The sequence below is a fragment of the Centropristis striata genome, chromosome 11 (assembly GCF_030273125.1).
Source record: "Centropristis striata isolate RG_2023a ecotype Rhode Island chromosome 11, C.striata_1.0, whole genome shotgun sequence".
Taxonomy (NCBI): domain Eukaryota; kingdom Metazoa; phylum Chordata; class Actinopteri; order Perciformes; family Serranidae; genus Centropristis; species Centropristis striata.
In genome coordinates this window covers 16,710,398-16,980,223 of record NC_081527.1, presented here as the reverse complement: position 1 = coordinate 16,980,223, position 269,826 = coordinate 16,710,398, and the positions used below count along the sequence as shown (strand labels likewise).

At 38.5% G+C, this 269,826-nt stretch overlaps 2 protein-coding genes across 2 annotated transcripts in view; both read left to right on the top strand.

Annotated features, from left to right (window-relative positions):
- The first annotated feature begins 47,503 nt into the window (after positions 1 to 47,503).
- Positions 47,504 to 254,416, top strand: tnr (tenascin R (restrictin, janusin)). The gene is made up of 32 exons (XM_059343993.1): positions 47,504 to 47,641; positions 50,498 to 50,754; positions 113,019 to 113,068; positions 143,878 to 143,932; positions 167,515 to 167,635; positions 169,592 to 169,814; positions 169,957 to 170,057; positions 173,766 to 173,928; positions 174,750 to 175,226; positions 183,121 to 183,240; positions 183,370 to 183,513; positions 185,518 to 185,633; positions 189,316 to 189,466; positions 193,908 to 194,086; positions 194,483 to 194,573; positions 195,068 to 195,168; positions 196,348 to 196,450; positions 197,750 to 197,839; positions 200,353 to 200,486; positions 200,669 to 200,798; positions 204,385 to 204,651; positions 207,940 to 208,059; positions 208,406 to 208,549; positions 217,234 to 217,353; positions 219,874 to 220,017; positions 233,088 to 233,218; positions 237,736 to 237,868; positions 239,180 to 239,331; positions 239,975 to 240,071; positions 247,179 to 247,340; positions 247,894 to 248,057; positions 250,783 to 254,416. The coding sequence occupies exons 5-32, from the start codon at positions 167,552 to 167,554 to the stop codon at positions 250,900 to 250,902; spliced, it is 4,161 nt and encodes a 1,386-aa protein (XP_059199976.1). The 5' UTR covers positions 47,504 to 47,641; positions 50,498 to 50,754; positions 113,019 to 113,068; positions 143,878 to 143,932; positions 167,515 to 167,551; the 3' UTR covers positions 250,903 to 254,416.
- A 13,430-nt stretch (positions 254,417 to 267,846) lies between these two features.
- The window catches only part of LOC131981129 (uncharacterized protein KIAA0040), a 9,513-nt gene continuing 7,533 nt past the window's right edge, over positions 267,847 to 269,826 (top strand). The window contains exon 1 of the mRNA XM_059345434.1: positions 267,847 to 268,006. The gene's annotated coding sequence lies outside the window, so the exon portion shown is untranslated. The remainder of the gene's footprint in view (positions 268,007 to 269,826) is intronic.

Below are 269,826 nucleotides of genomic sequence, written 5' to 3'. Positions count from 1 at the left end.
AATCAAAAATTTTAATCAACCCCTTAAATGTTAATCAGTTCGTTACTCGCGAGTACACACATGCAGAACGGCAGTCTGTGGAAAATCAGAGGTGACAGAAAACCCCCAAGTGGCTGTGACTCTGGCAGCCTGAGACAGACACAGTTATCTGTACACGGCTACCGTGTTCCTCCAAATCGACACAGGCATGTTACACTTCCACTCACCGCCTCACGACAGATTAATACGTCCCTCCAGGAGCCACAGACACAGAGAGACTGTCACTTCTCTGTGTGCAACTTCCTTTTGAAATATTAATAAACTGGGGACAATTCAAACCCAAGCATGTGTCACACAGATAAAACCGCATATTGTCACATGTATTTGTGGGTTTTTTTTAATCCATGCTAGCTGTATGACTTTAGGACGGCAGCTGTCAAGTCTACATCAAATTCTGTTGCAAATTTTAACTGAATTTTGAGAAAATTCTGAAAATAAAATCCAACGGAAGGCTTGTTTCTATCTACTAGGTTATCTGATTATTAGTTGGTTCATAGAGATAAGCAGTAGGTGGTGCCAATAGAGAACAATGGAGTTAGAAAACCATTATACCATTGCAGAAGAAGAGGGAACAACAAGGTGATAAAATTTAAATGAATACGTTATGACTTAAAACGTTTACAGCGTCTCTGAATCTGATTTCTCTCTTGGCATCTCTTGGCACACTGCTCCACATTATCAGGGTCACTTCATTCACTACTTTCAAAACAGGCAGCCAACACAACACATTGGCCACATTAGTGGTGTCGTCTTTTTTCATAGCCTATAATCTATATTTCTGCCAATGCCCTCTCTGATATCTTCATTAATTCCCTTTTCCAGCCATATTTTTTTCCACATAAAAAAAAATCAATTTCTCAATTTATGTGTGGTGCTTTGATCCAGCTTTACAGCACTAATTGTGCTTTTATATTTATTGTCTCTTACATGCTATATTTATTGATCGATTCCCTCTGATCTTTCATAACCTTTTTTTTTTAAAGCATTTCCAGCTTCCTCATTGCCACATTCATTGCATAATTTTCTGGAGATAATCCTCATGCAGCTCCTTCCTGGCATGTTAAAAAAAAAATTGACATTTGTTGGCTCCGAAGCTCTGGGGACGCACATGTTATTCAGATCAAGGCTTTATGTGTGTGCATGTGTGTGTGAGAGACCATAAATGATGCAGATGAGCTAGTGATTCCAAGGTCATGAGGGACAGGTAGGAAACACCCTGGGAATCATGAATATGTATAGAATATCAATCGCTTTCAAAGAAGGGGTTGTCAGGCTAAATACCACCGCTGAGTACAGATAACAGTGAAGAAAGTAGTGCCAGTATCTTTCCATCTCAGTGCAGTCACTCAAATGCATGTTGTGCATGCTAACTGAGGTCTCTCCTGGATAATATCACTGTGAATAATATTATTGTCAAACACATATAGTGAAAATATTGGCTGCAATAACTGTTGTCAAAATTGCCCATTTCTATTGCCTCATAATCGTGTCCTGGAGGTTTGTAGAAGTCGTGAGTGATATGAAGAGCTTGAATATTATTTACTCCCAAACGACACGTCTTCAAGGTCTATGGGTCGTTTCCCCGCAGCAGACCCCGCGGTGAAATCACGGTGATGACCTTACAAGCGTATACATGCTGCCGCTCGACTGTGTGGAGAAACAAGAGAGAGAGAGGAATATGATACATCAGGCACATTACGGTGTCTCTAGCAGTGGCTCCACCAACTTACTGTGCCATTAAACCAAGGACGAAGTGGACATCCTCCCCAGTGAAGTCCATTCACAGATCATATAAAAGGATATATGGTGTGTGTAATGGCGGTTGATAAGCACTCTAAAATGATTATCATTGGCCCAGCCTGACCTTGTTGGCATAACATTGGTTTCCAATGCACTGCACTCAGATGAACTTGTACTGTAGACCTACTTTAAAGGCCTACTAAGCAGGAATTGGAGTTCCTTGTTTGTAAACACAACACTCAAACTTGACCCTCTTCCTCGGCTCTGTGAAACTAGTCGTGTTTCCAATACATTTAAAGTGAAATGTCGCTTTAAAAAAATATGAATTAGGGACGTTTCCATCAACTGGTTTGGATCAAAGAAATAAATCTGCATAACGTAATTTGGTCAGAAGATGGCAGTGTAATGGATTGTAGGCTAATCTGTCAGCAAAAAGTAGAAGAAGAAGAGATTGAGCAAGAGAGAAAAAAATATAAAAAATAGGTTGCTAATCGGACGACTTTGGCCACCCATGAGAAAAAATATGTCTTCAGGAATTAGATTGAATTGGGCAACTAATAATTGTTCTTTTGTGTTCGCTCGTCTTGACCGGCAGAGAGGAAACAGCTGATCAGTCATGTGAGTTAAATGATTGCTACGTTAGAACTTATTCGCAAAGATCATTTCCATCTCCTGTTTAGTGCAGAAGACAAAAAACACCTCAAGGGAATAAAGACTTGTTTTCACAGTTTCCATCAAACTTTTCTCATGCAAATCTTGAAAATACATATTAAAACTCGTTGATGGAAACAAGGCTACTGAAAGCAAAACCAGATCCACTCTTGTTCTTGAATGAGCTCTGTCCACTTGCTGCTTCATCTTGCTTTTTTTGCACAGAAATCAAAAGAAAATAGAAAAATACACATGGAGGGCAGACACACACACACACACTTCCAGTTGGTTTATAAATGATGATTGACAGGGATTATTACACCATTAAAAGTAAGAATAAACTAAGAAAGTTAAATCAAAATTTTTTTTATAATGCACTCTCAACTAACTGACAACAGGTTCAAAGGTTATGAAGTAAATGCATCTTATTCTATACATACCGTATGAACTGTGAGGATTCTATATTACAAAAATCCCTGTTTCATCCCCTCAGCTCTCCATCTGTTTCACTCTTGCAGGCAATGTTTTGCTTGAGTGTGTTGCATAAACAGCACAGAGCTCCCAGTGGCATAAAATGCACTTTAAAGCACATCTGTTCCCCTGTAACTGAACCACATAAGTCAAGATATAGACAATAAAGCCTCGGCCAAGATCAACTGACTGGATTTATGACCCGGAGATGTGGTTGACAGACAGCAAGTGGACATGGAGTTCAGACTTCTGGAGGGCAAGAATGAACTTTCAGGCTTAATAAAGGATTTTGGACACTAAACTTAAGAAATTGTAATTTATCGTACTGCTATCTTGTCCTAACAGGTTCTCCAAGTCATAAGACCACAGAGGTTGATTGTTTCTACCCTCTAAAACAACCCAAAATATGTACAGTATTTTCTAAAACAGTGTGGCAGGAGATGAACGCATCATCATATCTAAACGACGTAATAGCCAATTTCTAAACTGGCGCTCCCAAGTACGCCTATCTGTAGTACACAGTATGACAGGACATGCCGACTAAATGACACATACTCATAATGGTCAAAGTTTGGTTTACATGTCTAGACCACTTGGTTAGAAGATATTGTGATTTTGGTCTAATATCCATCCATTCTCCTTAACCACTCATCCAAACTCGGGTCGCGGGGTGAAACCTGGACAGGTCAGCAGACTATAGCAGGGCAGATACATAGAGACGGACAAACATTCATGCTCTCGTTCACACAATTGAACCTAAGCTGCATACCTTTGGACTGTGGGAGGAAGCTGCAAGACCCAGAGAGAACCCACACTGACAGGGGGAGAACATGCAAACTCCACACAGAAGAACCAAAGTTGAACTGGCGACACTGGAGACCTTTGATTTAACATAAGTATGCTAATCCAGGAAGTCGTCTCAGGGGGGTGTCTTATGGTAAAGTGGTAGTGTCTTGTAGCCTATAGACCAATTATTTGTATACAAACATTGACAATGTGACAACAAGCCAGTATGCTTTTTCTGACTCACAATCCTCTGTGCAGCATACGCAGTCACGGAAAAAATTATTAGACCATTGTTTTCTTCAGTTTCTTGTTCATTGATGTCTGGTATATCTAAAGGTACATTTGTTTGGACAATTACAATGATAACAACAAAAATAGCTTATAAAAGTTTAATTTAAGAGCTGATATTTAGCTATTTTCCATGGTTTTCTTGATAATAACCAAAATCAATATCAAGAAAACCATGGAAAATAGCTAGATATCAGCTCTTGATATGAACAAGAGAGTGCAATGTTATTATGTTATGACCCATGGCATACCATTGAGTGATAATATAATATTGACAACTATTGGATGGATTTTTGGAACATTTTATCCAGACACAGATTCAATCTGATCTCTGACTTAAAATTCAAACATGTAACAGTTTCACTGAAGTAGGGGGCTGGAGCCGATCCCAGCTGACATTGGGCGAGAGGCGGGGTACACCCTGGACAGGTCGCCAGACTATTGCAGAGCCGACACATAGACACAGACAATCACATTCTCATTCACACCTACGGCCAATTTAGAGTCACCAATTAAACCTAAGTGCACGTTTTTGGACTGTGGGAGGACACCGGAGAGAACCCACACTTACACGGGGAGAACATGCAAACTCCACATAGAAGAGAGTCGATGCGGCAGGAGAGCTAACCACTACTCCACCGTGTAATCCACAATTCAATCCCTCACACTGAAAAGAGCAGTGTTATGCATGTGTTGGACATTACACGTCAAGCTTTAAGGGAAAATATGCAAAACACATATGTGGGAACAAACTTTTATAAAAGGCCCAGTGCTCAGCTACAGCCCCGCCATAAGTGATTGACACTGCGCCAAAATGACTGTCTCCATCTGGCTTGTGAGTGTAACATCAAGTCCTCCAGCCTCAGATGTCATCCTCGCAACATGAAGTTTGAATTCGACTTCAGGCTGGAGAGGTGAGAGCAGAGGAGGAGGAGGAGGAGGGAGGGGAGGAGGGTTGATGTTTGAGAAAAACTGAGAAGGAGGGAGGAGGAAGGAGCAGGGATAAATGGGAGCAATGTTTGAAATTATAATTTAGTTTTCCCCACACATCGTTTCTTCTCGCCTGGAGCTCAGTGCTGCTCAGTTTACTATTTGTTACTCTCTCTCTCTCTCTGTCTCTCTTATTACAGGGCTCTTATGATAAATCCTGAAGGTAAATCCCTGTCTATTAAACCAGCTTCTAAAGCTCTCCGTGAAACCCTGTGTGTGTGTGTGTGAGAGAGTCATACTGATGGCGTGTGCGCGCTGCATTTATACACACATGGTTATGTATACGTCTGCGTGTGTCCCTGTGAACTGTATATTATCTGAGCTGCCGTTATAGTTTATTTTCTCCTCCCCATCACTAGAGGGTAGACATTTTTTATAAGAGGCATGTTTTTTAAATTTCAGATTATGCATGTTGTTGGGGGCGGAGTAAACGATCCCTGACAAGTTGAAAACTACTAGTGGGGCTTTTTTAACTGCCAAAAAAAACCCGCTAAGTGGATTAAGAGCTTGTTATCGTCAAGGAAGAGAGAGCAGACGGGCAAAATTAATACATTTGCTGCTTTGATTCATTTTTCCCATGAAGTCAGGTTGTATTCTTGCTCTCTCACTTTTAAAGCCGGTCTTTGGCTGTGGCGCAACCTGGAGGAATATCTAAGATTTACGTTCAGCTGCTGCCCAGAGCGCAGTATTAACCGTATAGCATGTTGTCTGTCAGTCACAGAGTGAAATGTTGCAGGCCTATCTGCAGGGAGAGACTGAGAAAACAGTGTAAGAGGGGAAGGATGAGGAAGGGATGAAGGGAGAAGAAGAGAAAGAGAGAAAAGCAGTATAAGCCTCATCTCCATTACATCCCATTATCTTCCCTTTAGCCCAAGGTCCCTCCAGGACACACTCACACACCCACAAATACAGACTGTAGTGTCATTGCTGCTATACTCAGGGTGCTGGACATTAAGATTGATGGGCTCCTTTCTGGATTCAAGGGAGGTGCCAGGGGCGTTTCGGGCATACGTACTCTACACCTCTGTCACATGCACAGACTTAGCTCCATTACCTTAATGGTGAACCAGCTCTGAGCAGAGAGGAGACGTGGAAGACTGTGACAAAGAGAGTTTTGCACAGTAAAAGAAAGGGAGAAGTAAGGTCAGTCCTTATTGTGTTATTTCATGATCACTTGGGTTCCTTTAGAGAATGTAATGGAGCTTATTAGCTCTTCAGGTCATCCATGTAAGTGCCTGACAAGTTGTTCGTAGAGGGGGCGTATTCCTCATATAGTCGGGGTAAGTGAGTATGTGCACTGAGAGTTTTACTACTATGTGGGACTAAGAATGAAAGGATTGTGACCCCGTCGCAGGTAGCCACATCTTTTGTCAATTCAATTTTCCATTTTAGATGGTTTCATGTGAATAACTGTACAGCAGTGGTGGGAAAAGTATTCAGATCCCTTACTTAAGTAAAAGTACTAATACAACACTGTGAATGTTACGCAGCACAGAAACAAGATTCAAATGCAGCACTCGGGAGGCAGATACAGGAGGAAACCAGTCTTTAATCACAGGCAAAGGTTCGGTACACGGGAGTTCAGTCAGGCAAGGCAGGCAAACAATCCAAAGGGAGGCAGAGGCAGAGTCCAAAAACAGGCAAGGGTCAAAACCAATAAGCACACTAGGGAAACGCTGGAGAGTAGGACACATGGTACACTAACAATCTGGCACTGGGGAATGGGACACAAAGGGTTTAAATACAGAGAGTCAATGAGGTGATGAGACACAGGTGTGTGATTAGGGGGGTGGAGCCATCACCAGGTGTGAAGCTGGAGCCTGGAGTAGGCAGAGGAGGGGCAGACTGTGACAGTGAACTTACTTTACTACAAGTAAAAGTCCTGCACTTAAAACTTAATCAAGTAAAAGTACAAAAGTATCAGCATCAAAATGTACTTAAAGTATCAAAAGTAAAAGTACTCGTTAAGAAGAATCGAAACACTCAGATTCTTATTTTTATGATTAGATCATTTTGTAAAGATAATGCTCGGTTTAACTATTTAATACACTGTTGAGTTTAAAATATATAATAACTTTTAATTTATCATGTTTTCATGTTAAACCTCGACCTGAAAAGTTACTATAGCTGTCAGCTAAATGTAGTTGAGTAAAAAGTATAATATTTGCCTCAAAATGTAATGAAGTAGAAGTATAAAGCCACATAAAATGGAAATACTCAATTCAGGTACCTCCAAAATTGCACTTAAGTACAGTTCTTGAGTAAATGTACTAAGTTACTTTCCACTACTACTGTACAGTATCAAGAAAATACTATAAAAATGCAATAAAAAAGTTACAAATAAAACCATAATTTTATTCAGCATAAATCGCAATAATCCAACAAGTCCTCCAACATATGACAACATAGGTCATTTGTTCCTTCCTTTTAATATGTCTCACGGTTACATTTCCTAAATTAGGGTCCCTAGTGGTGTCCCTAGTGGTGTCAGGAGATCAACACACCTCATCCTCATATCTAAACCTAACGCAGTTTTATACTTGTGGTTTATGTTTTCACAGTTTGATTAGGTTTTAGGAAAAGATCATCATTTGGCTTAATATATATGTCTCTTATGTTATGCACTTCTGTATGTACATACTTAAGCTACAAACATAATGTACTTACGTCTGTCGTTACATAAATATCGGCTACTTTTTTACGCAGTTTTGTAGAAGGAAAAAAAGGAAATGCATCTCTTCACAGATGGAGAGAAACACCACAACAGAGATGGGGATTATACACATTACCGAGACAAAAACAGGACCAATGACTTATATATTAATGATCATATTTATTGATATATGCAAATAATTCAGTGTAAATTAATCTAATAATGAACTTTTATTTAACTTTGATTTCTGTGGTGTTGCCAGTGCAAAACAAATTTTAGTAGATTTACATGATTTAAATTCACAATGTGTTACATTCGCTGAACTAGTGTTTTTTCAATTATTCAGTTAAACAATTTGACAAGCAACAGGATTGAATGAAATAGCCTGCTAACTTGCTATTTCCATGACATACAATGCAATTGACTTGTTTTTGCAGGACTAAGATAAACCAAATGCAGTGATGTATTTATTTGATCTTTATTTGTATATATTTAATTGAGGCTTTCAGTAATTACATTTAAAACAACTTGTATTGCCATCAGAGGAATGTGCTGGAAACATAAATTAGATGTTTTGATAATATAGGTTAAACCTTTTGGGTACTGGTCACCTGATGCTCCGGGATCACAGGTTGAAGGGGGCGTGGACTGTAAAGGGAAATGTTTGGGGCTGGGAAAAGCAAAAATGTTTCTGGAGGTAAACAGAGGAGTGATGTAAGACCATGGCTGCAAATGGAAAAGCATTTGGATTTTTTTTAATGGTGGTACCTCATCCATGTGAAGAAAAATTAATTCTGTGAAATGTAAGGAGCATAACAATGGAGCAGAGGACTAAGAGATCAACTATAGGCTGGACTTCCTTCCAGCCTATAGTTGCAAAATTGCAAATTTGCGATTTGTAATATTGGGCTATGTAAATGAAAGTGTCTTAACTTGACATATATTAAATTTTTCTTTCCTTTTTATGGTTTGACTACCCTATAATGAGGATTTTGTTGAGCTGGATAAGCCTTGAGAACTTACTGGTGTTTGTTTGTGGGTGGTTTTCACACAACAAATTGTGTTTGTGAAAATTCTTTGAATTTGCTCTTTTAACCAAATCATAAATGCACAACATGTAATTTCTGGTGCTACTGTTCTCTCAGTCAGAAAAATAACAAAATATGGTGTTTTCCCCCCTTAGTTGTGTAAAAAACATTTTGTACACATCTCAACAAAAATATATGTGACATATGTTATTTTTTAGATATTTTATATTTGAAAAGTTTCAGAGGTTAAAGCAAATAGTTTAGCCAATGGTATTTAGCATTCCATTTGCATTCGTACATCTTCCACTTAAAGGAAACTTGACACTGAACCATTTATCCATACCAGTCATGTAATTATTTTTATTTAACTAGTGTTTACTCTCAGCTGCAGCACATAATGTTCAAGTGCTACAATTTAAATGGAGTTTCTTTAATCTGATGAAGTAGATATTATTTGATCAGAGTTATTTCAGTACATGTACTGGTGGTCAGACAAAAGATGGACAAAGAGGACAGCCTGAGTCTGCACAGAAGCCATGCGGACCCATCCATCCATTGAAATACACACAAGTACAACTGTCTTTGTCTGCTGTGAGACAGATGTCCTTAGTGATACCAGCTTCTATGTCTGGATTTTCTACTTCAGCTCTAAGGACATCTTTTCTGTCTTCTCTCAGCTAAACAGATTATTTGAGTCATTTCATTCCTGCAGACCTCTACAGATGAGAAATGCAGAAATGGCATCTGAAGTTACCCAAACTTATAAAAGCATATAAAAGATTAGAAAGTTGATATGGAGCTATTATAAAAACATGAAAGCATTGTTGTGATTTAAAGTCAAAATATGTGGATGTATCACCTTAACATTTTACAATTTTACACTTCACTTTTCTAAATGGACAAATCCGGCGACTAAGTTGTGTGTTTCACTGTCTCATGCTGCAAGTAGGTGTTCTTAGAACTACATTTATATGTATAGGAGTAAAACAACTCGTATACATCATTCTGACAGAGAGAAAATCATAGAAAGTGAAAGAAAAATTGAGAAAATTGTACACTACTCAGCACAACTTCTATTCTTCTATTCAACAAACATATTGTAGTGAGACACCACCACAGTAATAGATTAGATTTATCCTTTATAAATCCAGAGGAAATTCAACCTCTGCATTTAACCCAACTTTTTTTTCTTTTTTTTTACACACAAAAGTCAACACTCCATGCAAGGAGCAGTGGGCTGCACATTACTGCGGATTTGAACTAGCAACCCTCCGCTTACAAACCCAATTCCTAACCTCTAGGCCACGGACTTCCCTAATGGGCATTTGTCTACATCCAGTATTTCCCTGGAACAACTATTTTTACTATTTCACTTGTTTCACAGTTTTAATATTGTCCTTTTTCTTTGTTCTACATATTTAGTGAGCATTGTTTGGAGCTGGAGGCTTAAGATTTTCATTGCTATTTTCATATGCCTACGATAAATAAATAACTTTATCTTGATCTATGTATTTTATAAAAAACCATGATTCCTGTTTTTCTGATGGTTGAGTCACTCCACAATCTCTCCACGTACGCTCTGCTACCTGCAGAAGCACCCCCTGGGGTACTTGAACCTCTAATTGGGATTCACTGATTTAGAGCCTAAAGCAGCTCATTATCACTTATGGTTTATGCTTTGGTGCCTAAACAAGAGAACCATCATTTAGGGTAAACTAAGAAGTAAGAAATGTGCATGGTTAAACTTAAAATATCATCTGCATTGAGGAGAGTCTAAAAACAGTTTGACAGTGTTACGTGCCGCAAAACACAAGCTTAAAATATGAAATAAGTCAGTGCAGACTATAAAAAACTCCGTCAGTCAGAAAACTTTGATGTGCTCGGGACATTTGGAGCAGATTTCTGCCGTTTGTTCTACAGGAAGTTCATTACTGTCCTATCAGCCACATAACAGATCAATAGCTGTCTGGAGTCACTTTCTCGCATGTGTGCGTGACAGGGAGAGTGTTTCTGTGTGTGTGTTTAAGTGAGAGAGGCAGGAAGAGAGGGTATCAGTCTGAACGACACATTGACCGTCACACCTCTCAGAGCTGTCCCTGTGGCTCGGATGGGCGGGAAAAAGGTCGGCTTGCGAGGAGAGATGGACGTATGAATGACAGCAGAGAAGGGAGGAGGGGGGTTTGCTTTCGTTTGACATCTGTAAATTTAATTAAAGCCGTGTGTGTGTGTGTGTGTGAGAGAGAGAGAGAAAGAGAGTGTGTGTATTATTGTGCCAGTGTGTGTTCCCCTCTCTGGCTGCCTGCAGGCACAACGCTGACTATCGATGGTTTGTCCTTCATCAGACGGCCCAAGGTTGACTAATTAGGACTGTGGCACATTTCCCCCTTTCCTCTCTCTTCCCCTCTACCTCACATTTACTCATTTATCTTCATTTTTATATCTCACTTCCACCCCTGCTTTTCTTCCTTATTTTTACACATTTGCAGCAGATATTCAATTGTTTTATGATGTACTGTATAATGACAGCACTCATTCTCGATTACAGCCTGTCATGATCCCCTCTGGACCATTAGGGGGCACTCTGAATGTATAATAAAGCCTGCTGGCCACAGTCGGAGCCAGCCCTGTTATGCAGTATTTGGCACTATAAGAGTGGATGAGTTTGCGGATGATGATTGAATTGACAGAATATTATCTCGTACCAAGGTTCCTCTTCAGTAAGTGGACAAGAGTAAGCAAGCACTCATGTTTTTCTTCATATAATACGCTCATTTTCAGTTTTATCTTTAAGTGACTGCAGAGAAAAAGCCCCATCATGGCTAATGGTTTAAATGACCTTTAGCGGTCCTTTTTACAGCCATCATGAACAACATGTAAGCATCATTTAGAGCATCCTTTCCTGCTGAGAGTAGCATTCAAACAGACAAATATCCACCTCTTTTTCATCCATTTGGACCAAGGTCTCAGTGGGAAGTAACTCAGTCCTAGGTATAATTTATCTTCCCATCAATCCAATCACCAGGCAAGAACATTAACGTGGACAGTTCTGCAAAACACAGAATTGCATCCAAATACTGTTGTTTTTTTTTATTCTTGCTGTCTGCAATATCTGTGCTCAGCACAGTCATCAGCAAAAAATGTTGGCATTTTAAGTTCCTTCAAACCACAGAAACGTTCATCTGAAACTTTTTTTATATACTGTGACGAAGCTAGGTGTAAAAATAAGGTTGAAGGGGCACTCTGGACTCAGCTCAGACAGCAGTTCCATTCACACATTTCAAGGTGAAAGAAAAAATATTATGGCTTGAACTTGATCCTGTGAAATCCTGCGTAACAAACTGGGCGTTTAAGTTTTAAAAGAAGGGGGCATTTAAGAGACAAGTAATGGAATACACTGTTGAATTGCATCATGGGAATCAGAGGATTTTTTTATGTTTTGGTCAAGGATGTTTCAACATTTTTCTTCTTTAAATCTGTCTCTTGTGCGTCCCCCAACTAGTTGGAAGGGTCATAATAAATTTGCTCTCGTATCTTTTTGTGGTGTGGTTAGTTTTCGGCAACTAAAATAGATTATTTAATTTAGCTTACTCATACTGGGATGAGAAACTCTTCAGCATGTCCCAGTCAGCCTCACAAGGAGCCTGAACCACCTGACCTGACCCTTTCATCACAGAGGATTAGTGGCTTTACTCTAACAGACAGAAATGACTGATGAGGAAATTAAAATATTATGATACACAATCAGTGTTGGTTACCCAGATTTATTTTTGTTTTAATGCATTGGTTTTGCAATGCATGCACCACATTACCACGTTTTCTTATCCCTGTTGCTTGTCCACACACAAAAAGAAATTGTCTGATGCATTTGCACTGCTTCGGTTTCTTTCCTCCTGCTGCGTACGTGTGGAAGGAATCCAATCCTACGGTTTTTGTCAGTGCTCATGTGCAGCTCAGCTAGTGAGAGGGCAGAGAGGACAGACTTTATAGTGTGAAAGTAAGTAAATAATCATTGACCTATTTAGCTCATTGCATGATGTAGCCTACTGTAAGCTATATGAGTCAGAGTTTTATTGTTTTCATAGAGGCATCTGCACTAAATATGCTGCACAGGTCCCATCAGGTACTCTTGATTTCTATTTACTTTCAAATTTTTTCATTAGAAATTAATTGCAAAAAACCCCACCCAAAAACATGTTTTGGGCACTTGTGAGCGTATATGCATGAGCCCCAATATTTTTGACTTGTATTCAAACTAGGGATGGGTGTTTGGAAAAAAACCTAGCAACTCAATTATCTATAACAATCAATTAATCGATTAATCAATTAATCAATATGTTTTTACACATACTCCAGTAAGGGTAAAAACATGCATACATGGGCAAAATAAAAGATAACGTCAAGGAGTTCAATGTTTTATGTTTTAGCCCCCGAAAAAGCATGAGGTTAGTTTTCACAGTAATCTTGCATATTTAAGTGCGTTTTGTGTTTAAATAAGTTTTGGATAAAAGTAAACCTAGTAATTCATGCTACCAAGGTTTGATGCAGTAAGCTAGTTTTGCTCAAATTAATACTCTTGTATTTTTGTGTGTTTTATAATTGTTATTGCAACTATTAGTTTGAAAGCTGTAGCTTTTTCCAACGTAATTCTCAGCTCATTGGCTTTCACCTACAGCCGCAGAACTGAACGCTCCGCCGTGTTTCAGTTCAGTGAGTACTGATAGTCATAAAAAAATACACAGATCGATTAAAAACTCCACATGATTGATCAAATTCTTAACGACCATTAATCGATCGATTATTTATTCCCATCCCTAATTCAAACATAATGGAGCGCCTGTCTTCTGATTTTGACATTATTATCAATACATTCTGAGCTAGACGCACAGTAGGTTGTGCACCCTCTGGACAATAAATCTAACATGTTAGAAATCGTTAATTTTTGGTAATATAAAGGTACTTTAACAAGCAACTTTTCTCAGTTAGTAATGCTCTAACATAACAAGTTACTTTCTAATGGTGGTAATCTTGTAATGTAACAAGTAACATTTAAAAGTGATGTGTCCCAGCACTGTTGGCAGTCAGTGTCAGTGGTTGAACCTACATGGTGCTTAATCCTCAACCTAGAAAAACTCTTGTCCACTGAAATGTAAAATGCCAGTTCTTTGCTGGAGAGACTCCATGAACCAGAGAGACACATCCTGCACATCTGCATCAAAACAAACACAGACAGTGACATTTCCTATTCCACAGTGTATATTCACTCATTTATATTCATATTAGCAGTTTGTTGCAACTGATCCACAGTGGCTTTGGCTACAAATCCTTGTCTGGTTTGGAAACTAAATGTCTACATAGAGATTCTGCAGGAACAAGATGTTTTGCACCAGCTTGCGGACTTCTTTGTTGTCACACATATAAATCAAGAATAAAGTTCAAGGGAGTAGAGCTTAGACGTTTAACAATGGACTCTGAGATTGTCGTGATGGACTCCTAGTGTTAGCCTCTGACACCAGTGTGTGGAAATCATCAATGGCAGTTGCATAACCCTCATTCAACCTGATACCTTTTGGCAGAGGTGAGATGTTCTGCATGACTTTCTTGCTCTTTGATGCCCCACATGAAAGTAACTTCAGACTCCATGTAGAATGTGTGAAATTGTTATTTGCAGTTGCAGAGTCGGTGGGCAGAGTAGCTGCCCAGCTGCTGAAACATCCATCTCAGTCACCGACAGTAGAGAAACGTCACTGGAGAGAAGCGAGTGTACTCTGGATAAATAAAAGTTTGAGGAAATGCATACAATGGTTTTGCATCTACTCCCTGCATTTGCTAAAATCATTTTTGTAGAGGAATATTTCTTCAGCTAAACTTTCATGTTTATCAGCAAAGTTATGCATCATATTCAGCTACGCATTAGAAAAAAAACATTTTAACTCAAAGCACTGGGTTTATGTGACAGCTTGCTGTATTGTAATTACATCTAAAGTACTGAGCTGCAGTTGGTTTACACTGCTGCTACAGTTGGCTGCTCACTGTGTTATTATATCATATATATCCATGTACTGATGGTCGTCAACGCCACATGACACTTTATGAGAGATTTTCTGCTCCCAGCTATCAATTCTTACACAAGTTAAAGCTGTACTAATGAGTGTTTTTATTAACAATGGATCAACTGACTTCATGTAATATTAATAGGGTTACTCATAGTGAGAAATGCACACATTGGATTATCACCTAACTGTGCAGTTCTCTTCAGCACTGTAAAACAGTTCAGGCTTTTCTCAGTCAGTTTGTATTTATGCTTACTAATGGTAACACGTTTTTCGTAGAAGACCCACGTAATTGTGACCCAGGAGGCGGAGCTTATTACGATTGATATTAATGTTGTTGTTGTGAGGCGGTGATCTCTAGTAACCCTATATATTATGACAGGAGCAAAGGAGGAAGTCATGTAATGTAGTATAAAGACTGACAAAGTCCGTGCATGGAGGAGCTCGGTATTGATGGATGGTTCAAACAAACACAACTAAAAGTCAGTGTTGTTATTTTCTTTGTTTTAAGTTATGTTTAGAAGTGAACTTCCGTACATAACTCGTTCAAGTTCTTCGTCCCATAGGTATATATATATTTAAACCCCCAAGCCTGTCTTTTTTGTTGCTTTTTTCAAACCTAATTAAGTATCTCTGTTTTACAACATTAACCGCATCCCATAGAGGCTGCAAGCTGAGCTGTCACAAATTTTTTTGCTCTGCTGGTTTCTCAAATAACTTCTGATCCAAACATCTGATGACTAAAATATGTCCCTGTAAAAAAATATCTAAAAAAGTGTGTCATAAAAGTCTAAAACTGGATAAAAAGTCAGTTTATGGTCGCTTTGGACAGACAACCACAATGCTAACTCAAGAACCAAGGGTATCTGAAAACATTATCAGGCAACCAAATGAAATCCACCATTACCTTGATTAGAACTACATATTTCGCAACTACACACAATTACACAACTCGACAAAATATCAGTATTGTTCTTTTTGGACATTTTCATGGAGGTAAAGTTATACATTATATATTTAACTACATAATATACTAATAGACGTGACTCCAGAGATATTATTTTACCCTCATCTAAGATGTGCAGTATGGGAAAAACGACAAAGACCCAGGGATTGATACTCTCCCAGGGAAAAGTCTGAGGTTTTTCCTTGCTTACTCTGTCCTCCTCTATCTGCACAGTCTGAAGACACACAGGTCAGGGGAACAGCTTGTTAATCAATCACTCACTCTCATAATTGTTAATTTATGTAAGCTCTGTGATGGAGTGGTGATGACATGACCTTGTTTTCTATTCACTATGACCCTGCATAGCCTGCACCCTACAGCCCGCTGTGGTATGGTGACATGTATTTTTGATAACTTGTTTTAAATTCAAACTGCAGATCTGTAAAAATAGAAGATCAATAACGATAATCACAGAAACAAACTGCAGAAAAATCCACATTCACAGCTGAATAATTGTCTTTTATGGTAAAATATCACATGGAAATTGTCTTAATGAGTAAAACTCACTTACCGTGTCTTGACTACTTCAAATTCTTGTGTGTGTGTGTACAACTGAGTGTGCGTGTGTGTGTGTCAGCCAGCCTATGTGCCCTGCGCTGACACTAATGCAAATAGCCACCTCAAGGGCAACATACAGTAGGAGGGCGGGGGGGATGTCATCACTGATAAAAGGCCTGTGCACGCACACACACACGCACAGTGTCTCTCACACACACATTATTGCTGATGCCACCCAGCAGCCGAATGTCCAAATTAATTACAGCCATCCCACGTGAGAACAGAGCGGCTGGCAGAGGCCTTGACTGCTGCTCCTCCCCTCCACTCAACTCTTCCTCTCTTCTCTTTCTCTGCTGGCGAACACTTCACTTCCAGATGACGTGAGCGCCGAGCACAGTTTTAATCACTACTTCTTCTTCTTCTCCTCTGCTCGTCTGAAAATGGCAGTTCTTAAGAGTTTCAACCCTCTGTGTCTGAGCCTGTGACCTCGCATAAAGAGTGCCGACGCAGGCCTTTCAAAGTTCATAATGTTTGATTTTGAGAAATCTATTAAAATCTTCTGTTCTGTATCTCCTTTTTCTCAGCGACCAGTTTAGTACGACACGTTAGGTCCGCACATGTAACAACTCTTGGCACAGAGAAGTGCTAATGCTGTTTTTTAAATTAACTTTAATTTACTTTATGAGGCAGTTTAATAGATGCATGTGCTGCTGTAGTATGTTGCCAAGAGTGCACTCTCTTATTAATCCGGGAATTTTATGGAAGTGAAGCAAAAGTCTCTGATTTCCCTTGTAATACTTTGTGATAACCATCATTACTACCTGTAACTTGATAGTTAATAAACTGTCAACAAACAATGAAATGATAATGTATTTAACAGGTTATTGTTGCATATGTTATAACATTTTATATACCATATTAACTAAGTGAATGATTACCAAATTATTTGTAAAAGACAACCCCAGCGTGGAATTTTTTAATTTAAAATTTTTTTTCCTACAAACTTATTTAGTTATTAATTGAAGAAGAGTTCTTTGAGCCAAGCCCTGTTCTTTTTTCGTAACCTTAGGAAAGTGGTTTTGGTGCCTAAACCTAACCGCTTTCCAACATTAACACATGCTTAAAATAGTGGTCGTCATTTGTTTAAAACAGCAATCATTACGTGTGACATTTTGTAGAAAAAACATATAAATTGTGCTGAAACACTTTTGCTTACGAGAATAGACTGCAATGATATGTATCATAATATAGGGATTCAGTTCAATATATTGCAATACTGTAAGGAACGCTATATAAAACCCAGATTACAAGGAAGTTGGGACACTGTGAAATCTAAATAATAACTCAATAAAGTTTTGAATTTGGAGTTTATATATTTGTGTGTGGATGTGGCTAAAACACAACCAAAATTACAATTGAATATATGTCACAAACGATTGAAAAATTCAGTTTTATTCATGATAGACAACATCCTAACTTTTTTGGAATTATCAAAGCGAACAATGCATTTTGCATTCATCACAGTTCCATTAACATCCAATAGCATAGCATTACTGTCTGCTATAAATGTTTGCATGTAAAATATTACATTGAATTTCCCTCAGGATAAGTCAAGTATCTGTCTGTCTGTCTGTCTGTCTGTCTAAATATATTTAAAAAAATGTTTTTTTCTAAAAATCAATACAATATCAGGAAAGGTAATGTTGCGATAGTCAAGTGTATGAGTATTTTCTTACACTCCTAAATAAGAGTATTTCTCAAAATGTACAGCTTCTAAAATTAGCTTCACTGTCCATCTGGGGTCCCGTTTGGTTGGACGCTCTGTGAGACAAAGCTTCAGACATGTTTTAAGTCCCTGTCTCAGATGTAGTAAAAGATATTTAGAGCTGAGCTTGTCCAGTTGGGAGTGTTTGTCCAGGAAATTCTGTTGCTTTGAGAAGTTCACACGAGGCCAACAGAGCTCACACATCCACACGGTCAGCCACTGCTGAGTGGAAAAAGCCCTCCGGCGTTACACGATGGCAGCAGACATCCCTGCTGCTCACTTCAACACTGAGAGGCAACACAACACCGCTGGAATCAGAGTGGCTGTTAGATCTCAGCTTCAGTTCGGGGCTCACTGAGGATAATGGCTGACAAACTGACCAAAAAAAAAGAGAAATGTTTGAGAACCTTTCAGAACACTATGATTGCAAAATGTTATATAACTATTTAATGTGATTCTTACACTTCGGATGAAAAATGTCTGCCAGGTTAGATGCTCATTTGCATGTATGAAGTTTAATATTACCTCTCACCATCTGTTACATTAAACCCTCCTCACTTTGCTTCCTGCTTACTTATCTGATTTCTGTTACAAGCAATAAAACCAGGTTTCCTATCAGGTCTGCACATCCTTGCGTGTGTAATTACACGTGCAGACAAATTACTGCATTCTAAGAAGATGAATCTTCAGTCAGCACTTCAGCAGATATGCAAATCATGTCAAGTTTTGCTCAATTCTGCTGTGAAGAGTTTTCTGATTTCTCCATTATTTGCCCACTGCGAAGTGAGGAGTGTTGTCGTTTTGCAGCAATCATAGATGTGTGAAGTCTGACGTGTGTGTAGTGGGATGGCGTTCAAGTTCAAATTGTGGTTTTTCTCTTCAAGTTGCTCAGAATTGGAAATCTTTCCTTCAACAAAAAGTTAATTGCTGATATTCTGACGTGGTGATTCTGAGTCAGGCTCATGGAATAGTTTAACATTTTCGAAAGTATACTTATTTGCTAACCTGCCTAGAGTTCGATCAGACAGCCATCATCTCAGTTTATCACAGGATCAAATCTTTTTTCGTCCTTTCAAAATAAAAGCGTCCATTATCAAAACAGCATTTTGCATAGTACTGTATATATATCTTTTATTTTGGGCATGTATGCATGCAGCAATTCATTGATTCATTGATTGTTAACGTTATAGATAATCGAGTTGGCAGGTTTCTTCCAAACGTCCATCCCTAGTAACCAAACTAATTGTTTTCTGTCATTTGTTGTCTGTTTTGTTCACCTATGTTTACCGTTTGCATTCTTGACGATTTAATTATTCGTTCATTAGTCGGTGTTTGCTGTTATGCATAAAATAAATACTGACACACCAGGGGGCAGTGTTGGATCCTCCAAACCACAGTGTGGAGGAAATGAAGAAGTAGCCATAAAAATAAAACTGTTCTGAAAGTCCTGTCTGGAAAATAAATGAAACAGTCGGTCTGTGTGCTTTTGCTGTCGGCGCTCTTATTAATTCATAGTTTGGGAGCTGGTCCAACCTCGATGCTCCTGGATATCTGTCTCTGCTCAACCAACCATCATCGCAGATACACATAATGGGTTGCTGGGATTTTGGAGGCGTGAACATTAGCTCCCCTGTGAGCCTCTGTGAGCTACCGTTACCCTAACATCCCTTCTCTCTGTCCATAACTAAACCACATAAGCCCGTCTCAGCCTGTAGGCATCAGTCGGTGTAACTATAATCAGCAAACGTCATCTGTAAAGGTTGTCTTCAATGGAGAACCACCATCCTATCACTCAAGTTTTAATCAGAAAAATGCCTCTTAACAGTTTGCTACATCTGAACTAATTACAGCTGCTTTATCTGCTCCATCAGGAGATGTCAGTCCTCAAGTATTCACAAAAATGTGTCTAATCTCCAGAAACCTGCTGCTTCTTCCTCACCGTCTCTTCCTGCACAGAGGCTTCACTTTATTCTGTGAAATGATATGCTAATCCTGTTGGAACTGAGGTATGTGCTTGTGCTAGTGTGCCTCCATGCTGACACCACTAAACGCATGCTTGTCATTAGGGAGAGTGTGTGTAGTCGTGTGTGTGTGAGAGAGAGTACGAGTGTCTGTTTATAGTCGAGATTGTCTGCTGAACCCGATACGTGATAAATGGAGGAAACTAATTGCCCGATAATGCTGAAGAAAAATGAAACTCTGAGTGTCTGCAGTAACTTTGTGACACTGTTCCCCTTCGCAGTTTTCCATGAATACATTTGTGGGATGTTTCCACTGATTGCTGCTTTGTGACTGAGCGGATGTAAAATGTTTTCTGTGTTTAAGTGATTAAATGTTGAGAGACCTGTTCTGTGTTTAACTGGTGTCTCTTATCATACTGTGATAGGGATGACAAGATGATTTACTGAAATATTGTTCTTAATAAAAATAACTAACTGCAAATATCAGTACAGTGGCTGTTTGATTAGGTTATGAGTTAACTTTATCAGAGTTTCTGCTCTAACATATTTTCTGTCTTCAAGAAGTATAACTATCTTTTATGGACAAACTGTTGTACAACTCCAATAACAGATTATCATCATCAGCAGTCACTATTAAGAAATATACTGTCACTAACTATGTCATGAAGCTATTCTGGTCCAAACCATGATCTGATCTGACATCTAACCAAGTTGTCCTGTTTCACAATGTTAACCAAGGTCACATGTTTAAAGCTAAAACCATTTCAGAATGTTAAATTAAACAGTAGAAAATGTTTAAAACTGCAAGGGGCTTCACAACGTTGAATCTAATGCCTTCAAACTTCAACTGGTCTCCCCTCAAAAAACATCAATAAAGGCCGTTTGCACAGGCAGAAAATACGACTTACATTTAATTTTAGACTTTACTTCGCCGCCATTTTGCGGATGTAGAAATTATGATTGACGGCAATTTAAATGGCGGATGTCACACAAGATAGGAAGGGAGGGGAGGTGGACTTAACCCCGTAACTTTGGTGTTTGGGTATGTGAAAACAAAAATAAATGATTTTTTAATGTATTTTACATCGTAAATATGGATTATCATGCAAAGAAACTGATTAATGTTGGATTTATTGGTTTGGGTAAACTCTCCAAATTATAGATTTTATAAAACCTCTGGAAGGTATACAGTGACACCAAAACCCTGTTTTGAAAGCTACAGGTCTAACGGAGCGACTGCATTTCTCTGTAATTTGACACAATCCTCCGTTCAGGAGCTATTCAAATATTAATAGAAACGTTGTTTACATTTCACACGTAACTTCCTTACTCACGTCACCTTCGTAGCTACGTCACACATTAATGCACATTTATTTACTTTTTAAGCTCTCTTTTATAAAACCTTACCAGGAGTTTTTTGCCCTAAAGCTAGGTCAGTGGTAAGGGTGGGTAAAAATATTGATTCATCAATGCATTGCATTATATTTTTTCCCAATTCAATATTAATTAATTAAATCCTCTGAATCGATTCAAGCTCCTGGCCAGTGGGGGCGATGTGAGCAACACATTTGCGTTGTATGAGTGATTTGCGTTGTACGAACGGAGGCCGCACTCGACCACACAGCAGCAACAACATGGCAACCCAAGCAGCTAGCAGCAGTATTAAACCAGCGTCTTCAACTTTAAAATCAGATGTTTGGAGTCATTTTGGATTCCAGTGTAAACCCGGAACACAGGAAATAGAAGAAAGTAAGGTAGTGTGTAAGCTATGCCAGGCAGTACTAAAATACTGTAGTAACACAACAAATTTGCGGAACCACTTAAGCCGACACAATGCAGATGCTCTGCAGCAACCTGTGGCTAAACCTTTGGATTCAAAACAGACGCAACTCGACAGATCCTTGGTTTGCAAACTGCCGCCAAACTCTGCCCGCGCACAGAAGATAACAGACTCAGTAGTCGTCTTCATATATAGGGACCTACGACCATACAGTGTCGTGGAAAACAGGGTTTTTAAGATGATGGTAAACACACTCGGACCACGATACACCATACCAACACGCAAACACATGACGGAAGACGCATTCCCGAAGCTGTACACGGATGTAAAGACATCGGTTTTGGAGTCGTTGAAGTCGGCAGAGAGAGTGGGTCTTACATGTGATGTTTGGACTCCCAGACCCCTACGTAACTATCACTTCTCATTTCATTTCTAACGAAGGGCATTAGTGTCAAATGTTCTGCAGACCAGAGCCCTGCATGAAAGTCACACAGGGAGCAATATAGCAAACTTGTTGACGGAGGCAATAAATGAGTGGGGATTGACGGACAAAGTACCGGCAATTGTCACCGACAATGTGACAATGCCACCAACATGCTACTTGCTGTCAGTCTCATTGAGTCGTTGCACGTTGGCTGCTTTGCCCACGTACTCAATTTGGCTTCACATGCTGTTCTTAAAATCCCTGCGGTCACACGGCTCCTTGGCAGAGTGAGGCGCATCTCCACCTTTTTTCACCGAAGCACTTTAGCCAGTCATGCACTCAAGAAGAAACAGAAGTTGCTGGACCTCCCACAGCACAAACTTGTGTCTGATGTACCAACGCGTTGGAACAGCGCTTTAGACATGTTGGAAAGATTTTTGGAGCAGCAGCAACCAGCACTCTGAGTATCTTCACCCTCCTTTATGTCTGACCATACTTTTAGAAAGTTGGAGAACAAAAAGTCCACTATAAACCTTCCTCACTGGCATTTTAACTTACCTCTCACACTAACCACATTATTGACGTCTCTGCTCCATTCATGTGTGCCAGCAGCAGCAGCAGCAGCAGCAGCGTGGCTCTGGTATTGTTCGTGCTGGCTCACTGACACTGGCACACTATAAATGGAAAAGAGCCATCATTAATGCTATTAGTTGCACCTGTTGTTTTTTCCTGCTTTGACAATTCAAAACATCAGCTGTGAGCGAGGTCTGTTTTATTGTTTCATCCCCTAATTGCTTCTCTGCCTCTTCACTTTTATAATTGATGTATTTTGTTCGTTTTGCTTCTATGATAAGTTACGTGTGTTTTTAGGTTTTGTGGAAGCCCACGAAATCACTACAGCATGGTCTTACCTTTTATCATGTTTTTGCACATTTGTTTTTGTGTTTTTAATATTTGTCTATTTGCCTCTCTTTGTTACCAAAACTAAAAACTAAAAGTTCTGTATCACTGTATATATAACTTTCAATTGTGATGTTGATATTTATTGTGATATAGTAAACTTCTCTCTAGAAATGTAATTGAGCAACCACCTTTTTGGGTATTTCAAAGAAAAATTCATGTTAACCTATTTTTTCCATAGAATATTCCTGTTCATTGACTTACACTAGAGCTATTAAGGGGAATGATACCTCTATATTAACAGGATAGAAAAATGTGTTAAGTTATATGTATTTACATGATTTAAAAATGTATTGTTACCATTGAAATACATTTCAACTTGTCATCTGATTAGTCAACCCAGGATTTCCCAATCTAGTTATGAATGTATTGTAACGTGTTGGGAGAGAGCGTAGAGAGTGTTTCCCAGAATGCTTTGCAGCACTGTGTTTTACATGTAAATGAAGGGTTGGAAGCAATCTAAGTGTTAGATTGACATGTTAGTTTTGTTACACAGGTTACGTTAATGCCTAGTTATTTATGTTTACTGTTATTTATTGTTCTATTAGGGATGAGTTAGATAGCACCATTAGTGAACTGACTGTTGTGACATGTTGTGACCGTTAGGGGGCGGGGTCTGCAGCATATGGCAAATTAAAAACTGTGTAAAATGTGTAATTAATATATATATATATATATATATATATATATATATATATATATATATATATAAGCAATTCATCAGAAATCCACTGACAGCTAATAACTGATTAGTGTGTGTGTGTGAATGCACAAATTAGTAGACTTTTTCTACTATCAAGGCAAAAAAGTTATATTCAACAATTTTAGCTCAATTGAATAATATCGGTATAAAAACTCAACATGCACACAGTCTGTGGGCCTAACATGGTAAGTGGTGAACCACCGTCGTAGGACAGAAAACCTAAGTTAGCCCTGAAGTTACCTCACCAACTGAAAATGCTGCTTCGTAGAACAGGGCCCTGCTGTCTCTGGCCTAGTTTTAAAGCTAGATTGAAGATACTGGAAACAAATGAAACTAGACAGGCTCAGACATATATATGTACCAACCATGTTGTGCTATCTTGCCAGGAAGGGCTGGTGGTGCTGAACTCACTGCGGATGAGGCGCCCGATTTCGAATATTTTCTCCCCTATCCATAATTCCTAATGGCTGACCTGCCATGCGTTACCAATCCCATTGAAGGCATAAGGTCCATATCTAGGATTAAATCTAGGATTACTCCAAACCATGTCTGAGAGAAACCTTTTTGATTTAATCTGGTTTTAGAGGCCACTTTAGTCGAGCATGAGGAAACCCGGCACAGTGTATCCAAAACTGAGATACCAGGCTCCTTTTCTGTCAGTTCTCAAGTTCCCACTTTTATAAAACAAACTGCCCACACTTATTTCACTCCAATGTTTTGTTTTGAAAAAAATAAAAGAGTCGAGTAATCTTCTTGAGGATTATAACCAAAATAAAATCTTTTCCCGTCTTTACAATCACTCATCTTGATCTCATTTGGACAATTACAATCCCTTTATTCTGAGCTTATCCACAAGTCAATCACCCGCCTCCAGCTCGTCTAAAATGCTGCTGTTAGCTTTTTTATCTAATTATAGGAGACAGGACACTTATTACACCCACTGTTTCCTTACTTCACCGTCTCCCTGCATCAATTTGACAAATTTACTGAAGATTTAAGACGCTGAATGTTTCTCTATATACCTCTCTGTCTTTCTCCCCGAGCATCTTCCAATCACGTTCACTTTCATCGTATGGCTTCCTTTTGCTTTTTCGAGCTTGTTTTTTTTTTATTGTTTTTTCCCTTCTGTATTATTATTACGCTGCTTTGTTATTCAGTGTAATGTGTTTTGTTTTCACTAACATAATCATCACCTCGATCATTACCGCCCACATCAACATCCATAACCCATATTTGAACCAGCAGATTCAAATATAAGTCGGGTTGTCATGCTCTCTCTCTCCGACAACAAAACAGCCATTAATGGGGGAAAATGCAGGATGTTTTCATTTGCGAGACACTTGACGCTGGCAGTAGCTTGGCTCTGAATCCGTCTCAGTCCGCCTTGGCCTTTGATGAGATTGGAAACTATTTGTTTTTATCATCTGCACAGAGAAGCACTTGTTTACTGTCACCAGCGCTGTGAGCGAGCATTTGAAATCTCAAAGCAAAGCAAAGCAACCATAACAGCTGTTGTTTGGACATCTCGTCTCTGCTCACAAAACCGGGAAAAAAGTATCATCACTCCTGCCATATTATTATTGTGACAGAATAATGACAAATGATTTTAATACGTTCTTGTGTAGAAGTGATGAAAAGTCTTCAGCAGCAAAAGGAAGTGATCTCTTGTCACTTTGGAATAAAAATAACAAGTGAGAGGGATTGCATATTTTTTTTGTCGCTTCCAATTAAACAATACCAATATCAAGAGCTCTGCAGCCTCTTTTCTGACCTATTTTGTTCTGCTGTTTGTAACATTTAGTGCAGGTGTTCATTTTTTGTGCTCAGAGCCTCCTGACAATAGAGACTGTGTGTGTGCTGCACATGGACACCGCTAAACAAGTTACAGTATTGAAAGACAAAGTGCTGTAATCTCCTCTGGGGTTACTGAGAGCCTTTAATTATTCATAGATTAATAGACTGTAAAAATGTGTGTGTCCCTAGATGGCCACTTTATGTCCTATAACTCTAACTAGCTATTTTTCTTCAGCTGTGCACTGGAAAATAGTCTTCAAGGGAGTGAGGCATTCTGTTCAGCAGGAATTATTCACTCTGCCATTAATGTTTATTGGACATTTACATTAATATTTATGATGTGCCATTTATATCGACAGTAGAAGTGGACTTTATGAAGTTGATGACCTGAAACAAGACGTGGCAGAGGAACATTATTTACTCCCGACCACTGAAATGTATTTTAATAGTTATCAATGCATGTTTTTTCTGATTCCAGTCTTTATGCAAAGTTAACCAAAAGTTGGCTTCAGCTAAATACTAAACATACAATCCTAACCCTATTTCTCACCATTTCAACCTTTTTCTGGAAGGTCAAACCCTGCTGCTCAGCGAGGGTTTTGGGAAGATCACGGTCATGGTTGAAGCAGGGGGACTCACTTGAGTCAGTATCAGCTGGGAAAGAAGACTCAGCCCAGTCTTACTTCCAACTCGTCAGACACCAACGCTTAGTCAAGGCCCTTGGCGTGTGATCCCAACGTACAGGACATCCTGAGCATGAGATGCACCAGGCTTTCCAGTGACAGTAATGTAGACACATCCACTACAATATAAGACACTCAAATAAATAAAAAAAAACACCTGATTAGGGATGGGAATAATTAATCGATGATCGATTAATGGTCGTTAAGATTTTGGTCGATCACGTGGAGTTATCGATCTGTGTATTTTATTTATATTATTTCTTATCTATGACTTGTATCAGTACTCACTGAACTGAAACACGGCCGATCGTTCAGTTCTGCTGAGAACAGCCTTACAGGAATAAGCTAACCTGAGAATTAAGTTGGATAAAGCTACAGTTTGCAAAGTTGCAATAACAGTTATAAAACACACAGAAATACAGAGAGTATTCAATTTGAGCAAAACTAGCTTACTGTATCAAACCTTGCTAGCTTGAATTACTAGGTTTAATTTTATCCAAAACTTATTTAAACACAAAACACACTTAAATATGCAAGATTACATATAGTATGAATTACTTGCCAGTAGTGTAGTAGATGTAAAGCTATTAGCTTACTGTCTGAGCTCTGGTGTCAGAGTTCTGGCCGGCTAAGATCGTATAATAGATAGTTGCAGCAAGCTGGCAGGGTAACGAAACTATAAGGTTTTACCTCACAAAACCAACTTCAATTGGCACTGTTTGGTTTCTTGAAATAGCCAGTAAATACAATTACAGCGCATAGTAATATTTCTACAGAACCATCTTTTCTAAGATTGGAACCGGCCATACGGTTCTGTGTGCATTGGTATCAGTGCTGTGACAAAGCGTTGGTATCTGATGAGTTGGGATGAGAATGCGTTTAAATAGTATAGGTCATGTTACTGCATTGGACAAATTAAAAAATTTCAGAATGTGATCATTTGTCGATGCAGTTAGAAAGGAGTGAGCTCACAAGACATCTGCTTGAGGCTACATTAGAATACTAGCGTAACACACTGAATAACCTATGGGCTGTTGAGTTGCATTGTGGGTTATGTAGGCGACGCGGTTTTGGTAAGGAAGACGAAGGGGCATTTTTATTTTAAACTGACATGAGTCAGACAATGTTATAGGACTGTAATGATACATTTAGAACAGTCTGTATAGTGATAGTCTTTTGAAAGAAAACAAAGAGTTGTAAAAGTGGTCTCCAATGTAAAAGTTAGACAATTTCTATCTCCTCCATGTCCATAAAGTGTCCACCACTTTATAACAGCTTCATACGTCTACCATGTTTGCTTCTGAGAGACAATATAATTGTAAGAATAAGAATAAAATTATCATAATTTGATGACCATAAATAGATGCACAGACATAAACAAAGGTCGTTTCAGCCATTTAACAAACAATCAATGCTTTAGTTTTTCTAATGAGGAAAATTTCTGCTGCCCAGCCCAACAACACATCTGCAGTTATATAATTTTCCATCTTGAAATGTTACAATATTAGACATTATATGAGTCTGTATGCTGGGTAAAATAAATTACCATCCAAGATGGATGCTTTGAGTAGAAAAGCAGCTTTTCCTGATGCAGATGTTGCACTTCAGACTATCTGGGCCTCATTATGTCGCACCAGCAAATGCAGAAATCTTTAATGCATATTAATCCACCACACAGCCTGCTCTCACAGTAAACAACAGGTGCTGATGAGCAAATAACACCTCATTGAAATGAATTGGGGACCAAAAGTGATTTGACCATAAAGAAAGTTGAGTGGCCAGCTTTTACTTTACTTTTTCTCATTTTACAGCATCTATATAACCAGAACCCTAGTGTGTATGATGATCACTGTATCATCCCAAAAACCATCTATAGGATTTTAAAAGAGGTAAAGGGCATTTTTTATGAAGCACTACGGGATTTCCACTCTCATCAAAAGGAAGACTTTTCTGTTCCTCTGGCTGCGCTTTGTGTAGCATTGGAGTTCTTTGAGGGACTTAGACATTTCTCAGCCGTTGTGATACCTGTAGCAGGAGCTCTGAGGAGACAGCGTGCATCTGTTTTTTTCGGGGGGATTTTTTTATCCTGCGGACAAAAATGAAATCCAATTATTTTTTGTGAGCTCTCTCCTCTAGCACATCACTATAAGCTGCTCAGAAACGCATTCATGTTGCTCTTGAGTCTTTTCCCCTCCAATATGTTTTCTGATATTCTCTCTTTTGCCTCTCACTCACAGTGCATCTACTGCCCTGCCTGTCCAATTGACTTGACTGATCAAATCACTGCCTTTAAATGTGATCAGTCTCAGTGGAAAAGGAGAGGAAATGTTACTTATGTTACTTCATGTTACTTGATACATGTTTAAATTTACTGCATCTACTCACCCAATTTAAAGGTGAAATGTATCAGATATTGCCAGAATTTCAGTTTGAAACATTCAAAAAATTAACATTTGAAGAAGTGACAGTGGTGACATGATGTCAAAGACGTCTATGTATTTTGTTACAGAGACATCTACTGTCATCCAAAATAACTGATGGAACAATCTGTAAGTAAAAACAATCCAAATGTTCTTCTTAGTCCTGACAATTGTGCTACTATAACCCAAACATTTTGCTTAACGCATATTTTTGCATGTTTCGCGGAGCAGATTGGCTCTCATGACGGCCATGTAGTGCAACTAAGCTGCACAACACCGGTCAAGAAGTTACCCAGAGTAACTGCATTCCTAATCATTCAACCTGTGTTTTTATTAAGATTAAAGATAACAGATAAGATTAAAGATTAAAAAAAAGTTTTACTTATTGACAAAATTATTGGTTTTGCTCGACTGCATTGATTTAAATATTCAATCTAATGTGATGAATAAAAACAGACACAGGACGAAGACTACATTTGACAAAATTGAGAGAACTTTTTTTTAACATTCTTTTTATTGAACATTTTCAGAAATAGCACATTACATATACAGGTGCATATATCAATACATTACAATATTATGGAAAAGTCAATTTCCAGTAGTTCAAGTCAAATAGCCCCAACCAAGTACTGAGTGCATATAGATGGACTTACTTTTCAGAGGCCAACATTTCCATTTTAAACATACTTTTTAAAATTGGTCTTTTGTAATAATATTTTTTTTTTCTGGAGACACTGAATTTTAGGTCTTCATTAAATGTAAGCCATAATCATTATAATAAGAAGAAATTTAATAAATTAAGACACAAAATGTTTCATTCTGTGTGTAATGGGTCTATATAATGTGTTATTTCCACTTTTTGAAATGAATTACTGACATAAATAAACTTTTCCACGATATTCAAATTTTTTTAGATGTACCTGTACAGATAGTATGAAATATGTAGCAAATCCGTGAAAACGTCCACAGCAAGGATATGAAAGGGCCTTATTAGGTCTATCTTTTTAGGTATTTGCACTCTGAGTTCCAAGATTTTTAAGATACTTTACTTTACTGTAAAGAGGTCATTCTGGTCATTAATACAAAATCTTAGTCTTTCAAAAAAATATATTCGTGTATCAAAGACTTCCACAGATGTATTGAAGGAGGTTTGTCTCTTACCCATTTGGTCATAACATACTTCCAGCCCAACATAAGCACAAAGCGGTTTTGACTAAAAATAATGACTAAACGACGACAAAAATATAAAGACTTTTTCTTAACAAAAACTTTTTAAGTTGTTGTCGAGTAAAATTAGACTACAACTATGAAGTATAAAAATGACTAAAATATAACAAAAAGTATTTTCAATTGAATTATAATTATTATGAGACTCCATCTAAAATAGCTGCAAAAATCAACACTGCTTAGTATTTCCTATTTTATATTTTTTAATAACTGACGACTGTAAATGTAGATAGTTTGGACTAAGTGGTAAACCATAATGTTGATCAGTTCACCATATTGTTACCACTTGGCATTACTGTTATGAGATGGGGCAAGACTGGAAGTTTAGAAAGATTACACATTGCACCTTTCGCCTCTCCTTTCTTCTTCATACCATGCCCCATCATTTCTCCTCTTTCTCCAATCAGCTCGCTTATAATCTCCCTCTCTCCTTTATCAGATTACTGTATCCCCTTTCTTTCCATCTTTGATTTCTCCCCTCATATCTTCTACTCCCCTCCTCTTCCCCCTGCTTCTTTTCCATTATGTCCCCTTCTCTTCAGCTCGTTCCCTCCCTCTCCTCTCCCCTTTTATTGAGTTGCACTTCAATTCCTCCTCATTTTATTCTCATCCTCCAATCTTTGTTGTGTTCATCATTTTGCACTTCAGCTAATTTAGCTCATTCTCCCAGAATACAGATGAACTGGTTAAACTGATGAGAGAGAGGGATGTTAGATGGATGTATTTGAAGTTCGCCGGCTGTGCGCAAATAAAATAAACTACCTTGTAAACACAGATGAAATACACAACATTATAGATAAATTGATGGCGGATGGATGCAATTAATTGTATAAATCAGCACTTTAGCTCCTGACTGGTCTGGTGGTTATTACTGTAAGTTGCAGGGACCTCTGTTGTCGTGCAGAATACTTGATAGATCCAATTTGTCTCTTGTGTTGTCTGAAGCTGCAGCAAGCACGCACGACGATAGCCAGATCATCAGCCAAACATCTGAAAAAAACTTTCTTACACATGCATCTAGAATCATCTCATTGATTTAAGAACTATGCATGAAATTGTTTGGGTAAGGTTTGCCTTTTTGTACAATAACTGAGGTTTTTAACATCATCTCTTTCTTCTGACAGCTGCGAGGGACCAACAGAACTAACCACGCTGCCTACACAGGACAGTTTACATAACATGCTCTGCATAATCTCACATAACTACATTATAGCTCAATGTTTTGCCTTTCTCTTTTTCCATTTTGCACTAGCAGTCATTTTGTCGAGATATTTCTCCTATTTATTACACTAAAATGCAATAACAGGTCTTTATGACATCCACATTTTTAACAATTCCTCCTCCTCTGCACGTCAGCCTGAGCTCACAGCGAACAGCTGAATGTCAGCAGGTCGCAGGATTTCACACTGCATACCTGCCCTGCTTCTGCAGTGTAAAAGCTGGTATTGATCTGGAGAAACTCTACAGGGAATTCAATGTGGTTGTTTTTTTGTCTGATGACGATATTCACATTTGTATCAAAAGGCCATTTATTCATTGTGTATCACTTGATTTGTGTGCAAACTGATTTAATTGCACATCTGTTTTGATAATAATATGCAACTGAAATGATCAGAGCCCTAAGGCAGAATCTGCATTACCTGTTACTTCTTGTCTTGTAAAGACTCCTCGTGTTAGAATTTACATTATGCGTAAATAATATGCATATATAGATCTTAACAGGGGTCGGTTTTCACCCCAGGGCCTGCTAGCAAGTTAATATTTCATTAGCAGAGCTTAATATAAGATAAGGGAGAAGTCTTGCAAGGAAAAAGTCATTGTTATATTTTAACAATGTGTGAGAGAAGTCGGCTGATATTTTGTTGCTACAATAAATTAAAATGCATGCACGTAAATCCTATACATTAACACAATTCAAAAACCTACCACTCAGGTTTGTAAATTGAAAACCACCTGGTTAAATGTAGAAATCTAAAAGTCATCTCCTAAATAAAAAAAAAAATAATACAACATATATACAATATATACAAAACAAAAGGAAAATCTAGTGGGGTGAAAAGTGTACAATTTTCCTCTGACATGTAATGAAATAAAAGCAAAAAACACAAAGTTCAAAGTTCAAAGTTGTATCTATAAGCTTTATAGTTGACGCTTCTTGTGCTTAATTACTGCAACTTTGTCTGAGTGGTTCATGAGGCAATATGAAGTATAGCCAGACTTTAATTAGCTCTAAATAAATAAATTGTCACACATGCGTTGCCCTTGTTATATAGGCTACTCGAAAGAGGTGAGGTACTACATTTGTCCTACTTTTAGTTTCCAAAAAAGGCTAAACTCATACATCTTGTTTGAACATGGCTGTAAAAGTAGTACAGTGAAACAGATGAGGCAAATTTTATAAACTTTGTATGAACATGACAAGCTGCAGGACCTAAACTACAACATTACTGCATCATTTAGATCACTATTTTTTTTCAGTGATCAATACTTAATTGCACAGTGTGTCAGTTTATGCTTAGGGGTAACTCATTGTGTGAAGCAGCGTGATATCATGGGAGTTGTTATCTTCACAGTGAGTTATTTTCAGCTAAGTTAGGATTGTTCAGGTGAATGAAATCAGTTAATAAAAGCTGAATAAATCAGTTTCACATGATAAATTGTTTTTTTTCTAAGCTGTTTGGCAGACAAAGGACTTCTTGGAAGGGCAGTGAGCCGAACTGTCACCATTATTGCTCAGCTTGTTTCTCTAATAATTTAAAGCAACTACAGTGGACTTTTAAGTGATTTTATGAAATGGTCTCAAATGAGAGGTTGTCTTAGTCTGGTGCTCATGGAAACTTGCATAGCTGCTTTCAGATCCAGACATCTTGTGACTAAAATCCTTCATCCGTTTAAAACGTGTTTAAAACTGGATAAAAAGTAAATCATGAGTGACAGGCAACCACACAGTAGTCATGTTTCCATTAACACATTTCTAAGCACATTTTGAAGATTTGCATGAGAAAAGCTTGATGGAAACACAAACATTCAGTAAAGCTTTCAAAAATGCGCATAAAGGTTTTTATGCTTGCTTGACAAGGTTTTTGTCTTATTTGAAAAATTGTTAATGTGCTCAACATGAGACGGAAACATTTTTTTCTTAATTAGTTCTGACGTAGCAAACATTTAACTTGATGACACATGACTGATCAGCTGTTTCCACTCTGCCTGTCAAGACGAGCTGACACAAAAGAACAATTATAAGTTGCCCAGTTGAATCGAATTCCTGAAGACTCCATTTTCTCTTGTGGGTTGCCAAAGTTCTCTGATTAGCAGTGTCTTTTTGGTTATTGTTTTTTTCTCTCTAACGCAATCTCTCAATCTACTTCTTCTACTGTTTACTGACGGATTAGCTTACAGCAGTACATTACACTGCCATCTTCTGACCAAAGTATGTTAATGCAGCTTTGTTTATTCGCTCTAAACCAGTTGATGGAAATGTCCCTAATTCTCCTTGTCTTTAATGCGACATTTCAAAATTTCGCTTAGAAATATGATTCAACTTAAATGGAAACTCAGCTATTGATGCATACACAAAGAGGATATGATGCCACTGAAATGCAACCAAATGGCACAGACCGTTACCATAATTGAAATGACAGATTTCTCTTGGCTTGAAAACTGTTGGAATCATTTGGGATAATGTTAAAAACCATTTTTAGACATTTTTATGCACAAAAGCATTGTTTTTTTGCATTTTACCACAAACAGCCTTCTTGTGGTTGTTGAGAATGTGTAATGTAAAGCTGTGAAATATGAGCATATTGTGACTTACGCAGCAGATTTCATGTTATTGGTGCAGTGATTTTCAGCCTCGGGTCAAAGTTCAATGATTTCATCTTCTCCCTCTGAGCCGCCTGCTTACTGTCTGCCATCAGCACTCCAGTCATGCTCAGTGCAGTTCAGTGCTCCTCATACAGCCGTCTGGTGAAACCGAATCCTGTGTGGCCTCAGACTAAGAGATGTCAGGGAAGAGGAGACAGCATCTCTATAATTTCACCCTCACTACAGCAGATTTTTCTCTCACTCTTTCTCTATATCTCTCTTTGTGTCAATCGCTTTCTCCTCCAAAGAAATACAATCTGAAAAAGCATCTGTGAGCATGCATCTATTTGTGTTTTTTGTGTGTGTTTGCTTGAATAATTGCGGCTGTGTGCCTGCGGTTGCTTGTGTACACGTATGGCTGTGCTGAGAAGTTGCCAACTCAACAAAAAGAAAACTTCAAAAGGCATCTCCCAGAAAAAGTCAACAACTGTGAAAGTCATTGTGTGAGAAAGACTCTTCCTCTGCTGCTGCTGTCAACATTGTGGACTTCAAGGGAAGCGCAGCAGGGGCGCAGAGAGGAAGCACTTTAATTGGACACAGTCTAAGACTTTCAATTTGCATTGAAACCTGTGCAGGCAGGTGCACATACACACATACAATTACAAACATTCAAGCAAACACACACTGACATACAGGCTGAATGCTGTCACTTCAGTGAAGCTGATTAATCCTTGTGTTTTGTGATTATAGCAAAGATGAAGATCAACATATTCATATCTTTTTTTCTGCAGTGTTTACAAACTTTTGCAAAGGTTTCAAATTTCAAGTTGATTTAGTCTCGTCAGACACAAAACACAAAATAAATATCAAATCCTTGAGCCGATGCAATTACTATTCCACTTGCATAAACTCAAAAAGGTGAAAAAAACCCCACATCTGTTCACGTAAGAGAACAGCATTATAAACACTGTAAAAGATGCAAAGTGAGAATTTAGAAATTGCAGAAACATTTTTTTTTGCATAACCCTGCTTTAATTGCAAACCCTGGTGGGATACTTTGGGGAAAATAAAATGTAAGAATTGAGGGTTTAGTTTGAGGGCAGAGAAAAGAGACAGAATCCATCTCTGAGCAACGGAGGGATTAAATCTGCAGGCCACAAAAAGAAATGACATACCTCCGGATATAACACACAGAGTCACAAGCAGGCAGATAAAACATTCAGGAGTGGGCTGTGCTGTCTGACAGTCAGTGACAGTCGCTGCCAGCTCAGAAGAGCTGAGAACTCGTGTACTGTCCTTCACTCGAAGTAAAGGCTGAGCCCAGTCTCATTCAATTTCTTTCCCTCTGCTCCGAGACTTCTTCACTATGGAGCATATTTATCTTTTTTATTTAGCTAGCAGTTTTCAAAGGACAGTTATAAAGTGTTCCACCAAGGACGGAATGAATACAGTAAATAATAATAGTAATAAAAGCAAAAAAGCACATGTAAGCAAAGAATGTCAAAAGGAAAACCACTGAGAAAATGAATAAAAGCTCATTACATAAGAGCAGCACAAGACAGTTTCAACCATATATTCAATAAAAGATGCTGATTTGGCATCTTAAGCTCCTCAGGGAGATCTAGTCTTCTGAAGAGCTACATCAGGTTCATATGTAACATCACAAATGTTTCACGCTGTTTGTGATATACGGGAGTGGAATGTGTCGTGTCAATTGCTGGATATAAATGAGGAAAACAAGCACAGGACTGCTTCTTATGTGATCAAATACAGACGTGAATGTGTTCCTCAGTTTGTGTGTGTGAGACAAGGATAATGTTGAGGACTCAAACTTGGTGTATGGAGGTGACTGTGACTGTGAGATGATTATGTAACACAAAGCTTATCTCCCATCCACTAAACACACACCATATATAGAAGATATTTTGAGAATTAAATTAACAACATTACATTTCTTATTATACAGGATATGCATTGAACTACGATGGAGTTGGACTGACTTGAAACACGCCTGACTTAAGAGATTTGAGCATAACTCAAGTGTTAGTTTGCATTTTTTTGAAGTGGTGTTGTATGAGGTCGTCAGTGTATTACCTACAGTAGATGTTGGTGGGCATGTCTCCAGTTTAGAGAAGCGGGCAGGAGTACTGGCTTGAAGATAAGTAATGTTCTGCTGTGGATAGTAGCAACAGCAAAATGTAGTGATAGCCAGATGAAGCCTCATGTAGCCTTGAAACTTTCCATTCAACTGGTTCCAAAACAGGTTAATTTCTAAAGGCTTCATGTGCTCACAAACCCCCCTGCTGGTCAAAACCTCTATCGTCATTTCAACAATTTGTGATGGTCTCTTGTCTGTCTTACAACAGTGTCAGCATGGGAAAAATCACTGCCAAGAAAATTTTCATTTGATTTTGTGTTTATTCATTCATTCATTCATTCATTCATTCATTCATTCAGTCATTCATTCATTCAGTCATTCATTTAATCTGTTTTTGATTAATATGTGGGTTATGGTAATTGAGGTCAATACATTTCAAAACAACATGTCAGTATGATTTCAGTCAATGTTTAAATCAATCCAATAGGACATGAGAGGTTTATGTTAAAACTGTTGCAGTGTTTTCCAAAGATGGGACAGTGATTGTGCTTATGAATACTGGGGTGATAATGAGGACTTTATTCATTTTTTTTAAGAAACAATATTTTTTCCACTGTGCTTGGACTCAATTTTGCTGATATCCATTGCGCTTTATATATGTTCATAAATCACGCCAACACTCAAACCACTCTCTGAACCAGCGAGGCTTCAAACGTCATCAATTACATCACTCGCCCTTGAAGAAACAAGCCTCGATATGCGCTTCATAAAAGACTTCCTGGATTTCTTGACACACGCCTCGATAAGCCTCTGCAGAGTACGTCCCATCACTAGCAAAATGTATTTTAGGCACAAAAAATCAACACCAGCTTAAGTGTGAGCTGTATTTTAAATATTTCCAGTGCTTTACCTTGCTGTCAGACATCCCGGTTTACATTTACATGTGGAAAATGAAGCTGTTGCTCTCTTCAGTCACAGCAGACTCCATCTTCTCACAGAACACGGGAGTTGCTGGTCTAACACTGCCTTGGTCATTTATTTTGTTTGACTTATTGTGTGACTTTGGTGTTTAAAAAGGGTTCGTTTAAATTGCACCAATGAAACAAAATAAGACAAACAATTAAATGATCTAAGAAGCAGTTAACCACCAACCATGGGTTTAAAATGATGCTTTTGTGAATGGAATCTGATGGCTTTGAAGAGAACTTAGACCGGCTGTCTAATGGCAATGTAGAGTGGTGAAAATATTCAAACATTCTTTAGCTGCTGCCCCTCTCCGCAGCAGTTCATTGCTTGGCTTGTGGGTTGGTAACTCTTCCTGCTTCTCCAAACTGGCGCGTGCTGACCACCATCTACTGCAGGTTATACACTGACTGGATAAGTACCTCATGCAAACCCACTTCAAAAACTCAGGACTATCCCTTTAATTCACTGTCTTAAGGCACATAAGGGAGTTATGAACATAGTAAGTTACTTTATGTACAAAACTAACTGGATGCAGTTTAGCCGCAGGTTTGTCTTCCTGACAAACGAGTGGAAACTATATGCAGGGCTCTATTATCCTAAATAGTGCAAGCAAGTTTTTATAAAAATGCATTGTAAACAAATGTAAACACCCACACACCGCCCAGCTCCTTAAGGTGTTTCTCCTGAGCATTGTATATTTTTAATTATTGCTTTTCCTGACACACACATTTTTATTTGCACATTATGTAAGCGCTTGTGAGGACCTTCCCTTAATGATATTGGTGCTGACTGTGCTAATCTTGACCTTAACTTTCATTAAAAAGTCTAATTTTAAAGCTCCTATAGAACTTATTACATTGCCGACACCTAATGGCATCATTTAAGAGACACATAACCAACAAATCTGACCAAGTGACACTGAATTAATAATGACTGAGATTGTTTTCCTGCCAATGAAATTCCATGCCACAAGACTTATTTCCAAATGCTATGTCACAGAGGGCTATAACCTTTCCCTGAACCTGATCCAAGTCCTGACCCCCGACTGTCCCCTGTAAATGCTAGAATCCTACAAATAAGAAGAAAAAAAACTGCATGAATGCTGTACTAATGATATTTTCAAGGTTTAATTAAGAAGAAATTAGCTCATTGTGGAGAATACCCTGACCCGTTTGGGGTTGGTCCCTCTTTTTGCTTTTTTTTATAATCATAATGAAAAGGTGATGATATCGAAGGAAATGTGGAGGCTCAGTTATTAGTAATTTTCCTTCTCTGTTTGAACATGAAACCTTTGGCCTTTTCACAAAAATGAATTATACCAACACACCAGAATGAGAATGAAAGAACTGGGAGAAATGCTAAAAACAGCCCCGCTGTGAAGACTTACAAAAACAGGTGACCTTTGGTAGAGAAACAGAACTATGACAAAAAGGGAGAAAAAAAGTAATTAAGCTACATGCTGCTATTGGTATTTTACTAAGTCTGACCCAGATATTCCCCACCTGTCCACCAGGGGACCTCTGTGTCATTCTCTGCCCTGCACACCTGCAGCTCATTTCCTCCTCAGCAGTCGTTACTGCTCCCTGACTCAGCTACCATATTATTAATTAGTCTGTTATTATATATTACTACTATCTTCTGTGTCTGTATCTGTGTCTGCATTCATTCAACCAATAAAATTATCTGTATCTGTATTCAGAATGAAGAACGGAAATTGGCGCAGTTTATGCCAGAAGTCACATTAATCTGACACATATTGTATTTTCCAACCTAACATCATTTGCAGTGCAATTTTTGAGCCTTCAAAGCCTCAAATTGATTTAATATTGGCACATCCATGTCCTCATTGTGTTCTGGAAAAAAATAATGGTACTTAAAAATAATCACAAATTCATCCCATTTATTCTTACTGTGTTGTTTTATGCAATATAAAAGTGGACAACCTGATGATAAATAGTAAATACTGCCAGTTACAAAAGATAAAACAAAATGCATTTCAAATTAAAAAAAAACTGTTGATTAGGTTCACCTTCCTGTCCACTCGGTTATCAAAATAAATCCCATATAGTATGAATGTGTAAAAATAATTGTAAAATGTATGCAAGATGGGAAGAAACTTATATGGCCTACAAATCTACTATAAAATTGTTGATAAACAATGCATGGGACAGGTAAATATCAAATTGTATCGCAGCAGTACATGGGAGAAGCTGAAGCTGGTCATTATAAGTGCAGGTTTTGAGAAAAACACATACAATTCAGCTTATATTCATTAAAATATTATATCAGTCTCCAAAGAGTTATTAGGTTATAAAAGACATCTTGTCAGCTTGTATTGTTTGTTTGAATTTGACGAAATACCTTATTTATTTATATTATTTATTTATTATTTATACTGTACAGAATACTATATGTGTTTATTTAAATTATATGTTGACTGAGGCCTGAGTATTGTTAAAAGTTTGCTTGCTTGTTAGGCAGCCCTTTACTTATTAACCATTTTAGGATAACAAAATAATGTAAAAATGCAAAATAAATCACCTGATGTCTCTCTGTGTCGTTCTCAGTTAAAAATAGATGTGTGGAATTGCCACGAAGGCCATTTGAAAAGCTGACGAGGACGCTGTTTTCAGCCAAGACTATTTAACAAGCTCAGGGCTGCCAGCTTTCACTCATCTGGCATAATATTCATGCATTCCTTTTCAATGAATGTGACTCCAAGGGACAAATAACTTTTTCATATTGGTAAAATATTTAATATGCTGTTGGCATCCAAAAATAAAAAATAAAGGTATGGGACAAATGAGCCATCTCTATCTATTTGTCTGTCTCTGTTACTTACTTTCACCTGCTCAAAAGCAACAACATATGTTTGAATGTGACCAAAGACCGGTTTAAATTTACTGATAGAAGCAGTCCAGTCACACCAACAGAGGAATTACCTGCCAATGTTTAGCTGAAGCGAGCCAGCTCACTTTGTGTTTTTATTGGAACTCATCTATCACTATAAAAGAAGCAGAAAATACAGCAAACATAGTTATTTCCTGCTAACAATATGCAGCACATTACTCATTTAGCCTGTTGACTTTGTATATTATTGTTTATATTTATGGCATCATATGTGTGAAAGTGGATGCATGTATTTATAAGTGTGACACGAAGCGAGAAAGTACATGAGAAAGAGGTTGTGTTTTTCATGTATGATTACTGTTCTTGATGTTGCATTCAATTGATTCATTTCACATGCAAATTAGTTCCATCATCTTGCCACTGTGGTATTTAAACAGCATTCGCATGATTAGTGTCATCACATTTAAATCTTTATCCCCCATGATCTACCCTGTGCTACCTAGTACTGTTAATTGTGATCGCAAGTGTAAAAACAAAAGTAGAAAATAAATGAATAAACTATAAAAGAAAAAAATAATACATAAAATCAAAAGAATAAGTGTAATAATATCTTATATAAAGAGTATGGTTGACCTTTTGTACCTTGTCATTTGAAAATGTCATTGTTTTGAAAATATAATACACGTGTATCTCAATACATTAGAATATCATGGAAAAGTCAATTTCCAGTAGTTCAAGTCAAATAGCCCCAACCAAGTTCTGAATGCATATAGATGGACATACTTTTCAGAGGCCAACATTTTCATATTAAACATACTTTTAAAATTTGGTCTTTTGTAATATTAAAATTTTTTGACACACTGAATTTTAGGTCTTCATTAAATGTAAGCCATAATCATTATATTTAGAAGAAATGAAATGAATTAAGACATGAAATGTTTAATTATGTGTGTAATGGATCTATATAATGTGTAATTTCCACTTTTTGAATTGAATTACTGACATAAATAAACTTTTCTATGATATTCTAATTTTTTTAAATGCACCTGTATATCATAAATATAGACTCTATATTCAAAATTGCTCGCTCCATTTAGTTATGTATAATATTGTTATCTTTCCGCACCTTCCCATCTGCTCTCAGATTTTGAACCCTTCTGTGTTAGCTTTCCTGACTAAAAATATACAGCCCGAACATCAAAGTGCCTTGGTTAAGTTGTTCCCCCCTTTGTTTAGCGCTGACAAATAGTCAGCGACAGACCCCTCTCCTGGTGCTTACTGAAGAGACATGAAATGAAGTGTGGAGACACCTGAGATTACTTCAGTTGGCCAGCTCAGTGGATCTTTAATTAGAAGAAAGAACGTTTTCATGTTTAATTAAGTAAAGGAATGAATGTTTCCGCTTTCATTTAGAAAAGGCTGGATGTTTTCCCTCGGCAATTAAACTCCTGTGACAGATGTTCAAACACTGTTCCCATTTCTAAAAATTTCCTCTGAAAGTGCTCAAATCTGCCACTAACTTACACAGACACCCACCCCTCTGCCAGTCCCAAACATTAGTCCGTCCTGCAGGTTATAAAAACTTTGTGGGTCATTCACAAGAGATGTGTTCTCAACTTCAATTAAATCATCACAACAGTGACCTTGTATTCAGCCAGATGACATGTTGCAATACTAATTGAAATATAAATAATAAATACAGAAAACCCTGATTCCAAAAAAGCTAGGATGCAGTGTGAAAACTAAATAAGAACAAAATGCATCAAATTCAGAATGCGTGTATATATTTACAAAGAAACAAGACCAGCTTTTTTGGAATAGGGGTTGTATACATTGTTATAAACATCAAAATGTACTAAAACGGCTGAAAGTAAAAGTACTCATTACCCATACACACATTAAATCAATTATTGGATTAGAATTTATAATGTGGTGTGTTCATCATTTTAAGTTTGCAGTTGGTAAAGATGGAGCTCATTTTGATTATTTCATATACTGCTGGGTAACCTATAAGGTTACAGTACTGTGCAAAAATCTGAGGCAGCTGTGGAAAAAAATGCTGTAAAATAAAAATGCTTTCAAAAATAGAAATATTAATTGCTTTTTTTAAAATCAATTAACATAATGCAAAGTGAGTGAACAGAAGAAAAATCTAAATCAAATTAATATTTAGTGTGACCACCCTTTACCTTCAAACCAGCATAAATTCTTCTATGCATTTTTTCACACCTTTGCACAGTACTGTATATATTATGGTTTATTTGTTAATTTATCTATTTTTAATCTCAATCTATTTGAAAAGTAACTAGCATGACAACATCTAGCAAATAAATGTCAAATTTGTCTACAATGTATAGTACAAAGTGGCATAAAATGACAGTATTCAGTAAAGCACAAGTATCAAAATTACTTTGTTGCATGCTAATACTGTCAAACACCTGCAAAACTGCCATCCTCTTTTGTGTTTAGTGCTAATTAGCAAATGTTAGCATGCTAACACGTTGTGAGCCTGTTAGCATGCAGATTAGCATTAGCACTTAACTTTGCCAAAGTAGGTTACAGTCCCACGACGCAGCTACAATGGATGTAGACTTTTATTATCACTTCAATTTCAGGCTTTTTTTTCTTAAACGCTATTTCTAGTTGTTTTTTGTTGTTGTTGTTGTTGTTGTTGTTGGGGTTTTTTTACATTTTGATTTTGCATGTCCATGTGTCATGCTTGATTTTGTTTTTATTTATTTATTAAATGTTTTTCTTCTGTACGACGAAGTATTAGGGCCACATTTAGATTAAAAAAAATGAATTACAATATTTAAGTCGCAAATATTTAATTAATTACGAGAAAAAAGTCGTACATAATTGGTAAGCTGTTCTACGTCTCGGAGACACTGTGCTCGCCGCAGCTCAACTCCCCCTGGATCCAAAATCTTAATTATCAGTCAAATTGTTTCTTGAGACACCACAAAACCCCTGTGAATGGCCCGCTGATGCAGCCCTGCAGTCAACCACTTACAGCCATTTCCCCTTCCACAAAAGCAGCGATTTCCTCCAAGTCCGTCTGGTTCCTTCTGTGGAAAAGATGCAATTTCTTGCATATTCTTTTTAATGTCCTTAAACATGCTCCACGGCCCTCATTTTAACAACTTTCTTCGTCTAATTTATAAAATACTTACGACTTTATTCTTGTATTTAATTAGATATTTTCTGCTTTAGTCTTGTAATTAATTCAATATTTACGACTTTAATCTCGTAATTTTTTTTTTTCCTCCTAAATGTGGCCCTAATACTCTGCCGTACTTCTTGCTCTTCTTTCTTTGTAAATATTGTGACATTGTTTGACATGTTGTTTGTTTTATGGTGGGATTAAACCAAACCATCCATATATGTAACATAGCAGCCAAACTCTCTACTTGCTAGTTTGTTCACATGTTAGACTTCTTCTTTTTCACTGTTTGGATCTGTGTAATTGGATTATTGGCCCACTCAAGTACTAATGTTAAACAATGGGAAAGTCTTATTGATTAAAGTGTGGGAGGCTTTATTGCCACTCAGCACCCCGATCATCTGGTAGACACACACATACATAGTGAGTTTAAAGTCAGAGGGACGAAGCTGAATATAATTTCTTTTGTGATGCCCTTGTCTCTGTTTTATGATAAACCAAGGTCTTCATTCAGTACAGGCTTACTGCGTTTCCCAAGAAGAATGACTCCGTCTTGAATCCTATTGTGGCTCTGAAATGGAATTAGCTTCCCAGACTATAGCTTTGTGTTATTATTCATTCACCATACAGGCTCCATGCTGACTTTCTACCCAACAGCCACTTTTACACAGCGAAGCAAAACCGGGCTTAAAATGCTAAGGATAACCAAGTTGTTGATAAAAAAAAGAAAAATAAGGGGATTAAAAGCCTTATTTACTTCAGCATCACATCCAATCTCAAGTAAATACAGACAGCGTTGCCTGGGGCTTTGCTCTTGAAGATATGCGGTGGAATAAATAAAGAATAAGATCTATTTAGCCTTGTTTGACAACATGATAGGAAGAAGAATATTGGGATCAGCTGAGGCCACAGCAGAAAGAGGCTGAGGTTATCTACATGTGATTAAAATAATTTCGTACCATCAATTTTTCATGAAAATAGCCCTCTTCCTCAGGCCCATAAATGACAATGATGCAATGAATGGCCATACAATATGGGGAATGTCGTTGGCCTTGCATTTATTCCTCCATGAATGTTTCTTCTGCGAGAGGTAAATAAATCAGATGCTCGCTGGAGCAGCAGCAAGTGCTGAGTTCTACACACTACAGCTTGTTTTTATTGCATTTTGCATGGAAATGACTGTTTAAAATAATCAGCACTGCTGCTGCTGTTCAGAAATCATGGCTGTTATTTGCAGCCCGGGAAGAAGAAACAATGTATTACAATATCAATTTATATTTCAGTGCTACAGCAAGACTTATCTGCTGATCAAGGTTCTCACATTTGGTAAATCTTACTTACAGTGTGGGTGTCTGTCTGTGTACGTGCACACAGTCACCAAAAACATTAAAATTATACTGGAAAAAATACATACCACGATATGATCCACAGAGTGTTTTCCACACAGGGTTATTTACGTACAAAATTAAATCTCATTCAAAACTACCATAAATGTAAATATACACCTTTGATATTTATGGATATAAGTGATGTAAACCAGCCTGAATAGAATTAACAGCTTGAATAACTTGTTGTGTTAGTCTGTGCATTACAGCATCATCGTGTCAGTACTGTTTAAAATTCAAGTACTTTTACTACTTTTTACTTATTACTTTGTTGTAAAATGTTAGCCGTGGTATACCCATGCTGCCTTGCGCGCTGCGAAGGCGCATGGCCGAGCCCTGCTTTTGGTATTCAACCACAGAACGGGGAGGGACAGCAAGACGATAACACGTACTATTCAACAGACAGAAGCTTGGAGTTTGCTTACGGATCCAACATGGCTGCAGCAGACGCAAAGCTCTCTTTCGATCTAGCTGTAGACAGTGTTCTAGATAGTTTAGAGTGAAAGTTTATTTTAAAAGAAGAACAACGTTTGGCTTTACACTCCTTTATCACCACCAAAAAGGATGTTTTAGCTTGCTTCCAACAGGATTTGGCAAAAGCCTAATCTACCAACTAGTCCCATTAGTGGCTAAGCTAATGGGGTTTAGCGAGACCCTGGTCGTTGTGGTCTCTGATATTCTCGTTGTTTTTTTGGAAAAATATATGTCTGAAGAGTGTGCATATGTGAAGTGTCCTTCTCCCTTCATATATATCTTGCACAAACGGCAATAATTGTTCGGCGCCATTGTGTAAACATCAGTCGTCTTCTTCCTTGATGGATCCTTGACGAATTTCTGTCGTTCTACATACGTCATCTGGTATAATTGATACGATTGGCTAAGAGCTACGTACAGACGATTATGATAGACATTCATAGCGCCCAATAAACTGCTCCGGACGATCATAAACCACGCCTCCTCTACAGAAAAATGAATAGGTGGTCTCCAGACTATATCTCATTTGTGATATAGTCTGGCGTTAGCCAGGCTAGTAGAATGTTGTATCACAACACCTTTTTTATCTTGTGATATTCTAGTTGCTAATGTGCAAACAGTATGATCCAGGCGTACTATAGGATAAAACTATAGGATACAAGTGAATTGATTCAGTGTTTTCACACTGGAATTTTTTTTAGTGAGTAGTTTATTTTTAAATCGTTTTTTCTTCTGGAGGAAGATTGCCTGTTTTCAAACAACAGAACTGTGAATATGAAGAAAACTTGTGAGTGTTGTAACAATAAGTGAAAACACGATTTTGACATCTCTCAGACCGCTTGCCTGGAGGTGTTATTATATAACTGTGTTTATCTTTTCTTGGGGTTTACTTGCTGAGCATTTCTAATTAGCTCTAATTAGCTCAACATGATGATCCCCGCGTAAGCTGGTGAGTGATCTCCTCCGAAGTCTGTTCATCAGCTGTGACAGCCAGCATCAGGTTCTACTTCTATACCTGGCTAATGGCACCCTATGGATCTCTATCTAGGCCAGCGTCTTACCATTCTGCCCACACATTATTCTTTCCCACACAAACTCACAATTATAATCCATCCTGTTTGTTGGAAAGCCCGATGTATTTTTGGTTCATCTCCTGTGGTGCAAATACGCTTTGACTCTGGTGTTGTTTTGATAATTGTAAGCACAAGGTGAGATGTGTGCATGCGTACATGTGTGCAACTTACTAAGAATAAAACATCAGTATTCCTCCTGGGTCTTTTCTTTATTGCAACCTGACAAAAGCATCAACAAACAAATCAGCAACATTAAAAAACACATTTTTTTCCTCTGCACTTTTTGCTGTTGTGTTTGAGATGATTTCTTCCACAGTTACCATTTCATGCAAATATTTTCTTCCACTGATGCAAAGTAGCTCACAGCCTTTTATACTCTCCACACAGCCAACAAAAAAAAATGTTTTTTTCTTTTTCTTTTGGCAGTCCAGCAGTTGATCAGCAGTTGATAAGCTCTTGCTGGATTCACCTTCTCCACTTTCACTGCTGTGTTAGTGAAGATGCTCCTGGAGAATGAGATAATTCTTTGGTTTTCTTTCAGCGCAAAGCAACATCAAAAACACACTTCACCCATGAGGAGATGCACTCAGTGGCACAAAAGACTTTATCATGTCAAAACAGGTGAGGAAAGGTTAGATTTTAGGAAAAGTAAAAAAAGATAGTTTGGATCTTTCTACAATTTTCACATTTTATCCAGGAGGACTAAAGGGACACAAGACCTGTCGTAGTTCAGTGTATTACCATTAGCATGTGTTGAACAACTCTCAGGAACTGGTGTTGCATGTCATACTTTCCTCTCTTTTCATTTCCTGTCTGCCTCAGTATTTTCAGCTTTTCATTAAAGGCAAAATGTCAAATAAAAGGCCCTACCTCATAAAATCTGCTCTGTGGTAGATATTTAACACTAAAAGTCATGCTTATATTGCTTTATTAGTATGGTAATTAATCAGGGATTGTTTTTTACATGAACATTATTACTCAAATGGAATAGGATTATATACATTTGAAGTTATTCTTAGCCTTGCTGATAGGCTGATAGAGAAATATATGCCGCTCCATGTTGGCCTGAGTGCCCTGGCTTCTTAAAGCTCTAGTAGAAGGTATATGCATGAAGTGAATATAAAAGTAGGAGTGGATAAATCATTTCAAATATGATTTAATAGAGTAAAGGATACAAAAAGAATGACAATATTTGTTGTAGCTTTATGATATTTTTCTGAACTTGATGAATATCAAACAGTCGGTGTCAAATTATTTGACACTGGGGTTGTGAGCTGAATTGATGCTGAAGGGCAGCGATATCCCAGTTTAAGGCCAGGTTTGTCCGTCAGATAAGTTGCCAGTTTGCATTTTCTAATTCACAATTTTTTTTTCATGAAAGAGAATTGTTTTGGTACCTCGATAAATATATTATAAAGATAAGGTACCAGGCTCTGTAAAAAGGCATAGACTAATAGAGCTTGATTGTCCAAAAAATGTTAAAACAGCCATGTAAAAGCATTTACTGCACATCTAAAATACAGTTGGAGCCTTAAATAGAGTCAAATATGGCATTTGTCATATAGACCTTGTGCCAAGTTACATGTGCAGTTTAGTAAGTAAGTTGTGTTTAAAGGTCTGTTAAATGGAAAATAAAGAATTTCAAAGACTTTATTTGATAAAAATGATTAATGTTTGTTTATTCACTGGCCCCAAGGCAATTCAAGTTGAGTATCCCTGTTGGTCTATTGACTGTTGCAGTACAGCTTCCAGCCACTGGGCGCAGCACTGAGCCCCATTATGATGGGCAGCACTGCAGACGTTTACCTGTCACTCTGGATAGTATGAGATTCATTTAAATGCACACCACTCTCACTTTATCGGAATAAGCTGTCGATTTATTTTTTCTCTTAAGTGTCTTCCGTACCTCAGGTGAGTTTTCTTAAAAATTAAGTGATAATTAACGTTAATTAGAGTCAGCCGTTAAGGCAGATATGAGTGGGTAACGGTAACGATCAGGTAACGTTATAGCGTCACTGTGAGCGTTTTTAGGCTGCCGTTAACCTTACTTCCACCGTTAAAGTAACGTTAGCTAACCCGTAACTTTCCGTGTTTCTTATTTAATCATGGGATCCTGTTTGTGTTAAGCCGATAGCATTTCAAACTTTATATGTTTGTCAACTGTCCATCAAAACACAACCGAGCCCAACTAACCTTGGCAGCTCATGCTAACGTGGCTTTATTGCTACCTGTAAGCATTAGCAAAGGTAGCAAATTAGCAAATAGTTAGCAGTTAACAGTGGCTAACGCTAATTATAGTTTGACACTTTTTTAACCCATAAGAACTCTTCCCAGTAATCCTTAAAGGAAAATTGTGGGGAATATACAACAGAACAAGTGGACCACATAAAACACATTCATGATGTTTTTTTTTTTTTTTAAAAGATACTGCCCCTACATGTCAAAGATCTGTGATGTGACATAAATGTTACATTGGACGTTTATGGTATTTATGTTTATGATATTTATTATTTTAAAATAAACACAGACACATTTTCTGCTTACAGAAACACAAATTTATCAAAATTGTGACATTAATAGTGCTTTTCAACAACAAATCATTTTTCAGATTTGTTTTGAAGTAACAAAATAATAAATAAAAACTTTTTGTTTGCATCTCCATAACATATATCAAAATTGTGACTTTAATTTGTTCAGGAAATATGGTCAGAACAAGTTAAATGCAATACAGGACACCTGATTGACTGATTAGAATTGTTAAATGGGTTTAAACTCGGCCTCATAACAAAAAATACTTTTTCACATTTCTGTTTCCAGTCACACCTACATTTCAGAGAAGTCACTTCTTGTCAAAGTCACATGACCACCACACCAGGGTGTTGAGTATACGTTGCTTAGGGATTTAATGAGTTGAGGTGAAGCATAAAGCTGATTTTGGGATATTCTACAAGATTTAAAGATTTTTTTTAACACGGTTGTCACCATGGGTTCTTATGGGTTAAGTTCAGTCTTGGCAAATGGTATGTAACTGTCATCACATTTAAAACTCCACCAGGATTGACTGATTACGTCTGTAAATGAAATATTTTTGCTCAAATGTATGTTTTATATATATATATATATCACATATCTGATATTGGATTCAGAGGTTACTGGCATTCACGTTGGTCTCCTACTATGATAATCCTAATATTGTTCTGCCCAGTAAACCTTAATGCCCATTCTATGTCAATTGCTGATCATTTTAGATGACCTGCAGTCACATTAGAACTGCAACAAACAGCTGTTTTCATTTTTGATCAATTTGCAGATTATTTTCTAGAACAACCAATTGATAATGACAAAATAGACAAATGTCCATCCCAGTTTCTCAGGGTGATGTTTTGTCAAAACCCAAAGATATTCAGGTTAATATGATATAACATGAAAAAAAAAATCTACATATTTGAGAGGCGGAAAACATAATTTACTGCCATTTATACATGTACTACTACATGTATTACTTTATCAATAAATTATGTAAATAGCTGGCGATTAGTCGACGAATTGTTGCATTACACATTTCTCCTTTGGCTCTCAACTTTATGTACAGAGTGTTCCACTCTACAGTAATTGATTACTATTTTACTCTGTAAGCACTTTGTAATGTTTAGAACATAACTAAAGTTACTGTATTATTAAAGTTACCTGAGCTGAACTGAGAATGAAAAATGGTTTAGGAAAATGGAATCAGAAAAACTGTATTGTCTTTCACAAGGCCATGGAAGTCCTTGGAATGGCTCACAAGTAAAAACACACAAAGCACAAAGCAATTTTTCTTAAACAGTTGGCATTTGCCTCTCTCTAAAGCACCCAGACTATAGAAGTCACAGTGGGTTACCTTTGCTGCCAACTTATGATCTAAATAATCGATGTTGAAACATGCCATGATGACATCTTTCATTTCTTAGTTTTGTCAGAATACGTTTTTAAGTTATTACGTTTTAGAATACCTCCAAGTATGAAAAAGAACATTAAATCTTCCCACTTAAGATTAACATCTGGCATTTTTGCTTGAAAAATTACTAAAATGTTTAAATAATTGAAAAAATCTGTTGACTGACTAATCAACCAATTATTGCAGCTCCATCTGAAACAATTGGCAAACATTGTAATTCATCAGACCAGGTAGTTCAAGCTTCTGCAATGTGATGATTTTCTGTTTTAAATCATTTTACATTGGGTATCAATTGGTTTTTGACTGATGGTCACCCTGAGCTAATAAAAAAATGATGAATTGATACTGAAAATAATCATAAGGTGCAGCCCTAGTCAGCTGTATATATTTAAATTATTAATTTTTTACGTTTGAGCTGACAGTGCCAAGTCAATCCTGTAGAAAATGTACTGCTTAATGTTTTCTGTGAGTAAAATTTGATTCACACTCCATGAGCAGCATGGAGAGAAAGCAGCCACTAGAGGCTGCACTAGCAAAGACACCGAAACATGGATCAATAATGAGAGAGAGAGAAAGACAGAGGAATCAATGGAAAAACAGCAAAAAAGAGATGGTGAGATAGCATGCTGTTCGGTACAGCAAGACAGAGTGGCAGAGTGAAGAGATAGTAGGAGTGAGCATCGCACCAGCTGACAACCTGAGAGAGAGAGAGCATCTCAGCACACTAGAGAGAGGGAGAGAGAGAGAGAGAGAGAGAGAGAGAGAAAGAGAGAGAGGGAGAGTGGAGCAGCACTCAACCACGTTGCCCGTCCTCATATTTCCCTCTGCAGCTGTGTGAGGCAGAGTGAGCGGCGGAGAGGAGAGAGCACATCTGAGTCTTGTGGAAACAGCAGGACCACGTACCACTTGGCCAAGAGATCGATGCTCTCAAGCCAAGCCACACAGGAAGGGTGAGCGGCCCGTAGGACGCCCGTGTACTGCCACAGAGCGAGAGAGAGAGCGACAGAGAGAGGAGCCAAAGGGACAGAGAGAGCGCACAGATTACCCAAGGCCAATTTGAAAGCTTTCAGCTGGTCACTCGGAGCAGGTGAGTTAACTTGTGCCTCTGTAGAATGGGGACGGACCTTCTGCAGGTGCATTCTGCTTGTGACAAAAGTGTGCGTATGTGTGCGAGTCCTGCATCTCCACTCATGTACAGTTGTATATTTGTGTGCCTTTGTGTTGTTGCTGTTAGTGCTTTTTTTCTTTCTTCCTGTTTTAGTTTGTGCATCACTTGCAAGACAGCGTGCATTCATAGTCATAGCCAGGTGATTAACTGGGGAACCTCGGTATCAATCAAGCCGTTATCATGCTGAGCAGAGAGGAACACAACAATAGCTTCTTAACGACCCCTTCTTGCTGATTTGTGCGTGTGTGGGTGCTTCTGTACTTAAAGTGCACATGTGTGTGTTGTGGAAGATGTTGTGTTGTAACAGGTGAAATGTGTCTGAATTGCAGCCACTTGGGTAATTTAATAGAGTCATTATAAAAGCTATTTTTGAGGGAAATTAATTGGGGGTAGTTGATGCCATTGCAGGCAATTTGTCATAACTGTCACAGGAAGGGAATGTGTCTACAGCTTCTTGTTTGTTCTTCAGATAAACAACTTATTGTGTCAGTTAAATGATTATCTTCTTCTTGGCATGTTAATCTGAAACAATAATTAAATTCATTAAACAGGAATATACTCAGGTTGTTAAAGGAAACTGTCATTTTGTACACTTAATTTGATAAAAAATGACACTTTGGTGAGTTTCAAACTTAGTCAGTTGACTGTAAACATAGCTGTAGTAGTTTTCAAAGTTGCCCCCATCTAATGGTTCAACATCTAAAAATGGTAAATTGTGTTTTCCCCCCAGTGACAGTTGTCATCCACCAAACATTTACAGCACTTAACCTTTTTTTGCAGTTGTTTTGACTATCGCTTTTCAAGTCCCATTAACTGCCTTTCCTACTCAGATAATTCAGTGTGTCCCAGCTGTAGTGACTTATTATTATCTATGGTGACATTTAGAAATCAGTCTGTATGTGCACCGTCTCTCCATGTATTCTCATGCTGTACCGGCTTGGAAATACCATGCCATGCTCGATATATCCCATCATCCATCTGTATGTGTCTCTGTCCCTCTTTCGTTCTTTGTTCCATCCCCCCTGCTTCCCTCTTTCCCTCCATGTCATCCTGTGAAGGTTATTTCCATATATCGAGTTGGTTTAATTTGTCAAAGTCAGCCAGACATATTGTTCATGGTCACAGCAGGGGAATAGGCTGGGGAGGGAGGGGAGGGGGGTTTTGGTATTGACACCATATTGGAAACTGTGGGGATTATATCCTGAGAAGAGAAAGAATGACAGAAAAAGGCAGAAGTAGCGTAACACAAACTGAGACAAAAAACACAAATTTTCTTGTAAACAGAGAAGCTGAGCGGTTAATTTCTGAGTTTTTTCATATTTGTGTTTGTGCGTATGTGTGTGTGGGCTGTGAGTGGGGAGGCTTGAGGTTATTGGTCTTTGGATTCATCATATCTGGCACAGAGCTCGGCTCTCCCATGTGGATCCTGTGTCATTAAGCTGAGACACCGAATCTGAGAGATCACTTTCTCACTCCGTCTCTCTTTCTCTTCCTGGTTACATCAAACTCTCTCTTTCCTCTCTTTGTCTTTACCTCTCGCCGGCTCTTTATCTGTTCATTACTCACTCTCTGCCTTTACCTCTCACTCACACACGCATATATGCAGAAACACGCACACAAGTGTAACTGTGTTTGTGGAAACTGCTCCCCATAAAACATGCATCCCTCATTGAATGCATTATGACAGTGTGCAGAACTCATGTGATTGAAATTCAAATTAAATACAGATTGCTATGCTGTGGCTCTAATATTATATATTTACCGTATGTCATGGTGAAGACAGAGATCCACTCCTTTTTTAGAAATTGTGTCTGAATTTGAAAGGTTTTTCTGGGACGTGAGTATCTGCGTATGCCGGGTTTATGTAAATGTAAAAGTGGTGACATCTTATGACTATAACAAATGCAAAATTATTCAAATGTTGACTCTCATTGTTTGTTCTTTCCTGTTCGCATTTGTTGCGAGTCAGCCTGTGTTTAGTGGTTAAATTGCAAATGCAAATGTTTTCTATAAATTGCTTGAGGAGCAGGTGGTATTTGTTGAATCCTTCGCACGTTCCCACTGTGTCAGTATTATCTCCACTGTTTTCCTTTCTCTGTTTCCAAATCATTCACATTTATTTCGGTGCCAATGGGCAGCTGAGCAAGATTGCAATCGTCTACGTGGTAATTAATAATTTACATAATACCTCATTCTGTGGGAATTTTATTTTTCTCTTCACCAGTTGTTAATTGTGTTAGCTAAGCTACCGTCATTACTTATCGTTAGGACGACAGTTAAATGTGGACATATCCAGCTCTCATTAGCGATCACTTCATCCATCAGATACTGCGCTGATTTAAACACAGTAGCACACGAAGAAACGGCAGTAAAAGGACAAAAATCTTTAACTGTTTGTTTTTCTTTCAGCTGTAATTCAATCACACAAGCACATTTCCTTCCTTGTTTGCTAATTAGATTAGCTCTGTTATGGCTGAGATTCAGACACATGGGATTTGTGCAGTTATATTAACTTGAAAAGGAGTCTCATAATTGTTTTCATGCATACATTGTTCATTTATACTTGTACTATTTATACATTACAGATACTTAGAGCTGTATATAAAAGCTTTAGAGAGATCAGTGAACAGAGCATTTTCCTCTCCTTCCACCTATGGTTCATCTTTTCAAGAAGCAGTGGGCTCCTGTGCTATCATCTCAGTCTGTGTGATAAATTCTGAGTAGACTGCTCTGATTTATGTTTTCAAGGTAGGGGAGCCAGACATGGGCATTTTTTCTGTATAAATGTGCGAACCGTTACCTTTTCTTCTTTCCTGCTTTATGTTATGCTGTCCTCCCATTTTGTATTGCTGCTGTCCTCTCTCCTATTCTTACCATTCTCCCCATTAATGGATTGGATTACTCTTTAATAAATATCATGCATAGATTTTCAGGCAGTATAGTGATGCATAATGTGCAGTGATGGAAAAAGTATTCAGATCTCTACTTTAGTCAAAGTACTAATAATGAAATTACTCAACTACAAGTAAAAGTCTTGCATTCAAAACAAACTTAAGGTAAAGTACAAAAGTATCAGCATCAAAATGTACTTTAATTATTAAAAGTAAAAGTACTCATTATGTAGAATGCCCCCACTCAGATTGTTATATATATTACAAATATATTATTGGATTATTATTTTTATTTTCTTAAGGTAGGGCTCATTTAATAAAAAATGAAATGTTGGCTACAGTACTTGAGTAAATGTACTTAGTTACATTACAACACTGATAATGTTTGGAAGTGCATCAAATGTGCAAAATTATGAACAAAAATGTAACGGTGTCATCACCACAACCGTACAATATAACTTTGTTAGACTCTGAAAGTATGTGATACAATATACTGAAATATACTTAAATTGTACCTCATCGTTTTCTGTCATATATATATATATATATATATATATATATATATATATATATAATATTAAATGTGGCCAAAGCCTTAAGCAAGTCTTATTTTCTAGAGTGTTTGAGTGCTCATATGCTGCTACACATAGATTTGGGTTTAGAAGCTTTTATTGATGATTTTTATCAGTAGATACTGCTGCTATACAGGACAGTACAATGACAGCGAGGGCACAGATATGGACGACCCAGAAATGCTGACCAATCAGAGCAGACTGGGCTTTTTCAGGAGGGGGGGTCTTGAAGAGACGGGCACTAAAACGGAGCGTTTCAGACAGAGGGTGAATACCGGTGCAGCATCCATAGTCTAGTGTGTGAAAATAATTTTTTCCCGAAAAATAAAACATGTAAACATGTTCAAGTAGGAACCCCCAAAACACTGGTATGAACCTGAAAATGATTATAATAGGTCCCCTTTAAGACACCCTAAGCACAAGTAAACTTCTACAAACTGGAGTAGTAGCACTTGTTATCTTAGCAGGTTGTCGCCACAGTTTATCTGGACAGACAAGGAGCCCGGGTTGCCGGCCCTGCCATTGTTGTTCTGCCAACTAATATTCTAATGAGGACAGGAGCGATGTGCTGTGACCACGATGCTCTCTGAAAACGAGGGTAATTACCATAATGATGGTGTTGGAAGTTGTTCGGTCGGCGGTGTTCTTACTATGGGTAATACAGATTTCCCAATTAAACTTTTTCCTGATACTTATTAAGGTTTTTTAATATTTGGTATCTGATCCCGATATACTGTATAGATTCCGATCTCATAGTTTTCCTAAATTATTTTACTTTACAGGTTCTGGTGAAACACTACAAATTGATAAGCTTATTGATGTGAAATGGTTGAAAGAAAAAAAAAGCCTTTTCTGAAACTGACATAACCCAATCAGATAGAGGATGTATCACTGTTGAATTTGTTGGGACTACAGAGTACAGAGAGAGCATCCATATCTGCTACGTTATATTTTGGCCTGCCATCAAGGTACTCACAGATTTACCATTAATTGGGGATAGCTAATGTGATCTGCCATCAGCGATGTGTGAAGCAAAGGTTGGTGATGGCTTAAAATTATGTTCTGAACACTCTTCGCTTATAAGAGAAGAGATTACTGCTTCATTATAGTCATAGCTTCGCAAATCCATGTACATCACCAATTTAGCTGATAATCATGCATAAAACATGCCCAGATCGGCCCTTGTACTCAAACCTTGTTTAAAGTTCAGGACCTCCTTTGTTGTCATCATCAGTATGTTTAAGTATGGTATAAGATCTGTAATTCAGAAATACGGAAAACTGTTTCCCCAACAGCATTTAGATGGAGACATCCAATTTTTTAGGCTACTGAAGCCTTTTTGGGATTTTTTGTTCTTGAAAGGTATATGTATTGCACACTAATTAAGTTGAGGCTCTTTTATTAAAACGAACTCTAGAGACAATACCAACAGTGAACATTGCAGCTCTTGACTGGTGATCTCTTCACCACAATGTCTTTCATTAACAGAAGACGAATGAATGTGCCAATTATGCAGAGCTTATCAAAACACTTGTCTGTCTGACAGCCTTGGGTCCCACACAGCGCAGTGTATGAGCGTCTCTCTCCTCACTACTAAAAAATAATAAATGAAGAGAAGCATTTGCACTGTAGCAGAAGGGCTGATGTGACAGCAAGTTTGCAGTATTTGCTGGTTGGGAATGCCTGATCCGGCAAGATGTTGTAAATTTCACATACACAGCCCCCAACGGTGTAGAGTGACAGTGCTGAGAGCGGGAAAAACAGGAATCGATGGCAGGATGTCCAAGAAAGCAGGTTTCTGCTGTATTCTGGACCTCTGACGAAGGACATTTGTTTTCTCAAACTGTTTTGATGCTGACTGATATACCACTCAATAGATTGAGCTATAAAAGTGGTCGGAAGTGCTCAAAAGAGACGCATACTTAATATTGCAAATGATTTATATAAGCAGGACAGGAGCTTGGATTGGTTTTTAAGTCTCTTGGGAGCTTTGTTTTACTGTGTTAAACAGTGAGCGGAGATTGGGAAAATGATAAAGTTCATCGGACCACAAAATGTGGGGGAGAAATGTGAACTGGAGCAAATGTGTGTAAGATAGAACAGCTTAGCAGTCATTTTCCTCTCCTTTTCATCCTGCACCTGTAAAGCAAATTTCCCCAACGGGATGACGTAGTTGAACTGCTCTAAACCTCTGATTTATATCATATCATAGAACACTGGAAAGACAAATTCACCTTCGTCTTTATTTCAATCCATGAAATCGCAGACATCTAGATTGCTTCTTTTGCCACTGTGCTTTAAACACGATCCAGAGGGTTCAGAGTTCAAGCGAGTGTTCTTGTTGGGTAAGTATCCCCATTTCCAGGATCCTTGGCGTGTGGTGTTGCATTAAGAAGTACCTTCCACAGCCAGCGTGTGCTATATCTTTTTTTACAAGTGGCCGCCTTATGAATCTTGCGGGGATGTGCTTGAGAGGTTTTATTTTTATCCCCTATCTTCCAGTCCTCCCCAGCGTTTAGAAAAGCTGGGCAGGCCATGTTAATGATCCTCATTAGCCAGAGAGCTTGAATCCAAACTGGAATTCTTCCACTTCAACTGCTACTTAACATTTACTGTTCTTCCCTGTCTCTCTTTCCCACTCTCTCCTCTGCTTCTGCAAACCCCCCAACATTTTTTATCCTCCTTTCTCATTCGCTCTTTCCTCCTTCTCCCACCTGACTGTCCGCACTGGGAAATATTCTGTAAAGGTCTTCCATCTCTTTCAACCTCTTCTTCTGACGTATTTTTTCAGGATATTTACTGCACAGCGTATGTCCCTGGGTACCTGTGTGTGCCTGTGTGTACCTGTGTGTTTGAATGGGTGCATGTGTGTGTGACCACGTATGTGCACATTGCGTGCGTGTCCTGCGAGAAAAGGAAGTGTTCCAGGTGACCTCTGGTACTAGTTGCTTTTTCGCCCCTACTGTGATGTGAAAAGCTTAAAGTTCAGGCGTGAGCCCCCTCCAGGCAGCCTGTGAAGGATGTTCAGATATACAAACATTTCGACTCAAGAGACACCTTTAGCTGAAGGGTAAATATGCTCTGGCTCTGTTTATGCAACAACTGTGCTGCAGTTAGAGGCAGACGTTGTTTGATACCTGGCGCACTGGGGATTATCTGAAGCTGTACAGTCCAGGCTGCTACGCTGCATCATTTCAATACTTATCTAAATGTTCACTTTATGCAACCTTTATGTAGAAGGAGAAGTCACACTGCACACTGAGGGGAGAAAATGTCCCCCAAAATGTGCCCTGAATACATGAATTATCCTGAAGTCGGGTCCGCTGTGTTCTATTAAAATATGTCAAATTTGCATTTTTGGAGAAGTTTCTAATTGCAAAGGCTCACTGATGGAGGAAAAGGTTAAAGAATTAAAATTCTGCGGAGGTTTTTTTGTGTAGTGAGGGATGTTGCCTGGATTGTGTAACTTGTGAAGCTCTTTAAACTTGACATTTGCACACGGAACAAATCTAATTTGAACTTTTTTACTGAAGATACTTAGAGCACATGTGTGTGTTGTGGATATTAGAAAGTAGTTTTGGCGATAAAGATTATTTTTTTTTTTTTTGGCATTTTTACATGCTTTTATTGAAAGTGAGAGACAGATAGAAAGGGGGTGACAGAGGGGAGGACATGCGGTAAAGGGAGCTCAGGCCGGATTCGAACCCAGCTCCACCGCAGCGAGGACTGTAGCCTCTATACATGGGGCGCCTGTGTAAACCACTACGCTACGGACCACCCCGTTTTGGCGATAAAAATAATAACACTCAGAAGATAAATTCCTTTCATCTCACTTCCTCTTCTCGTCTCCTCTTCCTTACTCCGGTGAAAGACAAACGGCAGACAAGGGTAAAATAATACTTTATTACTTCAGCAACCAAATGATCTGAGTGGACCATTTATCAGTGTGTGAGTTCTGATATTAGCATGAAATAAATATAGATTTTAAATTGAGAGGGTTGAGAGCTGTCTGCTCTTCTCCTAATTAACCCTTCAAAGTGGCAACCTACACTGTCAACTCTGTCTATACATATAAAGTCAAGCGAATAGAAGTGTATAAAAAATCTCTTGAAGTTTAAAATAGAAGACAACCATGGCATTTTCTTTTCCAGTCTGTTGGCACGGCAAACTCTGGAGTGAGAAAAGATGTGTCGTTGATATTTCAAGTACATCATCCAAAGTCAGCGAGAGAGAACACAAGAACATCGTAGTGTGAAAAGCCTCACGGCAAAGCTTTTTTAAATTTTGGGGTAAGTCCAACTCAGGTTCATGTCCTGTCAAGCAAAGTCTTCATGAACAATTTGCAAATTGACTCTGAAAGCTGATCATTAAATACATTGAATATTTCCTTTCAAAGCTGTTATAGTTGAGAATGAAAGTAAATTCACCCTGGTTCCCTAGTCCACATGTACTTGAGAAACCAGGGTCTTTCTCTCTTTTGTTTCCAAAAATCTTGTCCACACAAGCACTGTTTAAAAAAAATCTCCATCCGAATGAAAACAGTGAAACAAAATTGGACCTCCGTCAAGATTGTCCCACACCAATGAGCTGCTGCATAACGCTAACCCTAAAGAATCTGAAAATTATGTTGGCCAATTAGAAGCCGGCAATTACAGACTCCAGGTCGAACCAGAAATAAACTGGTGATCTGACGAAGAGTCCCGCAGAGATGCAACAGGTGCATGGAAACGCATATAGTGACCTATAACCCAGTTTGCATCTCGATAAAAGGCCAAAATGCATAGAATAACCAATGCCTTCAAAAATATCCATGCACAGTAGAGCTAAATTCAACCTCAAAGTCCACTTTCTAACACATAAAAAAGTCCAGATCTTTCTGTCAAACTGTTTTCATGGTAAAAGCAGATCCTCTCAGTTCATGGATCTAATAATTACATAGCCAAGGTTCCCTTTGCTGTTATTTTTTACCTTTTCACCAGCGAAACTACAACCTGAATATCTTTGCTTTAACCTCTCAAGTCCAAGTCTCAAATATACAGCAGTTGTTGTGGCTGAGCTGGATGTTCCAGGTAAATAACATTAGCTTGTGCTAGACGTTTGCACTGTGTGTTTGCTACAATAGTTTGTTGAGAATGAGGTTGATGCTGTCGGGCTGAATCTGACAGCCAAGTATAAAGTCAGACTTTTGGCCTTGAATGGTTACATCTGTGCACAGGCTGGATAAATATGGCTTGAGGTAATTCAAATTGTAAAGCAAACAACGTAATACTTAAATTATTATTGAGTCTTTTGACAGCTTCGAGCCCACCTGACTGATGCATTGTAAGCAGACTGTGACAGATTGTGCAGACAGTACTGCAGGTTCTCTTCACTGCGCCATCATCCCACTACAGGCCTTGTGTCATGCACATGAATATTTAAAGCTACAGTAAACAGGCAGATTTATCCAATGGATCCATCCTGCAGACTTTTTATAATCTCAGCTGGTATGCTGTCCTGTTCCAACTTTTACTCCCATAAGTGCCACAGTGCACATCGACCCATTTGACGCCCCGCTGACATCACCTCTGCAGCTTCATTTTGTTGATAAAAGAGGGCTATCTCTGCGTAACTCTCCCTCGCTCCAGGATACGCACTTATTTAACACTTATTTAAATGAAACATGGCTACAACAAACCAATCAAACCAGCACCTTCACACGCCAGCTAATTGCACATGTGATTAAAAACTAAGAAAGCGATTCGTCTCCGTGAACTTTCCATCTGTCTGCCATTTACCAGAATGGTGTCATTAACTTAATTTGTCCTTAGCTCATACAAAAAGCCATTTTCATTCGTAGCACACACCGAGCAATTATAACTGCTCCAGTTGTCCCATTTGCATACTTCCATAGAATATGCGTTCAGATAGATTAGATTTTCCACTTAATATGCACAACATAACTGTTATGGGTTGGTTTGCACAAGATATACCTTATAATTGGCTCAACTAAGCAACACTGATTTTTGCTTAATGCCATATGGCATGGATACAGATATATTTAAATCAATATTCCTGCGTTGTTACAATTAAACAGACTGAACTCAATGCATGTTTATTTCACCTTTTCCAAAGGGATTTCCTCCTGTCACATGCCCCCCTGTGCCATCATTAGACTTCACACATACAGCAATGGATTTTTCACTGTTAACATCGGAAATGACCTTAAAACCAACCAATCTGATGCAAGCATTTCTAAACCCTAAGGAACTTAGAGTCATGCCATGCAAAGGCCACATGAGGTAAAGAACGGTCATATTAAGCAGGACTGGTTTGAGGCTGACTTCGAAGCCGTGGTGTAGGTGTGTTGGAGGTAGTTCTTAATGTTTGGTGCTAATGCAGGTAATGATTATTATCACACAGTCACTTACTAAAACTTTAACTCAGAAAATGTCATTTTAATTTGTATTTCTTTCTCATTTAACTGTTTTGCGGCAAATTGAAATAGAGACATTAAAGGAATTCATTAGCAATCATACATTTTTGTCCCTTTTGTTTTGAGCCCTGTTACTGAGTAGAATTTGATAATACATTTTTTTAAATTGTGGAGATATTTGAAATCAGCCAACTTGTTTATTTTGCTTAACAGTTATTGTAGCATTCAAAGATGTACAGTTAAAAGCAGTTGTTCAGTCTTATCAATTTGCTGATTTTTAAAAAAGTTTGTTGTAAAGATTAATCGATACTGATTCCAGATTGGATATCTGGCTGATAATGACTCAAATAGCTGGATCTGGTATTATTGACAATGGGGCCAATCTATTGAATTACTTCCTTCATATCTTTCTTCATTTAATAAATATTTATTCAGTAAATGCATGTCTATGTATTTATATGTTGCATTTTGTTTTTCAAAGTTATAGGAAATCAATGTTAGAGCCAAGCCTGCTGTTGACTTGCACATCAAATTTACAATATACATACAATTTAAGTTATTTGAGGAAATATTATGATTGGATTTATACACAAAGTGCTGCCATGTTAGGGGTTTCCAATGGATTTTAGACAATAAAAAATATTGATCCCTTCCACCGAAACTGTTGCAAATGCTACAGTAGAAGCTTCTGCAACTACTGCACTGCATTTTTAGATCAGATAATTTCATATTCCACAATGTGGGATCCACAGTGCCATGACATTAATCAATGCAGTATCTCGGTTTTTACACAGAAACATCTTCTGTATTCTGTTTGTTGTTTTGTTGCTGCCCAAAAACCTCGATGATATTACACATACTCTGCAAACTTTTCATTGATCTCTCCCAATCAATATCCATCCCTTTGGAGAGTGATGAGACATTTTTCAACCTACTTTCATAGGACAGAGCTACCGCCTGAAATCCAATAAGTAGCCCCGGGGGCTGTGGAACAGTTACAGCATGATGCATGATTTGGATGCAGTAATATTTCCTTTGCACACTGTTTAAACTGTGTTTTGTCATCAGATCAGTGAGACTGAAGCTACATGCAGACAGCTGAATCATGTTAAAACACAGAGTGGCTTTGTAAGGCTCAGATGCCTCTGTTACATCAAGGCTTGCAGAGTATAAATTAATTGTTGAGGTTTTGAATAAGGGGCTTTAAAAAATTAATCAAGGATGTCATCTGATTTTGTGGTCTGGGATCTAAAGTTGCATTCCATTAGTTTGTTAGCATTAAATAAAAAAGCATTTTCGCCTCAAGCATTCTCTTTGCTTCTGGTTGTTTTATGTAAAGATAAAATAAATAACATGCAATGTGGTAATTTGTGAGCTTTAGACATGCTGGTAGGTGGTTTTTAAACATTGAAGGGAGCTCGGCTAGCAGGGTTACCCTGCCTCCAGGCTTTACGCTAAGCTAAACTAGACGCCTCCTCGCTATAGCTGCATACTTAACGCACAAATGTGTGGTTGTATTTCCTATAATGAATTCCTTTAGGCTTTGAAAAACATTTAATGATAGAAAGCTTGAAGTTGGGTCGGTCCTAGACTTTCCGCTTAGAGCTAATATTTTTGTGGATTGATGTGTCTCTTTAGGTCAGACAAGAGTGTTTCTTCTTCTTACTTTCCAAAGAAATTCACTGCTGGAATAAGTTGAGTGCTTTGGGATTAAATGTGCCACAAGGAGATGACTGTAGCTTTGGTGAAGCTCTTTTTCCTCTTCAGCTGCTTTGACTTGTTATCTGCAGAATATTTTAGCCAAAGATGTCAGCATACAGCCTAAATTAATAAACACGTTAGAGGTAAACAAATTGTTGAGAAAAGGTTTCACAGCAACAGTTGCTGATACATGATAAGGAGCTACAGTATTATCCACCATTATCTGCACAATCTTTACAACTGAAACAACATTTTCAGTCTTGTAACAGTATAGGGATGTCAATGATTAACTGAATATCGCTTCACTGCTGTTAATAATTCAACCAATTCAAAATATATGAACCGATAATGGAGAAGACGAGGGACATGTGGTGTAACTGTCGCATAGATTTGCAGTGGTGTGCCACTAGGTGGATCGTCTTACTCTTACTTCTACATTGACAGATAATGTTGGAGCGGCAGTCTTTCCCACAACATTGTTCCAGCTGAGCAGCTTTGCAAACATTAGCAACAGTAAACCATACATCAGTCTATCATGTTGTGGTGAAACGGATTACAGGCCACCGTAGTTGGGTTGTGACGTCACTATGGTATACAAGAACAATGTCTGTATGGTTAGCGCAGACTCATCAATAAATGGCTTGTGAATGTCGCAGCAAGTTTGACCTAGTCCTCGTGCTTCAGAAATGAGTAATAACTCATGACACATGTAGATCTGAATGGCAGATTATTTAAAATAAATCCTGTCAAACTGAATTCCTTGTTATGTCCAACACATCCAATGTTAGTCTCATCTGATTAATGTCCTCTAAGAATATATATATATATTATGTTTGCTTTGCTAGATTTTGTAGGACCAGTTGTAACGTAGCGACGAAGCTCCGCAGTTTTTAATTAAGTCATTATTCAGTGTTTTTAGTTTAGTCATTCAGGTAACTTGATGTTCTCTCACATTTTGCGTAAACATGGGTCATTAAACATTGTTTCATAAATGATTAATGATTATTGGATAATCAATTGTTAGGGATGAAAAACATTCCTTAAAGAAACTGCTCAAAATCTGCATCCCTATCACAGAGCTATTGCAAAAGTAAAAGTAAACAAATGTGCAAAAAAGCAACCAAGGATGGATAAAATGCATAAATTGAAGCTGAAGAGCTCATTTTGATAATAATACACTTTAGACATATTAAACCACAGTTCAACAGGCTAGACATATTAATTAACCGTTTTTGAGACACTAATCCAGGCATTATGTATCATTAATCAGTACACTGCTGTCTAGCTCACAGGGATTTTTAACACTTGTAGCACATTTCTCCCCCACAAAATCATTTAATATACGCAGCAGCTGTCAAATACCTGTAGGTGAATAGCTGAGCACAGAAGCACCACAATGCAGAGGTGGTTTTTCTGTTACCTCTACACCTCTGGAACAATTAAATAGTTGTACTCTTAATTATTGCGGTAGTATTCAAACACTAGCAGTTTGAAATTGAATGACTTCCTGACAGCTACTGGGTCACAAGGCAGTAAGTACTGCTGTGCCACTGATTAAATTCACCCAATAATTAAGCAGACATCATTGATTCCCTGCAGAGAAATGGAGAAATGGAGAGAGTGTGTGAGAGAAAGACTCCCTGTCTGTCCCTGTGCTTCCTGTAGCCCCTGCAGCGCTGGGCCAGTCAGATATGCGTAATTTGGGAAATGAGCAAAAGTCAATTCCACTTAAACAGACAGTGGTGGTTGGACACATCGATGTTCCATGCATTGTTGACTCCCTTCATTTTCTCCCTCCCCAACTTCCTCTGTGTAATTGACAGAGCGATCGAAGGAAATGAGAATGTGTGTCCTAGATTATGATCGTGTATGTGAGTGTAATGTGGTGTGTAAGAGTTTAAAACTAAACAATCACGTACTGCTTGAACAGATTCGGGATGTGTGCGTGTCTGCACTTTCAAAATGAATCAGCAGCTTTTAAAGTGGGCCATAAGATAAAGTTTATTTCACGGTATCAGTAAGAATCAATTAGACGTAGACACAAATAAGTGTAAGGGTTTAGTTGATTAGCTCTTGTGAGTTTAGTGATGCAAATGTATGCTTGTGTGGGTGCCTGTCTGTTATTTTGCTCAAATCCGTGTGGGCAGGTGGAGTACACACCAGGCAGAAAGCCGAAAGAGCAGGAATCGGTTTTGCTATTGATATCAGTGCATATACTTTAGGCACTATACCACAGCTACCACAGCTGGCTACTAGACATGCTACAGCATGCAAATGTGTCGCCACAGTCAAATCCTGCGCAAAACAATTATTAAAATCACCCTGTGACTTTGGTTGCTGATGTTGGGAATTTCTCCACAGTTTGCATCACATTTTTGTTTCAAATTTTCTATTTATTTTTCATGGTGCCACTACAATCATGTCCTGACTGTAATGTCGGTGGTACAGAGATTGGAAAGCAATAATGTGAAAGACCTGGGTCCACTGACCAATCAAATAAGACTGGCTAAGCTTCTTCAATAGGGGGGCTTATAGAGACAAGCACTAAAATAAAGAATTCTCAGACACAGGGAGAATAGAAGTGCAGAAGCCACAGGCAGTATGACAAAAAGTGTTTTTTGAACATGAAAGCATGAAACAAGTTCAGGTAGGAACCCAAAATATTACTTTGAACCAGAAAATAAGAATAATAGGTCCCCTTTAAACTGTTCATATTGTTTTGAAGTGGTAGTAATGATTTCAGGTGTCCAAATTTACTGAAGAAGAAGTCCCTTTTCTCTTTTTTTGTATAGACAACGGGAGGTGACTTTCAAGGCTTGAAAGAGCATGAAACTCTCTGATGAGAAACCGCATTGAAAATATGTTTGATAAAAAGTCAAAAGCGCAAGTTATAAAATTTTAAGAAGAAGACGAAGTCAACTCTGACTCCCAAGGTACATTTCGGTAAGAAACATTCAATGTGCGAGCTTAAAATTCTCCTGCATACACCACTAATGGTAGTGAAAGTCGAAGATTACATGACAAACCTGATAAAACATTCAGCAGATTAAATCAGTCCAATTACTGGGTAAACGCTGGATACAGTTGGCAAATGATGCAGTGTTTTGTTCCCAATTGAATTGCGTTTTGAATTTGCTACAGCTCTAATTTGCTCCCCTGATTGGCTTCTACTTTATAGCAATAGCAGCTGAAGTTCATAGTGATATTTACAGCTGTCCAACATACCAAATCAACAGGAAAATAATATATTATTTTTGGCACAAGGTTTGAAATAATCACAGCTGTTGCCACTGGTCCAATAAAGAGAATATTTTTTTAAAGATTACTGTATTGCCAACAATCCTCTAGACTCTCATAGCCTCTATGAATGCTAATCCAAATTTGTAGGTGAAATGTCCCATCATGCTGCCATAGCAGAATATTCACAGAGAGAGCCACCATCTAAAGTTGAGTAATTTAACAGCAGTGTTTAAAGTGAAACCTTTGTCCGTCGGCATGGATCATCGCTTAATTATGAACACTTACATCTGAACTTCTGTTAAGTACGTGCAGCCCAGGTGTTACTGTTAAATGATTAATTATCAGGAGGCTGAACATTAAAGTCAGTCAGAGTGACAGCGGATGTTAAAGCTTTTGTGCTTTAAAATTTGCACCTTTCAGACTGTCGAGACATTCAAGGTTAATAAACACCCACTGACAGCAGACGTTCTTATAAAGAAATCACATGTGAAGCCTATTTATGCAGTTTTCCCTTAAAGGTATTTTAAAGTGAAAGTTGTTTATTTGTGTTAGGCTTTTTATGATAGCCTTGTCTCATTTGTGTTCTCCTCAGCAGCTTAATACAGTAGCTGTGATCAGCTAGTCTAATTGACTTCTTTATTATTAAAGAATGGGTCGGGTCATCATGTCACAAACCATTTTAATCATTCTTTACTGTATTAAAAAAGATATCATACTAAATGGGGTAAAGTTATGTTTTTATGATACTGTGGAAATTAATATCCATTATTGTAGGTGATGTGCTCCTCGTTCTTCATCTTGACTCATTAAGATAACAAGTCAAAAGGTATTGTGAGGCGACAAATGGAAATACTGTACATACAAATGTTTTTTGGTAATAATTAGAATGTCTTTGCCTGAAAAGGGAAGCCAAAGCAGGTTGGAAATGAGTTTTCTTTGGGTTAGATAATGTTTTGTTTTTATTCCCGGTGGCTGTGAGTGATAACAGTGTCTCACTGATCTCACACACAGAGCTCATGTTCGATTTTGTAGAAACTCTCCGGCTCATCGCTGCACAGAGTCTCGGTTGTGCTGCCAGAGTTTCAACCTTGAGGGTTACTACTGTCATATGCCTTCTGTCGGGCGTCACATCCTTATAGATATCCATCAAATAAAGAAAGACCTTCCAGAACATGTCAGGAAAGCTTTTCACAATCTTGGCAAGAACTAAAAGATTTTTGAGTATAACATACAACCATCTGTATCGACTGTGTCTCGTCTTGACCTTTATCCAGTCGTGCTCAACTTTTCAACATTTTGAGATTTTTACCTTTTAATGTTCCTTTCACTGTGAAAAAAAAACTTTTAAACGTTGCAGTCACAGTACATGTATTTCCTTTAAAAATTGTATTTATAAATCCGTAATCAGATTAATAGAGTTGCTGTTAAGCACTAAATAATGATCCTTCAATGTTTCCTGGGAACTGGATGATGTAACAGACTCTGGTGTAGATTTAAATACAAAGTGGGATACAAATCTTTGTTTGAGTTTAGTTGATGTAAAGTGTTGGTGTGGTTTCTGTTGACTTTTCAAAAATGGCAGTTATGATAATGATCATTTTAATAATTTATTCATATTAATAGTAATAATAATATAAATAATATAATTTTCTTAGCAAAGCAACGTTGAAGCAATGTAGCAATGTTTATTCATGATACAACTCAAAAGACATAAAATGCATTTATATGGTCTATACTAATACTCAACTTTGATTGGCTGCAGGGTGTCCATTAATTCCTGATAATGAACACCTACTAAGAAGTTCCAGTTAAACTGTTAGAAATAAATGCGCTGACGAGTATTTACCATAGCCAACAGGGATGCAGTCAAATCCTCTGTTTACAATTAATTGTAAGTGAGTGTAGTCCTTCAGTGCCTCATCCTATGAACATCACAGGATGCAGACTGGAACACATAAGCTGCAGGAAGTACACTGTCACTCTGAAATAACTGATACTTTGTGTCAGTGATCATCTCACTTCTAATTTGCTATGCAACTCGCTACTTCTTGCTGCCTTGGTGGACAGAACGCATGGTGTATCATTTATTTATGAAAATCTTGAATTGTTGACAGTGATATGACTGGGATGCTGCCTAGTCTTCTTATTTAACTTACTTTCAAATCATTATATTTTCTCAACTGTACGCAAGCTTTACTTTGCTAGCATGACTTTGGCTCTATGACAGTTAGAGTTCTATAAGCTTACACTGCAAAAAAGAAAAAGTTGGGTAAACTCAAAATTTCAAGGCAACAAACTTCAGCTACTCTTGTAGCCGTAACAAGCAGCGCCGGCAGCATCAGTTAGCCGCTAGCATCAGTTAGCCGCTAGCATCAGTTAGCCGCTAGCTTTCGCTAATGACTGAATTTCACCGCTTTTCCGCATTTCACAACAAAGAAATAAGAGTTAGCAGAACTATTGTCCCTTGTTGTGAACCCCAACTTAAAGATATAAGTAACAACAACTTAGCAACTTGTGTTTGAGCATACAACTGGCTTCCTTTGTTGTGCTAACTTACATTATTGCCCTAAATGTCAATAATTTATATTTCCAAGTTTTACCAACTTAAATCACTGTTTTAAGCCAAAAAATACAAGTTGGCTTTTTTTTGCAGTGTAGTGGACCAGAATATCTCCTCTCGCCAAGTTGTATCTAAGGTTCATTTGCTAAAGTAGTGAATAACATTGCCATTGCATAAGAACCTTATGGGATGGTGATGATTGTTCTAGGTGTTAGTCAAACCCTCAGATGTTTCCAGGGAAACTTACTAAACTACCTTTAGTTTATTAATCTGGATCTTAATACTTATTCCAATGCTAAAATGTGTAATCGTAATATGAAAACCTCTCTATGTAATATAGTAGCTCATAAAACAGATGTGGAAGACAACCAGACGGGCTTTTTCTGTGCCATTCGTTCTTGTTATGGAACCACGCACACAGCTTTTCGGGTGATGCTTTGTTGTACTAATGTCTGCTTCAGGTAAAATGATTCATTCAACAGGATCAACTGAAGTATATGTGAACAAATTCTGCCCATGCACTGCCTTCCTTGTAAAGGCCATTCATTGCTTGGATGGATTTTAGGGGCACTCTTTTGTTTGAGCATGATGTTTTTTTTTTTGTTTTTTTTACAAGCTCAAAAGAGTCTGGCAATGTTAATATTCCTCATTACACAACACTGTCCACCCGGAGAGAGCACACACAATGAACTATTCTTTTCTTATTCTCTCTGTCCATCTGTCTGTCCCACACATTTCCTTCCATTTTGCCCCTCTTTCTCTTTCTTTGTCACAATTTACAGTCACTTTTCAAGGCTTTTATTCCATGACCCGAAATTGGCAAAGAACATTGTTGCAATCAAGCTTGTTGGACACAGATCAGAACAGCTCATTGAAACATTCTCCACTGGCTTGTTACAATCAGAATGAAAAGCAAAGCATTTTTTTTTCTTATCTAATTATAAACTTCATCATCATAACCCTTTTTGTGTCGGGGTAATTTCATTAATTACAGTTCAAGATATTTCTCCTCTGAGACAGTTCAACCAGCAGAACTGACCCCACAAACCACAAACCAACAAGTCCTCCATCTTTAAAGAGGCCCTGTGGAGCTTTCTTGTAAACAAACAATGTATATATGTATTTATATTCAGTGTCTCACCAAAACAAGTTGTATGTTTCCTTGAGGGCTAACAAACATGTCCAGTGCATTTCTTAAGTCTGCCATGATGCGATTTCATTTCGATCAATCAGAGATATCGTATAATAGGACCACATTTATATCAACTCACAAAAAGGCAACTAAAATATGATTTCCCAATGTTATTACTGAGCTCTTCCAGACATTTAAATAAAACAACTATCTATTGTTTTTAACACAAAATAATAGACCTCCTGTTATTCACCAGAAAGTGGCAACTTCAAAATAAAAGCATATCTTAATGAGGATATTAATCAGTGTTTTCACTTTGAATCATTGATAAATCCATATTTTAACCAGATCGAAGGACCAATGAATGTAATGTCATTTTACTACCTATGAATGTTAAATGGGTCAACGTACAACCTGTATTGTATTGTGTCACTTAAGCAGTGACTGGCTCTCTGGATGCACATTATATTCAATTTTAAATGTTAAGCCACTAAGTGATATATCTTGGTGATAGCACATTTCAAATCTTAAACTGGCATATTTCTTCTTTTGTTGCAAAATCCTCCTCGGAGCTATTGCAGTCATTTTCCCTTACTCTTCCAAATCGCCCGTCTGTGTCAAAGTTTTTTAGAGTTCGAAGTGAGACCAAGCTATCCTCGGGCTTGAAAGAGACAAGAATTCAAAGCTGATCTTTCACAAGTGAAATCTAGAGACATTTCTCATTAAAACTATCCTTATTATCACTGCAGGCCTTATCTGTAACCTTAAATGCAGGCAAAGTACTGTGATCATTACTTCCCACAAGATAAAACTTTTTTTATCTTGACTGCTTTGTCGGTCTCAGAGTGAAAACATTGGCCTTGATCTCTCGGAGGTGAAGTAAAAAGTAGTCTGCGATGCCAAAAAGCAGGGCATTTTTAAAGTTGAAGATGACTCATCTTTCAGAAGAGAGATCCCTGTTATTTTCTATTTATCCTGTGAACCACAAGGTAATTTGGATTCCTACATTTTTCTTTAACTCTAAAGTATGAACACTCATATTTAATATTGAGTTTAATATTCTAAAACCATGTAATTCCACCAGCCCATAATGCCTCTTGATGACAAATGTTGCTGCACAGTCTTTTGAAAGGCTCTGAATGGCTTGTATCATCTGATAACAGCACTTTTTTAAAGTATGCATCAAATCAAACCTTTGAATCAAATCCGATCTTTGTAGAAAGGAGTTTATACAGCACCCAAAAAGCATTATATCCGAGTTTATGAATGGAAAGTTACTTAGTTTCTCAACATGATATTTACCTCATGCCTTTAAACAGTTTGTGATGTAATAGCTTGCGATGTCTCTAAATAATTTCCCCTGATTATCCAACAAATGCCAAATGCAGTCATAATAATAGAGAACACCGGGTTTGTCGTGCCTACACAGTACGTTGAATTTCTGGTTGTTTTCCTGCTTTAAGTGAAAATGCTGCGGTAACCAGAGATAAGTTTTTGTGTCAAAAGAGAGAGCTGCATTCTGCGATAAGGCAGAGAAGCATCACAGACAACGAGCGTTGCCATTTTTCGCTCTTTCTGCCTCATCTCCATCCATCCCAAGTTTGAGACCGTTTTGAATGTAGACTCTTTTGAGTTGTTGGTAATTTGAATTGGAGTTAGGGATCCACAGGAAAACAAAAAAACAAAAAAATGCTGTCATTGTAAGTTGACAACAAAAGCATTGCATGATGGGAGAGAGAAATATTCCATCCTGAACAATGAGACAAGGTGGTTAATTACCCAGTTCATTTCTAATTAGCAACATGAGCAGTGCAGGGGATGCAGCAGAATAGGGAGAGCTGCCGTTGTTAGCTGGATGGATTCTGTGTTTTGCCGTGTGTTGCTGCTGAGATAGGCCCCATGCCTGGAAACAGTGGTGGGTGTGCATCCAGCAGCACCATCCATGGTCACTTGGAGAGAAGTAATGCCAGAAAAAAGATGCTGAATGAATAGATGTTTGGCACAGTGAAGTGCTGTTTTTAGGGAGGGATGAACAGCAGGGCTAAAGGGGACTTAAAAAGTGAGCATGGTCATTACCTGCATGCTGAAGGTATCATCTAAAGCAGACCTCCCTTTCTATAACTCTCAATGAGGTAACATGTACACAACACAGCACTGAGTATTGCATATCGTTAAGTAGAACATTTAATTTCTAGTCTATACATTCCACAAATATCACATTTCCCGTATTATCCAGCCATGTCATGCTGGATTACCCCACAAATATGTTTCCCAAAGTGGACCACATATTTTCCTTTCTTCAGAGTGTGGCTTAACTCTCGACAATCCAGACTACTCCAGTTGGCTGCCACAGGCATGTGTGAGACGAGAGCATGGGAGCGGGAAGCCATGAAACAAATTGGATAAATGTTATTTCTGGAGGAACGTTTAAATGGGATGCAGGAATCTTATTGAGGCAGCCATGCTTGAAATTGGGTGAAATCACACATTAACAGAACATGGGAGATTTTGCATTCACCTTTTGTAAGCTGTGACACTCCTGTCATTGTCTACCATGGAGTTTTTTGCATATAGGCTACAGTAAGACCTATTTTTAGTGGGCTTGCATTATGCATAATACCCACAGGTTGATATTGCCTTGCTTAAAAGTATGAAAAAATATTGCAATATTGTAACCCCTCTATCAGGATATGAATTGTATCACCACATCCTTGTCAATACACAGTCCTTTATGTGCAATAAATATGAATAAGCAAGTAAATGCGCAGATGTGTGCAGGTTTTTCCTGCTTTCCATTTCACCTTCCACTCTACTTCACTTCAAACTAATTCAAAGGTCACTGACTTTGCTCAAACGTACTGTAATTTTCAATATAACCCCACAAAGGTGCAATCAGGGAGTGGTGAAACCTACTGGAGTGTAGAGGCCATGGCTGTATGGAGACAGTGAAAGGAAATCAAGGGGGCAAGAGTGGGCAAGAGTGTGCACCCTGTGTTTTTTCAGGGTTGCACAACCTCTCTCCTGCTGAAAATCACCTGTCAGGGAATATTATCCCTCTTTAGGGACACTTTAGATGCATTTGATTTGCTCCGTCTGATGCAACAGTTTCAAGTGGAGCACTTGAAAAGTGATCATCCATAAATCTTACGAGTAAACTTCCAGTGCGCGTAATGGGAATTTAGACAACAGTGAGAATTTAGCTTCACATTTAAATAAGAGGTTAGATAGGAGGCTTCAACATGACCTCATGTATTGGATTCAAAGTTGATGAATAAAAAAGGAATTTAAATGAAGAATAAATGAATTCACTAACTTGTCATGCATTTCTATTTGCATAATACTTCGGTAATTAAGCAAGGGTGAAAATGTTTTCACAGTTTGTTTTTGTCGTGTGTAGAGAGGGGCTCTTCTTCTTTTATCCAGTTCCTGTGAGTACATCTGAAGTACAGCAAAACAGCCACGGGTAAAGAGGTGATTTTCTTTCTTTTTTAACTCGCATGTTTGTGCTCCCTTCCCATCCTCTCTGTTAAGAACTATGATTCACAGCTCTAGGGCCATCTTTTTATCTTGATATGTTTCACTCCCAACTCCCCGCGATCCATACACGTCTCCCTTTTCTTCCCCCCCGGGATCACCTTTGAAATCTTCCAAGGTGATGTTACACATACAGGCAAAATATAGTCTTGAAATCTTGGCTTTTAAATTCCTTCATCAAAATGATGATATACTGCAGCTATTCACAACTATATATATATAAAATGATAAAGTGACTACACAGGGCACCAGTTTTTTTCCCAGGATAGTTAAGTCATGACGCACCGACTCTGAGGCAGAGTAGGGTGAAAAAATCAACAGGATCTACAACCTAAATGACAGAATAGGTTGTTTGTAAATAACATCCATAACCTCAGTTTGTGGTACAGAGCAGTGGTGAGTGTTATAAAAATAGGGCACACGTCATTATACATACATGTACAGTTTGCGTTTGTAAAAAAAACCCCCCAAAAAACACTGATCTAGTTTTAGGGTAAAAACTTCCTGGTAAAACATTATAAAAGAAAAGTAGATCATATTGCCTGTACAGGCGACCTATGGGGTCGTTTTTGAGGGGAGACCATTCATTCATTCATTCATTATACTTCACCGATTATCCGTACTCGGGTCGCGGGGGGCTGGAGCCGATCCCAGCTGACATTGGGTGAGAGGCGGGGTACACCCTGGACAGGTCGCCAGACTATCACAGGGCTGACACATAGAGACAGACAATCACACTCTCATTCACACCTACAGGCATGTTAGTGTCACCACTTAAACCTAAGTACATGTTTTTGGACTGTGGGAGGAAGCCGGAGTACCCCGTGAGAACATGCAAACTCCACACAGAAGAGCCGCAGGCCGGAGTCGAACCGGTGACCCTCTTGCGGTTAGGCTATCCACTACACCACCTTGTAGCACGAGGGGGAGACCAGTATAGTAACAAAACAAAACACGTACTGGACACACCTCCAACCTGAACTAGAGACCATCTTGTTAAGGGATCACATCAGCCACAGCACCAAATCTGGTCAAATGCGTGAAGTTGGGGGTCAGTGGCCCCTTTCTACCAACCTTTACTGTAAATTTAACCTCAATACACCTGTTAACAGTTTAGAAAGCAATATTTGAATATGGGGCGGCTGTGGCTCAGTTGGTAGAGCTTTCAACCGGAAGTTGGTGGTTCGATCCCCGACCATGACAGCTATCCTTGAGCAAGATACTGAACTCCAAATTGCTCCCGATGCTGCGTTCATCGGTGTGTGAATGAATTCCCAATAGTGGCAGGTGGCACCAGTGTGCCCTGGTAGCCTCGGCCACCAGTATGAATGTGTGTGTGAATGGGTGAATGAGCGTATGTAGTGTAAAGCGATTTGGATAAAAGCGCTATATAAGTGCACCCCATTTACCATGCACCCCATATACGCAAGCACAGCGAGAGTAAGTTAGCAGTAATAGCTGTGAATGTATCAGTGCAGTGTGTGCAGGGTTTACGTTTTCTTTACAAGAACTCAACAACTTGGGCTCAGGATCTCTTAAGGTGAACTGACCCTAAAGTTTAAACAGCTATTATCGTTGTAGTGACAAGCCACTTCTCTGTGGTTTGCCCTCCCCCCTCGCTCAGTATTGTGATCTCAGGAATGTAATTAATTTTATTGATTAATTTCCTGTGACATATTATTGAGTTTATATCGTGACGCTGCTGTCTGAACTCTTACTCTTGCTGCTCTAAAAAACATCCTTTAGATATACTTTGATATAAATTCTAATACTGCTCTGAATTTTATCTTTGAAAAAAATATATAGAGATTTTTAAGTTACTCGATAAAATCCTAACAATACCCATCCCTTGTTGATATATTTAAAAGAACAAGGTGTGGGTGTTCATTAGAGGTTAAATGTTGGGATGGTATGTATTTCTATTGATTGTGTAACCTACAGTGCACTAGAATATATTGTTACTTGTTGAAAGTCTGACACCTGTGCCCCAGAATGTATTCCTTATAGTCAAAGAAAGCAAAATAAATGTTATACCTAAATACACATCCCTGAAATAACTAAAAAACAGGGTTGGCTGTAAACTGCCAGAGCAAGGAACTGAACTGAAAACACTTCAAAGATAACAAGGCATTTCGAGAGACAAAATTAAGATACTGCCAACATCTTTTTAAAAGAAAAAAAAAAAGAATTTGCAGCACAGTCCTGTTGGAGCAATTTAGATAATTGCTTCATTTTAACGGCACTCTGCTCATACACATACCTGAAACAACCTGTTAATGCTGGCGACTGCACACTAATTCCCTTGTTCTTTTGTGCCATTTGGCTGTTAGTTACAACCAGTGTTAGTCACAGAGACAGCATCTGTCCTCTCTCTCACCCTCTTCTTCTCATTGAATCTTTAACTCCTTGCCTCCCCGTCTCTCTCTCTCTCCACTTCTCTGGCGACTTCTTTCACACTGAGTGTCACAGTAAGTTCTTTGCCCAGACACGCAGGCGGGCTCATCCAACTACCATCCAAAGACTCGAGATGCCTCGTCCAGACAACTGAAGTTGTTTGGTTCCACTTTGGCTGAGACCAATCGCTTCATTTACTGCTTGTGTGTTCATATTTTATGGCTTTGTCCAACCAGTGTGGCTCTTGTGCAGCACAATGGAGACCTGGGGCGGGAGTTGTAAGGTTCACACGGTTCCCTCCTCTCCGCCTGAATGTTTTCTAGTTGCCATGCTTGATTCTCTTTTCCCCTTGTTCTCTGTCTCTCTCTCTCAGACACCCACACTGTCTTTTCTCTCGGAGACTCATCCAGAATTGTCCAGAGCCAGACATAATTCAAAAACAGACAAAAACTCCTTGTTCGCTGTTCCATATCAGTCAATTACTGTGTCTCTACTGGTGTGTGTGTTTGTGTGCGTGTGTGCGTGTGTGTGTGTGTGTGTGTGTGTGTGTGAGAGAGAATGTTTTGGGGTATTGGCGATCCTCTCTGAATGTGTGTAAGTGTGCCAAAATGAGGGACAGTGTGGTGAATGTGTGTGTGGGTGGGTGTCAGCCCTGACTGTGTTAACTAACAAATCATCAGTGTCCTAATTTTTTTGTTGCTTCGAGGCTTGTTTCCAGTCTATAGACAGATCTGACAGTGATCAATAAGCTGCTGTCTCTGTGTGGGTTTGCGAGTGTGTGTGCCGTGCTGTGTTTGCATGCGTGTGTGTTTGTGGATCATTAAGCTCCTCTGGGGATGGCGCTGTTCTGTTTTCATTTGGCAGACATCAGGGAGCAGGGCAGCCATGTCAGCTAGTCTTCGCACTGATAGATAATCAAAATGTACTGCAGAGCCGGATAGATAGCATGACACTACATGGCAGCCTTTTGAAGTGAGTTGACAGGTTTTTTAGTTGTAACCAGTGAGAGCCTTCAAGGCATGATGCATCATTAATTAGCACACCTCTATTATTAAGAGCTTTTGTTCAAGCCCCCCATAATGCCTCCTTTAGTCTGCTCTAATGTCAGCATCTTAATTTGAGTATTTTTCAATCTTGCTTTCAGAGCCAAGGCATCCCTGCATCATGCCCTGTCAGATTTTTGCAACTAAAAATAATTTTTCTTAGTGATTAAAGTTTTTTCTGGATTGGGTACTATTCCGTACGCTTTCACTGCAATCCTGTCTACCCTCTAGGAAAATGAAGGCTCCATTTACAGCACAAATCAGAAAAGTGATAGTGCTTGAGTTGCACTTGTATTTATGAAGGTACAGACTAGTTTTAAATTAGACAGGAAAATCTTCCTTCCCTCCTACATTGTCAACTGTACCACATCTTGTCTTTCCTGGTAGAAAATCTTAAAGATATGCACTGCAGGTGAGTACTTCAGGTGAAGAAATGGCCGACAGTGGAACAACCAGAATTCTGTGGAATCTTTACCCTCAAAACAAAAGGAACTTCGTTGATGGAGGGGGCAAAGAATTAGGGCTCCTTGTCTTGTTTTGGGATCAGATTATCCAACATTCCACAACAAAGCAAAACAATGGAAATGTCCAAAAATAAATTAATACATTTCTTCTTTTCTTCTGCATTAATAATCTCAGATCCTTTAACCTCGAGGTTGAATACCACTGGACTACCTGTTTGTCATTTTCACTTGATAAATGACTTAAATGATGTAGTTGTTATCATCATTGACGGAAATTATTTTATTAGGTTCGCCTAATTGATTAACTGACAAACATGAATTTGGTCTAAATGTAACTTCAATATTTTCACACCAGGTGTACAACACAAAAAAACAAACAAATCAGAGAAGAAGTTTCCTCTGTCCTTTTTTAGGATAAATGAGATTATCCACACTACAAAATCCTATTAACCAAGGGTTTTTAATTATTCAGCATATGGATTTTTTTTTTGTCATCAAATAATATACAATTAAAAACAAAGCCTTCTACTGGGGATTATTTTCAATGAGTAATTTCTCACTAAGTAATACTTGTGACATTGCAATAGTGACATTTCAAACAGCCGTGTCTTTGTGTGTGATTTGTTTTTTTCACTTCAGGAACAGATGTAGTAAATTCAAACCTCTTTTCACACTGAGCTTTTTGGTTGGCCTAGTGAATGTGAAGGGACACATTTAATCAGTGACAGTAAAAGAAGAGTGATTGGACGTCTCCTTTGCTTCCACCTTGTAGAAAATCCCTCTCCCTCTACTTGTTTCTTAAAAAAAAGCAGAACCATGTGTAAGTGCAGGGAAAATCAGATTCAGAAATAACCTAATCAGTGGGTTTTGGCCTGGCAGCCCTTCCCCGGGCAGAGAGACACATGGGCAGGTGGCTGTCTGACAGCCATTGGCATTCTCTCCAACAAAGTCTGTGACTCAGATCAGCTCTTCAGTATACCACTGGGAGCGGGATTAAACTGGGTTAGCTCAGGCCAGGACACCAGTTCCTTGTTGAGGAAAAAATGCCACTATAATCGACACATCGCTAACAATCTCCAGATTCATACTACACACTTTGCATATTGCATGAGATGAAGCTGGCTCTGCTGTCCTGATTGTCATTGGTGGATGAGGATTGATTTACTCTGCAGTTGTGGCACACTGCCCTGACGACAGTTTTATAGTTTTATAGTTTTATCTGCATTTTTCCATGAAATGAAAGTTCATTTCATCCAGAAAATGTTGTGACTACTCATCAGTTTTGGACCAGCTATTTAGTCAAGTGAATGTGCTCTAAAAATAAGTATCTTGTAATTATAATATTAATTGAAAAAATTCAATAGGAAAAGTGACAACACACTGATACAGAAAAAGGAGCGGTGCATGCAATTATTTTCTCAGAATTCTCTTTTTTTTAAATTAAAGCACTGTAGTCGAAGAGCCATGCATTGTCCAAAATGCCAAAGCCCATTATGCGGTTGCATTCATTTCATAATTATGCCCATCTCTGCTAATCCACTAACTCAAGTTCCAGTTGAATAAATGCCTGAATGTTTCTCTTAATTCATTACTCATGGCTTCGTTGACATTTACTGAATTCATGGTATATGAGTGTAGATTAATGCTATTATGAAATTGGTAATTCTAATTTATGGTGATTGTGCTGTTAAAAAGTGGGGTTGAAGCAGGTTGACAAATTGAAAACATATATACAGTGCCTGCTTGAGAATTATTGTTATTTTAACTATAATTATATTGTTTTATATCCAGTTGTTTTGTACATTAAAGTTTATTTTTTACAGAAAGCTGTGGGTGGGTAAAAATGAAGTGCATTTAAATAAATGTGTGTGCTATTTTTCTGTGCAGTTATATGCTTGAGACAGACCTGATTGGTCGAGAGTCGTCAAGTAAAGAAATCAATAGAACGAGAAAATGTACAGCACAGAAAAATTGGTCAGGGATGAACGGGTACACAGTGAGACAACAGCTCCAAATGTCAGGACCTGTGCAAAGTGGAGAGGGACGCGGAGAGAGAGCGACTTGCTGACCCTGGTTGGTCCCCTATTGATAGTGTTGCCATGGGAACAGGTGTCAGAGCCTAGATGGAGGGTGCTGGGGGTTGAGGTTGAGAGAGAGAGAGAGAGAGAGAGAGAGACAGACAGACAGAGAGACAGAGAGACAGAGAGCTGTGAGTGGCTGCATCGTCCACCAGTTAGGTCAGGGATGGGCAACTTAAATGCTGGAGGGGGCCACAATTTTTCATCGACATTACCACAGGGCCACATATAGGACCATGCACTTAACCAGATATGATAAAACTGCAATTTTAAATATGTTTACAGTGCAGTAACTTAACATATTTCGTGCTCAAATGCATGTATAACAGTATAAATATGAATACAAAAGGAAAAGCAAATAAAAAATAACCACTTACTGTGATTTCTTGTTTTTTTCAGTCCAAGAACAGCAGACCAACATTAATAACATCAATTTTGTGCATTTTTACAACATGTAGTTGTACTGAGGGCCACTTCAAGTGACGGTGCGGGCCATTTGCGGCCCCCGGTCCTCCAGTTGCCCATCCCTGAGTTAGGTCATTTGTCATCACCAGTGTAAACACCGCCGTTGACATGCTCAGAAGTCAAACACAAGCCACTCAAGAGACATTAAAGGGGATTTGTTCCTTTCGGCCATGATGCTTTTAAGCAAGGCATTACTGCATAGTTAAAGGTGAGATACTGTGAGGTGTTAAAAGTGATCTATATTTTTTTAATACCTCTGAGATGGCGACACCTATGGCTTGAGACCAAGGGTTGTTCCTCTGTCCCTAGTCTGTACCAGACCAGACCATTAACTATAGATTCTTTTTTCTTTTTAGCAGGCTGTAAACATGTTTACTTCTACTTGTGAACCCAACATCTCAAGAACACTTTGAAATTTCTTCAAATTTGTCACAAACATCCACTGCAACTCAAGGATGAATTGGTGGCCAAAGGTGTCTTTATATCAAAAAGGTCAAACGGCAAAGCCACCATAATAATTGTGTAGACCTTCTGAGCTGTCCGGTTGAACATGTGTGTGAAGTTTGAGAATTTGTAGCAACATCCATATTGAAGCATTGTCTGTAGTTAGCAATGTACGTGTTTGGAGCCTGTTTCCCTCTTCCTCTCGTATATCTGTGTATTTATGCAGATTCACAAAGCCTCAGGAGAAGCCAAAATCTTCTGCTCAAAGCATATCTAACTTGTGTAAATGTGTCTCTGCCCTGGGCAACTTTGTGTCTGTTTGCACCTACCTCTGTTTTTCTATTGACTTCAAGCATGCCACGACTTCGCCGCACGTTCTGTCTGAACACTTTGGTAGAGCACCAACTCATATTGTGGTAGTTCTTCCATAGTTAGAAGTTTAATTTCCAGAGGGGCCACTTATCAGACATATTTCACACCGGCTAGGCTGTTTGATGACAAAATATTATGTACATATTTAAAGAAATCAATCTGTTTATTTTTTGTTTTTATGGATCTGGTCCACAGTTTTCATTCTTGTATCAAAGTAAGGGGGAAGGCAAATAAAAAAGAATGCAGTCTGGTCTTTATCTTTGTGGCAGACATTAACCAACCAAAGCAATAACATCAGAGATCATCTGCTGAACTGCATTATGTTCACCAGCTTGTTAAAGAGCAAATTATATTGTTCCCTGGAAAGTAGAGTGTGAATTTTGTCGCTTCTTCCATTAAAAAGTCAGCTGTTGAGCAAATGAATCAGATGTCAGAAGTTCCTGCTGGTAATGAGCAGAATAGTAATGAGCAAACTTTTCAAAGCCAATCTGTAAATGTGGTTTAATATGCGCAACACTAGTAAAAGACAACTGCACCATATTTACCTCTGAAATGCTATACATTTTTTCACCAACATTTGTTTTTTTAGTAGGATAATTGACAGCAGTCTTAGTGAGAAAACAAGTTGTCTGCTCATCCCTAGAAGCATCCATGAACTAACTAAAACCCACTCTCTGAACTCGACTCCAAGCGGGGATAAGGATTAAAAAAACCCACATGAATTTAAATGAGGCTCTGTTGCAGCCATTGCGGCCAAATCATGTAACAAATCTGACACTGCCAAGTCATCTCGGCATGTCCAACTGGCCCTTTCCTAAAGCTCAGCTCTGTGACACCAACAGTGTGCCCAGATCGCTCCCTCTCTCTCTCTGTCTTCCTGTCTTTTCTCAGGCTGGGGAAAGGACTCCACCACCTATTGGTGCTGTTACTGCAGGGTCAGAGGAGAGATAATTTAGGCTGCCCAGTGGTCAAAAACCAGAGCACAAGAGGAGGGTTAAGTGGAGAGGTTGAAGCCCAGTCAGAGGAAGGAAAGTTGAATACAGTTCAGTGACTTATACCACAGATGGACATCATCCTGATGCTGATGCACAAAGTCAAGTGAAGCTAGACGAAAAGAAATGGCACTTCAGGTTTTGGATATAAACTGTATATACCGGTATTTGTAAATGAGTGTCTATGTCAATGGGTAGACTTCAATAAAAGAAACATATATCGCTGTGGATCCTCATCAACCTACTCAGTTTCAAAGAATACAGGATTTAAGGAGAATGTACTCAAAAGTGCTTGAGGCTCTTTACAATTCCTTCTTGTGTGTGGTTTTGTAATTTATAATTGGAGCGTGAATTATTGCCTTTTGTTTTCTTAGAGATTAAATACTAACCATATGTAAATGTTTTAATTTGTGCACCATGAATGAAGTCCATTAGCTACCCTTTAGTCTTAATACCTCCAATATAAATTTGTTAATGTGCTTTCAAGCTAGAAATTGTATGGTGTGTTTCACAAAAGCACTTTGAGTAATGATTTATTTTATGGGTGAAATTTCCTTGAAAGAACAATGTAATTTGATACTAATTATAAATAAATTTTAGAGATGTAGTTCTGAGGCAGTTATTTATTAAGTGTAGTTATTTGTGTTGACTTTTTCCAGTAACCTGTCTAAATATTTAAATATTTGAATTGTATGCTTGCCTGCAGACAAAATTTTCATCTGGCATTTTCAGATACACTGACAAAAGACCACTCTCTATGCAGGCAATTAATTGAAATCATTTAATTGAAAATATTCTGATCAAACACTGAATCTTTTCAAGTTGTAGAGTTGAGAGGGACCCTTAAAATGAAGTGTTTCCGTGTGTTTAACAAATGAGAGTGTAACTTGTGTATTGGTCAATTAGTATAATGTTTTTATTTATAAATTGTGTCAGAATGAAGAAGAGGACGTTATCTCATGTTACAAATTGCTTAAAATATGCTGAAATGGGCCTCAGGTCTGGAAATAACTTTTAGTCAAGAGTCTTTTTCTGGGCATCTAATGTGATAAGGTTAATAATGGATACAGTGTTGAAGGTTACAGGACCAAATAAGGTTTTGGCAGCGAACACTTAGTGCTATAAGGATATGAAGACACTACTAGGGTAACAACAGTATGAGATTTTCATGGAATGATAGTCATCCCGAAATATCATAGTTTCACAGTATTACGGTATACGGTATTACACAATTATTAATATTATAAATTACAGTGTTTTTACAGTTTTTGGTTGCTTGTTTTAAAATAATTAAACCTTGAACAATGTTTTTTTATGTAAGTAAATGTAAAATCCTCCCTTTTGAAAATAAATAAAGTTGACAGTCAGTTGACAATAAAACGAGATGCTGAGATTCTTCATCTGGTTACGTTTTCTACAACGGTATGATAACCGCGTATACCGTGAAACCTGAAAAACGCTGCTACCCAAGACACTACATTGAGATGTAGAAGTGTAACTAGTTTCTCTCCCCTCCTGGCGTATGATGGTGTTCAGTATGCATTACACATGTATTTATGACAGTCATTTAGTTTCAACAATGTTAGAAAAAAACATCATAAAGTACAGCTGGACACAGTCATAGAAATGAGCTATGCTTGCTATCTGGTAGCGCCCTGTCTCTTTATGACTTTTTGGGAGATGGTGTCAGCCCCTAGTGAGAAATGGTTGCTCTCAAAACCGTATCCTCCTGTTCAACAGGTAAATCATTCCACCTGAGCAGCTCCATTTTGTCAGTCTGCCCGAGGGGGGTGTTTGATGTGAGGAAGGGAAAGTATGTGTGTAAGTGTGCAGCCATCAGTGTTTGTGAGAAGGCGATTTGGTAAGTTTCATTACCTTTTAGCATAGGGAAAGGAGAGCATATCTTGGCGCTTGGAGCTTTGTGACACTGAGTGTAGTTGGGGCTTGTTGCAGGTGATATAGTGTGTATATTTGGCTTTGGAAAGGCCCTTTGCAAAGGCAGACTGACTCACTCTCATGTGCAAGCAACATTTAACAAGGAGCTCTATTTTAATGGCTGTAAAGTCTATTAAACTGGTGGTGCCACCTGGCTATTTTTGTCAGCTGCTGCGCTCCTGATATGAGAAATGAGCTGGATGTTCTCTATCCATCCAAGTTTTATGAGCTCTGCATCCTCAGATGAGTCCACACTCCCCAAGAATGCAGTGATAACTTATTCTGTAGGAAGACATTTACATTTAAATCATAATCGGAGAACAGTCGTGATTATTTCGTCCTCCTCCTGTTTTACAGGCTCCACTCTATGAATTTATGAATATAACAAAGTAGAATTGGTAATAATTTTCGATGAAAAGTTGAATATCTCTGTATTGGAGTATACATCACAGCGCTGAATTGTGCCAATGCAGATGAGACGGTGCGAGGGGGCAGAAAATGAGCTCATTCATTGGGCTAGAGTCCTCATTTTGCAAAGCTACAATTCGTTTCTTTTTGGTCCCCGCCAGCCTCTTCTGTGCTGCCAAGCAGCTGAATGTTTTGCGGAGTCATGGGCAGCATGGCAGGGCTACGTCGAAGGGAGAAGCCAAATTGATCAGTCTTTTCAACTGTAGCCAAAAGCTGCCACCATAATAAAGTTAGGCCTTGATCATGTTGTTGTGATCCACAAAGCACACAACAGAGATAGAGGCTAGTACACAGACGGGCAAACAAACCCTGCTACACACCCCTCCTCCTCCTCCTCTTTCTTTCTCCAGCTCTTCATAATGCCATCGCTGTCTCCACCTTTTTTTCCTCTTGTTTATCTCTCCCACCACCTCTTTGCTCTGCACTGTATCTCTCCTCTTTTCCTGCAATCTCTCTTCCTGGACTATCTCGGAAGCAGTAACAGGTGCAAGTTTTAAGCCTCTCCTCCTGGCTGACCACTCAAAGCCTCTGTTTCTAGTTCAAACACACATACACACACACACACACACACACACACACGCACTCGGACACCGTCTCAGGAGCACATTCATCCCCTGACAGGTCGAACAGTCTGGCCCATGTGTTAAGTCCAGATGGGGCTGCTCCATTACTCTGGCTGGCTGTAGTGGACGTCATGCACACACACACACACACACACACACACACACACACACACACGTACACAGACACAGACACACACAAACACACACACACACACACACACACACACACACACACACACACACACAAAAGAAAAAGTGCATGCGCACACATGAATCTCTCAGGGTGGAGGGTACTTACTCAAGGCAAGCGGTAGTTTAATAAATGTGAATATCTGCAGCAGCATATTCAGGAGGTTTGGGGTTTGAGGCTCATGAGGGGGATCTAATGCTATATAAAAGTATACCCTCATTAAAGTGAAATAATGTAATTCAGATTTGTTTTTTAGGAGGCAAAGCTGTAAAAGTAAGTGAAACTAACTCAGCTGCACAGTTTAGTCTGAGACTGTGAACCATATGATGCTTCACTGTTGTGGATTTAGGGCTTCAACTCACAGAGCCAGTGAATTGTAAATTGCCTGATCGCAGCGAGAACCTTGACAGTTTGTCAATACATAAAGTTTTTATTGTAAACAGTTCGCCATATTAGAAAAGTTTTGACCCTCAGGACAACAGAGTTTTGTTGTTATGGTGGTTTGTTTCATAAAAAAAAGTCTAGAAAATAAACCGTGCACTTTTTTACTGTCAAATTGTAAAGCCCTTTGTAGTGTGATTTGGAAAGGTGCTTTGCTGAAGTCTTTGGTTTAGACTAGATAAAAATATTGATTAACAATAGAACTTTTGGTCTCAATATATTAAATTACAAGTAGTTATGCAACATTTTTACATACAGAAATACAGAAATGTAATCAGTTTAACACATTTGTACTACAGCCTCATGTTTTTTTTGTCTCAACCTACATGGGATTAGCATAAAGTGGGAAGTTTTTAAATACGGACTTGTGGTTACCCATTGATATGTTGAGATTAGAAGGGAGTCCTTTGAAAATGGCCATGTTAGTTTTTCCTGCCTGAATTACTTTGCTTAGCCTGTTGTTACTGCGACTCAGCCCTGGATAAGTGGATTAAAATGGATAGATTGCCCTAAACCCTAAATGTAACCTACCTTTGAAGCGTTACTTCAAGCCCTACCCATGCCACAACATGATACCAGCATCTTATCTGTAGCTGAAGTGATCCCACTACACCCTATGAGAGAAAAAAGTCATCAAAAAGTTCCGATAGCTGAACGGGTTGAGTGAGCAAAAACTAAAAGCGAAGTTAAATTTGAGTGATATCAGTGTTGTAGTCAAGACCACCTAAACCGAGACCAAGTCAATAACAAGACCACAGTGTACCGAGACTAAGACAAAACCAAGACTTTTATGGAAGAATTATCCTATCTTTATTCAAGAGCGTAGATTTTCAGTTTGAGAGCATAATTTGTCTTTCTCATGCTCAGATTTGTTCTCCTCATGCTCACATTTTGCGCTCGCACTCAGATTTCTGCTGCTTTCTTTCAAAATGTATGCGTGCACTTAAAAATCACATGCTTGTGCTCACATTTCTTCTGCTTGGACACAAACATTTCGCTCGCACTCAAATATGTCCTGTGCGCACTCAAATCTAAAGTCTACGCGCTCAGATCTCAACTCTGCGCGCTCAAAACTTTTGTGCTCGGACTCAGAACACGCACGTCCTCTCAGGTTGAGGTGTCTGCTCAGACTGAACGATGTCCCGCCCTGCGCTTAAACTAGTGTGTTTCACCAGCCAATAGGGAGACAGCTAGATTGTGGCCCGTCTTAGGTGCGTTGCCTCGCCTTTTTGAGCGCTCCGTCGGGGCGGGTATATGGTCTGTTTGTAAAACTGCTTCTCTCTTAAAATACACCAATTGACCATATTAGCCAGCTATTTGAATCGTCACCTATTTAAGACGCAGCATATTTATGTAGAATTAATCTTAAGTAGTCCTAAAAAGAGTTATCGTAGTTTAGATTATATATATATATATATTTTTTTTATTATTATTTATATATATATATATTTATTGTTTTTTATTTTTCTTCTGTTCAGTGGTGTCACGATAGTCCAGTGGTGAAGGATGCTGCCATCTGTTGCATTTTAAACCATGGGACGCTGGTTCGCATCCCACCCGCTGCGCTCTTGCTGCATGTCTTATTATGATTTACATTTTTAATTGATAAATTAATGTAACAGTAATACAATCCGTGTAACCAGCTGCTTCTCTTATTGAAACGTTTAACAAGAGATGATGGGTAAATAGACTTGGCTACGTGATTAAAAAGGTATAATGAAAAATACACTATGATGATGATAATGATTTGAGGATAACATTGGTGCGTGTAATGCAGTGTATCACCGTCCTATTTACGCGGTCAAAGCCAGGGAGCGCGTAATCAGGCTAATGTTGGTAATACTTTCACTTTCACAAGAAGAAGACTTTGAGCAGGATTCGGAGCGCGGCAGTGAATGAATGGGAGACAGATGGATGGCCAAAGACCTCAAGTAAGTTCAGTGCTAAATGTTGCTACAACTCAAAACACTCGTACTTATCAACATATATAGCGGGCCTTTGTCGGCACTAGGGACAGCAACTCATTATGAATGAAGTGACGTCAGCAGGGATTCCCTTCAGCTCGCGCATCATTATGTGTGCCGACCTGCCGCTGGTACGATCATACGTTGCCAATTATTGTACTTTCGTTGTACATGTTACAATGAAGGCCCGCTATATATGTTGATAAGTACGAGTGTCAAAATGATTACGGTACTGTTATTGAAACTACTGTATATGGTCGATGTGTTTTGAGTTGTAGCAACATTAAGCAATGAACTTACTTGAGGTCTTTGGCCATCCATCTGTCTCCCATTCATTTGCTGCCGCGCTCCGAATCCTGCTCAAAGTCTTCTTCTTGTGAAAGTGAAAGTATTACCAACATTAGCCTAATTACGCGCTCCCTGGCTTTGACCGCTTAAATAGGACGGTGATACACTGCATTACACGCACCAATGTTATCCTCAAATCATTATCATCATCATAGCGTATTTTTCATTATACTTTTTTAAATCACGTAGCCAAGTCTATTTACCCATCATCTCTTGTTAAACGTTTCAATAAGAGAAGCAGCTGGTTACACGGATTGTATTACTGTTACATTAATTTATCAATTAAAATGTAAATCATAATAAGACATGCAGCAAGAGTGCGGGGACGGGATGCGAACCGGCGTCCCATGGTTTAAAATGCAACAGATGGTAGCGTCCTTCACCACTGGACTATCGTGACACCACTGAACAAGTGAAAAATAAAAAACAATAAATAGATATATATAAATAATAATTAAAAAAAAAAAAATATATATATATATAATCTAAACTACGATAACTCTTTTTAGGACTACTTAAGATTAATTCTACATGAATATGCTGCGTCTTAAATAGGTGACGATTCAAATAGCTGGCTAATATGGTCAATTGGTGTATTTTAAGAGAGAAGCAGTTTTACAAACAGACCATATACCCGCCCCGACGGAGCGCTCAAAAAGGCGAGGGAACGCACCTAAGACGGGCCACAATCTAGCTGTCTCCCTATTGGCTGGTGAAACACACTAGTTTAAGCGCAGGGCGGGACATCGTTCAGTCTGAGCAGACACCTCAACCTGAGAGGACGTGCGTGTTCTGAGTCCGAGCACAAAAGTTTTGAGAGCGCAGAGTTGAGATCTGAGCGCGTAGACTTTAGATTTGAGCGAGCACAGGACATATTTGAGTGCGAGCGAAATGTTTGTGTCCAAGCAGAAGAAATGTGAGCACAAGCATGTGATTTTTAAGTGCACGCATACATTTTGAAAGAAAGCAGCAGAAATCTGAGTGCGAGCGCAAAATGTGAGCATGAGGAGAACAAATCTGAGCATGAGAAAGACAAATTATGCTCTCAAACTGAAAATCTACGCTCTTGAATAAAGATAGGATAATTCTTCCATAGACTTTGAGGGGTCGAGACCAAGACAAGACCAAGACCAGTCCCAGCCATCTCTGTTAGCATTGCTTTGCAGAATTTACAAGTTGCGCTGTGTTTTCTTTTTTTGTAGTTGTGCACAAAAATCTTTGTGGTTCAGGTTACCAAAATTTATTACAGACGAGTTGGCTGTCACTCACATGCACTTTTGTGGGGGGCGTGTGAAAGGAGGTGGGAGGGGTGACAGCCATTAACGGTGACAACAATTTAAAATTATATATGAGTCATGTTATTGGTTGTACTTGACGCAATACAATTTACGCAAAATCACAGTAATGATATAAAATGTAAATCAAAAAATGCAGTCTTTAAATAAAATCCTGAGTCCGCTTTGTCCGAGACTGCGACAAGATAGAGTAAAAATGCAGTCGATTCCGAGACCAAGACCGATCTCGAGTACTACAACACTGATATAGTAAAATCATTTTGTAAACACAACGATCAAACACCTTTTCATAGAAGCCTTAAGTATTAGATCTCAACAACCTCTTAATGTAGTAGTTGCTTTGAAGCGTCCTGTATTGTGCGTGACGGAGAGGAGTGTACTGTATAAGTGATCGAGTGAATAGAGGAAAAGTGTGATAATTGGCTCTTTGAAGAAGCGGTACAGTATGTCATATAGATGTGAGTTTCCTTATCAAATGCACTTTGTAATGTTAATCAGTGGAAGACATTTTGCTTAACTGCCGAGCACAATAACTCATCTTCATGAATATCATCCTGTTTATCAAACCTCGGTGTTGAGCTACACACTGCAGCACCAGGGATTCACATATTTATCAATGACCGGAGCGGCACAACTGATTATAAATTCTTGTAATGCATCAGATTGTGCATGAATGTGTTTTCTCATGGCTGAATTATGGCCCTGCTATAAAGCGATGCCATATTTCTGCTTTTTGTGGAGCTGAAATAAATCTCCTGCGTTTGCTAAATAAACCTGTATCTCTCCCTCTGTACAGTGCCCTCTTGAATAATGGGTGCCATTGGCTAAGAGCAGCAATAAAACTGGCAAGCATAGAGAACTTAGTTCATATTTTTCAATTCTTTTCTTGGATATTTGTTTGTTTTCTAAGGACGATCATGATTCTGGAGGTCACGTTACAACAGCCCATTATTTTTTTATAATTGCAAAAGTAAAAAAAATAATTATTTCATATGTAAATGATGAGCTGCTATGTTTTTATAGTTTAACCTTGTTTGTTAATGAATTTGAGGTTTGGAGATTGAGAATAAACAAGCCCTAGGGTTTGTGTTGCATATATCATGAGCTTATTTGTTTGTTTATTTTGTTCACATCCCTGAACATTCATGGCTACAGTACACAGAGCTCTCTCTCTCTCTCTCTCTCTCTCTCTCTCTCTCTCTCTCTCTCTCTCTCTCTGTTATAAAGCTATGTGTTGAGTCACATAAATGAGTCTAATTGTAAGCGTGCACCAAGAGCTGAATTTGGCTCTGTACTGGAGCTATGGCACAAAATTTTCACTTCATTAAGATAGTGGGCAGAGAGAAGAAGATTTAATTACAGGAGAAAATATGCTCCTTTTATAAATTTGCAGCAGGTGCAGAGGTCTGAGAAGTACAGACTGATGGAAAATGATGAGCTGCCCTCGAAGAACAATTCTATAAAAGATATAAAGAAGCAAATATTTAAAAGATGTCAGGTTTTTGTAATCTGTATGAAAAGTCAGTAAAATGAACAAGGACAAAATATCTTCTTACTTTGCAGTAAATTATATACTGAGATATTTAACCTGACTCCATTTCAGATTTTTTGTTTAGTATTATTTATTTTATTATATACTGGTTTTCCCAGCGTTCATTTCTAATCATGCCCCATGGCGGCTGTGTACTTCCCTGTATGTGTGAGTCAGCTCCAGTCACACATTCAGAAACATCTCTTAAACAGATTTTTATAGCCCTTAACTCTAGTTCAAATATTAAGTGTCACTCAAAACACTTCAATTAAGAGTTATTTTCATTGTCATTAATCAGACTCTTATTTTCCTTATTAATTAATTCAGTGTTTGGTCTGTTAAAGTAATGAAAATGGCCATTACAGGGTTTTTAAAACAAAGTCATTAATGTCTTTTTTTTTCTCAGCAACATTCTAAAACCCAAAGATATTCATTTTACGATGATGTAAAGTGAGAAACAGCAGCTTAGACAGGCTAGATTTCAAAGCTTCTGAACAGGATATGATCACACCGGGGTGCTCAGTGAAACAGCACAGTGTTAAGCTTTTGGGAAAAGTACAGTGTGGTGGAGATATTTGACCTTGGTATATTATGATATATGACATAGTTAGCGTCCATTATGTCTCATCAACAAATGATGAACAGGACTGAAAGCTCTGCTTTAGTGATACAGTACACACTATGCAGTTATTTTCAAATAATGCTACATTTAACATAAAAATTTTTTCACTTGCCCAATATTCAAATTATTGATTGTTATTGGTAACTAATCTGCAAATAGTGTTTATTGCTTGAAATTCCCATGGCTAGTGTTTTTTGGGGTGACGAGACAAGACACGGCAGTCATGAGGTAGTCTCAAAAAAAAAACTAAACCTGCGTCAATATGGCAGCATTATGAGCCTCAGTCTTTGCTTTTTCTAATTATTCAGTGCTTATTGACGGTTGGCAGATGAGCTTAGAGGTGCTACCACCATGTGGACTAGGGTCACTACACTCTCAGTCATGGGCTCTCTCAGTCTCATTATGTTCCACTCAAAAGCGTCTGCTAAATCAAGTGTGACACTTTGTGGTAAAATTTGGTATATTAGTGCTGTGTTTGGCTTATTTTAAACTGATTTGAATATTTTTACACTGGCAAAATCCTCCTCCCATAGTTTTTCCTAGTTCTGCTGAAAATCACACAAACCACCAAACCACAGCATTTAACATAAGCTCCTTGGCGGAGGTAATTATCAAAATAGTTGCCAATTAATTTACTGTTGATAATACATTTAATTTATATGGAGCTTTTCTTAAACTCAAAGACAATTACAAAAAAAGGTATGACACAAAAAGAAAAGCAAACAGTCAGACAACTAATCAATGATGCCTGAGATTAGCACTTTAAACAGGAAAGATGACAGTTTTTTTTTAAGCTTGAATGTCTCAGGTATTGGTCAGCAACATCCTGGAGACTGACACCACGGTCTGTAGCACTAAGCTTGAGAAGCAGTTACCCAATTGTGGGAACAAACAAACACAGGGTAAATTCCCTTGTCTCTGAGCATCCTCGATTTAAAGTGATAAACCCTTGATCTCTCTGATATTTCATCTCTTTATCAAGATCATTGTGAAAACACAGAGGACGACGCAGGTGTTTACTCAGGGTTTCCCTGTGTAGTCTGTTCTTAGGGGGCTTAAATCCCTCTCCTCTCCTCTCCTCTCCTCTCCTCTCCTCTCCTCTCCTCTCCTCTTCTTTCCTTTTCTCCAACCCCCACCCCCCCACCCCCGACTCCCATACATTTTCCTCCATCCCTGCCTCCTTCTGATTAATTACAAGGTCAGTATAAACAAAAGGGAGCAGTTGTTCACATGTTCTGCTATATCATTGGCCAAGGCTATATTCATACTCCGGCCTTTCATTTATCACCACTCGACCCTAGTCCGACCGGAGCCATTGCCTGCCATGGTGAGGGCGATTCCAATTAATATAATGGACTTGTGGGTTGATGTTTTTCTTAGCGCTCTCAATAACGCAGTCATTTATATGCTGATTTGCCATTTTTCAGTGTTGCAGGCAGCTGGACGTAACCCATAAATCCAAAGGGTGCCACTGCAGGGCATAACTCATCAACGACATGTTTTGTCCCAAATCAAAACAACACCTAGGGTTTTGACATTGAAGTTTCAGCCGATGTGAACTGTGGTGGCCTTGCAGGTAATGACAGGGTGCAGCATCAGTCTGCACAGATTGCTTGTCTCAGCAGTATCATTAGACAAATCCCAAAATTGTCATGAATCATCAGCAGTCGGCAGCGGTAGTAGATAAAATTGGGACAGCTTGGATGATTGATACCTTGTATTCATAAACTAGCCAAAGTAATCTAGCCAAGGTCCATATTACTGCCATTACCGGACCTGAATTAAACTTAATTGGAAAAGTATAAGTGTGAGGGGATTGAAAGGCAAGTAACTGTGGTGTTTAACTCCACTAAAATTAGTTTTGAACTGCTCTTTGAGCTGTGATTTTATCCCTCAAGAATTGATGCACATTTTCATCTTTACAGTAAGCCTGGCCTTTGAGATGGTGATTTTATTGCAAAGTACCTACAAGTCTTTATGAGATGTTGTTGCACTGGAATATAATGTATCATATCCTTGTTTATGAGAGGTTCCTGACACCCGGGGAGAAATCAGTAAAAGCTCTGTGTTCCTTATCCTCCATTTGACCTCTGAACCTGGTGCTGCTGCTCCAGAATATAGAATAAATATCACAATACAAGGTGTTTTTACAGCGAAAGATATGTTTTATTGTTAACAATCTCTGACACTGAACATGCACAACAATACAGCACAGGGAAAAGTACATCTTAAAATATTCCAGAGGTTTTTTTTAATAAACAAAAGCTAACAATGGATCCTTGCGGGAACATTCTGTTAAAAAAACAATAATAACATAAAATACTTGAGGCGTTTTAAGAGCAATATTTGATCCCAGTCTAATAACTGCACAGCAAGCTCACACTCATTTGTACAGCATGATAGGGAACACTTTCCTTGCAGATAATATCACCTAAAAATATCATGTTTTATTTAAAGTATCATCATTTGTCCTATTAAACTGACCTCTAGCTCAAAAACTATTAACATTCACTTATCCTCAGATGGAGGTAAAGTTTATAATACATTGGGTAGCTGCCTTTCTGACCACTTTTTGCCTTTAACTTTAATTAAAAGTCCAATTTAATGTTTTTGTTTATTTTGAATACCCTTTCTTTCTTTTGTGTGTGTTTTGCCCATTGTTGTTTTGAGGATTACACAATGTCAATGTAATATACTACTCATGAAGAATAACAAAAATACACCATGAATGTCTCAGAGGATTTATAAATGAGGTCTGTTCCTTCAGGACCATTGTTAATCTAGACCAAGGTCACTCCAGTGGCATGAGAGCTCCTGTGTTTTTAGTGTGTTTTTGTGTGTTTGTTCATGTGTGCAGGCGAAGAGATGTGTGTATGGTGAAGCTGTAGCATGTAAGCGTATAGAGAAAATGAAGACCTATACACTCACACATATAGACAGACGCGGGTACATGGGGCCTTTGCAAGGTCAGTGTCACCGAGGCATGACAAAGACCCAATGTTGTAAATAATAAGAGCTCTGACCTTTCACAGGAGCAAGACGAGCCATTTATCAGCTCCATCGACCCCATGTCCACTTCTTCATCGGATGTTCATCATAGCAGGAAGATTTTGTTCCGTTGCGGCACAGATTATTGAGAAAGCATCCTCATTTCAGTCAATAATCCTTTCATATGTCAAACCATATGTTTGATTCTATTTACTGCCAAGATTTCTTAACCAAACACTTTTTCTGATGCTGTCACTTTCCTGTAACGACATTTAACCAAGGGGCAAGCTTTTATTGTGAAGGAGCCAAAAGAAATTCAATTCATTTGTCACAGAAATTAATCTTTAGTGTTCACTTGGTTTCAAATGGGGGTGTCACGATCTCAATTCTAAAAATAACCCAAATAAGCTTTCAGTTTCAGCTATTGAAATCAAAAACAGAATAGGAAATCAGAAATTTGACCACATGGTCTTAATGTGGTACATTTTAGAAAAATATGGGATATAATGTTATATCTCGCTTAAGAAAGGGTAGGCTAAATGATATTAAGTTGAATTTGAAAATGTAAATTGCAGTTTTATGGATGTAAAACCAGTCAATTGTTGATTTTTATGAATCAAGACTCGTCTAACAATGTCATATCCCTTAGTGCTGGGAAAAAACAGCTTAAATTGAACATTGAACCGAATTGTCACCTCAAAAGTGAAAGTCTAATTGAATGGTGAATGTGGAGAATCATGACAACCACAAGATTTCAAATTTTTCTCAGCTTTTGGTCAGTTAATGAGTTTTCGATGTTTTAAAGGTGATATTTGATTGTGGGTGCTAATGGCATGGTTTGGCTTTATATCCAAGCATATAACTTATTTGTTAAAACAACATAAAAAACCCACGGTTTGGTTGCATGGCCACTTGGGTTGTTTGTTGTTGTTTTTTTGGATGGTATGTTCTGTACATATCCTCCTGATGTAGACTTATTAGCCTGGCTCATCTTGCTCACCGTGTAAATATATAACATGGACATGTTTATACAGCCTCCATTTCCTGATTTCTTTAAAAGTGACTAGCGGCATTGAATGAGGTGGCTTGTTTTTGTAGTTGGTCTTGCATTTTTGTTCCTGGTTATTAGATTTTGTGGAGGAGGGATCTCTCTGTTGCACTTCTCACCTTTTATTTGACTTTATTTCTGGTCGGGAACCCGTCCTTGGCAAAAGATCACAATCTTCTCTCATAAAGCCCTTACCCTCCAGAGGCACTGCGCTGTTCGTGAGTCATAACAAAATGTAAACAAAAAGATAAAAGAAAATAAAAAAAATAAAAAAATCTGTCAAAGAAGTATTGACATACAGCGAGACTTTGATTAAAGGCTACTGGGAGCACATAACTAACCAGCATGACTGAATTTATCTTGGCTCCTTTCAAAGGCCTGACAGCATATCTACAGTTGCTCTTAGTGCCATTTTGAAATGAAAGCCCTCGCTGCATCAAGCTGCACTCTCTGCGCTTGGAGGAGATGAAACCAAGCACTCAGGGCTTCGCTGTAGTGTTGCTTCAGTGGCATCGCTACTTAATGGCGAACGAAAGAGAGAGAAAAGATAGATGGAGAGACAAAGATGTTGATACGACACAGCTGGGACCTCCACTCAATTTCACGACACTAGAAAATATCACGGCGCGTGTCCGAGCCACCAGAGCACACCGGTGGGCCCCAGGCCTCCTATTATATTGAAGGGTGAGACATATCACTCCCGAATCGCTTGTCAATAAAGACGATGGCCGCTGGGAGACTGGACACGGGAATAGCTTAATAAAAATACACTTCAAATAAAGTTTACAGCCTCATAATAAATCACAGTAACTCCTGGCAACAATATGATTAATGCTTACTTATAAGTTTAATATTTGGTATGCTGAAAGACTGCCTTGAGAATTTCGATGCATTATTCACAGGAAAGCATCCATGTCTATATATCTAGCTGTTTTGATTTAGTCTTTGTTTATTCAAATGAACTGAAACTGCAGTTTTTCTAATATTTAATTCAACTATTGCAGAGCATATTTAAGCCCATTAAGCTGATTAACTTGAAATTAATTTGAGTTTTTAACAAACCAAAGCTGTCGATTTAAAAAATAAAAATAAATAAATAATACATTTTTTTCATGTCCTTGAATGCCTCACCAAGGAGAAATTCCAACTTTGGTCTCGGCTGACAATGGTAACAAAAATGTGTCCTTAACCAAGAAAAATGTGTTCTGTGATTAGAGTTCTCATATCCAGGAAAGTAGTTTTTCAGAACATACTAAAATAAACCGCACACATCAATTGTTTACAAAATGCAAAGCAAATTCAATTCGCAGTTAATGGTCTAAAACATTCCTCCAGTTTGTTTCCTTTTAAGGGAGGGATTGATTAATTTGTTTGCACATTGCATATTGTTTTCATCTTGCTGTGTTATTATTGTGTTGCTGGTTAAATTATATAGTGTGTAATTGCAGGATCAGTGCATCCACAGCCTCATTATGTCTTTCCTACATTAAGACTGCATTTTAAGTAGGTAAATATTTTTTTTTAAAAGCTGCATATTCTGAGCAATGACAGGACAGAGCAATAACTTTCCTTTCACCTGCAGCTTATTTAACATTTTTTTCACACTTTCAATGTTTTATAATTATTCTCTAAAGCTGGTTCAGATTCTGGATAATGTTCCTGTTGAAGTGCAGAGGCTATTCTTTATTTAATGCTACCCTTTCTTCTACTGTATTATTAATTTTTTTTAAACTGGTTGTGCGGAGAGGTGGAGCAGAATTTGATTCCAACTCTTGATATGCTCCTCCAGTAATCTGCTTGTCCAAGACCTTTTCCCTGCAACCTTGACATTTCCTCACTTGTTAAGCAGTGCTACATGATCACAGACTTCACATGAGGGCTATGGTAAGCAGATATGGCCAAATACTAATGAAGACAACGCTTCCAACAGGATGGAGTAAGATGCAAGAAAACAGCCTTTTAAAATCAGCAGCATCTTAACAGTAATGTGATGAGAGGCGTGTGTGCATGTACAATTTAAATATTGTTTTAGATTGTATTTTGTATGCACAGATTGCACAGTAGACACACAGTATCCAGTATGTGGAAAAGTATTAAAAATCCAACAGAAGAAGCATATTTCTGCTCTGATGAAACAGAAAATATTAGTTTCTGCTTATTGATTAGTGTATGTATGTGAATTTTTGACGCTTGCTTATCAAAATCACTTTATGCACCTCCTATGGAGAAATGATCAATGACTTTTGTGCTCTTGAGTCCCTTCACATCAGGATGTTCAGAATGAGCTCGGTGAATCGGGCAGTAGCTCACCCGATCGATTATTATCTGGAATCGCCGGAGGAGGTGAAGAAAGTGGGGAGGTAAGCATGGGCCTGGGGGCAAAAATGCAAACATCTGTGTTCGTTCAAACCAATTAGTTGCAAGGGCTTGTAACGGCACCGATCGGTGAAGATTCCTACCCTCCACTCCTCCTTCATTAATGCTGCTTTCCATCTCCTCATCTTCATCTTCGCTGGTCTTTGGCCCTTCTAGCTGCCATCTGTCTCTTTCCTCCCCTCCTTGCGTTCCATTTTCCTCTGCAGCTTTATTTTCTCATCCACCTCCCAGCTTCCACTCGTCCATACCCTCTCCACCTCTGTAATTATCCCGCCATTTCTTGTATAATGCGAATATACAGAAAAGTAGTTCACGGATTGTCTTCTTGTGTCCTCCCTTTTTCTTTCGCTCCCTCCTCACACACCTCTCCTACTTTTTTTCTTTTTTTCTTTTTGGCTCCTTATCTACATCACCTGCCCGCACTTCACTGCCACACAAAATGTGGAATTAATTCCTTCAACGTTCCTGCTCACCAGCGGTGGTCCTTTATCTCTGGGGGTTGTCGAAAGGTGACTGGAAGGCTCCCCATCATTAAAACCTCATCATCTGCGATGACACTTTCTACCGTTATTGACTTTCACTTTTTTTCCCTCCACAAAGGATGTATCCATAAAATCCAATTGGCACATGCCCATTCAACCGCAGTTTCATTAAAGGTGAATTTAACACTTTTATGGACATTATGAATACAGAATAATACAGACTTTACACTGTAACATGGACAGAATAATACCAATTCCTGCGCAGGATGTCAGAACCCTCTGTGCCATTTCATTGCATATTCCTCATATTCTAAAATACAAAAAACGACCAGGGCGGGCGATAACGTGTTATGGGTTTCCTGAATAGCTTTCAGGACAAGAGAGATACAGAGAGAGAGGGAGGCAAAAGAGAAAAAGATGGAAATGTCAAAGTCGATCATTTCTGTGGAAGACATGTCGGTGCGTTTGCTCCTGAACAGAGGCATCCCTAAAGGTCACGTCAATAATTCTCCTGTTTCTCCAGCTGGCCATTAATCATTTGGTCGTACGTCTGTCATCATAGGGGGCTAATGAGATCTACATAGATCATTTCTTCCTCTGGCTGGAGGACAACCCTGCTGTTTTAAAAAAAGCTCTCTCATTGATCTTGTGTTGCTCTCAGAGGATCCACGTGTGGCCGGAGCCCGTGTCGCTCGCCAGTGCTTCTTTTTGTCTTTTTGGTTGGAGGTTGGAGGCAGATACATTCGGGGGATTTGATGGGGCTTTTGTAATGATGTCGTGTGAATCATATGAGAGCGTGGTAGTTTTAATGCAAGGGTAATTAATTTAAATGTTAAGAGCTCCAGTTACTAAAATTTGCTCCCAGTGAAAAACAGGACACTTGCAGATACCTTTAACTTGTATGGGAAAAAATAGCAATCTTAAAAAATTTTTTGTCTTAGCACAATGAATCTAAGGCCTAAATTTAAAGTTAAATAGACCAGGACATAATCTACTTTAAATAAATAAATAAATATGTGCCTTAGGTTGATTTTCTTATTGTATTTTTTTCTACTGCCTTTCCCAGAGAGAGAAATGGGCCTGTGCCTGCACTGCATGAAGTTTAAATCTTGGCTTGAATAGAGTCTGTGCCATTCTGATGCAAATGTAAAGGTGCTCAATGGTGACCCTGGAACGGTACTCGGTTTTATTAATGTTAATAGCAGAAAAAGCTGACTCACACCTGTAGATCCATAAAAACATGTTTATGGTGTGCTGCTTTGGTCAGACCAGGGAAAACTGTCAGAAACACAGTTTGTAGCCAGAAAGCAGCAGGTCAGTTGCTTCATGAGGGGTGTTTTCATTACATTCCAATACATGGAATGAGGCGGGTCTCACTCGCCGAAACGCCCCTAATTTGAATATGAGCCGTCCTGAGCGGTCTTTTGACCGGACTTTTTTAGTCCCTGTTGAAGAGCAGGGCCGTTTTACTCCCCTGAAAAAAGCCTGGTTGCTGATTGGATAGACGGCTAAGCAAGATGTGAAGTAGTACTCGACGCCACAACAACATGCACCATTTGTAAAAGCTGGCGAAGTAACGAGTAGTCACAATCGACAATAAACATAAGCCCCTTTCATAGTGTGGTCCCGCAAATCCCCGCCGTATTGCTGGAAAGTTCTGTGCCGGCTTTTTGCCTTAAGGCTTTCGTAATGATTCCGCAAAGGTGTCATTTTCTGCCCTTTCATAGTGCAGTCTGGCGTCGCGGAACGAGGTGCACAGTAGCACATTTCTAATAGGCTAACAGTTAGCTCTGTAGCAGTACAGAGTGTATGTGCTGCTGCTGCAGCAGGTGTTCACTTAGCGATCTCTCTTTGTTTACAACAAACACCGGACACTCTGTGCACAGTTAGCGATGCTGGTTAATTCACGATCACGATGCTTATGATCAGCGGAGATGCTGTACATAATTAGCCATGCTGGTTTGTTTATGATCAGCGGCGGACATTGTGCACAGTTAGCGACGGCAGCCACAGTTGCGTCTCCCATGTTTAATCCGTTGAAGATAAATACGTTTATCAAAAATTTGCCATGTGTAGAACTGTCACTCGATCTGGATCTGCATGACAATCTGCCATTTGGTGATGCCCGTCATAATAAAGTTGGCTCCAATTTTGTGACCAGTGTCCTTGAACCAATAAATCAGACAGATACAGCAAAATAAGTAAAATTTAAAAGGCACAACTAATGAGTTATAAGACAAACGACTTCCTTGAACTCTAAACCAGACCATAAGTGTACTAGAGTATTTGCCACGTTGCCCATAAAACTGACCGCGTGTCAAGTGAGATGTCCCCTTAATCAATGTAACAGCTTCAGGATTTAGTCATCTAATTTTTTTTGCCTTGGGAGGGTTCAGGATATGAAGCGTATGGTTCTGAAATGAAATACCCAGCCTTTGATTAAAGTGGCATCTTGCCACAAAGTGATTGATTGCACAAACTCAGACAAGCGATGGTACCTCTCAAGTTCTATTTTCAATAACTCAGTGATTGTTTAGCATAGTTGTAATATTGTTTGCACACAGAAGCAATTTTCTGCTCATAAAAGAGCTGTAAGAATATTGGGGCAGTATCTCACAATATGTATAACTCTGTCGCAACAAGGGCGGAAATAATTCCTGACCTGATTAAATCCTTCGGCTCATTAATAATTCTGTCAATCAATAAATCAACAGTTAGGATCAATGAAAATCTAGTTTAACAATGTCAAAAGAGCCATTCATCAAGATTCTGGTTAATGGATATACATCTGGGGCCCCTTTTTAAAAGGCTGACTGGATGACAGATTTTTGGTCATTGATGACTCAACCTTTATAGAAGAGGACACCAAAATCTCTAAACATATGCCCAACAAATTTCTAACAAATTGCCTTGATGTCAGTGAAAATATGTGAGAATTAGTCACTGTCAGTGTCACTTTAGTGATTGATTTTAGTCAAAATGTAATCATGTTTTGGTCAGAACTTCAAACTGAATGTTATATTAGATCACCGTGACTCTGGGTAAATACCTTTTCTGCTTTTATATCTGTAATTCTCACCATTTTTTCATTACTGTGTCAACAAACTGTAACCCTGAAAGTCAAAGTGGCTGTTTTTCTTTGAAATGTTTACACTTTAATGAAAAATAAGAACTTTCAGTCTCCTGTCAGTGACATCATTAAAGTTTGAATCAACCTGAGACCAGTTCAAGTCAGGATGATGCACAGAGGAAAAACACACATCTGTAAGTGTCTACAAGCTCTATTTATTTAAGAGCTTAACCTTTACCAAAGGCCAAAAAGGAAAGAAAAGAGGAAAAGCTTGCATATTTTCTGACAGTGTGGTGGTAGTTTTGCTGCAGATGGTTTGCAAAGAGAAAGTATTTCAAAAGAACACTAAAGAGAAAAGAACCCTATATTATTCAGTTAGTCATTTGACCAAAGAGGGCAACCAGGCGAGAAAAGACCTTGACCAGAAATGACACCAAAAACCTGAGGGGCCAGTCTAACAGAAGACCTGGCAGAGATTGCAGGCTGCGATGGGAGATCTCGCTGGGGCAGATCAGTGCAGAGCATGTGGCATATCTCAACAAAGACATGAAATGCGCGGAAAAGCATGATTTTTTTCGGATTATACATAAAAGATCATGCCTTGATGATATATACCTGCCAAAAAGAATCTTGCCCAGTATTCAGAAGTTATGCGATGTCCTCAAGCCCTTCCAGATGTGCTGTGCTTTCACTTGACAGCAAGTCTGTGTTTCATCTCTGAGTTGATGAGTGAACAAACACCTCTGCACCCGTGGCAGGCTCAGTGGCACAGCATCCATGTGTGCGCATGTAAGTGTGTGTTTCTATGTTACACATGCATGTAAAGCCTTAGCAGGGTCGCTTGTACACTGTATAAATGAATATGTCATTTATTTTGCATTTCAGTTAAATCCAATATCCTCCCCCTGTCACTGCGATTACCAGACTGTCACGCTAAAATAGCGACTCTGACAACATTGTCAAAATACAAATTTACTGTGTGCAAAAAGATTTCCATGATTATTTGTGCTGTTTTCTCACTACTCCCACATTTGTGTCGTGACAAGTAATGCATGTACCTAGTTTCTTCCTTCCATGTTTTATTTATCTATTTGTATTCAGTCCATGTGCCTTATAATCACAGATAATGCATCAACACATTCAGAATCATTCAATTACAGGAGGAATATGCACTGCAGCCGACAAAAAACCCTTTCAGATTTCCCATTTCAGACATCCTCTTTCTTTTTCTTTCAAACACCATAATGTAAGTCCATTGTTGTCACGGCCTAATCTTTTCTTTTATATCAAGATTCAAAGCTCATTATGTGAGTCATAAGAGATCCCCTTTGTGCAGGAGACGAGTCTAATGGTTTTGACTCGTACTGTGCCATGCAGGCTCATTGCTTGCCATCCCTTTATAATGCTGTGATAAATAGCAGAAAAGTCAGTCATCCTTCCAGCCTCAAAAATACATAATATTAAACCAGATAAAACCCCAAAATCTGAATCCTTTTTGACAATTTTTAGATTTTCACACACACACACACACACACACACACACACACACACACACACACACACACACACACACACACACACACACACACACACACACACACACAAACACTTGAATAATGGTGGAGAAATATAGCCTTCAGAATATAATATATATTTGTAATACATATGTTCCAATCTAAAGAATAGGTTCAGTCACTTGTGGCAGAATAAAGAGCAGTGGTTCTATATTCTTAGTGAGAAATCTTGAGATAAAACCTTGGTTCTGCTATTTTTTCTAAACTAATAATACAAAAAATATGTGTAGCTGCTCTACAGTAATTTTTACCAACAAAGACTTTTTTATTTTTTAATCACGCCGACTCTTACAGAAGGAACATAGTGGTGGGTGTACAAATTGCACACTGTACATTACAGCCCATCATCCCTTCAACTCATTTCCGATGGTGACTCTGCAAAGGAAACTCGAACAAATAATATAATCATAAAATATTGTAGGGAACATCCAGTGTCTGAAAGCAGAGATACTGACGGGCGCAGAGAGCTTGGAAAGTACAACAGGGTCTTTTAGGAGTCTAGAAACAGTAATGGACACTGACATCTATTTATAGTGGGAACAGCTAAAGACAGTGAATAGAAAGCTGAACAAAGAGGCAGAGAGAGAAGAGCCACTGGCAGTGTTTTTATGAAGCTTTCATACAGTCCAGCACAGATAATCTAATGCAAAAGAACTTCCTAGAGAAAAAGTTTAGATTTGACTTCCATTAGGGATTTTTGTATTACCTGAGAAAGAGAACCAAACCGTAGCCAAGCCTCTCAGTTTCCGTGCAAAGATTTTGGATGAAAATTCATGCTTGGATGGAAAAAAATGGCTTAAGAATGTGTATGGATATGCATTTTATAAGATTTTAGTTCTTATTTTATCTCTGTTAACTGTTTAAAATCGTATCAGTGATTTAATTAACAACGTATTACTTATGACATTTAACCTTTCTGGTGGATTTTGGAACAACAGAGATTTGGATTTATGATTGAAATAAAGCTCCACGCGGTGTCTGGGGGGTAAACCTGAATGATTTAGAGCTGTTGTTGTGCCCCTCTCAGGGGAGCCCAAAGTTTGAGGCCTGGAAGTAAAAGATGAATGCTTGAGATGCTGACCAGCAATTCAACATCAAAATTTATCCTCTGAAGTGTTCTATCCCCCGTATGGACAAGACATATTCGTTTTTTATATGTTCACTGTTTGTTGTGTGCTCTAATCACTATTCTGACCACAACATCTTGTACAGTTGGGAGGAGTGAGGTAATCATGTTTTTGGAATTCATCTTCTCCGGCTCTCTGGGCGATGCCATAAAGTCACAATGTGATTTATTTCTCTTTCTTTAGACATATACCAGAATTATGCCCCATTTTAAGAAATCCCAGAAGGTACTAATTCATATTCTCTATATGATTGGACCATCAATACTGAGGGTAAGTGAAGGTCGCTCTGACAGTTTTACAGGTTGGCAGGTTTGCCTTACTGCCGTACTCTCACAAAGCTCTATAATGTTCTTCTTCCAGCATTGCTGATCATATTGTATCATGATGGACGGCCAGTTCAAAAGATAGCAAATGTGATCAAAGCTGCGTTAAACTGAATGTGACCTCCGTTTGCTTGTTGTTGATAATCCAAAGTAGCTTAACAGCCTCTCCAATACAACCCATGTATTTATCAAACTGTCTTGGAGATATAGTGCGTGATATAAAATGATTTTTCTCATTTAGGCTGCTATAAGTGAGATAACCAAGGTGACCCGTTTGTCACTGATCATAGATCAATAAACGAGCCCTGTGAACATTGAGGCACTGGCCTCATAATGCATTATGCTTTCAGCTGAGAGAATTTTTTTTAACTGTCAAAAGCAATAACAGTAAAAAGACCACAGGCTTTACAAAAAGGTTTCACATCTATTCTAGACGTTGGAAACATCCAGCGACTGATTCATAGCTTGAAAAACAAAACAGTACATGTCTGGTCCATGCTATATAAAGAATTAGATGAATATTTCATAATTCTCCACACCTGTGTTTGATATTAATGAACTTTCAGTGCAAGCCTACGCAGCTTGCTTGCTAAAACGACATTTCTGGCTGCCCACCTGTTATGAATATTTATAACATGCTAGTGGACAAAGGTTAAAGAGGCAAATTTGGATTTTGGCTCGCTGGCTCAGATTCTGTTTCTTTGATTGGAAGTTAAGAACTGTTGCTGTCCATGGTGCTGAACTAGTGATCCAGCTTCTCTCAAGGGCGGTGGACTTTCTCCAGGTGTCTTTCTCTTCTTTCCCTCATTATTTTGTTCCTCTCACTCCAGGAACAGTAAATGTTTCCAGCTACTCAGGTTAGCTATAGTGCTGCAGGAGAAAAAAAGAGACTGTTATTACTGTTGTAAGTGATTGAATGGCTTGTTCAACCTCTGCCTGACCCCTCCCCTTTGCAGCACTAAAATGAAGAAAGAATTAGATTGTGGAGAAAAATAAAATATTAAAGCCTCATTGACTTTGAACTGCAAAACAAAGGTTACAAAAAGCGTAATGTAAAGGTCTGAAAAAGCAGGCGATAATTAAATGCAGCGCTGCCCCGAGCGCTGCCATATATGACCTGTGTCCTCTTCTCTCTCTCTTTCGCTCTCTGCCTTTCTCTCTACAAGCGTGTCTGAAACTAAACGGAAAGCCTCTATGACTATGACTGTCATAAGTATGGCTGTGCATGGCAAAACAATTGCAGCCTGTCCAGTGCATAATAGACGGGTGGAAGTGGTAAGCACCGTGCACCATCCATGAAATCAATGGTCCACTGCTTGGTGGCTGGCTGACTCCCCTCAAAACACACCCAGGCGGGTGCCATAAAGGATGTTTATTAGGCTGACAAGTTGACACTGCAGCTCCTTGTCATGCTCTGATAATAGGGGCCAGGCGCAGACCAGCGGAAGCCTTGCTTCAGCTGGTTAGGAGACAGACAAACCCCTTCAGGGGTGCAGATAAGAAAGAAGAGGAAATAAGAGAGGAGAAGAAAAGAAAGAAGGAAGAGGGAGGGTGGTGTATTAGTGCAGCTAGTGGCTGTTTTATGAGTGGAATAAAGAAGAGGAAGGAAAATAGGAAAGAGGGAGAGGAGCAAGGTAAAGGAGAGAATGGAGGATGGTTCATGGGGTTGTGCAATCAGTGCTTGAGAGATGACATGATCCAAGATTATGTAAAAAATGGTAATATCTCTACTACATTGCCAGTTTAAGACATGGATGTATGAAAAGAACTGTGTGCGGTGTTGGCGCCGCATTTGTCCAGAGTTACACGCTGGTTTCATATGGGGTGACGATTTGCAGGTTTCCTCTGGCTGCCTGAATGAATGGCATGAAAATAATTTACTGACATGGCTGTTTAAGACTTTGTATTGTATTTGACTAATGCATTGAAGATTTTCAACTTTCAAGGCTGCACGGATGAAAATCAAAAATTAAAACTGACACTGTAACATCTGCCTTGGAGGTTTTGTTCTCGGGGTGATTTGTCTGTTTTTGTCTCTCTGTCAATTTTCATAAAAATTGTTGGAAGGTTGAAGCATGTACCGAGGAAGAGCCTATTAAATGACAGGGCGGATGCACTAATTATTTCCCCCTTTTTTTTCAGAACATTGTGAGATAGGGCATTTGTGCTGCATTCATGTGGTGTCATAATAATCAGAAAAATAAGTTGCCCGATTATATTTCATGGCTTACCTGATTTGACCTGTTTTCTTTGCTCTTCAATGTCAATCAAATACTGAAAACAGCTATCAATGTGTTGTTTAAATGCTCCGAGCAATAAAATACATGACAGCTTGTTTGTAGTGTCCACATTGGTTCCACATCACTATTTAAAAAGCCTGAACACACAGCAGTTGGAAGAATAACTTGACTGTCTGAGGAGTGTGTGAATGCACCATTGGCCTTGGTAGAGGTCTGTGCTCTCCGAGTGCCATTCTTTTTACAAATATGTTAATCTTTTCAGTGACTTTTTGTACCAGCACTGTGTGCAGGTTAATAAAAAACTGAAATTGCTTCCCAACATATTTGGTGCATTGGACACATTATAAAATGCATTTTTAGGAAATTCTGTTTTAAGACACAGTACATACACCTCTTTTCTTCTCTATCGTTCTCCTGTAATGAGTGGCTCTACATTCACCCAGAACAGATGCAAGCTATAAATCAGCAAATCAATGGCACCAAAGTTAGTCCCTGAACAATATTGTAGGAAAACGGCTTGAATGAGCTTCATTGATTCAGCCTCGCAAATCGTTACTTCTCCAAGAAAAGCTGACCTTGAAAGACAGCAAGGTGGTTATTTGTCACTCCACACACAATTAAACCATGATCGAAGTTTTTTGCTCATTGATTTCTGTTGCATATTTTAAAATTATTTTACATAGACTTTTCTTATCACTTTACCCACGACCTTCATAATTACCTCTTCACTCAGGAAACCAGGTCAAAGCAAGACGATGAGCAGATAGGATGAGATGTGGCTTATTTCTTGCTAACTCATCATAAAATAATGCAACACACCTCCATTTTTCCAGGGGTCAGTCCTTTTGAGTCAGCTCTGCAGAGGGAAGTTCCCAGCACCATTATGTCATCAGGGACAAGAGGACGGAGGGAGAGAAAGCGCTACAAAAGAAGCTATTTTAATTAAAGCTGGCAGATTTACTCGCCTAGCTGGGTTTAAAGCATAGGCGGCCCGGGCCGACGGGGGCCAAAGTGGCGGCCGTAAAAATGACTCATGCCAGGCAGGGGTGGAAAAGAGCCCCCCTGAGGGACGGGCGGGGGAATTAAGGTGTGCAGTCTGAGGCTGTTCAGTAATGAGGACAAATAGCTGAGAAGTTTGTCGTCTGACAGAGGGGTCTGGAGCTGGCCAGGGAAATATGCATAGGGCAATACTTTCAGATCCTGTGACATTTCAGCTTCAGCATGCCACCTTAGTGAGAGGGGAGGGAGAGGAGATGGAAAAATACTACTGAAGTAATACTGAAGGCATGCTATCAGTCGTGTTACATAAGAATATGGATACAGTTTTTACTGGTATTTTAAATGCAGAGCTGGCAGTTAAGGCAATTATAATGAACATTTGTTTTAATATTACTAATTGTTTTGAAACATTAAGGCTGGTTGTGTTATGATGAGTCTTTACCCAGGCAAGAAATGGATAAATTAAAAGGTTGAATGACAAGTTGCCATTTCCGCATAGTCCTGTCGACAAGACGAGTTACCACCAGAGCACATACAGTCTTAAATACCTTTCCGCCATTACCATGTGCCAAACACACAACTAATGCAGACAGTCCCGTTAGCCTCGGAGCATGTAGCTTGCAGCCAGGTTACACTGTGGGTAGAAGATATACAACTTGTATAAATCCTGAAACAATGGATCAATTTGGACGACAAAGGGTGCATTTGCTGGAGGCTATTGGGCTTCACTTAGCAGTTACAATGCATTATTTTGACCAGCAGCGACTACTATATTTTTAATTAATTTGCAATAATAAATACATTTGCATAAAGCAATCATATTTGCCCACTCTCATTATGATAAAAGGATTTATGAAAAATCTCCCTTTAAGGTACATTTTGAACAGAGAATTCATTTGTGATTAATTTGTGATTAACCATGGACAATCACGCAATTAATTGAATATTTTAATAGATTGACAGCCCTAGAGAAAATCAGTAATTTGAAATATCCAGCGCAAACCTTTTTTTCTTTCAAGTGGCTGATGTGCCGCATGATCAACAACTGGTACATCCCACTGTTTTCGACAATAAACTGTAACACCTTCTGTATGAGGTGCACTCCTTAATCTTAGACAATTAATGTCCAGATTATTATTGACAAAAAAAAAGGAATTATATGACACTCTTAGCTTGCCATTTAATTCAAAAGTCATATCATTTACAATTAGCTCCCTCGGGCAATTACATCCCTGTGTCAGTGCACTTCTGTGTCAGTGATCAGGGTAACGACACTAATGAATCCATCCACCAGAGAAAGTAAACTTTTGTAACATTTCTCATTTAAACTTGTACACTGTGAGCCCGTGTCTTCCCTGAGAGGATGATGACTAATTATGATAAAACGAACTGAACGTAGTTTTTACATAATTGAATGCAAATTGGATATTTTGATTATTTCTGATATATCTGTGACAAAAAAAGTTTTAATGAAGTTTCTCGTGCATATTGTACAGTACTGCATTATTGTTTCATTTTTATAAGCCCTTACATGAACTTAGAAATGAAATGGCTTCCCTATATATGCATTAAAAATTGTGCTAAACTTATAAAACAAATAAGCACTTTAATGTCCTCATAATTACATAATATGTTGTTATTTGTAAAGACCCACATGTTTAAAGAAATGACGGATCACTGGATTTATATTTTGCTGCATACCTGTGTTTATCTACTGATCACAATAATGTCTGTGAACATTTAATTCCTTGCCTCCCTGTCTCTTCCTCTGTGCACATCCTGTAGTGACAAGTATACCCGGTGACTGGGACTGTGTTTCTGTGTGGGCGAGCATGGCCGTGCTTTGCAGCGATTTTGGCAGCTATCAAACTCACCCAGTACATGTGTAAAGTGTGGCACATGCAGCAGCTGCTGTCTACTTCCAGTGCCACATTTTAATGGTGGCCAGGAGCCCGAAAAGGAGGGCCATCATATGATTGCGGGTGAAGACGTGTCACAGTGTTTTTCTATTTTCGGGGATTTGGATGGTGTGAAAATCAACCAACCATCTTCTCTTCTTTGAGCTTTGATTTGAAGCGTTGTCTCACCTCCCACACTCTTGTGCGTCTCTCTCATCTCCCTCTTGTTCTGTCACTCTCCAAACCGTTGGATGTCCCCAGGAATGAATGAGTGATGGATTGAAAGCTGTGAAAATAATAATCCCCCCCACCACAAATACACACACACACACACACCACCTCACTCTATCTCAGCAAAGAGGCCGTCTGCAGGGACAGCAGATGTGACTGGATGTATGTCAGCACTGTCACTTATTCCCTCTCTCTCACTCCGTGTAATGGAATTTATAATTCATAATCACCATCTGTAAATTCCCTTATTTATGTCTTTGTCTCCCTGAGTCATTACAGAGACACTTCTTTATCTTTTCTAACTAAACAAAACAAAGAGACGGGAATATTCACTAACAGATTTCTTGGGCACAGTGCCATCTTGGATGCAGCAGAACAATAGATGGCACTAAGTCTGATAAATCCTAAGAAAAACAAAACAAAAACAAAAAGATATACGCACATATACTAAAGCAAAGAACCGATACTAACGGGTACTATACAACTTACGCTTATGCCATTAAAGTGAAACTAGCTCTAAGTCCTCACAATTTATCTTCACTGCTTCAGATTGATTCTGTGGTTTCATCCCACTGATTGAGTTAGCCTTGGTTGTTTTCCAAATTCTCATTCTCAGCAGAGTAAAGTGGCTTTGTCAACTCTTAAAAAGTGAGCTGTCGCTTCACGGGACACCTTAGAACTCTCAGAAACTGTATGTTTTTTCTAAAACAATCAGAGCCTTTCTCTTCAACGTTGGATTCTTTAAAGCATTTTTTTTTTGCCTACCCATCTTCTGCTGAGAGTATGCAGTTGGGGAAATAAGATTTGCTCAATATGGAGTTCCTTCTGTGCAGCCTTGATTGCCTTCTAATCGGAACCTGGTATTTGCAGTTGTAGCGTACCTGTATTCATTTCTTTCAAGGGATGGTTTGGATTTTTTGAAGTGGGGTCACCCTCCTGTTATGTTGCGGGTCAAATTGACCCTTTTTAAAAAATAATAAAAAGTATTTTTCATAAAACGAAAACATTTAAATATGTAAAATAAAAGTTAAAAAAAATCAACGTCATGTAAAATCATTGTATTTTATATGTAGGTCTTTCCAATATATATATGTGTATATATATATATATATATATATATGATATTTTATTATATTATTAAATTATTATTATTAAAATTATTAAATATTTATAGTTATTCCATTAAATATTTTGATCAGAAATATAATATTATAAAATATTACTATGATTTTTCACCGTTTCAAGTACTGTAATGGTAAAAATCTAGAATAAATCTTTGAAATAAATATAGTACTGGTAAAAGGCTACTAATAATTCATAATAATTGAATAACAAAGTGAAATTTGGAGGTATACTTACATGTTACTAGCATAGTACTGAATGGTTTAGATTTGAATTTTGATTTTCACTGCATGTTTTTTTTTTACATGCTTTTTTTTAAATGAAAAATGAGTGAATTAGTGAATTATCCTCATTGAACCATGATCTGCGACAGGTAAAGAACACCACTGCACTAAATATTGATTGAAGTGGTTACTGATGGAGTTATTAATGAAATATGAACAATGTTTATTGGGATTTTTTAGTGTCTGACACTTTTGGATGAATTAAACATGCCTTGGGTTATTGCTGTTCCTTATAAAAACGAGCATAACAGGAGGGTTTACCATGGTCACTATAGTAGATGATGGTCTGCGTGTCTCCAGTTTGGAGAACCAGATGCACCTTTCAGGCAGGAAACTAATGAATGTATTGCTGCAGCCGGGTCTAACACAAAATGTATTTTACCACTTAAACAAAGCCCACCCTAAAAATGTTTTACCCGTTTATGTCTGAACTATCCCTTTTAAAATATTTACACAGCACGAAAGGGATAGTTCAGTTTCTTTGAAGTGGGGTTGTATGTTGTACTTAACCATAGTCACTATATTACCTACAGTATATGGAGGCTATCCCCAGTTTGGAGAAACAGTCAGGAGTACAGACACTAAAGCTAAGCAATGAACCACTAAGGACGGAGCAGCAGTGAAAATAATTTTGGCCACATAAAAAAGCCAGACTAGAATATTTTCACAGCTTTACCTTGACACGAGACAGCCCTGATTAAGTTATCTATGCTGTCTTCTATGCCACCAGACTTATTCACCAGAGTAATTTTACCTTCCAGAACTCCCCTTTAAAACACCACAGCAGCACATTGCTCAACTTCCGTGATGGTACTCCTGCCTGTTTCTCCAAACTGTGCAAACGCCAACTGCCATCTACCGTAGATACACTCACTGTGGATAAGTACCTCATACAACCCCACTTCAAATGCAAACTATCCCTTTCAGATGAAACACATCTTCCTGACCTAGATGTGAATTATTTGTTTTTTCTTGCTTTAATGTTAAAATCACATTTTCCCAAAGCACCAGAGATCTCCCTCTCTGTCCTTGTGAATATTCACTTCAGCTGCAGCTTGTTGTTTTATGTATGTGTTTGTCTCGCGTTGTGTTTTACAGCTAGAAACAGACAAACAAATGTTTAGTACAGACTTGAATCTGACCTTGTGAAGACACTTTTGTATAACACATTATGAGCAAGTGAACCATCACACTCAGTGTTGTATATGCTGAATACAACCTGGATGTCTCAACATGGAGACACAGAGTGAATCTGAGTGTGAAGCTTTAAAGTTAAGTCTCACTGAGAGAGACTCACAGCTACAGCTCTACATGCCTACATAGAGTTTGTGACATAGGCGTTTGAAAGCTATGCCTAATAAACACTTGAACTTGACTAAACACTGATTGTAAGTTTGAGTGCTGGAACAATATGGCTGCCTAATTAGGATGATGAGAGTAGAGCGCCTTATGCAACAGGAAAGGTCATATCCTGTAATGCTAGCTCACACACACACACACACGCACGCACGCACGCACGCACACACGCACGCACGCACACACACGCACATGCGGGCATGCCTGCATCCACCGACTTTATCGAGACTCTTTATCAAGTGCTGGCTCATGTCTCAAGTGTAAAATGAGCGTCATTTCTAGTGTCCTTCAAAACCATTATAGATGCTAATTAACGCATGTCTGTGTACAGTGCGTGCCTGCAGTGTTGTCATGCAGAACAGTAGAGTGATGCTTTGTTTGCAACAGCTGAATACATTTAAAATGGATCATTATGTCCTTTAACGTTTTTATTATAAGTAACAGAAGTGAGTAATATTATAAAATATGAAATGGAGTCACCACAACTTTTATATAATACACAGTTTTGTAAACCTTCAGGGGCAGAAGGTTGAAACTATTCAGAACTACATTACAATCAGTCCACTGCACCTGCTGCTATATGTTGAGTACCGTAGCTTCTTGTTTGCAACAGTTGAATACGTTTTAAATGGATCATCTTGTCCTTCAACATTTTTATTACCACTTTTAGAATTTTCAGAACTGAATAGACCAGCCACCCGCCGCTTCACCAGAAGTTTGAGTCACAGGGCAGAAGATTGTACTGCTGTTGTATGTTGAATACTGTAGTTAAAAGTTGTATTGTGTTTCAGGGATGGATGGAGCAATTCTACATGCTGTAGCACCCGAAGATGATGCACAGTTTTTGTGTCTGATAGTTTTTTTATCTCTACCAGGCGATCATGGAGTTGGTCGGGTGTGTGCATGTTTGTGCAAGAAATTGGCTAAAAACAAGCCTCACCGAGTCTGTTGCAGGCCATAATTGGGCCTTTGTCGTTGCATCCAAAACTAACATCCATAGAAAGTCTGTTCCCATTCTAAACTGGAGCATCTGCAGATTAATGCCATACCCAATATGTTGATTATCCACTAAAGTTAGGCAGGACACAAGATGAATAAATCCATGTTTTTGTTGAGTGTGATTCAACCCTTCTTTGTTCGGTAGGGGAGAGGGAGCTGCACCTTACTTAGTGCATTTTTCTATTTGTCTCTGATTTTTTTTACTCTATAGTAATTGTCTTGTCTTTTTGTATTTTTGGCTTTCCCAACCAAATTACCTTATTTTCATGACCTTATTTGAAAAATAGTTTGCTTTGATTATTTAGTATCCCTATTCTCTCCAGAATATAGCAGAAATAACAGAAAAATAAAGCTGCAACAAAAGTCTTTACATGTTTAAAACATTCACGACCTCTCTCCTTTATGTTGACAGCTGCGGCCCAGAAGACCAACACTAACAGGATCAACTCTGCTGCTCTCAAGGTGAGTTGTATTTTCAGGTGCGTGCACCAGCATACCTTTTTGCATGCATGTGTCCGTGCATAATGTTCACTCTTGATCAATATAAAATGCACTCCTCTTTATGTATGAGAGCGTATGCAGGGCGAATGTATTTACACGCTGCAGTGAAAAGCAACTCAGCATGACACCTGTAATTTCCAAAAGACATGAAAAGACAATCATTCTCTTTGCTTTTCAACGCACATACTAATGATCCTCTGATTGCTGCTGCTGCATACCTTCTTTCCTTTGGACTTTAATACCTTCTGAAACCCTTCTTCGTTATCACAGCTTGAGTTTTCTGTGTGAAGCTCGACTAGACATTTTTTCAGATAAGCCAAGGACCCATTTGCTATCTGTCTGTGTCCCTGGATACCCCCTTTAGCCACATTAGCATTGGAGCACATACTTTAAGAGCTGTTCCAATCACTGTGCGCCACATATCTCAATGATCTAGAGACCATTACTCTTCTTGCAATAGGTTTACTGTGTAGCTGACTCCAATGAGGTAATGTATTAGCTTTCCACTTCCGCAGCAGTATATCATCAGTACTTAGTTTGTGTGTCACCCTCTCATTCTGCATTCAGCAGGGCACGAGGTTCACTTCTTTTTAGCCAATAATTTCTGTACAGTGCTCAATATCCTGACTTGTTTGCCAACTGCCTCTCACTTTTCATTTGGCAGATTTTTTGTGAAGCTGCAGTAGTCATGGTTAAACCCAAGGATAATATCTGACACTTTTTTGCAAACACAAACTACATTTACAGCCCTCTCTTTAGCTGCAGAGATGGCCCGGAGCAGACAAGCCTTCCCAGAGTTGTCAAGAATTAGCAAAGTTTAAAGTGACGACTGCACACTGGTTGATTTGCCTCACAGCATAGTCTCAGTTCATTTGATATAAGTGTGTGTATCTGTGTGTGTCTTATGTACAGCAGTACACCCAGAGGGAAAGGTTGATAGATCGCTAGATAAGTATGTAGATTGTTTACAAGTGGATGGGTCAGGGTAAGGAGTTAATTAGAGTTACGTAGATGGATAGGAAGATATGTAAATAGATGAAGGAGATATATAGATGGACGGACAGAGGAAATTCATTTTAAGACATTTAAAAATCACCAGTTTTGTTTTATTCCGGACTTTTCCTCTCAGCATCTTCAAGATGGTAATTATCCAACACATCAAACAATCCGATGAACCTACTTCACTTGAAAATAACTGCCTGATTCACACTTACGGGGTCTAACAAGGAAAGTGAGATTACTCACGGATCTACATTAATTTAGACTAATTGCTTAGCAGAGGAGACTGAATCATTCAAAGGGAAAACCAGATGCAAAAATGTAATAAGGAGAAAATAACGTGAGCAAGTCTTTAAAAGTAATTCAATCTATCCATCTCATCTGATAGCGACTTGTTTAAAATAAAAGTGACAGTATGCATCTTCTGAAAGTTATTCAAAAGCCTATAAACTTCAGCCTGTTCATGATATTGGAATAAACAAGCCAAAAATAGAAACAGATCATATCTGAAACAGTTGTATCCATGGACATATTGTCACTTGGAACAAGATTTTGAGTTTAAATACAGGTGCCTCATGGAATAGAATATCATGGAAAAGTCAGTTTTCAGTAGTTCAAGTTAAATGGCCCCAACCAAGTATTGAGTGCATATAGATGGACATACTTTTCAGAGGCCAACATTTCCATATTTAACACACTTTTTAAAATTGGTCTTTTGTAATATTACTTTTTTTGAGACACTGAATTTAGGTCTTCATTAAATGTAAGCCATAATAATTATAATTATAAGAAATTAAATAAATTAAGACATGAAATGTTTCATTCTATGTGTTATGGATCTATATAATGTGTTATTTCCACTTTTTGAATTGAATTACTGACATAAATAAACTTTTCTATGATATTCTAATTTATGGAGATGCACCTGTATTATTTACAATCAAAGTGTAGATAATAGAGGAATTAAAAAGCCCTTTGTTTTTTCCCCTACAAATGATACATAACATAGCCCTTTTTTGTCATTAATACCCATTTCTATTCATTTTTATGTTATATCAGCGACAGTGTATTACAAATTATTTTGTCATCTTATTTAATCCTTACTTTCAAATATCACTGTTATATTAAACTCTGTTTTGACCCTGCCGCTGGAGAAGCACTTAGATTGGAACTCACAGTGGTAGGCAGAGAGAAGGAAGAAGGCGGCACTACATGTTTGCCTTTCTAATTAGTTCTCATAGGGACCCAACCATTGATTGTTGCAAATGCCCATTGATTTTTAGCAGGCCTCACTATTTGACGTTTGTGCTAAATGCCACGAGACGAATGACGTCTGTGTGTCGGTAATGTCTGTGACATCAGTTTGTCTTTTTGTGTTTAATGTGTGTGCGCGTATGTGAGTGTGTTTCTGCATATTTACGTGTTAAATGAAAATGGGTTCTGGGTAGCTGACGAATAGAAAAGTTGCTGCGTTCCTTTTGGCTCAGGCAGCCTAATCGAGAAACATCGATCTGGCCGGGAGGAAACAGTGTGCTTACTTGCACATCGAGATAGCCAAAGGCCATTGGCAAAATGTTTGTTCTCATTGGATAAAATCACAAGACTTCCCTCCCTGTGGTCTAAACAGATCACTATGTCAGAAGGTCACAAAGAGTGCTACAATTAATCAGCTAGTGTCCTTCAATATTTCTGCTAACAAAATGTTCAGTGATGCCACAAGTCAATACAGACCTCATTTATTTGTAAATGAATTATGCCTACATTGCATATGTTGAGATGATGATATGTCAAGTGCAAAAGTGTCAAAGTAAGCAATAATCTGCAACACTTTAGCATATAACCTAATCACTAAAATCAAAAATGTATATTTTGGCCAAACTATGTTTTTTGTAAACTTAAGCTGCTTGTAATGTGTTTATCCATGATATCTTGTTTATCGTGAACACAGTCTGAGTTTTGAAAGTCTCATCAAAGGACTTCATCATTCAGCCACACCCTGTATTTCCTATAGGCTTACTATCAAAGTGCTGCTGGCAGTTTATGAAAAGTGAATTAATATGAATACCAGCTGCTCTCCCTTAATGTGAACACACAAGACATCGTCATTTCTCTGAAAGACGAGCAGGATCCCGACTGTGTGACTCACAAACAGTGTTCGATGTGACCCTGAGGGCTCCGTCAGAGTGGGTTGTAAGCCAGCTTGGCTGTATCCAGTATATTGGTTCCAGTCCCTTGATTTTCCACATTAAGTTTGTGATGTGACAGGTATTTCCACTGAGGTTCACAGCAGCCTCAGAGCTTGCCAGCTAACTGGCTACTCACTTTTTGCCCCCTGATCTCACAGCACATGTTAGACTGCACTAACTGTGTGGTGGGTGGTTGAAATTCAATAGTGTCTGTTATTTGAGACACGCAGCCGCTTGTAGTGATGCTAAAAATATACCAATTCCCACTGGACAGTCTGTTTCAACTGGGAATGTTCACAATTAACATTTAACTCTCAATACGACTCAATTTTGACTGATTAATTCTACCAGATAAACAGTTATAAAGTATAGAATCAATTAAAAGAATTTAAGGGCAAATATAACTTCTGGGGGCAACACTTGCAACCATTTGAGCTTTTCATAGGGGTAGCTTATTGGAGATCTTAACCCTCTGAATCCCAAAATTCTGCAGGCAGGTTTGAAAAGTATATGTTATTTAAAAAAAATGCAAATAATACAGTCTTTGGATTTAAATTTTCAACTTTCTGAAGGTCCTTGAACCAATCACATTTGATGAATGTTTCCGTTAGAAAAAGTAACCAAACAGTCTTGAAAATTTTCGTAGAATCACTGTATCCTAAATGTCTCATTTACAGTTTTGCAAAAAATAAACTGTTTGTGCTACAAAACCATTTAACTCTGCCCATTTGTGAGCACCATTTGAACAATCAATTATCAAATTAATTATTTGTGATTTATGGCATGATAACTTCTCCCTACTTCTAGGCATTATTGTGCTGTTCCCATGGAAATCGGCACTCACAACGGAGAGCTACGTGACACATGCCACAATACTGATGAGGACTGGTGGTTTAAATCAGACATCTGACAACACTGAGTGAGCCAGGCAGACACACAGCTGACAACATGGCAGCTAAACTTGTACATGGCTGTATGTTTCCATGACAATTCATGCAACGTCCTGGCTGCGTGAGCTGTACAACTCTGAAGCTGCACGCTGTCTCGAACACTGCAACTATGCCCGAGCCATGAGGGACTCAGTTTCCTGCTTATATGTTAACGGTTAATGGTTAATTCCGAGGTTGCATACTGGTATTACCATAGCTTATCTGTCTTCCAGTCTTAAAAAACATGATTGAGATGGAAACAGATGTGACAATAAGGATTCCATTTGTGTGATTGCGTTAACTCCTCTCCTGAGTGTTGTTGCCTCTTACCTGGCTTTACTGTGGCCTACGGATTTGTTGTCTCAGCAAATGGCCTGCTTTTAATGGGAATTTGCCTGTCATTGTTCCCAACACTCGTTCCTTTGAGGGGTTTGAATAATGCAACACTCTGTCCTTAGCTTCCATTTGAATATATCTGTCTGGTCAGCAGAGAGAGAAAGTGACAAAGACAGAGCGGCTCAGTCAGAGACAGAAGTACAGAAAGGCAAAGGGACAAAAAGTGAAAGCGAGGCAAGAAGAGAGAAAGTTAGTGAGAAAAGGGCAGACAAAGAGAATGCGGGACGTATCAAGAGACAGAGAAAAAGACGGATAGAAAGACTGATTGTAAGAGAGAGGGCCACACAGTGCAGCATCTATATTAGGCTTCCGAACGATACATAATGTGATTTGCTTGGGTAATGAGACAGGCAGCCATTTGTAATTTTCAGTGTTAGTTCACTTCTCGTCATGCTTTTTATGCGCTGTGTACCTACATCCCCATCCTGATTACCAAGGGGTTGAGGCGTTTATTTTTAGTTGCCTGAAACGTACGTAGACAGCACGGTGATGAATGGGGACGGGCCGCCATTGTGGCAGCGACAACAGTCGCAAGATTGACTGTAGCGTTGGCAATAATGTTGTCACTACATCACACGGAGAAAAACAGAGCTTTGTTTGCTTAAAGTTTAGTTTAGACTTGCTGAGTTTGCTTGTGGTGAACAAAGTCGGCAAAATGATGGCAGGAAAAACACAAAACTGTGGAATTCAACCAACATGGAGTGAAGATAGTGAACGTGTTACACCAGCCTGATGAAACCCCACTACTTATAATATTAAAGACACATTGGGACCGGGAAAATATCACAGATTTGTCATATCATTAATCATTAATAAGACCATATACTGAGACGTACTGTACATTTTTCTCAAGCGGAAACAATATTTTATTATTTGAAGACAAATTCTTATATACTTCTTGCTGATTTTAGGCTTGTGAGAGACTTTTGTTCTTTCTCCGTGTAATAGATCTCATGACATTTTTAGTGGAAGTATTGTTTAAGGTTTTCTCCTTGCTATTTTTGTGGAGATTTATTTTGTAGAGGAATATTTACCAGCTGTAATTGAAGAAATGGCAAATAGGGGTGTAAATCAGAAGTTTCCTCATGCTACAATATTATATTAAATATTTGGAAAACAATACAATATTTGCTGACATTACAAAGATAATACAAACAGTTCAATAGAGCACAGTTTGAATCCTGAGCTTGCTATATTAGACTGCTGGCTTTTTACATTTAGTTTACTGGTAAAGGAAATGTTCTTAGCTATGTTAAATATAACAAGATCTTCAATTGAAATGACAGAATAGGTGTTTTTTTAATTTCAGCCATAATGACATACAGTATATGAGCGTTTTGCGGTACAGAGCGGAGCGTACCAAAAATAGTTCATACGTCATTATAAAATTCCAAAATGCCAAAGTGAAGTAGTTACGAGTATAAGGAGTATAACGTAACTACCACGGTGACGTTAGAAACGAAACGTGATTCTCAAAACGTAAGGCACAGAAGTTCCATTAGGGGTGGGCGATATGGCTCTAAAAGATTATCACGATATTTCAGAGTATTTTTGCGATAACGATATACTTGACGATATTACAAGAAAAATATTTTTTTGTCTGTATAAATAAATAAAATTGTACAACAAAATAAAAATCAATCATAAATCTAAATGTAGTGTAAATTGCTAATCTCAACATTTGCCAATGTGTACAATGTGATCAATCTCGTCCGTTTTGAGAGCTAAATGTAAGCAAACACATCACATAACATTTTTCACAGTCAACAGGGCTTTCCACTAGGACATGGAACAGCCAGACTGTGTGGACTAGATAATTTTTTTTCAGAAAAGCCCAAATTTGGTGCCTCTCACACATTCTAATGCCACTAATCCATCATATATACTGATCTTAATCATTGCCTATTTCAATTAATTATTGTAAAGGAGAATAAGGGTTCTTCTATGATTTATTTAAGGCATCTTATTTTGACAGTCTTCTTGTAAATTCTGAGGGGGATTCTGTGTTTTTATTTTGAAAGCGGCATTGTTTAGCGACAGGAAGTAATAGTATTTTTTGTGATTAAAACCAAAACAACTTTAATTGTTAGCTAATGTTAGCTCGCGGCTAACGAACGGCATAATGCAACAGTGTGTTTGGGCCGTTTGGACCTCTGACAAGACCGGACAGGTTGATAGGATTTAGATAGGCGCACGCAGATGCACACGGAGAGAAGGTAGACACGGCAGCTTGCTGTATTCAGCGCGTGTGTTTAAATGTGTGAATGCACGCGCATGTCTCGGAGGAGGTTGGAGAGGTGCGGGTCGGGTCCAGTCGGGTCGGGTGACAGACACTCTGCTGAGCACAGACAAAACGCAAAATAATTTGATATTGTGAATGGTGTAGATATACTTTCAGTAGCTTGAAATGTGACGTTAGCGCAGCACATGATACTATAGCTGGCAGCCACAGTCTAGGTAATTAATGGGAAATCCTTACACCACTACATCAAGAAATAAGAATGTTGCCAATATCACGATATGCATTTTTTTTACCCATAAAAAAAATATACTGGTATAATCGTGAACGATACGATATGGCACACCCCTAAGTTCCATGATGTTTAAATCACATTGTTTACCCTTTGTTTTCACTTGGGAAACAAGCCCCATTCTCCTGGGTGAAAGTCTTGACATTTGTTTGACCCATCCATCACACGTCCCACCCTCCCCGAGCGCAAATTCCGCCATTTAAACTCTGCATCGCCGCCATTCAGTCTAAAACGTAAATATGAGTCGTATTTTGCTGCCTGTGTGGGGTCGTTTGGGGCCTATGGCGTCGTTTTTGAGGGGAGATGGTCTAGTTAGCCTCATGAGTATCTGGCCGACAACAGTTTTAATCCACATTGATATCCAATATCTTTTTGCCAACTTTTGGTTTGTTAAAAATTATTTCAGTTCCTGTATTGTCTCTGGAAATTATAAAAGTGTCACCAGAAGGAAATATGCATCATATAACAGATGGCCGGAATGATTCTGTACATCGGACTGGCAAAACCTCCTCTTCCACATCCTGCATAACTGCATTGCCACTGGCCTGCCTTAGCCATTTCCCTCCGTTTTGCAAAATAGATTTAAAAAGACATAACTCAAAAAGTGTTTCTCAGCTGAGCAGACTGAAGAGCACAGAATATGATTTAAGCTTCCTTCTGGAGGGCGGAACAACAATGCAGCTCCAGCAGAATCACTTAAACTATAAATCTAGTTAAAAGTGGAGACCTGACTGTAACTCCCATGCTGCGCTCTACTTTTACTTTCCATTGTACCTTAGTTAAAGAGCTCTCTCATGTCCCTTTGAGAACAGGTACTGTATTTCATCAGCTCTAATTTCACAGCTATTTTCACACTCTTTAATTCCTCCTCCTCCATTTCAAACTACCGACATAAACATCTCTCTGTTAAGCAGAATCACTTGAAGTCTCTCTTTCTCTGGCTTTCTGCCCCCTCTCTTCTCCGCCTTTCTTCTCTGCTTCACTCACTCCTTTTTTTCCCTCTAAGAGGACAAAGTCGAATGGCCCAATAGCGTTTAATTGCTGTGGTTTTTATGTGGTCGGCTGAGAAGTAATAGCCACTCAGCACTTCTGTCCACAAGATAGATGCTGCCGATGCTTGTCTGGGAGTTGGTTGCAGCGTGGGAGCACACCCAGTGGCTCAAGCAAGTGCAGGTGAAGTAATAAAAAGAAAATGGTTCGCTGGGGGGGAAAAAAATCCCACAATGGATTTCATTTCCTTATTGGAAACAAGTCACTCGGGGTCACGCACACAACCGCGCGCACACACACAGAAACACAAATACACATCCATGTAGAGGCACACACAGCAACACAAGCACTCACAAACAGGGGTCAGCGAGGAGCAGCAACTTGTTAGCAGCAACCATTCGCTGTGACCAGCCCGGTAATGCAATCTGTTCTTGCTGTTAGACAGGCCACCATATGGAAGCGGTCACACAGTGACTCAGACCGGATAAAAGATGGAAACAGCAGGAAATCAAAAGCATTGCTTGGATCCCTCCTGTATTCAGACCAGCTCTGGTGTCACAAACTGGAGACAAACCTATTATTTCCTGGGCCACATTAAAATAACTTGTCCTTCTCTGCAGAGCCTCTGGGGCAACAATACAACACACTTCCTAACACCAGTATTATGTCAACATTTGTTGCTTTAAATATACCTTTAAATCATTGTATTATATACAATTCTAAATGTTGCGATTAGGCTTAGGTGGAAGAATTGGCATGTTTTAGCAATCATGTAACATTTATAATACAGTTTTTGTGTGTATATACAGTATGCACATGCTTGTATATATGTATTTTAGACCAATGCTTCTCGACATTTTCTTCTTAAGGGACCCTTTTCTATCTGATGACTACTGAGTAAGTGACATATTTTATGGATATTTCATATAATATTCAATGCATAACAGTAACAGTACAGAACAACTGATGAACTACAATTAACCCAAGTAATAAACACGATAAATGCAGGAAGTTTGTGTAAAACAAGTGATTTTGGTGAATTGTGAATTCCCTGTGAATATTCCTGTACTGATACAAACATAATAGGCTTCTTTTTGACAAATGTGTTTTTATCTCCCTGACTTGGCCTTTTTGTACTTCCTCTTTGGTTGTTTTGATGGCATACTGTAGCTTTGTTCTTTAATGTTTGTGTCTATGTTATACATTTCATTTGAGTTTCTTCTCATAAATGAATGTAATGCTGAGATATAAGCCAACTGTTTATGGGGCTCAGTTGGCAGAGTGGTCGCCCACTGATATGAAGGTCTGTGGTTCCATCCCTGACCATGGCAGTCTACATGTCGAAGAATCCTTGGGCAAGATACTGAACCCCCTTCTGATGTTGGCAGGTGGCACCTTGTAGGGTAGCGTCGGCCACCAGTGTATGACGTATGTGTGTGTGAATAGGTGAATGATAATCTGTAGTGAGTGTAAAAGCATTTAGAGTCCCTCTCTATGTCAGTTGTGCAGCAAATTTGTACCAATATGAGAATACAAAAGTACCTTAATATTATATTCAGACCAATGCAACTTTAGCCTGACATGTCAAGAATTGTCAGTGTTCATTAAGGAACTTAAACATTGTAAGTTAACATTTGTGAAGCTTTTCAGTTGATTGACTAAAATGTTGTAAATATTCAAGAAAAATATTTATGAAATAGAAATGGGAAGATGAAACAAAAGTGAAATGTTTTATAATAATAATTCTTACATTCTCCTGTACAGTCTTTCTGTGTGGTGCTACATAACAAGATATCAAATAAACCACCAATCATAGTATGAAACTTAGTTTGAGAGCAATAAAAAGAAAGGATATCACATTACGCTGACACATTTTCCGTTATCTCTGCTAATGTTATCTTCTTGACTTTATTCACAGAGAATACAATTCTACAATGTCATTTAGCAGACGCTTTTATCCAAATCGACATACATTTGAGAGTTAATACAACACATGCAGAAATTGAAATCAAGAAACAACACAAGAGTAAGTATGTAGCTCAACTTTGAGTCCATTAGGAGTAAGTGTGTAAGTGTGATTGGATTTTGAATACATTGCTTTATTTAGGTTAATGTAAGACTTGTGAAGTAAAGTTGTCTTTAAGTGCACACTGAGCCGCTGCATGTCACAGTGTTAAGAAAAGGCTGGTTTGTTCTGAACTCTGATTTAATATATGGACGTGCTGTGGATGCCAGCAGTACATGGCTTTAACAAAACTTTAGCTACACTACATACAGAAAACATCACCAACATCCTGAGAGGAAATTAAGTATGGATCACAGTGAGTTATGTGATTACCTTGGAACTGAACCATGTCAGAAGTTCACTGAAGAGTTTAATTGCTATCCATGTGATTGGATTTTGTTAGTCTCACCACATGATAGAAATTCAAAATCTTGAGTCCATGAAAAAGCAATTACTTGCTTTACTGCTTAACTGTTAAGAGGATCCCATTATCTAGTTAAAACCATTCACAATTTTAATTCAAAGGAAGCTTTAATTTGCTTTATTTACTGCCACTGTGTGCAGTCTACTTCTCTTCTATGGATAACAGGCGCTGGAAGACAGGCTTGACGTTTTTGAAATTTTTGACAAAAAAACCCCACTCAGATAGTCTATGTCAACATTTCTTGCTCTGCTTTGCCCCATTTTCTATTGCAGCTGCTCAGATACTAAGATGGTATTTCAAGGTTTGACTGAGAGCACTTTATAAATAACGTGCTGAGGTCTAAAGAACCTAGGTTAGCCATTTAATTATTGTTTCTAATTAAAATGCCCAGTGCAGCATGATGCATCACCAGTCACCACTGTCATCATCATTTGTTCGGTACAAGAAAACTCATTAGAGTTGCATCACTTCACGAGTCTTTAAACTTTCTCTATTGCCAAAGCTACTGTCAATCTGTCTTCAATCAAAGTTTTATTGTTTACTAATGACAAAGCTTGCATTTTAGTTTTAAAGTTCACAGAGCGAAATAAATGACTTTACAATCTAAGTAATACTGAGGATTTTAAAGGCTTTGTTATAGGTCTGTTCAATCGTGATACTCCTGCAGATCTTGTTGAAGTTGAGAGACTTTTTTTAATATCTTTTCTTTCTGTAATGGCACCACTCTTAAACCTTACTTACATATGTAGGAAGTATAGATGGGTTAAAAAAAAAGCTAAGTGGGGAAAAAAATGAAAAAGATACTCGCTAAGTTGTCATGTTATGTTGAGAAACATACTTGGAGGTCATGCATACCAAAATAAAACTACTACTCACACTGCTAAATCCAGATGGCTGCTACAGTTTTGTCGCTCCTTATTACGCTAAGTATTAAAAGATGGGCGAGAAAATCCAAAAGTTTCTTGGGAGAACAAAAACTACTTTACTCGTTTTTTCCACCCATCTCCTTTTTTTCTGTTCGTTTTTTTCCTTCCCCATATCTCCTTAGGGGCTCCTTACATATGGGACTTATTGGAGTAGTGAGGATTTAAATTAAATAAATCACAGTAGTGACCTAAATACTGTAGTGTAATCTGTCTGCATTGTTTCTAAAACGGCCACAACGGCATGTCAGGCCGTCACTCTTGCGTAGCTTATTACAAACCTGGATTGACCTTACATAAACAACACACTATAATGAATGACTCCAGTGAAAAATATTCTAACATGCAGCCAGCAACGTGAGGTGGTTTGGGATTTGAGGACTGTGTTAAGCAGTGTACAGCATTAGCAGCAGCTTCAGGACAAGTAGAACAAAAAATGGTTCATCAGAAAGACGACATCAGTTACCAGATGTAACTGTAAAGTATTGGACACCTCTTGGCTGTGATGCATCAAATGTTCCCATTATTTAATAGGTTTTCAATGAAGTCAATGAAGCTTTCCATGACTTCTCTCTCTCGCTCTTCTTGGAGCCAATTTACTCATTAGCCACACAGCTTCTTCTGCATCTTAGACCACATTTAGATGAGTCTGACACACTGGATGTAGACTTTTGGTATAAGGCTTCCACTGGACACCTATTTCAGTTGCCCTCATGCCCTTCACCTATCTCGCTCTCTACTTTTTGCATCCTGGGCTTAGCACCCCCCAAGATGAGTGTGATTGATTAAAAGAAATATAACAAACTAAACTGTTTTTTCCATATCCCAGACTCATAATGTGTGCAGTCAGACCATTCTGGCCCACAGCGCTGTGGAGATAGGTTGGCTATGCAAGACTACATCCAGACTTTAGCCCTGCATGAAAAACGCAGCCTCCTGATTCATTTTAATAAGATGAAATTATGTCATCTGGCATGACGCTGCACACATTCCTGGTAGACTGCATCGTTACAAGAACACAACACGGCCTGTTCACCTTGTGATCCTCATGATAAAAGATGAAATAATTGCTTCCATTATTACTTTTCAGGGTTGTACAATCCGGTCTCAGATTATTATAAACCGCTGTGTCGTGTCGTTGTGTGCAAGAAGCCTTCACACTCTTCAGGATCTAGCATTAAACTGGACCTTGTGGACTGTATTTTTTTATCATACTAGTACCTGAAACAAAAAGGCCGCTGAAACTGCCGCGTAGCAGTTTTCAGTCTGACCCACCACTTATTGTCTTCCATCTCCTGACACGGATGTGTGAATGTCTACCCGCACCACTTTTGCCACCATTACCAGCATCAAGAATCTGGTGGTTATTTTTTTCCCCTTATTGGACTTAAATCCACACCAATCTTTATCAATAAAACAGTGTACTCCTGAACCCCTTGACTGAAAAATACACCCAACTCCAGCAGTGGTTGCATAAAAAACCTTGGGTAAATGAAACTTAATGTTCACAACTCGCTTTCTTTGTAATTCACACTGCAGGTCGTTCCGACAGTACTGTGGCTATGGTCAAGGGAAACATCCAGGCATCCAAATCCCTCAGCTGGGGCTACTTAGCTACTTAGTCTAGGTTACCGTAATGATTTGGGCGAGAGGCAGCCATTTGTCCTAGTTGAGCTGGCAGCGAGGTAGCTATCCTACATGGAAAACAGCCCCTGGTGAAAATGACTTTCCATTACTTGTGACCCCATCTGTAAATGAAGCTCACTGCTGATAGGATAACTCCCTGCCTTACATATCAACCGGACCATTTTTTGTTGCAAGACAACGGAGGCATATGGGTAGAAATACCTCCCTAAAAATAGTATAATGTATTCATGTTTTTTCTAGATGTGTGGATGATGGATGATATTCAGGGAAGCTGTGTGCTTCCGTAGTTTTCGTCTCTGGAACCTCACATGTGAAACAGTGTCAACTCACAGTAGTGTCATATTTTTCTTTTTCGTGTTGTGTCCGTACTGTATTTCTGTGTAGTCAGCAAGAAGAAGAAGATAGAAGATATATATATATATATATATATATATATATATATAAGATATATCGATCATGTCATTAGAATGCAATGAATGGGAGAGCGTGTTAAAATTGATTGTTGTAGGGATGCTTCTGAAAGAGACTTGTTTCATTGCGTAACTCACAAATCAATAGTCTCAAAATAACAAATTATCTTGTATCAAGTTATGTGCACATAGCTATCTGTCATAGTGTGTCACTGTGTGTGTGTGAGTATATGTGTGGCTTGTTCATTTAGCAGAGAGCACTGAGGCAGAATTTAGTGTCATAACAAAGCAAAAGAATCAATGCAGAAGCACTCTTGATCTCTGTTCTCTGTATAACAAATATCACTGAAGCAAGATGACAGCACAGAAATAGGCAACTTGGGAGAGTAGCGAGGGAGAGAGAGTTAAAAAAAAAAACCACAAGAAGAAAGAGAAGCAAGTCCACAGTTTTCATCTGTTTTTTAGAGGGTATTATTTTGGTATTTTGAATCTGAGATCCTTGCTAAATCATTAGGTCAATTTCATGCACAGAGATGCCGCTGTAATTGGGCCATGCAGCCAGACATCACACCCTGACAGGAGAAGCATCTTAAGATAGTTGCATGAGTCACACTGCATGGTTAGTGTCGTGTAAGTGTGCTATTCTTTAACAAGTGATTAATCTCAAAATAGGAGAGAATTTTGTCATGAACCTGAGGTAATTGCTGCATTTCAAACTAAACTACTACTAAATGCTGTGCTTCACCAAATTTCTCCAAGGCAAGTGAACTGGGGGGGCAGGACAGGTCTGGACAGGTCATTCACACCTACGGGCAATTTAGAGTCACCAATTAAACCTAAGTGCATGTTTTTGGACTGTGGGAGGAAGCCGGAGTACCCGGTGAGAACCCATGCTGACACAGGGAGAACATGCAAACTTCACACAGAAGAGCCGCAGGTCGGAGTTGAACCGGTGACCCTCTTGCTGTGAGGCAAGAGTGCTAACCAGTGTTCCCATCATCTACAGTTTAGGTACAACCGCTACACTTCTCAATAGATGGAGTTTGAGGAATCTGCCCAGGTGATTTGGTGGGTCAATGTGGGAGGATTTGCTCTTGAAGTGCACAATATTGATGCTTTTCACTTTGAAATACCAAAAATAATAACGTATAAAGCCTTCATCCAGTCGAGCATGCCCCTGTGCCCCCTAGAGTTAGAAATACCTGTAGGCTATTCTTTCAAACTGCAATATATATCACAGAAAATGAAAAATATATGTATTGCAATGTCAGTTAGTCCCAATATCGTACAGCCAAAGTATAATTGCGGAATGTGTGGGAAACCGGACAAGATTTTGATATTGGAAGGTGGTTCACATTTGTGGTTCAAAAATGTTTGAGCAAGCTTTGGTTGGATGTAGGTAAAAAGTCAGTGTGGAGAGCGATGACAATTTTTCTTTTATTGCTTTTTTAATCTGCATTCATATGGTGAGAAACCATCAGGTGGTAGAAGTTTCTTTCAACTCCAACTCCATTCTTGCATCTTAAGTTAGTATAGGATTGTTAACAGCACGAAGAACGGATATCCAGGGCAAGACATCTTAGTTTGTGCTTCTTGCTGGTTTTGGCTGCATCAGAACCCTCAGAACCTTTGACCCCAGGCAGATCAATGATGGCTTCCAAGATTGTCGTCCATATAATGTCATATGTTTCAGTTAAGTACAACTTCAACACTAGTGCATACACAGTGATCAATGCAACCTTACTTACAAGTGTGTTGCTGCCTGCTGTATGACAACATTGTTCGACAAAGCAATGTGTGAACACATGATATTTTTATGAAGATTTGTGTTGCCTTAAGATTCACAAAAACAGCACTAAATTGCCTATATACAAAGGATATACTCTAATAGTACTAATACCTACACATAAAATCATACTAGAGAGAGCACAAACCCTCGTTTCACACCACAGTTTCACATTTCTCATAGAAACGTTTATTGGCTTTCTGGCTGAAAATATTAATCTGTATTCAAGCAGATGACTTTTAAACGAATGAAAAGGTTCCCGGGAATCAATGAAACATGCAAAGTTGATTCACCGGTTTTGCTTGAATAACTGAGGTAATAGAAAAACTTTTATCAAAGCCCCCTCTTACTTTTCCAAAGGTAGTTTTGCTCATCGGCAAGCAGAGCCATCTTCTGAGATTATTGAAAAGTCTGTTATTCAAAAGAAAAAATATGTAGTTCATATGCAGCAGGCACGCAGGCAAACACACATCTTTCTTTTTGCAGCACTTTACAATCAATTTAGGAACAGGATATATGATGGTTTTAAGCTATGTTGCATGACTAATTCCAAAGTCAAAACAAGCTGGAAACCAAAAAAACATTTGACACAACCTGTTATTATGTCCACTGCAAGAGTTATCTCAGGTGCAGAAATAATTAAGACTCTTAAAATGTAAATCATCTCACCAGGTGGCCCTCGGGATGACCCCGATGGAGGCCACAGGCTAGAACATGTTGGTCAGATACTAAAGTTGTTCCTTTTGCTATGTGGAACTTTTCAGCTCTTCAGTCGAATTGAATATAATCTGCACACATTGACACTGAACTCCAAACCCAAATTGTTCCCAGAATTGAATGAAGAATTCAACTTGAAGGACATTTTGTTAAAGGTTTTTACTACCAAAATGTGAGCTTGAAATACAAAAGCAATAACAAGTGAATAGGAAATATTTTAGAGATCAGGAGCAGGGCTGTGTGTCACAATTATTGTCATTGTGGATTCATTGTTGTTTCTATGAAATGTCAGAAATAATTGAAAGTTGCTCATTACTATTCACAGAACCCAAGGTCAAGTCTTCAGTGTTTCATCTACCTTACAATCCACACAATCCTTAAAGATATATAGTTATAGGCGTGTAGTGGTGATAATCTTGAAATTTACAGCAAATTCAGCCTATCTCTGAAGCACATAGTGCTGCATTCACAGTAGAGCATGACACGGGAGTGGATTTTCACTCCCGTCCCATCCCACTCCAAGAGAAAAAATCCCATCCCATCCCAATCCCAGGCCCGGAGTAAAAAAAAAAAAAAATCCCATCCCGTCCCACTCCTGTAGAATGACTCCCGCCCCCCCCTCAAAATTACTCCCACTCCCATCCCACTCCTGTCCCATGCCAATTTTTTTTAATTTTTTTAATAAGTTTGTCATTAGGAAAGTCAATGGATTTTGTGTTTTTGTTAGAGTAATGTTTTTGTCCATTAATGTCCATCTTAGTTGAATGAACCCAAACATGTTGCAAAAATGTTGCATTTTATTTGGTTTCCTTTAAAGCAACATTTAAGTACAGTATGTTTACCCTGACTGCACTATGCAGGTCAAAGTCCTCAATCAACTTGCATATAAAAAAGGCAAAATATGTAAAAGGCATGTCTTCAATGTAGAATGAACCTGTAGTGAAATTAGTGACTGGAAACAGACAGTTTAATTTTAATTATTTTTTAATGTTTAATTTTTTACTTACAGTTAGTATTCAAGTGCATTTTATTATGAATTCCCACAGTGAAAAGTCCTGTAAGTTTGTGAGAATATACCTGAAGTCCTGTAGAATGAACCTGCAGTGAAATTAGTGACTGGAAACAGACAGTTTAATTTTAATTAATTTTAATATAATGTAATATTTTACTGTACAGTCTATATCTAAAGGCGTTTTACAAAATAAAAAAATCCACAGTGAACAGTTCTGTGAATACCATGCAATTAATCATATTTCCATATTTATCTGATATTAGGGCCTGGTTGTGTAACACTTTATTCTGAAAACTGAAAACCGCACGTCGACACAACAAATACATTTTAGGCACGACGCAATTTGATTATTTCACATGGTGTGTTGATGTAAAGTTAATACTTCATCGTAAGAGTTTTATACTGAAAAAAGGTGAGAAAGAATGATAGTAAACTGGTTATCCTTCATGTCAGCTTGCTTGGAGCAGTTTCAGTGAATTTACCGTAAATATCACAATACGGGGCGCACTACATTATATAGGGACGGCTGGCTTGACTACGGAAAGGCGAATGACGGCTCACTTGACCGCAGTCGTAAATCTATGCAATATCTGCGACTTCCCAACAAGTTCAGTTAGGCTCACCGACAGGGCATTGTTCCTCACTTTACTTTGAAGCTCACGATTCCGGGCTTCATCGTCTTCGCCTCCACCTCCCTCCATTGTTGTTGTTGTTGTGTGTATCACACGCATTTAACTTTCGGTAGTGGCCGGCCCGGAAGTCAAAGCACTGTTGGATGTGTACTAAACGCAAGTCAAAATAGTTTTGGCTCACTGAAAGATGACTACAAAAATGGATGCGTCTGTCCTTTTGGTTGTTTAACACGGCTGAAAATCATCATCTATTTATGGCATTCCCGCTCCTGCCCGCTCCCGTTGATTTTTATTCCCGTCCCGTCCCAATCACGGGATTAATAAAACTTTGACTCCCATCCCGTGGGAATTCCCAATAAATGTCATCCTCTAATTCACAGCACTGGGACACGGAAGACCAACAAGATCTCCAACCTTTATGACAGAATAGGCTGTTTGTCAATACCACTATAATGACACATGTGAGCGTTTGTCAAAATGACCTATATGAGCGTTTCACGGCTCACAGTACAGCGGAGCGTTCTAAAAATAGCAAATGATGTGAGCCACGGAAGTTTCGTAAAAACACAAGTTACCTCCTGGGTGAAAGTCCAATAGTCACCATTTTTTGTCTTTATCAATCATCAGATGTTAAGGACTCTTAAGAACAATTGATTATACATTCACTGATATCCTTTCCAGACAAGCAATCTCTTTGGATGCTAAAATATGATGTTAAATTGATTTAAATTATTTATACTTGTACATTATTCGGCATATAGATAAAAATAAGTGTAAGTATAATAACTACAATACCTTTTTTTTAACATCAATTATAGTCTTCTTTGACTGATTTGACACCATTTCTGTCAGTCTGAAGTTCACGGATGTTGAAGTTGGTTTATTCCTCTTCATGTGTTTTCTCAGCTGGTTACTCTGATAATGACATCAGCATGGATGTGTACTTATCGGATCTCCTTTTTCCTTTATCAAACCAAAACGGATGGGAAAATGTATTCATTTGCGTGTCCATCAAATCAGGCAACATCAGTGATGGAGACTGATAAATTCAGCATGACTCATGATTGAGTCACACCTGACTGACCACAAATTGAATTTCAGCCCGGGTAAATTTAATTTGCAATAATCAGGTTTTCTCTTGTTTTTCTGCCGTTTGGATTTGATCAAATCTGATTTGAATCTTGATAAGCCCCAAAACTATTTCAGGCTTCAAGTGACCATTAAGATTTCCTTCACATCAACTCAAGTAAATATTGCATTTATAAACCAGTCAGAGCTGGAAAGTCACCATTTATTTCATCCCTAATTTCCTTTAAAAAAAAAAAAATCCCTATCTTTTTAAATATGACCATTAAACAAAAAATAATTACCACTTTAAAATGATTGCAAAATGATTTTCTCAGCATTGTTACACTGGACTACCATTAGAGCTACACATGCGTTTTCTAATTTTGCTGCATTTGGAATATGATTAACCTTCCTGGGACCTAATCCACTAATTTCTTGCCAGCATTGTTGTGGGTTTTACATTTGTACCTGCTCAACATGCAGAGTGCATCCGTGGTTAAGCCTGCATTTACATAACTTTTAGCAAATTTGAAAAGGTTTAAATGTTTTTTTCCCTTCTGTCTGTTGGCTTTCTTGTTTTCTTTGTTCTCCGCAATTTGTTACCACAAAGCCTCTAATTTAACATTTTTTCCTTCTTTCTCACTGCTCTTATAAATGTTCTGTGAGGAAAAATGGCACCAAATGGGGCAATGTTAAAATAATATACATCCTAATGTTATCAAGGGCATAACAAGGGTATGGCTGTGTGCATTATACGGGTCTTTTTGAGTTCATGACAAGCTAAGTATAATTTAAAAGTATAAAATGAATTAATATCATTATTAGCAGATAAAAAAGAAATCTCATATATACAATCTTTATTTGACAAAGGCTCCATCTGCCAGATTGTGGAGTACTTTGAAGCAATTTCAGCATTTAGTGTAAGCCCAGTTGGCTGTTTTCCTTCACATCTAAAGAAATGCACAGGCTTGTTATATCCCCGAGGTCTTTATCGCTTATCATGTTCCCACTGGAGTGAGATTCAATAGAAATTGATTGAGGGGTGCTCTCCGCCTCTCTCTCACGCTCCCTTCACAATCCCAGTCATCCTGCTGGATATCCACGGCCAGACCTGCAGCTCTAACCTCTGCTCTGACCAGGACTGTGCTGTCTTTAAAGGCTGATGAGTGTGTGTGTGTCTGTGTGTGTGTGTGTGCACAAGAGAGATAGATTAAGAGAGAGTGGTGGAGGGCAGCGGGGATTTCGTGTGTAATATGCAGTGTCTGTGGGCGACTGGACGAGCAATGTGTGTTACTGTGCTGGTGCAGCCAAAGAGAGCAAAATGACACTCCTTATTTTTCTCTCTGCAAACAGGGAATGGTTCAAATACAAAGACACAAACCCTTTGTGCAGTGCTTTGTATACTATTTTTAAAAAGGTGGTAGTGTGCATATACATTTTTTTCCAAACTAATTTGACATAAGCTTTAATACAAGTAAAAAATTCTGTATTTGTTCTGCTTGTCCATTTTTAGAAGTTTAATTCATTTTCCACATGTTGCACACATTTTTTGACTACATTTCCATGAAATTGGCAAAAGACAATGTGAAATAATGCTTTCCTTTCATTGCTGTTATGCGAATATTAGGAGTTTCATGTATTGAGATGAACTGATGTGGCGTAATGAGATGATCTCATAAAAAGAGTGCCAGTCAAATCTCATACAACGTGTGGAAAATTACATTTGTTTCTTGTATCCTAAAAAAAATTGTGATGCTGTGTAAACGTAATAAAAACAGAATGAAGCAAATTCAGAAGTAGAAAAGAGTTTCCCACTTTGAGCAGTAGATATCTTTGTCGTTTTTCACAGTGTCACAATTATTTCTGGATCTGGGTTGCATTGATTTGAGGACTTCACACAGATCAGATTTAATCAGTTTTCATCTCCCCAGTGAAGCTTGTCTGTTGTTAATGTTTAAGTCATTGATTCCCAGCCAGAGGTACTTGTACAGGGGTTACATCTGCTGTTGCCAGGGGGTACTTGTTGAGCAGCTTAATTAATTTTAGGGAAAAAATGTGATTAAACTTATAAAATGAGTAGTGTAATACTATAAACATTTTATTCATCTGACATATTCAGGGGGATACCTATGATTAAACACTGATATCATGGAGGTCATGATTTATCCCCTATGCCTGTTTCCATTTAATTGCACACTTAGTCACACTTTGTTTTTTTTATTGATAAACCAAATGTTCTACTGCAGCCAAGTGCAGGAATGTTTTTGTGACATTTTGACTTTTTATTTTATTTTCTTGTGTTTTTACTTGGACCTTTAAATATGCAAATTGAATTGCAAATAAATGGTGGATGGAAATTCACTGACTGTTATTTAAGCATGCTTTTTGACAACATTGTGTCCCAACAAATAATTGAAATGAGTATTTACATGGTCTCCCATAAAGTTGGAATAAAATATTTTTTACCTCTTTTTATGAAATGATTGTGAAAATGTGATTGATTCTTGACAGATAAAGTATGTTTCTTCTCAAAACGTCATTAATCAATCTCTTCCAAACATATCACAATGAGAATGAAACCGCAATTAACAGGGGATTTTGTCTGAAAACAAATATATTCCAACTTTATGGGCGACCATGTATTACATGTAGAAAATGTCAAGTGGGAAAAACAAGAAGGCCATAATTTCAAATAAAATAAAAAAAATCAATATTGTTACACAGAACTCTAAAAAATCTATTTCTGTACAAGCAATTCTTATAAGTTGTTTATCAAATTTCACAGTGTAACAATTATCCAACAAGCAACACACAAATGATGATGACAGGACCGTGTTTATTCATTGTTATTTTCAGAATGGATATAATTGATTTCACATTCAAAGCAGCAGGAACAAGGAGGCGTGCAGGTTTAAATGCAGAGTCTTATTTCTAAACTTAATAGGCCCGAAAACCCCCAAACTATTAAATGTCACATACTTCACGTTAAGTCCTACATTTTTTATGACATCTTGACAGTGAAAAGATAAATGTAGCTTTTCATCTTAAGTATTTACCTGCACAAAAGGTATCTTGAGTTGGTGTGACAACTTAAATAACTGGTGTATTGACCTCTGTCTCACTCAGTGATATAAAGCACTTTAAAGAGCAGGGACTTAAGAGCCTGGGAAGAAAAGAGAAAAAGAAAAGAGACAAAAAGAAATGAAAAGTGGTTGTTGTCAGTGTGGTGAGTCCTTTCACTGCTGCAAAAATGTCTTGGTCCCCTGAACGGGACACAGAGAAAATCTCCAGTTTCAGTGAACTGATTTGTTCGTAAAGTGGACTTCAAGTAGATTATGTAGCATTAAGTGACTCATTTCACTTGTATGGAAATTATGTCATACTTAATTTCCTCACACTCTTCAACAATCTGATTGGCCAAAATCATTTTTCCTACAGCTCTGACAAGCCTCAGTTATGGTGACTAATTGCTGTCATATCCATACACCCATAGGGATAAAGAATGCTGGCTTGGGTATTGTTGCAACTCAAGGATGAGTGACATTCATTTGTTAGCTTGTGTAATGACAGTGTTATTTGATATGACACAATAAATAAATTAAATCAGAACTATTTCATGTAAATGATGGAAGTTGGATTAATATAGATCTGCCTTTACCTCAGTGCCTGTGTGCTTTATTTTATCGATCTCCACTCCAAGGCTTTTACTTTGTAACCTGTGTTGCTAAAACATTGATTTATGGGCTTTTAATTTGTTGTTTTGTTTGACGTGCTGATTCATCAGATTGCCTGTGGATCAACTCCCCCGCTCATTTACTTATTCTGCATATACTCCTGTTGACTTTCTCTCAAGCTGCCTGTCACCTTGTGTGTGTATCCCTACCCGTCTCTGCGGGATCGATTACTGTCATAATTAACAGTCTAACATGAAGGCCCAGTGATTCAGACGACCTGCGGTCTGCTCTGTGTCTGCCTGTGGGGTTTTGTGTATTTCTGCGTCTACTGTATGTGTGTATATACAAATGTAGCATCCTTATTTTATGGATTTAGTGAAGCAATACCTAGACTTGCTTAGTTTTTGGGAATTACACCAGGGTATTTAGAATTTTAAACTGTCGAAAATACAGAAAGTCAACTTCTCCTTCTATCCAACTAATAAGAAGAGGATGTATTTAGGTGATGTGTTGTAGTGCATAACACATGCCACCAGGGGTCAGTCTCTACTGGTGGAACATGTTGCTGAACTGAGACAGCCGCAAAGTGATCTTGTGGAAAGACGTATAAATAACATGCTGCTTTTAAGGGCATTCTTCTTCTACATGTTTGTCGTTTTGTTTGTTTGTGTCATAAAAAGCTCTATTCTTATTCCTCACTCTCTTTAGCACAACCACACACTAAACATCCACGGAGGGGGGTGGGGCTGTGGGTGTGTTGTGGTTAGCACTCTTGCCTTACAGCTAGAGGCTCGCCAGTTCGACTCTGGCCTGCTACTCTTCTTTGTGGAGTTTGCATGTTCTCCACGTGTCAGCGAGGGTTCTCACCGGGTACTCGAGCTTCCTCCCACACTGTAAAAAATGTCTGTAAATGATGTCAGCCAATCAAAATCAGCCAAAACAGTATTTTTTTACAGTTCTTAAAAAAAACCATTACTCCACTGTAATCGGTGACTCTAAATTGCCCGTAGGTGTGAATGAGAGCCTGATTGTCTGTCTCTGCGGATAAGCAGTGAAGGATTATGAATGAATATTGCTGAGACATTGCTTTTTCCACGCAGTGTTAAAAAAGCCACTTCAAAGCATACTGAATTAAACAAACTTCGGGAACATGTATAAGCTATAGAAAGCATTTGCATGTGCAGTGATATGCACACATAAACACACTCAAACACTTGATTGGATCACATCAAAGTATGATTTGTGCCAGAAGAAATTAGACTCAGTGGATCAAACAATTGTAATCATGCACAACGTTAGATATTCACTCATTTTCCCACTGTGCGTCAAGTTGATTTAGTAATAAATCTGTAATAAAAATGTATGAATTAATAAACTTATAATATAAAGGTTTATTATATAGTCTATAAGGGTTAGAACATTATGAATGGAATAAGCATTGAATGGGCAAAGAAGAGACTCGTAGACCATTAAATAACTTGAGGTCAAAGGTCAAGGAACCGTTTTGAAAACTGCCATTCTAGTTTTTCCCTCGCTAAAATTAAACTTGAGAACACGATATCATGACATTGTTGGTCCCAATGGATTCCTTATTATTTATTAGTTTATTTAACAGGGACAGTGCATGACTCTCAGCCGTACCAGAATTAGCTACAAGCTAAATTTCATCTGTAGTCCCTTATTTATTTATTTATTTATTCGTTTATTTACCATTACCATATTTGCTTATACCATCTTGTTTCATATAGTTTCATATCTTTTCTCTAGCCTTTAAAATAAGTTATCTTAACCCTCTTTAAAAATTGGCAAAAAGGAACACTAATGGGTTAAGAAACTATGAGAAGAAATCTTGATTGGACTCTCCTTTGCCTCTGCTTTTCAGACACTGAGACAAGCTTTTTTTACTATTATTAATACATTAATGTATGCACAGTGTGATTGATCCATCACTGTCACCTCCTGAGCTGAATCACATAGATCCTGATCAACTTAATCATCAGATGGTGGTCTTAAGGCTCACCTCTCATTAAATATGTGGCGTCCGCTGTGTGATGTAGCTCCTCTGCTCCTTGTCCCTGAGGCCTAATATTAATATTTAATAAACGTGTGTCAGACGAGGTGTCTGTGACTGCAGGGAACCCTCACCTAAACAGACCCGGTCAAACTGAATGTGTTTTACAACGCTGAAATACTTCACATGCTAAACTTAAACCTCCTAATAAAAGTTTTTCTCACATCCCTGAAGTTTTAATTCACACAGGCGTTTAGTAACAGCAGTCACATTCTTGTATGTGTAGTTAACTAAGAATTTCATTAACTGCTCTGCAAAGATAACAAATGTCTCATTTTCAGCCACCCTCACTCCCATAAATGAGCTCATTGCACTAACCGTGTCACTAACAGCATTGGCTTCATTATTTTTACTGACACAGCGGAGCAGTTTTTAAATCAACCCCGGCATTTGAAACACATCTACCGATATTCAACAGTTGACTAATTACCTCGGTAGACAGAGAAAAATAATAAGTTTGTCCCTTTGCCCTCATCACTGTTGGTGTGAGTTATGAATGTTGTTTTTCTAAATTAAATCCCTCTTTATCATGTAAATAATTATGCATGGAATATTTTAAGACGTGTTGACGGCAGTTCAGTGAAAGGACGTCAACTCTGTAAACAAATCTACAAATGCTTTTTGTTTTCATCATGTTTGTTTATGTTGTCATCAAAATTTAAAGGTCAAGCAAAGGTTTTTAATTGGTGCATGGTAATAGAAAAAAACAAAGAAACACTTAAAGGCACAATAACTATGACACACACACACACAAAGTATAGACTCTTTATGACAAGAAGTGTGTAACAGTATTTAAATCCTACTCATAGTAATCATAGTCATAATTAAAAAAGTAGTAAAACAGTACTCATAGTCATAATTCAACCAATATGTTTGTTTTTTATTCCTGCAATTGTATATGCTGATAAAATGAATATTTGTATCGAATTAAGTAGTCCAGGCTAATTATTTTTATCATGAGTAAACCTTCTCCTTCTCTCATGTTAACTTGGATTGAAGAAGTTTTCTCACCATTCTTCTTTGTGTTTCTTCCCTGTCCACTGATGATCATAGCACTTTTTTAAGTATCCCCCTTTGCCATATGGCTCGTTGTGCTGTGAAACACAAAATAAAAAAAAAAAACTTTTTCCACTCAGAATCTCCAGTAGGCGCCATGGGATGAGACCTGTTTGATGACGCAGTAAACGACTTTTATTTTCTTGAGGAAAAAGATGGTCCGAAGCCCATTTTTCACTGCTGTAAAGGGGGCGAAGGCAGGTCTTAGTGTGGCAGGTGATGAATTGTTAGCGGGAGGGAATCCATCTGCTGCATCAACACAACGGAAATGGTATCATCCACTGATAAGGCATTGCACACTTAGAGACGAGCCTAATTTACACACACAAGACCCAAAGTTACTGTAGGGTACTTTAGTGTGTGTGTGTGTGTGTGTGTGTGTGTGTGTGTGAGAGAGAGAGAGAGTGAGAGTGAGAGAGAGAGAGGAGGAGGAGGAATGAGAAAAGAGAAGTTTCTTTCAATCTGTGTCTCTGCCTCTCAATTTATTTTTTTCCTCTCTCTCTCTCTCTCTCTCTCTCTCACACACAGGCACACACACACACACACACACACACACACACACACACACACACACACACACACACACAATAAAACTTACTGATGGCTGTGGGCCATATGGACTAAATACCAACTATCTATCATCTGAGATATTTCATACTTTCTCAATTCAATAAACCAATATGATTTATGTAGTGGCTCAGGAAGCTTTGGTGTAGAATAATGTTGAGGTTTAGGAATATAGACAATAATATACATTATGGTCTATTTGGTTTTTAGATGTAAGTTCAAAAGAAAATAAGAAACCCAAATAAAGCTAATTCTCCAGACACTTTGAAACCACTCGAGGTTCTCTCTAAATCTGCTTGAAGTATTGGATGTGGGAGATTCAAAGGCATTATATGCAATTATATTGTATTAAAAATGTTCTAAGCCTGTCAAGATGCCATACTTTCCTGCTTATTGTTACTTCACTTTGGTGCTTAATCTTCACTGTGCGGGATGATGTAAGTGACAGGAGGCTGTTTCTCTGTGCTCACCTTAAATCTGAGTTCTAGATGAATATGTAAGAGCATGATTTCCTCATGGTTCAGTTTGCAACTTATACAAGTGTGATGTAAATCTTGAAACCTCTAATGGACGGTTTAATTGAGACTGGTCTCCCCTCAAAAACGACAATAGAAGGCATGTACAGAATATGTGCATGTGCAAGATATGACTCACAGTTACGTTTTAGACTGTCCTCTGCACCATCTTGAAGACGCTTTAGTAAAGATCGACAGCGATGTGGAGTTTGAATGGCGAATTGATAGCAGACTTTACCCAGGACAACAAGGTTCGTGTCCCGTGTGACATCAAAAGTAAATTACTTTTTACATAACTTATATTCTTTACGTAACATAACTTACATTTACGTACATTTATTTACTGTTTAAACTGTCTTTTATAACGCCTTACCAGGAAGTGTTTTTGCCCTGCACCTGGATCAGTGGTTTTGTAGCCTAAATTCACAGAAACTGCAGCCTTATTTTTCTACAACCGCGAACCGTACGTGTTTGCTGTTTTTAGAACGCTCTGCGGTACCGTGAGCCATGAAATGCTCATTTTGACAAACGCTCATATGAGTCTGAGTGGGATATTGACAAACAGTCTATTCTATCGTTTAGGTTGGAGATCTTTTTGGTTTAATTAATTAATAATCTACACTGTGAATCAACTTTTTCGTGAAGTCATTATAAACACATTGTTTCTAGTTATCCCGTTTGCAGTATGTTTCTTTCAAAATATATTTGCTGTTGTAAATTATATTTATATTACAATATTTAGTATTTTCTGGTAAGTCTTTTAATTGTTGCCCTTCTTTGGGGCTGTTTCATTAAAGTCCACTAAATCAGTGTTGATCTGTAAATGGAGAAGTTTCCGAGGATGCTCAATACAAGTCAAATAAAAATGCTTGAATTGAACAATTTTTTCCAATATAAATTGATTAAGGTTCACTCCATAATGATAACATTAATTCCATGCCTCTGAACTTATCTTGCCTAACTGTATGTGCTGTAAATCTGTAATTGTATTAAACCCATTGCTTATAAGAATAGACAAAAAAAATCTGCAGCATATGAGAGCTGTAAAACAAACCAGTAAGCCAAGAACACTAAATCCTTTTTTTCATTCTCCTTCACACCTCACTGTGTGAATTGTAAAACTTCACGAGACCGGTAAGCCAAAAATAAGATTTCCATTCTGTTTTATTTAGAACAACACACTTACACTTACACGTAATCTATTCTTACCACCTTGTGTAAAAAAACGTACTAGCTATTTTTTGGTTCAGTTCAAACCAATGTGGAGGAATGCAAATTATTTATATACACATTTACTTCTGTTGTCTGATGTTTTCTTATGTACTGTATGCTCAGATTTTGTGCAATAGCAGCATTTTTCAGTGGCTGCTGGGCCGGTGAATAAACTGAAGGAACACAATATGATTTACATTGAAAAGCACCCCTCTGTGTTGCTCTCACCACTACAAAGCTGTCTGAGGAAGGAAATGGGATCATCTGTAACTTTCTCCTCTCTCAGTGGGACAGCATTCACAAGTCACAGGAAAAATCTGTGTTTATCTGTGTGTGCATGGTTATGCAAATCATTCTGAGATGCCTGTTGTAATGTTTGTAGTGAATGACTGTAGAATATGGGATAATGCATCCATGTCTCAGCATCTCCATATCGTGGTATCTAAGTACTTTTGAAAACATGTACCCGGAAAGTTTTGCACAAGTTTTGTTTAGCGAAAAAAATTACAGAAGAAAATTTCTTGAAACCTCTAAAATACTGTTACATTTGAAAAGGGAAAGTTGATGGCAGTCTTAAAACAATCTTTTATTTATTACTGAATATTTCATTTTGAAGCACATGTCATGGGTCAAAAATGTCAGATTTTACAGCAGCATGGTCGAACACAAGACTGCGCTTGCAAAGAAAAGTATTTGTCATTTGTTCAAAATGTTTAATCCAACATGAATGTTGACATGACAAGGACCTCTGACTGCAATTATGAGTGCAAATTATCATTGTTGTCCATCACAAACAAAGGTTGCACCGCAAAACCTCTGAGTAGGTCAGGTTGAAAGATGGGGTCAACAATGTGACTTGAACTTGGAGGCTGCTAATTTCCTTGTTTTGCTCTCCCAATGTAACCAAAAAACAAACAAACAGCTACCACGGGTTTAATCAAGTCATTTCTTAACCAAACCCATTACATTTTCATATCTTTGCCAAGTATTTTTCATACCTCCACGCTGGTGACAGCCCCTGGGTTGTTTCTTCTTCCATCAGTACATACATTGCCGTGAAAATTATACCTCAGGAAGCCTTGAAGAGAATTTCTTTAAATTTGGCATACATTTCTTCATGAACTTAAGGATGAACTAATTAGATGGTCAAAGGGCACTGTGAACTCACAAAACACAACTTTTTGTCCACAAATTTAAGAATTAATCTGTTAATTATGACATCATTTCACACAAATTAATATGACAATTTGAGCCCAAAAGGTCAAAGGTCAACTTCCCTGTGGCCATTGGCGAGATTGTGACAATAATTCACATTTGATCTGATAAATTAAATTGATGACTGAATTTTGAGCAGGTCTTCTGGGCTGAAGGTGTGTGTGAAGCACATTTCACCAATAGATGCATTTAATACCTTTTCAGAAATGAATGTAAACTCTAACTTGACTGCAAGGTTTTAATTAGAGCTCCAACAATTATTTGACTTTCATGCAAAAATGGCAGAAATTGTGCAGGAAAAGTATGTTTATAGCCTCTTAAATATGAAGATTTCACACTTTCCTGTTGTATATGATATTCAATTGAATATCTTTGGGTTTTGAAATGCCATAAACAGACATTTGAATACATCACCTTGCACTCTGAGATTTGGGTGGACCTTTTTCAGCATTTTCTGACATTTTATAGACCAGTTAATTAATCGATTAATCGAGACACTAATCAACAGATTAATCAGCAATCATTAGTTGCAACCCTATAGCACTAATTCTAGTTGGTGCATAAACCTTACCAAAAACATTGATACAGTTTGTATCCTTTTGTTATAGTCAAATTCATCTGTTTTGGACACAGTAGCAAACAGTTTCATCCTGCTGAGTGAAACAACAGATGAAACAATTCTTCAAAGCTCTATTGTGTCGCTTTGGAAAGCAAAGGTTGGTTGCCTGTTAGTTTGCTTGGCTTGTTGTCTACAGCAGTTTAAACTTTAAATAAAATAGGCCTCATATTGCATGTAAAGTATCAAATATCTAATGAATACATTGTCGTATTTATAAAAAGATACTCAAATGTGTAAACAGTCTGAATTAGCATGTTGATTTCCCCAATGAAGAGATGAGTATCTTTCCCCCTCACTATGTTTGAAGAACTAACAGTGGAGCCCTGTTCTTTTGTTTATTTAATCAGCCTTCTTTGCTGGAGGAAGCCTAAGTGAAAATGACACCATTTTCAGAGAATTTGCAATTCCTCTGAGCTGAAAACAACCCTGGCCAGTAAAGCATGTCATTTTATCTCTCTGAGGGTGAGCGAGACACCCTCAAGAGCAAACAGGGCTTGGTTTTGTGTTGTTGTAGGCGTGTGTGTGTGTGTGTGTGTGTGTGTGTGTGTGTGTGTGTGTGTGTGTGAGAGAGAGAGAGAGAGTTAGTGTGCCTCAGGAGGTGTGCTGCTACAAAAAAAAACCCCAGCAGCACACCAGACAGGGAAAGCAAATGAGTACTTTTCCTTCTTTCTATGTTGATAGAAGAGCTTCGATATGTTCCCGTTCTTTCTCAGCAGGAGACAGTGTACATACTCATGCCTCTCTGAGCCTGTGTGTGTGCTTTTGTTTGTGTGTATATAACTGCATGTGTGTGTGTGTGTGTTTGCTTTAAGTTTTCCTGCAGTGCCTCATTGTTCCTTTATGGTTATAAAAGAGGCATTGGAGGCTTGTTTGCTCTTTGAATATAAATGTTGAGTTACACTGCTGATTATAAACAATAACTCGGTGCTTCAGATACACACACAGCTCTGCTGTAAGTAATATATAGAATACTTTAATGTATGTTTGGAAGCTTCTTGCGTAGCATGTGGGTGTAATGAACCCTTGTGCCATGTTAGAGGCTCTGCAGCAATGAGCATCTTTACCACCAAGCAATTTGCATTTCAAATTCTTGCCAGGGAATGCCGTTATTCTTAAGTGAGCGAGAAAGCAGTTGAAATGTGTAATTGGTGTAATGCTAATTTGATCTCTCTCTTCTCCCGGACAGGTGCAGAGTCAGAGAGAGAGACTGGCAACAAGAGAACAAAGTGCTCACAGAAAAGGTACGGCGCACACACACACACAAACACAGACACACTCCTACGTGTAGAGACGCATTAATGAACATCCATATTTTTCCCTCTGGCTATAGTGTAATGTTCAATTTAATGGTCTAATGTTCCTTAATGACTGCTTTATGTGCATGGGCTTATTGTGCATCTATCAACCTGAAGCACATCTAATCAGACAATTAGCCCTCATCTTGGGCTAATTTCCATGTATGTATTCATCACCATAACTGTCGGTCTAATAGGAACACAAATGGATTGTCACTTCTCAGTCACATGGACACACACACACACACACACCTCTGTCTATCCGTCTGTCCGTCTGTCTGGACAAAGGGATTAAAGCTTAGCATCAACCCAAGACAAATACAACTGACTGTAGACCAACTGATAATGAGTCACCAACTGTTTACATGCAGGCTCGAAAAGGATTGTTTCAGTAAACTGACAGAACAGTCACCCAGTGCAAACATGCACCAGAGAGCATGTAATCAGCTGTTGGTTGTTTCTTCTCCCTGGTGTTCAGTAAAATCTCATCTCTGACTTGTGCAGTTCTGTGCAGTTTTTTCTTCTTCTTTAATTTCTGTTTCAACTGTCTACTTGTCCTCTAAGGGATTAATGATTATTACTCACAGCTGTCATTTTTTGTGCATTAATGCCATAGATCAAACCTCAAGGTCAAAGAGGCTAATGCCCCAAATTATAACAAATGTTCACAAGCAATCAAGCCAGACTGAGAGCCTCTAATGGTGTTTTTATACATACGCTTTTTTAGTCTGGTTAAATCTGAATATTTTACCCCCCTTGGTGCAATTCATTTGGGCAGATATGAATACAGGAATCCCACTCAAGTGTGGACCAAAATAACTGCACCAAGATTCTTGAGAGGAGGTGACATCAGTTCAGGCCTAAAACAGTGCAGTGGTTTGTTTGTGGTGGGAATGTGATCCGACCTCGATTGGACCTGGCTATCAGATGTACTGTGCAAGTTTAAGGTAACAGCTCCCGTAGTAGGTGGGTTTTAACATTTTTTAACAGTTTAAAATGTTTATGTTAGCATGTCTTAGTACATGGTCAATATTAGCACCCTTCTTCTGCTCAGAATCAGAATCAGAATAGTTTTAATTCCAAGTAGGTTTTCACATACAAGAATTTTGCTATGGTGTATTGGTGCATAGGAACGAACAAACAAAGTACTAAAATAGATAGCAACAACTGCGCTGATCCGATATTCAGTGTCGGTATCGGGCCGATATTGGCCAAAAATCACTGGATCAGATATTGGAGGAAAAGAAAGTATAATCCGATTTGATCCATAAGCGTAAACTACAGGTACATCTAAAAAAAATGTGAATAATGTGAAAAAGTTCAATATTTTTTGTCAATTATTTCAGAAAGTGAAAGTCATATATTATATAGATAGAGATTATGTAGATAGAGTGAAATATTTCAAGCCTGTATTTCTTACAATTTTGATGATTATGGCTTACAGATAATGAAAACACAAAACTCTGTCTCAGAAAATTAGAATATGTCTCTCAGCTTCCTCTTGACAACAGTCTATGAATTCTCAATGGGGTTCAGGTTAGCCGAGTAGGTTTGCCAGTCCAGCACAGTAACACCATGGTCATTGAAGCAGCTTTTGGTACCTTTGGTAGTTTGGGCAGGTGCCAAGTCCTGCTGGAAAATGAAATCAGCATCTCCAAAGAGTTTGTGGAAGCATGACGTGCTCTAAAATGTCCTGGTAGATGGCTGCTATGTTGACTGTGGACTTCAGAAACAGTGGACCAACACCAGCAGAGGACATGGCTCCAAATCACCACTGACTGTGGACTCCAATATTGAACTTTTTCACAATATTCTAATTTTCTGAGACACTGAGTTTTGGGTTTTCATTATCTCTAAGCCAGAATCATCAAAATTACAAGAAAAACGGTCTTGAAATATTTTACTCTATGAGTAATGAATCTATATAATGCATGAGTTTAACTTTCTGAAATGATTGACAAAAAATATTGAACTTTTTCTTGATATTCTAATTTTTTGAGATGTACCTGTATTAGGTAGATGCTTCACTAAACTTTGGGCGACCTGCCTTAGAGAGAGGTGAGCAGCATGTGTCATGGGAACATTTAGTGTTATAATTAAGTATTGTTGCGGGCAATGTTTTTCTTCCTTTAGGGGAGTAGTTGCTTAGTTGAGCATGATTTTTTTCAGTTGCCAGGTTTAGCAAAGTGGACTCTGAATTATTTTTCAGCTTTAAACAGCTTATTTGTTTAAGGGAAAAAGACAGTATCTGATTGCTATCGGTATCAGCAGGTTGCTGTATCGGATCTGAAAAAGTGGTATTGTGCCATCCCTATACATTATGTCTTATTGCAAAGTTGAAACAGTAAAACATTTTCAGGAAATTTCCTCAAAGTGTATTCAGCTGGTGTAGTTTTCTTGGTATATTGTCCAGATAATGAGCAAATGATAACTTGGTTACGTTCTTCTTCTTGCTCAAAGCGAAGTGAAAGTTCTTCTGTGGTTTGTACTGATGCATTTTGGTTCACTTGGATTTTCTGTGTGAAAATAAACTGAACCAAGGGGAAAATGCTCCAAACTCTGACAACATGGACTACAGGTATGGAAATGTCCTGGCTTTGGTCTCAATATCATTTTTTCCTCAGATTGGGTTTATTTGGTTGCTTTTGCATCAAAATAAGTTACAGTGCATATGTCTTTGTTTAAACTACTTTTTATCACAATCCTACAAAGAGCAATTGTGTCGGTTTGAGTTGTTGAGATTTACACACACACATTTATCTAAAGTCACCTAAACCACTGGCCTATTTCCCTTTGGTATATACTTTTCATACAGTCGACATGTATTTAAATACATGTCAAAATACACCTGTCATTTAGACGCTATCTGAATGTGGTAATATTAATGTGCAATGCTTCTTGCAGAATGCGCTTCAGTCTTAATAATAATACGGGCACTTCATCTGCACTCTCTGATGTGGGAATACGCTACACTCCTCTGCCTAATTATGCATGGGTTAAACAGCTAGGGTATCTTCATCACTTAATTAAATTTTCAGCCCTGGGATTTGACAAAATAGGTACACGACCTAAGTGCTTATTTACACACTGGACTGGTAAGATATTCCACACAGATTTCAGTTGTGAAACAGTGATTATCAATGAGTGTCCTCAGGATACGTAACAAACTCCAAAGCACCATTTTCTCTGGATGGATAATAAAAATAAACCTTTTAGTTGTATAAACAGGATTATGATGAGAAGCTCTCAGTCTATGCTCTATAATCATTGTTGTGACACAATTATGTGGATAATAATTACCTCAACATATTTTGATGTAGTCTGTCGCATATTGTAAATTTAAAAAAGTAAAGAGTTTTATATATTTGTTCTTTAGAGGAAATCAAGTCTACTTTTGCAGTCTCACATTAGTTGAGACTCCTTTTCTCTACAGTCGTGATCAGTTTGTTCTACTTTTTACAAAATGTTCCATCGCAGCAAACACAACAACTTGTGTACATTTTGAATCATCAGATGTGAGTCCATGACCTGGAGCTTTGAGCCGGTTTGACTGTGTAACATTGTGATGCTGTGTGTGCTCTGTTTTGCTGGAGGCTCAGAGATTTTTTCTGGCAGTGGTTTGATCTTTAATATATGAGGTTAACACCAAAAATGCACATCCTAGTGCAGCGGTGTGTCTGCAAATATATTCATAGATTTATTTTCCACAGAAGAGAATTAAGAATTGAATGAATGAGGTGAAGCTGTTTGGGGATATGAAATCTTTGTTGTCTTAATGGAAGAGCATTGATTGTAGCTGAGAGAGGAGAGGGAATTGCAGATTGGAGGGAGATGAAGCAGGACACGAAGCAAAACACAAAGTGAAATGGACACTGCCAATTTTTTGGCACTGTTGTTTTTTTGTTTTTTTGAAGCGTATATTGATTAAACAGTTTCATTACTCCTGCAGTCATTAAAAATGAGATGGCGAGTCACCCGCAGCACCAGCCATGATCTGGAATCTACGAAACTACTAAGCATCATGTGGTCAAGCATGCAGAAGGAAATTTGTCTCTGAATGAGTCAGTTTATTCTGACAGCGGTGTTGTGATTGAGCTTAGCTTCTGGTTATTAGCAGAATGAAAGCCTCTATGTCAACAGACAGTAGTTATTGAAACAGGTGCAGCGGATGAGAAGACGTGCAAGTGGGTGATGGGAATTTAGGAGCGTGAAAAGGTGAACTTTATGAGGGACATTCGGAAGTGAGCAAGGACCAAGAAAGGCAAAGAAAGAAGCTGCAGAGTGGAGACAAGAGGTAAGAGTGACAGCAGTGGAAGCCTTTGATCTCAGGTTTCTAATCAATGGGGATTATGGTCTGTGTGCCTGTGTCAGTCCTGATTATGGCTGCAGCACGAGGAGACGGTGCTGCATCTAGAAGAGCGGCACACAAACAGCTCCTCATTCTGAAGAGAGGTCTCCTGCACAACCTTGTCTGGATGCATCTGATCAGACATCCGAACGGGGTGACAGGATTCAGAAATACAACGTGCAGATGGATTTAGCATTTAGAAAAGAGTGTGAATAAAACCCCAGCGTGTAAATGTTCGTCACACCCAAATATAGTCTGCAGAGACTGAACTGTCACACACAGTCAAGCAAAGTGCTACATTGTGACTGTAATATGCCGGTAGTGTGGGAGCGCGTCTTCACTGTGGGGAGTAAACATTGTGGATACACGACAGAGGAAATCATATAAAACACAACGTTACAGAAGAGTATAAACTGCTGCGCAAGGACAGACAGACCCTGGAGAACCACTTTCAAATCTTTGAATGTGAATTCTTTCAACTTCCACTGACAGACGGATTTCAGCAGGAACATCGAGGGAGTTAAGATGTCAGGATTTCACTGACGTTTTTCCTGACAGCTTTTGGAATATGACGGATTATGCATCTCATCCTCGCTGCTTTTCCCCTTTTTTTTTGTCATTACAAACAACATTTCCAAGTACAATCATTTTTGTTTTTTGTCTTGGTAGGGTGGGACAAGGCAATATGAGAAATTTAAGAGCAAAATCAATATCACAGTCATTTTAATGGATTTACTCTAATAAAATGAAACTTACAATTATATTAAAAATGTTAAATGTTCTAGTTGTTACTTAACGTTGGTGTTATGCTATGCATATTGCTTTGAATCAAAACTTTATTGATCCCACACAGAGAAATTGGCACAGCAGCTAATGGTTGTTCCTTAAAAATCTAGATGGATCTATAGGTGCACCTCAATAGAGTAGAATATCATAGAAAAGTTTATGTATGTCAGTAATTCAATTCAAAAAGTGGAAATAACACATTTTATAGATCCATTACACACAGAATGAAACATTTCATGTCTTAATTTATTGTATTTCTTCTAATTATAATCATTATGACTTACATTTAATGAAGACCTAAAATTTAGTGTCCCAAAAAAAGCAATATTACAAAAGACCAAATTTTTAAAAGTATGTTTGATATTGAAATGTTGGCCTCTGAAAAGTATTTGACTTGAGCTACTGTAAATTGACTTTTCCATGATATTCTAATTTATTGAGATGCACCTGTATGTGTATCCACTATTTACACTAAAACTTTGAAAAAAACAACAAAAATAGATATTAAATATGATTCACTTTAGAAAATTGTAACCACAAAGTGAATCAGGACTAGGGATTTAATAACTACCCATTAACTGTTAATCAACAATAAGAATTTGAACTGATTAATACTATCAGTTAAATGTGTGTTTTATTGTAATAGCTTCTTGGAGAGCTTAAAATGCAAGTTGCATTTTATACGTGTGTCTATGTGTCAGTTGTGTGTGTACACTAGGTTATCTGTGGTGTTGCTACTGCACTAGCGAGTTGAGCTTTAAGCCCTTTTTTTCTGCTAAGTTCCTGGTTCTTAGTTGACTGCTGGATGGCGCTGACAAGCTATTATCACATGATGCCACTTTATCGATAGGGATTGGCGGGTTAAACCATCCGTTCTGCTCACCTAGCATGCTAAACAGGCACACGGCTGACTACCTGCATGGCTAAATGTGTCCACGACAATGCAAGCAACATTGTGGCTGTAACCGGCAGCTGTCCACACATTGAATGCACAGTACAGTATGTCCGAGCTTTAACTCACTTGAACGGGTGAACTGGGATTCAGTTGTCTGCATGCCTGTTAACAGTTAATGATTGGTTAATGAGGGTCAGCTATCGGTCAGGAATAAAAATCCAAATTGGAATTGTTAATCAGGGCACAAAATATTGCAAAGGACAAAGTGGTATGTGGAACAAAGGCGAGGTGAGTGAGTGATATCGACTGGATAGTGTGGGCTTTAGGGGTCCAGGGAAATCTTTAGCCAAGCAAACTGACATGGGAGGATTTATGTTGGATCGTGACTGCTAATAGTGATACGTTTACATTTTTAGTCATGGGTGAAACGTATGAAGTAAAAGTAAATTAGATTAGATTAGATTCAACTTTATTGTCATTGAACAGAGTAACAAGTACTAGGAGAACAAAATGCAGTTTAGCATCTAACCAGAAGTGCAGAGTAGTACAGTGCAAGGGTGTGTACATATGAACAGAGTATATAAATATAGTGCAGGTATGAATCGAATATGCTATAGGATATATACAGTGAATGAATATGTGATAGAAATATATACAGTAAAGAATGTACAGTATAGCAGCACTTCAGGTGGATGAACATTATATTTGTACACTATAAACAGTTATTAAATATATCATTAGACAGTGCGTGTGTCAGCAGTCTATACAGTGATATGAGTTATGCATAAAAATACACTATGTATAAATTATATATGCAGTCGCAGTATGGATAATAATAATAAATAGTCATTAATATGGGCAGTTACAGTCACAGTAGGTGGGTCACCTCTGTGTAGAGTTCAGCAGGGTGACAGCTGAGGGGGAAAAGTTGTTCCTGAACCTGCTGGTTCTGGAGCGCAGGGACCTGTAGCGCCTCCTGGAGGGGAGGAGGGTAAACAGTCAGAGGGCCAGTCAGACTTTAGAGGTCCTATGAGCTGTTGTTCAGCAGCAGCAACATATCTGTTGTCAGAGGTTTGAAAATCTTGGTAAAAATGTACTGGAGCTAAAAAAAAAAAATCACTTGGAGAAGAACAGTTTCACCCTACATGCTCCAAAATCAAGTATTACCACACAGCCACACCATGCTATCCACTTTTTCAAAGACTCCCCTGAAATAGTTCCATGCCAAAGAAATGTCTAATTAACACTTAGAAAGAAGAACTGTCCTGAACATGATGTGTTTTCTTTCTATTTATAGCGGTTTCCTTACTGCTGAGATTGTATTCTATTTCTACTTTTGCTGGGTTAAGAGCATTCTGCTGAAAGCAGTCAGAGCAGTCTGTCACTGTGACAGGCTCTCTGCTAATGAACTGGACCTTTGTATCTCCTCACCAGGCTATTCCTGGAACTGATAGCATCACAAGCTGATGTCCTGATACAGAGATGTAGCTGAGATAACCCATTCAATCTGACCTTACTTCCCTCTCTACTGGAAGATTTGTCAATTTGACCCTGTGCTAGCCTGATCAATAGTTTATGTCTTAACAGGCTGACCCCACCTCTTTAAAACCTGAACTTTCCTTTCAATTCGTAGTAGTGTTCTACTTTTTTTCCTGTTTCTGTTTTGAAATCAGATTTATAAAATCTTTAAATGGCAGTGAGAACAACAAAACCAGATGCAGACCAGCATACTGCAGTCCTCAAAGTACGTTTTTAAAGAGTTAGGCTTGATCTCATCAGACAGGTTGTTCAAAGAGTTTGCCGGGGCTCTGATGGAGAAAGCTTGATAATCCACAGACACCTGTCTAGACTGTGAAATGACCAATGCAGCGCTGCCTCGGGATCTCACGCTGCGAACGGGCTCATAAGGGCTTAAAAGCTCAGATACCGCTAGGCGCTAGTCCAATACATGTCTTAAAGGTAATGAATAACATTTCTCGATGAGTCCGTCTTCGCACTAGTTGCCAATACATTCGGTTAAGGGTTAGTCTTCCATACGAAACAGCGTCTTGACAAAATCGGGTTCAATCCACCTTCAAAGATTGATGTCAACTGATATTTTTGATCAGAAGTGGAAATACAGTGAATCCAATCTTTAAACTAGAACAAAACCTTGCCCACCGATTCATGCCTGAAGAAGCCCACCCTCAAAAAATGATTGTCAGGGGACTTGACCAATTAGATTGTTGCTGTTACATTTTACAGCTGAAGGCTTCATATTTATTCCCTCAATGATTAAAGTCCAACCGGTTCCTCCTCAGGTTAATCAGTAATGAAAGGGTCACCAGTCTGTCCCAACAATTTGTAGCTTAATCAATTATAAAAGTCTTGCGAGTCCAATTCTAGCTTGATCAATAATTTATATTTTACCAGCGTGACTCAAGGCGACCTCAGTCAATAATAGAGGTCCAACCAATCTAATATATCTGGGACAAACTAAAAAAAATTACAGTATGTTTTGTTGTTTCAAGGAAATACTTCAGGGAAAGACTTTTTTGTGACAAATAAACACATTAAATGTGCTAGTGTGTAGCAAATCAGTGTGGACATTTACCTGAAGCAGCTTGCTCGTGAATCATATTGCAATATCAGTCGAAATAATTACAATTTGATATTTGTTTTCTAAATCATGCAGCCTTTGTTTGAATAAATATTTGATGAGTTGATTTGCAAAAGCAGATGAAATGAATAAACCAACATCAGTTTGATTGACAGTCCCCAGGGTTCAACAAAACAGAAAAACCAAGCAAAACATAATTTAGGAAAATTATAAAAATTGAGATATTTGGTTTTTCAAACAAGCCCTTTATTTGTTTCTCTTTGGTATGAATTAGATGGAAAGTTTTTACACATAATGGTCAACAAAATATTTTCTTTAGAAAGGTTCTAAAATAAAAAAGAAGACACAAAAGTCATTGACGAGCCAATATGTAATACATGACTAAAACTTATCATTACACTTGGTTATCATGTATCTCTCAATCCAAAGAGAATATAAGCAGTGTCACCACACACACAAGCCAATACCCGTAATAATGCCTGTCAATAAGACATAATGCTGCGCAGGCTTTAAAATATCACCCTTTTGTGGTTCTTTGCTATTGAGCTGTTTATTGGGTAATTGAATAGAATCCCGACTGAGCGGTTGGAGCACTTCTTCCTCCCTCGCTGTCGTGGCAATGAACAGACAGCAGCAACAGAAGAACGTGTCAATCCTTTTGATCCTCCGTAGTTGCTTTATCGTCTCCGCACAGCTTATGGTATTGGATTGTTGCTGCGTTTCGTGTCATTTCATCCCACCTTCAAATAATAGAAGAGAGAGGAAAACAGATAGCACGGGTAGGAGGAGGCCGACTTTTTTCCCACCTATTTACTGTATATGAAAGGTACAGGAGAGCGCGCTGTCATTTCTGTCCCACAAGAAACAGAAGCCTTTGAAAGGAGATGATGAAAGGAGAGAAATGGCTTGCTAGAAAGGGAAGGAGACCAACAGACAACAATGAGGTGACAGACAGGAGTTTTTTTTTGAAGTTTTTAGTCCATTCCTTTGTTTTAGGTCAGGTCTGAGCAAAACGATAGGAAGAGAGAGGAAGAGAATTAAGTGAAAGAAAGGAAAAGGGAGGTGGAGGACGAAAAGTGCATGTCAGACTTTGCACTGACAGGCTGTTTGATGTGTGTTATGTAGGTACCATATAGAGAAAACTGGGGGAAAAAGTGCTGTTTTCTGAAGATGTTGTACATGTGTTTTTTGCCAAACATAAGATAGCAGAAAGAATAGGACAAAAAGTGCACAGTGAGTAGCGAGTAGAAATAAAAAAACAAATGCCAAAGTTTTGTTTATGCTTTGTGCATTCTGTAATATTACCACACGAAGTCCATGCATGAAATGCAATGATTAAGTTTGCAATCACTTTCTACCTTTATGATTTTCCTTTTTCTTTTTACATTTAATTTTCTTCTTTCTACCCATTCTTAAATGACCAGTGGGCAGCTCAGAGATGGAAAACGACTTTGCTAAAAGCCTAAAAGCCATGTATTGTGTCAGTGCAGAATAGACGAGCAGTGGGTATTCAGCTGCAGCAGACAGGGAGAGTGAAAAAACCCATTCAGTTCCAACTCATAGCTGGGTGAACTCAAAAGGATGTAAGCATTTACCTTCACTCTCTAAATTTTTAACTGTCCTCTCACGCTTTCATCCGTCCGTTCTGGCTCTCTGGCTCACTCTGTCTCCTGTGCCCTTTTTCCAGATCTCTCTCATCCACTTCGTGGTGCTTTTCTTCTTTTACTGTCCGTCTGTCTGAATGCTTCCCTTGTTGTGTCTCTTTTTTTTTAAATATGAAATGAGACCAATAATATTTCCATTGAGGCAAAATCGGACTTTTATAATACCGTCAGTTGGATTTAATTATGCAGGACCAGGATATCAGCTGTAGTGTGCTCTTCTATGGAGCAGTACAGTCTTTAAATTGCAATGTTGTACTGAATAGAGGTGGGACTCACCTCGATACGATTTTTTCCCCGATACTTGAGTCACAATATGATATTATTGTGATTTTAAACAATAAGCGATATGGTGAATATTGCAATGCAATATGTTGTGATTTAACTTTTTAACTGCATTTTGTGTCCTCAAATAAAATTTAAATTCAATCAAGAATTATGTTGTCAAATAAGAGACAATTCTCAGTCTTTTCATCTCACTTCAGTTTTTTTCTTTCTCCAAAATGAGAGTCAAACCCACAGACTGACCAACAAAGTATTCAGTCAAACGATATCAAACATGTATGGGTGAGAACAAATTCCAGCATTTTCTCGAACTTTCCTCAACTTTAAGCTTCACTGCTATGAATTTTTGCAAAATTTCTGCTTAATATCAATACTTGGTGGCCATGAATCAATATAATATGGCCATGCAAAATATTGAGATACTATGCTGTATCCATTTTTTTCCCCCACCTCTATTACTGAACATTAATGCTGGTCACACTGATTTTACAGTGCAATTGTTTCACAGACTGGAGCAGCAGAGGATAGATCTGTCAGATGCTCATCTCATCAACACTTTAATCTATTTAAATAAAACTAACCATGTGACCCACCTATACTGTGTCAGCTACTGCTTTAATTGACAGAAGTGTTTGTCAGGGCTCAGGTTACAGAACTTCAGCTTGAGTGAACTCAGGTACCAGTGCAGTGTTAAATACAATGAGGCAATATGGTACAAAAACTCAGAGATATGATTATTTTATCTGTTAAAGTATTAGCAGGACAGTCCAGTTCTTTAGCACATATGTGTATATCCGCCTGTGGCAGTATGAATTAATTGTTCATTTTTGATCTTGGCATTTGCTAATTATAATAAAAGAATAAAAATGGCAAGCGTTGCCTGCAGTGATTAGTACCCGAATAATGTAATGCATTACTGTATCAATTTACCAAGCATGTTTTTGTATTTAAAAAAGGTAGAAATTGAATTTGCCTTGGGCAGTCGCTTCAATTTTCAGATCATCCAATCATGGTTAGTTGAAAAATCACTGATGATTGGTTGGTATATCTGTATTGGTCACCCTGGGCTATAATATACAGGCTTGTGTAAGACTAGGAGACTATTATATTCATGTGATTTATACTAAAGGTTGTATATACACACTAATCAATAGAAATAAAAAAAATAATAATTTCTGAGAAACAAGTTGATTAGATTGAGAGTATATTAGGGCTGGGCGATGTGGACCAAAAGTCATATCCCGATATATTTAGGCTGAATACCTATGTACGATATATATCCTGATATTATTATTGCAAAGAGAGAGCAAATATTCAGTCAAAGTCAAAGCCAGATATGACATGTCACGTCAAGTAGTTTTATTGAAACTGTTTATTTAAGTGAACATAAATACTGTATAACAACAGGAGTACCTTTAAAAAAAAAAGAAAAAAGAAAAAAAAGAGCTTTAAAAAAAAAGCTCCATAAAGTGCACATTTAAATAAAATATACCTTAAATAAAAATAGCCTATGAAATAAAATATTTTTCTGAAATTAATGTTTATGAGAAAAGAAGAACAACATTACAAAACAACTAAATATGACAAACCCTAGGGCAGCATTTCTACATAAAGAAATAGAAAAAAAGAGAACTATATCTATATATGCGATGTGGTCTAATTTCATATCACATTTAAAAATATATTGATGGATTTTTTTGTATCGATATATCGCCCAGCCCTAGGGTTTCTACAGGTTCATTTAACATTAACCCCCCCCCCAGTAGACAGTGTAATTATGCAAGTATTTTACTGTACTTCACTATACTTTTATTCCAATGCCGTCTCTAACTAGGAATTAGTAATCATTATCTGGTGGTCTTTTAATTAGAAAAAAAAATGAAATCCAGGATTTTCCAGGAGTTACTGATAAGATGCTTTCAGAAGATTGAACACTGTCGAGCGCTTCTTCACTGCGTGTTATCTCTGCGCTTCCTGTGAACATTTGTTTACATCTTCCTTGATAAATCGGTCTCAGCGTGCAGCGTGGAGCAGGCAGTCATCAGTGGCCTGAGGTTGTATTATTTGCTGTAGAATGGAATCCATTTCATGGTCCCATCTTTGCTCTGAAACAGCCCCGAGAAAGAGGAAAAGGCTTGTGCAACCCTCCAGTTTGTGGGAGCAGCCAATGAACAGAGCCCAATGGTCCTGAAAGACAAGGCAATTTGGCCAGAGTGATGGGAATAATGAGAAAAGCATCGTAATGTTGCCAGAGTCCAATTTACAAGGTGGAGAGAGAAAGAGAGACAGGGAGAGCTAAAAGGGAAACAGAGACGGAGAAGGAATAAAGCGACAGGAGAGAGAGCGAGTGAGCGATCACCCATGCAAGAAGGCCTGGTATTGGTTTTGTGTTCATGTCGAGGTGGCTGCACATTAACCTGTGCAAATGGAGGTTATGGCTTTACTTCCATAGGGCGAGCAAGGAGGGGACAACAAGGGCTGCTGCCTGAAAGAGAGAGAGAGAGGGGAAGCAATGAACATTGCAGAGAGAAAATCCAGTCTTTCCATCCGTACAGTATGTGGCTTTCAGCTTGAGAATCAGCCCTAGATGCGTGATTATACAGCACATCACAGAACCGATTTACCGTGCAGAGTGAAAAAATGACTTTTAGGGATCAAGAAAATCCTCAAAGAAAGAAAGAGAGAAAATGAAAACCCTGTCAGAGAGATAAAAGGAGATGGCGAAAATGACAACTGGAGATAATGAAAAATGAGAGCGGCAAATAAGAAAAGACGGACCAGCTGAGAGCTAAGGTCATTTTCTGTAAGAGGTGAATAAAATCACAGATGAGAGAATGTGTGCGTACGGCAAAAAAAAAAAAAGAAGTCCACTTGGCCACTCTTCTCTCGCTCCACATTATGACACAGCAGCGTGACACTGCAGAGCAGGGACATGACAAATGGATGCTCCCTGTCCCCCCTGGTACCAGCTCAGGCCTGCAGCAGCTTAAACCAGAAGCAGCACTGACTGCACATGATCACAGCGTCTCTCTGAGCGACTGCGTATATGGGCAGCTGGGGAGGCGCTGGAGATTACCATCGCAGCTGGATTACAGAAGGCGATTGCTTCATTAAACGTTTCCACTGTCCTCCTCCTCGACTCGTAAAGGGATAGTTACAGTGAGCCGCTCCCAGGGCTGACTTATCTGTTCGCACTGAGCCCCCCGATGGCCGCAGAGAGAGAAAGAGACCACATACACAGATTGAGACATATGTCTTCAGGGCAGACAGCAAGCACTTAGTCGGGTGGCAACAGTCTTAAAAAGCCCCGTGGCCATGGAAAGAAAGCCCAACACACACAGCGAGAGTTAATGAAGCTTTTCAGTGCATATCCCTTCCATAATCCAACAGGGATGTTAATCTCCTGTGGGTCCCTAACTGCTAAAACACACACACCTACACACACATTTATTCAGAGAGAGTTTGTGATCAGTGAGCACCGTATGGGAGGGAAGCCATTCGGGGGCTGCGTCTTGTTTCATGATGCAGCTGCTCGGATAAGAGAGGCTTTTTTAGATGTGTGATCTTTCTTTTCAATGTCTCTTCTAGCTTGTTTTGTTCTTTTTTAAATCCCTCTAATCATTTTACTCGTGATCCTTTTTTCTCGAATGTTTAATCTTGTCCATCGTCTAAAGGCTAAACTTCCCCCAAGCCACTTTGCATTAGATATGGCCTATATATGAATAACTTCAACAGCACTTTTATTCAGGTGCTCTGCCAGGTGTAAATGCAATCTGCACAACCTCTTTAGAGACAAAGCCCACAGCTACGAAAAGTCATGACCCATCATGACTTTTGCCATCCAATCGGCCTCGCTGAAGGGCTACGAGCACAATAGACTCCCACAAGTCACTCAGCCGTGTTGAGGGAATCATTATGGATGAGTGAGGGAGTAGCGCTCACAGCAGCTGTTAATGTAATACTGTTGTGGTAATAACAAGCTGTCATCTTTCTGTTGCTTCCTACGAAGGAGACAACTCTTCACACCTCCAGTGAAAATGAAGAAAAAGCTCGACAGCACCATGAAGTGTATTTATATAGAGCGGCTGTTATTTTACCCTCCAAAACCAGAGAACTATAACTTAACAACAGCATTTCTCTCAGGTAGCAGATATAGATCTTCTTCTAATTTGTTATTTGTCTAAAAAACACTAAAACGTATTGATAATAGAGCCATATCCTGATATTCTTCTCCACCATAGAGCTCCACCTTGTGAAAAACACATCAATGAGCCACATTATTGCACTAGATGACATGTTCTTTTATCATAATGAAAAAAGGAGCTTCCATTGAGTTCCACATGGTGTAAATACTCAGCTGTGGATCAGATGGTAGAACAGAAGGTTTGATCCCTGGCTGTGGCAGTCTACATGTCGAAGAGTATCCTTGGGCAAGATACTGAACCCCAAACTGCTCCTGGTGGCTGTCCCATCAGAGTGTGAATGGTTAAACTTACTGATGAGCAGGTGATTCTTTGTTAGCCTTGGCCACCAGTGTATCAATGTGTGTGTGTGTGTGTGTGTGTGTGTGTGTGTGTGTGTGTGTATGGATGAATGATCTTATAGTGCCAAAAAGCACTTAGAGTTGTCACTATGACTCGAAAAGTGCTTTACAAATGCTGTCCACTCATTCACTCGCTAGACTACCAACTAGGGATGGGAATAATTAATCCATGATCGATTAATGGTCGTTAAGAATTTGGTCGATCACGTGGAATTTTTAATCGATCTGTGTATTTTTTTAGTTATATTTTTATCTCTGACTGCGTATCAGTACTCACTGAACTGGAACACGCTGATCGTTCAGTCCTGTGGCCGTACGTCAATAAGTCAATGAGCTGAGAATTAAGTTGGATAAAGCTGCAGTTTGCAAACTGAAAATTGCAATAACAATTATAAAACACAGTGAAATACAAGAGGATGAATTGAGCAAAACTAGCTTAATGTACCAAACCTTGCTAGAATGAATTACTGAGTTTAATTCTATGCAAAACTTATTTAAACACAAAACACATTTAAATATGAAGATTACTAACCATATGCCTCTTTGGGGGCTAAAACATAAAACATTGAACACCTTGACTTTATCTTTACAGTTTAATCTCACTGGAATTAGTTGGACTGGACTGGATCAAGTCTCTTTTGTCCTTTCAAAATAAATTCATCCATTATCAAAACAGGCTTTTATACATACAGTACTGTATGTATATCTTTCATTTTGCCCATCAATGCATGCAGCGATTAATCGATTAATCAACTGTTAACTTTATAGATAATCGAATAGGCAGGTTTCTTCCAAACACACATCCCTACTACCAACATTTTTATTAATCCATATATACATATAGAGAATTTACTTCTGTTTATAGAAGTAATATTTGCTAAAACTATTTAAAAAAAGGTTTACAAATGAAAATAAATGTTTCTATTTTTTTACTGATTTTTCAATTGTATTTTAAAGCTTTAAAGGATGGACAAGTCAGTACAATGAGAAAGTAAGACACACTAACACATTGCTGTTGTTGACAGTGTTTTCTTTTTACTAAACATTCAAACAATTACAACCTTTGATAGAATTAATTTAGGACGCACAATATATATTGGTACCCACAAATTATCATCAGATAATGGTAAATGGTAAATTAGTGTACAGTATTCCAATAATACAATTATAGCCAATAAAAATCGTCAGATGATAAAAAGGCAAATAGCTTTTATTGGCTTAATTAGTGCAGCACAATATCCTATATAAAACCAATTTGTGTTTTGATGTATTTAACTGTCAGTTATTTGAAGACTCAGACTAATCTTTGTTGTTGGTGTGTTATCATTAGTGATGTCAGTTAGATTTGGTTAGCTCAGAGCTATGGAATGTTAACTCTATTCCTAATTCTCAGATATTCATGAACTACAGGTTTTAAAATTACAAAAATGTAAAATTTTCGTATCAGTATGGGCCATGAAAAGCAGGTACTAAAAAAAAAATCACATCACGCATCCCCAGTTGATGATCTGTTGATGTTATACACTTTAAGTCTTAACATCTATGAAAAAGCTTCTTATCCGATGAAATAAATTCACCTGTTTCAAAAGCCTTGACATTCTGATAAACATCCAACTACTTCTGCGCCTGACTGCAAATAGTTAGAATAACAAAAACAGATGAGCTGTTTTCTCCCGCTTGAGGGACAAACAGTCATTGACGACTTTATAATGTAAAGTCACTCGTTAATTCAAACTGCCAGCTTCTCTAAACAGTGAATAATGTGACTGCAGCTGAATATATTAAGTAACAGACAGGGTCAAGAGGTTCAGCTGCGGCTCGACGAAAGCTTAAAATCAGCAAGATGTGTCATGTAAGCAGAGTCGCTTTTACTGCCACAGCACTGTGTATAGACTTTACAATGGATGAGGTGATAAACAAAAATCATGCAGCTGGTGGCAGCGCTGTCTTTAGAAACACAGCTGTCTCAGAGAGAGGTCAAAGGAAAACAGCAAGAAAGGAGATGCACAAGTTGAGGAAATGTGAGCTCTGTGAGTCATCTGAGGATGATTCACAAAATATGACAGTGACATCTGTTGTCTGCTCAGATTTAAAGTGGTGGAACAGAGAGTGAAAAGCCAGAATCAGTATAAACATGATACAGAATCCTGATAGATTCAACACGGACCAAAATCCATAATGAGCATCCCCAGCATATTATGATTTATAGATGTTTTTTCCCTGTAGAAAAAAATGGTGTCCTATTCCCCTAATAAAGTGTTTACAGAGTGTATAGAAAGGTCAAATAGGCCAACAAATAATCCACAAAAAAGGATAAGTAAGCCTTTTATTCAGGATCTGTTTATAAGCATGAGCGTTGCTTGATAAAGCCACAAAGCTCCATAAAACAGTTTGCAGTGTGAGCTTTTGACCTGAAGTCTGCAAACACAAATCCCGGTAATCCCTGAAGTGAAATTTGCATCGCACTGCCTGATTGTTATGGACACCCTTCCCACTTTGCCTGTCCTAACACTTCAGTGCAGTAAAAGTTCATGGTGAGTTACAAAATGCCAAACAGGTCCATTTCAGGCAATAATGTTCCACTGGTGCAGCATAGAAACACCTCTGTGTGCTGTTGGAGTTTTGTACAATGAGTTCTAGTCTAAAGAGCACACCGCAGAGTTCATCGCCAATATCTTTTTAGCCTCTGCAGAGGCCGTGTCGATGGAGCAGGGCAAAACAATATCTTTTCTTTTTTGATCCTTGAGGTTAGTTATTCTTCTGTTAGCCTTGTGGAGCAGCTGGCAATCTTCACAGGGCATTGTACTAGATCTAAATCACAAGGTCGTCCTCTCAAGTGGCAGACCACGACGGACACTGACTAGTTTGTATTTTTTCACAGACTGAAACCCCAAAGGGAATCTAACCTAAACCAAACTAACATGAGTCAATATGCTACACTATACGCCATGACATTACTGAGTATATTTACTCAAGTATTTACTATACTTAAATTCAAATTTACTTAATACTTTGAAGATTCAGATTAAAGATATACAGGTGCATCTCAATAAATTAGAATATTATAGAAAAGTTTATTTATGTCAGTAATTAAATTCAAAAAGTGGAAATAACACATTATATAGATCCATTACACACAGAATCAAACATTTCATGTTATAATTTATTTAATTTCTTCTAATTATAATCATTATGGCTAATATTTGATAAAGACCTAAAATTCAGTGTCTCAAAAAAAAAATACTACAAAAGACCAATTTTAAAAAGGATCTTTAATATAGAAATGTTGGCCTCTGAAAAGTATGTCCATCTATATGCACTCAGGCTTGGGGCTATTTGACTTGAACCACTGGAAATTGACTTTTCCATGATATTCTAATTTAGTGAGATGCACCTGTAAACCACATTCCATAATTAAGTTATGATATGATATCAATAAGGGGTTGTTGATCCTGGGATTGATAGTGTGGAAATAATGTTCAACTACTGCTTTGTTGTTTGACAATGTGAAACATGTTAGATTTTATTGTGTCTTTCAGTTTTACAAATGTACAGTACTAAGTCGATTGTCAGCAATGTGTTGACTGGGGCACTTTATTTTTAGTATATATATGTGGAGTTAATTAACAAAGTTAATCTAACTAGGTGTTCTTTAGTGTCCTTGTTGTTAATTATTAACAACAAGGACAAGGACAACAAGGTTTTACTTAATTATTAAGTAAAACCCAGAAAATGTTCCCCATTTTCTTATTTAGTGAATTGTTACACCCCTAATCAATAACTAGAAACCAATGATATAATATATATGATTCTGAAATAGGCCTATATAATGAGTACTTTTATTTTTGGTACTTGAGGTACATATAATGTGGCCTATCTTGTCTCTTGTTTGGAATTGTGATTAAAGGAATCAAAAATGCAAGAAAACCAGATGTTGTTTCTTAATTTGCTTATTGAAACCACAAATATGTTCTACCTGCCTCCTTCATGATTTTAGTTTTGTATATTTGCACTTTTTCACAACACAGTAATATTATCCACACAAATGTCAAAATCAAAGGCAGTAATTCAAGATGTATGTAACTTGAAAAACTGTCACTCATAAAGTTGGAATAAAATATTTTTTTACCTCTTTCCATTAAATTATTGTGACAATGTGATTTATTATTGACAGATAAAGTGTATCACCTGAAAACGTTATAAATGAATCACTTCCAAACATATCACAGTGGAAATGAAACCACATTTAACAGATTGTGCCTGAAAACAAAATTATTCCAACTTTATATGCAACCGTGTAAATATGTATTTTTTTCATCATCTAAAATATGTTTTCATTTTTTTCTCTCTGTATCAAACACATTACACAGGATAAAGTGTGTGTTCGTGTGTATGCATTTATGACTGTTTATTTGTACCTTTGGGGTCTTTTTGTGAAACATAAGACACTAATGTAATGGTATTGGTCTGAAATGTTTCTTTTTTCCACTCTGGGGGCATTTTGAAAAAAGGCAACAAGCTTAGTAGTTTATTGTTATTATCTTTCAAGCAGCTAATGTTCCCAACAAGATGTTTCTCACAAATGTGTAGAGAGGCTACATTTAAATAAGGATAGCTTTATGAATTCTGCAGATATATTACATATTTTCTATGTTTTTACCTTCATTTTTATATCTTCTTTATTATAAACTGAGATACAGTTAATTGTCATTTAGTACCTGCTCTTTTGTATCCACAGCATGTGATAAAACAAGATTCTTTTTGAAGCGCCCACATGATAAAGATTGGATCAGTGTCTTCGTATAATTACACTGTGCATTTTAAAATTCAATTCTCTTTTCATATCGACTCTCTTGCCCGTAAACCACATTGTGGATGAAAGAGAAAGATATTGTAAAAGATTCAAGACAAAAAAAAATCAAAAGCTCACCTCAGACAGAAATTTAATCTAACAAAGATGAGAAAAGTTAGACAGATGAGATCAAAGTGATTTTTTACATCAAACTTTTAAGCATGCTGCTTTTTGTGCTTCATTTTACAGTTGGGATATTTTACAGAGTGGCCTCTTTTGTATCCGCTGAATATTTTTGCCTCCTTCCTTTGTGGTTCTGCATAAAGTGTCCTGATAGTTTTTATTATAATTGGACCAGGCAGTTTCATTTCAGCCCCACAGGGGGTGAACTCATCCAATTTGTCTCAAGAAAATCACCAGGTAATACATAAAGTGACAGCATTGTTTGAGATCATTCTCAGACAGAGTCATTGAATTCATGCTTTTTTACACACACAGAATATTTAGCTGTGGGAACACACATCACATAGTCATGCTCTGTTTCACACGCAGTTAAATTACTTCAAGTTTTTTTTTTCATTTACACATTTAGAAAGCATCTCTAGATTGAGAAGCTGCCTGCTGTCAGATCTAATTACCATCAAGGCAGGTGGACCGTTTTTAAAATGAATGACTAAAAACACTTGATACATGACACAGTGTGATCCTCTCTCCGTGTATTCCTCCATGACTGTGAATGCAACACTACTGTAGATTTGAGGGCGTATATCAGTGCACTTTTTCATTTTTTGTTGGCTAATGTGCTTCGTGTGCGTGTGTTCTCTCTCCTGGAAAGAAAAATGAGTAAATGAAGCCAGTGTTTAGTGCCTGGAGCATGTTGATTCTCTTCACTCTGAATGAGTGGGTCTGTCCTTAATTGAGCCTCCGTGAAAACCTCTTCTCGTTGTGCGATGAAATGCTCGTGGGCATCAGCCTGCACCATGACCTAATGACTAAAGTATAACCCTGTGACTTTGAAACTCTTTGAAACTTTTATCACTACCACTGTAAATCTATGTATAGGGTTGTGTTAATGTACTGTATGGCTCTATATTTAGTCGAGTTTAAAAGCAGTATGCCTTCAAGCAAGACACTTTACATGTATACGCAAGACCTTTATCTCTTTTGTCTATAGTGAGATAAAGAGGTTGCATGACACTTTTATCTCATGATACATCTATTTTTACCTCTGTTTCTCTGTCATAGAAAGGAGGTTCAAGAAGCTGGTATAAAATAGTGCCTGTCATATTTATTCATAGATCTTTTTTAAGTGGTAGCAGATTTATGTATGGATTCATTTACTTTTACAAGGACAGTGCAGATTAATACTTTTTTACTGAAAATGACCGTATCAGTACACAGTTGGTCAAATCTGTAATGTCTGAATAATTTCCAATTTATCCTGCCTGAAAAACAAGTAAATAACTATTTTAATTTGGTTCCTAAAATAAAGACATTTAAGACCTTCACTTGGTTTACATAAAGATTTCAGGTTTGTTTAGTCCAATTAATTCCTTGCATAACCGAGACAGTCTTTCTGTTTCAGACAGGACTATAATTAAACATATGAAGAATAATGTCCCAAATAAGTGAATACTAAATTAATATTTTTTTACTTGGGTTTAAAAGATGTTTTTCTTTCAAAGATGTTTATATTATCCCTTTTAATTTGTACCGACATAAACTCCAGGAATCTTTTTGGAATTTATTTTGAAAGTACAAACGCTTACAGTTTAAAGGATGACTTTCAAAATGTAAACTAATAAGCTGTCAGTGGATTTTAATACTCAGGTTTGATCCTACTCTCGTAGAAAACACTGTCTTATGGCAGTGGTTGATCCTGAGAGCTGTTTCTGTCATGGTCCATGCTACAGGAAATGAGTGAACCATCCATGTAGTGCCATTCATCATCATCACGTGTTTTAGGGATGCATGAGAGCCCTCTACTGAAGCTAGCTGCTTTAGCTAATGGCTGTGAACAAGATGGTTCCAGTTGGCTTTGTCCATCTCTCTCCTTCATTATCAGCACGCGTCTCATTCGTTTGGTGAATTCACCGGTTAAACAGCTTGTGTCGTGTCGTGTGACAGCAGCGGCATGCTTCAGGAGACCGTTTCAAACATTTTCCATCTTTTCAGCGTGGAGCAGGCAGTATTGGTTGGGAGTAGGTTCTATCAAGGCCAAAGTCATTGTTAAAAGCATTAGCGGCTCCGTCTGAAGCGAGGCATGCTGTAGATTGTAACATATGACCAGCTATCTTTCCCCTATAGGTGCCTTATGATATAGTGTGTGTCAACATTCTTTATTTAAGCTTCTGTTCACCACACCGAGACAACCACACATGCAGAGGTTGTTCCACTTTGCCTTGAAATGAAGGATGTGCTCACAAAAAATCATGAAAGTGAAGTCTGAGTATGCATCGATTTGAAAAAAATAATAATTTTCCCTCAATGAGGCAAACTTAAAATGATGCATGGCCCACACCCTGTGATTCTCTCTGTTTCTCATTTATGTGCAAATACACTCATGTTTCAACATTTCCACCCTAAATGATCAAAAAAAAAAGAGGCAGAGCCAGTTAGGTGTGATAAGAAGACTTCCATCTGGCTCTCACAAAAGGCACCAGCTGAGAGCACTAGCCTGCTTCACCAACATGAGATGCATTGTTAGATAAAAGAGGCTCTTGAATACAGACTACACAGGCTCATCTGTGAGATGTTTCCCCCCCATTTCTGTGTGTCTTCCTCCCACGCATACAGAGACACAAACATACTTAAACTCAAGGGAATTCTGCTTAAAATTATTGCTAAGAAACATGAACGCACACACACACATACCACATATAATTGCTTTTCAGTCTTGTCCTCATACTTTCAAGATACCAGCTGTCCCCACACTCACAAGATAGAACATCTCTGCAGGTTGAGTAAGATTTTTGATACTGCTGATAGCGACAAAACTCAATGAATTCAAATAGCCACATTAAAGGCAGGTTTCGGCTCCGTACCATTTTATCTGTGCTGATATGTGACAGTCGACTTGAAGGTTCCACGTCAGTTTTTCCTCCGCACGGCTTTTATTTCAGCAAGCCCCCTGTTCTCGCTTCCACACTCAGTGTAGAGGGGATTATAGTGGCATCACTCAAACCATTTCTCTACTGAAATCCATCTATCAACTCTCTCCCTAAGCAATATTTCTGTATTCCTCCCAAGTGGAAAGATCAAATATTTGGTATTGCACAGCAAACTACATTCAAAGGTTCTTAGCCAGTTCCACAATCCCTGAAGGAGTTTCTTTTTTTTTTCTTCTCAAGCCAATTACTTTACATCAGATCAAAGGCGTTTATTTACCATTTACAGAGGATAAGCTGTTGGCAGTGGGGCTCCCCACATGCACACAGAAACAAACACACAATAGACACATGAACAGATATGCTATATGTTGGCACACCACACTTAACAACTACACTGGAACAGCTACATTGTGTATTTTTCATGCAACACAAACACCATCACTGACTGCTTTTTCACTTTTTTCCTCCTCTCACCCCTTCTCTTTCTGCTCCTTCTCCCTCCTCCACAGGTGTGAGTGGACAGGAGCGGTGAGGTTTCTTCCCAGCATGCCACTGGCACAGCAGCATCACAGGGCCACAGTGCCCACAGTAGGCTGCATCCTGGCTTTGGCTCTGTTTCTTGCTCTGCAGGTAAAATGTGTTAGGTACAAATGCACTTATTGTAAGTCGCTTTGGACAAAAGCGTCTGCTAAATGACATGTAATGTAATGTAATGTAATGTACAAAATAGCCATGTCCATTTTTCCCAGGGCTGCCCAGGGCCTTTTTTTTAATGTTCATTATGTATTTCCAATCTACTATTTTTTGGCAGATATGTTTATCGCTTGACTTTGGGCACAAAATCTCACAGACCAGTTTGAGTATCAAAAAGAAGTGACGATTTAGGGTTTATTGTTGTTTTGCAATACATTTCTCCAACAAAGTAGCATTTTTAGTTATACGAACCAGACACAGTGTTGCAACTGATTTTTCATTGAACCTTGCCACCATAGTTACTGCTGCAACATCTGTCAAGCTTTTATTCTTGCGTATGCACATATGCAGTCTACAGTGTTAAAGGTGGCATATTTACCACTTGAAACTCTCAGTTAAGATTAGGTCCTGATGTCCATTAGAGGTAGACAAAAGCAAGCTTCCAGTGACTTTCAATGCCATTGGCCAAAATGACGACGATTAGATTTAATCTGGTGTAGCGAGTGAGTTAATATAGCTAACATTAGCTCCATTAGTTGGTAAAAAATGCTCACTGGCCTACTTTTTAATGTTTCCTGCTGATTTGTTTTAAAAGAGAATCCTATAAGAACAGGTGGTAAATATGCACTTGGTGGATATATACATATAAAGATTGAGGCTTATGCTGCATGTGCCAAGCTGAAGTCACCATCCTCACCAGATGGTGAACCATGAAGACATGAACACAAAGAAACAGTTTGTTCTTTTTTGTTGTTGTTTGCATTGCTCCTGCATTGCAATGTAGAGCTACTTTAAATGGTAAATGGACTTTATTCACTTGGCGCTTTTCTGGTCAACCAACCACTCAAAGTGCTTTACATGTCATGCACTGATGGCAGCGGCTATTATGCAAGGTGGCAACCTGCTAAACAGTAGTGGTTAGATGTTTAATGTCTTCTTCAAGAAAACTTCAACACTCTCTCCAGAAACAGAAACCTTCTGATTACTGAACAAAGTAGTATTAAAAGTATGATAAGAAAACATGTTAGGCCAATCTATTATTTTACTCTGACAAAAAGTATTTTGCTGCTCATCTTACACCCTTGTTCTTAATTTCAGACAGTGTATGTTTCACTTTTAATATTATAACAGAAAGGGCTTTTACAATGAGGACTGACTATTGTGTTGTAATATGTAGCCCTCGCTTGGGTAACATTAGCTGTCGTTGCTGGGGTGTAAACTTCCCTAAATCGAGAAACAGAGCTGCTAACAGGTTAGGTAATGATGTATGCCTTGGCCTTGGAAGTAACGCTTGGTTAGTAGGCAGCTACTGTGGCAGCTTATATTTGAGAAACTAAACACAGAGGTAAATTAATTCTTTATACTTTTACTACTTACAGTTGCCAAGCTACATTTAGATGACTGCTGTTCAGTGAATGGCTTTCAATAAAGGCCAATAGCTTTCTCAATCAAACATGTTAAAGAAATCTACAAAGGTCATGTTAATAATATCACAAATTCAGCTCTCAGTTGATCCTCAGTCTGCCTGTGGCTACATTTTCTGCGTATCATTCTCTGTCCCTTGAAATGTTAAATGCCTGATCAAATTGTAGAAATTATCTCTGCTTTGTGCCAGACAAAAAGAAAGCACAATCTTCAAAATACTCAACTGTACCAGTTTTTTTTTGCACATGACCCACATTATTAATGCCAAATCGTATCGTCAGCGTTGCAGCCAGTGAGAAAATCCTTCATGTTGTGTATTAGTGTCATTGTGTTTTGTGTCTCCCTTGGGTTGTTTTCTTAGTCTTCACTCCATCATAATCTGTAAACGCAAGATATAAAGGACAAGAACAAACCCCTGAGTCCAAACCATGTGCCGTGTGTTTTGTTTCATACTGTCTCTCTCTCCAGGGTGCCGCTCATGCTGCTCCATCAGGAGACAACAAGCTGGTCCGTACCACCAGAGTAAGGAGACAGACCCCAGGGGAGGACCGCCCCCCCTCCACTTCCTCAGCCAACGAGACCCTGCGGGAGCAACCCGTGGTCTTTAACCACGTCTACAACATCAATGTACCCTTGGAGTCTCTGTGTTCGGTTGACCTGGATGCCTCCACACCACCTGCCCCAGGTGATGGTGAGGTCCTCTGATCGATCAAGTGTTTGGGTTTAAACTCTAGTCATCTAATCTGCTGTCCTGGAGGCACCTTTTGCTCACATAGAGACACACAAACATGCTCTGTTCAGACGATTTAAGACCTTTTCTTTTTGATTTAAAGGTCCTCGTGCTGAGTTGGGGTCCAGACCTCCTGTGGAGGGTCCGATGGATCCAAACGGACCAACAGAATACACCGAGCAGACGCTGGATGCTGACAGCCAGGTAGATGCGAGCAATATGTATTTTTTGCTTAATTAATAGTAAAGCATAGAGAGTATGTAGAATGAGTGGAACATGAAGAGACTTTTGTGAGTGATTAAAGCAGGCTGTCTCGTGGGGCACAGACTTTATTCAAAAGGACAACATCTGTCTCATCACACAGAGTCATTTACATGCTGTTATTTATGATGATGTGTTATGTTGCTCAGAAATAATTAAAGTGATACAAAACCAAGTCTTTTGAGGGACAAATACATAAATTGTAGACTTTACAGGCTGCAGTCATCACGAGTTCAGCTCCAGAACAACAAATTCTGAGATTATAATGGGTGTGTATTGCATGGAATGTTCGTGTCACAGTGTGTGACATCATCGCCAGAGTGTAGAGGGAGAGAAAAAAATAAATTTGAAAACTGCGATCCAGGCCGCAAATTCCACTCTACAGAAATAATTTATACATAGAAACGTAGGAAAAATTGTCTTCTGACTCACAATCCTCTGGTAAAGCTGTCAGAGTTATAGTTTGGGCGTAGGATGCACAGATGTGCTACCAACACGCACGAGCCACATTGGCTCCCATATTAAAAATGCAGGAAGATTTCTGAAAAAGGGAGATGTAACAGTTTTTTTTAGATAAAAAACAAACATATGTAGACGTTCAGGAAGAACTTAGGACGCTCAAAGTGAAGTCTGATCAATGATAGGTGTTATGGTTTTGCCAAAAAAGCGTTCTGTTCGAGGCCAGAAATTCCAGTCTGTCCACCTCTGGCTGCTGTCACTGTTCCGGGCCATTGGCAGTTGGTGGCAGTTAATTCTGTTGATTGCTCTGCTCTGATTGCCTTTGATCTTTCTTGTGATTGCCTTTGATCTTTGCTGTGATTAGAGTTACAGATACACGCACACACACATGCGCATAATCGCGCACACTCCTCCAGATACACATGCTTCAAACACACACACACACACACACACACACACACACAGGTAACTTTATGCGATTTTCGTTACACACACACACACACACACACACACACACACACACACATTTTGAGGTTAAAGGGCATAGGTTGCTGTATAAATAAATACTTACTTGATTCCTGTGGTCTATGTCTAGTACCTTCAGGTTGAATGCACTTATTGTAAGTCGCTTTGGACAAAAGCGTCTGCTAAATGACATGTAATGTAATGTAATACTTGAAATGGAATGCTTGTTGTAGGTGTGCTCCTTGTATATAATATAGCAGGGCTTGAAGACCTCCGGCACGGTGCCGGAAATCCGGCGCGGGATTTTTTGGGGTGTTTTTTTTATTTTTTTAAATCATGTTTTTTTTTTTTTTTTTTTAAACCCACCAAAAACCCTTAGTTAGTTAGATCTGGATATGACCGGGGAGGGCAGCATTGCGGTGGATAGCGTATAGCCTGCCGGAGAAGAAGAAGGCGGCTCATCGGCGAGCGTGCTTTAGACCCACGTCATTACTATTTCTCAAGAAAGTGACTGGAGACAAATCCAACAACTCCTTCTTACTCTCTTTTTAACGACCCGCTAACGAGCCGGAGGCCATTAGCCAGTTAGCTACAGTTAGCTATGTATCAGTACAGCGTGTATGTGCTGCTGCTGCAGGAGGTGTTCACTTAGCGATCTGTTTGTTTACAACAAGCACCGGACACTCTGTGCGCAGTTAGCGTGTACCGTTAATGCAGTTAACTGCAGCGTCGCGAGCCAGCCGTATACGCCCCATTTCAGAATTGCGGGTACATTTGAAGTTTAGAAAAAATAAGAATTTTATTTTATTTTTTTCCATAAAACCTTTTTAATTCCCAAAGAGAATACTTTAAATTTAACACTTCCAGCATTTGCCAAGCTTAAACATGTAATGTTTAAAATATCTGAAAATCATCGTAGTAACAATAAAATCAGTCAACTCTGTTGCAGACAAATTGGGGTAAATATGTATAGTACTTAGATGTAATACATTTTAAAACCATGTCTTTCCTAAGATAACTTTTGTCTTTACATCAGCTAATTCAACTTTAAATTTTCTAAGATAAAGATTCTTTTTTCAGGATTAAAAACATTGACACATTTAATTGGAAAGTTGCTAAGACAGTTTGGATTTTCTCTAAATATTGCTCCAAAAATGAATGAAACGCTTTGATAATTCATGTATAGTGAGAATGTTAGTTATGACACAGCTTCTGGTGAGTTTGTCAACAATAAAACATATTTAATTAGAATTTTTTTAAACAAAACTGTGTGAAACAGAGTTGACGGCTATGTGAACAGAGATGACATGAATAACAGAGTTGACTAACTATGCGTAAAAGGCCAAAAACAGTAACTCTGTTATCATTAAAATGTTGACACATGTAACAGAGTTGATGATAACAGAGTTGACATTTTCCACCATTTTGTGCTTTAACTCCAAATGCTACCACATGTCATGAATAAAACCATCATTTTATGAATTATCATCATATAATTAAGATAAAGATAAGATAAAGTTTAACATTCCATAGTTAATATTATAATTCAAATCTTTTCTGCAAGAGGAAGTGACATCACTGGGTGCAGGTCACCTGTTTTTTATTTGAATGCTGTAGGGTTTTTATGTGGTTTTATAACAGAGATAACAGAGGTGACCAGATCATAGGGACAGATAAAAAATATATATTTTTAATGTTGAAATCCCATGTATTACAGAAAATAAATACTCTGTGCAACTGTAAGTATAAGTATTTCTAGAATTAGCACAAAAAAACTGCTAATTTTAATGAATTATTTTATGTTAATTCAATATGAACATGTGAATCACAAGCTGAAGACAGCCAATAATTGGTGGGTGAGAATCATTTAATGAATATATTACATATAAATTGTTCCTAAAATACATACCAAACATTATTATTGGTGAACATTCAATATAATTAGCAATGTTAATTAAAACAGATCCAGTAAATACTTTTTTAGGGGAAAATATCAAAGGTTTTCCTGGGAGACGCGAAATGTACCCGCAATTCTGATTCGTGGAAGATCTGTTGATCTGAACATCTATCCTTGTGTTATGTCATAAATGATTGCATAAAAAATTCAGGCACAGGATTTTTTTCTGCTTCAAGCCCTGATATAGTATCATAACATTAGTATTAATTGTTTGAAATCTCTGAAGAATCTCATCATAGTGTACACACACAGTAGCAGTAGCCCCCGTGGCCCTTTCAGAATTTCCCCAGAGGAAATTTTCTAGTTAAATATATTATTTTTATTTATGTTTTAACTGTTTAACCGATGGTATTAATTGGTCAAAACATTTATTGACACCACTGACACGATTTCCTACTAACTTCTGACACATGACCCTGTTGAGCCTGTTTGTAGGTGCCTATATTGATCTGCCCACATGGCCAGTGGCCACTTTTTGTTCGAAGAGGTGAATAATTTAAGAAGTTGCTACAGATGTTTGGGTACTTTTTATTATACCGTAAAACTGATGATGCCTTCAGTTCGCCCTGACAGACAAACTATAAACTTTTTTTCTGCCAATTTACAAACCTTAAAGACTACAGGTGAGTGTTTGATACTTGAAACAAAGGTTTTGGGGGAAGTATTACTTTAGAACGAACAGAATGAACACTACCATGCTGTAATTGCAAATAAGGTTAATTAATGCCCTCAGATGCCAATATATTCTTAACCAAACTGTTATTTTTCAGGTGACATTCACTCACCGCATCAACATCCCAAAAGCTGCATGTGGTTGTCCAGCAACAACCACAATCCAGCAACTTGCCACCAGGGTGGAGATGCTGGAGAGAGAGGTTTCTCAGCTCAGAGCTCAGTGTGGGTCTGGATGCTGTGGGGAGAGCTCAGCCATGGGTGAGTTCTGTTCAACAAAATGTATGAATAAAGCTGGAGGATCTTGTTTATATGAGCCGTTTTACCCACAATATTTGTAAGAAAAAACCCCTCTGGTATCAACCATTAGGCTTTTAAAAGCAAAGATACAAAAAGCTGTAAGGAATGCATTCAAAACAGGCTGTCTCATATGTGGCAGACAGCAAAAAACAGGTACTTTAAGTAAAAGATGTGGAAAAAATTGTTTATACCGTGAATGAAGAGGAGACAAATGGCAGCAGAATATTGATGCTGGAGGGCGACTTTTTTTTCCACACACAGTCTCGGTCTAAAAGGTGTGGAAAAACCTTTGCGACTGGTAAAAACTTTGTTCGCTGTTGAGGTGTTGCTGCCATTATAATATGAGGGGAATAGAATGGACAGAATTATAGGATATATTATGGTTAAAGGATCTGCTCCATTGACACCATCACCCAATTCAAATATTTTTTGAAAAAGCTCCATCTCTTCAGTGGGAATATGATTATCTCCAACAGTCACAATGTGACTCTGAATGAGGATGAAATGATCAGCTGAGGAGAACGGCGGCTAGAGGGAAAGGCGCAAAATGAGCCGGGTTTTCATTGATGTCCTTAGTACTGTTTCTCCCATCATACAGGGGATCTCAATTTTCTGTTATTCAGTCCTGATGGGAGGATGAAAAGGATTTGGATGTATTCATTTCCAGGTTGTTGTTTTTTAAATAAAAGAAGTACATGTTATTTTCTCCTAAAACTGTGATTGTATTGTCATCTGAAGCATCATTTTGTCACATTATAGTGTAAATGTTTTTTCGTTCCCAGGTCATTTTGACTTTGTCCCAGGCTGCAGTGGTCACGGCAGCTTCAGCTTTGACCTGTGTGGCTGCATCTGTGAGGAAGGTTGGGCTGGCAAAAACTGCTCCGAGTCCCGTTGCCCGGACGACTGCTCCGGCCAGGGGGTGTGCGTGGAAGGGGAGTGTGTGTGTGACCGCGACTTCGGAGGGGACAACTGCTCAGAGCCACGGTGCCCTTCAGACTGCTCGGGTCGCGGACTCTGCATCGACGGGGAGTGTGTGTGCGAAGAGTCCTTCACCGGCGAAGACTGCATGGTGGGGAGGTGTCTCAACGACTGCTCGGACCAGGGGCTGTGCATCAACGGGACGTGCCACTGCAGACCCGGGTACGTGGGAGAAGACTGCTCGCTGGTCTACTGTGCCAACAACTGCAGCAAGAAAGGAGTCTGCAAGGAGGGATTCTGTGTCTGTCAGGATGGCTTTGCAGGAGATGACTGCAACTCTGGTAGGCTATTACTTTTTATCCTTTAGGTCAGTTTGATCCTTTTCACTGTTGTCGAGCACTAAAAGTAGTTTGTCAGACATTTGTGGTTCAATTCCCCGGAGCACAAACTCCCTTAACACTTGCTGTCAGTGTGACTAGGATCAAGTAACTCAGAGCAGAAATCCAGCCTAAACAGACTTCACAACGTTGTTTGGTGACCTTCAGACAATTCAGTCTGAATTCTTGAGTAGGCACAGGTTTATGTTAAAATTAGAGCTGCAACAGTAGATGGAGTGCTTCCATTGCCAAAAGCAATTTGCTGTAATGTGGGCACATTTCCTGTTCGTGAATTGCTGGCAATATTTCTGAGGTTTATTTGGGTGGCAAAATTGAAAGCATGCTTCAGATTACAGTCTAGTGAGTATCTTTAGAAAAGGCGTCTTGATGTGTCTTTATCTGGTTTTCTTACGGAGTGGGAGTAATTTTAAAAAGAAAAAGAAGAAACTGATTTGTGCCACCTGATAAACAACACCAGCAAACACAAAGATATTTTCCCTTAAGCTACTCTTAAAGTTAAAAAATCTGATTTTGGATGCTCTTACACTGTGAGATGTCCAAAGAATGTAACATTCAGCACAGTGATGTTTGGAGTGGAGTTTATTTGAGATGGGATGTGAAAGTCATATATAGTTGTGTAAACACTATGTCAAACATATACATACATATACGATTAGGGCTGCAACAAAATACTTAATTAACTAGGCTGGTTGAATAGCGCAGGACATACCCTATTTGGAAATATTAACAAAAATAAAAGTAATTTATGTATTCGCCCTTGATTCCAATCTAGTCCAAAATGTATTGGGTTTTACTTGCCCCATGCTACACCCTTCAAGGTTTCAGGAAAGTTGGGCCAGTAAATTTTCTGTTATGCTGCTGACAAACAGACAAATAAACCCAACTGAAAACATGACCTCTTTGGTGGAGGGAATTAGTTATTTAGTCCGTCAGAAATGTCAGAAAAAAAGGCAAACACAATTTCCCAGAGTTCAAAATTAAATTTTTAAATTATTGGACCAACAGTAATGGCTTTACAATGATTTGTTTCATCACATTTTTCGAAATGTTTAGCAGTTTTGCATAGTATAAAACTGAAACAATCATCAAGGTTGATGGTGATTCATCATCTGAAGCCATATGGACAAAGTTTTCTCTTCCGATATAGGACAATTCAAATCTTGATAACACTGATGATATATGATAACATACAGATACTGTATATCACGATATAGCCTGTTTTTGTATACCCCAGAATCTAGTATTGCCATTTAACACATTTTGGCTGCTGCTTTTTCAGCATTGTGAAACAATCTAGAAAAAAATAGACATATATTGTTTTGATGATATATGTTTTGACATCATCCAGTCCTATTCTGAAGAAGGACTAATTTATTTTGCAACTGCAGTTAAACAAATCAAATCAAATGAATGATACATGTTTAAGTTGGTCTTGTTGGTCACGATAATCCCGCCCCTAGCCCCCGATGTAAGCGGTTCTTGGACCAAGACCAGCTCTAGCACCTGCTTTCCTGGCCTAGAGCCGGTTCTTTGGCTGTCAAAAAGTGAGGAAATGGGTCAAGATAAGGCACCAGCTCTGAACCAGCCCTGGAACTGCCTTTGCTGAAAAGGGGTATAACTGCTCAAGCACTAAATACAATATATATATTCACTTATGTACATTCATGTGCTGTAGAGTGCTAAGAGTTTACAGACGGATACATCAGCAGGTACATCTGTAACAGTAATAAAGGAAACAGTGATTCCAACAATCTAATGTATTGTTTTGATAGAAAGTAAACCATCTTACTTATAATGCTCCATGACACATGGCTGCCTGTGTGACACCTACAGAGCAGGTAGATAGATCAGATTTGTTGCATAGGTTTATGAATGCAAAGCTTTCTCTCTCCTGCTGCAGCAGTCAGGCCCGCTCAGCCCCATCATTTCCAGCGAACGTGCAGTCCTGAAAAAACAAACCCCTCGGTGCTTCAAATGCAGGTGGCAGGCCGCGTGACTTGCTGGACAGCAGAAGGTGTAACAGCACTCATTTGTCAAAAGTCACATTCATCCGGGGAGGGAGCTGTCACATTAGCTGCATCTAAGACAGTTTCTGTGTCGTGCCGGCCTTTTGTACACATCCAGCTCTCCACGCCAAAATATCAGACGCTGCTCTGCCATTCGTGGCAGCTGTCAGCAAAGTGAAGGATGAGGACGGACAGAAGAGCGAGCAAAAGAAAGACAGTGACAGCAAATCATATTACTAAAGCTGATTCCTCCTTGCTGCCCTCCCATTTAATATCTATACCAAGTGAGGGAGTCCGAATTGCTTATTTCTTTGCAATTAGAGGCTAAAATAGCCAATGCTTGTAGGGGATAGTTTGCTGAATACAAAACGAAGAAGTTCAATTACCAGAGACCTGTAGGGTGACAGGCTTAAGTGTTTCATGTTATCAAAAGCTGAAGAAAGCGGGATGTATTTTTGCTTCAATTACGGTGGCCTATATTCTCCCACTATGAGAAATAATGGAGGCTGTTGAATTTAAATGGGATGTTTCAGGCGTAGGGGAAGGGTACAGTATATCTTTACATAAAAATATTTCCACCCACAAAGCAAAGATCAACTTGTGCTGAAGAGTGGCATTTAATCTTGACAGCAGAGAAATTCCACAGTCATTTCGATGAGTCCTGGTGCTACAGTGGAAAAGTAGCGGTGACATTCTCATGTTGTTGACATCCTCTGAGTGCGGCGGTGGTGACAACTGACATTAACATTTCTCACATATTTATGGGTTTCAGTGCTGCGATACAGCTTTAAAGTTGTGCATTGTACAGCAATATCAAAACTACAAAGCAGTTTGATATTGTCTCTTATTCACATTGTTAATGACCTCATCAATCGAATTTGACTAAACAGCAGGGCTTTTTATAACATGTTATTGTTTCTATTATGTATTTTATTGGACAGAATACCTGTATTAACTGTGATATTAAAGGGCTTTGACAGACAAGTGACAGTTCTGCAGCTGCAGGCAAAGGACACAATATTTTTTGTGCCATTCACAGTCTGCCTCTGCAGCTTGTGGACACATACTGTTATCATGTTATTGTGTTGCAGATTGTGACAAAAGTGATTCAATATACAAGAGCCATTGTCCTGCACTGAATAGAAAATTGATTCTCTTTTTACTTACCTTTATGACAAAGGACCTTTGTCACTATGTATTTCTGAGCTCCCCCCCTTTTTTATTTTTTAAAGCAAAATAGATGTGAACTCATAGCAGACACCTTTGTGCTCCTCCTTTTCTGGAAGCTTTAGCAGAGTGAAGGATAAGAAACCAAATCGTTTCTGTGCATTTCAGTAAAGGAAACCCCACAGGTTTAGCATTACCTCAGTTCATTCAGTTCAATGATGTGCACTAAGGCCACAATTGGCATGCACCCAGGAGGCGTTCAAACCTTGAAGTCAGTGTTTGGTGTTTTGAGGGTTAATTCAGATTCACCAAAAGTCACATAATAACACAAATAAACTAAACGATCAAGGCAGCAGTAGACTTCTGTTTTCTGTGAGGTACAATGACTGTTTTTGTCAAGGAAGTCTGGTGGCATTGATGACAGCATGGACAACAGCTGTGATTCCCTAATGGATTGGAAATTGCTGTCTTTCATCAAAGCCGTGATAATATTCTAAATATAGAGTCGATTTAAAGGTATGTCGATTTTTTGGGGGTTGGTAAGATATACGTTTTGCTCCTGCCTCCCCCATCTATTGCAGGACAATTCTGCAATTCTACAATGTCATTCAGCAGCGACGATGTTGGTCATATTACTCGACTTCAGAAAATCAATCGATCAAACCATTACTTTAGAAAGTCAGCTGTATATTATGCTGTCTATGACTCTTTACTTTGAATCAAAGCAAAGAAAACTTTCTTGTTACGATGTGGTCATTAGAAATAATGCAACAGCAGATTGAATTTCTGAACCCTAATTAAAGGCGGGAATCTGAAAATGATCATTAAAAATTGTAGCTATTCAGGTGTTATCTATTTCACTCAAAAGCCAAAATATCGTACTTATTACACACTACAAGTTTCAGTTAAGCCTAAAGCAAATGAGCAAGAGAAATGCCATTACATCAAGTAGCCTGAAGGTAAGTTAGTCCTCTGGTGATGAACTGACCTCCGTTGTCAGCTAGAGTTTTAACTTTAAGGTTTTAGTTCACTACATACTGCTGTATTGGCCTATGATAGCATACTGATTAGACCTAATGAGACTTGAAGACTCCAGGCGAGATTACTGAATAACCTTCAGCAAATTTGCCCTTTTTAAACAACCTTAGGAAAGATACAATTCATGCATGAGGAATGGTTTCCAAGTTTCCATAAATGGAGAAGACAAAAATTCTAAGCATTCGAAAATGTTTGCAAGTGATGTAACCAGTGTATTCATATCATTCCATTTATGTAGATAATGTTGTATATGTATATTTATATTTAGCACAATTACTTCTGCTATAATATTTAAAGTATTTTGATAAATTCTAAGTCCAGGGGGAGGTTTTTTAATGAGCCCTTTGGCGTTTCTCTCCTGCACAATTTATGCATTTTGTTCTTATATACTTTTGTTTTTATCACATCCTTTGTGCTAATAAACTAAACTAAACTATTATTAGGCAGCATATTCACAGACAACAGGTACTGCTGAGATTCACCTTCACGCGTCTGGTGATTCTGTGTTTTTATATTCTGCTGGGGAGAAGTTTTTAAAACGGTTTGACATCCCAAGACCTTGAAGGCAGCCCAAGAACAAAATGTGCTTAAAGTGAAAGAAAGAAAACAAGGAGATCAAGTTAGGAGCTGAAGGCTGCTGCTGAAGTTGGACACTGGCCCAATCACAAAGGTCAGAAACTCTCTTCAACTGAGGAATGTTGATGGGATGTCAGGTTGAACCAGTCCTGGGCCACAACAGAGTAAACAATATATTTGCATTAGAATGAACTGGTCGTTGATGACCTTTCACGTAGCAACAACGAGGTGCTTCTCTGTCTTTGCTGTATGTTTAGTAAAAAGTTCCCTCGACTAACTTTTCAGAGGAACCTTTTCCTAAGTGCCCACTTGAGAGCTTGCCCTTCACTTTCTTTGGGAGTTAATGTCTTTAACTTCGCAGCAGCTCGTCTGTTCAGCCTCCTTGCATGACCTCATTCAATCACTCTTCTTCTATCCCATGGATTATTGCTCCTTCGTTTGATTTGTTATTCCCTTCATATACGTGACAAAGCTGAGTCTAATTGATGAAATAAATCTAGCTAAGTGAATGCCGCAGGATTTGTCCCCAGTGCAGGTTCCCTGTTTCGGAATGAGCAAACTACTGTGCCGCATGCGCCCATCTGTCGAGCGTGTGAGGAAGTAGCTGAAACGGCTACTAGAGTGTGGAAAGGTTCCCCTGAGGAGGACTCGGTGCTGTGCCGTAGAGTCCTGTATCACAAGATGTAGAGATGATGAGGGGTGAGAAGGTTGTTTATCACTCTATCACACTCACTTTACTCGTCTCTCTGTCTCTCCTTCCGCTTCATCCTTATTCTCTCACATTTAACAGTCTTTTTATGTTAATAGTTTCCTCTCCCGAGGCTCATCTTGTCTTGTCTTTTCCTCTTCTGTCCCGTTGTCTGTCCGTGAATCTGTCTCGTTGTTTCTTCAACTCAAACTGTTTGTACCTTCTGTCTTGTCCTCTCCTCCTTTATGCCCTTCACCTGTCCCCCCCCCCTCCTCCTCCTTGTTGTTTTTGGCAGTGGGAGCTGTAAACACTCTTGTTTATGCCTCCACATTTACATTCACCACCACCTCTCGGGCTTATGGCTTGACGATCTCCACTTCAGACGAGTGAATGACAGTCCTTCTCCCTTTCATGTAAACACTCGGCCTCTTGTTGCCACAAACACTGACTTCTTTTACCCTCCGGAACGCACATATGCAATGCAGTGTAGCCTGTTGTCTCGTTTTGAAGATTACTGATGCAGAGACAGTGTCTAGCAATCGAGATAATGGCAAAATGTTGCAGTGGTGTGTGCGTTGGCAATAAGTGCTTTGTTTGTGTAACATTTACTCTACCTTCATTGACCCTGGATGCCACAATCATGCAGTGAAACGGGAAGCAAACCTGATCGGCAGAAATATGAGCTACTCATAACTGAAATTTGCCTTTTAATGTCCGGGTACATCCATCAGTGTCTCGGTCCGTTTTCCATCCAGACTGATAGAGCAGATAAAGCGCGACCCTCCACATTACTCTTTGTCACGGCACCTATTGATCCTGATGCTATGAAAGGGCCGTGTGCCTGCAGCCAGGAAAGGGCTACGGGGAGGAGGGGAGTCCGTGGTGGTGGACGGGATCAGTCTGCCAGGTGCCATGTACGGAGAGGAGCAAGGGCCTGCACCTAGGGACAGTTTACCAGGCCTAACTAATGGCTGACATTACATAACATAACATTATGGCTGACAATGGGGTGCATAAAGTGTGCAATAGGCTTTGATTGTAGCCAGGACATGAGCTAACGTTGAATTGTGTCGAGGAAACGTTTGGAACTTTTATGCTGCTCTATCCGAGTTTCTCTTAGTTGCCACCAGCTAGTCCTCAAAGTTCCCCATTTTCTCCGCCTATCCATGTCTGCAGAGTTAGAAAAAATAACAGTTGTACACAGACAGGAATTTGTGTCTGATGGTGTCATGTCGACAAAGACAACGAAACAGATTATACAAGGTTGTAACTTTAACTGTTGACCATGCATTGTGTCTATTTGTTAGAAAATAGTTTTTCATACTTAACACAGAGCTTCCAGAGAGTTGAAGTTCAAGGCCATCTTTCCATAAGTGATCTTAAAAATCTGTGGGGTCTAACAGGTGTGTGTGTGTGTTCTTAGAAATGTAATCAATAAAGCAAGTTCAAGCCTCTAGGCCTATTCTCTTGTGAATTGTTTTGACTACACAATCTGTTTGTGGTTTAAAGGTCTAGGGAATAGCTTAAAGGACTACAGATCTCTTAGAACAACTTAGTCATAGTTGTGTCGGATTGAGAAAACAGCAATTTCAACAGCTCAGGTGGAATGGCACCTTTGAAGGATAGAGCCTCACAACCACAACTCAGTGTGGTGTACAATTTATATAACAACAGGGCCCTGGAGTATCACAAAGACCACTTTTGCAGGGTTAGGGGAACTCATGTCCATCAGACCAGAGCTGGTGTTGCTGATGTGTTCTTACTGAGGTTCAATACCAACATGGGAATTTCTTCCTTTAGGTTCTAAAGTGCAATAAATTGGAAATTACTGTTGCATATAAAAATTATTGACATTTATTTGCAGATACTTGTGACCTAGGATCAAATAAACTAAATTAAAAAGTTGGCTTGAATCCCTGTGAGTTCTCAGGTCTTTGAAACACAAACTGAACTTGTGATTCAGAGGAGTTGTAATTACTGGCACTTCCAATGCATGCAGCTTTATTTTAACTTTTGCAGTATTTGTAATTATTTTTGTTAAATGTTAAGCTGATACACCTACCTTTACCAGCTATCACAAGTTGTATCAGTTATAATTTTTATTTTGAAATGATCTCTTTACCTTGGGACTATTTCCTACCAAACATATACCTCCAGGAAAGATGTCCAATCTACACTCAAAATATGAAGTATGGGCTTGGAAAAATCTTACCATACAAATGAGAGCAGGTACATTTTCTCCAGTTTTCCCACCAATGTAGGCAATGGCTAACTGTGATCTGGGCACACATGCAAAATACAAGACAACTTTAGTTGAAATAGCAATTGTTTACATATAATTTATGTTTTTTTGTCTCAACAGTGGCACCAGCCATGAACTTGAAGATACGAGGGGTGACTGATCGCACTATTGATGTGGAGTGGGAGGGGTCTGTTGTGCTGACGGATTTCTTAGTCACCTACACACCAAGCAGCCCTGGAGGTATGTACACGGCTATGCTAACTTTTAAAGCAAGGAAGGCATAAAATGTAAGTTTCAGTTTGTATGAAATGTCTTGAAAGCATACACAGCTACTGTACCAGTCTATCTTTTTTCCTGTCTCTCTGTCAGGTGTGCAACTAGAGATAAGGATTCCAGGCAATGCCACCACCTGCACTATCTCAGGCCTGGAGGCAGGCATGGAGTACAACATCAACGTGTTCGCTGTCATTAACAACAGTATCAGCGTCCCTGCCAGCATCACTGTTTCGACCTGTAAGTGCAGCCCTGTGGGTTGTTTTGACAAAATGTTCTCATGGGAGCCCTGACGGATATTCCACCGAGGCCATGTTTGGTTCATGACCAACAGAATATGGATGCAATACCTCAATTCTGTATCTTATAAAATCTTCTCTGTGTCATTCAGCGCAGAAAATCCTCACATGGACACAGTCATTCAGACAGATGCACACACACTCTGTCTCTCACCTTCTTTTTTTTTTGTAAAATCCTCCAATGTTTCTCAGTGTCAACAGAGTGAGAATACCAGCTGCTCCTCTGTGCCAAATGCTTGCGATTTCTACCTGTAACACCTGCTTGGTGTCACTCACACTCAAATACACACACACACACACACACACACACACACACAAATAAGAACGCCTCGTCAGTGTTAATGCCAGGTCATCAGATCTGTCTGAGAAACAAACTATGACTGAGAAACTAACTAAACCTCTATGCTGAGGCTATCAAAGCCATGTAAACTCACCAAACCCCTGAATAAGTAATCGTCTGTCTTCAGTGGCAAACAGAATATTGTATCCACTCTACATCAGCTGGCTACATTCAGTGTGCTGACATTAGTTCAGTCTTAGCTGGTAAAATCATCCCCCATTTCACAGATAAGTAACTTTAATTTCTGTTTGCAGTTATAAAGTCAATTTAGGGCAATTAAGTCTGATGCAACCATTTTTCATATATGATATGATTTGTTTGGTTGCCTTTGCTAAACTTAATTATGAAATGAAGTATTTGATTATCTGGAAAGATTTATGAGGACACCGCTGCTTGTGAAAAAGTAATTTTTGCATTCCGCTAAATCAAAGTAGGAGTCGTTTGTTTTAAAACAGAGAACTAATGTTGCAGGGGCTTTATGTATAACTATCATTAGTACAATCTAATGCATTGCATATATAGTTTGAAAAAAACTGCTTGCAGATCAAAAAGAAATCTGTAGCTGCTTTGCATATAATGCCATACATTAGTGAGATTTTCAGATTTAGGGGAGGCAGTCAAGACGCTACTGTGTCTAGACAATACTGTGTGTATACATTTGTGCTATTTACAGATGTTCCAATAGATCAAATTGGAGAAAAACTTTAAAATAGTAGTACAGTGTGTGTCAGTGTGCTAAATTGTTGCCAAACCGTTACAGGGATAGTGAGCAGTGGTGTTTATAATGTGAATTCCAGGATATTAAATGTTTATCTGTAGTGGTCCCAGCAAAATTTGTAACTAAAGTGTACTAAAGTAGCATATCACCTGGCATGGTTAAGCTAAGTTTGATCATGATCGTTGATCGTGGAGGCAAAGATGTTACCAGTGGAACCCCAGAAAGCCTCAAAACACCAACATAAAACAGCAATAACAATATAAAAAGACAATTAGCAACAGTTTACTAACCCCGCCAAAAACGAGATGGCAGTTGTTCCATTCTTCTTTGGTTCAGATGTTGTGGACCCAACCTCACATAAAATAGTCCTTTAAACTCTACTACGCTTTCATCTGTCCTATTGTTTGAGGACAAGGTCATTTGTTACAATGACCAAGTCCACACTGGGCAAACTAGTCAAGTTGTTGGGTGAAAAAAAAATGCTTTTCTTCATTTCGTATAAATCACACCCAATATGATTTTCAATTTTCTTGCAGGTTCAATTATTATGTGGTCACTTTCCTCTGTTTCCAATCCGCGTAGTTTATGGATCCGTCACTTCTTGCCCTCCATCTGATTTTGTGCAGTTACATGATTGCAAACAACCTATGAAGAATGTTTCTTGATGCAAAACATTGTGAAAAATGCACCACATAATTAACAATCCAAACATTCAGCACACCATGAGGGTGATCGAAACAAAGCAAATGAGTACAGACACAGGGAACAGAAAAGAAAAATAAAGAGAAAGGTTCGGCAGTAGACACCTTCAGCATGAGATGTAGTAGTGATTTATGGGCTGTGTGGGTCACTGAAGAACAATAATACGTCTCTGGCTACCTCTCCAGATCTTTCCAATCCGGATGGTTTAGTCTTCAAATCCATCACAGAGACGTCAGTGGAGGTCCAGTGGCTACCTTTCTACTTTTCCTTCGATGGATGGGAGATCAGCTTCATCCCCAAGGTAGAGTAAAGCTGTGTGAACACTGAGTGTATGTGTTCTCCGTCATTCCCAATGGAAGACTACAGCATTATAGTATGCTGAAAGTGCTCTGACCTTGCGTGCGAGACAGATGGAAGGACGAAACAGACTTTTTATGCTTTTAATGAATCATCAGCACATGACAAACTTGTACATTCTCCCATACACACACACACACACACACACACACACACACACACACACACACACACACATCAGTATTTTATTTTGCTTGCTGGCCAACACAAGATATGCTTGATTGAAAATAATAATGTTTTAAATCACACTTATTCCAATCTCTAAATGTTAAATCACTATGAAGAAAAATCACTGGATGGATTTAGGTTGTCTTGGGGGTTTTGCTCAACTTGAAGCCCATACCGAATTAGACAAGCGGATTGTCTTAAGCTTATTGGCTATTAGGTGGATGAGCCATTAAACCCTTTTCCAGAATAACCCTTCCTAAACCATAGCAGGGCCAGGTTCAAAGACAGAAAGCAAAACCTTTTTCTTTTTAATTCCTGCCGTAAACCGAGGTTCTCTCTGCACTCTAATCTCATGCCCTCTCACAGTAATTGGTTTTCTCCTTTCAGGTGTTCTCAAGGGGAGATATCCTTTGGTCCGGCCTCAAATCTGATGTTAGATGCTTTTTTTGTGTGTTTATTTTAAGCCCTTTAAGGATAGAACATTTCTGAAGCAAAAAGCTTCCTAATTTCATTCTATTGCTTTAAGCTGTCCTTTCTCTTTCTATTCAATCGTCCATGTCTGTCTCCTCCCTTCCACCCTGCCACCTTTTCCTCTTAATCTATTGTTCCATGTTCCATCCACTTCCATCTCTTGGTCAAAATCTCCAGCTTTTTTCCTCTCTACCCCTCGAAGGCACCCTCCATCCCTTCCTTTCTCCTTCACCTCTCTCTTCCCCTTTCCATCCCTTTCTGTGTAAATATTCCACCTTCTATCTTTCCTTCGCTTTCCCTTCCCTCACTCCAGCCACAGGGGAAATCATATTATGAGTTGGCAGTCCCGCCCCCCTGTGGATTTAATCCAGCAATGGGGATTGTGAATTTTGACAATCTCGTAATGGAAGTAGGCATGAAAGCTTCGGCCTATGCGAACAAACACAGAACCCGCTACTCTGTAAAAAGGAAACAGAGAGAGAGAGCGACAGGGCGAGACTCGAGACCTGCCGGTAACACTGTTAGAAACAGCTACAGTATATATCTGACTTTCCAATAAAATATCATACTGCCAGCACGTACCTACCGCAACTTCTTATGTGTTATGTTTTGAGCTTTTTGTAATAAATCAATAAAGCTGTAAAGCAATCAGTCAATCATAACTGCTGCCAGTAGAACTGTACATGTATTCTATAAGTACCACTAGTATTGGAGTTAAATATGGTCGTAAATTATATTCTCAGTATTGATTTATATAATTTATGGGACTTTTTCAAGGACATCAGAGCTATTTCAGTTTCCTGGAAGCTCCCTCTTAAATAAAAGTTTTTTTTATTGTTGTAAAAGCTGCTGTAGCTTTATTTTGAAATGAAATCTAAACACAGAGATACACACACATGACCACGCATAACGATTAGGGTTTCCCTGAAGTATCTCAGCATTGTGATTCATGTTGAATAGTTGAGCAAATGACTAAAGAATACAGGTCAGGACACAGGATGAGGCTGTGTAAATCTGTAGGATTCTCTTTACATAAAGCATTTGTCTGCATGATAGTTTGTCAAATCATGCCTATAAAACTGTTAAGATGCACTCTGTGATTCTCTACCCTATCCTGGCTTCAACTAACTTATTTTTATTCTTAATTAATCTGCCTATTATTTTCTCAGTAAATGCCCTGTGTTACTACCCAGAGCACAAGTTGAGGTCTTGAAACGTTGTTTTCTTTTTTCAGAAGTCTTGAAAATACCAAACTAGTTTAGTTATTATCATGTATGACAAAATAAACATCAAACCATCACATTTAAGAAGCAGGAAACCAGGATTTTTTTTTTTGCTTTCTAGCTTAAAAAATCACTAAATTGACAATAAATGTTCTGTCGTTTGACTATGGATGAATCGATTAATCATTCAGCTCTAACCTCCTTCACCTCTGGGATGAAAAAAACAATACAAGGCAACCGCTAAAAATCAATTTTAATGGCTCAGCTGAGCCTCGGAGGCTGCATCATGTTGAAGAAATCAGGTGAATAAGTAAAAGGAAACCCCCTCGCATTCAAAACAGCTTGTAATACATATTCATTATATATATATATATATGTGTGTGTGTGTGTGTGTGTGTTACTATCCAACTATGTTTTATTCCTGGTTTTGAGGTGAAAAAAAAATCAACAAATGCATGTTTTTTTTTTTTAAAGGAACAGTCTTTTCTTTCATGCATTATGAAGAATGTGAAGAGAAGGCGTTGCATTGGGAAAAAACGTTGTTTCACGAATTGTCTTACTCGATAATTATATTGAATTATACCAGTTAACACTTCAAAACTATACTTGCCGTTTGTCCTCGTTCTCTGTTTTGGCCTATCACAATGTGTGCAAAGAATGGGTATATTTTTATCCATGTGCATCTGTCAAGCTCTATACGATTTGAATCTGGGCTTTCTTGCGTAACAACAGTTTTTACAATTATTATTTGGAAACAAGGGGAGTGAGATCTTTTTTGCAGCGAATGTATCCATTTTTATTACATTTTAAATCTAACTATATCTAATGATTTTGCTTTTATGAATTGTAAGAGGATTATAAAAACCTCTTATTGACACTTTTTGATAGACATAATTACATGCTGTCTTACCTTAAAAAATGGGCAATCAAAGAGATTAAACATAAGACATAATTATATTAAATTAAAGTAATAACAAAACCTCCACAAGGACCAAAAAAAAAAAAAATTCTCATTCCTCATCTAAGCGACCTTGTCGGCAGAGAGAATGATGACTAATTATGTGCAAACTGACACTGGAGATGGGAGTGAATATACTGTTATGGTGATTCATTTTGTATAATTTAGCATTTAACTGTATTATTATTGAGATTGAGGACCAATTGTTATCGGAACATTACCGCTGTGTGTTACTGCCCACCCTAGTAATTTAGCTGAGGTGATTAAATGGATTACATCTCTAATTACAGTTTTGATTCAGGAAAGTAGCAAGCTGTTATATGTTCTGTTTTAATATGAGCCTTCGTAGCACAGGCTTTTGGGGATCTTGGAGCAGCAGTAGGTGTAACATCTGTCTGTCGGCAGGAAGTGCATGTGCAACACTGGCTCTCTGAGAACAGCTGGGAATAGCAGGGGCTCCATATGGATGAGTGACAGGCCTTTGGAAATGTACAGAGTGCTGCCTCTGCAGAATATTGCCTGAGAAATATTACTGTAGCTACACAGTTTGGGAAATGAATGTGCTAAACCATTCAAAAACATGTACAAATCAGTGAAAAGAAATACACAGTTCAGGAATTCTACCGCGTAGAATTTAACTGCATGAGTCTCTGTTTATGTCTTACTGATGGGGATAGTCTTTTATCTGCCAGATCCCTTATCTCCACTGAGAGAAGAAGTTTGAGCCACACAGTAGCTGGCATTTACTTAAGATATGCAGTTTTTGCTTTTCATCTCATCACTTTCTACCTTTGTTTATTTCCCAGGACAATGATGGAGGGATGACTGCACAGCTGCCCAGCACAATCACTTCCTTTGTGCAGACTGGTTTGAGACCAGGGGAGGAGTACACTGTTAACCTGGTGGCGCTCCGAGACCAGGGACGAAGCCAGCCAGTCACTGCCACTGTCACAACATGTATGTATTAATAGGAATTGTAAACAAGAACCATGATATTAGGCAGTGTTGCAGTACTTGAGATCGGTCTTGATCTCGAGACTGCTCTTCGAAGGTCTTGTCTCGGAATTGACTGCATTTTTAATCAGTGTACTCCAGAGTTTTTTTTTAACAACCTCACAACATAACATTACTAAATTGCCTGTGCATTCTGATTCTGATTAATTTGCATATTAACATCCACGTTGGCTAATTTCAGCTCCGACGTAAACGCTACACACCATGAAAGAAGCATGAACACAGAAAGCAGAAGTAATGCTCATAGAAAAGAAAGGAAAAACTCCCAGATATAAAGTTCACCTCTGTGATGCATTTTGATCAGAACTGCATGGTACACTTACACATATACATACGTACATTAGCAATAAAAGATTGTTTTCTGTGGGATTGTGGACCTTTCAAATCAATCCTATGGTTTGCATGTTTCATTTTTTATTGTGTGTTGTAGCATGTTATGCAACATGGCACTAACATTGGTCTGTTCTTGGTCTTGACTTTGTCTGAACCCCTCAAAGTCTTGGTATTGATACACTCTGGTCTTGGTCGTGACTTGATCTCTGTTTCGGTGGTCTTGACTACAACACTAACATTACAATACAAACCTGATTCCAAAAGAGTTGGGTTGCTTTGAAAAGCATAATCAAAACGGTGCAATAATATGCAAACTTCTTGCACACTTTTTGAGGAAATCAGGGTTTCAAATTGGAGCAGCACTGCATCAAATAGAAACTTTTTAATATTTATAACTGTGTCAATTAAACCCAGGATGACACTTGTCCAAACCACAATCCATAACCAAAAGATGTTCAATTTTGAATAATTAAGTAATAGAGAAAAAGCAAGCCAACTTATTTGACAAGCTGGAAGAAAGTAATGTTTGAAATTTTTTGCATGATAAAAGACTCTGATGATTAAGCGATTATAACAACTGTCAGCAATTCATTTTCACTCAATCAATCAACGTATTATTTCAGTATTAAACATTTTTTTAAACACGTTTTTCCTGCACTCCCCTATACACACACATGAACACACAGCTAAATACCATGGCATAAACAGTGAGTGTCACCTTGACATATTTGTTGGTCTGACACCATTTATGTCCCTGATGTAAACCTCACTGAGGTATTGCCCCCACTCCTCACCCAGCTGACACTATTACTAGACAGCTGTAATAGATCCAATTCAATCGTCGTCCATAACAATTCAAACTGTGATGTCTGCAGTCAAAACACCATCAATTTCCTGTCAAGTCTTTGTTCATTTTGTGCGTTGTAATTAAGTATCGATTAATAATTCATGGCACCCTGTCATTAATTTTTCACGACAGCCCACTGCAGGACACCTTATTGGATAAAGAAAGAGGAAAAGACAAATTTGAAGTTACTCTATTATTTATAACAAAGATTTATCCTTCCTTGGAGACGGAGTGAGCGTGATGAAAGTCTGTGGAAAACCAGAGGGAGAGGACAGCTGATATGGGACCAGGTTCTCAGCAACTGTCTTCCTCAGGATGTTTTCTAGGACGAGACCCAAGGGGCCAATTTCTAATACATCAAGGATCGGGTGGACCTGCAGTATGTCAACCTGAGTAGGAGACTTATTTAGATCTCAAAAAGCTTTAAGAAAGACTTCAGTAAGGTCCCGTGTCGCTTAATGTCTGAAATATATCATTTACATAAGTTCCCCCTGGGGCCATCAATACAGAGTAATTATGCGATCACAGCATAGTATGGTGCTTTCTATTTAAAATATGCCTTGAACCACACATGGCATGTGTTATTTTGGTTGGTTTCTCAACATTAAATAATGTTTGTCTTTTTAAATCAAATATAGGCATTAATGTCATTTCAGTAAAGCCCCATTTAACCGCAGCAGAAAAATGTTGATTTAGAGATCAAAAGCAGCTGTATTTTACTTCCAAACTCCATCCGTTCCGCTGAGTCCTTCTCAATCTTTAAGAAGAGACTAAAGAATCAACTCTTTACTGAACACCTTCACTCTTGATCTACACTGACGACCACGACAAGTATGGCACTGAGCGATCTTGTGACCAATAAAGCACTTGTGTCCTGATGGACTCGAACTTAACCCACGGCACTTACTCTGTTTCTTGACTTCATCCTTGCTTGTGTTGTATTACTCTCATTTGTACGTCGCTTTGGATAATAGCGCCTGCTAAATGACATTGTAGAATTGCAGAATTTTCCCACAGCTTTTTTTCAATATAGATAATGGACAAATTAATGAAATAGAGTGCAACTTATCACATTGTCAAACACCTGATTGCGTTGACTGACATGTCTTTATATAAACAATAACAGTAATAATAAGAACAAGTAGAGTGAGTCTTTAGTGAATCCGTCTTGTATCACCTATCCGTCCCTGTTTCTGACGATTATTTGTGGTCAAGTTATGGTGGTAATAGGTTAAATAATGTAGTCCAGACACCCATCTCCCCTAGCATCGTTTTCCAGATTCTCCTGGGGATCTAAGACACTTTGGCGTGCCCTGAAAACCTCCAAAGGAACTCACCATCCTAATCACATGCCCAAACCACCTCAACTTGCTCCTTTTAACCCAGCTGAGCTCCCTTCGGATGTCTGAGGTTGTCATCCAATCTCTAAGGATGTATACCCAATCAAATTTTTACAGTCACTACCCAAAGCTCATAACCACTGGTGAGAGTTGAACCATAGATTAACTAGTTACACCTTCACTTGTGGGCAACAACTCACTCCCAGCATGGATGATGCAATCCACTATTTTACGGCAGAGAACCATGGCATCAGACATGGAGGTGCTGACTGCTTCAAATTCCACTACAACCCCCCTCAGTGAGTGCTGAAGGTCGTGGTCTGATTAATCCAACAGAGAAACATCATCTTCAAATAGCAGAGTAGGAATTCTTTAAACCGGACATTCTCCTCACCTGGCTGCATCTTGGGATCCTATCCATGAAAATCACCAGCAGAATTGGTGACAAGGGCCAACCCTGGCAGAGCCCAACAGCCACTGAAAGTTTGACTTCCTGCTGAGATTACAGACACAGCTGGTTATATACGGAGCAAATGGCTCATAGCAATAGCTGCGGTAATACACTTAACCACAGTATCCCTCATAAAAGTCCACAAAACAAATGCAAAAACAAAAGACCTCATGAACAATGTCCTCAGCAAGATGTTTCCAGTTCATCCACACTTCACTATTTGGTACCAGATCTTCCCTACTTCTCTCTTCAACTGAGTGTCATAGACATACAGCCGCAGATCTGATGATACAACCACAAAGTAAATCATCAATCTTGGCCTAAGGTGTTCTGGTACCAAGTACACTAATGAATCACCCTATGCTCAAACAGGGTGTTTGTTATAGTCAGTCCATAAAGCACAGAAGTCCAATAAGACAGCTCCACTCAGTTACACACTGAGCACCCCTCAGAGAATCCTCACCATATCGAGGTGTTTATGTGTGAGCTGCTGTTCTGAAATGCGTTTTCCTCATCACGTGCAATGTTTTTTCAGGTTTTCGTACCTAATAAGTGTTGGTTTCCAGCAGTCAGCATGGAAAGACTTTAATCACGGCTTATGTTTCACACCTTGCACAGATAAAGCCTATTGTCTCAGCGTGTGTCAGGTCTGATAAGCTTTACATGCTCGGCTGTCCGAGGACGGCTTTTTCTGATAACTAATCCACATCTACCACTGCATGAGCTTGAAGCAGTAGTAACATGAACTTTCATTCCTTCATTTTAACTTCCCCATTCTAGCGTCCCTGTGAACGCTGTCTCAACTGTGTCCAACCCAAAAGTTGTCTGGTCACACTTGTTTACTTATTCTTTGATTTTGTTCAGTTGAATCATAATTTGTGTCTCTGTTTTATTTAGGCTCCGAAGAAGTGTAGCTGCTTTTGTTGAAAGAAAAATTGGATTGTGTAGACACACGTTTTAAACATGATTTGATTTTTGAATTAGTTCATCTACAAAAAAAATTGGTTCTGATAATCAATTATTTTTCTAAGTCATTTTTTTTCATTTGTCATTTTTTCAAATGTCATCCCCAACATGTATTGCAATGGGACAATATGTGTGTTCAAATAAGATAATCTCAGAATATAAGACATCAAAACATGTTGCTTGTTTTATTCAACAAATAATTAAGTAATAATAATTGAATAATTCTGATGATTGAAATGGTAATAGTACTAGGTTGCATCCCTGCCTAAGACTCAATTATAAAAAAGAGTTTTGATTTAGTATCCGACCAAAAATGAGCTGTGAAATTGAAAAAAAAAAGTCTAACAATACCTGGACAGAATTAAAAAGTACAGCAATGGATGGCCAGGTTTACAAAGTGGCGACACAAAGCAACAGGACACTCATTAATTCTTCTTTGTTTCACAGTGATCGATGGCCCCACTCAGCTGATCGTGCGGGACGTGTCAGACACTGTAGCGTTTGTGGAGTGGACACCACCAAAAGCAAAGATTGATCAGATCGTATTACGTTACGGCCTGGTGGGAGGAGAGGGTCCACGGACCACCTTCCGCCTTCAGCCCACACTCAGCCAGTACTCCCTGCAGGTGAGTGGCGGGGTGTGTGTGCAATTCATCACGTTGCAGTGTCACAGATCGGATCATGCAGATGCATTATGTGGACTCACCTGCCATCTGGGGACAGAAAAGCTGGTCTCCACAACTTAAACCGTTTATCTTTGGGTGGAGTGTTGGCTTTGGGGTTATTACATTGCACATTGTGTGTGTGTGTGTGTGTGTGTGTGTGTGTGTGTGTGTGTGTGTGTGTGTGTGTGTGGGTGTGTGTGTGTCTGACGCTTGTCATGCTTGGTAAATTATCTAATCGCAGAGTCTGCCTGCTGTCTGTGTCTGGAGATTAAACAAAAACAAACGAAAAATCCATGCAAAGGGATTAAACAGACCAAACTGTCCCTGTTTTTTTTTTCTTTTCTTTTTGTTCCACAGGTTCTGCGTCCTGGCGCACGTTACGAGGTGTCTGTGAGCGGAGTGAGAAAAGGAAACGAGAGCGGATCTATTTCCACTGAATTTACTACCGGTGAGGTCTGACAGCAAGCAGATGTTGTGATAGTGATGTGTGTGTGTGTGTGAGTGAGTGTGCGTGTATGTGTGGTACCGTGCCTGCATCTGAGGATAAAACAGTAGATGACATATGGCCTAATGTAAAACATACTGTTTATCTATATTGGGTATGGTAGTGAACATCTGTTCAAGGTAATTTGGTAGCTTGTGCAGATGAAAGTACATTATTTGTGGAAACATTATCCTAATGTGTTTTGAGTGCAAAACAGTGAGTGAAATAAGCTTAAGTAAAATGTATGCATATGCTGTCACAGAGTTGACTTCAAGGTTATTCAGATGAATCTGTATTGAATCACTAACAGAATATAAATGATCACAGCAGTTAATTATATCATCATACAAACAGATCAACTGTAGTAATCAGCAATTGGATACTAACTGTATCTGTCTGATGATGTTCGCTTGTCCACAATCCCTGAGAGTTGGTCTCTGTGTCCCCAACATTGTCAGCTTTATCGTTCTTCTCAGAGATCGATGCCCCCAAGAACCTGCGGCTCGTGTCCAAGACCTCCACCACCCTGGAGCTCGAATGGGACAACAGTGAGGCGGAGGTAATGAGGCATGGGCCGGATAGCAGTTGCGGCTAATGTTCATGATTTGATTTTCATCCAGTTTAAGTGATTATCAGGTGTGAAAGACAACACAACAACGTTTGCCATACCTTTTTTTTTTTGCTTTGTTGTTTGTATAGCTGCCTGTATTCTCACGCAACATATTATAAGTGGTCTATTATCTCTCAATCTATAAATGTAAATTGCAGCTCCAACATACAGTTTTATGGTACTTGTATTTCACTTTATTATTTCCAGTTCATAGTGCTTTATATTTCTATTCCACTAACAATTTTAGCTACTTTGCAGATCAAGATTTTGCATACAAAACATATGAAGAGCAATCCAATATCATCCAATAATTATATATATTGGATTATAAAGTTTAACTAAATACTAAATAAATAAATATATTGCTTTTGATTCTTTAATTGCTTTTTAAAAAAATATATTAATCTGTACGTTTCTTAGTTTACTTTTACTTTTTTACTTAGTCTTTTTATATTGCCATATTGTAGGTACTTTTATTTGACATATTTGGGGTTTTTTAAACTAAGTTTAGTGGACTATCCTGAACTATTTAATAACTTCTATAGGATTCCAGCAATACCTTAAGATGCCCTTTATATCACTGAGTTTATGATTACTATATTAATTTTGGAAAAATAACAACTGATTTGTTCTTAATGCCTTGATGCCTGTGCACTTGCTCTGAAGCAGGTTTTTATTCCTCTCATTTTTCTGTCTTGTTGTATTGAAGACTTTAGTCATCACAACCAGGTCGGTCTGCATTCTGTCAGCTTAGTAAATGCAAAAACTGGGAATGAAGGGAACAAGTTTAATGGGTTCAAGTGGTCACTTGATGTTTTACTCTGAATGAAAATGTAGTAAATTGTTGCTGTTTCACTCTGTACTGACTAACTACACAGCTAGACTTATGAAGCTAGTCCGTCTTGACGCCTGTTAGCACCACAATTTATTCATCCTCATGATTCTGCAGAGTCTTGGCAGGGAGACAGATATCCTACTGGGCTGATGCAAAATAAACAATTTATTCTATAAACCAATTTAAAGCTGCTTTAGCTGTTTGTGACAGCCTTTCTTCATTTTGTGAAAAGAATACAAATGTTTCCTTCAGTTTGGTGCTGTAAATGTTTAAATATATGTGTCTAAATGTAGGTGGAGGGCTACCAGGTGGTGTACAGCACTTTAGCAGGAGACCAGTATGATAAAGTCATTGTACCACGCAATGAGGGACCTACCACTAAGACCTCCCTCACAGGTAAGTCAGGAGGAGCGATGTGCTGTTTTTCCCTCAGTTATTCATTAATTTGTTGTGTAGTCAATTTTTATTGAAGTATTCATCATTTACATGTGTGGGGGTGTTTTGCTCAGAGCTGTGTTTTTCCCTTTGTGTTCGGTATTATCTCAGTGCATCTAATGTGTACTGAAGAAGCTGGGAAGTGCCTGTGTGTTTTACATGGCAGGATTATCTCCAGAGCTAACATTTTGGCTGACGGAGCCACTGATTGTATCTGTAGAAATGCTTGTTGTCCTGCGGGCATATTGAAAGGCTGTCTGAAAGAAAGGGTCAGCTGGGATGTTTTTTTTTTCTGAAAGGCCACAGCGCTGGAAAGGGCACGGCCGGCATAAGAATAGAAGCAAAAGGTCCCTGTGTTATTCTGTTGGGGCATTGTAATCGATGCTGCCTCTACCCTCATTCCTTCTCTGTCACTCTCATTTTCTCTCGACTAATAATCTCTGCCACGCGCTGGCTCATTTCCATTTCCTCATCATCTCGTCTGGAGCTTGAGGATCTCACTGTGGAAATACTGAATTGATTTGAAACTGATCAATTATGCTGAAAAAAAAAGCGGGTTTCCTCAGAAATTAAACTGATGTACATGTAAATTTGCCTACACCTCATCACCAATGTGGAGCTAATTGGGCTGTTATGAAAAACTCCATCTAATTGGCATGCACTCTGCATGGAAAGGAGAGTGTGAACCAATTCTGTGATGTTTTCTCCAAGGATGTCACGAGAAACGATACTTTGGTCCCTCGTTGATTCCTAAATTCTGAAAACGTGATGGTACTCGCTTGAACAGGGGATGCCCAGTGTCCCCTAAAGCTCTGTTTGCTGCTGCATGGTGGGAGACCAGGCTGTGTTTACCTTTAATCCAAGTAGAACACCACGGTAGACTTTCAGCCTGCAAGCATGTTTCTTCAGCCTAACACTGTTGAAACAGAGCAGTGGTAGCGAGAGCAACAAGTTAGTGGACTGCCGAGTTGTCACTGCACCCTTTTCTCTGCTCCACAGCGGGTGAAAAGACAGGCGACAAAAATCAGGATGTAACTAAGGTTCTAAAATTCGTGGTCTTGCAGGTATTTCTTATTGTCTCTGGTAGTCAGGAAGAATGTTTTGTTTTTGTTTTTTACAGTGCTATTTGGGTACTAAGAATTGTGGCATTTCACTGGTATTTATATCGACTACTATATTTCGTGTACTGGGATGTCGCTAGTTTGTTCTTGCTATATTTTGTTTTAAATATGTAACCCGTCCCCTCTCTTTATGTCTCAGACCTGCTCCCAGGCACAGAGTACGGCATTGGAATTTCTGCCATGAAAGGTAGCAACCAGAGCACACCAGCAACAATGAACGCCAGGACTGGTGAGTGAATCACTGTTTATACTCCACTGATGCATGCAAGACACTAAGTGAATCACAGCAGCGGTCTACTAGAAATACCAGCTTCACAGCAGGCTGGTCGGCCTGTTCGGTATTACCTCTGCCAAGGTGTTTTTGGTTTGGTATGTTTGTTTGTCAGCAGGATTGCAGAATAACTACTGGCCTGATTTCCATGAAACTTGGTGGAAGGCTGAAGCATGGACCAAGGAAGAACTTGTTAAAATTTGGAGATACACACAAATTGTTTTTCTTTTTTGTTAACATTGCAACATAGGAGATTTGACCTTGGCAGAAGTCTCACTCTCAGAATGCCCTTCTTCTGTTTTACAACCTCAGTTTGTATTGTGGGTTAATGCTCTTGTTCCAACCATTAAAAGCAATGTTAGGGAAATTAAGCAATCCAGATTTTGGCAATACTTGTGCTCTTTTAGGAAGGTAAATTACCAGCTGTGGTCAAAGTTCCCGCTCCAGCATTTTAAAGCTGTAATAATGCATACCATTAATTGCTAATGGCCCGCTCTCTACCTCAGTACTCAGCTGGCTATTTGAATTTTTATTGTGATTTGGGGTGTTTTGGCAGAAAGACAGAAAAGCCCCTGTTGACCTGCTGTGTGAAATATAAGTGCACTGAGGTGCTTTGATAATCTTTCCCATCACGTTGACTGTCAACCGCATCTTTCCCCCAGTTGCAATCATTTTAATGGCTGTAAGGTATTTTTGCACTTTGCAAAATCATGCCACCATTTGCTTTACGAACAAGCACTTTCTACCCCACTATGTTGTGCACTCTCTTTGAACTCTGAAAATGCACTACAGCTATCACACCTTTCTCAAATAGCTTTAAATAATATGACAACAACTCCTGTCTGTCCCGCTCACAGCAGGGATCATGTTACAATGGGTGTGAGTTGTTGAGACCTGAAAGAATCATTTCCAGTAACAGTGGCTTTAGTAGAAGTCTTGGCTTACTTTTCCACACACACACACACACACACACACACACACTGACATCACATTGAGGGTTGCAGTCAGTAGAGGATTAAATAAGAATTAAACATTGATGATCCAGTGGGCAGATGGGGTCACTGCTGCAGGAAAGAAAAGGACAAACATAAGAACAAAACTAATACAAAAAAGATTAAATACAGAATGTGGGATCATTATGTTTACACAGCGGTCCTGCTGACTGTTAAATTTTTATCAGTAACAGTCTTACTTTTGATGTCAGCACTGCACCAGATGAGAGGATAAACACTAGATACAAATATGTTTCTTTTCTGCAAAATGTTGTCGCAGATATGTGAAATTTCACTTAAACATGTTACCACCAATTAAACTAAATTTAAGGATTTAATGTGCGATAACTGTTCTCTAACTCTCCCCACAACCTCCACTGACAACCGTTTCTTAGGTCGTTGCTCAGCCATGACGAACATGTAATAGTACGAACATGACCGGCTTGTTCTTAAGGCTAGCCGGCGTGGCTAACCGGTGCTTGACGGGGGCAATCCTCCAATGCTGGGCTGCTAGTACAGATCTTGCAAGGCTGGTTTTCCGCCAGGAGACAACAGGGGGGATTTCTACACTGTTCTATAAAGTTGAAAATGCTGTATAATTCTGCTTTAACAACTGCTTTCCACTCCAACTGTGGAGCCCCAAACTCTAAGTCTGAACAGTCCACTCCACACACATCAATGCTAAAATCAGACCTTGGAAAGTTATATTAACGTTATCCTGTGATTGTGTGAAAAGTGTAAATTATATGAAAAAGTTGATTTGATGTGAGGAACTCTTATTTAACATTGCCATTTTAAATTGAATATCTCTCTGTGTATAATAGATTTGAAAGAGTTTGAAACTGAGTATAAAAATGAAACTGTTGCATGTTTTAAAATGTTTTCATGGGATTTCAAAGTTGGATAATACCCAGAATGCTTTCGAAATGTGGGGCATTTAAAAGTTTGAATGGTGTTTCTATGTGAATGTGAGAATGAGTAGATAGCACTTGTAAATTCCTGTCAAATTTTAACATTCTGTTCATTTATTCATTCATTAATTTATGAGGAAAATTTCACAGATAATGACGACTATTTACAGGCTACAGGCTGAAATAGGCTGATAGAGACGTCAAACATAGGCTGAAATAGTATAGATGTAAGTTGAGTTATTTTTCCATTCTTTTTTTTTGCTAGCTGGAAACATTTAAGTGCCTGTAAACTTTACCAATATCTTTTTTTCTCCTGTGATTTGTGTGGTTTTATTTATTATTGGTCTTAATTTACTTATTATTTATTATCTATTTATTTCTGTTTGCTGTACTGTCACTTAATTTTTATTTTTTATTCTATGTTATCTATGTGTTAATGGAGGGGTCAGTATTCTCTTCAATACTGTAACCTACAGAAATGTCTGTATATCCATAACTGTACACCGTCCATTGTTATAACAACAAAATATTGTTGAAAGAAGCCATAATCTTTTTCCCTCTGTAACAGGTCTGGATGTGCCCATGGATCTAACTGTGACGGCCTCTACAGACAACACCATCACTCTGGTGTGGGGCGTGGTCCAGGGCCCCATCGACCATTACAAGGTCACCTACACATCCTCCTCTGGCGTCACTACTGAGGTAAAGAATAGGACTGATTGGACATTGAATGGATAATAAACATAGCTCATATAAATTGCCAGGCAGGTTTATACTGGACGCAGACGGGCGTACAGTCATCCATAAAGGAATAACAAGGCTATGACCTTTTTTTAGGATCTGATCTGAAACCGTCCCATTGAATTTGTGAGCTTCTTTTCCAGCTGACAGTGCCTAAAGACGTAACCAGCACCACTCTGATCGACCTTGAGCCTGGGACTGAGTACACCATCACTGTGGCGGCAAGAAGAGGAAGACAGCAGAGCAATGCAGCTACCATAGACGCCTTCACAGGTAGAGAGAATAGTCACATTTATACACTGAAACAGGTAAACAGTGTTGTTTTTGTTCAGCATTTTTGTCTCCTTTGTCTTTGTCTTTGCTAGAAGCTGGATATAAACTTTAGTAGAGTATCAAGGTTGCAGTATAGCGTCAGTTTAATTCACTCAATTATCAGACAGAAGATAAATTCACTCTTGAGCGTTTTCTCTGCTCAGATAAAGACATGAAAGATCAGCCCATTACTGCACAAAGCTAGAGAAGGGTTTAAACAACAGTGGCGCGTAATGAAGTTGAACAGTGGATATAATGAACTAAAGTGTGGCAGCAGGTAAGGTGAGTCACACTAAAAGAAAACGGAGCACCCTAAAAACTTTGAGGAAGCAATTAGCAAGGTAAATTATTCACGTCAGCTAATGAGCTTGTTACAAGTGTTTCCTAATTGCACCTCTATTTTGCATCCGAATGTATTTGTGTCTCCATTTCTTTTGATTTTTCTCCAACACTACATTCTCTGTTTCGCTGTCACACTCATGGCTGGCTGCTCGCACCGCTCTTCCTCTCTCTCAGCTCGACGTTTTGTTTTTTTTCTCTGAGACTTTCAATCACGACAAAGTTCTCTTTTCTGCAGACTCTTCCAGCTATATGTGGGATTGCCTGTCATTGCACCCACCACTGTTAGCTCATTGTTATTTTTACACATAGCTTGATTTGATTTTCAGTTACAAAAAAGACGGTGTCAGGTCGATGGGCACACGTGTACCTGCTGTCAGATTTGTCATTGTCTTCTTCATCTCTCATCATCATCATCATTTTCACTGTGACCATCGGGGCAGTTGTCATCATCATAGCCATCATCACCATTACATTCATCATCTTATCTTATCTGTGGCTTCTTTAAGTTAACACCGCTCTTGCCATCTGGAGAAGAGAGATGACAGAATGATGAAATGACATATGAAGAGAATCACAGGAAAAATAATTAATTACCTGTCATCTACTCATCCACTGTTCACTTGGCCATATTGGCAACATCTGTCTTCTTGCGCTCAGGTGAACTCATCACAAGGAGGAAAAACTTTTTGATCTTGAACTATCAAATATATATTCCAGGTTGCATCTGGAGCGTTCTGTTTGTCTCTTTGTCACTGTACTATCTGCAAACCTCTCATTATCTTTTTTTGTATTATTTCAGATGTGTTTTTACCAGTTGTGGAATGAAGTACATTTTATGTAACTTTATACTTCTACTCTACTAGATTGAGGCAAATATTATACTTTTTAGTCCACTACATTTAGCTTTCAGCTTTAGTTACTTTTCAGGTCAAGAGTCATGATCATATAATTCGACTTTTTATGTTTAATTAAACCTAATTACAGTATATTAAGTAGTTAAAATTAGCTTTATCCTTACTTAATTAAAAAGCTGCTTACATAAATGCATCAATACAAATAATCTTATATACATTTATTAATCTGAGTGGGTTCATTCTGCATAATGAGCACTTAAAGTACATTTTGATGCTGATACTTTTGTACTGTTACTTAAATAAGTTATGAATGCAGGGCTTTTACTTGTAGTGGAGTCATTTCACAGTGTAGTATAAGTACTTTTACTTAAGTAAGATATCTGAATATTTTTTACACCACTGGTTTTTACACTCCATCACTCTGAATGCATTTTAAAAAACTTTGTCAACTGGCAGCCTGCAGGCCACATATAGCCCCTCCCATCCTGCCTGCATAATATTAATTAATGCATAAAATGTTGTAATAAACATAACTATAGTCTTTGCTGAAGTTGCAAAAATGTCCAGTGCTGCTGCATTCTGCTGTTGTTTATTGTAGTTACTAGATATAACTCTAGTTCAATGAGAAGGAGAACGTAAAAAGAGAAAGACGGAGTGGATGCAGGCAAGAGATACGGCCAAATTATGGTTTATTAAAATGCATCTCAGTGACGTGACGGACATTTCATTCACCAGACGTATATAACGCAGACCTGTGTGTGCATGCAGCCCACATTGAACCCATTCTGTTCATGGATCACATCTAATTATAAAAATGCAGTGCAATGAGGATATCTTGCCAATCAGGACTGCATGCTGCAATTACATTTCCATTTATTTACGATTCGTTATCTTTTCTCAGTGAACTACGTCCTTGGCGAAGGTCTGAGAACATTTTCTAGTTGTCTGGTTATCAAAATGGACTTCCCGGGCTCTTAAGGCGTTTACATTGAACTTTTTGTCAGAAAGTGGAAATTATCAAAAAATGATAGGCATATTATGCTTAGATAAGCATATTTCTTATAATGATAATTATTATTATTATTTTTTGAAAGTCATGCCCCCACAATGTCTGCTTAGAAATATTCTATCCCTCATCATTTTTTGTATTATTATTATTATTATTATTATTATAGAAAGCTCCTGCAGAGCCACAGAAGACATTGTACAACTTTTTTTCAGAAGTTTCACTTCTCATGATATTTATTATTAGTATTGTGACCTTTATCCATGGAAATTCATTAACATCGTCTGTGCTCCAACTATATCTGTGTTATGAAATCTGAAAGTTTCATGAAGACCTACAGAAGGTGGCACACCGAGTTATCATCACACATCACCTACTTTGCCTCAGTGTGTTGGTCATAGCTGCTTTACTGGCTTCATAATTATTACAAACTCTACACTCATTACTGTCATCAAATGACACTCTTCAGTGTTTAATCCATAATTAAGGCAAAATCATATGGAGTTTTTCACAACTCTTGTGGTTTTTTAGGGATGTTTGGATGAGTGAGCATTTATTTTTATCACCTCTTCTACTGGTTTCCACACAAGAACAAACATGCACACCAGCACTATGAGGTTTTACGCGATACAGATTTTCTGCTGACTGCGCAGGGCGGTAATGCATGTCGACAGTTGGTGAAGGAAATGCGCCATAAAACGTAGACATAAATGCAGACCAATGTGAACAATGCCGGTTTCAAATAATAATTGATTACAGTACAAAGGAAACTCCACAGTTTAATTCGGATAAATCAGAAAAGCAGAAGTCAATTTTACCGTATCTTCCCTGCTATTTCTCTACATCTACACATGGCTAATTAAATTCAAACCGTCTTGCATTTGTTGCTGTGTCAGCTGCTCCACTGGTTCGTATTCATTACATCATCTCCTGTCTGGGTCATACATTTTGACAACAGCATCTGCTATCATCATCATCATTTCTCCATTTTCTTCTTGTGAACAGTTCCATCACATCTTCATCATTACGGCGGATAATTTCATTAGTTTCTCTTTTTTTATGACCAATTAAACCATCACTTCCACATGATTGTGGTGTTCTCTGACTCCCACCTGGCCCATCAAGATTACACCCAAGGCTAATTTTCTCAACTGTATTATAAACGATCTCTTACACCATCCAGGACTGCTTCCATCCATCACTGAGCTGCTTGTCTGTCATCTCCATAATGATGGCAGCTGCTTTTTTTTTTCTTTTTTTCATCATTATTTCCTGCTTGTGGTCGGCTTTCCACCTGTCCTTGAAAACTCTCCAGTGACGTTTAAATCCCCCCCCGCTCCTCCAGGAATCAGGCCCGTAACCCACCTCTACTTGTCAGAGGTGACTTCCGACTCCGTGTTGGTGGCGTGGAGCGCCCCAGCACCGCCTGCTGACCTCTTCATCCTGAGCTACAGCTCTGCAGATGGGACCGACACCTCTAAGGTGACGCTGGACGGCTCCAAGACGAGGTCGCTGGTCCAGGGGCTGCTGCCGTCCACTCAGTACACCGTCAGTCTAATCACAATACAGGGGGACGTTACCTCTGAGCCCATATTGGCATCACTCACTACAGGTGAGCCGCTTCATTTCATGGAAAAGTGCTATTAAAGGTAACTCAGGAATGACTCTATTATAATATCTCAGCAGCATTGTAAAGGTTTGTATGATAGATACAATGTGCAAAAGGACAATAATATTGTATAAATATGATATATAATATCGATATCAATACGATTATGATATATAATATCATACAATAGTATGAGATCTGTTTTAGTAGTTACGCGACCTTGCTTCATGCTGTTTGTCTTTGCATGCATGGATTTTCTGCACCAATGCACTTAAAGGGATAATTCAAATGATTTGAAGTGCAGTTGTATGAGGTACTCATCCATAGTCAGTGCATTACATGCAGAAGATGGCAGTAGGCACGCCTCCAGTTTGGAAAAAGCATGCAGGAGAACCAGCACGAAAGCTAAATTTTGTACTTCTGTGGACAGGGACAGCATAGAATATTTCTACTTCTTTACCTTGACGTCAGACAGCGTTTTCCTATTAGGAGTTCAAAACCACCAGACTCATTTGACAAAACCAGTAATTTTACTTTTTACTATGCGACATTAGTGATTTTAAAGGGTTGGTTCGGATTTACTAAAGTTACAGGAGCAGTAGACCTGCATGTCCCGTGGTCTGTGCGGTTGAATTGCCATTGTACTTCAACATAACATCAAGGTTGTAAATAATAATGGTTTACAAAATAGTGGAAAATGTCATAATTTCCTGAAGCCCAGCACTCAAAAGATTCTAAATTTACTTTCACATAAGACTAAAATAGCTCACAACTTGGGAGATTACTACATTTTTTTTCTTGTTAGACAAATTCAATAATGAATTTGACAAATTCAATAATGAATTTGTTATCTAAATACAGGCCAGGTATTTTTATTTCATCAACTAACAAATTAAATGACTAATGTTGATTACACTTATGAATCACTGTCCATAAACTTCAGGAACTGGAATTTCCCTTATTTAGGATTAAGGAAAAAAAGTGTTTGGGAGTTTGGGGACAGTAAAGGTGAGTGGGGAAACATGTAAGAAATGGAAATACAAAGTTATTTAAAATTAAATATGTATTTGAAAAACTGCTGTTTTAGCATTTCATTAGGAAAACCACAGCAGAATGAGTTTTATAATGAGAGACCTGCCTTGGAGGTTTCTTTGAGACACTGCCAAAATAACAAGCTTGTTTTATTCTCCTATAGTATCAGATGACTGAGGTTTGCCTCATCTAAAATTTGAGTCAATAGCCAGCAGGTTATTGATCCGCTGCTGTTTCATTTTTACTATAAACTCCTGCACAATGCTAACATTGGGGGATATTTGAGAAATTGCTGACAAATGGCTCTCTAATACAAACAAGGACAGAGAGGAGAAGAACGAGAGGGGGAGGACAGGTTTCACATCATTACTGTAAAAAAAAAAAAAGTGTAAGAGAAGAAGTTTGCTCATGCTTTGTGGTGTTTTATGCCTATTCATTTGTATTATTTCCTTTTTGTCTTCACTTTATTTTTATCTCCTCTTGGTTATTCACCATTTCTCTCCACGTCTTTTGATTAAAATGTTTTTCCTCCGACTGAGGCGCGATGATCCTTCGCACCTTTCCCTTTCTTTGTTATAATTTTATACTGTATTACCGTGTCATTTTTCACTAATTGGCTTTTTGTCAGAAGGAGCTCCCTGAAACATTTCTTTTGATTATGAGTGCGCTATTCAAATCTAGGGAGAGAATGAATGAGAAGAGGGTCAGTGGAATAACCTGCCTGAGAAAGACACAATGGGCAAGACAGAAGAGACGATTAGGACAAAAGGGAAATCATCAAAAGCGAGGACTGGAGACAAATAGAGGAAAGACGAAAGTCAGCGATGAACAATAGAGATATTAACTTTGCATCAGTGCCAGAGACACCTGCATGCTGTCATTTGATTACTGTGCCAGTTTCACATAATAACTTGGCAGCTTTGAGCTCTCTCTCTCTCTCTCTCTCTCTCTCTCTCTCTCTCTCTCTCTCTCTCTCTCTCTCTCTCTCTCTCTCTCTCTCTCTCTCTCTTCCTTTCTCCATATTCACCCACACATGATGATAAGCAGATTTTGAGGGTGAACTTGGAAGGGGATTTTTAGGCAGATGTACAGTATGTCTTGCACCTGTCTTTGGACTGTAGTAATGCTTTGATCTTGCATGTTTAAATTTGAGCGCTGATGAGAGACTGGCTTTCCTTGTAAAATTTGGGGAGCTTTTAGCGCTACATTTCCTGCATTTGATATTTTCTTCAGTCCTAAAAGTATGTTCTAACACAGGTATAATAGGTGATTTCTTATTTACCAGACTTTGAAAGTCACTCTACTTGTGTGGTTGGTTCAAACGGTGCTTTAATGTTGCTCAGCCTGAGGCCCACATTAATTTATTAGCTTACACAGTGCAAATTGAATTGTGATCTTCCATGAGGATCAGGTCAATAGCAGTAGATATCTCTGACAGAACACTTTTGTAACCGTTCAGAGTCTCAGGAAGCTTCATGAGAAAATGCACATTTTCAGCCGAAGCAAACATAATTAGTAAGATATGCATGCATGAATGAATAATCACAGCATATATACAGTAACTGCTACCACTGTATGTCATAGGAGTTGGATTTAAATTAGTCCAAGGCCAGGAATTATAAATTGCCCCCTCTGCTTCTGAATAATAGCTATTATTCTTTTGCTGCAGTTGGTTTACAAGCGCTTCCTCTTTTCCACACCTAGAGATGGAAGGGATCTCTTAATCTCCTCCTCCTTTTTTGTCTTTTTATTTCCCCCACCCCTCTAACTTTCTTTATCCCTAGCAGCTAAGGACCTGTCATCAGTTTAATTGTTTGCTCACATTGTTTTCGCCATAACCTTTTCCGTGGCAGCTCGATCGTCTCTGGAGACACATAAAACAAATTGTCAGCATGGGGGCAATTCTCCTCTGAGTAAGATCCGCTCAGTCTCAATGCATGTGCCGCCCGTTGTGTTCATACCAGCAAGATTTCTCTTGGTCTCCTTTTGTAGGTGTTAATTTATTTATTTGTGCTTTTTACACACCAAGAGTCTGTTTATGTAAATGTGATGAAGAGGAGATTAAAAATGGACAAAGCAAGGATTACTGAAATGCTTGGCTTTTCAAGGGCACTGATTCTTTCCAATTTTTATGTAAATTCCTGAACTTGTTGCGTAATATACCACATAATGCGCTCCTGTTGTACCTCTGGGATCAGAATAAATTCTACCGTGTTATCCATTTTGATCCTACGCTAACACACATCATATCGCTTCCAGGCATGGACCCGCCGAAAGAGATGACAGTGTCAGACGTGACCGAAGACGCGGTGACTATCTCTTGGATCAAACCACTGGCTCCGTTTGAATACTATAAGCTGTCCTACCAGTCAGCCAGAGGTAGCATATTCTTTTCATTCTGCCTGTCCTTATTGCATTATAATACCATGGTACTCAATATATCAGCATACATACCGGCACGGTGCGTTTTTGTGTTACAGTTAAATGAACATGGCATTTGTTGTAGCAGGTCTCTGATGTAAGATATTTTTAGGGGGGGACTCTGTTACACACACTGTTAGGTAATTAATTGATAACATTTTATCAGTGAAATTTAATTGAATTTTTAATTAAAAATATATTTACTCTGTGATGCAAAACGCACACCAGTTGGGGAAGCAGTATTCCCCGTACCTGCAGAAATGTAAGATGAGAGTGACGGCAGTGGTTGTGATGTCTCCTGCAGGGCGAGTGGACAGCGTGGTGATTGACAGCGATGTGACAAACTACACCTTGTCCAGCCTGTTTCCTGCTACAGAATACGAAATCAGCCTCAACGCTGTCAGAGGGAGTCAGGAGAGCAAAGTGGTCAGCACCTCCGTCTTCACAGGTAGGAATTATTGATAAGGAAACATTATTAGGACCAGCTAGAATAGAATAGAAGAGACTGAGACTAGTCTCCCCTAAAAAAAATAAAGTATACAGGTGCTTCAATACATTAGAATATCATGGAAAAGTCAATTTCCAGAAAGTTCAGGTCAAATAGCTCCAACCAAGTATTGAGTGCATATAGATGGACTTACTATTCAGAGGCCAACATTTCCATATTAAACATATTGGTACTTTTTAAAATTGGTCTTTTGTAAAAAAAAAAAATTTTGAGACACTAAATTTTAAGTCTTCATAAAATGTAAGCCATAATCATTATAATTGGAAGTAATTCAATAAATTAAGAAATTAAATGTTTCATTCTGTGTGTAATGGATCTATATAATGTGTTATTTCCACTTTTTGAATTGAATTACTGACATAAATAAACTTATCTATGATATTCTAATTTATTGAGATGCACCTGTAGGTCGTAATTACAGGCAGCAAAATATGACCTATATTTATAAAGACTTTATTTAGACTGTCCTCCCCCGCCCTCTAGTGACCTCAGTAATTATGAATGATGGCGATGCAGAGTATAAATGGCAGAAGTTGAACTCAGGGTCGATGCGTCGAACAGACCCCGGAGAACGGGGCATTTATGAAGATTTATTTACTTTTTAAACTGTCTTTTATAACGCCTTACCAGGAAGTTTTTTGCTCTAAACCTAGATCAGTGGTTTTGCAGCCTAAATTCAACAAAATGCATCCTTTCTTTTAACAATCGCGAACCATACATGTATGTAAAATTATGTGTGCGCTATTTTTAGAATGACCTGCTCCACCCTGTACCATTAAATGCTCATATGGGTCATTTTGACAGACGCTTATATGGGTCATTTAGGTTGGAGATCTTGTTGAAGAGAATAGGACAGCCATGCAACCTAAGTAACTTCAGCTGCATTAGCCTGATCATGACAACGAATTGCCATATTTGTTTTGATTCAATGTTGCTGTCAGCACAAGGCAATACGTTTCCAGGCAGAACTTGGGTTTGCAAACTTTGGTTTATTAATTACATGCGTTGTTCTGTATACTGTGTATTCTCTGCATGGCTGCACTGAACACCTGACTCAAATACACAAACTGTTCCAGCCTTAATGTTAATTAAAGGGTTAATGTTTCCAAAGTCAACTTATAACACTCCATTCAGCTGCTCACATTTGTTGCCATTTTTTCTATTGCTACTAGTCATGAATGATTGAACTGCTGAACAAATCAGAGATGTGGTTGACAATTTTAGAGTTCAAGACTAGCACAGGGCAGAGACAGAAAAACAAACTCCTGTCTCAGATCTCTTCTTGGGCCTGTAGTCAGTCACACATCGATGGGCTGGAGCAGGATGGAGGGGAACATGCTCTGATTAGAAATGCTGTGTTGCCAGAGGTTGGTTGGGGAAGTTGTCTGTTTCTTAGTTTTTTTGGTTAAATGGTTTGTTAAAAACGTGTCCACTGCAGACAGGGGGTATTTCTGTTATTGTTATATATATATATGGGTTGGGCAAAATAATAGAAACACCTGTTAGTATAATGCAACACAACAGCTTCCAAAATCATCATGAGGTTGAATCAGTACATCTCTCAAACTGCTTCAAAACAAACTGAACATTCTTACATTCAATTTAATACAGGACTGTTGTATTTGGCTCATTTCACAAATAGTTCCCGGTAAATTTCTGGGATATCCTTTTAGGAACAGCAAGGGATTTTTACTACTCACACATGCACTAAATTTAGGAATTTCTTAACAACTTCTTGCAACTTTTTCCTACATGCCATGGCGATGCCAGAGCAGATGGGGCAAATCACGGTCCAGCAGATGGCGGTAATGCACAAATGGATGCCATTTGCCAGAAGAAGACTGAGTATACAGACGATTTTATTATTATCTGTAACTGACAAGAAAGGTGCAGTTATTATCCAGTGCCAAGGTTCTTGTAATTTATTTACTATTTAACAGGTTTGTAGTGTCACAAGAAATTACTTGTCATGATCTACTTGAATAAGAAACAAACAAAACGCATCTATATTCAAATACGTCATTAGTGTAGTCCCGTGATTGGTTTGCCCGCTCTATGTGAAAGCGTCTTTTTTACTGCTTTCATCAACAACATTTTCCATGAAATGTTAATATGTCTTATGTGCAGATATTGGTGGTACATATTTCCCTGAGTATCAACCCCTGCACCCATTCACAGATAAGCCCATGAAGGAAAATGTTCCTGACAGTTTCAGAGATAGTCTGCATGTGTGAAAGGAGCCTCAGACTGCTTTGGTTTTTAGCTCAGTGTACCTAATAAACTGGCCACTGGGTGTATATTTCCTGGCTAAACCCTGTGATCTATTCTCAGTGTGCTGCTGTATTGTTGTGCTCTTGTACAGTAGGAAATCCCGCTGCATTAAAACCACATTCCTCACTCCTTTGGACCACAACTCTTTGACGAACATCACGCTGTGAGAGGGGGCAGCTCAGGAACAAAATGCTTGCCCTGTAAACTGAATGAAGAATTCCTTTTTTCTCTGCTGGCCTCTCAGACCGATTGTTCTTCCTGCAACAATAACAGCTGCGCTTTGGGAGTTATCTGCTAAAAAGAGCAACACACACTCAGATACAGACATCAGACAAAATCTAAGGCTACAGCTGACATTGCAGGAGGTGCAATCTTTGCTGCTGCAATAGATGAAACTGTCCACTCCCTGACCCAGTAATTGGTAACCTTCTCCCAACTCCATCTAACTCTCCCTTTTTTTTAATCTATTTTGCTTTGCCTTACCTCTATCCTTTGGTGCTGTTACACCTCTCTCTTTATCTTAGTATCCCTCTTCCCTCTGTCTTTCTTTCCATTTCCTCTCTTCTTCATCCATTCACTTCTTTAATCTTCTCTCTTGGGTGTCTCTCTCTCCCTCTGTTTCTTCACAATTTGTCATTAAAGGTGAGAACTCTTAAGCTCCTTTACTTTCAGACTCTTAACTGAGCACTAAACCTTAAGTTAGGAAAAACACACTCAGACACACACATGCATGTAAATTTGGGACACCGTTCTTTCACAAACCTAAGATTAACACACTCTCCCAATGCTGTATGCATTATCTTTAGTGTGTGTGTCTGTGTGTGTGTGTGTGTGTGTGTGTGTGTGTGTGTGTGTGTGTGTGTGAAGCGAGAGCGCTAAGGAGAGCCCAGGATAGTAGAGAGAAGAGGCGAGCAGGAGGTGTGTTTGCATGCCAATGAGACCTGATTTACCAGGAGCCGACAGGGTTCAAGAATCCAGTGAGAAAAAAAGAAGCAAAAGAGTGTCTTTCACTCACTTCTTTTCCTCTGTCTTCCTCTTCTCCTCCAATTTTTATCATCAGCTTCCTTTTTAACAATCCCAGTGTACTTACAATGAGCAGAGCCGCTGGGGCTGTAATAGCCTGAAAAGAACATAACTCTAAAGTCAAGCTTGTTAGAAATGGTAAATAACATTTTCCTCACATCGCACAATGCCCAACCAGGGACTTTTTAATGCCGCTTTCAACAACAATACATAAACAGGGGATTTGGGAACGTAATCCAACATTGCCTGGCCAAGTATGTAATGACTTGAATAACGCTGCAATTGCTACTTACTTCACTTCCGTAATCAATTATTGTCAGAGGCGAAAAAAAAGCAGGGAGCCATATTTCATTTAGCTTACACAGCAGGTACTGCTTATCTAAGATGAATTTGGGAGGGAATGTGTGTTTAATGGAGGGCTAAAACGGTGCTCATTAGCAAAGTGTCATGACCCTGGGTAAAGTATCACTTGTCAGAAAACTTAATTTCAGAGATAGACCATTTAAGGCCGGCCTACATGTCTAATTTGTTCTATCAGCGAATCCAAAAAAGATGGATGAGGAAGAGTACACTTCAATCAATGCCTTGTTAAACTCCCCTCCATTCAAAAATGTATTTGTCACTAGAGAGGTATTCTCACTTTCCTCTGCTGAAGGGAGAGATGTCTGTCCACTTCTCTACAATCTATGGGTGCTCACACCTGAGCTGTTTGGTCTGCTTCAAACAAACTTGTTTGGTGCATTTTGTCAGATAGTCCTTTGGTTTTTGCTGGTGTGAATGTTCTCTGGTGCGGACCCAAGAATCGAACTCTGGTCGGCCAAAAAACAAGGCTCTCGCTTTGTTTCCAAGTGCTCCACAGTTCAGTTCACTGCAGGTAAGAACCAAAGGAAGGAAGTGAACCAAAACACAGAGCATTCTGAGTTGAATGTGGGCGGAAATTTGAGAATCAACTCCCGACAAAGTAGCAGGCTTGTAAAACGCTTCATGGACAGACGTGGTCTTATGATGAAGTAAGGCACTTTTTGAAATATGGTCAGACAATTGCAAGTCTTCATATTATTTAGCGACTTGGTGTCTAATGGATTAAATCAATAGTGGATCAATGCTGCATTAAAGTTGAAAAACTCTGCCAATAAAACTTTAAAGTCAGCGATCTTTCTTTCCCTCACATTTTGTCCAATAGACGAAGGATAGCGATAACAGTGTGACATTTGTTTACAATACTTGGTGCGCTTGATAAAGCACAGTGGGGAAGCAAACCAAACCAAGTGAAAAATACAACAATGTTGCAATTTCACCACTGAATCGCACCGAGTCCAACAGATGTTATACAGTAATGGAAAAAATATTAGACCACCCTTGTTTTTTTCAATTTCTTGTTCATTCTAATGCCTAGTACAACAAAAGGTACATTTGTTTGGACAAATATAATGATAACAACAAAAATAGCTCATAAGAGTTTAATTTAAGAGCTGATATCTGGACATTTTCCATGGTTTTCTTGATAATGATTTTTATCAAGAAAACCATGGAAAATGGCTAGATATCAGCTCTTAAAATGAACAAGAAATGGGAGGAAGAGGGTGCTCTAATATTTTTTTTCCATGACTGTATGTGAAAGCAACCTTAGATTCAATCGTACGCTGGGAAAGCTACATTACAGCAATTTCACACCATACGACGAAGAAGTGGAAGGAAAGCTGGAAGAGGACGATTTTTCACAATTTCTCTGTAGTAATTAATATTTATTTATTCCGTCACTTTTTGACCCACCAGCCTGTAACTTGGACATTTTCTAGTTAGCTTGAACCACAGACTGTATAAAGCTTGAACCCGCCTGACACACCTCCCCACTGTTGACTCACTCATCACCATAAATAATGCAGACAACACCAATTACTCATCATCACCTTCTGATATGGCATATTGATTGGTTATGTCACATTTTTCATATGTGGTAGCAAAAATTTTCATACACATACAGCACTTTCACAAAGTCAGCATTGCAGAGTTCAGCACAGCTTCCATGCAGCGTAAAAGCAGCAGGTACAATGTTTGCACGAGTATCAGTATTGTGCTGCAGACACATCCGGTGTAGCTACGGTACGGGGCAAATGTGGAGAACATACTCACACTGATAACATGCTTTTTCTGTATAGTGAGGCAGCACAGCTTCCACAGTAATGAGATGGGCTGCAGAGATAGACTGGAGAGTGAAATGGCTCAATGTGTCTCACTAACTGAACTGTTTGCTGCAGTCTGGTTTACATCATGGCCACAGTCACAGCACACAACAGACTGACCTCGTAGTCAACCGTCACAGCTGAAGTGCTCCTGAAATATTCAGCAAAGCACAGATAATCAGTTGAATTATTTTCCTGACATTTTTGATCCAGACATTTAATCACACACAAATAAAACTCCTACCTGAAGGAAACTTTACTTGACATACCATTTCTCCTGTCACTACATATTTTTGTTAACAATTTCTTTGCATAAAATCATGGTCAGAGTCAAAGCTGTTTGCAGGATCATGAAATGTATCAAAGCTAAACTACAAAACAAACTATTTGTTTATATATTTCTATTCAAATTGTATTTTATATTCAACACCATTATTTTTATTCTGACACTATGCATTCTGCATGTATATTTGGCCATAAATTAACACTCAACATTATTCATTATTGATATTACTCATAATAAACAGTATTCTGCACTGATTGTATTTGTAAATACCTGTATTGTTAATCACATGTACTGTTAATATAATAGATGTCAGATACATTCAACTGTCAGCTGTTTGTCAACTACATAGCATTCACCATTAAATATTATTCCACGTTTGATTGTAATGATTAGAATAATGGAAAATGTCATTATAAATATCACAGTAATAGACATCCCCAAATTGGTCTGGTTTTCCAGCAACAAATGAAATATCAAGTTCTTTGAAGCTGACATCAATAAAAATACTAATTACAATATATGTCAGTGGCAGTTAAACCCTGTTAAAAGAAAGCAGTATACTTGATCACTCTATAATTTATCTACATGATTGAATGATTAAGTCCCTTTTGTTCAGAGCAATCAAACATTTAACAACGTTATACAACTCTCATGTAATTTTGATATTTCTAGCATTTACCAGGCGTATAGTTTACACTGTATTGTTTATTTCCCCTGCTGGGCAGAGACCTCAAAGACACTCTGGCCCATTTGACTCCCTTAAAGGAAGCCTCGGCAAACACTGCAATTAGAAGTACAACAGATCGGTTATTATTTCTTTAGTTTTTATCTGTTACAGATTATATAACAATGTGAAAGGATCATACTACTGTTATTGCATGCTGTATTGTGTTTTTGACCTTGTTTTTTGTTATTTGCTCTGTCGTCAGCACCATAGTGTGTTCCTGGAAACAGCAGGTCCACATGATCATTATCTCAGTGTCCAGGCTTTCTTGTATTCCTGGATAGATTTTGGCACTATAGCTTGCACATGGCAGCTGACACCTATGGTTTAATTGTGCAGAGCTCTCCATCAGCATGTGACTGCACCACAGCCCCATACTCTAATCCCAGGTCAGCCATTTGTTCCTTTTTTTTTTTCTCCAAACCTTTTCTCTTGTCCTGAATCTTAAGCACTGAGGCTTGACTCTCGATACAGATCCGAGTGTGAGCGTGATTTAGTTGGCTCAATCTGCCATTCACCGGTGCAATCAGGAGATGGAGAGCGATGATTGGATTATCGCTGGGACTGATGGAGGTGGATGACCTGTTTATTTTTTTCTTTCTGGGTATCCTTACTCCATCTCCATTGCCAATCTAATTGACTTGGCAAACCTCTATTAATTTCACTTAAACCTTTTTGCAATTAAAGTAATGATTTTAATCAGGTTTGTTCATCTATCGTAGAGATAAGAAAGACTCAAACTCACTTCGTTCTGCTAATGAGCACAATTTTATTCTTTTTTTTTATTTTTATGAGGGCAGGGCAATATTAATTACCTCATATGGGCAGAGCGTTGGAGCACATGCAGCGTTCTGTGTTGCTCCTGCCATGCTCTCTACCGCACTGAAATAACACGCCTGAGGAGAAATTGGGGTTGAAACACTGAGGTTAAAGGTATAATTAAATTCAAACTCAATTTTGGCATGTCCAGCAGTCTGAAAATGGAATTAGGAAGAGGGTGTGGAAACAGTAGGCTCAGGAGAATATCGGGAGACTTTCTGCAGCCTTTTTGACTGCATAATTTCTCTTTGATGTGTGTAAGAATTGAGGAAACAGTGTTCAAAATGGCAAAGAGTCATTATTAATCAGTCTGAATGCAAAGCTCTTCTCTGTCTTGGATTCTGGAATTACAACTAAGATGTGGTTTGAATAATGATTTTCCATTTTGAATTGTACTCAAAATTGTTTGGGTCTAATTGATAGTTTATGTCTCTTTGCAATTATACTACAATAAACAGTGCACAAAATGACAATCCATTTGTTTATGAAAGCAACTATGTGGTTTGTGTACAAATTAGTGATATATCAATATAACTTTTTCTGTATCTGACACCAATGCATTTTCCCTTTCTGAAACAAATATTTTACTCCCCTAATGAAAGAAATACATAGTACACAACATGACTCAGTTATGCAGCTCTAATGCTTCTTTTTATTTGTACTTTTTCTTTCCCCACAGCGTCTTACCTGTGTTGTTGGTGATACATTGCTCTTTACGGCATGTCAATCAAAGTTTACTTTAGCAATTACATGACAGTTTCGGCTGATGATTGTATCAGATCATGCTTTTATTTTCCAATTTCCAATCCAGTGTCAGACCGATACCATAACTAGGTATTGGAACAGATCATCCCTACTGCAAATCAATGGCAGTTAATGGATTTGTTTTCCAAAATACCTTGAAACGTGACAGAGAAAAGATTCTGTCCAGCCAGTTGTTTTCCTGAAACTTGCAGTGAACTTGAACCTTTTCTCTTATTATTAGTAATAAAACTAAAGAAATTAGTCTATCAATCAGTCACTACATTAAAAAAAAAGATGATTTATTGGAAAATTGCTAAATTCTTTAAGTCTTTCAAGCAAAATGCCAAACTTTTTTTGGTTCTGTTTTTTCTTTTTTTCTTTTTTTTAACTTTTTATCTTTTCTTTAATTTTATATATTAAAAGAAAAAATGTTTGACAGCCAACATGTTGACTTACTATATGATCTGCAGTGACCTTAGAACAGCAGTTCCAAGCTCCATAGCTGTCATATATTCGGATTATTGCTGTTTTGTCAATTCACTGAGCTTATATTTGTGTTGTATTGTATTTCTAGCGATGGACATGCCAGCTGAGTTGACGGCTCTTAACATCACTCCACAAGGAGCCCTGCTGAGGTGGAATCCACCTGTTTCCAATGTCGACAACTACGTGCTGACCCTCACACACAACCAGGGTGAGTTATCCAAACCTTCAATTACAGGCTTTCATTCATTTGCTCTTCATTAGGCAATGATTAGATGGATTGATTTACCATCAACAAAGGACATGAATTAGACTAATTAGAGGATTTTGGATTAAATTGTCAACGCCCTCTTCTCTTTGATGCCTCAATTTCACAAGTAGTGAAAAATTCTAGAAACTATTATCAGTGCTGCTTCCATTGGCTCGTTCATTTTACAGGACTGTGACTCACATTTTTACACATCAGACTTTTGTATTAATGCAGTCGTCTGTGACCTTGGTTATGAAAGGCATTGTTCAATTACATATTTACTCACCAACTTGTTCTTGAGTACAGCTCTCTGCACAATGAAATTAAATCTCACAGAGTCAAATCACTGACTACAGTAAGGCTCTGTTTCAACTTTTCGCCACAGGGTCTCCGGCAATTTCGGCATCTCCTGCAGCCTCCACCGCTGCAGCCTGAACCCACTACCCTCACTTAAATAAAGCGTAGAACTGGAGTTTTGCTGCAATGCCTGATTAGGTGTGAATGCAGCCTTAGATCAGCCTGCGGAGTCAGAGCATAATGAGCAGATGTTTTTTAGGTCATTCAGGTGCAGCGTGTGGTGATATGTCAAGTGCCATCAAGGTTTTTTTTAATAAGAAATGCGATCAGTGTGATGCTTCGAGGCATTATGGATCCATTTGTCTTCAGAACAGTTTATTATGCTCTGCTGAGCTACCAAAGCCTTGACACAAACATTGCAGTTTTTGCACGGCACACGCTTCCGATGCAACCCATGTATTCACTGTCTGACAGCCACATCCAGATAGGTAACAGATTGCCATATTGCTTGGCCCCTCAGAGTCAGTTTATAATTTGCTCCCTGAACCATGTGGAAGGCTGCCAAGTTACAGTCGGGAGGCCGGCTACAGATAAAACTACTTGACATACACAGCGAGAGTGCTGAAATATGAAAGTATAAAAAGTTTCAAAGGAATCGTATTTTTTAAACAAACAGCGTTGTCGGTCATTAGCCCTTGCAAAGATATTTTTGTAACTCACCAGTCAAATGTCAGCAGCACTTGAGCTTAACTATTATTTTCTCCCCTGACTTTTATAAACCGGCTAGAGAAAATGTAATGGGAAGCATATTTCTCATTTGCACATGAACCGACTGACTAAGCCGTGCCTGGAGATATCAGGAGGAATCTGTATCACTCAGTCCTCCGAGTCAATATGTAAGCTACACCCTGACTGACTGGACTGCAGCCAGATCATCTCAGATACAGAGACAGTATCTATATGCTGAACACATATTTGGAAAGCAGCCCCAGCCAGGGTTTAGAGAAGCGCAATGTAAAGTTGTGGACAAATTCCCTTGAGTGTCAGTGTATTAACTCAAGGTCAATAAATCTCATATTTCATGGAGGATTGTCCTGCATTACAAAATAGATTTTTATTGGCAACTAGGAACAACCACATAAAATCCAAACCATCATGGTGCCAGTCAGTCAAACTTCATATAAAATTGATGAATCGTGTAGCATCGGCGTCACTGTGACGTTTACACATATTTCACAAACTGAAAGGTTAAGAAAGTTAATAAAGCTCTAGGCAAGGCAAATAATTGTCATTGTCAGTACTGATTAGTCTGCCTATTTTTTCTACATTAATTGTTAGCTCTATAAAATAAATAGTATAGAAAATAGTATTGAAATATAGTGAAAAAGGTTTCTCCAGGTCCATGGTGGTAAATTTAAATGTCTTAGAAGCACAAAAAATATTCAGTTAATGTGATTTAAAAGAGAGAAAAGTAGGAAATATCAATATTTGAGAGACTGAAAACAGGTTGGGGTTTTTTTGCCATTTTTGCTTGAAATTTTACTTTAACAATTAATTGTTAATCAAAATAGCTGGCATTTTTCTGTCAATTTACTTATTAATTAGACAACTAATCAGTGTAGTGTCATTATGACTATGAATTAAACCTCAACACAAACAGTGAAAATCCCGTAAGTAAGACACCATAGCAGTTATATTAAATGTCTTTTCGAGTCTATTTGAAGTCTTGTTCGCACATTTTTTTCACAGTTAGTTCCGACACTGAAGATTCTGATTGGGAGCTGAATGGTAATTTATTCCTATTCACTCTGTTTAAATTGGCTTTGACGGATATATTAGACATGAAAATACCTTAAATTGATTCTTGGAATATGCAATTAGATAAGATCAGTGATGAATGATGTTTTCTCAATCTTGCATTTCATGTAAATTACACAGCGTTCAGTCATATTTAAGAGCTGAAGACATTCATAATGTGTCTGCAGAAGCATATTTTAACAACGAAAAAAAGAAATACTTCAGCTTGAAAGACGATTCCAAAGGTATCCATACAGTCCATTTTTTCATGCTTATCAGCTTTTTTCCCCAGACTTACAATTTAATTAATTAAATTAAATTAAATCTGTTCAGACAAATTTAAAAACAGAATATAAATGGTAAACATATACATTTTGTGTTTTCCAGTGACAGCTGATACTTTCCTTGTGGAGGGTAACAAGCAGGAGCACCAGCTGTCCAACCTGAAGCCAAGCACCACCTACTCCGTAGCCCTCTATGCTTCCAAAGGACCCCTCACCAGTGGCACCGTCATCACCAACCTCCAAACACGTATGTGCTCACTTCATTCAGCTGTGCAGTGGGCGGCGCAGTGATTCAGTGGTTAGCACTGTCGCCTCACAGCAGGACGCTCCTCTAAGCCGGACTGGAGCCTCTCTGTGTGCAATTTTAATGTTCTCGCTGTGTTTGCGTGGGTTTCCTCCGGATGCGTAGTTTAATTCAAAGCAAAAAAATATTTATGTTAAGTAAGAATCCTTCTTGGTAATGGACAATGTCTGCTCACTGCTTGTAAAGTAGTTAGGATGAGTCAAATTCAGCAAAGGCATTTCTCTCCTAAAATGTAACACAAACAACAGAAGTGTGTCATACAAAGACAAAATATAATCAGTGTTTATGTACTATACCAGTTTATCACCACCCGCATTACTTCCCTAGAAAAGCGGCGATTAAACCTGACATGCTGCAGAAAAACAATTAATAATAAACCTTATCCCTGAAGTGATTTGATTTAGTTTCTATCTGCTTTTCTATTTGAACCTAAATGAACTGAAACAGTCAGTGCATGGTTGGCGAAGCACCCCAGGATGTCAGGAAGTGTTAATTAATTCCCCATGACATAACAACAGTCATTTATCCAGTATTACCTGTCTCATGACAATATTACAGTAGGAATTAAGTTAGTATTTGTATTGATTAAATTACCTTAAGCTTTAAATTCACATCCTTCAGAGGTGCAGGTGTGTTTATCTGAAGGCATCACTGCTCATTCCAGATGATGGGTCTACCTGCAGGCTTTATTGGATGCAGGTGATAAACATGCTGTAGTTGGTGGTGTTTTCGGTCTTTGATAGCACAGGTTTGCAACACAGTCAACAGTGTACTTTACATGACCAGTTGGTTTTGTGTCCAACTTTACAGTAAGATATGTGCGGCATGTTTGGGAAGGTTTGATCACTTCATGGCCAAACAAAGCTTTAAGTATTCAATGTTCAAAACTCACTACATATCGTAGTTAGTCTCTTTTTGTGCTGATATGGTAAAATCTCTAAAAAGGAGCCCTGATTTCTCCCGTCTAACTATCAGAATGTAGTAGCATGTGGTGTATTCTGCTAACTCAGTCAACATTTTTGGGAAGAAGAAGTGAGTTTATAAGACAGAAGCAGCCCACATATAATCACCAGTGCTATTGTTTTCCTGCGGGGAGAGCAGTGGATCTCAACTAGGCGTAAAAATTGCCCTTTGTGTGGTGCACTGCACTGAGGGTTGCGCTCACAATATTGCAACTTTGAACTGGGCTGCCACTGACGTAACCTATTTGATGACCTCTTCCTGTCCTCCACATTGCCTCTGCAAGTGGCAGTACTATGCTCTGCACCTTACCTTATGTTGAGCAAAGTGCAAATGTATGATAATCTGAGGGCAGTTTAGCATATATATATACATTAGAAATAGCTTCATATTTTTGGTGTGATCTGTTGTTGAACAGTGCAATTTGTTTGTAATGTTCTTATATGAAATATTGTCTGTCGCCATCAATGTTTATAATGTTTATGTTGCCCAAGATACATGACTAAAAGGAGAAAAAGGAGATTCAGTATTATTATAATTAGGGCCTCGGGGCAATCGCACCGAGCACTGGTCCCATACAGCAATAGCTGTAGGGACCAGTGCTCAGCAAAGCCCCGAGCACTACTGTTATACTGTGGATTTCTTCTTATTCCTCTTGCGGACGCAATTTCGTCCCGCTACAAATTATATATCAAAACGTGCGGTTTGATCCGGATCGGTGTGCTATTACTTTTCTCTATGGAATACGAATTTTTGCCCAAAATTTTGCATTGAAATGAATGGGACGACCGAGAGAAAATGAGCAAAAAAGAACTTAATTGAAGATTTTCAGACGTCTACTTCTCCGGCATAATTTCACCTAGAGGCTCCATTTAAACTTTGAACAGTAGACACAAGTCTTGTGTATTGGTGTATTAATTTGCATTTCGATAGGTCATATAGTTTTTTATCAATCCCTGTTCAATGACCATGATCATTTTTGGAGAAATTCTGAGATTATAATGGGTGTGTATTGCACGGAATGTTCGTGTCAGAGTGTGTGATGTCATCGCTCAGAGTGTAGAGGGAGAGGTAAGACTGTCAAAAAATAAATTTGAAAACTGCGCTCCAGGTCGCAAATTCCACTCTACAGAAATAATTTATACATAGAAATGTAGGAAAATTTGTCTTCTCACTCACAATCCTCTGGTAAAGCTGTCAGAGTTATAGTTTGGGCGTACGACGCAAAGATGCGCCACCAAAACCACCAACAGCCTCATTGGGTCCCATATTAAAAACGCAGGAAGATTTTGGAAAAAGTGAGATTTAACTGTTTTTTTAGATCGCTCTAACAAAGCTATTTTTTCATTTTTCTTAAAAAAAAAACATATGTAGAGGTTCAGGAAGAACTCAGGACGCTCAAAGTGAAGTCGGATCAATGATAGGTATTATAGATAGGTAGATACATGCACGCACACACACACACACACTGGTCATTTAATGTAATATCAGTTAAAGATACACGCACGTACACACACACACTGGTCATTTAATGTAATAACAGTTAAAGATACACGCACGCACACACACACTGGTCATTTAATGTAATAACAGTTAAAGATACACGCACGCACACACAATGGTCATTTAATGTAATATCAGTTAAAGATACACGCACGCACACACACACACTGGTCATTTAATGTAATAACAGTTAGAGATACACGCACGCACACACACACTGGTCATTTAATGTAATAACAGTTAAAGATACACGCACACGCACACACACACACACTGGTCATTTAATGTAATATCAGTTAAAGATACACGCACACACACACACACACACTGGTCATTTAATGTAATAACAGTTAAAGATACACGCACGCACACACACAATGGTCATTTAATGTAATATCAGTTAAAGATACACGCACGCACGCACACACACACACACACACACACACACACACATATGCGCGCGTAAGCGCGCACACTCCTCCAGATACAAATGTTTCACACACACACATTTTGAGGTTAAAGGGCATAGGTTGCTGTATAAATAAATACTTGAAGAGGAATAGTATCATAACATTACTAGTATTAATTGTTTGAAATCTCTGAAGAATCTCATCATAGTGTACACACACCGGCAGTAGCCCCCGTGGCCCTTTCAAAATTTCCCCCAGAGGAAATTTTCTAGTTATTATTATTGTCATGGTCATTTTACTGTATAACTTGGGTAGGTTTAGCTTTTCGTCTACAGTCTGTGCATTTAAAAGTCTTTGATTCTTTATCTCTGTGTAACACTCGTTGCAGAGTCACGTAGGTCACAGCAGTCCGTACCGTGCCAGAGACTTTGACATGCTCAAAGACACAAAATGTCCCAAAGATTAAACTTGTGAACTCTCCGTTCAACTTTTGCCTGCTTCACCTCCAGGTGACCCACCTCTCCAATTATATTCACCTTTATCGCCTCCTCCATTGAGAGCAGAGCTAGGGGTGAAGGAATTGTTCCAGTTTAGCTGAGTTGCAGCTCTGTAAACTTTGTTTTTTCTAGAGTTCTTGCAGCAAAAAAAAAACAAAAAAAAAGTTTTCAGTCAGCAGAGGAGTTCATATCCCCGAGGAGTTCCAGAGCTACCTGTCCTGCACTGCAGCAGAGATGAACCTGCTAGAAACAGAAACAAACTCAGACAGCGTATGAGAACAGGGTTGCAGAGACTTCAAAACATAAATGGGGCTCAGGAAAATGAGGCGTAGCTACAACCATGTCGATGCTGTACATGCATATAGTAGCTCATACATAAACAAATGTTCTTGGCACTATGAGGTGATTCTAATTTGGAAACAGATGCTCTGCCTCATACGTCATGTCCCTCAGCTTCTCCAGAGAACAAAAACAACACACATCTCTACCCCGGTTAGACTCACTCATATAAAAGAATTTAGGAAATTGCTGTGATGCAGGAAGCACCATGCAGTGAGGAAAGAGGACAAGGATTGTGTTTTGATTTGAATACCCTGTCATATTGAATCAAGCAAATGGTTGTTTCTCTCCTCCTCTGAGTTAAATAGACTAAATTTGTTCTTGTCAGGAAATGTGATTGAGTAGAAAAGACACAAGTAGATCAAATTATTCCATATAAGTCAAGTGATGTTTTATACATACTGACACAGCAGAACATGAAATGTATTTCTCAATGAATATTGGTATTTACAGTGTTTTTATGATTTGCTATATATATTTTATGTTCTCTTCAAATAGGGTCTTAAAGAAAGACAATTCATATTTTATAATTAAATTCAATAATGCTTCTTCAACTCCTTTCACTGAGGAACTAGAATTCAATAAAAGAACAATGAGGGATAATCCCCGAGCTTAATCAAGCGCTCCTCTTGGGCAAATATCACATTTATTAACACAGTTTGTATTAAACATGTCAGCCTCCTAGTTCACATTTATGCTTTAAAGCTACAGAGTATAGGCATCTGTGTACTGCTTTATGTGCACACACACACACACACACACACACACACACACACACCAAAAGTCCACTCCCTTGCAGGAATGATGATGACATGTCTCACCAGGGGGCGCCTCAGCCAACCCCAACTTCACAGGGAACTTCTGGTGTTGTTAATTAAACTTCCTAATTGAAATCTTAAAGCCTGCTTCAGTTGTGCTCACAAAGCTTGTTTTTCTCCAGCTGTTCCGCTCCAGTGAAAAATGTCACATTGTGAACAGGGCTGTGAGAAAGGATGAGGCCATTGATTGGTTTGGCTAACCATCCCAGCTATGTCTCTGTTACTGTCTCCCCCATGTCTGCTGCTCTGTTTCTGTCTGCTTCCAGCAACCTCTCACTCTCTGAGTCCCAGTCTGTCTGCTGAGCCACACAGTTAAGAATTTCTGGCAGGAACGGCCTTAGGAAGAGAAATAGAGCAGCCAGTCACAGTGGCTAAAAAAAGTGTAACCATCCTGACTGATAGATAAGTGAAGTTTATTCAGGGTTTTTTTGTGTGCATTGTGCGCCGGCTTTGCACCAATATGACATTATTATACATTATTCCACATTATATGTATTTACAATGTATTTAATTGTAAACAAATTCTAGAAATCATAAATGAGAAAATAAAGAATCAATAGGAATGAAATAAATAGCTAAATAAATATCAATTTCGTATGTTCAGTGTCGGTCGATTGCTGACCATTTAAATAAGACAAAATAAAATAATTAATAACATTTCTAAATATGCATTTCAAGCATTGTCTATACATTATATGTAACATTATATGTTACATTACTTGTGTGAAAAAAGTTTTCATATCGGCACATATCAGACCACATATACATAAATACTGATGAATACAGATATGCCTTTGATAGGCCAATATCGTAAGATAACATCGGTCAACTGATATGTCTGTCGGGCTTCATTCAACAAGCAATTTGTTGTATTTTAGCAATATACTGACAGCAGAGGAAAGGCAAAACCAAGTAATATCTGTTTATCACAAATAATTATGTTACCGAGATGTCAGTGCATATTACATGTTTTTACTAATATCATGCAGCCCTAGCTTGCACATAAAAAATGACATCTGAATTGGTGAGGGGGATTTTAAGATGAGCTTTCAGAGGTTTGGTGTTGACTCTAATTATGAGGTTGGAAATAAATGGTAGAAAGACAAAAATATTCCAGAGAGCAGAATAGTATGTATTAGAAAATGTCTCCAGACCTGTTTGTTCATGATTTAATGTTATGCATTTTATATATCTATATATTTTTTATTATAGTTGGGGAAGTTTATTGGAATTGTTCCTGGTTCATATAGCTGGCGTGCACATTATGCAAATGCAAAGATATGATGTAAAAGAGAGGAAGGGTCAGTGAAGGTTCCTGCTGTCAGGATGGTCTCATGCACACTGCACAAAGAGAGAGGCGAGAGGAAAAAGCGATGAGTCTGGCTCATATCAAAATGTGGCCAAGACTGCCTCAGCCATTCAGAGTTTTTTTTTTTTTAGGGAGGAGTTTCTTTGTTGATTCCCAAGCCTCTTAACCACAGCTGAGAGTTGTTTTGTTGTCTGGCCTCCATGCCTTGAGAGTTCAACACAGAGTAAGACAGCTTGGCTCCCCATCGGCTGATATTTAAGCTATAGGGCTAGAAAATAAGGGATTTTGCCATGGGTGTCTCAATAAGCCTGTAGGCTGCAGCACCAGGACTTTTTTCCCCTCAGATGTGTCTGAGCCCACTCGCTGAGAAGTGCTTGGCAAGTTTTTGAAGCTGCAGAGATCCTTGCTGCGGGCAGCTTCACTGAGCTCTGGCTGATAGTTGTTCACCGAGTACTGAGAGTGCTGCTATTACAGAAACATAATCTTGATTCTCCAGGCAATTTAGGCATTTCTGACAGTTTAATCTGTTTTTAAGGACTTGTGTCATTATTTTATGGTAAAATGCTTTAAAATGGTGCTACTATATTTAAAAAGATTCATTACAGTATACCTAATGTAGCATAATCCGAAACTATCTTAAACTATGTAGAAATGTGTGGTTTTTCAATTACATTACCTACCAAAGCTGTACATTTTTCATGAGATAGAAAATAAGCCATAGTATAGTATAGTATAGTATATTACAGTAAGGTATACAAGATGTGATGTTTTATTGAGCTGTGCATAAAGCCAGAAGCTAACTGTCTTGATACAACATTTAAATAGCAGCTTCAGAGAATAAACTTTTCTAAAATAATGTGAAATGGACCATTTCTTATCTAGCAGCAGTAGTGATGTTGCTGAGGCATGTTCAGGGTCTCAGCGAGGTATCTTTGCTAAATCACACCCCCTGTGGTGAGAGAGAACGAGGAGAGGACACAGAAAAGGGCACCATGAAGCAAAGAGGCTTAGAAGCAGCTATGAACTGTAGATGACACAAATGATATGACATTGAGGTGTCAAACCAAACAGCAACCTCCAGGAAAAAGTAAAGCCAATGCAAATTTACTTAATCCTGCATTATTTCTAATGGCCAGCAGGAGGCGACTCCTCTGATTTAAAAAAAAAAATATGTGGGATTGTATAAAAGAGACCCTACTTCTCCTTCTTGAATTATAATCTCAGTAAACATTTTCATAATGAGTTTATGGACTCAGTTAATCAATTTTGTAAATTATGGTCCCATTTAGAGTATAATAGCCTATAAAGCAGGTGATGCTTTTGTTCATGACTAGCCTGCGATTGACAGGTTGCTACCACAGTGTTTTTATCTGAGCTTTGACAGTGTTTTCAGTTTCTGAACATCAAAAATGCTGTTTCTGAAGCAAAAATAAGAAATGTCAATGAATTGTGGAATGTTGTTAGAGAATCTTGGAGTGGAATAACAGCTGAAAGGTGCCACAAGTTGGTTGACTCCATGCCACACAGATGTGAAGCAGTTATAAAAAAACTGTGGTCATACAACTAAATCCTAGAAACAAAAAAGTTTGTACAAAATAGTTTTGAGTTTGTAAAGTCAACGCAGACACTGCTATTTTTTTTAACACACCCCTTTTAACTAATTGCCCAACTGCACAGCCTTAAGAGCGTGCATATCACGAATGCTGGGTCTTGTTGGTTTTCTGAGAATCTACTGCACCTACTGGTACGTTGTTTGCCATGTAGCAATAAAAAATATACTAAAAACCTGGATTAATCTGGCTAGTCACATTGGACTGCTATTATTTTGAACACTACTGTATAAAGCCTTATAGCATATATATTATGATGGAAAGATATTATTCACTTCTTTACATTTAGTAGCCTAACTATTCTGTCCCAGTCAGAGGAGCGTGTGGCAGCGATGATTGGAAATGTTTCTATCAGGGCATAACCGCTGGTGAAGGAGACGCTGACGCTCCGGTGTCCGAGCCAGATAACGGTAAACAGCAGAAGACAACAACATTTAATAGCCTCGGCTGGTATTCTGGTTAAAGAATTTCACGGTCACAGGCTGTATTAATATTAAATTATGTTTTAAGGATAAATTATGTAGCCTAAACATGCTTTGTTTTTTCACCATTAAAAAACAAAACAGTTTTATCAGCTCCAGGCATCGATACAATAGTCTAAGAACAATTCTCCGACTCGGACGTGTGGACTTCACACTGACTCAAACCTGTGTACACGAGCTGAGAGCAGACGTGAGATCTGATCCTACCCTCCGCTCACGTCCAAATTGATAAATGCAGAGCCTTGCGTAGAAATGATTGTGCGTCCACTTTGCGCTCACTTTCTGTCATATGCTCGTTTGATAAATGAGTGGAATTTGATGTTTAACAGTCAGCTCATATGGACACTTCTGGCTCCAAAAGACCAAGATGGCAACGGCCACAATGCCAAGCTCAAGGCTTCAAAACAGTAGTTCACAAACCAATGTGTGATGGCTCGTGGCTCCGTCCACTTCTTTATTACACAATTTGTAAAATGCTTCCAAAAAGCATTTGGTTTAATTCAGGAGACCTCATATATTCAAAGGAATTACCTATACGTCGTTCAGGCAGCATCATTCACTTCCAACTCGGCATAGAAATGTGATATCCACTCCAAGAAGAAAAAACACCTCCTCTCTCACTTGTCTTCTTACAACAAATTACTGCTGCCCTTCCCATCTGCTTCTCTGTGTGTGTTTATTTTTTCCCCCTTTCGTATTGTTTACACTGCGTGTTAATGAGACATTAGATGAAGCAAAACCTATTCATCTCAATCCCATTGTTCAAACGTCTGAAGACGGAGCTTCAGAGCTGCCAGGAGCTCAGACGACACCTGCTCACCTGCTTGGGCACGCTCCGTGCAAAGGTTTAATTGCAGGGAGAGCTGAGGGAGAACAGGACGAGGAGGTTGATTTAATTGGTGAATGGAGAGAAAGTCAGAATAAAGACACAATAAATGAGGGTAGGTTGCGGGGCGTCCATTTCTATGAAACGCTCCTCCCGCCTCTTCCTTCTTTCATCTATCCCCCACGCGCACATAATGCAGCAACAGTGTTCATCAAGCCGAGGGGAGGACAAGAACAAAAAGATAAACTCTGTTCAGTCTCTGGCACACTGAGTTAGAATGGCAGCCTGTCAGATAAGCAAGAGAGAAGAAGGTGGACAAAGGATGGGGAGGCAAGAGGAGCAGAGAGAGAGAAACACAAATGTAGATAAGGAGGAGAGTGAAGGAGAGGAAGACCCCAGGTTGGTGTGGGAATAGGAGGAAACAGACAAAAGAGGAGGAGGAAAAGCATGAATGAGATGCAGACAAGGTCAATACAGATGTGAAGGTGCAGGAGAGGAGGAGATTGGCACATCATTGTGGACTTTAGCACACTCTGCAATGTGCTGTGTTCCTCTCTAAGCGCACTACTCAGCCTCTTAAAAACTCTTTGTTTTCTCCTTTTCCCTCCTGCTCTCTCTCCGTCCTTCTCTCTAAATCCCCCTGTCACACAATGTGGATCTGCCTATCACTGTCTCCAAGCGAAGGCACCCTGCTTCTTTCACGAGGTTATCAAAGGCGGGAACATGCTGTTAATTACAGAGCTGTCATTGATCTTTCCATGTGTGCACACAGACAAGGATTTAAACAAGAAGAGAGTGTGTGTTTGTGGATTTTCTTTGTGTGCGCGCAGTTGTGTGAGGTCCGGGTTCGTTCGGGGGTCAGATGTTTAGTTAAAAGTTGAGGAGAAGTCCTCAGGGGAAAGTTAAAAGTTCAGGGTATTTACAAAAGCCCATGTTAGGTTCACTACAGACAGACAGGGAGGGGAAAAAAAGTGAGAAAAGCCAGAGTCAAACAGAGGGTATCACAGGAAGAGACAGCCATGTAGAAGATATCTTTATCTCATATTCACAGCAGTGACGACAGCACAAAAAAAGCTCAGCACCTCATTTGTTTCAGCGCCCCTGCCTCTCATACTCACAGCGCTGTTGGGTGACTGGCTGATGATGTGCCCCAGAGCCATGATGTAACTGCAGGAAACTTGATTTTTCAGAATAGAAGGTCATCTATTTTCTATCACGCACTAAAATGAGGTTACAGAATGTCAATGCTTCTGCTGCCATGTCGGAAGATCAGATATTGACTTAAAGAAGGGTGATGTAAGGTGGGGAAATTGAGGTGAGTCTCCCTGTGATGTGTTTAAGGTGTCGAGACAGGCACTATAATCAGGCCTTGTTTAAAGCGCCGCAGAAACCACAAATCTACTCAGATGGTGTGATGTAATGTGCCGTAAAACTTGGGTGGGCTTGCCGATCAAGGGCTTGAGTGCTTCTGAGGCTGTGATAGTGACTAAACATGGAAAAGTGTCCCGCTGCTCCTGTCGCTCAGTCCTGTGGGGATTTAAGATTACTGACGTGGAGATTTTACCCCCCTCATGGAATACATTTACAGTATGAGTGATAGAAAGTCACATTGATAATCTGCTCACTGGTGCTTTTGCTTTCCTGGCTTTTCTTTTCACTGCCTAGGAAGAACTCTTGCTGATGTAATATTCAGAATAAGACATTTTGTTTGTTTGTTTTAATGGCACTCATCTACCCTATATGCAGTGGTGGAAAAATATTCAGATCCCTTACTTCAGTAAAAGTAGTAAAATCACACTTTGAAATTACTCCACTACAAGTAAAAGTCCTGCTTTCAAAAGTTGCTTAAGTAAAAGTATCAGCATCAAAATATATACGTACAGTATCAAAAGCAAAAGTACTCGTTATGCAGAATGTCTCCACTCAGATTGTATTATATATTCTAAACATATTATTGTATTATTAGTTTTATTATTATTATTATTATTATTATTATTATTATTATTGACGCATTTATGTAAGCAGCATTTTAATTTTCTCAAGATAGGGCTAACTTGACCTACTTAATTTACTGTTATGAGGTTAAATATATATTTTAGAAAGGTCTAATTACTTTGAATTTATCACATTTTTTATGTTAAATCTGGACCTGAAAAGTAACTAAAGCTAAGTGGAGTAAAAAGTACAATATTTGCCTTAAAAATGTAGTGTAGACATACACAGTAGCCCATAAAGTTGGACTAATTTTGTTTTCAGACACATTCCTTAATTAATAGTGGTTTTATTTATATTGTGATATGTTTGGAAGATGTTGATAGGTTAAGTTTTGAGAAGATACATACTTTATCCGTCAAGAATAAATCACATTGTCACAATCATTTCATGGAAAGAGGTAAAAAATATTTTAATCCAACTTCATGGACGACCGTGTATAAAGTCATTACCTGAGTAAATGTATTTAGTTACATTCCACCACTACCTATGTTTAATTTCCATCTGTCATTGACTTTTATTGAGAAACAAATTTGTCAGTGGCTTTCATTCATCAATGATACTATGTGAAGCAATTTTCATGTATCAATCGCTTTTTATTGCCAATGTGTAAATGGATTCCCAACTTATTCAGATTGTAGACCATTTTTTGTGGAAATGACTGGGGACGAGTTCTCTTCAAACTATTCAGTACAGCCCTATTAGATGGTATGACTATATTTCCTTTCACTCTCTATCCAGTCACACTATCAAATAAAGGCTTAAATTCGATTAAAGACATGATGGAATTTGGGCATTGTTTGCACATAGTTCATAGTGTCACTTTATGTTTTTTAATCAGTAAGAAAATATGCTGTATGTTGTTATCCTTTGAATCTTGATTCAGACTGGAATTCTCACACTTGTGGTTCAAGTGGCAGAAAATTCCTTTCAAGATGATTCAGCAGTACTGGTATAAAATTTGTCCATGTTTTTTTTTTTCTTTAATCTCAGCAACTGAGGTTTTTTCCTTAGTGGTTGGGTCGTTGCCACTTTGCTACATCTATTGATGGTTCTGTCCAGGGAGAGAAAACCTGGCCAAGGCAGCTCAGCAGGCCAGTCAACCCGAGAGAAAAGTTCAATGCTGTTAAGTTGCTCTGCTGTAGTCTGGCCAGTTCGCTCCACACAGGTGTGTGTTGATGTGTGAGTTTGCAAAGACAGGTACATTTACCACCCTGCAGATTATCTGTGCATCAGTTATGGGTCAGTGTTGGCTTTTATTTCCAGGTTGTTGACTTTTATATCTGTAAGGCCCAGATTTTACTGGCTACCGACAGTACAGCCTAGTGCTTCTCCCCTGATAGTGACTCAGCCGCAGCTCATCTTCGCTAACTATAAGATTATCAAAAGCCTGCAGGACACCAGGCCTTGACTTTAGCTTGTGGCCATATATTAAAGATAATTTATTCCATGAATTTTTTGTGCTCTGCATATTCTCAACTTGGAAGGTAGTAAATAATACAATAAAATACTACATGACCTTAAAAATTGAATAAAATGTAGCAATAATATAAATTATTAAACACAGCTGATACATATTGTGAAAATACAGTTTTGAAGCAGTTCCTTGTAATATGATGCATGTGTCTGTACAATATATGCATATATTATTGTGTTGTTTTTGAACTGATTATTACTTTCCACATGGTAGGAATGAGAATAATGTGTGAGCTATGAATCCAACCTTTTAATTTGGTCCTATACTGAAAGCAAATTGTCAGTTTCTGCATAAGTATCACCACAGTAACTTAACACTTTAATATGTCATAATGGAAAGTGACATACACGTTATTCTGTTCAAAGATACTTTATGTGTCATGAGTGCAAGAAATTCAGAATTAAGAAAGATGCTTTCTTTGTGTCCTGCACCAGGCAGTTCTGTACAAGTCACTTGAGAATAAGGATGCATGGCACATTTACATGTAAAATAACTCACTGAATTTCTAAACATGGTAGTTGTGAAATTTTCTGATTCACCAGGAATTCACCCACTAATAAGGCTGGGCATCTGTACTAGATACAGAGTTATTTTTATTTTACACAGCTGAATGCTTCCATTCAGATAAAGTGTAGCCATAAACAAAATTAGTATGATTGAAAATGAACCTGTTCAGTCAAAACCTCAGTCATTATTTGAGAACTGCAGTACTGCACTCTAAAGATGTCAAAAACATCCTAAAACTGTTCTGGTTTTGCACTAAATTGATATTTTTCTCTTTTTCTGGCAGCCATGGATGCACCCCTGAACCTGACAGCCAGTGAAGTGAATCACCGCAGCGCTCTCATCTCCTGGCAACCACCAATCGCAGAAATTGACAACTACATGCTCACCTACAAGTCAACAGACGGCAGCCGCAAAGTATGTGCTGCGCATAGCAGGATTCTTGTGTCTCAATTTGGTCTCGTAGACACATAGATGCACACACTGTTCCCATATACTGTAATTTCATGTATGTTGACATTTTATCCGCAGCCAAAATTTGTTTCCTTATCTGCTCTCTATCTACTCAAATCCTGTTGAGTGTTCATGCTGCAGTTGCAAACATGTGTGAGGGAGTTAAGCTGTGCTTTGGTTCATCCACACACCTGAAAATAGAAACTTAATTCTGCAGATATTGAACGACATATTCAAGCTAGTTTTTTTGGATTTCTGCAAAGTAGAGAATGTTCCCGATTTAATCAACTTTTCATAACACAACTTTATGACGAGCACTTCAAAATCCAAATTCTATCTATCAAACATGTAATCCCTGAATGTGGAGCATGCGAGCGTTGGGGACACACAAACCGATAGACTGATACACACACACGAGGGAAAAGCACGGAGAAATTGCCTGTCTAACTGAGATATTACTTTAATGTGTCTCAGTGGAGACATTGTTTATTTTGATTAAACTTTTTGATGTGGTTGAGTAATGGGAATAAAGCACATTAGTAAGAGCAGTGTGAATCGCACCACGTCTGTTAACAAATTGACTACAACCATTTCCCATGATGCTCGGCAAAAGACTTCCTTTTATTGGCAATTAGGTGTCTTACACACAAGCGTGCACATGCAACCAGATGCACACAGACTGTCCCCTGACTGCCCACTGTAGTGTCACGATCTTATAAAGAAACAGTAGAAAACACACACACACTTCCATAGTGATGCAGTGATATAATCTCTCTCTCTCTTTCTCTCTCTCTCTCTCTCTCTCTCACACACACACACACACACACACACACACACATTCTGACCTTGAATGCGTGGCATTGCTGTGTGTTCGACCATCAGGTGTCACTCATGCACAAAGAATGCAACAGTAACAATTCAGATTATCCCTTTTTTTTGTTTCCAGTGTTTGGTCCGATAATCTGCCTTTCCATCCATTTTCAAAAAACAATGCTGTGTTTATAAAAAAACATTTCTATGTATGTAATCTGGCTTTCACATACGACTAATGTTAAATCAACATTTTATGCACCATTTCCAAGACACATGCATAAATTTGCATGTTAAGTCAAACAGACATTCAATTTTTCATAATTATTTTTCTCCTACAGCATACATATCTGCATAATACACATACATAAGCATAAAAATCGGAATCCAGCAGGAGGAAATTAATATTCAATACTGTTTGGTTTCCTTATCCTTCGTTAGCATTAACAGAAAAATGTTGTTTTTATCAGTTTAATGGAATAGTTCTATTTTAAACTATATTTGCATAAATCAGTAAGTCCACTGTTTTATTAGATGCTCATACTGACTAACAACCAGACAGCAGCATGCCACACAAAACAAGAGCCACAGACTTTGAACAGCACATATTATCTGTCGTGCTACGTTTAGTTCTCATCCAAGTTTTAAATAAAAAAAGTCCTAAACATCAAAATGAAAGAAAAAAGGTAGAGGTCAGGGTCCGTGTAGATGCAGACACTTCTAGTGGGTCATAAGTGATGATTGTTTCTGTTTGAGTCATTCCATTGTTGTTTTTTTTGAAGAATCGTACTCATTGTGCCTTTAATATCATACATTGTCTTATTATTGCACATAAATCATTTTAGTAATAAAGGGAAAAAAATCTGAAAGATCTTTCAAACCTAGTTGAAATTACATTTTTCATTCTTCGCATCACCTTTGATCATTTTCTTCTCGATTGTATTCAAATCTCGGTTTCACCGCAGTGAGCCGCCTCAACAAGTGCCACAATTTAAATTCATATTTTCAACAAAACATGATTCACATCACTCGTTCGTGCTTAGAGCAAAAATGATTGCTCATTGTGAGATTTTCCTCTGGTTGTCTCTACTCGAGGTCTGGCTCTGCTGAAAATATGAGAAGCGTTACCTCGGCTGTAATCTAACCACATATTGGCGAGCCTTACAGCTGTTCAGCCAGCTTCCTCTCCTACAGAGATAATGGACTTTAATAATTTACACACAGGAGCAGCAAGATTAATTTCTTATCTGATTAACATTTACTTACCAGTTTGTAAATTCATGTATCACTGTTGGTTATGTTCGTGACTCGATTATTAAAGATCTCTCCATTCAAACACACACAAGTATGAATACACATCTTCAAAACATCCAACCACACACACACACACACACACACACACACACACACACACACACACACACACAATCGATAGCGATAATATAAAGGTACGTATTAAAAAAACAGGCCTTTTTTTGATAAAAAAATCTTATCTCGACCCTGAAAATCTGTTGGGAATATGTCAGATCCTCTGAGACGGAGAGACACCATTTACCAGCTGCTTCCCTGCATTATTCACAGAGACACGTTGCCTGGAAATTTGTATTTTTTTTCCAAACTGCCTGAATATTTCATTTTTACTTGTTCATATTTAATGTGTATCCAGGGCAAAATGTAACACACATGCACACATAACATGCAGAGACAAGGTCAAGTTTCTCTTTATCAATTGAGCATTCTGCAGGCAGAAGTTTGTCTCATCTAAGAAACTGATGTCACAGGAAATACTCAGTCAAACGCCTCGGCTCCTTCAGACAGGCTCAATGAAAGAAGATTTGTCAAGAACAAAGGGAAGTAACAACTGTACCATTGTGACTTCTTAACCAAAAATAGAAATGCTCGTTTCTTGATTGCTTGCTCAGCAGCTTCTCAGTTTAGCTGTCCAATGCAAATCTTTCATCTTCTCTCCATCTAGTCGTCCTCACTTCTTCTCCTTCTGTATTTTTTATGGCTAAGTCACTTTTCACATGAAAAAGCACAGGCAGCCAGACTTGTTGTGCAGTCTGTGGGAGAGTAACTCTTAAGATAGAGATGTACTGGATCCATTGAGGTATGAGAAGTTGATAGATCCTTTTCATGTTCTGGATAGCAGAAGATCCAGCTGCACAGTACAGGATTGATACTGCACGGCGAGTTGACTGACCACTCACCGTGTCTGAATTTACATAAAAACAACTTGACCTCAACTTTATGCAAATTCGGTCCGTCCATCGCACTGTAAGCACTAAGCTCACAAAACTCAGATCAAACTGTCAAACCAGGCAGTGCTCATCAAATATGAATCTTGTTTCTGTCTATTTCTCACCTCAAGTGTTTTCAGAAACATATTTTAGCGTCTGTTTACCTGTAAAATGAGAAAGTTTGTCTTTGGTTCCGGTGCATCCTTATGTGTTCTTGCTGGACTTGTTTGGTCTCCACCATAACACACCATCGGGCCCTGACCAATATGGGTTTCTTAATGACCGATGCAGTATTTAGAAAGCAAGGTGTATATAATGCCAGTATCATGTTATTGTTGTTGTTTTTTTTACTTTCCATATGCTAAAAACTATTTAATAACAATTACAAATGAGACACTTAATTGCTGAACATAAATGAAGATTTATTTAACACTGTACATATCTGCATTGTCTCTGTTTACTTACATAGATATGCACTCTGAATGTCCACAGGTAAATAAAAAAAAAACTTGTGAATTTAAAATAGACTTTTAGTGCACTTAATAGCATTGATCAACAGGTAGCAACATCACATTTTTTAAGAGAGAGAAAAACTTTTTAAACTTCAAATCAAAAATATATGAACATTGTTGTGTCCTTCCCTGCTGTTGGCTCAGTGAAATACCATAATGAATAAATAATCGTCCTCCTAAGAGCAGGCATCTGCCGATGCTGATTATCTCAAATGGTATTAGTCTACCACAATATCCAGCCGATCTCCTGACACCGCTGTTTTACAAAACAAAAGATTACAACATTGTAGGATCTTCTTAATGCTTGCAAATAACAGATTTATTGGAAAAAAATCCAAATTAATTAAATACGAAAAAGAACCGCTACAAGATAAACCTATAAAGTATTTTGTTCCCTTGTTAGACTTTATTTAAATATTTCATATGTGAACAGCTAACTGTTAGCCCCAATGCAGTATTTAAATCGACCTAATATCTTTCTTCAATCCCTCTACATCACCTCACATATTTGTGTTGCCAGTTTTATGTAATATTGTGCTTCAGGAGCACAAATACATTTCTCATGTGTTTCCTGAACAAAAATAGCTTGAAGGTATCTTTATTGCCATAGGTTTTTGTTTTTTTTAACTCACAAGCTTGTTCAATGTTTTATCAGTGACTTGTGGGGATTGTAATATAATTAGTTTTTTTACCCTGAGGTTTATACTGATGAATACACATTAAATTATTGCTTTTATAAAAGGCAATTCCATTATCTATTATCTAATATCTTTTAACTTTGTGAATGAATGTTGTCCTGCGCGTGTGCGTGTGTGTGCGTGTGTGTGTGTGTGTGTGTGTGTGTGTGTGTGTGTGTGTGTGTGTGTGTGTGTGTGTGTGCGTGTGTGCGTGTGTGTGTGTGTGTGTGTGTGTGTACTAGGAGCTGATCCTGGATGCAGAGGACACATGGATTCGACTGGAGGGACTGGCAGAGACCGCAGAGTACACTGTGAAGCTCCAGGCTGCAAGAGGACTTGACACCAGCGCTGTAGTCTCCACTACCTTCACTACGGGTACGCACACACACACACACACATAGACTCACATGCACACACATAATGTATTTGTATTCCTTGATTTAACTTTGAAAAGAGATTTTAACAGTGTTAGTTTTCTTCGGCCCCACAGATTTCCTCCCCTTCTGCAGAGCATTTCACATTACAGTCACCATAATAAAGGTGCACAATAATGGCTCCCCAAAGTCAGACACAATTCTCATCTTCCTTTCCTGTAGCACAGTGAGGGAGACTTCCCATTAGGCTGCACCGGCAGTGTGGCTGTCCGCAGTTCTAGAGTTCTAGAGCTGAACAGGGTGCTCTAATCTTCAACGTGGCCACTATGTAATTATATATGTCACTCAGACAAGGATTAGGAAGCATCATGAAGATGCTAATCACCTGGAAAATATGTGAACATACCAAAAGTAAATATCAGTATCCATCATGTCAGCTCGGGCTATGTGATTAATCATATTCAAATCTGCGTCATAATAGGACACAATATTAAAATCGCAGAAGCTACCATTTAGTAAAATATTTGTTTTTTAAGCTTCACAATGTAACCAACTGAACTGTGCACTTTCAGTTTGTTACTGTAACTGTTGTTTTTTATATATTATTATTCACACCAGACCTGTTGTCCTGCAGTTCTTTATTCAGATTATTTAAGTTAAGTCATGATGATTTTATTATATGTTTACAAGGCTTTAAGTTACAAGATATAATATTTTACTGTGATTGAAGGTTTCTACTATTCAGCTGCTAAATTAAGATGTTTTTTTCACATAAATTCATGCATATGTTCATCTAATTACATCATAATACATAGACCTGGTTGACATGAAAGAGCAGTTTATATGTTGATTGTATACCATATTGTGTTGGTCATACTACAGAATGATTTATTGATTCTGTATCTTGAATAATGCAGAAAGGGAAGAAGAGAGATGATTAGGTACTTTTTTGTCCAGAAATTGCACACTAAATCATAATCACAATATTCCTCTAATAAATAGCATAAAGAATATTCTCCCTCATTGTTCAGCCCTTATTGTTTAACCATGCAGTGGACATAGCAGCAAGATGTGTGTGTGTGTGTGTGTGTGTGTGTGTGTGTGTGTTTATTTGTTTGTTTTAATTGATACAAGTTTCAAACACAATATGGAATTCCACAACGATGGCGTTTCATCATTACAAACGCCTTATAATTTGAAGGTCTATCCATGTAGTCTGCAGAAATATCCACAAACTGAATTATTTATGCCAAAATGTGGACAAAACAAGCAGATCACAATTTGTCCCCGTACCTGCTCTGCTTCTCTCCAGGGAGTCGTCTATTTGCAACACCTCAGAATTGTGCCCAACACCTGCTGAATGGAGAGCTGCTGAGCGGCGTCTACACTATTTACATCAACAGAGACCCCAGTCAGGGCGTGCAGGTGTACTGCGACATGACCACTGATGAAGGAGGCTGGATTGTGAGTCACTGTCCAGATAATGCTTTCTTCTTTGAAAAGCACTTTCTGTTAAATGTGCAAATGTAAGAAACTGTTTCAAGCAGGTTAATAAAGGGGAAGCATTTAGTTGGACCACATACAGGTCCAGTCAAACGTTTGGACACACCTTCTCATTCAATTGTTTTACTTTATTTTTATTATTTTCAACATTGTAGATTAATACTGAAGACATCCAAACTATAATGGTCAAAAAGAAAAGTGTTAAGCAAATCAGAATATGTTTTATATTTATTCACAGTAGCCACCTTTTGCTTTGATGACAGCTTTGCACACTTTTGGCATTTTCTCAATCAGATTCTTGAGGTGTTCACCTGGAATGGTTTTCAATTAACAGGTGCGCCTTGTCAAGAGTTAATTTGTGGAATTTTTGCCTCCTTAATGTGTTTGAGACCATCAAAGTAAAATGTGGCTACTTTGAGGAATCTGAAATTTATTTATTTTTATTTTTTTAACACTTTTATGTTTACTACATAATTCCACTTGTGTTCCGTCATAGTCTTGATGTCTTCAGTATTAAAAAGTAAAACTTTTGACTGGTACTGAACATCTTTCAGTTATCTCTTTTTTAGTAACACCAGAGTTGTATTTGTCTGATCTCGTTCAGGTATTTCAGCGTCGTCAGAACGGCCTGACGGACTTTTCCAGGAAGTGGAGTGACTATCGGGTCGGCTTTGGAAATCTTGAGGATGAATTCTGGCTTGGTAAGACTCTAAAACTCAAATAACTAATGTGCAAGAAAAATGTGTAGAGTGTCAAGTACAAGGATTGAAGTCCATCAGCTGGCAGCTTCGAGTATTTCTCCTTTTCCAGCAGCAGTTCTGAGGTCTGTGAGTTTTATTTTGTGTCACTGAAAAACTGAAAAATACAGTACATTCATGAAATAAAATTTGAACCTATAATTTCTGCTGATGTTATTAACCCAGAAACACAACCAGTACGCAGGATTTTTCATGCCATCTCCATGTCTTCACTGAACTTCGTTGTAATAGGTCGTCCGCCAACTTCCTGTCAACCTGCCCGGTATCTTTCAGCTGTACTTTATGGGCTGCAGGCTGGTATTAAGCTGCTACCTGCTGCCCATTTTGTTCAGTTTTGTGAAGGCTGTATTACCCTCTTTATCTACGCGCCGTCTCCGTGACTGAAGTGGATTTAATAGGTACAATCAATAGAAGGTCGTAGCTTTCACTTGGTTTCAATTGATACATCTATTTTATGGAGAGGAAAGATGTTTCCAATATCTTGTGCAGGCAGTATAGCCCTTCTTGCGAGATTTTTCACTCTGTATGAAGATGGAGAGCTGTGCCGCTAGACTTTTTTCCCCTTTTCTTTTTGCTCATCTCATCTTTCAGCACTTGACTTCACAAAGTCTATCCGATTCATTACTGGCTTCTCTGAAAGCTCATCTCTCCCTGAAATGACTTGGTAATTGTTTTTAGCGTCGCTGTGATTCAAAGACAAAACAACAGAACATCCTCACTGTTTTGATGGACTGCTGAATTTTTTTTTTCCCCTCCCCCAAAATCTCATTACGAAACAATAATTATATTCATTAGAAAATGTGCAAATGAGTCATGTTTCTTCATGGGCCAGTTTTTATGTTATTGTTTTGGTGCAGATGATTAAAGGAAAATATTACATGAATATTTCATTAAGTGAATCAGAACCTTGAGAAGAATGTTTTTTTGAACTTTTTGATTAGAGAAATTAAATAACACTGGGGGGAAATTTTATGGCATTGCATTATCACCACATTATCACAGAGGGAAGGCTGTTACTGCAGCTGACACACATTGGATCATAACACAAGATAGCTGTGGCACGCTGCAGTCCATTAGTGACTAAGCACACTGTAATAGGTAAAAGCATAAAGAGATTTTAGATCCAACCCCTCATGAACAGGAGCTGACAATATAATAGGATCTGGTACAAAACCCTGCAATTCTTGTTGAGTCTGTCAGGTTTGTTGCCTCATAGGGTTATTTTTAAAGCTGTAGTTTGCAGTGTTGTCGAGTTGAATTAAATAATAAAGCTGGTCCTGTTAGTTTTGTACATCAACACAGGGTGGGTGTTCAAAGGTAGCTTTTAACATTTTATCACAACTGAAAAAGATGTATTGCTGTCTGCCGGTATAAATTAATCATTTGTTTTTGTGATTCAACAAAGGAGAGTGGTGGAGATTACTCAGTGAAACAGAGGAGGCGTGATAGAAAATATAGTGCAAACATCTTTGTACGATAATGCACACACCACGCAGTATAACGTGTAGATAGTGATCTGTAAAGTGACAGCAGTGTTTCTGACAGGGACCTGAAGGCATCATGCAGCAGCATTTGCCTCATAGCTTGTAGATGTATATTGGCTTTGTCCGTGCAATAAAATCTAAAGACGCCGAAGCATATCTGGTTCAGTGAGTACAACATTTCATCTGACCCGTTTCCACTTCAGCTGAATCAGCAATAATCTGCCCTCTCACCACTTCTGGACCAGTCGAGGGCACCTCCTTCTATCTCTAGGGTCTTGCTTTACTTTTTTAATGCCTCCTGGGTTGCACTCACCTCCCCGTCTTTCTTTCTTTCTTTCTTCTCTCCTATACTGTACTCTGTCCTCTCTGTGCATAAAAGCAGCTTAATGTAACCTCAGGGTGTGGAGCATCAAGGGCTGCTCTCTGCTCCTGTGAAAGCTTCTCCCCGTGATGCCAGATTACAGATAGCATGCCAGCAGGGAACACTGCAGATTCAGAGTATGCCACAAAATATCCAGCTTGCTGCATGAAACAGACCTGTTAAATTGGTGATCTGGTGGTCTTTAGCTGGACACTATGGGGGTTTTTTTTCACATAGTAGGAGAAGCACAGGTTTGTGAATAAACAGTGGCTATTCTCAGGTGTCCCAGTATTTAGACCTTAACACACTGAGAAGTGTCAAATAAACGGCACGAAAATGCTAAATACAGCAAATATTTTACATCAAATCTATTCATACCAGCAACGACGTGGATTTACGACAGTTTGAACACTTATTCAATAAAATATTTGAATATATTTGTGCGGGCAGAGGACCAACTACTGGGAATCCAATGACCCAGTGTCTAGTACTGGCACTGTGTCTCTGGTTAGTTGTTTTTGTTTTTGTTTAGTTTTTTTAGTGTTTCATTGAGGTTCCTTTTATTGAAATGCTCTGAGTGAATTTGAGTTAAACAGTTACTCAGTGTATACATGAGCATCTCAATAAATTAGAATATCATAGTAAAGTTTATTTATGTCAGTAATTCAATTAAAAAAATGGAAATAACACATTATATAGATCCATTACACACAGAATGAAATATTTCTTGTATGTTTCATGCATATTACAAAAGACCAATTTTAAAAAGTATGTTTAATATGGAAATTTTGGCCTCTGAAAAGTATGTCAATGTCTCAATACTTGGTTGGGGCTGTTTGACTTGAACTACTGGAAATTGACTTTTCCATGATATTCTAATGTATTGAATGCACCTGTATTCCTATGGCTTGTGAAAGGTAAAAACTGAAGGAGGATCAAGTACACACACATGTTGGAATAACAGTAATTTACCATTTCTGTCTCTACTTCTCTACTTCAGTTACTAACAAAACAGTATCTTGCAGTTTAACACATTTCTGTGCTTAAAATGAGATAAAATAGACCTCCCAATCACAAGACAAAGGTGACATTATACAAATGTAATATAAAGCTTCCACACTTTATTCTTTAAATCCTCTAAAAGGTATTGTGATTCAAGAGTACGCTGAAAAGGAAAAGAAAGAAAACAATGACATCCACAAATGCAGTCACAGTAAAAAGCTCCAGCCAAAAAACAAATGAATAAACTTTAGGTCCCGCCTCTGACCTTGCAGAAAGCCAATCGTATTTTAAGATACTGTGGTGGTCAATCACATTTAAGTGGTAGCCAGTAGCTGCGTTTCAACTAGGGGGAAAAGTGGCCACTGGGAAAGTCTCAGGCCCCACCCTCTCAAAAGTCCGCTCACGATTTACGAGACTCCGAAAGGGCGACGTATGGTTTTTCGACCGTTGCGTAATCGATTAGCGACAGTTTCGACTGTGACGTCACATACGCAATGGATTAAACATGGGAGACACAACTGTGGCTGCTGTCGCTAACTGTACACAACTTCAGCAGCTGATCATAAAGAAAGCATCATGGCTAATTATGCACAGCGTGATTGTGAATTAACCGGCACCACTAACTGGGCACATAGTGTCCGGGGGAGATCTCTAAGTGAACACCTCCTGTAGCAGCAGCACATACACACTGTACTGCTACAGAGCTAACTGTTAGCCTATTAGCAATTTGCAGACTTGACGCTAAGGGGTTAACATCCCCTCCGGCTCTGCAGCTGGGAGAGACTGCTACAGGAGGACTGTGCCGCTTTGACTTGTTCTAACTTCGATGGCCCCCGCGGCTCATTAAGAAGAGTAAGCGAGTCTCTAATAACACCAGAAAAAGTCGCTGGATTTGTCTCCAGTCACTTTCTTGAAAAATAGTCACTAAGGGGGTCTGAAAAGTCGCTAAATATAGCAACAAAGTCACTAAGTTGGCAGCACTGCTTCGTCGGCGTGTGTTGTTGTCTCTTAGAGTACTAAGTCACATCCCGCTTAGCAATCTATTCAGTCAGTAACCGTGCTTTTTTTCAGGGGAGAAAAAATGCCCTGCGGTTAGACAGGGACGAAAAAAGTCCAGACAAAAGTCCACTCCGGCCGGCTCGTATTCAAATTAGGGGCGTTTGGGCAAGTGAAACCCGCCTCATTCCGGGTATTGGGCGATAGTGGAAACAGCCCTAATGTCACTCGCTGGGCTCCGTAATATCATTATCAGCATCCATTCAGTCAGGCACTCATTTAAGTCACATTTAACCTAATTGTCTATCTGTATCCATTTGAACAAATTTGACTGAGTCGCAGCCCAGATCAGGAGTAGCTAAAATAGGATACCTTAACTATTTAACTGCGCCATTGCTCCAACACAGCCACAGCTGCTGCTCCAACTGCTGTGTTGATCAGCTGCCAAAAGACAATAACTAACTCCTAGTTGTTTTCAGAATACTGGCATGCACAGTAATAAAATAATGTATCATCCAGACATTATGTGTTGTTATGTGGCAAACCCTCAAACACTTAGTAGTTATTCGTTTTTCTAAAATGCTATCACTGTTCTGAATTTCCCTGCACTTCAGATGGCTGTATGTTAGATACTTCCACGTCCATGTATGTTTGCTTGGTCCTGTGAATATATTTGCAGTGCATTTTAAGGATTTATGGTGGAATAAGTGTCTTTAAAATGTATCATCCTTATAGAAATGACACAGAATTAACATACAGATGGTCACGGCAGTTTGAAACCATTTGACTTTCACTCTTCTTTTTACAGATTCAGTGGCTGTCGTAGCCCATGGAGAGCCATTATAGTGAACATTTAGCTAATCACCGCCTCTACACACAGAACAGCAATATATTGGGCAGTATGGAACCATAAACATCGATATTAAATCCACTCAAACTGAAAAGAAGAGGCACTTAACTGGTCAGCAGTAAAGAATATGGAAATTAAGCTTTCATTATTATCTGTTACAGTTTGAAAACGGCCGTTTTTATTGCCGCTCCAGGGCAATCTATTCTCCCTACTCACTGACCTCGGCCAAGTTTTCACGCTCAACACAATGTCAGTTTGATGATGTAATAACAGAGAGAAACCAGGGTGGCTATGTGCGAATATGTGATCATTATCCCGTTCTTTTTCTTCCTTTTTTTTAAATTCCCCCCTTTGCTTCTGTGTAAGTGAGAGAGAAAGGCTGGTAATAAAATGTGACGAGATGGTAATATTGGTAGTATAATAGGACAAGAGTGCAATAGTGTGTCAAAATGCATTTTTAATCGCTGCAGTTTGGAATAGAGCAGTCTGATCCCATAAAACTGTTGGATGAAAAAACAGTAAAAAAAAAATTATGGGTGCTAGATTAATTGCTGATAATACAGTGATATTATACAATGGAAATTAGAGATGACAGAGTGTTAAACACAATTTTATTACAACAATTGCTTTTCCCTTGTCACCTTAAGTGCCTTTGGGTTGTAACATAGATTTTATCTGCTTTCTGTTGACATATTACAGCAGACTTAGTCCCCCCCCCCCTCTCTCTGGTTCCTACTTCCTACTCCTTATCAGCAAAAGCTTGAGAATTTTTTTTATTTTTTCTTCGGATTTTCCCAGGGTTCAGAAAAAGTGTGCATGTGATGCTTCTGTCGGAGGTTAAGCAGGGAGAGAGACTCTTTTCCAAATGGGTGCTTGTTGTAATCTGATCGTGAAGGCAGTTCCAATCTCTCAGGTCGGTGTGGGGTCTTATCGCCTGTCGGGGTTCAAACGAGCCTCACATCTGCTACCTTGGAGATAGAGAGCAGAGCCGCATATCTCAGAAAGTTGCCACATGTGGCATTTGCAGGGGGGCTGGCGGTGACAGCGTCCATCGCTCTCGACATTGTCAATCATACACGTTTATACAATCAGCTGACAAAGACGTCCAACACGCCGCTTATCGGGATTCAGACCTTTAACCTACAAAGCCACGGGTGGGAACAAACTGTCTGTCTGTGTGGACGTGCATGCTGGAGAATGTCACCAAGTCACAAAAATCAATATTACATTCTTCCTGTAATGGTTTTACGTCTCCTCTGATAAATATTATTTTATCTTTTTGCAATTTGTTTGCTTATTGTTATCATCCTGTCGATCTAGGTTGTAATTTTGCTGTTATTATTTACGCGTAACATCTATTGTCTGTCTGTCCTTGAAGACGGACCTCTCCTCTTCCTAAGGGCTCTTCTTTTTCTCCAAATTGAGGGTGTTTTTTTCTCTCATCTGAATCAAGGTCTTTAGATAGATAGTGTTTTATGCAGTAGGCTCTATGTAAATGCAGTGGCAAGAAAAAGTATGTGAAACTTGGAAATTACCTAGTTTTCTGCGTTAATTTGTCATAAAATGTTACATAATCTGCAAAGTAAGTCCAAAGTATAGACAAACGCAATGTGCTTCATCTAATACCACACAAACATTTTATAATATTTCATGTCCCTATTGAACACATCCATTAAATATTTATAGTGCTGGTGGAAAAAATAAGTGAGCCCTTGGATTTATTCGCTGGTCCTTTGGCAGCAAAATCAACAATTCTTGATAGTAGGTCTTCGGAGATTTTTTTTTCAAGAAATGTGAGTTGTTTTTATGAATTATAGTAGCTCTACACCTCACTCAAATCTCGTTGCATTGATTGGACTCTGGGTTTACTATTTCCTGACTCCAATTAGCTCTCTATGGAGTGATTAGCCTAAATGTTCATTTACTTTCTCTTCAATTAATATTTCATGGATGTGTTCAAGAAAGACATGAAATATTATAATTGGTTGTATTGAGTTAAGCACATTGTGTTTTTCTATACTTAGAACTTTGATGCAGATCACGTTATCTCAAATTAATGCAAAAAAAGAAGGTAATTTCAAAAGGTTCACATACTTCTTCTTGCCACTGTATATAATATATCATATATTATATATATTTTCAGGCTAATGAAGTCGTTTGCCAATGCAATGTACAGTTAGACAATTTTTAGGAGGGTGCCCTGTGGAGTTTTTGTTCAATCACAACGACTGTAATGACTCTCATAGCAGGATGAGTGTGATGACTTCTTAATCAGCTTGTGGAGCTCCAACGCCAGTGTGGCTGGAGATATTTCTGTGGATATTAAATTGAATATAATGTGTGTCATTTCTCCACAGGTCTAGACAACATCCAGAGGATTGCTGGTCAGGGCCGTTATGAGCTGAGAATTGACATGAAGGACGGAGGGGAGTCAGTCTATGCCAATTATGACAAATTCTCCATTGGAGATGCGAGAAACCTCTACAAGCTCAGGATAGGAGAGTACAACGGCACCGCTGGTATGTGGTTGAAAACATACACAGATGCAATGTATTTAAATTAAATTCAAATACTTATGTATTTTGGATGATCGCCTTGTGATCAACCCACTTACTCACTAGCGAAATAACAACGCTATAAACTTGAATAAAGCAAAACTTTAAGTGAAAACGCTCTCCATCCCGTCTCTGCCATCTGCCATTTTTTTCTCCTGCCTCTTTTTCCCTCTGTTTTTTCTTCTCCCTGATGACTGAAACTCGCCTCAGCACTCCTCCACACTTCCACTCTTGTCCTTGCTCTCCATCTAACTCTCAGTCTGTCAACATGACCATATGCCAGAATTACCCATCATCCCCTCATGTTTATAATTATAATTTTCTCTGCCTAAATAAATTCAGAGAGCCTGTAGCAGGACTTCTTTCCTCCATCTCCCTCTCATGTCTCTTTCATTCCCCTCCTGCCTGCCTGGTTGTTTATGTCCCCTCATCACGCCGTTTCTCACCGCAGACTTATGCAAATGCTGCCCAGCTGATGTTTTAATGTTGTACATCTCTCTCCTTCCTCTGACCCCAGGTGACTCTCTGAGCTACCACCAGGGCCGGCCCTTCTCCACAAAAGACAGAGACAACGACATCGCTGTCACTAACTGTGCCTTGTCTTACAAAGGAGCCTGGTGGTACAAGAACTGCCACCGAGCCAACCTCAACGGCAAATATGGCGAATCCAGACACAGTCAGGTCAGTCAACCAATGCACATGCTTGTTGATCAAAGAGTGAAAATGACACTTAAAAAGGCAGTTAATCAAATTTTGTATTAAGCCAAACAGACATTGTGCTACAAGTTAGAAGATAATTCATTGTCTTAAGATAGATATATAATTAATTTTATCTAGTGGTCGACTGATACGGGTTTTTTAAGGCCGATGCCGATACCGACTATTTTTACATCAGTCTTAACCGATCCCCGATATGTGCTGCCAATTTTTTGGGGCGATTCTTGAAGCCGATATTGCCTTTTCTCCCTCCATTTACATGATAAAAATGACACAATTATAACAAATGTGACATAAGTCTCAATTTAAACAAAAAAAGAGACATTTATTAATAAAACAAACAAAACATATTAACAGTTGGATAGCAAACAATGTGGATGTTGTTCTAGCCCTCGAGGTGGTGGCGCCTCAGATGAGTCCACATGTTTGATGTGTTTTTCTTTTTTCCGGTATCAGCAGCAGCTCACCAGAGAATGGCAGATGTTGCACCGAGCCTTGTCTGGTGTTGGTTCAGTGAAATGGGCTAATTGATCGGCAAACGCACGCATGTATTGGCCAATGCCGATACTAGTAAAAAACAAAAATATCGGTCCAATATATTGGTCGGCCGATATATCGGTTTATCTCTAATTTTATCTAAAGATCACTCTATTTGTTCTGGTACTGTATCTGGAATGGATACAACAAGAGTTAGATTTAACAACTAAGCAAAAAAGACAACTGCCCCAGAACACCAGGAGCCCCAGAAGCTCCAGACATACAGCAATGTGTGATCACTCAGTTGTGCTAATTAAATTTAAAATTTCTTTGGGAATATGCAGTACTAAAGCACAATAAAAAGTGACATCATAAAGACCTTAAGGTGGATGAGCTTTGTCTACTGGACTTGTGGTCCAATCTCAAAGAAAGTATTAGCCTCAAACTTTAAACTCAAACTCTTTATTTAGTTTAACATGTTAAGTATTCCTAAATCAATTTGTGTTTACTGTTCAAAAAACACATTATTCTTCCAATACTGATGCTTCGTTTTAGCACCCCGCTCTCTAAGCCTGCCTCCTGAAAAAGTTCAGAACTGGTAAATAAAAGCTGTCACAGGCTGCCTGACCCCATGGGACCTTTGGGGCTAACACATGCTCAGTGTCACTGGAGCTGCTATGCCGGTGATTAACAGCAGATGGCGCAAGAAATAAGGTGATGGTGTCTGTTCAGGTGTTCTATGGGTGCACGAAAAATTTAAGAGCATAGATTTTGCAATTTCGCATTCTTCATATCTTTATATTTCGTATAAGATATTTTCTGACTGAAGGCCAACACCTAAGGTGAAATGATCATCATTCCCATGTTTTAAAAGTTGAAATTTTGACGTAAATAAAACAGAATGCGGTACCATGCTTATCCTTTTTGATATATATTTAATTGAAACCTGAACAAAGACATCACCTTAAGTGCAGTGAAGTGATGTCGCCACGGACAATGCAACTTCTGTAAACTGTAAACAGAGAAGTTTCCCGGGCGGCCACTGGCTTCAACAGCAGAGTGTGAACTCATTTGGCAAGGGCTTGAATGTAACCGACACCCATTTATATGTAAAAAGTGCCGCACTCCAGCTTTGAATGTAATTTTTCAGTCCTTGGAGCGCCACAAATGTTCCACTCCCCTCCATGGTATTGATGTGCCAGCAGAAAAGTCAGGGGTTGTTTTAAAACCTCAGCACATAAAACCAAACCTATCTGCACTCCTTTAACTCAACGGTGTCACTCGGTGACAGGGTGGCATTTAGGCATTCACATAAACTGGCTGTATTATGGCAGTGTGATTAAAGGTTAAAATTTCTCATTTAGAAAGGCTCATAATTTGTAAATTAAATTACATTAAAGTTGGTGCAGACATCCATCACCGAACTTGTTTCGCTGATTGGCCTGATGGAGGACCTGTAATGAAAGGTCAAAAATAAAAAAAGAGCTATTACTGCAACGATTTTAATTAAGCTAGAAGAGGAAATGCATGTTAATCTTGATTGATCAAAAGTAGCTGTATTACGTGTTACAGTGAGACAGACACGTGTGGAAGGAAACAGCCACAGAGCCAAAACACGGACCAAGCACGTGTTCGATTCTCACACTGAAACTGACAGGTGTTTTTTTTTTTTTTTGGCTCGCGACATGTGAGGCGAGAGTGAGTGTTGAGGTTTTGTCCGGTCCTTTTGACGAGCGTCTGATGTCTCAGCTTGATGCTGTAATGGCTCGACAAAGAGAGCGAGGCGCTGTGTGTGAAGCTGTGATTAGGCTGAACTACAAAGGCTTTGGAGCATCGCTGCTACTCTCTCTCTCTGTGCTCGCTACCTTTCTCTTTGTTGTTGGACGACATGAAATGAGACCAGGTGGGAGAGCAGAGACAGACAGGCGTTAAGACACGCAGAGAGAAATTGCCTCTCAGCGTAAAGCTGCAAATGGGAAGGTTTTGTCAGTGTTGGGGATTAGGGCTAGAGTGAGACTATAATTACACTAAATTCATGATTGTGCTCACTCTGAAGTCAGGATTTTTGCCCTCATGCTTCCCTCAGTTGACATTAAAATACACTTTACTGAATATATAACATTTCCATCTTCAGACCTTTTATTTAACATTTTCTCTAAAAATGCCTTGTTGATTCAAGCGGCTTCTGAAATCACACTTTTCACTCCTACAGGGTATTAACTGGTACCACTGGAAAGGCCACGAGTTCTCTATTCCTTTCGTGGAGATGAAGATGAGGCCATTCAACTTCCGTAGCATCAGCAGCAAGAGGAGGCGGTCTGCCCCTGTATAAACAAACCGCCTCGGCCCAGCCCAGAGTCGTGGATAAATGGGGTTCGGACGATGTTTACTGATGAGTTTCTGCTATCTGTGTGCCTCACTGATAATGCCTTTTTGAGGCTGCAAAGGGAAAAAAAAGGGGTTATGACAAAAAGCTACTAATATTTTATTAATATTAAGTTGTAAAATGATAAAAACCCATTATTATTAATATACTACCAACATGCAGAAACCGTTATAACCACGGATGAGATCATGAAATAGCAGAGAGGGTGAAACAATGTCCGAACTCTGTTAACTCTGCCCAGCTTTAGCTGTCTTTCCCTGCTGTACTCTTCTACCCAGACGATAGAGGACACTGTATGTAATTTATTAAATACTTTGAATGACAATGGTTCTTTTTGCTGTAAAAAAAAAAAAAAGCGGAAAGGCAAACCGATAAGCTTTTTTCTTTCCTTTAAGTCTGTGATTTGCCTTTTCCTGGGATGTGAGGAAATGTGCTCAGAAATGCCCTCAAGACTGCAATAGCTAACGTTATTTTAACCGAAATAATAACACTTTTAACAAAAAATATACTGTATATGCCCTTAAAACCCTTAACTGTAAGATATATATATTTTTATAACTGATATTGTGACAAAAGTCCATCTATTTAATATGATTTGATGCCTTGGTTTTTGAGCCGATATTAAGTTAATGCAATCGTAAAACAAGACGACAAATACTGGAAGTAAGAGATAAAAATTAACATTGAAAAGCAAAAAGTGAATCCAGAATAATCATTCACAAAGCAGTGCACCAGCAACAGCTTCGTTATCTATTTTATTTATTTCATTATTCTCTCTGTCTGTGTTACTGTTAGCTATTACAGTATCATTTGTGTTAATTATTAAAAACCATCAATATTGAACTTTATTGTTATTGGTAGCCACACTGAGACAGTATTTGCACTACAAGTGGGAACACAGCAAAGCTATTCTTGTTCATTTAATTCAATTATTTCTTCAGTCGTTTGTGGGCATTTAAATATTTCCTGGACTTTATTTTCAAGCAAATCACAAGCACTTAATATCTGCGTCACCCCTGTTTCTAGATGCTGTGATTGCTTGCAGAGATGGTGCTGATAGACGTAACATTTAACCAAAGATCTGCATAATAAAGACTCGGCCTGCTGTTTGGAAAGATGCCAGTCAGTTCTGTCACCAAAGTCAATGATGCAGCTTTTTTTCCTGTCTTTATAGATTCTCACTTTTCAGGGGCTTTATGGTAATCATGTCCCCTGGCATTATTTTATGCAATGTGAACACTCAATTCTATGCAAAAGAAAGTCGGGGTGGGCATTGTGCAGATTTTTTAGCCTGGCCTCTCTCCCACTGCTAGCTGAAATGAACTTAACAAAGAAAGCAGAACAGTAGGTGGAGTGGAGCCAAGTCTTTCTTCTGTGCCCTTCTTTTACTTGCTTCGCTATTTAAGCTCCCAAGTGAAACAACAAAATCAGCAAACATGGCAGAGAATGTATTCTTTTAGCAGGGGCGGGCGTAATCTGCATCATGCCCACCAACCATTTTGTTCCATTCAGTGTTCACACTGTCGCACAAAGCGATCATTGCCAGTGCATTTAGTGGACTGCAGTTTTCTGGAAACTCTTTTGTTTTAGTTTCCTGCCTCCTCAGTTGGAGGAAAATTATCTCTGTGGAGGTTGAAGACAAACCACAAACAACTGGCTACACCTCTCTGTTTACTGACTATATTAATAAAAAACAAAATGTACCGTCCAATACAATCCTCGGAAATCAATGTCACCATCGCTGCAAGCAACATTCGGTCTCATATATATTCAGTAACCCAAATATTAACAGCTGGAAATCTTATGTTCTTCTGTCAGTTTCTTCATTTCAGTTATCTGATTGAAGCAAACCAGAAACTCTGGCTTGTATCATATGACTGTGTATATTTTTCATTTGTGATTTTTGTCCTTTTTAGACTTGAAAACAATGGTGACTCTCCCCTCTATAAACTACTAATATACTTATGTAGATATAGAGTTGAAGGTAATATGACTTTTGATGTGTTCCCCTTTTAGATGCAACTTATTCAGAAAGAAACATTTCTCCTTTTAACCGCTGTATTTTTAACCATTGTTGTGTTGAAGGGTGGATGGAGCGTATACTGCATGTTGACTTAATTGCAATCAAGAGCCTGATAGTGAATAACAAATGTCATCAGAATGTGTTTTGTAGCGACATATTTCTTTGCCGATCTGGGTAAAAGTTGCTCTTGAAATAGTTTGTTACGTAGAAGATAATAAAGATTTATTAGGCCAATAAACTGTTGTCAAAACAGTGAAATTGCCCTCAAGGGCAAAGTAAAACCAACATAACCCAAAATATAATTTATAACAAACTGTTTCAACATGTGACCTTTCCCAGGTCTGATTTATGTTTGAGTGTCAAAGTGACTGTTTCAGAGCCTCTCATGCAATCCATCTCCCGCAGTGATTTATAGTAGAGTAGGGAATTCTCCATGTACTTATTTCATTAACTACTTAGATAAAGTTTGCCTCTGTGCATTTTTGTACAAGGAACAAAGGTCATGAAGCTTTGCGGAGAAGGAACAGAATGTTATTTGTATTGTGAGGGATTTTCTCTCATGGCAAACTATAAGGTGCTCTTAAATCTATCAAGAGGAAAGCTGATATATGCTATGGTTTATTCTGCATATTTCTTCCAATCATCATGCATCAAATTAAGCCTTTTCTGTCAATGAGAAAACCCACACAAAAAATAGGAAATAGTTTATTTGGGAAAGCTTCTGTCCTGTCTTTCATTTCAGGTTAATCATGTGGGTTTTTTTCTCAGCTTTCAGGAAAACAAATCATTTAAAATTTAGCAAATCTAATTGTCTTGTCGTGTCAAACAACATGCCTGATATTACAGACAAAAGGGTCTGAATGATTTATTTATTTATTTAGTCATTTGTTTTCCTTATCGCAAGCCAACTATACTTTTTAAAATCTTCTTTGGAGTAAAGCTAATTTCCTCCATTATTTCAACTCAGCCTGAAATACACTCACTGTATTTCTATTTGTTTATGCTGAGCTTCTTACAGTACAGGAAATGTGTTGCCCTTATTTATTACATTTCTCTTTATGTTACAATAACTCTGACTGACATTGTAAAAGAAAAAATATGGTTACTCATGACACATGGTCCCCTATGATATCAAAAAGGAAATGCTTTACTTTTTTCAAGTGAATTATCTGATACGACCACCATGTTTGGTGGTATTTGTTATATAAGCCAGAAACTGAAACTGCATCCATTTGAAATCTTGCCATGAAATGTAAATGTTGACAAAATGTGATCTTGACTGTTTGAGAAGCTTATATATGCTGAAACTAGGGATTTATTGTTGGATAACCTTGGATATTACTGTCAAATTTAGCTCTAGTTTGACTTAAACATGTACTATATAGTTCCTTTTTTAATACATTTTCTACATATTAATAAAATATTCAAATAGTCTGATTTGCTGTGTTTTGCTTCTTTTTTTTGTGAAAAATGTAAGATCCAAGCGCAGCATCTTTGCATTAACAAAGCCTGAGTTTAATTCACTTTTGGAGTCAAGTTTTATATGAAAGACGTCGAGCTGTGGTTGCTGCACTTTACTCCCCCTTTTTACTCCTTCGAAATAATGAAGTACCAAGAGCCAACTGACTCCATGTAAACTTTTCAAAGTATCTTCACCTCTAATTGGAGGCCATTAAAAACTGAAGTCAGGCCAGCCGCAGTTACAAGAGAACAGTGAAAGTGCAGTCATAAAGGTCTGCCAGTGCAGTTTCAGAACCACCAATTTATGCTCACACGCAGAGACCCAGCAGAGCTGCAGACATGGAAACACTTCTGAAGACAACACGTTGGCTGAACACTCATTCTCCGTACATCATCTTCAAAGCAGTGATCGTAGAGAACGGGTCTGTTGGCAAAAGCCCAATTTTAAGTTTAAGATCAGAACTACAAATGTAAAAAGGCTATATTTTAATTCAAGAGAACATAATCAGTTGGTTGAAGAGCAGCTGAGGATGTGCCTTCAGCTTGAAAGAACATTCTGTGTGTGTTAAAAGAAAACTCAAGCACCTGCCCAAGATAAAATACATACTGTGATAATTAGTAAGCTTAAAGGTGTGTCCAGACCAAATCCAAAGCTGCCAGGAAAGCCAGCTGTGCTAATGGCATTGCTAACTAAGTGAGGAAGGCAGCTAGTATTTGTGCTAACTTGGTTCCTCATTAACCGATAGCTGATATCAAGATTTCAGAACTTATTATGTTGCCTTATGGCTTCACTAGGTTTTCTCCAAGCCTTCTCCTTTTTTGTTTTGGCTCTGGGAATTACAGACATCGCGTTGTAGAGCACATATAAATATTTGCATGGTCACAGATCAGTTATGGTGGATGTCAGACAATGTCAGTTAAACTGCTATAGAGACCCCCCACCCGAGGGGAAAACAATCAATCGCTCTCCATTGACTTTGTATTGAATTAAGGAGCCTCCTTGACAATTTTCGTCTGATCTAAATCAATCAATCAATCAATATCCTTTATTTAACCAGGTAAAATTCATTGAGATTAAAATCTCGTTTTCAAAAAGCTGCTGTGTGGTGAAATCATAGGTGAAATGCACTTACGCAACTTACATAACTTAGGTATGCAGTTCATTTTGTCATGAAGTCATATATCCAATGTCAGTTTTAGGCTTACTACATGACGTAAGTTGAGCTAAATCATTTGACACTTTGTAACTTGTGTTGTAGTAGAATGTGGATCATTCAGAAAGCTTCCTAGCATATAGCTATCATTAGCTTGCTAACAGCCAACTTGTCCTTTCTGGTCGATATATGGTGCTATATGCTTAAATCTAAATGTTTTAGCTAGAAACAGGCATTTTGATAGTGTTTCAATTCATGTAATCTCATAATCTATGTTAATGTATAATTATAATATTTTATTATGTATGACTGTTGTGTATTTTCAGACACAGCTAGTTTGAGCATCTTCACTCAAGCATAAAAACTATGCACAGCTTCACACACATGCATTATAGCAGCTACAGATTTGATTGCAAAAACAGATACACAAACCCTCAGTTCAGCAGTTTTTAGATACATTGTTTAATTACTGCATGTTCTAATTATCCATTAATTATCCATTCAAATGTCTGGTCAGCAGAAACAACTCGGTAAATAATGAGCCCGCATGAAGTTTGTGAATATATTAGAGTCAGACACAAATAAATGAGCAACACAGCACTCGTAGTGCGGTAAAGGTCAGAGAGATAAGCTTGTGTTCGGCCTTTATCAAAACACAACCACTTCCCATGAACAGCTGCGTCATGATAACAATGCTTACAGAGTTCTCTGTCAGTCATGTGGAAGTGTAGCTTTTATCAAGCAGAAACTACTAAGTAGCTTCAGAGGCAAGATGTCTTTGCTTTACCATTTCCGAAAGTATCCCCTTTTTTTCTGCAATTTCATAAAATTGAACTTAATAATTGACTTCCCATTCTGAAAGCTACAAGCCCATGCCTAGCTCATTCTTTAACCAATGACAGAGCTCCGTATGATGCAGTGGTTTGAATTAAAAACTGGTGAAATTTATCAGGAGGTACAACTGAAAAGACAACATGAATACTGTATGATTAAGAGACTAAAAACCCCACTGTGTTAACGGCCACAGTCTGCAGGTTTCATCCATTGCAGTAGAGGTTGTTTGTAGTCCATTCATGAGGGATATCTCACACTTCTGCCGTGCATAAAGAGTGCTGTTTAACTTTTTCCACAGAGAAAGTTGTTTTCTTCTTCAAAATGTTCATAAAGTTATCAGTACACATGAAATACTGCAAAGAATATTGTCTTTTATTCCAACCAGCAGATGGGGTAAAATGATACTTTCCTCCTTTGTTCTCACTTGCTGATGTCTGAACTTAAGCAAAGTTTTTCATGTTAACACAGAAATCTGTTTTTTCTCGTTTAATTTTATTATATCATTCATCATTGTGGGAGCCAGCTGTGACCTGGGGCAGGGGACACTGTGGAAATTACAAGTGTTTCAATTATTTCTGTTCAAACCATTTATGTGTTTTATGTCTTTCTGTGGTGATTGAACATGCAACTTGCTGCAGTGATATTTCTCATTACAGCTGACTGTAATTAGCTCTCAGACAGCAGCAAAAGCACAATTTCAAAACACAACCACAGACCACACAGTCAGCTGAACCTGCATGGGTGCTAAAAAAAATGACTTGAACCTTCAAGGCTAAGTGAGATCTAATCTCATCTCAAAACAAATTAGGAGAAGTTGATTTGATCGTGGTAACAAAATGTCATACCACACTAAACTCAAAATATATTTCTCACACATTAATGTTCCTAATATATTTACTAATATTTACTTTCTGCATGTGATTAATCTCCGTGTTGAACTGCATATTTGGGTTTGGAATGATTTTGCTTCTTTTTTTTTGGACTGTTCTAAAGACTATTTGAAATCTGACCATTGTCATACAATACCTTGTACATTAGCAGCAGTAATTTAGTCAGTTAAATTAATATATAATACATTATATATTTCAGTTTCATTATGCAAATGTAAGCAAGAGCAATGACAGTGAATGAGCGTCCGTTTTCTAAATCCTTTTGCTGCTTCAAGGAGTGTGTGTGTGTGTTTGTGTGTGTGTGTATTCGAGCCAAGTCCATCAGGGCTTATAGCGGTTTCTCTGCAAACTCGCCAGAATCACCTCTCCAGAAGTGCTCGAGGGCTTTGTTGTGAACCTTCATGAAGACTTTTAATGAGTCTGCCAAGCTGCAAAACCTTCACATGGAATATTATTCTGTAAATGTTGTATGTTTCTGTGAGGGAATTAAGTAGAAAAATGACTGTTTATAGTGACCAAAGTGCATTCAAAACGTCAAAATTATGTAAAAGTAGTCTTTAGAAACTTCCAGGCTCAATCTAGCTTTCCAGACAAGTCTAATAGCTTATTACAACATTACATTTGAGACATAGAACTGTAATTTGATTACTCGTGTTTCCCCACTGGTTACATCATAATGAAAAGATTTTTTTAAAAATGCAACCAAAATGCAAAGAGTTGAAAAGCATTACTGTCTCTCTACTCTTCCTCCTCCTCTCCTCACCCCATCCATTCAGTAATGCGTCCACATTTCTCTACAGGACTGAGCACAGAGCTGGTGACGGGGTGAGGCTGATGAAAAGCGGCATGGTGCGCCATCCCCAGCCTCCCATGAGCTCCAAGAGTCTCTTTACATCTCACTGAACCCAGAAAGTTAACAGGCCCTGGCAGGCATCTGAATAAGAGGGAGGTGCAACCCAGATCTCCCAGTTAGAGTCGCTCTGTGATAGGCTTGTAAACACTGGGGCTTAATTGGGAAACTGGTCGGTGAGCAGCTTTATTCTCATCAGCCTTGTTTTGATGCTCAAAGTTCCATGGGTTGGAGTGGCGGAGCCTTCACAGGGCCTCACAGATCCCAAACATGAAGATTTAACAGTTCACAATCTCAGGAGAGTCGATTGTGAGGTAAGACTTGATGTGCTGGTTGAGCATCACATTTGCTTTTTTTGTTTTTGTTTGTTTGTTTGTTTGTGTAATTAGAAGATCAAATGAAAAAGATAAAAACCACCTATTATTGTAAAATCCATCCAACCGTTTGTTAAGGTTTTCAGCACTCTTCAACACTTAATTAATAAATGCAAGAATGAAGCTTCTGAAGCCTTAATGCTGCTTAATGAGGCTGTTCCTCTTTGTTTTTATCTATGAATACTGATTGACCAATTAAGCACTACACTTATGCACATTTTAGATCTAATCTCTGTCTAAATACGTCTTTATTTTCTGCAGCTGCTCTGTCGATCTACAAACCCAACCGATCAAGCAGCACCTAAATGTCTCTACCTCCTGAATGGGCCGGTCTGTGAATGCAGGTGTGAGCTGACATCAGACACCAGTTCAGACTGACAGCTGGGCTCCAAGGGAGGAATTAACCAAGCAGGTAACCCAGAACAAATAATAAAGAGAGAAACTGGCTTCAGTGATAATAACAATCTTATTTCCAGGTGATTTTAGAAGACTATTTTAGTTTTATTCAATCTGTTTAGTATTGTTAACCCAATGTGGTGGTATATTGTTATACTTGTATGTATAATTTACTCCCAACCTTTCATGTCCCACAAACCGACATGCACATTCAGATGGGCCCATCATACCTTTGATCTAAGGGATGGATTTATAAAATAGTTTGATAATATTTCCCCACAGAGAAGCTTCAACTGCACTTGTAATACACAGTTAGTTATCATGGTAGTGTTGATGAGGCTTTGGTCTCCTTTTTGTTTTTGTGAAGGTATTTGTACTGCTACCATGTGGACGGGCAGAAAGTAGACATTTTTTACAATTTATGCATATCTAATTTTTGTTTTGTGTTTTTTCCTGTGACTAGTAATGCTGTTACAATTAGCAACTAGCTTGTGTTGGTGGAAGTATCTTGTGCAGTCAGATGAGCATAGTTGGTATCATTATGACAATAACCCATTTATTATTCTTTTTGTGTATTCTATATGTGTGCTAAACACATTCCTTACAAATCTCCTACAGATGTCATACTTTTTCATATTAGCTGAGCTCCTTAGCATTCTTTACATGTACTGCACTCTATGGTAACTGCATGAGTAACCTATGGCTGCGTGTGTGTATGTGCATGTGTCCTTAAGATAGTGAAAGCCCATTCAAGATAAATGCTATAACATACTGACCAAATGGGGGCCAGGGTAAGGTTTAGCTTTAGTGTAAGCCAATCAGAGCAGATTAGGGCGGGATATACTATGTTGATTGGGTACGATGTAGCATATTTTCTGATCCAATGGTGGAATATCCTGCAGAAAAAGTTGCTATTACAGCTATTCTTGACAATTAAAGCTATAAAATGTGTCAGTATCCGCTAATTGTTCAGAGATGGAGAGAAAATATTGCAAAAGTAGTTTAGCCTTCTGCTCTGTAGCCAAATGTACATGGCTGTAGCTAATTCAAGTTGATATTAATGTAGCGAGCGAGAGCCTCAAAACACAAACCATGTTTCCATTAAAGTCAAAGCGAACTGAATTTAATTTAATTTAATTTAATTTAATTTAATTTAATTTAATTTAATTTAATTTAATTTAATTTAATTTACATTTTGAAGTGTTGCATTAACAAAATTATTAATTAGGGACATTTCCATCAACTGGTTTAGAGCAAATAACCAAAGCTGCAAAATCGTAGTTTGGTCAGAAGATGGCAGTTTAATGTATAGCTGTAGGCTAATCTCTCAGTAAACAGTAGAAGAAGAAGAGATTGAGCGTGAAAGAAACAACAACAAAAAAGAGGTTGCGGACAACTTTGCTCACCCATGAGGAAAAATGAAGCGAAGACTTCAGGAATTAGATTCAATTGGGCAGCTTATAATTGCTCTTTCGTGTCAGCATGTGTTAACCGGCAGAGCAGAAACAGCTCATCAGTCATGTGAGTTACATGTTCGCTACATCAGAAGCTATTCAGAAAAAATGTGTTTCCGTCGCCCATTTAGCGAATGAGCTATTTTTCGAAGGGAAAAAAACAGCGTAAAACTTTTATCCACTTTTTCAGAAGTTTTATCGAATTTTGGTGTTTCCATCAAGCTTTTCCCATGCAAATCTTACATATGCGCATAAAAATGTGTTGAAGGAATCACAACCACAGTCTGTCATCTCAGACGGATTTACAGGCCCACAAGTTTGCAAAGAAACAAGATGATTGAAATGAATGACTAGGCAGATTCCTCTACATATTGCTTACATTTTCCCGTGCTTGTCTGGTGGGAGGGACTTAGGGCAGAGAAGAGGGAGTTGCTGGATGACTTTTTTTTTGTTTTGCCTTCTCCAGAAACTGCCTACCCCAGCATTAACTGTGTTCACTCTCTGGACTTTTTTTTGTCAGAGTTGGTCTCCAACTTTTTGCTTTTTTTTTTTTTTTGCTGCACCAAAGAAATGCTTTGCCATTTACTATTCATGATTTCAGGCCAAATAGGAAATGGAGTTTGATTTTTGCAGTGTGCCCGCAGCTCTCCTTAATGCCCCCCGTCTGCATCAGCTGAACCACACAGAAGACCTCAGGAGCCATCCAGATATGAGAGCTGACACACATATGAAAGTGTCTCTCAGGGCTGCAGTGACCTGAGGGACGAGCTCAGCAGAGTCTGTACTTTATCACATCACCTGCAGGAGAAGAAATGTTAAATGCTCAAGACCCTGGATAGGGATTCTTTACAGAAGGCAAAGCGCATGAGTATGTGTTTATGTGTGTGTGAGAGAGTAAGAACACACTTGCTGTTTGAGAGTGCATCTCAGGCTTTATTCAATGCACACATACATTGGTGCACAGTTTGAATTGAATTGAATTGAATAGCAATCAGGCTGTTACAGCATGTGCGTAAGACTGTCAACTTGATTTTGTTTTGGGAATGTGTCTAGTGAAAGCCCAGGAATAAACAAGGAATGCCAGGAATGTCAGTCTGAATGCTTGAGGAGAAAAACCTTTAGAAAAAAGAAAAGGTTTATCTTATCATCTTAACTTCAGATACTCAAACTGCAACTAAGGCATCAGTATTAAATGGAGACTGTTTGATAACCAGTTAAAACCTCCTTATAGTTGTTTTAAGGTGCTCTGGGTGAAGTCTGACAGCAGTCTCTTTTGTTAGCAGGTGACATTGATTAAAAATGATTAGCTGGGCGAGCGTGGGTAACGAGAAAATAACGAGATAAGAAATGGAGGATACAGTGAGTAGATTAATGCAAGCAAAATATTAAATTACTGTCATGTTGATATGAATTGAGGTTGAGCAGAGCTTTAAAGGAAAGTTGTTTACTTTTTCTCCCACACTGCAGGGTGAACCTTTCTAATCGAGCTGCTTCTGCTGAGTCAAAATGTTCCTGTAGCTTAATAATCATCATATTCACCTAAATGACTGTGATACTGTATACAAGTTACTTCGAACTCTCACAACAGCAAAAAAAACAACAAGGAAATACCCTTTTGTACTCTTTGGTTAACCCATGACTACATAAGGTCGTACTATTGATTTCCTGTAAGACTATCTGACATTTCTGTTCGTAGGAAATGGCGGTGAAAGTCTGTCTGTAAGAGATAATGACACAGCATTTATCATATTTGCCAGAATTTGCCTTTACATTCAACTGTCCTGTACTTACACACTTGCTATTTTGAGGGTGTTCACACTGACAAGTATGACAAAAGGCAGATGGATGCACTTAATGTGTAATGATCTACCATGTACACAGTCGCCCATAAAGTTGGAATAATTTTGTTTTCAGACATAATCCTCTGTTAATTGTGGTGTCATTTTTATTGTGATATTTGGAAAAAGATTGATTAGTATACATTTTGAGAAGATATACACTTTATCTGTCAAGAATAAATCACATTGTCACAATCATTTCATGGAAAGAGGTTAAAAAATATTTTATTCCAACATTATGCGAGGCCGTGTACGTCATTCACTCTTTTCTCAAAAGCTCTACACTTTTGGAAACATGTCTATTTGCTTTTCTGCAGAGAGATGAGCAGAGGGATATTACTCAAGCAATCTTCCCATCTAAGTCAGCTTGAGTATTTCCCCAAATGTCAAACTATTGCTTTCACACTCAACTGCCCGTGTCCCATTTGAATTCAGAGCCTATCTATCCGTCGGCTGACTTTTAGCAGTTTCCTTATGAGTCATGCATTTTTTTGTCCTCTCTTTTTTTTTGAGCTACCTTAAACTCAAATCTCCATGGCAACCAAAAAAAGTGGTTAGCTTGAGTGACTCTTTATTCCCACAGTGTCTCATTTTGCTTTTTCTGTATTTGGAAGTCCTGAGGAGTAAAGAGGAACTCAGAAAGTCCCCACTCATTACATTTTAGCACTTTGGAAAATTCCTCTTTTGCTGTACTTGCAGTGTTTCTCTTTTATTTATTTATACAAAGATTAAGATAAATACTGCTCTTCACCAGTCAAGAAGGAAATAGTTAACATAATGTCCAGGCTCAGAATACAGCCTGCATCATACGGTAACTATGCTGAGAATATTACGTAGTTAAATGTTATAATAGCTCAGGCTGACCTCACAGCTGGAATGTGCCATTAGGTGCCCTTGTAAAAGCCTCGAGTTTACATGCCAGCCAATAGCTTGTCAATGATGGCTTTTCCTGAGAACATGAGGCAATTCCTTATATAGACTAATCATGTTTTTGCCTGTCTTGCTCTCTGCTTGTTTTCACAGCGCCGGGCCAAACATTTTACAGGACTGAATCACAGTTAAGGTTTGCCTCTGGGGGGACGGGTTTATTAGCAGACTATTTCTGGACACTCGTCAGATTCCACTACAGCAACCCTTTAGTCACTTTTCATTAGCGCACACTTTCAAGAAGTCACAGAGTGCACCGTGTAAGGTTCGTACACACTCACATTTCAGTGCGTGTTGGCAGATCTGGTAGGTCGTAGTGATTTGTGATGCCCTTTTGCATGGTCCAGTTATTCCACAGGGCTTACTTTAATGCTACTGGTAATGTCACAGTCACTTTTTTCCTATCATGATTGTATGATCAGTGATCCAGTGTGAGCTCACTGGTCTTTCCTGCAATTTGTTCAGCTGGATAAAGGGATATATTGTCTGAGCTCTCCCTCATAGGTGAGCTCAACTGAGAATAAGGTTTCTATAAACCAGATGGGAGTTACGCCCATTATAGCACAACGAGGTATGTACTGAGTTTAAGGTTTCCACGGAGGAAATGGGACGCATACGAGGGTCACTGCAGTGTAATTTGAACATAGGAAGGTATAATAGGGTCCTTATAATATAACAAAAAAAAAAAAAAATCAGTCCTGAAAAGGTGCATTGCTGCATGAGAGCAGAACAGAACAGTTTTTTCAGATCATTTCTCAATTCTCACTCATAGTTGAATCGGGATCAAATCGTAGACCCCTGCAGGCTGATACGGTGCTAAGAAATAGTAAGTGAACCCCTTGGAACGCTATGCAATTTAGCAATTTAGCAACAAGTCCTCCAAACCATATGACCACATAGGTTGTTTGTGCCTTCACTTCTTCCTACTACTTGCTTAAGGTTGGGAAAAATAAGTATGTCATGAGGTGTAGCAAAAGATAGTTTAGAAGTTAATGTCAATGGATGCAACTTCTGGAAGTTAGGTAGTTAGCTGCAGGGCCGGTTATTCCTACAGGCCACCAAGGCGGCTGCCTAGGGCGCCAAATTGGCAGGGGGCGCCCCCTTGTGGCGCCCTTAAGCATACATCTTTGTTTTAACAACATTGATTAACGAAACATTTTTTAAAAAGCATGGGCAATAAAACCCTCATTGAATTAAATGAAGATGCCCCAACCCATATTTCGAATGAAAATGTAATATTATATTATATAAAATATGATACATGCATGGGTGTCGTCACTCGTCATGACGATGCAGTTGCAAGTCACAAAACACTAGAACTAGATCACGCTAACGGTGTATAATATGCATGTATAATATGCAAAATGTTCTGAGACCATTACCTTGCTTGTAGTTCATGTATCAAATATTAGTGTACAGCATAATACATATAACATAGTGTACCTATATCAGAATGAATACATGGAATGGGGGGAATGGAATGGGGGGGGGGGGGGGGGGGGGGGGGGCTAGCTGACATACGGCTACACACGAAAGTTAAGTTACCTAATGTTCAATAAAAATGTTGACTTGTTTTCACATGGAAAAAAGTGCAAGTCTTGCACTTGTATGATCCATCCACCCCCCTTTTACCTTCCTTAAGTGTTTTCCATATCCTTGCTTCATTTTACTTTTTTTTGCACACTTCCGCTCTGGCATCCCTTATAATTTCCACAACCACGAGAAGGCCCTGCTAGCTACAACCTAAGCTGCTGTACAAACTACACATGGAGTCAATTTTTCCGTCTAATTTAGTATTCAAATATGATCTAATATCCTTCAGATTCACAATAATGGACAAGCTACATTTGCTTAAAAATAGCTACATATAAAAACAATCACGTTTTGATGATGTATTGAATTAATAGCTTGAACAAGTCAAAGCCAGGATGGGAAAAGAAAGTGAACCCTTGGTTTAAGTAACTAGTAAATCTTATTTTACAGCAGTGACCTAAAACGAATTTTCCCTGCATGTGTTGATCACATCTCCACATTGGCCAGAAATAATTTTAGACCAGTTCTCTGTACAGAGCTGTTTAATTATTTTTGATTTGTCAGGAATGACCTGATCATGAATGACTCTCCAGTTCATGTCAAAATCTCAATTGATTTGAGAACTGTGGATCTATTTCACTTTCTGTGACCTTTTTTAAGCACATTTGAATAGTGTTTTTTTTTCACACCAGCTTAGGAAAAGATATGTAATCAATATTGTTTTATGTGTTTTGCACAGAACAAGGTACAACTCACTACAATTTAAACTAATTGATGGGAAAATCTGACTTCTAGTACCATTTTTGGAGGTTGTTTTGAAGGTTTTCACCTAGTATTTCCAATTTGGATGTAAATATTGAGTTTATTTAATAAATTTGGCAATTTGAAAAACAATCCCTTGATATGCTATTAGTTAACAAAGAATGTATCTGTCCAAGCATGCACATTTTGTGGATAAATTATAGGTTATTCCAAAGGGATCACTTTCTTTCTTTTGGCACTGTCAGTGTCTGCATGCAGGTACGTCTGCAGCAGCAATCAAAAAGCAGCAAGTGGGATATATAGTGAAATCACTTTCATATAAACTACTGTAAAGAAGGATTTCCATCACGGAAAGTGCTGCTACACCGGGTCATTAATCAACACTTGCTTGAGGTGACTGGACACTGTAGTGCCTCAGCAGCTGTGATATAGCTTCACTGTGTTGCACTACACGCCCTGCCAGTCAGCACACCCTCTGTGCTGGCTGCACGTGTGTGTGTCCTGGGTATGTGTGTGTGTGGGCGGATGGTTGCTATTTGTCTAAGATGGCTCAGACACACCTGCAGACATGGCGAGGCTTGTCTCATCAATTTTCATGTAACCATGCCCCGTGGCAATAAAAAGACACACTGCATGTTCATCCAGTCAGATGGTCAGAATGTGCAGTGTTTTCAAGATTAACAGACAAAATGCAGCAGCAGTGGATTCATATAAAAGAGAAGTGGTAATCAGGTCCTATTTAAGATTAAGGATGTATCTATTTCTGGCGTTTAAGCAACAGCAACTTTAACCTGCCCGGTCTCCTAAAAATGGCATTTCCTTACAGCAAAAGTTTTCAATTATGTTTAGAGGTAAAAGTTTTATTTCCGATTACTTTTTTTATGTATCACAAATACATTTCTAATCTACGATGGCGTATTAGGGCCAAGTATGAAAAAAAAAAAAAATACAGACCCGGGGGAGGGGGGTAATATTTTAAGAAAAAAGTCGCAAAGTTAAGAGATTAAGGTGGCACATCTACAAGAAAAAAGTTGCAGATTTGTCAGATTTAAAGTTGCAAATCTTCAAGAAAAAAGTCACAGATGTACGAGTTTAAAAGTTGCAAATTTGCGAGAAAAAAGTTGCAGATTTATGAGAAGAAAGTGGCAAATCTACGAGAAAAAATTAGCAGATTTATTGGAGAAAAACAAACTAATCAAAGGTTAGAGCCATAAAAATTACTTCAATGCATGATATCCAACATGATATCCAAGCTTGGGGTTGTTTGTATGAAGATCGTCGTTTAAACACTTTAAAAACACTGTCTAAGATTAGGCACCAAAACCACTTGGTTAGTGTTTGGAAAAAGAACAGAGTTAGGCTTATAAAACATTCTGGAGCCATGGGTTCGTTGATGTTGTCCAGCAAACAAGAACTATTTTGGTTACTCCACAAAGATAACTTTTACCATATCATTGCTGGCGACTAGGCTGAGACCAACACTGTAAGAGAAACAGAAAGAAAGAAACAGTTTCACTAAAATTAAACATTGTTTAAATGAAATTCATAGTGGTTGTGTGACCTGACTTTGCAGGCCCACATTTACCACTTTTTCAGTTACTGTATGTTCACAAGCACACATTATACTGAATACAGTACAGTTTTCGAGTCAGTGCACTTTAACTCGTGACTTCCCCTTTCAAGAGAAGAGAATAAATAGACTGTTACTTAATGTCAGCAGAACACTTTTTTTCATACTTGAATAAAAATCCTCTTTTGCTTGACTGAACTAAAAGGGCATTGACCACAAAGCCACAGGCATACTGGGTGTGTGTACATACGTATGTGTGTGTGTGTGTGTGTGTGTGTGTGTGTGTGTGTGTGAAGTTCACATGACCTCACTCTTATCTCTCTATTCCATCTGACTCTTACACCTGGTGGTACTCACAACACACACACTTTAACAGCTTTCGTTTCCCCCTTTTTTCCCCCCATTTCGGGACTGGGCGGAGTGGTTGATTCTATAATTTAGTGTGATTACATAAAATTGCTGCAACCTTGCCTGCAACTATGAGGCTAGTGTTGCAGGGTGTTCAGATAAGTGCATTGAGAGCCTTTCTTTTAATATCACATGGGGAGTTTGTGTTGAGACACATTTAATAAAGGCTTCTTATGATTTCATTTCATATGCAGTTTACCTAACTTCCCCTCGCTGCCTGACGTCACTCAGAGCTTGTGTGAGTAAAGTAAGGCAACCACAAGAATCCAGTTTCCAATGCAGGAAACACACAAGCACAGACAGAGGGCCCATTCTTACACAAAGTGGGCAGGGTGCAGTGACGTTGTGACCAAAACACACACTCACTCACAGAGAGAGAGGAGGAGGAGGAGGAGGAGAAACAAGGGTAGAGAGGGAAACAGGAACAGAAAGTGAAGACATGTCAAGATGTCTGGGTGAGGGGGACCAGAACAGAGCAGAAGCCAGATGCCAAAACAGAAACAACAGAAGTTTGAGCAGCTGACTGGATTAGACAGGAGGGGCGAGCTGACCTGCCACTTCACATGTGCCTGCGGGGTAAGGTGCCGCTTTCACAGAGATCTTGAGTGCCAGAAACTTGAAATACTTTGAAAACTGTTCTGAGTGGTTTATATAAGCTGTTGATGCTTTTCGTTGTGTGACTGGTGGAGGCAAAAGTGCTGTTCCTGTGGCAGACTCCCATTAAAAAAAAATAGGTGTTGTTTGGCAGTGGTTAGATTTGACAGGATGTTTGACAAGTTTCAGAGATAAGATGATAAGTTTCTTCCTGCCTTTGAGTGCAGCACATTGTCACTAAAACACCTTCTTCTATTTATTTTTTCTCAATTTTTCAAATAGACCAAGGTTTTTTTTATTTTTTGGCCTGGCATAGAGCCACACAAGAAAACACACAAATAACTACTATCTGGGTAGGATGTATGTGTAAATTTATGTTTAAAATCATGTAATTATGCTGCGGTGTTATCTTTATGGTGTTTTACAGATTTGTGTATCCATTTATGTGAGGCTCAATATAGACTGTGGCTACAAATGTGTCTTGTTTCTACAGTATGTTCTGTATTTAACTTTGATTTTCTTAGGAACATTTAGATTCAGAGTCTCTTTTTTAGGGGAGTTTTGGCCGAAATAGCAGCATTAAAAGTTTCATATAAATTACTTTAACCAACACAGCAAAAATGTATATGAAACAGTGAAAAATGTCATATTAAGGAACCAATCAGCAGCGTTAATACAAACATATGAGCAGTAGCAGGAGAAGTACATTCAGTGGTCAAATAGTTCTGCTTTTATTACCAGCCGTGCTTATAAAGTAATTTAGTTCAAGGTGACTCTGTAGCTCACATCAAGATGATGGTCCAAAAAGCACTTTTTCACCAAAAACAGTGCAGGTTTAAATAATTTGTCCACATGCTCGGAGGTTACAGCTGCTAATAGCTTCAGGAGTCAGTAGAGGACATTGGTAAGGAGGCAGACTTATAAAATTGAAGTTTATCATTTCATCTCTACTGAATCAATCAATTAAAACTTTCTCTTGCTTTCAGTTGATCTTTTTTAAGGCTCAAATGTTTACTGTTGTTGGTTTCAGTTCCCTACTCTTGCACTTAGTGTAAGAATGTCCTCCACTTTGCTCATTTCACTCAGTCAGGATCGAGTTGACACAAGTCTGAACTGTAATGGGCTTGTGCACTTGCAGCAGGCCTGTAGCTACTCAAGCGAAACAGCTGCACTTAGTGATCCATGATAGCTCATGTTTTCTGCAACACAACAAACAGTGTGGCTTTAATATTTTGTTGGAGGCTGACTCAAGTCACGCTGAATGTCTCCACTGCTGACTGATGAGCGATCTGCTCTGACCGTGTGCTCGAGGCGAGTCATTAAAGATTCCTGCTTTGCCTTCTGTCACAACTTTGTCTTTTAGGTCGCACATGTTCCTTAAAAAGCAGCAGGGGCTAACTGAGTGCAATCATAACATTTTTCTCAGCCCCTTCCTGGCTTTGTGTGCCCCAGAAGTGGCCTTTTCCTGTATATGAATGGCTCCAGGAGAGCACAATGTCATGAGAAAGTGAAGTACCCGGTCAGAGTCTTAGAATGGCATCTCAGTGAGATAATATGAAACAGAGAAATATTTAAAGCCTGTGGCCTTAATTAAAATGCACGTTGAGTCATTTTTTTTTACACAAACATGGCTTCATTCTCTTTTTAAATGACCTCTTCTGTTTGCTAATTCACAAACTACCCTAAGCTCAGGCATGTGGCTTCAACATTTACAGTGAAGAACCTCTGTTACTCTCACAGGACTGCAAACGGCCTGCTGAGAGAAACCCTTGGCAGAATAATACTGGCAATCAAAGTGTTTA

Excerpts from the sequence above, each read along its gene's own strand:
- tnr (XM_059343993.1), top strand. The coding sequence starts at position 167,552 with ATGCCACTGGCACAGCAGCATCACAGGGCCACAGTGCCCACAGTAGGC. Across the intron at positions 195,169-196,347 it reads GGGACAACAGTGAGGCGGAG|GTGGAGGGCTACCAGGTGGT; the intron begins GTAATGAGGCAT and ends GTCTAAATGTAG. Across the intron at positions 248,058-250,782 it reads GCGAATCCAGACACAGTCAG|GGTATTAACTGGTACCACTG; the intron begins GTCAGTCAACCA and ends TCACTCCTACAG.